General features: G+C 39.1%; 5 protein-coding genes across 15 annotated transcripts; 3 read left to right on the forward strand and 2 right to left on the reverse strand.

Moving 5' to 3' along the window:
* Positions 1 to 12,329: 12,329 nt before the first annotated feature.
* Positions 12,330 to 88,095, forward strand: rxfp1 (relaxin family peptide receptor 1). 2 transcript variants are annotated; one of them, XM_067599898.1, is made up of 18 exons: positions 12,330 to 13,685; positions 21,324 to 21,461; positions 57,949 to 58,032; positions 64,417 to 64,522; positions 67,920 to 67,991; positions 68,827 to 68,898; positions 70,220 to 70,291; positions 70,642 to 70,713; positions 70,914 to 70,982; positions 71,108 to 71,179; positions 71,445 to 71,516; positions 73,602 to 73,673; positions 74,288 to 74,359; positions 75,016 to 75,087; positions 75,908 to 76,137; positions 81,005 to 81,415; positions 81,579 to 81,797; positions 83,020 to 88,095. In XM_067599898.1, the coding sequence occupies exons 1-18, from the start codon at positions 13,643 to 13,645 to the stop codon at positions 83,442 to 83,444; spliced, it is 2,373 nt and encodes a 790-aa protein (XP_067455999.1). In that variant the 5' UTR covers positions 12,330 to 13,642; the 3' UTR covers positions 83,445 to 88,095. The 2 variants fall into 2 exon arrangements, with proteins under 2 accessions (XP_067455999.1, XP_067456000.1); XM_067599899.1 differs by having other exon boundaries at positions 81,579 to 81,784; positions 83,020 to 83,183.
* Positions 88,096 to 91,483: 3,388 nt separating this feature from the next.
* On the forward strand, positions 91,484 to 109,383 carry etfdh (electron transfer flavoprotein dehydrogenase). The gene is made up of 13 exons (XM_067599900.1): positions 91,484 to 91,717; positions 92,462 to 92,620; positions 95,501 to 95,730; positions 97,025 to 97,106; positions 97,999 to 98,117; positions 98,665 to 98,742; positions 99,177 to 99,323; positions 101,229 to 101,369; positions 101,846 to 101,989; positions 102,914 to 103,082; positions 104,141 to 104,323; positions 104,841 to 105,062; positions 108,667 to 109,383. The coding sequence occupies exons 1-13, from the start codon at positions 91,687 to 91,689 to the stop codon at positions 108,828 to 108,830; spliced, it is 1,869 nt and encodes a 622-aa protein (XP_067456001.1). The 5' UTR covers positions 91,484 to 91,686; the 3' UTR covers positions 108,831 to 109,383.
* ppid (peptidylprolyl isomerase D) lies at positions 109,273 to 117,917 on the reverse strand. The gene is made up of 10 exons (XM_067599901.1): positions 117,741 to 117,917; positions 116,413 to 116,553; positions 115,675 to 115,781; positions 115,084 to 115,272; positions 114,598 to 114,720; positions 113,988 to 114,094; positions 112,636 to 112,777; positions 112,266 to 112,352; positions 111,997 to 112,039; positions 109,273 to 109,927 (listed from the first exon to the last, which is right to left on the reverse strand). Exons 1-10 carry the CDS (start codon positions 117,823 to 117,825, stop codon positions 109,839 to 109,841), a joined length of 1,113 nt encoding a protein of 370 aa, XP_067456002.1. The 5' UTR covers positions 117,826 to 117,917; the 3' UTR covers positions 109,273 to 109,838.
* Positions 117,918 to 120,455: 2,538 nt separating this feature from the next.
* On the reverse strand, positions 120,456 to 128,446 carry LOC137188797 (protein SPMIP2). The gene is made up of 4 exons (XM_067598389.1): positions 126,934 to 128,446; positions 125,469 to 125,698; positions 124,984 to 125,042; positions 120,456 to 122,422 (listed from the first exon to the last, which is right to left on the reverse strand). Exons 1-4 carry the CDS (start codon positions 126,992 to 126,994, stop codon positions 122,362 to 122,364), a joined length of 411 nt encoding a protein of 136 aa, XP_067454490.1. The 5' UTR covers positions 126,995 to 128,446; the 3' UTR covers positions 120,456 to 122,361.
* A 443-nt stretch (positions 128,447 to 128,889) lies between these two features.
* rapgef2b (Rap guanine nucleotide exchange factor 2b) lies at positions 128,890 to 240,430 on the forward strand. 10 transcript variants are annotated; one of them, XM_067599905.1, is made up of 31 exons: positions 128,890 to 129,606; positions 156,295 to 156,365; positions 159,790 to 159,846; positions 169,181 to 169,264; positions 180,976 to 181,051; positions 185,216 to 185,383; positions 193,446 to 193,463; positions 210,021 to 210,152; positions 215,181 to 215,358; positions 217,345 to 217,481; positions 218,382 to 218,540; positions 219,250 to 219,402; positions 219,597 to 219,761; positions 220,227 to 220,334; positions 220,428 to 220,631; positions 223,471 to 223,579; positions 223,695 to 223,971; positions 224,231 to 224,388; positions 225,124 to 225,138; positions 225,666 to 225,906; positions 226,032 to 226,415; positions 226,720 to 226,931; positions 227,988 to 228,111; positions 228,555 to 228,578; positions 229,981 to 230,204; positions 230,727 to 230,894; positions 231,530 to 231,679; positions 233,401 to 233,602; positions 233,713 to 234,224; positions 234,993 to 235,414; positions 237,311 to 240,430. In XM_067599905.1, exons 1-30 carry the CDS (start codon positions 129,538 to 129,540, stop codon positions 235,364 to 235,366), a joined length of 4,953 nt encoding a protein of 1,650 aa, XP_067456006.1. In that variant the 5' UTR covers positions 128,890 to 129,537; the 3' UTR covers positions 235,367 to 235,414; positions 237,311 to 240,430. The 10 variants fall into 10 exon arrangements, with proteins under 10 accessions (XP_067456006.1, XP_067456003.1, XP_067456004.1 ...); XM_067599902.1 differs by having other exon boundaries at positions 128,892 to 129,606; positions 233,713 to 234,239; XM_067599903.1 differs by having other exon boundaries at positions 128,892 to 129,606; positions 233,713 to 234,239; positions 234,993 to 235,410.
* Positions 240,431 to 288,358: the final 47,928 nt, after the last annotated feature.

The following is a 288,358-nucleotide window of genomic DNA, read 5'->3' on the forward strand; positions in this document are numbered from 1 at the left end:
TGTACTGCATACTGCTTACTAAATGAACGATTAACTATGCCATTACCAGCAGGCTGTTCACATTCAAGTATACTCAAGAAAGAGTATCACATGACTGACGGCCAGTCTCACCCAGCCAGCGTCTCTTCACATCTCCGAAAACGTTGCAGCAAATATCATAACAGGCGTTGATCATATATCGGTAATCTAAATGGTTACTTTCTCACCTGAAAACATATTAAAACTTAAGTGACATATTAACAGCTTTTTAGCCTGGCTGAAAATCTCTGCCTTTGCAAGGTCTGGAGAGACACAATGCATTTTGGGGCAGTTGACTATGTCCACGCTGCATGCTCAGAAATTCTTGCTAATCTAGTATATATCTGGCCATTTTTTGCATACACAAAATCCACATACTATGCTGCTGGAATGCATTACATATTCAATTTGACACCATACCTAGTATGAATAATAGTACTTTAGTATGCAATTCCAAACACAGCCAAACAAATCACAGTGAAAAAGCAGTCTCAATAAGTGAAGTCAGAACAGCTGCGTAGACACTCAGTATCTCAGCAGAGTAAGAAGAGCAGTAAAGGAGGCAAAAATGGACTACGGGAAGAAAGGGGAATTACAATTCCAGGAGGGCAAATCCCAAAGGATGTGGCAAGGTCCAAGAACTATGACAGATTACAAGCACAGTTCAGCGTTTAACACCATAGTTCCCTCCTGGCTCATCACATAGCTCAAGGACCTGGGATTAAACACCTCACTGTGCATGTGGATCCTTGACTTCCTGACAGGCAGACCCCAGGTGGTGAGGGTAGGCGGACACACCTCTTCTACCCTCATCCTTAACACCCAAGCACCCCAGGGCTGCGTGTTGAGCCCCCTGCTGTAGTCCATGTACACACATGACTGTGTAGATGATTGACACCATCATCAAGTTTGCTGATGACACAGCTGTGGTGGGACAGATTACAGAAAACAATGAAATGCCTACCTGAAGGAAGTAGAGGACACTCAACAGATGATTTACTGTATAAACAGATGCTCTTAGTTTAATTTTCCTCCTCTGAATTTTTCCTTTTCATTCATTCATTACATCCAACTAATGCAGCAGTTAATGAAAGAACAACAGGACAAATCTGTGTTGGTTCTGTGGTGTTAGTATTTCAAATCTGATTCCTGCAGTGCGCTATAGGAGATTCAATTTACCCACGTCAAATGAGGCGCATCAATAATTGCTTTCAGTGCGTTTGGGCCTTAAGGCTAGGAGTATCATTGAGGATCCCAACCTCCCGGATAACAGCCTTCTCTACCTGCTGTGGTCAGGAAGAAGGTACTAGATACACCAGGCCAACACTGAGAAGCTCAGGAGGAGCTTCTATCCTCAGGCCACTAGGATCCTAAATGAGGTCCCTGCCTAAGACACTAATACTGTCATTTTTCTTGAGAGAACAGTCTCAGCAGAAAGCCATGGATACTGCAATGCAATCCAATACAACCGTGCCATAATAACTACTACCTTTATTAAACATAATGTAGTTCAACATGACTGGCAACAAAAAACAGTATTTAAATTCAGACACTGTAAACACAGCAGGTAAATTGATCAGGCTACATTCAGCAACAGGAGGCAGGCAGGCAGAATCAGTTCAATGGATCAGCAGGACATCAGCAACAGGTAATCAAACAGGAAATGGCTTTTAGGTTGATAAGAGGCTAGCATGACTGGAAAGCTGCAGGAGCATGGCAACAATGTGACAAATAAACATTATCATCTATTGAAATTATTTTTAAAGTAGTTTAGTGACACACACTGATCATGCCCACTCGTGCAAGATGATTATGAATAAGATTAAAGGCATCATGGACTGTGATTATATGAAAATTAAAACAAAGATAATAAACAATATTTATTACTAAAAGAACAGATTCAAGGCAGCAACAAAATCAGCTAAAAATCAAATATGTTCTTTTCAAGTTAGATATATGACTACTAATTATACACTGAAATGAATCCTTAACTTTACCTGAATGAGCCAAGATGAAGAAAAAGAAGGAGGAGGAGTAGAAGAAGAAAGAAAGAAGATGAGTAGCCTAAGCCTGTGGCCTAATGAGGAAACAGTAAACAAAGCTGCAAAACTATTTTCATGAACTGCACTGAAAAACCACTAAATAAATGGTAAATAGAATAAATGACTTCAGCATAATTGCACCTGTGTTTCCTTTCTCAAAGCTTTGGAGACCCTCTCTGTCCTCACTCCTCCTAAGGGGTTGGAACTTCCTTTATTATGGTGGACTTTGATCAGTTGGCAGGTCACTGGCTGAAGGGAATAGCTGAAAGCTAATTGAGGCTGAAGAGGGGAAGGATGCAGACATCGTAATGAGAGAGAAGGTGATTCAGCTCCTATTTTAGAATTTGAGGCTATATACTTTATGGTGTAGGTGTGTATATTGTAAGGTTGTATTGTAAGTGCCTCAAAACGTAACATGGTATTGAATCAACACATCTCTGACAAACGGTCAACAAAATCTGAACATTAAACGCTTCAAAAGTGTTGTGTTTGTTGTAGGGCTGTTTTGTTGCATTACATTACATCATACAGGCTTTTCTTTTGTGTGTGTGTGTGTGTGTGTGCAGTGGTTATAATAGCTACATGTTATCACTCAAAATCACTTTCAGCACATAATTGAACCATAAACTATGTATAAATACAGACATTGTGAGATTTGACCTCACCCATTGGTTTGCATTGGAGCCTGTTTGAAGCCCGGAGTTGCAACTTGTAGTCAGCACTATCTTTTCGATTTGGAGCCAGGATCTTTCAAATAAAGAGTGTGTGGTGTTGCCTTTCATGCTCTGGAAACATGCCCCACTACCTCAGACCAAAGCGAACAACATTAGTCAGACCGTGCAAGTCCCAGAGCCAGGGAGAGCAGCAGGTGAGCACACTGTCGATCACACCCACACGGCAGGCATCAAAGCCTCCTATTAGTCTTCAAATATTATTAACAGAATAATAATTTCCAAAATGACATCCAGCGCACTTATTAGGGGGTCTGAATTTAGCAATTGAGACCATATCATATAAGCTTCAGATAAACTTTTAATTGCATTTTGCACAAAATGACTGTGTAGACACACTGTGGATTTTGGCCTCCATCACTCCATCAGGGGAGAACGGGTAACGTGAGTCTAGTGACTATATATGCACATCAGGTTGTTGTGTACCCATGGAAGTTATCTAATTATTATATAATTGTTACACAAAACCATCTGAGAAGTCGTCCATGAAAACTGTTTGGAAAAGGGCAGTTGCTTTCGAAAAATACTTTGGCAGGTGATTGGATGAACCATCTGTCCATCACCGTCAATCACTGTCTTACCTTGTGAGGCAGCTGGATTCGCAACGCTGATTGGTCTGAACAGACACAAACACATAATTTGAATCCTGGCAAGATGGATTCTCACATGATCTTGTAATGTCGTGATCTCGCAAATCCAGCTGCCTCGTAAGGTAGTAACTTGCCCCAAGGTAGGGGTAGAATGAGCATGGGGACGGGATAAACTGAGCCTTCTAGTGCTAAACTGAAAAAAATGATACAAAATCAAACAATTTTGAGACAATTTTGAACTTTATTAATGCCATCAATTTAACAGAGGCAAAAACTAATACTTTTAAGTAAAACCATCCTGTCCTGTTGTTCAACATGTTACCTAAACCTGCCTAAACATTAACAAGATTAAACTGTGATCTTTGTGTGTTAACTACAGAAAGGATGTATGTGTAAATGTGCACATTTAACTTATCATTTGTCAAAAATTAGGTCTTTAATACATCAACATCGTAACGCTTGTAACAGTGATCAAACATTAACATGAACTTGTAACAGTGACACACAGAAAGTGTGTGTGTGTGTGTGTGTGTGTGTGTGTGTGTGTGTATGTGTGCAGTGAACGATGACTGACCACTCTCAGTGTGGCTCAGCACAGCACCTCTGTGCCTCCACATTCCCCCTTATCAAGGGTGCATGGAAAGGCGCCTCTTTTTCCCGTCTAGCTGTTCCAAGAACTGTGATTAGTCTTGGCAACATTTTCACAACATCCTCTCTTGGACTGGTTCGTTCTTCCATTGATTTGAATTTGAAAGTCGGCTTGTCGAGCATGGGGCACACTCTGCCTCTCTTCAAGAATCTTGCCTCGAGCTCATCTTAAACTTCCTCAAGTAACCCACTGTAGTGGTATATTTAGGATTTAGTCCTATCAGCAAATTTGACCAAATCAAAATCCCTTACAGCAAGAGTTTGTCAAATCATCATCACTGGATTCTTCTGGATTTTCATCATCTGTACAGTCATTTAGGACATCAGTCATGTCATTAGCATTTGAGCTGCTTTCCTCTTCAATCATTTGCTTTCTGCCTGTTTTCTTCCTCCCTTTAACAAATTGCTTCTTTGTTTTTGGAGCCTTCTTTTGTGCTCTCTCTTGGTATGCTTTCTCTATGGCAAGTTTTTCAGGAGTGTCAGTCAAGATTCTTGTTTTGACCCTCTTACGCTTTTTCTTTCCCGATGTAGATGATGCTTTTGGGTGTGGAATTATGTGGAATTATTATGGTGAATGAAATAGTTTGCAGGGATTTTTCTTGGTGTTGTCGTTTATTTTGTGTGAAGATTTTCCCTTCCAGGCTCAAATTCTTCCTTCCCCTTTTAATGGAAGAGATATGTGAACATTTTTACATAATACCTCTATAGATAGGCTACTGCACACATGGTGATCCAGGCCTATGCTATTTTGATCATGGCTGAGTAGTTCCTTATCATCCACCTTTATACTTGAATAGTGTGCATGGTCAGATTTTCATTCAGCTTGTAAGCTTTGATTTCTTTGTTTACATTCATAAAAGCAGGAAATCTTTTCACACACTGCAGTAACCTGGTCACTGTAAAAACCTGTATTTTCATGCAGCTGGTTATTTTTCCAGATTTATCTGAATCTTGGATATTCTCTACAACATGGGTGAATGTTTGCTTATTTTAATTTATTATTAATGTGCAGTTAAACAGTGCTTTTTGAAGGCATTTGTTCAGGACTGATACAGAGAGAACAGGCTCTGTAGAGAGAGTGAACACTTTTTTTTTTTTTTTTTTTTTTTACAAAAAGTCTATTGTTTAGATGTAGAACGCAAGTTATTTGTACTTATAGTATATTTTTGTGTTATGTTTATGTATGTCAGTTTCAGTTTTAATTTAACTTAGTTAGTTTTTTAGATTAGTTTAACTAAAATGGACCTTTTATAATAATCTTACCTTTCATCCCACTTTACTTTTTTACAGTTTAAAGTCTCAGTCATGCACATACATTATTGTAAAAACTCTGGTAGAAACCATCTAACTTGTACTGTATTCATGGCCAAGGAATATGGTTTCTCCAGCAGAAATCTAGTTGTGTAAACCAGACTTCTTTAATCTTGTACCCCTAATCTGGTTATTTTAGTGCCTTTGGTTTTCCGAACAGATGTCTCTTTTTTATATACTGTATGTTAATCCCTGAATGAGAACCTTGCCAACTTCTACTTAGCCCCACAACTGTGAGGTCATGTGTCAGCTTCAGAGCACTGTCACTGTTTTTATTAGTTTCTTATTCAAGGACACTTCTGCTGGGAATGACATTACCACACGGGCTTCAGTCTTCCAGTTGATAGACGACCTCTGACTCTTCATGGTACCCCGCTGTTTGTTGCCGCTCTTCATCTTGTTCTGTATTTTTCACTCTAACTGTTCTGTTTCATATTTCCATGCATTTTGGCCAAAGCTTATCAGCCAAAACTGTTCTTTGCTTCACTGCATCAGAGTTTCTCATGTGAGGACATTTTAAATTAACCTTGCAGATGCTATGAATACACTGCATGTGACTCTGCATCTAAAATCCTCTTTCAGCAATCAAAGTTTCAAAGTTGTTTTTTTTTTTTTCTCTCTAATGTAATTTATATGTTATGAAGGAAAACCTAAAGACCTGAGTTTGAGATTTTACTTGATGAGATTATTTCTACAGACAGAGCTGTCTTCCCTATGAGGAATGTTTATGTAATAAAAACTAAAACCTGAAGCGAAGGGTTATTGATGCGTAAGTCTAGCACATACATTAGCAAAATGTAATTATTCACCAGTTTTTAAGTGGGTGAAATAAGTATGTCTTCAAATGAAAAATAAGGAAACGATAGACAATCTTGTCTTCTGAGTTTGTTGTGTGTGTGTGAGAGAGAGAGAGGCGTGATTCCCAAGACACTGACATCTTTGCTTTGAAATTGTTGAGTGGTTGAGAGTTTTAGCCGAGACACTGATGGAAACAGTTTTTTTTTTTGCTTCGGGTGAGTGGGGACAAGTTATACCTTCATGACCTACATGTATTATCAACTGCAACAGCCTCATTGGAAAAATTCACCCTGAAATATTTAACAGCTGTTTGGTCCGTGTCTGGGGCCATTATGTTGTCTGGTTTATGTTTTCTTTTCTTGATGTATTGTCACACCGATAATATGACAATATATAAAGGTATTTTCACACAGCCCATACAATCTGAGCCATCTAAAATGTCACGAATAAACATCAGGTTTAATGTCCAGAATGTATTTCCACCACCAGACATTTTCCACTTTGAGCGAAGGCTGAATCATGTCTTCTCAGACTTATAACCCGCAGATGAATGCAACAAGATCACCTCTGGGCCTGGGGCTGCTCAAAATGGTTAACTTACTCACGTAAAATGTATTGAGGCAATTTAAAGGAGAGTGAAAATGCAGTCTCCATCACCTGATCCTAAATTCTTTCATCAAATAGGAAAAAAGGTTTTGGTTTTTGATGATGAGTGAACAGAGATGTTGGTCACATCGGAACAAATGTCTGCAGTTTTCCAAAAGTTCCAACATGACTAAGACTAATATTGAGGTTGACCACAGGAGACTTCATTGCTTTCAGCTTGTTCTTCATCACTGTCTTGTCCATCATGTGTATTTACCTTTTTTTCTGCAGCTTTTTGAAGTGTCTTACATAACCAAAAAATCACTCATTTTGATTATTCTATTTGATTGTCACCATGCGAGGTCTGATGATGAAGCAGGTGTCAGAGATTACAATAAAAAAAAGCACAACGAGGTTAACAGAAAAAGAAAAGAAAAGAGAGGGGAATGTGATGGAAAAAGTGAAAAATAGAGGTTTTCACATCAAAGACCCCCTCTTGGATATTAGATATTACAGTACTTGTCATTTTGACACTGACGCTCAAGGTTTTTGTGGAATACCTATGACTTATCTCACAATCCTCCAAGCATTTTAGCATGCCGCTTGTAAGTAGAGATATTCCAAACTATATCACATCAAGATAATTTCAATATCTTCAGAACGTGATAAACATCTTTCATATCATAACAACAAGGTTGAGACATGTCAGTGTATTTAAGTCACGACCGCATAAAGCTGCAACAAGCGAGGCTGAAAAAGGCAACGTTACTGCCAGCTGTACTGCGGAGGAGTTAGATCCAGAAACAGGGAGCGACTTGGAAAGTGTGGAAGTGGTTTGGATATAAAAACTGCAGAAAACATGTAAGCCAATGGGAGGAAAATAGTGGCATGTGGGCCAAATGTGGCTCTCCAACAAAAATATTTGGCACCCTAATAGAAGTTTTCCCTTTTAAAGATTACATAAACCTTTTACATGACTCCTCATAAATCTACAGTAGATAAGAATGCAAACAAGGCTCATGTAAATACCAGTAAATGGGAACTTAAGACATAAATATTTACAAGGTGAATAACAACAGTACATAACATAATCTGACCTGAACAGATTTGTGTAAATAACACTTAATTAGTTTCAACCATGAATGAAGTAGGCTACTGATTGTGTGTGAGCAAGCTATTAATTACCCGTCTAACCTTGTAGTGTAACACAGAAGATATATTCATGTTTATGAGTCATTTTCTTGTCAGATGAGTATTAACATAAGCTGATGTAAATCTGTTTGCCCTCACATACAGATGGGAATTATGACATCTGCCCTCAGACTGTTTTATAAGGAAGGAAGCCAAACAAAACATATTAACATATTAAAAACATACTGAGCTGTGTTTTCACCATGTCTGTAAAATAAACTCCCCAATAAACAATGCAGAAAAAACTGGCTCATAGCTGAAAATAATTGCTGACCCCTGATGTAAGCATTGTAAGAAGAAGATGAAAAGTTTATGTTAAGACTTTGTCCATTTCTGCAATTAACATTAACTGTATCCTGCAATTAATATTAAAAGTATTTTCAGTATTTTTATCATCTCATCACAAAACTACCTACAATATTGTGGTATTATTTTTATGCAATTTCACCCTCCTGTACTCGTAAGATGATTAAATAAATCACTTCTGCAGCATCCTGTTGACACATCAACATGAATCAGACAGGTGAAATTGAAAAGAGAAAGAAAGAAAGAGAGAACATCCCCAAATGAGCATTTTTCTGTTGTGGGTTGGCTGGTTTCCACTAGATTATGTATGGATAATCAGTACTCCAGTACTGATGAAGATCTTCAGTTGTATAAAAGACATGATTGTAAGCTGTTTTCACATCATGCCGTCATCTAAAAAGATTAATCAGACATCTGATTTAAAAGCTATATTGGCAATTTTGTGTGCATGTAAATATCACATGCACAGGGCAGTGATGACTTGCAATTGTGCAATTTGGAGTATTTTGTGTTCAGTTAATTTGCATAAGTAGTAGCCATTTTGTCTCCACAGAAGGAAGATGTGAATCCTCAATGAATCTTTCCTTTTCTCTTATTTGTTATGAATATCCCTGAGGGGGTAATCCCTTCTCACAGCTTGCTGAATAAGAACAAGAGTAAGCTCATATAAATATAAATGCACAAATGTATGTCTTGTCTTGTTTCTTTCAATTGTACACTGCTGTGATTGAAGTTAGGATCCTCTATGGCATGATTTGGTTAAGTAATTCATGAGATTCATCCAGCTCAATAATCTGCCTCTCCATTTTTGCATTCTAATGTTTCCGTTTCTCAATTTATATTAGTTAGGCAAAGGATGCTAAATGTATCCTGCCAAGAATCATTTCCATATACAGTACAAAGCACTTGTGCAAAGGTTGTACAGATTAGCAGCTCAAAATCTGCAGCTTTATACATTAATGCCACCCAAAATGCTTAGAGAATACATTCCTGAGTTGCCCTACGTAATACAGTCATTTGTGTGACCTTCAAGAATCTGTATCTCCACATGGATGGTAAATCCTAACTGTGGTATTGCTACTGTCAGTGCTGATCCATGGACAGCCATCTAGAAAACATGAGTGTGACTGAACTGCAACAGGTCCTGATCAATACCTATGATGATTTTGTTTTTCAGCAGGTTATTCAGATTAGATGTGGCAGCCAGCTGGAGCCCTGTCAAGCTTCATTCACAATGTTGTTTTTTGAGACTGACAGTTAGAATTTCTGTCGTTGTTCTGTTATATAATATGGGAATCAACACGTTATCTCATATAAAGGGTTCTACCGCCCACCATCTGCCAACTTTTTGCCAGGGTTTGATTTTAGATTTTTAAAGAAAATAAAATATTTTCTTCAAAGGGTTCTTTTAACGGCCAGCTACTTGAGAGGAGACCAACAGCACTGTGGCAGTCTGCAGTAACCCAGTTTGAGCCAACCCAGGTTGATGGCTCTCATTTTTAATTAGACATTTCTCTTGAACTTTAGCCGTCTCAGTTTCTTTAACATTAGCATTTCAACATCAGATATGTGCATGAATCAAATTATGCTCTAACCTGTCAATTAGATGTGAATTAAAGGACAGCTAAGGCCTGTGTTGGACAAGTTACTTGAAAATTGTAATTACTGATTACACGTTACTCATTGTAAAAGTAATGACATTACTTTACTCATTACTTAGTAGCAAAACTAATGCATTACATTACTTGTTACTTTACTTTCGTTACTCAGTCGTCAGCTCTGTCAAATTTGCCTTTAAACAACTCAAATTCATCCATACCCACATGTTGCATCTTTTGTATTTAACACATGTAGAAACAGAAAATGAGATGTTTGTGGATTAGCAAGCAGGCAGGATACAGTTTGGAAGGATTTACTGACCATCCGACAGCTAGCGTTAGCGTAGCTTCAGTGACTGCACACTGCACTCCAGAAGTCCTGACCTCAGCTGCACGAGTCACACAACCTCCAATTCTCAATAAAACTAGCTAACAATAGCTATACCAGTAAGCCAAATTTCAAATTCATAGGTTTTCAGGAAGCAATAACACAAAGTGTATAATTTATTAGCAATACTGACAACAAACAACTTGATCCAATTATGCTGTTGGGTTTTGAATATTATTCCCTCCCCAATCAGTAATTCAATTTTAGGTCTGACAAGCACCTCTTTCTCCTGCAGTTTATATGCAGCAAACTGGTAAAACGACTTTAATAACTAAATTTTTGGTGAGAATGACAACTTCAACTTCAGCCAGCTTGAACAGCTTTCTAATTTATTATTTCTAACTTTTGTTTTTTTTAATCATCTGACAGCTCTTGAATATTCTCCGTATCATTAAAAGCTTTGAAAGCCAAGCAGTAACTTTTTCAGCTGATGGGAGAATGTGTGTCCCTCTAATTCAGTGTCAAACTCTGCCAGGATGCCTTTGTTAACATGTGTACATAAAATCATTACATGAATCACACTAAAAGATTTCATTTACTTTCAAACAACCTCGTTAGCCATAAGGTTGTGTTATCAAGGAGGAGAAGACAACAACTTCAATGCCAAACAAGAAAGATGTACAATACCTTACAATCCCCAAAGTATAGATATTGTATCAGCACTGGTATTAATACCTTGTTAATACTAGCTATTAATTAAGTAATACCCTAGTCCATTAATTGATTATTCACTGTTGGCAAAGATAAATTTAAGTATATTGAGCCCAAATATACTGGAATCATTCTTGAAAATACCACCATGTATATTTTTTAAATGTAAACTCTCCCACAAAGTCATTTTAGCCAGTAAGGCTGATTGGAAATTATTTAATCTCAGCTCTTATCAAAGCTCCGAGAAACTACATGACGTCACCCTACACACTGCCTGGTCATGGTTGTATTTTCTCCTTATTTTTCCACCTGATTTGAATACCAGATAAAATTGCATCTGCCAAAAAGAGCCGTAGGAATATTTGCATACTAGAGCAACAAAGAGATAAACAATATTTGCATATTTATATGCAAAACAAAGAAAATATTTGAAGATGTGTTAGACTTTAACACATCTTCATCCTCTAACAGTTAGAGGATGCCTTCTGTGGTGTAATTCAAGTAAATAATTGACTGTCAAAACATTACAAGCTACTGTAGCTTGCCAAGCACCCACAGGGCTTGTTTGTATCTAATGATGTGACAATCTGATTCTTGTCATCTAGACTGCGAGAAACAAACATATTTAACATTTTAAAAATCAAGTGTTGTAGCATTTTCTTCAACAACCTGAACAAGTTGTTATACTCTTGAAATATTTCAAGGATATTTTACCGTCTGACTCCCTGAAGGACATGCAGTGTCTCTGTGCATAAGCCTCTCATTGTAAATGTCACATGGGAGAGATTTTGAGTTGATATTTGTGTATTGATTTTGGATTGATCCTTTGTTGTTTTGCATGTATTTTGAATTATCTTGTGTTTATGTAGTTTTATTTTGCATATTAGTTTGCTTTTTGTTTTCTTTGCATGTGTTTTTGTTCATACCTGATCACCCACACCTGTACAGGGATTTCCAGTTAAGTATTTTATACCAAACTGAATGATATTTTTGCTTGTAGAGGTGTAAACAAAGCCTGTATTTACCCTTTAAACCAAGCTAATTCTCAAATGATTTGATTTCTATATCTACATTGTATTTTACACATACATTACATTAGGTAGGTGATGTGCAATGGGTTAATCAGAGCTTTTTTCGTTCTCTGATAATGGGGTTGATGAGAGCCATGAGACTGAACCTGCGGCTGTAAAACCAAAACAGTAAGGTAAAAGATGCTACTGTAGAGCTGAGGGAAACTGCCATGTCAGGTGATATGTGTCTGTTAGTTCTTCACCATGAATGACCCCTTTCACAAGTAGTCATTTGATCTGTTGTTAATATAACAATATTGATTGGTGCAGCTTTAAATCTTCAAGCATTCTCACATATAATTTCCCCACACTTGCTTTAAATAGGACATTACATACACATTTTCAGGTCTGACGTAAACAAACAACAGAAGTCGTATTTCACTTCTTTTTCCCATTCTTTATTTGAAATTTAAAATTCTCAAATACATCTGTAGATGAAATCTGATTCAATAGTGGATGACGCGAACAGCACTCGAAACGACCTTGGCAACAAAAACCACAGAACTTGTACGGCTGTCTGTGGGCTGTGGGCAATCTGACGTCAGCTCGATGGAGAAATAGAGTTAACTTTACAAACAGAGCATTCAGGCTTAAGCCCTGGCTTTTGACTTGAAGGGGGCATTTTTGTATATGTCCCCCTCATGTTTCCGAACTTTTACTAAGTTCAACATAATGTATACATCCAACATTATAACATTAGTCTATATAAATGACAGAAAATCACAAAAAAACATGTTATGTCCCCTTTAACAGACTGAATAAGAGCCTCCGTAAAAATGAACTTTAGGTAGATATCAGAAGCTAGAACGCAGGCAAGAAAACTGCGGAGAGAGATATTGTGTGAGGGTGGGAAAAGATAAGATAAGCCAATAAACACTGGGAATCATATTTCAGGCATGGATCACCCTGCCTGTCAAACCAAAAGCTACTGCCTGTGAGGGAGCACTTTATCAGGACACATACATAAACATTAGCAAAGGATCAAACCAATCTGACAGCATCCCCTGGAATTACTCTGCTGCTGATTACTTTGAAGATTTAAAATGTATAGAAAAAGGGGAGACTTCTCTCAGGTAATTGTGCCTGGATTGTTCTGATTGCTTCCCATGGAGGAAAAGCTGCCCCAGGCTAACCAGCAATTGGAGAGACTCTTTGCAATGCTCTTAAATGCCTCAGTGATTTGGTCCCATCAAAAACAAACACACACACACACACACACACACACACGGAGAGAGGTGTTTTTTCTAGCATCTGCAGCGTTGACACATTGCATCTGCCTGCAGTAAGCACCTAATGAATGGGAAAATCACAGCATTTGATCCATCTTTTTGCGTTGGAGTTAGTATTTTCTTCTCCTTCAGCGCCTCATGTGGATAACCCCACCTCCTCTCATCTCCTCTCCTCCCCTTTCTGCGCGCTGCACCTGTGTTGCTCCTGCTGCTCGTGCGTCAGATGATGGCAAATGATCCTTTAGACAGCTCTCGCTTCCCGAACTGGCAGCAGAGCGAGTCGACCACACGAAGCGGCAACCGGTCCTCCTCCTGCAGCCGTTCTGCACAGTCCCCGCTGTCTTTTCACACAACAGCAGCACGGGAACAAACTTTTGTCATCATTTTTACGCACACGTTCCCATTTTTTGGACAAGCAGTCGAGAACATCGCTGCGCCTTATTCACACACCACCCGCGCGATTTTCACAGAAACTTCAAAAGTACCATGCAAGTTTATGTGGCTGTCATCTTCGCTTATGGAGTGTCGGGTAAGTTCAGCAACTTCTGTTTTTTTGGCATATTGGTGGACTTGTTGCCTTTAAAACGCTCATTCTTGCGCACGCTGGTTTTATCAATCAAATCTACACTGATTGTACAAAATCTTTTAAACAGTCGCTTCATTTTATTTATTTATTTTTTTAATATCCCTGAGGTGATTCCAGGAGCTTATCTTTGAAATCTGCACCGATGACTAAGAAGAAGAAAAAGAGGTTAATTCAGAGGATAAATTTTAGGATGTGGGACATTTTAGATGGTTTGTGCCGAAGAGGATGGTATAAGGGGAATATCTCTAATATCAGGCTAAATATAGTTTTAAAAATATATTCGGTGTAGCCTACGGGTTTGCAAACACCAGGGAGCTGTATTAATGTTTTGAAGGTAATTCTCATGCCACCCACTGTGTAATAACTGCCGAATATTGTAAAATTGTCTGCTAGTAAAACAGATTGTCAGTGGGAGGTACCTCACAGGATGTGTTAATCCGTTCTGAGATATCTTCAGTTATAGATTCTAACTGTGAAAATCTGTTTAAAAATGGGCATCATTCCTTTTCATTCTAAACTCATGTGCATAAAGGACTGAATGTCTTTTTTTTTTGCCCCTTGTATTTCACTTGTTCTCTGAATTATGAATTATATCTTCTTCCCTTGAAGCTCTCTGCATTACATGAGCATAAATTCTGCCCCCTTTACTACTATAACAGTAAATGTGTGAGCTGTTAACAGTCACTGTCCAGTAGGTCTGTGCACATCCTGTGGCAAAGGCAACATTTTATTGACTAAAAAGACAGTAATTTGCTTTGTATGTAGCTCATATATCATGAAAGGGAGCTTTTATTTTGAGTGTGTACATCTTTTGTAGCAGTAAAGCAACATATGGTCATGCATAATGTTTAACTTTGCGAGCATATGATGTTAAAGACATTAGTTCAGATGCTAAGCAGAGCCACTGCAAATTCACAATTGACCAGAAAATGTTTGAATCATTGGAATCTGTTTACCCAAGACATCTTGAATAATAATTGTAAGATCAGTTTAATTTAGCTGTTGTCAAAGTTCAGCAGATTCATATGCAGCCATGATACTGAATGGCAATAGTCAAGACAGGGATATGTTACATCGTTGTTTACTTTGCTTGCATTCCAGCCACAGTAGAGTCATGCATCCAAGATGTGTTAAGAATAAAAAAAATCAAGGACTGTACTTCGTGCGTCCTTGTGAAAAATTTAATTCCTGCAGGAGGAAGCAACCCATAAAAATTCTATTTTTTCATGTTGCCACAGTCTTACAGATGACAAGCTACAATTCAGCACCTCTATCACAGAGCAATGCCCTAAAGATCTCTTGTGGGACACACGGCAACAACATTCTGCTGTCGGGCAGCGTTGAGCCATTGTTGAGTGTCCAAACATTGACCTTGGTTTTTGTGATGTGTGTGGAACCGTTGGCACTAGTCAGCTGATGGGCTAACAATACCAGTGAAAACAAACTTTACAGTGCCAGTTTGAGCTGTTTGTCAGATGTATTCTTATATCATATTCCAAGCAAGACACATAACCAGTGGTGTAAAAATGTTTAATATTCATGGCTAACTTTCAGGCCAATAAAATTTTCCGATGAGGACAATGATGCATATCGGAACAGTTTGTTTTGTTTGTCTTTCCATGATGTTTTGGATGAGGAATACAGATACACACGCACACAACATACATTAATATCAGCAATCAGCTGGCCACCAGCTGTAGTCTTTGCAGTGTAATCAAGCGCAACTTTTAACAAAACATGCAAAGCATTTGATTTGTCTGTCTGACACTAATCGACCCAGTCGGCCCTCAAACACAAAGCTGGTGCCCAACGGTGCCCGACAGCTGTCAGCTTGGTCTGTTAGGGCCCATAAATAGAGCAAAATGACACTTCCGAGTTTAGTCGTTTATTAGAAATATCAATTACACATTTTTTTCTGAGTCTTTCTCTATTACTACTGATTGCAATTTTATTGACTGCCTTCCTGCAAATTGCATATTGAGGTCTATTGAGGTCATTACATGAACTGTGTGGAAATGCTTTGCACTCAAACATAGAATCAATCAATTGAAAATGCAGTGTAACAAATAATCAAAGATAGAAATACAAGAAATATTAACACACCATACCATATCATGTGGATATGCTGCACAGGTATGGGTACAGGTAGCACATGTTTTTAAAACTAATTTTGTAATGCATTTACAGTGAAACGTCCACTGCTGAACAGTGATACAGTGATCCATGACATTTTGTTTAAATTTTTTATTTATAGTCTTTATAACCATATGGTCACTTCATAGTCCCCCTTACATCGGACAATTCGCAATTGCTGTACAAAAGTGGATTCCTTTTGTGGTCTTGTTAGGCTACTTTCCTGCTGAAAAGGGTATACTTTGAAAATCTTTATCAGCCAGGAGACTTTATGATCCACAGGCATCAGAATAATTCATAACACGCATGCAGTGTTACCTAAAGAAAAAATGAATTCATCTGGATGCACCATACAGTAGAACTGCTGGTGGGCTACATATTTGTGAAGATTTATAATGAAGTTATAGTTGTTGGATCTCAATACTCATACCCTTAAAAAATATGAGACCCTGTCTGGTGTTTGTTTACTATGTAATCACAGAACTATTATCTGCTGCGATGCGATGCACAGTAGGTATTAGAGGATGTCTCTTTTTTTAAATAATAAATATTTGCCAGGAATTTACTAGTTATACTCCAGGGGATGGTAATTGTTTTAGAATACAGACATCTTAAAACATCCTCCCATCAGGCTTGGAGACGGAATTGCCTTGGTTTTATTCATTAGTAGGACTCCTGTCAGGTGGGAATTTCACAGTTAAGTGCCAGCACTCAAAAACCTCCCCATTGTAAATGTGACACAAAACTCAAGCAAAGCCTATAATGGATGAAGATCCCCTGTGTTTAAAATTAACACCATTATTGTTTTAGAAGAATGGACCGCATATCAGAGCATCAAGTAGTCTGCACTTATAGTAAAATAACAACTTGCTGTAAAAAATATACTTAATTTATTATTTTACAGGTAATTTTTAACCTTTGTGACACATGTTAAAAGGTGTCATCATACCTCTACTCTAGTTGCTTTTTGTTTCCTGTCTTTCTTCAAAGTGCTTTTCTGCATTTCACATAATGTCAAGAGTGGGAGTGAACTTTTGCCATTTAGCTTTGGTTCATATCTGGCCAGAACAGTTGAAGATTGTTAGACATTTCTGTATTTTTCTGTAGTGCTCCAACTAATGATTATTTTCACTTCTGAATCTGCCAGTTATTTTCACCGCCAATGCATTAAGTGGTTTGTCTTTAAAACTGCAAAATTTGTAAAATGGTGATTGCAATTTTCCAGAACCCAAGGTGACAAATTGCTTGTTTTGTGTAAGCTCAATAGTCCAAAACCCAAAGTTATTATTCAGCATAGTATCAAAAAAAGATCTTCAATATAATATCAAAAAAGACAAAGGAAAGCAGCAAATCATCACAGTTGAAAAGCAGACAGACAACCATCCGTGCTCAGATTCACAACAATGGACAAATTTAGAGTTGCCAATCAACTTAAACTGCAGGTTTTTGGTCTGTGGAAGATGAGAACTGGAAATTCAATTTATTGTTAAACAAGAAAAATGTTTTCTCAGGCACTGACACAAGTGGCTGTAAATTGTAAAATTCTCCTCCAGTATTCAATCACACATACATTAATGAAGTGTCCACAGTTCACAGTTTTTAATAAGTGGAGAAAGCAAAAGTGTTCACTTTTGCTGTCAGTCAAAGGTCAAGGAAGACATGCAGTCATGTTCCTTGTATGAAATGCAACATAAAAAACTACAGACTGTGGCTGTAGGGGCTGATGCTGTGTTTTTTTTATTTGTAAATGTGACTTAGTGACTCATTCTTGCTGCTTGCAGTTTTTTTTTAATCACACCACCTATAAATACTGTACCACCTACTGTAGGTTGGCAGTAAATTGAAGTTCAGTATTTCCCCAACTAATGATAAATTAAGTAAAAGAATAGTTCTAAATCTTAAGCGAATGCGTCACTGCATCCATGGACACCTGGGAGGATACAAAAGCAGTGTCATGATAAAGTTGACATAGTTTTTCCTTTCTTCAGTTTGTGATCAATGGTGCCTCAAGGCATGGCTGGTCATGTCGAGTGTTAATTAGGTGATACCTCAACAGCATTTAGATTTTCATTAGCTTCCTCCTGAGACATGAGTCGAAATTACCTGAAGTGATTACCCTGTGCTGTTCACCACATGGTAACGTGAATCATCTTAAATGACTGTGGTAAAAATGCCACGTGGCTCCACCACATTATGTATTATTATGGCTGCTGGAGGTGTTTCGCCCTCCTCTGTGATTGATTTCTACTTCAATCACTGTTTCTGTAAAATGGCGAGTCATGTGAGGAGCCCTAGTCTCTGACTCTAAGGGACCAAGGACTCCTCGCTTGACCCATGACCCAGGGACTGTTTTTGATGTCCTACCCAATAAAAACTGTAGTCTTAGTAAATTTTATTGGTATCACTGAAATTATATCACGACATGGTATTACATCACCAGTTATTCTCAGGAATAACAAAATGCACCCAGGAATCACTAAAAGCTTTAAAAACAAACAAACAACAAAAAAAAAAAACAGTGAGGCTTAACTTCTTTGACAATATTTGATGTGTTTTTGCAGTAAACAGGATATTAGGACTGGAGGTCCTGGTAGATGCCACTGAATCTGTGATTTTTATTGCACAGAATTTGTGTGAATGCACCCGAGTGCAAGATTCACTGGTGAGGAAATTTTATAATTTTGCGGACGTTATGGGTTGGATTTTGGTATAAAAATACAGGTTTTTGACATATGCAGAATGTATGTACTTATACACAGCAGAACACTTTGCCCAGGGACAGTAAACTGTAAAGGAGAGATATCTTTGATTAAATTGGACCCTAAACTTATTCCATTTTCAAGAAGATTTACCGGGGTCTTCCCTGGAAAGAAGTGTCACACACAGAAATCAAATCCAGCTATCAGGTGTCGTTGAGTCTTTCAGGTCAAGAACAGGTCATGCAATCTTTCACGGCTGGATGATGAATAGTTTATGAACTCTGAATAAATGTATAAAGAGAATATTTATTTTGCAAAACACGAAGAGTCAAGTTAAAAATGAATAAACCAGCAAGCACTTTCACTTTACCATTTCATCTTGTGTTTTACTACAGACAGAAGGTTTACACCTTCTAATTACAGACTGATACTCATAAAATAATATGAGATATATTCAAATTACTGTTTTAATGTTATCAACTTCAGTAACTTGCTCTGCATGTACTGAAGCAATATCATGCATACCAAGCTCTTTATGCCCAACTCTTGAGACCACCTCTTGTAGTTTGAAAGCCAGATGCATCTGTGTAACAGGCTATTTAGTTTATTTCCCACAAAATAATTGTAATATATATTCATATATATATATTACACCTCTATACAAGATTGTACCATACCATTTCGTCGCACTGCATTTGGGCAGTCAGCTTTCTGCCCCACCTGATTATATGAAGAACTATAGTTCTATCAATACATTCAAGGCCAAATTAAAAAATCAACTAAAGACGAATCAGCTGTGTGACCACTGAGCCTAGTTTACATTATTAATTTTTAATTGACATTGTGGGTGTATGTGATGTGCTGTTGTGTGTAGCTTTGTATTTTGTATGGTGTTTCTTTGTGGGGGTTGTTATGTTTATTTTTTTTATTTTTTTGCTTTGTACTGTTTGTTGTGCTGTTGTATGTTTTGATTGTAATGGACTACAGATGCAAATTAGCTTCAAGCTAACTCTGGTGCAGTGCATCATTTATGCTTAATACTGCACACTGTCCTGTTCAATAAATCAAATCACATATTGCTTATCAAAACTGTGGTTACAAAGAACCTCACAGGTAAAGATGCAGAATGCAGTACAAAAACTACATGAGAGGTTAAGACACAGTTACCTTTAGTTCTCAATTAGCAGGGAAAGGAGGGAAGGAAATCTGAGAGGCCTCATTGGGACATAATTGCATGATAAATCAATGATTTGCGTGGAGCTAGACTATTATGTGTCTTGTAGATGATGAGGAGAATCATAAATTCTGTCCTTTTCTTAATTGGATGCCAGTATATGTCTAATGTGTAATCTGCAGCTGTCTTGTCACCGGCCTGTCTATTGTATTTAGAACCAGAGCCATGATAAGGCAGACTCCCTGTGGCACAAGAATTAGGAATTTCACTAATCATGGCAGGTGGAGATAAGGGAATGAGTCATTTTCTCTTTCAGCCTGCCTGGCATATGAAGTCTGTTTTACATTTGTCCGCCTGTAGTGTTTGTTCTATGTCTCTGCATAATTTAGACTCTTGAGGTAAAATACCACAGTAGTCCTATTAGACTGTTGATTAAGGAAATACAGCAACTCAACCTGTATCGCACAAAGAAGTAAGCAGGCAGCAGGGCCTTTTACTATCGGGTTGGTTTCTGTCTAAATGAATTTACCAAGTGCTGTCCTGCTGACACGATTATTGATTATTGCAACTGTTCTGATAACCATTGCATTTCTCTAACCTTCTGGTTGTTTGTTCCACAAGCTCATGAGCATCCAAGCTGTGTGCCCCTCTCTCTTCTCTCCCCCTCTCTCCCTATTTTCTCCTCCTGTCCTCTCTTGTCTCTCAGACATCTCTTGCTGGACCAGTATCCGTCCTGGAAGTGCTGTGCTTCTCTGGCTTTTGGTGCCATTTCCTGAGGTTTTGGATCTGGTTCCACATCCTGCAGGAGTTCAGCCTCACCTCATGTCACTCTCTCTGAATAATGTCTTTATCTCTCTCCCCTGTGAATAATATCTTTTCTTGTCTCTTCTCCTGTGTATGTGACTGGTGTGATGTGAGTCTCCACTGTGTGCATGTGTATAGTCTGTCCTCCCGCCAGGTCTCCATGGCAATGGAGATCACATGGCTCAGGTCCTATTTTGTTCTGGTGGCACCTGGAAGCTGCTTGGTGTTCTCTTCATCACATTCTTCATATATATATATATATATAACAAATCCATTACAGTTTTATATTTTTGTAATTTGTGTTCTATTCTGTACACAAAACATCTATTGCACATTTATCTGTCTGTGGGAGAGGGATCCTTCCTCTGTTGCTCTTTCTGGGTTTTTTTTTCAATTTTTTCCCCCCGTTTAAGGTTTTCTTTTTGTTTTTTTTAGGGAGTTTTTTCTTATTCAAATCGAGGGTCTAAGGACAGATGTTGTATTGCTGTACGGACTGTAAAGCCCCTTAGGCAAATTCATGATTTGCGATATTGGGTTATACAAATAAAATTTGCTTGACTTGATTTGACACATCAGCAGTTCCCCGAAGCACTGATGGAGCCCATTGATGATGTGGGTTCGGACAAATGCAGACAAAGGCTTTCTTAATGAGATGCATAGACTGCACTTGTTTAGTGAGACCTTTGTCAAGACAATATGTCTCAGATAAGGACGAGTGGCCGAAATTGTACACTCATAATTATATCCTTGAATTTTCTTCTTTATTTACAGCACTCAATATCACAGAGGAAAAGGGAATATGTCCCCTTGGATATTTCCCTTGTGGCAACCTAACCCTGTGCCTCCCTCAGCTCCTGCACTGCAATGGCATTGATGACTGTGGAAATCAAGCAGATGAGGAGAACTGTGGTGAGTCATTGTTTCTACTTGAACAGATGTTATAATGGCTATGCATTAATTTACATATAATACTTATCATTTACTTATAGTTGACACTTGCTACACTTTCCACATGCCAAACACCAAAATTCCAAACACCAAAATTCCCATATATTCAGATATTCCCATATCTAATAACACAAAATGTATTCACCCTCAACAAGACAACATATAACACCAAATAAAAGAACATATTTGAAAAAATTGGTGCTTCTGATGCAGTTTTATACTGCATGCTTCCTGCTCAGTTCTACAATATGCACTTAGAAATCTCATTGTGGTCCGCTACTTCGGACCAAAGTGAACGCTAGCTTACTGGGAACACGGAGCGGTGCACACTTGGACTAACATTAGCTACTTTAGCTAAATTGTACTAACAGGGTAGGTACCATAATCAAGTAACATTAAAGGGGACATATCATGCTTTTTGTGATTTTCTGTTATTTATATACTGTTATGATGTCAGATGTCTATGTTAAACCTGGTCAATGTTCAAAAACTTGAGGTTAATGTATTTAGAAAAATGCTCCCTGCAAGTCAAAAGCCCAGGATTCAACCTGCCCTCAAGGCTTGGTTTGCAACATTTTGCCGTCTGTTTCAATCAGATCTAGGCTTGAACATGTACGGATGTGTTTGAGAAGCTGAAATTTAGAGTAAAGAACATGAAAAAGTAGTGAAATTCTACTGCTGTAGTTTGTTGCATGGTTTGTTGAAGTAGCCTCCAGAGCCGGCAGAAGTCTCCCAAGGGGCAGCTTCCGAAAGTTGGCCAATCAGAACAGAGTGGGCTCCTTGGGAGGAGGGGCTTTAAAGAGACAGGAGCTAAAACAGTCTGTTTCAGACAGAGGCTGAATTGAGGGGCTGTGTGAAGGGTCAATATGAGTTAAAAACTGAGTTGTTTTTTTTTTTAACTGTTAATCATGCAAACACATTCCAGGAGAGCCCCAGATTAAAATATAGACCTGTAAAGGTGCATCACAGCTGTTGAATGGGTTAAACACTTGATCAGGTTGAACCGATCAACATGTCACTGTTATTTCCCAAGTCTTTAAATCTTATTATTAAATCTATTAATTTCCAAAATGACCACCAGCACACTCATTAGAGGGCCTGACTTGGTAGTTGCCGCTTGGACCTGACCCACACCCATAATGAAATAGGCTCAGAGTTGATGGCTGCTAGTGTAGGCAGACTTAAAAATCCCGCTTATGTTATGCATAGCTGGCACAGCGTTGACACCTTCATTAATTATTTAACTCTTTTGACACAGCACCATAATTTAATAGGACCTTCTTTACACACGGATGAGCTGCTCTAAAAGCTGTTAAAAAAATCCAGTTTTCCACCAAGAGATCATTTGGGGTAATCTATACTATAGTGGCACATTTTTAAATTAAGATAACCTCCAAACGCCATTTTGGAGATGTAGTGACCAGAAAACATTTGTGTCATTGACCGTAAGAATTGATTTAAAAAAAAAAAAAAAATTGTGATGGTTGATGAATGTAAAAGAGGGCTTTTTTTTCCTGTCAAGATACATATTTTCACCCGTTACAAACACACAAACACTTTTTTTTGGGTCACAGTACCTGAATACCCAATCCTGTTCAGGACTTTATTGTCTCTCTCAATACCGAATTGTTGAAATAAATTATTCAGTATAGATACTGGATCATTTATGAGGGGTATCCAAAAAGGTATCACCATTACATAATTAGATGTACAGGTGTGCAAAACTCACAGAGATTCAAAGGGTCTAATAATAGCGTTATTAACAACAAAGTAGAAAACAATTTCACACAAGAAACCAGGTACTGATATGATGACACTTAAGGTAACTTGAGGACACCTCACCTCTTCTGATCCACAGTTCTAGTTTGTGAAAACAGCTTATGCATAACTGATTTCCTGAATTTATCTTACTTTTACTTTGAGTACATTTTGCTGGAGATGTAGTGACCAGAAAATTGTAATACTTATTTTTTAATATTTATGTTCTCTTACTCGAGTAGAATTTTGAATGCAGAAGTTTTACTTGCGACTGAATATTTTTACATTGTGGTATAGCCACATTTACTTGGATCTGCATCCTCCTTCCACCAGTGGACTTGCATTCATTAGTTGGACACAAATACAACCACATATGAATGCTGATGTTGCTCTGGATCAGCTGGATGTGTCAATAAGCTGTTCACCATATCAGTTTTATAAGTTGATAATATGACAGTGTTGTGTTCACAGCTTGTTGTGCTGCCATGTGTCTGGTGCTAAAATATCAATTATGCAGGATTACAGACATAACCATTTAAGTCACATTTTTGTAAAATATGCCTAGCCTAACTTTGAACTTTCAATATCCAGGAAAGAGGTAATGTCTCACAATAAAAAATGCTTTAATCATAATATCAATAATACTGTTTTGGTAGTTCCTTTTTGAATGAGGCTGTACTGGTTTCCACCTCAGAGCATGTCCTTCACTCAGCACATGAAAACTTGAGATATACTTTCTCCCCTTTCACTCTAATCATCTGTCAAACATTTATGAACAGTTACAGACTGCTTTTTTAAAAAGTGAAATGCTTACAATGTTTAACAGCTTATTCATCTGAGAAATATGACAGAGTATATCAAATACAGATGGGTGACAAATTAAAGAAAAAACGGTACAGGCCTGAATGCCTGATCCCATCACCGGATAATTCATAATTCATTTGTAATTCAAAAACCCAAAAGCGGTTAATCTGTTATTTGTTTCAAAACAAAAAAACGTTTTTGGTGTCAGAATAAAATAACAAAAAACCAATCAAACCTGGCCCGTTTTTGGTTTTTGCCAATTCGTTTTATCGTTATTCCTTTTTGGAATGAATATCGAACAGGTCTGCGGACATTCACCATAGCAACGATCGCTGAGGATCATGGGTAGGCTAATGTTGTCGCTTCCGCTATTGTACAAAACTGACAAAAATACTTGATTTCTAAACCACAATTGCACGGTCTTTCGAATTTGGTTTTCTGGATTCTCGTTGGGAAACAAAAAAGGAATAGATCACGTGATTTCGTTTTTTGTTTTTGGTTTAAAATGAAAAAAGGAAAAAACCATGTGACTTCCGTTCTTGGTTTCAAAAGCAAAAACGAATCAGCTGAATGTCCGCAGACCTGTTCGATATTCAATCCAAAAAGGAATAACGATAAAACGAATTGGCAACAACCAAAAATGGGCCGGGTTTCATAAAAGAATGATTGAATGGTGATGTATTTACAGTAGGTATTAAGCAACAAAGTTACATTTTAAACATTTTCCACGCTAGCAAAGAGGAAATTCTCAATGAATTGTAACTCCAGACCTTTTGGATATTATGTTTGAGGAACACATTAGTCACATTGGAGCTTGTCACTGATCTGTATCCTCTCAGGCAAATCCATCAAACTACATTTTAGTGTCTGATTGAACCAGCAGATTTGAACAGGAAGGACATTATTCTGTGATTATGGGCTTTCCACAGAAGAGTTTAATGGTCTCTTGATTCCACTATTTTCAGGGTGTTTCAAATATTTAAATAGTGCAAACTTCTAAGCCATAAACTCCTGCTGAAAATAGCTGCCTGCCTCAAGGGTGTGAAAAGCAAAAAAACGCTTGTCCCACTTGAGGACTGTGATCAGCAGCATGCATTTGGTGAAGACTTTAGGCAAGGCAAGTTTATTTACAGAGCACATTTCAGCAACAAGGCAATTCAAAGTGCTCTACATAAAACATTAAAAGCTACAAGACAAAGTGCAAAAGAAACACACCATAAAAGGACACTTAAATACAATTAAACACAGTCATTAAAGAGCTGAGACACAAAAATTAGCTAAAATAGAATTAGACAAGTATAAAATACAAGAATAAAAGTTACAGTGCAGTATAAGAAATCAATAATTATTTGATTTAATCAAAGGCAGTGGCGAACAGAAAAGTCTTCAGCCTTGATTTAAAAGAACTAAGAGTTGTAGCAGACCTGCAGTTTTCTGGGAGTTTGTTCCAGATATGTGGAGCATAAAAACTGAAAACTGCGTCTTTATGTTTAGTTTTGACTGTGGGGACAGAAGCAGACCTGTCCCAGATGACCTGAGAGGTCTAGATGGTTCATAACGTAGCTGAAGATCAGAAATGTATTTTGGCCCTAAACCATTCAGTGCTTTACAAACCAACGGTAGTATTTTGAAATCAATTTTTGACAGACAGGAAGCCAGTGTAAAGATATGAGAGCTGGAGTGATATGATCTTATGTCTTGGTCTTAGCGAGGACTTGAATAGCAGCGTTTTGAATCAGCTGCAGCTTTCTGATATTTTTTTATTAGGCAAACTAGTTGAGTCTACTTAAGATAAAGGCATGGTCAAGTTTTTTAAAATCCTGTTGAGTCATAAGTCCTTCAATCCTTGATATATTCTTCAAGTGATAGTAGGCTGACTTTGTAATTGTCTTAATGTGACTGTTGAAATTCAGGTCTGAGTCCATGACTACACCAAGATTTCTGGCTTGGTTTGTGGTTTTTAACATGACTGATTACAGCTGAGTGCTGACTTTTAATCGTCCTTCCTTGGCTCCAAAGACATTTACTTTAGTTTTGTCTTTATTTAATTGAAGAAAATTCTGGCACATCCAATCATTGACTTGTTCAATGCACTTAGTCAGTGATTGGACCATATTGGACCATAGTCCCCTGGTGATATGGTTATGTAAATTTGTGTGTTGTTTGTATAGTTATGGTAACATATTTTGTTGTCCTCCATATTCTGAACCAGTGGGAGCATGTAGATGTTGAACAGAAGAGGCCCCAGAATGGAGCCTTGGGGAACTCTGCATGTCATTTTTGTCCGCTCAGATGTGTAATTACCTATAGACACAAAGTAGTGCCTGTTCTTTAAGTAGGATTCAAACCAGTTTAGTACTGTGCCAGAAAGTCCTACCCAGTTTTCCAGTCGGTCTAGTAAAATGTTGTGGTGACTGTGTCAAATGCAGCACTGAGATCCAATAATACTAAGACTGAAATTCTGCCACTGTCTATTTAAGTGGATGTCAATGAAGACCTTAACAAGATCAGTCTCACTGCTGTGGTGTAGTCAAAATCCTGACTGGAAGACATCAAAACAGTTGTGTAGTGCCAAGAATGTGCTCAGCTGTTGAAAAACAGCTTTTTCAATGACTTTACTTAAAAATAGGATGTTCTTATGGGCCTATAATTGTTCATTAGTGCTTGTCCTTGGGGTTGTCAACATGGGTGTTAATATCACCAACAATGACTACACAGTCAGTCAATACAGATTATAGACTGCAGTTCAGCAAAGTCATCAAAAAAGCACTCTGGCTTCGCTCATAAAACTGAAGTTGAGAGGGGTTGACTTGAAAAGAACAGCTGCACTGTTATGTTTGTCTAAACAAATCCGAGTTAAAAACATAAAATCAAGATTGTGCTTGATGAATCATTAATTAAAATGTTTTCCTGCCAAAGACCTGACGTTTAATAAAGCTAGATTTAGTGTGTTAAAAGCATTATCTGCCCATTTTTTTGGGACAGGCTGTGGCTGACGAGGAATGGATACTAAATTTGACAAGTTTGCAGAATCGGTGGGGTGCTTCCTGTTTCTTAGCAGATTCATCATTCTTTCTTACCTATCAAGACAGGAATTGAGGAAGCTACTGGCACACTGGGCCTCGGCTTGTCCTGGGAAGAGTTATTAGTGCCATCAGCCTTGCAGCCAGGACCCAGCAGATATCAGTCAGAGCTTGCTGTATTTTGTACACAGACAACTGGATGTGCTGTGCTTTTATCAGGCTGGGGAGACGGAGGATGACTCCGATGCCAGGGGCCTTGTAGCTATGACAATTGTGTCAAAACAGAACAAGCACAAGCACCATGAGTACAATGGGATAGCTTGATGTTCAGACTGAACTGGCATTTTGTTTCTCCGTCAGTGTTCAGTCCAACATCGCCTTAGCTGGGGGGAGGATTTGATATTCAGGTGGTCTGATGGCACTTCCAGTCCACACTGTAGTAAGTATACAGAGAGCAGCAGTTGAACAGCAGTCGACAGCAATGTCCTGATGCTACTTCCAGGCTAGCTGTGGCTCTACTAACTTTTGTAACTCAATACTGTCTCTTCAGCGTATCTTCCTGAAATATCCTGAGGTAAAATCCTGCAGTTTACTATCCTTATTTTAAGATAAATGAGTATAGTACAGCACTTCCTATTTGAACTTAAACCTTTTGGGATTTTAATTAAGCTAAAAAATAATTAATTTTTTAGCAGTTAAAAAAAAGCTACAACTCCCTTAAGGTTTTACGGGCATGGCAGCATACATAATACGTTGTTGTAATTGTTGGTTTCCCGTTTTTTGTGATATTGTTCTGAAAATAATTAAAAACTCTCTTTTTTTTAGGATATACAATTTTAAGAAACAAGAATCAAAGTTGCACAAAATGTTGCTCCAGAAGTTACTGATTTCGTCATATGCACATTGAAATAGCAGAGATCCAGTTCTTATTCACCACCAAACAATCTCAGCAGATAGCCAGCTGAGCCTCTTAACCTAAGACAAATCCACCCATGCACACTACTGTCATTTTTCCAACTTTTTAGTTGTAACTCACCATGATTTGTGTTTCCACACAGGCAAATGGAGTGAACTGCATGGTATAGTATTAAGCAAGGATATGTTGTCATGCTGGATTTTTAATAAACTGAGTTATTACAAATATCATTGTGATTTTGTATGAAATTTTTTATTTCTCAACCAATTTCTGGAAGTTCAGGTTTCACTTTTTTATCTATTTTAAGATGTGGATGGATGCTAACAGGTTAACAATTAGAAGAAGTACTCAGAAAAATATGTTTTATGTGTTGAGCACCAGGGCATATTCATATTGACAGAAATGACAGAACAGACAAATGTTGGCAAATTCAAGGCTTGGTAAATCCTCCCACTGGTGTATTCATTCACATTAATTTGTACTCTGACTTTGAGAGTAGCTGTAGTAGTGTTTTGTGACTAAAATGACTGTACGCAACATTAAGAATAAGCTTAAAGTGAAACCATGACTCTTCCTGGTAACCTTAATATATAAAAGAGGTAGTCACAGTAACAGCATTCCCTTACAATAGAATACAAATCAATACTGTGGCCCTGAAATGCTTGCTGCCTTTGTGGAGCTTGCACATGGTACATTTCTATTTAGAAGGTTTTCATTCAACTATTTTTTTATATATTGTAAGGTTTTCCTGTCATTACTGTTATACCCATAAAATGCTCATGTGAAATGCTTGAGGCTGTTTTGTGTTTCAAGGTAGAAGATGTGAAAATATATTTCTTGTCTATCAGCAATGCAAGTTTCACTTTTTTAATCATCAAGATTAACATAGCATCTTAAGATATCTCCCCTGATAATTGAAAAAAATACAAATTGAAAAGACAGAAGTCATGTCTAACATCTAACAGGGTTGAAAATAATCAAGATCAAATCAAAGGAAACAATTAATTTGTTAAGTAGTAATCGTGGATCGGTGTTGATGCAATTCCTGCCCATTGAGCAGTGAAGCAGAGCTCTTTGCTTACAACGTGGAGAGTTGGGGAAATCCTAACTCCCAGTTATCGTGACCAAAATGCAAAGCTTGGTTTATGTAGCTTGGCTCTCATGATTGGTAAAATGGACCAGCAATGGCAAAAGCCAAATATTTATGTGATCATGAGTCAAGTCAAGTCAATTTATTGATAGAGCACATTTAAAAACAACAGAAGTTGATCAAAGTGCAGAGAGATTAAAATTATGAAGTAATTTGATTGATGGTTACAATCAAATAAAAACACAGGATAAAAAAAAACACAGTCATAAATAAGATAGAAAATCAGATAAAATTACAACACAAACAGCATTGCACAAACAACAAACAAAATACAAACAAGTAAAAGCCAGAATGTGGTCAGGCATGACTTCATGAAGATAATTATGGGGCTAAAGAGAAAAGATAGGTATTTAGATGGGTTTTAAAGATATCAATGGAGGGGGAAGATCTAATCATTAGTGGCAAACTATTCCACAATTTAGGGCCAACAACTGAGAATGCTCGATCACCTTTAGTGTTTAACTGGATGCGTGGAATGGAGAGCAGTGATTGGTCAGCAGATCTGAGGGGTCTAGAGGTGAAATAGGGGATGAGCAGTTCAGAGATGTAGCCTGGTGCCAGTCCATGCTGTGCTTTAATAAGAAATTAAACAATCTTTGTTTATCAAATTCTAAACCAGAATCAAAAATAACACCAAGATTTCTTGCGTTGGACCTCACATTCAATAACAGGTCTGAGGGTACTTAATGTGGTTGCGGAGTTCTCCACAGAGCCTAAGATTAGGACCTCAGTTTTACTCTGGTTTGAGCAGCAAGGCCCCTCAATAATGATACATTTTTAAGGGAATGAGTTGGAAAAAAATATAATTATATAATATGATAATTAAACTTTTAATTAAATTACTGTGGAAAAAATAAGCCAGCGGATGCAGCAGCCACAAGGGGGCTCTAGTCCATAAATGTTCATCATTCATCCTGCATTGGAACAAATAACTTGCAATATCTGTTAATCTGACAATTCATGGAGTTGTGTACTACACATTTTCAGACTTATGACAAAAAAACTGAAAGCATTTGAAAGCAGCACTCCAGTTATGAAATTAAATATAACCATCTCACGTCTTTCTCTACCTTATTTTCTTCCTCCTACCTGTGGATAAGCAAGAAGACAAGCTGGTATAATTTTAACACAGCAGTGGCTAAAGGAGGAATTGTCTCTATGTATGTTTATGCTTTATTATCTCTCGAAGCACCTTGTGATGTCTCTACTCTTGAAAGGTGCTATAAAAATAAAGCTACTTACTTACTAGTGTTACAAAATGTCATCTAATACAGTATCTTGGCAGCAGTTCTTCATATTGGAGTATGAAGAGTATTACTTGATACCAGGGATGTCAGCATAAATGTAGTATATATAACATTAGGTTGCCAAGCTCTTCAAACTAAAACCTGATACATTGCCTCCTATTACAGTGGCTTTATAAACCAAAAAGTTAATGTATTCGCATTGCCAATTAGGCTGACAAGCAACTGAGTCAGATGTTATCACAGCTGAGGAGTGAGCAGCAATCCTGGCTTACCACTGTATCTACAACTTCACCAAGCAAAAGGAAAAAGAAACAAAGTAATGACTCATCTACTTTAATACACATCAAAAACACTCCCACCTTTCTGCATCAAATCTAAATTGCTTTCATTGAAATGACTCCTATACTGTACTTCTGTGGAACAGATTTAAAAGCATATCAATGTTTTTTTTTCATCAACAACTGTCCTTGGATTACCTTGACTCCTGCTGTATGTACTGTAATATTTGGCAGGCTTTTAACTGCTAATTAACTGAAAGGTAAGTGACCTGGAAGTTTGTGGACAAGCAGGAAGAGTCAGAAAGAGCTGAGGTTGTAAATAAAATGAGGGAAAAGTTATATTGTTTGTCGGTTTAAGCACCATAAACATGTACTGCAGCAAGTATTGAACAGTTAAGTTGTTTTTTTTTCTAAGTAACCTCAGTGGAAAAATAAATGAAGTAGATTCTCACCAGCAACATCTCATGCTGATCTGGCCTTTTGCCTTCCAGAATTACACCAGCACTTAAGTGATTCTGGAGTAAGATTGATCAATACACTTTTTGTCAAATTCAGCGAATATCTCCTCACTGTCCGCTGACTGTCTGTTTTGTGTGTATGCGCTGCACTCTGTTTCTGTCGCATTAAGTGAAGCTTAATCTGAGCAGGCAGCTGTTTAAATCACAAAAATATCCCGCTGTATATGTGTTTTGAACATATTAACTGTATCAATGAATCAATAAATACAAACTCTATCGATTTCTTCCTGTGGAGCCAACGTGCAAACTATTTTGGTTCAGTAAATTTCTGCTGTCAGTCAGCCTGGTGAAGGCAGTTTGGCCGCTGTACTCTCAGCTCCCAGGAGCCGCAGCTTACAGATGGCTGCTTCTGTGGACAGCGACGCTGAAAGCAGGTCGAGTGAGAAGTGGGGAGGCTGCAGAGAGGCGTGTTGATGGACTGTTGTGCTCACATAAGTAGCTGCTTTTATAATAATGTAGAAGGAGTTCAGGCACACAACGAACGAGCAGAACATACTGAAAATAAAAACAGAACATTTTATATTATAGTTAAGTCCAGCTGAAGATTGTTAAGGGCATCAGTGTGACTTGTGTTACCCATTTTGGTTTGTATTGCTCCTCAAAGCTGTTAATCAATAGGAACCCTCCAGTCTGGTGGTCATGATGCTGTTAAAGTGGAGTTTGGCAAAGGAAAAAACATTTTTGTGTAGGCAACATCCTTCCTCTGCAACTTTCTGTGAGCTTTGAGCAACTAAAATCTTTTCACAAAGCGTATTAGAATTTCAAATATCTTGCTCAAGGATAAACTATTAGTACAAATGACTGCAGCTCCAACTGTGGAGAATAATTAATAAATAATAATTATTCCAACAAGACAATATCTACTGTCCAGAGCTCTACATTTAAAAAAGGAAATAACTGCAGCATAAAACATATTTTAGTCTTGTCAGACGTATGCAATAGATTGTAATATGTAAAGCTTGAATTGAAGCTAATCTTGAAATCCCAGCAGGGTCCTACAAAAACAATGATCAGTGCACAGATTGCCAAACCAACCCCCAGTCCCCATTGTGAAACTCTAATATGTGACTGTCTCTGGCTTAATCTTCCTCCTCCCTGCCCTCTGACCTCCACAGATTGACACTCTGACAACCGATTGTTAAGCCTTCTTCCACCGCAGAGCCACGCTGACAGAAAGCATCTTGGTGCTGAACATGAATTTCCATCGTATTTTTCTTCTATTTCACAGCTTCCACTAGATAGTATTTCTCCCAAGATGCTTTTTTTGCTTCTTTCCATCTAAGGCTTCGTCAAGCATAGCAGCTCTCCCTTATGTGTTGTTGGCAGTAGATTGGTGTCATGTTTCACAAGATTGGCCTTGGTCTCTTCCACTGCTGCCAGTCAGAACCTTATTCCAAATTATCAGGTTTTCCTGATGCATTTGGTGACCATAATTTAAAAGGTAGCAGATGTTCAGTCACCGTGATGTTGTCATCAGGTTTGTTGAATGAAATTACTTGCAGGAGTTTCTGGCAATATTCTCTCCTATTCCATGAATATCAGTGCAGTGTTGTTGTTTGGTTGATGTGCAAGCCCAGAGTTGTTGTTTTTTTTTTTTTCATTTAAGCAGAGAGAATTAATAATTTGTCTGAATCGCTTTCTTTCCATCACCATGGTGAAAAAACTTCCCATTCCTCATCTCCAAAAGTCAACAAATCAGAGATTATTCCTGGCATTCTCATGCTTGAAAATAGATCAAAATACTTGTGGGTGATTAAAGCTTTCAGCCGTATGCTCCTGCTGTTGCCTCCCATTATGTTGCTGAGCTTCAGCAGCCAGGCAGTTTCAGATGAGCTGTAGCACAATCATACTCAGTGGACTATTTACTATATTTTGTGAACAATATTTCACATTTGTTATCTTCTGAATTTCGCTCCCTGACTGGTGAACTCCCTGTCCTTCCACTTGCATTGGCACAGTCAGTTCTAACCCTGGAGGCTAGTGGCAATCGAACATAGCTGATGAACTGTCAAAAGAGATACCAGCTGAAATGAATCAACTAAATACAGAAACTAGGTGACTGCAGGGTTAGACATGAACCTTTACAGACAATCACACTCTATTCTCCAGATATGGACACAGTTTTACCGCCTGGATGTAACTTTTTCTTCCTGTTAAATACTTTAAAAATTGTACAATGTACCCTGTTTCTGGGTAAGCACAATCTCCAAAGGAGTCTTCAATAAAAACCTCATGAGTGTGACCACACAGGTCAAATAATATGCCACTATCTGACCCGATCTCTCAGATGGCTTGAAATACAGCCAATACCTGTTGGCATCTTCTCCATCTCTCCACATCCATCATTATCTGTTCAATACGCTGGAGATCTTTTTCTAATTCTTGGCTCTGATACGTCCTTAGCAATACCACAGCAAACAAAAACTGCATGGAAATTATATGCTGTATTTCAGCAAAATACTATAAAGTGATCTTGAAAATTAGGCAGCAAGAACACCCTTAATAGACAACATTCTTAGGGAAAATGCCGTAATTGATCAAAGTTCAGTTTCCTCTATATGCACTATACAATGTCCAACAAAATCACAATGAGCTTGTGAAGCTCAGCATTGGCTATTGTTATTGGTTTAATTCCCTTTCCAGCTAGCCATATGCACCGAACGCTAGTTTGTGTGAAAGCATTTCCCAAATAGCATAAATCAAGACAAGGATTAAGAAAATGTGGCTTGTAAAATGCAAAGCTTTTAAGATGATAGACTAATTGCACGCCTGTCAGCAGTATTTTAATTAGAGCAATTCCTACAGAAGGGGCTGCAACACTGTTTTATCTAATTACATGAGAATAAGCATCACTATTTTAATGAAGGGAGAAGAACCGAGATCCTGCTTTGCATATATTGAGCAACCCGGATTAAGCCATCTGAGAAAAGTAGTCCCTCCCCTTTTGTGATTTTTTTTTCCTTTTTTTTAAACTGGTAAAATAATGTGCACAGTCACTTTATTATAATAAGTACATTGCTAAAGCAGGGTTATAAAGGTATCCTGTGGAGTTTTTGACAGTTTGCAGCTATGGAGCAATGTTTTCACACACCTGCAGGAGGATGCATTCATGCGAGCATATGGGTGATATGACACAGTCCTGCCGCTGGTTTCACGCTATTCTTGCAGATCAAGTGTTGGCGACAGTGATGCACAATGACACAAAGCAATGATGGCAAGGAAAAGAAAACAAGATCGCAAACATGGGTTTAAACAATCCAGGATTTAGTTATAATAATATTCAGTGCAATTAATATTCAACAAATCACCTTTGCAGATGTTTTATGAGAAAAGAAATCATTCAACACATTTGTCAGTCCTCAAGGATAAACACAATTGTTCCAAGTGGGATTCAGCAAATGCTCTTAACTGCACAACCTTGTAGTAAATTGCTTCTTTCAGCCTGATGAATACCACCTGCTCATGAGTAGTAGTTAAGCATCCTTATTATACTCAACACCCCTAAAATTGCCATACAGTATACTGTAAGGCTGCCTTTTCTTCTCCATCTGTGGGCATGTTTCATTCACTAAAATGTTACCAGAGTTTGAAAACACAACTTTTACACGACTCAGCTTCATGTCCCCCTTTTGGAAATCAGCATACAGAAAAAAAAGCAATTTATCAGTATTGTTAGGGATATTTTAGCACAGAAAACAAATATAATGTGTTTTTTGCTGTCATTAGAGAAGAGCTGTACTGTGACATAAATAAAGAGAAAATGGTTTGACAGAAGTTGTTGTCGTCCTTCTAAACCAAAGCGGTCCATGTCTAATATGAGTGGTGGTCAAGGTGATGTAACAGTCACAGAGATATTACAGGAGAGACTATTGTAACCTGAGGAAAATGATGTTACATTGTCAGGTGCTACAGAGAATGATACTGGACACAGACCTTCAGAAACACCCTGAGGCAGCTGAGAATTGCTCCAGCAACTACTGAAATATATAAGTTGCTGTGCCAAAATAAACCAGTAGAAATGATAAAATCTTAAAAAGTGCTCAGTTATTTGGCAGCCAGGATGATGATGATATGGTGTCATATTCATTTTGTATTAAATTTGTCTCAATTTTATATTTTATTTGTGAAGGCATATGTAGTGCAGTGTTTTAAATAGATTTTGGACAAGGTCTCTTGCACAAAACAGAAGCTCTATCAGGTTGTGTCTGCACAGTCGATACTTATAATTCATTGCTTGTTTTGGTCTCTTCATGAGAATTGTTAATAAAATCAGTGATGTCCTTTAACCTTTTGTAAGACATTTAAAAAGAAGAATAGATACCTGTTGTGAATTCTGAAGGTTATTCTCATCAATTTGGCAAATCTGTATCTGTGCGTTAGTACCTTGTCATACACCCACAGGCGAGGCTATTTTCAGTATTTAATTCCTCTCTTCAGCAGACTGTCAGACTTTCCCAAAGTAAGTTTAGCATTTTCCTGCAACAAACTGATGCAAGCGACATGAACTGTCTGAACTTGAGCAATGGTGACGTTACTATGAATGTCTGCAGAGTTATTTGTTGCTTGTGTGATGAAGTTCTGCAGCAACACGCTGAAGTTGTTCCTGATCCATCTGTTCAGTGTGGCATTCAAGTGTTAAAATGTTATAAATGTATGTATTTTAGTGTGGTTACTCTGTGTTTTTCCTCATCTCTCATAACACCACTTCAACTGTTACTTTGGTTACATCTAGTACAATACAACTACTCTATTACCTTTTTGTATAAATTCATATACTGGCCTTATGAGGTCAATCATATTACAATCCCAATTTTGATTAATGTGTTATATTTCCACAGACCTTTTGTGCTTTTTTGGCTCGAGGTTATGGTGCCTTTCCTAAAATAACCTATTGTTCATGATTTATGTGTGGTCTGTAATGAGATATCTATTTCTGCTCAAGCCTCGAACCAAAGTAATGAAAACATAGGAAATAACCATGTATGCCCTGAAACAAATTGCTTTAGAAGAAGTTATTAAGTTTTGAGAAAACATGAATTAATCATACAAGCACCGTCAAACACTGAATGACAGCATTATACAGTATGAGGCAGCCATGTCCAGCCCTGTGGGTTTACATGACATTTGGGTTTGATGTCTGTTCCAATGTGTGCAGAATATTAACCGCATGATCTCAAAACAAGTTTCAAAATGTTTCTTTTGATATCAGGAAAGATATTTCAGTCCAGTTTTCACAAATCCGCAGTTAGCAGCTACGGTTGACACAACATATATACTCTCAATTTCCATTTTGGCCCTGGATGTGAAGGATTTCTCAACATTTTATCAGCCGTGGCTGTTTGTCAGAGTTTTGCTGGACATCAAAGCCAAAAGATTCATCCGAAAGCTGAGCTTCTGTTTTCACCCAGGGAAGCGATGAGCAAAGGGTACTTCATATCAGATCAAAGTAAGAAGAATAAAACACGGTTCCATTGTGTTTTTTTTATATATTGCCACTGAGAGGAAAACGTTGTTGAGTAAAGTGCTGGGAGGATGATGTTGGAGAGAATGTCTTGTCAACAAAGCCTCCAGATTTGATAGCAGCAAGCACAATGTGTCTAGTTCAAGTGTCCTTAAGACAGACACTGAATCCCATCCACTTGCTACCACTATCAGGAAAACACACTATATATACAACATAACACATAACAGTGTGTCTCAAGAGACCACTCTTTAAAATCACAGGTTTCATCCTGAATGCATTCTCTCCATCAATGAAAAAATTCACACAAAAGCATATGAGGGGAAACAAATTTTCATATCAGATGCACATACGCTAAATTTATTAAACAAATTAATTTCTACTTGAAGGTTGAATTACCAGCTGTTGTGAAGGTGCTGATCAGTTGAAGGGCCCCGCTTGAAACGGGGTTCTCCACGCATCTTCCAGCAAGGGACAGCAGACTTCCAGCGAACAAAGGAGACTGGAGAACACCGATTAATGTACAGCCTTTAATTGTGCAAACAGACTAACGTTTTGACACTTCATTGATTATTTAAATATCCAGACATGATGAGAGCACTGGTTAGGATCTAATGTTAATTAATGTGAATTGACAGTGTTTCCTGGTTGAGCTACAGTGGAAGGATTATTGAATACCTGCAGCGATCACCCACCACCCTGCAGCAGAAATGATAAGTCCGTTTCCCCATTAAGAGAGACGCTGTGCACATTTATGCATGAGGCACAACATCTATCTATCTATCTATCTATCTATCTATCTATCTATCTATCTAATAGCAAGCATAGTCAATGACTGGTTTTGTAGAGATGCAGTAGGAGCAGATAATATAGATAAAATAATAAAAGCGAAAAACAGGTTGTTTTCTAGTTTTGGTTTAATGTCTATTCCAATTGTCGATTTGAAGACGAAAACAGGAAAAGCGTGTGAATTTCTGTTCATTACTTCACACAAAAAATGTGTATTGCATTGTATATTTGTTTAACCTGTTATCATACAAGTTTAACACAGCTTTGGACGGAGGGTACACAGACGCTGTGGATATGTAATGTGGGTTTAATTGTTTGAGTTTGTGAATGGTGCATCCCTCGGTTGCCTTAGATATTGCTGCCGCAAGGAATTTTGGGCCGGAATTATCTCCTTTCCTTTTGACCAGCTCTCATCATGGCTGCCACTTAGATACTTTCAGATCATTACACTTAGTTAGGAGCCTTCCTAAGCAAAAAAGACTATTCGACTGTAGCCTTTGTCTTCAGAATCAGAGTGGACAAAAACATGAGGCAAACATCATATGTAATCAACCTAGACCAGGTGTGCAGTTGTCATTAGGTAATTGGTTTCAAATCTATTGGATAATGAATCTGAAAAAGGGTGGGAGTTGCCATAGTCAGTGCCCAAGTCACCCTAACATCATGTCAGAAACAAAAGAACAAAAACTTCTCTTAATGTTACAAAGATAAGAGTCGAAAAAAATCCAAGTACAAATATCCGTCAAATGTGACAAATTATAGGAAACATGACATATTTAGTTCTTCATCAATGCCACGGGGCTAACACTATGTCAGAAACAAATACCTTTCTAAAAGTTACAAAGATAAAAATACATAAGGTACAGATACAAACATCCATCAAGTATGACAACTCAGAGGAAACATGACAAATTCATTTCCTCATATATGCCAAAGGGCTCCATCGTGTTCAGAGTGTGAACCCAACCTGCCTCTCTGCTGAGCAGCGAGTTGATGGTGTCGCCACTACTAGAAGAGAGTGAATTTTTTCTCTATTCCCCAGAACTTAAATGATGCTGCAGAGCCGTGGTTAGCCCATGCATAATGTTAAGCAATAGTATAGTCCATGTTTTGTGTACGTATTGCAGTCTTATGTTCAGATATGCAAGTCTTTAAAGTTCTTTTTGTTTGTCCAACATACACCAGAGCACAGGGCCATTTCAGCATATAAACAACATGCGTGCTGCTGTTTGCCTCATGTTTTTGTCCACTGACTCTGATGAAGACACAGTAGTGTCGAAGCGTTACTCTGTTTGCACAATTAAAGGCTGTGAATTAATCAGTGTGCTCCAGTCCCTTTTGGGCCCTGCTTAGTTTCAGTTGCATGTGTCGGCTTAACGCTAGAGCCACAGAGAGGCATTCCCCCTGGAGTGTCACATCACAAAGGCTAAAATAATATTCTAACTGAAGTCACTTCTCTTGTTGTTTAATTAAGTGTGCTTTTGTTCTAATATTGCAAAACAATGAAAAGTCAATGATGCAAACAAAAACAGCCTCTGAATTTGGTCCTTGGTTTTCATAAAACCCCATGTAAATAGGAATGTGAAGTCTGTAATTGCACTTCATGGGAACCTTTTACAGTCAGTCTCTAAATAACGACTTTGGCCCAGTGTGATCTAATGTTCAGTTGCTATGAGATGTTAATGTAAATGTAATGGTTAATGTAAACCCACTGACTGATAAATGATAAAATGTTTTACTCCAACATGAAACACCCTGAAAAATATCCCCCTCAGTCATTACTGCCCTGAAACACAGTGTCACTTGTAGCAGAAGTGATTGTTGTAAAGATCATGTTAGGTTTAGTTGTTAAGCTTGTTAAGCTAGGACAGGGTCATTTACTCTATTAGCAGTACAGTACTGTATATACATTACGTTATAATACTGATTAAGACCTGACCATGATTTTTTAATGTTTATTACAGTGTCTTGGCAGTTTTGGACTTTTAATGTAATCATCAAACAACCATATTTACAGGATTTGTGTTTAAATATCTTGTAAAACATGAGAATTATTAGCAGGTAAGCCTGTTTTGTTTTCGTTTTTTTTTCTTTAAACTATATTTACTGTGTCAGGTAAGGTTTTCTAAGCACAAATGTTTGTGCTGGCCTGACATCTAAATTCATTTTTTGGTCCAAATGCTACCTTAAGTATGAAGCCAAAATCAAACTCCATATCACTTCTCTTTCTCTGTCCCACACACGCATACTCAACTCAAATCATGCTGGTTGTATTTGTGTATTCCAAAAGCACAATTCATCTCTTTATAATCTGTAAAACAGCAGCTATACTTAGAAATTCAATTTGGATAAGGAAACACTGCAACAGTGCAGGACAGCCACTGTTCTTATTCTATCCAGTGTTATTAAAAAACTACTGAGCCAACTGTAAATATTACGAAAAATAAGGTTTATATGATGCTCTCACTAAGCATTAGTTAGCCAACCATGACATGCACACAGGCAAAGTCTATCCCCATTGATAGAGCAGACCCTAAAACTACCATAAACAAAACAGCAATCTTAATTATTAATCAGAGCTGAGAAAAACATGATGACATTACAAACATTCTCCAAAATCACACCTTGGAGTATCTGTTGTTTCTCTCTGGTGCTGGAGACCAGAGGACTCTCTGTGTTCAGCTCTCAGTACTTTTATAGCCTCTAAGTGAATTTTAGTTTTTTTTTTTTATCTCCTGTGTTTCTGTTTGTACTTTCAGATATCTGGTTTATTTGAACGCTTCCAGGTGTATCAGAGCTGTTTTAAGTTACTACTGATGAAAACCCAACGTTTCCTGCTCCCACTGCTTCATATTAAAAGCATTCCACTGACAAACTAAAGGTAGCATGTTATTGTCAAGAAGATATAGGAAATGAAACATGTCTATTACTGACTTAGCAGAGCTTCTAAAAATAGGTCTACATAACAAGATATGGAAACGTTTGGAGCTATTTGGTCAGTGAATCAGTTATAAATACTGCAAGGAGGAATAGTACAAGCAGAAACAGCCACAGTGAGAGCTACAGGGTATCAGTGTATTTTCTGTAAACAGCATACCTCCAGCAGGTAAACAACAACTTTTATCTTTCCATGGTGTGCAAAAAAAACACTTGCAGTATGCTAGCACATTTTGCAACTACCCCAAAAACCATGGAAAAACCTGATAGATAGCACTCACTCCTTTGGTGTTTAAGCAGAGAGCCCCAATGAAGCCAGTGTGTGTTGCCAGTGTGTGTTTTCAGTTTCTGTTGCCACTTAAGTTCCTCCTTCTTGGGTTTTCTGTTGATGATGTTGATACATTTTGAGTTTCTGTATGTCTGTCAGCCATTGTGGCTTTTATTGGTCAACTGAGCAGACATATGTGTTTCTATTCATATTAATCTTAATCATTTTATTCGGCCTTGCTGCACAGCCAGAACCTGCACATTTTATGCTCATACTGTACGGATCAGTTAACCAGTTACGACGTGGGCACTCACTCTGAAGGTAAACATGGAACCCGTAGTCGGTTTTGTCCAGTGACCAATTTTGTCTAATAAAATCTATTCAGACAAGACGACTGTGTCTTCAACAATGTCAACAAAAGAGAGAAAGACAGCATTACTTTGTGCAATTCTACAATGAGCAGAAAGTAGGAAGGAAAAAAAGAAAAATAAGGAGCCATAGATGGTTGGAAGATGCAGAACATGATCTTTCTGTTCTGCTGTGAAGTTCAGTTTTCCATTGCAGAAGTCACAACAGTTTTAGCCACAACATGTAAAATATTACTCCATTGATATTAAAACAATCTCGCTACAGTTTATAACAGATATTTTGACAGCAGCCATGTGGATATATCAGTTAGAAACTACTCAAACTGCAAGACAGCTGACCAAAATTTATAAGAATCCAGAAATCCAACTGATTGTCCAAGAGCCAGATTGTTGATTGTTCAGGAAATCAATCAGGTGTTGTGACTCCCCTCAAACAACACGTCAAAAGACAACTGGGGCCGACTCTAAAATTAGTCAGGGGGGGCGACCAATTTGGGGTTCAAAATCTGGCTTAATCCACACAACTGCCCAACTTTCTCTACCAAGTTCTTCTGCTTGTTTCAAACTATGCTGTTTCAAAAGACTCAAATCATCAGAATGAATAAAACAAAGAATGAATTCCTTCCTGTATTACAGAGGATTTGTTTTCTAGGAAAAACATACCAAACATTGGATATTCACTTAAATTAATGTGAAGTTGAATTACTGTAATTAGTATCTAGTCTATTGTTGTCTGTTTATTCTATTATGTATAGACCAGGGCAGATTTGTGGAGGTCAATGCTCTCTTTTAAAGGAATGTCCTGCTTCACACTCACACTCTAACACACATTTACACACCTGAATGCTGCCTAATACAATCACAGTTAGTGAAGAATGTGCTCACACACGACATGACAGTCTTAAACAAGTGAGCTGAGGCCAGATTTTGTGTTTAATGTGCCGACTAATTATTTCATTGTCTGCTTGAATGGTCATCAGTTAACTCCTTCCTTGAGTCTTTCCACTTTCTAGACATTTTGGAAAACGTACTGCACCAAACAAAATCTGTGCAAAATGAAATTTGCCACTCAACTTTAGAGTGCCAGGAGTTTCAAATATTTTTCTCACAAATGCATCACGATTATAGGGAGGGGGAGTTTTAAGAGAGCATTTTGTGGCACATCAGCTCTATAGAGTAAACATAACTCACACTGACACATATTTCAGGAACATTTGTGGATCAAGCTGCATCTGTGAAAAGGGCTTAAGTGCAAAAACCTAGGCTTTTTAAGTCAATCTTAGTAGATACACACTGCTCATTGTTCCAGGCTGAAAATGAATTTGATTCTTTTTTTAACTAAACCTTAATGCCAGTGGCTCAGTTCACCAGTGTGACACCGGTCTTAGAAGGCTAATCCTCCTAGAGAAGATCAGGTTCGGTGAAGTGTGAGGAAAGCCATTCTGAGGTCTATTGTGCATTAGTTTCCATGGTTCCACACAGTTGCCCATTGTGCAGTTCTTGTAATTTTGAAATGAAAATCAAAGGACCACATTTGCATTAAAGTGGATGACATATTTTATGAGAATTGATGCACCCAACTGTTTCAGGTCACTTTGTGCCAGTGTAACAATCACAAATGCTTTCTCCTGCAGGCAGTAACATCAGTTTGCATTTAACATTATAGAGCACGGAGAGGCAAAGGCTCTTCCTAGATAAAGTTTGAAGTGTCTTGGGTTATCAAAGATGTAAAGGCTCCCACTCGCCCCTGGCAGAAAGTTGTTTAAATCCCCTGCACTGTGAGTTACGTTCTCTATGGCTCATTTCTTCTACAGAGCATTGTGCATATAGAGTAGCTCTGTGCCTGTTTAAACCTGACTACACTATAAAGCTGGACGTATCATCTGTTTGTGTTGTGGTGGCGTCCCTTGAGACAACTGTTCTTAGTATGCTAGAAATGTTAAGATGGTGCAATTATGATAAGAAGTGGTTGTCAGTCGTAGCCCGTGGGATACATAGTACCGCTGCTGTTCTGTCCAACCAGCTACTTAATTATATTTACTTGGCATCTCATGTAGTACCTGATTAAATAACTAGAATGAAAACCAGCAGGGGCGCCAGGTCATGAGAACCTGGATTGAGGATTGAGGATTGCTGTGTAATTGTAATTCAGGTCTGTTTGTGATGTTGCCAAAAGCAATGGAGGTCACACCTATTGTTTGAAATCATATTTTTGTATTATTTTGATAGATCTGGAGTGTGTTCATTTTACCATATTCACAACAAAGTGCTCCAGTCCACAGAGGAGCATGTAGCCTAATTCTACCTCATTTAAGGCACCAACAGATGGTTGAAAGGAGGATTGTTATCAGTAAGAAGTGAAATTAGTTTTTTCCTCTAAGTCCTGACTGTGTATCTGTAGGCGTGTGATGTTAACTCTTTGAGTTTGACTTCAAATAGTGTGCAGGTTACATCACAGTGGTCCCACAGTGTTTGCCCCTTCTTCCTCCTTTTGTATCACTGTGGTTGTTGATCTCTGAACTGCAATGATTCATTCAGTTTTTTCGGTTATTCGTTTGATTGAGCATCAGTCTGTTTGTGCTATTTAACTTATGTCTATCATCACAATAATATAATGAGTCGCACATTAATCTGCCTTTGAAGGCAGAGTTCAAAGTGACTCAGTGAAATTGTGATAATTTCACTTCCACGGTTTATCAAACCGTGGAATCACATCCAAGGTTTTCTGCCCATCTCATTAATGCTGTCTGAAAATAATCACTAGATGGAGTGTCAACAATGACTAATTGTGAAAAGCTAAATCCTCCCTTGGATGTGGCTAGTTTTGAGAAGTGTGAGGTCTTAATCATGTGTGACTGGCAGAAATGGAAAGTTTAAGATTCAGAAACAGATTGAAAAATGACACCAAAAAAACAAAATTAAAACTTTGGCCATAGTTTGTCTTTTGCCTTCTCCAATGAAATTATCGACTTGATGGTGAAAGTTACGCTTCATGCATTACATAATAAAGCGACAACCATAGCAACATTGTATAGGAATATGTGTATTTTTTCTGCCAGTTGAAGTAATGTAGCTGTTGTGTTACTGATTAAAGGAACTGAGATACAAGAAGTATGACAGGTACAGTTCAGGGCCATTCACTTGCACTTCAGGTTCAGGTTCAGGTCACTTCAGGTTGCTTTATCTCCATAAAGATTAGTTCTGTGCACTCCTGTTACATTAGTGTGTATTTTTAGGGGGTTGGATGTCTTTAGAGTGGATGCGTTTAGGGCTGGGGTTAAGGGTTAGGGTTATCTTCTCTGTTTTTCTCCTCAGTCTGCCTTGTTTGGACTCCCTCCAGCTTTAGGGAAGATAGTAAAAGGGTTCCAGTAACCCTCAGCTTGTTGTTTAGTGGGTGGTGAGAGTCAAAAAAGGAAATACTGATTGGTGTGAGTCATATTCCTGTACATTTCAGTAGCCAGGCTTCCATCCTCTCTGGTGTGCACTCCAAAAAACAAGCCTATTGTCTTTTGTGTCGTCTTGATAATTTAATTTGATTTTAGCGTGTGTTGAGTTAATGTGTTCCATGATAGTTTGCACTTTGATGGTGCTATGTATATCTGGAAAGTATCAAGCCCTGTGACCAAAACACTGCAAAACTGGTGACCTCATGCTGCTCCAGTGGATCTAAATAAGTCCATCCATCAAAGTCATCCCCCCTCTCTATCTGTCCTATCAAATCAAACTTCCTTTCTCTCTTCAAGGTGTAAACACTGGTTTTACACTTAAGATTGATTATTCTCTGTCCTGTTTTAACAGGAAATATATCACATTAAGGTAAAAAAAATGTTCCCATCTCATGAGATCATCAGTAACTCACAGGTGAGCTTATGCGTGACACAAAGGTATAAACAACCCACAGAGGATTTAATGGAACCCCCCTAACAGTCTACTCTTTACGGATTTATCTCTTCTAAAGATGACCTGGATGACTGAAAATCCTCATGGACACTGAATCCTAACTTTATTTTCCAAACTTCTGACAGAACCAGGATAACACAGACAAAATACAAGTCAATGACTGATGTCTTTTTTTAAAAGTTCAACAACTCACTGACTAGTCATGTATCATGGATCCCTGGACTCATGCCCAATGCTGCTTTCAGTCGGTTAGACCAACACCTAACAAATGTGTAATTAAATATTCAACTTTTTTGGTAAAAGAGAATAAAAAACATCACTCCTAAAGTTGAGGTGCATTACTATTTACTACCATTTGTTTTGGAAAATTCAAAAAATTTGAGCATTGTAACATGAAACACCCAAAAATGTGCTTTTTTTCATTATAACTTGCATATATGCATTTTAAATATTGTCTAATTTTTGGTCACACACACAGAATAATATTATGTAACACTACATGAATATTTAAAATATTTCAATCCCAAAATGAAATTTTAAAACTGTTGTGAAATATGTCTAAAAATATTCTTTGCCCTACCTCTTCAACATTTATTTTTTACTCTTGGGGATACTGTTTAATCTCTGTATACAATAGTACACTACTTTGTTGTGGTGCTGAATTGGATTGCATCTAAGGTGTTTTTGGAACAAAATAAAAATGCATCATCCCACAAACATGTAATTTGTTACAAAATGTGGCTCTGTGAAACCTACCACCAGCTTCAATAATGCACCCAGCTCTCAATATACTCATTGCCCTAAATTTAAATATGACGATCTATTTATCATTTTGGTATGCATAGTAGTTTCCATAAAGTGTTCTTTAAAACAACTTTATAACCAAGACACAGAGATAGATGAAGAGTCATTAATGACAAAACCAACCAATATGAAAATCAATACTCAGTCCAGGAAGCTGACATATCATGATCAAACGAGCGATAATCATTAAAGGGAGAGGTGCTTCAAAGGCATCGTCAATCACCAGGAAATACTTGAATCCAATTAGCCGTGACAGTGTTCTAAAATCATGCGTGATCAAAAACCATCAGGGGAGGACAAGGGAATCGAAAAGAGGTAAATGACATCCCCAATCTGTAGCACGCTCAAGCCTGAGTCCCAGGCTTTTCCTCATGTCAGACTTTCAGTTTCATAGAGCCGAAATAGTGTAGGTCACAGCTTATCACAAATTACATGCTCACTCCTTTAAAGAATGAACAATCTCTACTTGTAGCAAATCTACATAATATCGGCATCATTGCACTGTGCTCATGAATGTGCAGGCCTAGCTTCCAAGTGCTGCATGCTGTCTGTCTACGCTCTTTGTAATTAGAGGGTCTTTCAGTTTGCCAGACAAGCTAGTGATATGCTGGAGCATCAATTTTCTGCAAGAGCTTCATAATGTCAAGTGCCAAACTCCAGTACAAGTGGGAAATGCACTCATAAACCTAATCTCAAGCCAGATACTCATAACTTCGGGGCCGCTGTGCTCATTCAGAACATGTTTAATTATACAGGGAATTATTAATCATTGTAGTAAAATTGCTCTGAGGTTTAAACAGACAGATGGAGCATTGACTGCTTTTGAAGAAGTAATCCTTACATGCAAGTTAGTGTGTTTTTAAAAGTTGGTGTTCGTATTGTTCCTCTGAAGATCCAAAAGTGGAGAAAAACGTAGTACGAGTTGTAGGTTGAAACATCATTTAGGTGCACCCAAAATTTTTCACCATGCCTTTTGGCGCTGCAATAATACATTTTAAGGGTTACCTTTTTTTGTCAGTTCCCATAAACATTGGTAACTTCTTAACACATTATGTAAATGATTGTAAACAGGAATAAATGTGCAGATAAAGTGCCTGACAAACTTAAAGAAATAAATCAAACTCAAATAACTCAAACAAAAGTGTGCTCTGCTCCCGGTTCCTTACAGAATATCCCCCTCTGCTGGCCCATGCCCCTCAGACAAAATTGTTGCACCCTGTGGCCCTGTGTATAATGTCACCGGACTGTAAACTCCTCCAGGGACTCTGAACAACAGATGGCTGTGCAGTCTAAACATCCTGAAGACACACATTTCTAATATGACGTCTATTTGCTGACAAATTGCAGTAGTTCACAATGGAATAATCTTTAAGTCAACTGCAGAGGAAATGCGTCTTTATACATAAGATAACATCCACTGTAGTCCGAGATAATCTGTTTCTATTCGGTGACAAACTTTTTTCCCTGTGCCATATGTATCAAAGTCTAAACTTGTAGGGTTTTTCTGTGATTTTAGGGGTAGTCGCACTGAGCCATGGTTAGTTGAGCTGAGTTGGCACGCTGCAAGTGTTTTTCCACAGCATGGCAAGGTGAAATAAGCTGTTACCTGAGATGCACTGTTTGCTGAAGATGCAATAAGAGCCTGTTGTCTGCAGCTCTTCATCGAGCAGGTCACTGTAGCTGAACACTGTAGAGAAATTTCAGGCGCACCGGTGCGACCAATGAAAACATTTAGTTGCACTAGACAGATTTTTGGTCACACTCTGGAGCCCCTATGTTCACTGTTTTCTGCCCAATGTGATGTCCTCAAATGTTGTCTTTTGTCCTGACCAACAGTCCATAATCGAAAGATATTTTGTTTATTATCATAGAAAATGAGAAGTTGGAATCGGAGAATTTTGACATTTTTTCTTAAAAATTACTTCAAATGATTAATCCATTGTCAGAATAGTTGCTGATTAATTTTCTGCCCATCAACTAATCTAACTAAACTAAAACTAATTGTTGCAGCTCTAAATGAGACCAAATGACCAAATTCAGCCTGTTATAATCACCCAACTGAGGGTGATCTACTGTAGGGGCTGGTTTATGCTCAAAAAGTAGGACATGTCCAACCAAAATAAAATGTGTTATATATAGATGTTCTGAAGAGCCACACTGGAGTCGGAGTGAAAGCCTGCTGTCATAGAGAAGGGGAAGACTTGATATTGTTTAAATATGAGGATAACGATGTACGTTTTCAGATCGTCTCTCCTGGAAGGCATTCGTAATGTTACACCCGGTTGTTCACATGAAGTGTGACTCCTTTCTCACCTCTGCACGTCTAGCCAATGACCATATGAAGTGTGTGTGAATGTTGGATTTTTGGACTCAGAAAGTTACAGAAATTGTCGGACACAGCCCCATTCCTGTGTCCGACATCAGAAGTAGGGGTTTTCTTAAACTTTTCAACCAACTGGCAAGCTGATGGAGTATATATCATTCTCAATATTCTAATTTAATAATAGATTGGATGCAGAATAGAGGATAGACTTGATAAAAGTTTGGTAGCGTTAGAGCTGCAACTAATTATTTTAATTAATGTTTTAACTATATTTGTTATCTATGAATTGTTTAGTCTCTGAAATGTCAGAACACAATAAAAAATGCCCCTCACAATTTCCCATAGCCCAACATGAAAATTGCATGTTTTGTCCAACCAACAGTCCAAAATCTGAAAGATATTTATAATCATATACACAGAGAAAAGCAGCAAATCTTCACAAAGGTTTTGACACTCAATAAATTACTTAAATTATTATTCAATTATCTAAATTGATGGCAATTAATTTGTTTGATTGATGAATAGATGTATCATCATTTCGTTTCAGCAGTATATCTCATATTTGACCCATTCCCCGTGTGAGAAAATGTCAAAAGATCCAATGATAACTGTAGATCTAAAGTAGGTAAGAAATATGTAACCAGAAGGTCACAGGTTTGATTCCTGAATCAGTCAGTGTGTGACAATTCAATACTCTACAGTAGGCATAGATAAGTTTGGATTCAAGCACTGGGAAAGATCCTAAGTGGTTAGCTTTAGAAAGTGTTTTGAAAGTGATTTTTTATCCAAATTTTAACTGCCACTTTCTTCTTATTTCTTCCTTCCAGCTATTTTGCATTTGTAGGAGAATCTATTTGCACACACTGACAAAGGGTTCAACATATGTGTGAAAACACAATTAATTTGCCTAATTCTAATTCAGCTTACTTAATGTGATGCAGACTAAACAGAAGAATGTCTTACTGTAGGTAGCCGCAACAGTCTACTCATCTAGTTTCCTCCTCTGTGCAAGTGTGTTAAAGCAGATTATCATCAAGTAAACAAAACACTGTCTTAGCATGACAATTAAAAAAGACCAATTTCACAGTGCAGTCCCAGCAAGGTATTATCTCCAAATGTTGTTCATACAATATTGTGCTTTTGGAAGTAGCACTTTGAACAGATAATACACTGGCTGAAACCTGTATCTGAAAATGAGGCTTTTGCATTTTTAATTTTCGGCCTCTGTGATAAAGTGTTCCCTGGGTATCTCTCAATTTGCTCGGCGTTTGAAACTTGTGTGTCCTGTATGTCTCGGAACACACTCACATTGATGGGAAGCTTATCAATTAGTGCCAGGAGCACTAGGTTTTTTATCATAGCTGCTTTTATCACAGCTGATGGAATCCCAGCAACTGCACTTTTTTTTTTTGAGATTTACATTTCACACCCAAACTGCGGCAAATGTGTGAGAGACTTCCCACCGCCTTTGAAGTACTGCTACCAACTGAAGAGTAAAATGCTAAACATAAATCTAAATGACAGAGGGAGGGCAAGGTTTCACTGCCCCAGCACTTTTACTGCAATGGCTTTGATCAAAAACTTCAGCAAATTGTTAGCGCTGCTACACATTATTAGTATGTTTCTACAGTTAATACTGTACAGTGAACAGATTCACAGATTGGTCTTCTTCTGTGCATACAAAGGCTGGATAGAGTTATAGAAACACCCCATGAAAAGACTTCTTTGACATCTTTGAAGTAACTAAATCTCTAAGATGTATCTAAAAGCCTGGACTTGTAGATTCTTCTTCTTTCAAGCCTCTACCACAAGTCCAGCTACACTTGACCATAGATGACTGAGAATCGCAAACAAGTCACTAAGATGGTTTTTAAAAAGCAAACTGGAGTTTAACCAATGTTCAGCAGTTTTTTATCAATAATATAAGAGACATGGACTGCCAATAATAACACAATAAACTAGGATGCATAACATAAACAGTCGATAAACATAGCAGATCGCTTGTTTTTTCACGGGGATCCAAATTCCCAACCTGACATTTTATGCATGCACAGTTTCATACAGCAGATGCTTTTATCCATAGTGACGTACATCTGAGAGCTTTAAAGGTACACTATGGAGTTTTCATTATAAACAGACTACTGTACTACTAATAATAGCAAAATGAACTAGGATGCATAACATAAACATAGAAGATCTCTTGTTTTTTGACAGGGATCCATATTGCCAACCCAACATTTTATGCATGTGCATGCTTTAAAGGTACTCTGTGAAGTTTTTATTATAAACAAACAGCTTTATTAACATTCAGTGTGTCTCTCCAAAACACATCTGTGCATCCTTAAGGCCAAACAAACACATCTAATGTGATTTGTACCTTTTTACAAAACATTAGAAAAGCCTTTTTGTTTGTTTTGATCAGCGCTTGTCTTGTCTTTCTCCTCTTTTATTGGTTAATTGCTATCTTTTTACCGCCACCAACTGTTACCACCCTCTTTGCCTCGAGCTTGTGACGCGCATCCTTGTATGTGTTTCTTGAACGCCTGATAGAAACAATACAGTGACCCACTCATCACAGTTGCAGTACTGTGTAATTCAGCCTACTTTTAGCTCTGGTCGGATGGTGTTAATGTGACCTTGAGACCTGCTGTGATTTTTAATAATCACAGAATTCATCTGTGTTGTTAATCCTCGGGCCAATTTGTCCACTCTCCAATGAATAGAAATTCCCCTGGAAAAAATCCAAACACAAAGATGGCTTCAGATAAAATTACCCCGGTGTTAATCAGCATCTCACTAATTTGGGGTCTGTTTTTGTATTTTTAACGGGGCTGCAGTGCAAATAATTAAAAGCTTCAATAGCATTATGGCTGCAAATTCAAGAGGCTCATCCAGCCACTCAACATAGAGACCCATTTAAGGAAAGACCAAGCTCCAATCAGTAAGTCGTTAAATTTCACTGAAACAGACTTTGTTTATTTTGTACAAATGTAGGGCATTGCACAGATTTGGGGACTGAATCCTTAATTCACCTGAGGTTCCATGGTAATTCTACAGCAGCTTAATGAATATACTATACACACAGTTATGGGTGGCAAATCATGTTTTAAGAGTATACAGTTAGAATCTTTGCAGAAAAAAAGTTTTAAAGATGTACTATGAAACACTATGAACACTATGAATTCAGGTTAAAAAGGCATTATGCTGCAGGCAGTGCTACATACGCTACAGTAACCCCCACTAAACACACTGAGCTGTGCTGCAAGGTGGAAGCTTAAATGGAGCATAAATCCCCACACAATAATATGCGGGGTTTGGGATTACTAAATTCCCATGTTGCTGATGATAAATATTCACTGAGAGGAGAAGGATGTTCCTGTTTTGTGTTTACAGTGAACCTGTAAAGTGCGAGTGATATTGTTGATATCCGGTCTATGGTGATGTATCCAACAAAGCAGACACAAAGCTTCAACATAACTTACTAATAAATTTGTATGTCACATGTACTAAAAAGCCTGGCCCTATTTAGTTCAAAAACAACACAGTCTTACTTACTTGGGTGCAGAGCCAGACATAGAATTCAGGTCAATGACATCTCGTCAACTCATGTCCTAATTTTGTTGCCATGACTCTATTTTTTCCTGAGTTTCTGCATGTAGAATCTGCCCAGAATCTTCAAAAACAAGAATCAAATGAGGCTTAAATATCTCAACATCTCAACTATTGGATGGATTGTCATAAAATTTGGCTCACCATAGGGATGGAGTTTGATACCATTTCATCATATTTAAATCCAGTATTAAATCCCTTATTGCATCTTTTAGATTTACCTTTCAGAATTTGCAAGTAACCAAAGTATAAAATAACTAATCATCTTTTATTGACAGAAACACAACAGTTTTAGTGGCAGCCTAATTAATGGTTACAACCTGTATCTACAACCTGAAAATTAGATGAGCGGCTTAATATACATTATTAAATGTTAATTATATGTATCTGTCACATTTTATCAGCAGCTATAGCCCTCTGTGCTTCACCTAGCCACTTACTCTGAATACTGAGTCTTGATTCAGAACTATTAAACTGATCAGATTAAAATGCTGATATGATAGAAATGAAAGTTTCACTGGGAGGTTCTTAAATTGACATGAGGTGATCAGCTAGAACATCAGTCGCCACTCTGTGAGGCTGCAATCCACTGTGGTAGAGATTTATGTGACTTCTCATTCACAATCTTTGTGTGAGATAACTTAACTAGAGAACAGACAAACCTTTTTCATTTTAGCTGTTACAGAATTAATTAGCCGTCGCTGATCTAATCTGCAACCAGTGATATCTGTCTTTTAAACCAGCGGTCGGCAAAAATGAGAAGCCTGCTATCTCTGTTTTCTATTAACGCCCCCATTGATTGATTCTAATTACTTTGGTGATCCCTTTACTTTCCATCTAAAACCATCATCGCGTCACAATTTTAATTTGTCCAATACTGCTTCATGACCAAATACTTGCAAAACTAATGCCATTCCCATCAGCCTCAGCTTTGCTCGGTGTTTTGTGCTAATTAGCAAATGTTAGCATGCTAAACTAAGAGGGTGAACATGGTAAACATTACAGCTGCCAATCATCAGCATTTTAGCATTGCCATAGTGAGCAAGTTAGCATTCAGACCTCAGCCCTTAATACACAGAGCCGGTAGTGTGACCTCAAGTCTGGTTTGTATATTCAAGAGCTATTAAATTCATGCTGAAGTCAAACCAAAGCACTTGGAAAGTTTCAGGGGACGTCGGGGCTCCTACTGTTCCTTATTAGGTATTTCATATTCAAATATTCTTATACACTTTGTGCTCCACTTCACTTAAACCACAAAACCCTCATGCAAAATAAGAAGATTAAAAGAAAAAAAAATCACCACATTTCATGTGTTATTGAGGTTCACCTACCACATACTGGATATAATAGTACAAATTTCAAATGGCAACATGTCGAATGTTCATTCAGCCAAAAGACACTCACTATTGATTTTAAAGGCCCTATCTGTAGATGGTGTAGACAGAACTTTCTACTCTAAGGTCACATAATTGAAGAGTCCACATGAGCCACATTCCAATTACACTCCATTGTAAACAGAAAGCATTTCGACATGTGAACTTCACTATGTGGGCACAATGGCACAATTGGCATGCGGATCATGTGGACTCTATATACCTATAGAGGAATGGAGTTTTGTCCAAGGGCTGTGCCTTAAATCAATACTGCCTGATTGTGCTTTGTTGCAGGGGGGTGTTTTCAGGGGGTGATTTCTTTGTATGTCACCCACCATGAGCACGAATCTAGTGAATGTTTTATGTTTGTGGGGGGGGGGGGGTGCATGGTTTGCAGGAGTGACCATAGCTGAATGGTCAAATACAGACACCGTAGCTGCTTCAACTTGTGTAGTGTAAGAGACAGAGACACTAAGCTGAGAGCACAAGTGACATAGAGAGAGAGAGGGTCGAGGGTGCTAGAGAGTAAATGAAGAGAGGGAGTGGCAGTAGCAAGATCAAAAGCGAGAGAATTGAATGAGAGAAATTAAACGTTATTTTCTGATTGTTTCATGGCAGTTATGTTCTAAAGCAGAAATAAATAACTATCAAACACTCAGCAGATGATTTACTGCGGAGACAGACACTCTTAGTCTCAGATTCAGTTTCCTCTTCTGCATTTCTCCCATCAGTAAATACAAAGAACAACAGGATGGATCTGTGTTGTTTTTTTCCTTATGTATGAATGCTATGTTTCATGCACAGCTGCTCCCTCATGGGTCTAATTTGCATGATTTACCTGGTTCCTCAGATGTGGTGGTGTAGGGAGGACAATTTTGTTTATTTTTGAATTCCAAAGGGAAAAATCCTTTCTTTAATTCCACAAAGAGACAAGTTGAGTATTTTTCTAGACTTTCAGATCGGCCCATTCATCTCTCACAGTCTCATAGAATAGAAAGCGTTGACGCTGGCCAGACCAAACACTGGGCTCCAAAAACCCTTTAGGAGACAGATGGCCTGATAAAGATAAAGAATTAATAACAGGATGCTAAGACACTAAAATGACTTGAGCTGGAGATGAGCTGAATACACACACCCCCCCCCCCCCCCCCCCCTGTCTCTGTCTACACACACACACACACACACACACACACACATGCACAAACAAACAAACACACACACCAATGCAGCACACAGCTGGACCCCTGCCATTAGAATCAGATCAAAAAGCTCAAAGAGACTGTAAAAGCCCAGGGACTCTAATGTATAATGTCTGAGGGCAATTGATACTGCATGTTAGAATGTCGTGTGTATAAGACTGCATTTGTTTTTCTTTTATTTGTATTATGTAACCAACTTAGCGTTGTCTAAGTCTTTGCATCTATTAGCAGTATTTGAAATCATCTTAACAGGTAATTAGTCATGAATCGCAAGCTGGAATAAGAGCTGCTGCCAAACCATGTGTTTTCTGAATATTTTATGTAACACACTATTACCTACAATTTATGTTAGAATCACGACTGATTGAGTGTGTAAAACTCAAAAATGTATTCCCTAAGAGTCACGAGATTGTTCTGTTTCCTCACCTAAAGTGTACGCACATTTTAACCTTTTTCTGAAACAAGCCTCTGTGCACTTCAGTATCAACTGAAGAAACTGCTTCTTTTTGTCTTTTTATAAATTTGTACTGTAATACATCTTGCATTTTAATAGTGTTTTTGAAGTTTTGTCATCCGGCCAACAGAATTAGTCCAGAAAGTTAGTGTAACTTCAGCCACAAATCACCAGAAATCACAGAGACCGTACAGGCAGCCCACATCTGACTGCCGACCCACATCTAACTGCCTCAGGGACCGTGAGGGGGGCCAGCTGTTGGGCCCTTGTTGCTCAGCGAACCACCACATCTGCTTAGTTGCCTGGGAGCGTAGCCGGCCCCAGAGGCACCTTCATGGTGTAGCCCTGCAGGCTAGCAGGCCTGCACCTCGCTGGTAGGCTGCACCAGCAGACTCAACCCTGCATACCAACTTCAGAACAAGATAAATCCGACTAATTGCTGCACGACACTTAATTACAAGTAGGCATAATCCACATCTTTCTGTGATTCAGAGTTGATGTCAAATAAGAAATAATTCCCGTAGAGAACTGACTATTTCTTCTAATGTCCCGCTGTTTTCTGATAACTCTGAGTCACATACAGTACTTCACTTCACTATTGCCCATTGAGTGAAGGTTTATCTCACTATTTAAAGATCTTTTATTCATTTCTTTCAGTCTTTTCTTCATTATGTGCTCCTTATTAATGCTTCATTTATTCAGTTATTGATAGACATTTAGCTATGAATAAATGTCATCAGGAAGAAGTTGTCTGTGTGTGTTCTTTGAAGCAGTAGCAGAGGTCCCTACATTGAAAAGAAAGCACTAATAGTTCCTGGGATTAGTTCCTCTGGTTCCAATATACCTGGAACTTTTGGTTGAAATGGAGCTTTATCGATTGATTTTTAAACACAAAAGGCTGGTAGAAAAGACGAAATAACCACTACCTGAGAAACAGTAACAGGAAAACAGTTGGATCTGTGGCGAGTGAGCCTGCCGGAACAGGATAAAGGGTTTTTGGTCTGACCTCCTCAAACACTGCATCAAAGCCTCATACTGTAAGAACTGAAGTGGATGCTGAGTTCCTTCCTAACAGTCCCAGGAGTAGCACACCTCAAATCTGAAATTGTTATTCTCTGCAGGATGTTGGAACATCTGCATAGTTATTATACAATTTGGATCTAACAATGATCTGACAGTTAGGAAAGTGGTTGTTAATTAATTTAAGTAATTGTCTGACATTGTTCAATGTAATAACTATAATTTGAGTTCCTCTAATGTGAAGATTTGACTGAATATCTTTGGGATTTGGACTGTTGATCAGACAAAACAAGAAAAGTGAAATTTCATTAGTGACCTTGGAGCTACCTACTTAAAAGCTTTCAAAGATGGAAGACAATGAAATACATTTGAAAGCTCTGGAAAAAAGCCAGTTTTAGGGCTGCAATTTTTGTTTATTTTCATTATAATTATTCGTTAATCTGTCAATTATTTTCTTGGTTAATCGATTAGTTGTTTGGTGAAAAATTGTCAATCACTGTTTCCCAGAGCCCAAGGTTATGTCTTTTAAATGTCTTGTTTTGTCCACAACCCAAAAATATTCAGTTTACTGTCATAGAAGACTAAAGAAACCAGAAAATATTCACATTTGAGAAGCTGGAATCAGATAATTTGGATATTTTTTAATTAAAAAATGGCTGAAAATTACAAATCAATTATCGAAATAGCTGGCAATTAATTTAATAGTCGGCAATTAATCGACTAATCGTTGCAGCTCCAGCTAGCATATAAACCTGAACTAAAGTGAAATTGGCGGACCAAAAAACAGACCATTACTATCCCTACAGCCATACCATAAAAATAGAGCTTAAACATAAGCCTACACGCCTCCTCTACATTTACACAACAGGCAACAAACTGCCAAATGTAAAATAGTTAAAATACTGCAATTTAATGAATGTCGCCCATTAAGGAGTTTAGAGTATTGTTTATAGACAGTATGTCTAATTCTTTTCTCTTGTTAGTGTGCATTAGCAGGAGGGCTTTCTGTGGCTATAACTGCTCAGTTCGTATGTGGGTGGATGGTATTTCATTTAAACTTTGTAAGTTGCTCTATCAGTGCAGTGTAATAATTGTTTTGTCGGAAGTCAGGTCACTGTTTGTCCTTGTTTACTTGTTGCAAGACTCATCATTTTTCTGCATTTTTAGAATCTGGCACTAACTTGGCAGCTGTATACATCACTTGTGCATGTGATCAACACTATTATTATTTCTATTTGTGTTTGCGCCAGTTGACCTGGCAGCCAGTGATGAGCTGATGTTTCCCATGTCACAGCAGGCTGAGCAGCGTGGACGTCAGATGATACACCAACAATTATTGTAATGCAGGGACGGAAATTAACACCGGCCAAATGCCAGTGAATTTGTGAACCTACCAGCCACAGTTGCCGACGTGCTGTAATGTTACCAGTCTCTGCAACAGTTCATATCATTTAGTTTTAGCATGTGTGTGACTGAGATGTTACTGTCTGTGCCCCTGTGTGTGCGACATGAGCCAACGTTCAGCTATTTGCTACAGGTATGTAAATTTCACAGACAAATTCAGATATATGAGACTGATGGGAGCCAGTCACCGGTCATGGCCGATCAGCTGAAAACCGTCCGTTTTCGATCGGTGGCTATCAAGGACAACAAAGCCTCCAAATGCCACAAGGAGATGATCTGCATCATACAAGGAAAGTCCCCTCGGAGAAAACGGCTGCAGTGTTTGTGTGTGTGTGTGAGGGACAGAGAATTAAAAATGGATAACCATAAGTGAGTAAATATTAAATTAATACTTTTTATGGGAAAAATGTGTATTAGTTGTTTTGTTTTTCGACAAAAGTTAAACAAAAGTTAGTTACACAAAAAAGTGTGATTACAAAATGGTGGCCGGTAAAATTTAGAATCCACCAGCCACTTTGGCGCACAAGTGAAAAACACAAGCGCAAAGAGCAACTTCATGGCTTTGGCTGTCTGAGCTGCACCCACAAACTTGTCCAAAATCACAAAAAAATCCTTTCCTGTACAGCACGTTAATCTTTGGCCCTTTAATGCAACAATGAGTGTGTACTATTTTGGATGTCATCCACAACTTCTAGTATTCCTGCATGTGCAAGAGCGAGAGGACCTGTCTGTCCTGTTGTCTGACAAAATGGAACATTTGAACTACCTCCTTATAAAAGATGTTTGGTTTGAAGGATAAATTGGTTGTAATCTGTGTTTCCGTCTGTCTTGTTTTCTTTTTCCAGGGGATAATAATGGATGGCCCCATCTTTTTGACAAGTATTTTGGAATGCCCAACTATAACACTGGGACCAAGTCCAATGTTTGCCGTAAGTACTGTTCTGCAAATAAACTTTGAACTGCAAATTTAAGGATAATTTTTGCTGAATTGTTGCTCATAAATACAACGTTTTATAACCACTCTTGAAGATAACATATGGGTGTCATTGGATAGGCAGTGATATGGATTTCCCCCTTTCCTTTGTTTGTATTTTAAGTCATGGTGGCAATCACTGCTTCATGCAATAGTCCCTATATGATGTAAATAGTACAAAACACTTAACATAGCTTCCTGTGCACCAAGGGATTTTCCCTGTACAGATTCTCCCAGCATTTAGTATTTAGGGCAGCAAACAGAGTTTATAGCATAAATAGTAGCATAGTCAACAGTTGACATTTGTAAAAAATCATTATTTCATATTTATTAAAAGAAACTGGGGCAGGTAGTGTAAAAACACTCCACACAGCAACAGATTATGCATAATCAAATACAGTTGTCAGTGTTTGCTGGCGGGAAACAAGTGAGGGGTCATGACTGACTGACTCCTACTAGTTGATTGGGATGTGTTTGTGGAGGAGGTGAGGTCAGGGGAGGATGCACTACTGAATGCATAATAGTGAAGCTTCTCCCTGACAAACAAAAGAAGCAACAAAAAGTTTATAAAATACAACCAACTATATTCACCAATTCTTCAGCACTAATAATTCTGGATGTGGGTGTTCAAGACTGGCATCCTGCAGGGTACACATTTAGTTTTGTAACCAACATGACAAAACAAATGCTATCGAATGGGCAATTATAGTGTGATTGGGAAATTCACTATTTAAGTAAACCTCTCAGGCATATTCCCTCTTAACAATCACATTTTTCATCAGAGGTGTACCACAATAATATCATGTTATAAACTTTAGAAAATTATATGCTTTTGCTTGTAAGAAAACAAAGCTAAAGCTGAAATTTTAGCTTCACTAATTATCTAATTAATTTTTTTTCCCTGCATATTAAAACATTAAAGTCATACACTGACACAGACACTGACAGCAGCTACTATATCATCACGACAAAAGAAAAATAGCGAAAGCCTTGTTGAGTATCTGGAGTGATGTTGAAATATAAGAGAACATGAGGAAAGAAAATGAGAAAATGAGCAAAACCTTCAGTCATGCCTCCTGCTGACTTGCTAAAGTTTACCTGCTGTGCTGCGCCGCCACAGTCCTTCACACAAAAGAACAGAAGAGATAATGAAGCTGTATTTGTTTCTGAAGGTAAAAGGATTCATCTGCCAATTCTTGAACTTAAAAAGGATAGAAAATATAATAAATAGTGCACTGAATATAATATAATAAAAACTCAGTTTAAAAAGAGTAAAAAGTGATGAAAAATGCATTACATTAATAATTAAATGCCATCACTGTTTCCAAAAGAGAAAATATTTAGACAGACTATTTAGTCCTGCTCCACTGGTGTAGAGCCCAGGGAGAGAAAATAATAATAACTGGTGCTCTAAATTTAGTTGTTCATGCACACTTATTATTAATTCATGCCACTCCTTAATGAAAAATAAACAGTAATTGTATGGGTTAAGTAGTCTGCCTCTGCACACAGGACAATCTGACTCTAAGTTTGGTCCATAAACATTACAGAGAGTGTATAAAAGCCACAATTTGTGTGGTTTTAGCAGGCAGGGGTGGAAACACAGACCTCTCCAAAATTACATTGTATGTTGAGTTTAGCTGTTTTCAATTTGATTTACAATTTTGCAGAGGCTGTAATGTGTAGATTATGATTATGTTCACATGACACTGAATAATCCAGGGTTTGGGAGAAATGTAAGTACTGAAGACACTGGAGAAATGCCATCACATCAACATTGTCAAATTCATGTTAAACCCAACACAATGTGTATATACAGCACAAATAAAAGGTGAGTATACTTGCATGAATTATGAGTTTTGATTAAATCTCTTATGTTTATTTGATGTTTTTGCAAGATACTGTAGCTTACATACATACATACTTCATAAATACCAGTAGCATGTGTGCCATGAGTAACTGTTGTAGTGCTGTGCAGTTTTTTCTTTTTCTTTTTTCATCTGAAGTATTTTCTATGCAGTTTATCCCACGAACTCCATCAGGTGTACAAATTAAATTAAAGTTGTATTAGGAATCAGATCACTTTACATTATATTAAATGCATTTTGTCAGGGACTTTGAATCAAAAGTATTTTATTTGTACAGCTATGAATTTAGCTGGCCGTCGGTTTGTCAGACTTGATTTATATAAAGATAAAAAGGACATGCATGGCCTAATTGTTGACATAATTATAGCTTAAATTTGCCATCTATACTAAATTGCAAAGTCCTAAATGTTAAAACCAAAACCAGTCAGAGGAAATCAAACTGTCAGGTTTTGTTTTTTGGCCATACCCATCAAGTTTTGTGAATTTTCTCCTCACAGTTAAGTTTAAAAATTTTCTGTCGGCTCATGCTCCTTGACTCTCCCACTTGTGACAGCAGTTTGAGATCCAACATCCATGCTGAGAATCCATGCCATCCACTGAAAAGTGCACAATAAAAAATATACCCAACTTTGTATCTCTAAAAATAAAGCCCAGCAGGTTTTGCATAATTTACTACATGGGAAAGATGATGAAAGGTCTGTGTCCGTCCAGATGATTGGAACATGACAACCAAAGACAGCTTTGGGGCACTTGTTTTTTTTTTTAATGTTATATGTCATGTCATTACAGTAATTAAACACACTCCAACCACAATTACCTGCACTTAATAACTTAATACTATTAATCGGACTCTCCAGGAAAGCAATTGTCAACTCCAAGAAGCGATGGGATTGAAATTATGTTTGATGTGGACTCATAAATGGTCCACATTTTAGGAACAGAGCTCTTTGCTTTTACAAATGCTTTCCTTCAGAACTATTTGAGGCAGTATGTTACGGTCTTGTTTAGCAATCATGTCAGTGAAAAACTCAATCCATGAACCATCAGTCATCTTCCTGTGGTGTCATGTCATAGGTGTGGACAGAATTTCTTTCTTTGAGCTCCTATATGTGGAGCCTTTACCTCTGAATAGATCTTAAAGGGGATGTATCATGTGCATTTTCAGGTTTATGTTTATATTCTGGGGGTCTACTGTTATAGACTGTCTTTGCATGATTTACAATTCAAATGTGCTCATTTATCTTACGCAGCCCTAATTTCAGCCTCGGTCTGAAACAGGCCATTTTAGCTCCTGTCTCTTTGAGGCCCCCCTCCCAATGAGCCCACTCTGTTCTGATTGGCCAGCTTCAGGAGGCTTCCCCTAAGGAGGCTTCTGGCAGCTCTGGAGGCTACGTAAACAAACATTAGCAGGAGGATTTCACTTCTTTTTCTCGTTCTTTACTTGAAATGGAAACTTCTCAAGTACATCCGTACATGTTCGAGCCCAAATCTGACCCAAAATATGCAAGTGGACATTGAGAACAACTCATGGATCAACCTTAGCAGCAAAGACTTTGAACTGGACAGAAGTTTGTTGGCATGTGCAAATAATCTGATGCCATCACAAGAAGAAAGTAGAGGTTCAGAGCAGGCTGAAGTCCTTGCTTTTGACTTGCAGGGAGCATTTTTCATACATTCTCCTCAAGTTTTGGAGCTTTGACCATGTTTAACATAGACATTGGACGCTGTAACAGTATAAAAATAACAAAAAAAAATCACAAACAGCATGATATATCCCCTTTAAATTAGTTTTACTTGCTTTTCACCTGTGTATCAATGTTAAATGTGTTTTGCTTGCTACTATAGAAAAAAACATTGCAGTATAAACTTGTTTTATTCTATTATCTGTGTTGCTCTTGGCAGCCCAATCTGTATCTCTGGGTAGAACTTGACAAAAAATGTGCAGGACCTTTAAAGATACCAAAACAGGAAGACTTCCTAGGAATTGTTCTTTTCATATTGTAACAAACACTGAAAAACACAGATAGTTGGAATGCAGATCATGTTGTATCTTGAGAGCTCTGTCTTCAAGCTCAACCCACTGCTTACCTCGTCTTATCTAACTGAACACCAGGGGAGGAGCCCCCTACCAGGAGCTTTTATTCCTCTAATACAGCTCCCAGGGTCACAGATACATGTGAAGTCCCCCACCACCATAATGTCACTATTTCATGGTGGTGATTTCTGAATAATGTTTTCCTCAGTGTCTTTTCTCCTTACACTAAAAATGGCAATAGGTCAAACAACAAAAGTCGGCCTTAGCAGAGACCTCTGTACTCTCCTCTATGTCAACCTGGAGTTCTTTTTCTGTTTAACTGAAATAAAAAATCTTCTTTATCCTGATGTTCAAGCCTCAGAGAAATCTTCAAAAAGTCAAATGTCCTTTTGCAGTCCATTGCCTTTATTCGACTTAAGGTTTGAAAATAAAGAGATGTCCCCATTGGGCTGCCATTTCCAAACAGACCTTCTATTATGTTGCACTGTGCAGGTGTAATCAGCTTTGTTGATGTAACTGTTATTGAGTAAACATCATTCCACTATGGTAGCCAGTGTTTTGTTAATTTAAAATCCAATCAAGGCTCCATGTGGACCTTAATTGAAATAGCATCATATTCAGAACACATTCACAGTGGTCACCATTTACTAAAAATGGGATGAAAAAAATCTATGAAAAACACCAGCGTTATAGTCTTTATAGTCTTTATTGATTGCCAAACTGGTCGATGTGGAAATTATATCTGTGACCCTATTCTTTTGGTGAGGCTCTCTAATCATTATACTGTGTCCTGTTGTTTTTCTGTTTATCAGCCTTTATCAAGCTTGAGGCTCCATGAATATGTGCATACTATAGAGCTGTATTTTCATGGCAATACAAACATTTGTACAAAGACATGTGTCTATTTAAATAACCTTGACATGCTTTCCACACCTTTTTGGTAATTTTGAGCCATGCAAAGGAAGCTATGTTTGAGTAGAGGCGCAACAAGATGGCAGTTTCATGCTTGACAACTGTATGAAAGCCTGAAAATAAGCAAGAAAATAATAATGGCAGTGTCAGTGACATTCATTAATGATTTAGTTCCATGAAGATTCCTCTGCAGCTTTTCAAATGACTTCAAACTGACAACTGTAACATCATGTGATCACAAAGACATCTAATCTTCTATTAGCATCGGCACACGGATGCTTTTGTGTGGTTCTTTATTACAGTAAAACTGCGAGTTGCCCATGAAATAGAAGTTGTGTAGAAATAAGTGTTGACTAAATAGCATATTTTATTTCCATGCACTCATTCAGATTTAGAATAGCAAAGCAGTTCTCACATGAGCAGATACACAACACACAGATGCAGTTTGTCTCATATTCTCTGACCTGTGACCTCCCAAAAGCAAATGACCTTTCAGTTAAAAGCATCCTGTCCTAAAGCATAACAATATGGAAGTGTTTTATATGTTTTATTGGAAGTGCCGTTTTGATATATTAAGAACTCAAATGAACATATTTGGGTATTGGTATACAGTTTTAGTATATTTTAAGCAAAAAGTCTTTTCATTGACACAATATTGAAGTTAATATCCGCCTTTCAACCAACAGCATAACATTAGAGGTTTTCCCCAATCATCTTACATTGGTGAGTGCCACACAGACATACTTTATGAGTGACTTAATCTGCTGGATTGAGTTTATTTTGTGCACTCTGCAGTTCACTTATTGTCAATCCACTTAAAACTCTGTAAGTTAGGAGACTGCAGTGTTTTAACAAAGTGCAAATGGGATGTATTCAACAGCCGGCATACATGGAGCAAATAAAAACAGCATTAGTAATGAACTGGGCTTTATGTGGCCAATCAAAAACACCTGAATCTCTGCTATCATAAACCCACGGACTGGCTCAGGACATTCCAACTAATCAGATATATATTGTACTTTTTAAATTACTGACCTCAATCAATAGTATCTCTGAAAACGTTAATTCAGTTTAAACAGGACTTGTCTCAAATGTTTAATTATCTTTGTAAATGAAAATGTGTTTACCTGTCAAAGCCATTCATTAACTGCCCCTTGTGGCTACTCCTCAAATATAATTTGCTTTCATTGGAGCCAGGGAGGCCTGGTTAAACTATCTGCTCAGTTTCATCACATATTTGCATGTCCAAACTGGCATTTAATCAAAAATAATCAAAGCTGCTTGAGAGACCGTGGTCTGTTATTAACTATTGCCGACCTGTGTTTATCCAGAAGTCACTCTTAATAAATTCTGCTTTTATTTTTTTCTTTTCTGCTGTAACCTCAGGGCTTATGTTCTCTTTCAGCAGGACTAGGTCGCCATTCTTCCAAACAGCTCCGGTCTTGACACTTTGGCATTTTGGCAGAATGGCCAGATAATTGACGTATCCTCTGATGTCTCTTCTTTCTCCACTCCATCTCTCCAGTGCTGGGTGTCGTTCCTGAGCTCTGCCAGTGCCTAGACCTTGAGCTGGGCTGTGACGGCGCACAGCTTCAAGACATCCCAGTGGTGGCTATGAATGTCACCATTATGTGAGTAGAAAATAAACCCCTATTTTCTCTAGAAACCCACAGGAAGCTTCCATCCCCAGCTGTGACTGTCAGCAGCATGTGAGACGTGTGGTTTCAGATCCCCTTGCAAAACTGTCATTGCCACGAGATGAGTGAGTAACTTACTTGAAACCAGAATTAAAGACAAATCTCTGGTGGAAATGGTGACTAATACAACCCCTTCATATTCAGCCGATGAGTGGTGTATGTCCTTGAAAGTCTTGCAAAAGCCAGCATAACACACTTGGCTTGTTACGTCTGAGGAGTCTTTTGTTAAAAGTGTATAGTTCAATATTTAACTCTTTTGAGACATTAGTACAAAACACTATGTCTTCTTCACAGTATATGACAAAGATATATCATCTTGTGGTTATTACAAAATGTTTCAATATTTGATCAAAGCACATTACCCTTTTTCGGTCTTTATAAATCATTTTCGGCAGTTTTTATGGAGCATTATCTCCATATTAGTCGCAATTACCAGACAGATTGGCCTGTCCTCATTATCTCCTCCTAAGCTTTGTCATTGGTATCATTTTCTTCACGACATATTTTGATTGTATAATATTGTGTAGTCGGCTCACTGTTTTCTTCCTTCTGGATCAAATACTTTTCAAAGACCTTGCCTTTCTGTGAGGTTAAAATACAGCTGAGAGGCTTTTGTAATGCATCTAAAATTCAATTTACAACAAGAAAGTACTCAGTAGGCCGCAGACCTCTACCAAAGCCTTAACATCTCCCTAGTTAGATGTTTCTTTCACGGTCAATGCAGTGGGTGAATAACAGAATGGCTGTATAAAGGCGGCTAAAATTTGGTCTGGTGGTCCGAGAGGAACGGTGATATTTAAAATCAATAGTTTTCCTCCTATTTGGAGCATGACCAACCACAGCAAGTGTTATGACTTCATGAGTAACTGGTCAGGAGACATTTTAAATTTGGAAGTTTGGCCTGCTGGTGGCCACCACTAAACTCATTGGAAGCATGAATGTCCATGCCAACCTCCAGTATACATTTCTGTGAAATTAATTACTGAAAAACAAACTGACAGATGGAAGGAGATCACCTTCAGTAACATCTGCAGATAACAGGAAAGCAAAGCTAACACAAGGGGGAATTCTAAATTACTTGTTGAGACCTGAGCCTTGTGTGGAAAAAAAAATGACTACTGAGTGGTATGTGGTTAATGCTGGGGTAATTCTTCTCCGCACTTCCCCGAGATTGCTTCTAAATTAGCATTCCCAGGACTGTGAAATCTCTTCTACTGTTTACACTAAATAATGCTGTATGCCGGACATGTAAAACACATTACTGCACATTACTGTGTTAGGGGATTTAGATAGAGTGAGTGTCTGGAACAACACGAAATGAAATTGATTAGTTAGATTATTGTGTTATATGAATATGATAATACAAACTACAGTAATAATAAACATTTAGTGGGTGTTTGTTTATGCCAGTTAGTTCCCAGGAAGCTATTCATCTGCTCCACAATGCACTCTTTTTGTTTACACACAGCAGCATTGTCCCGCAGGCATGGTTTGCTATCAGAGTATAGTTTTCAGCATGCAAACGTGTCTATTCCATGTGGTGTCAGTATTCATCTCCCCATTGTTGTCATCCATTTAATATGCAGGCTTTTGATAAAGTGGAGGTTATCTGTGTGACCTTATAGCTAAATGGAGTCTGCATCCTGACTGAGGTGGAATGAACTCAGTTGGTGGGAAATGTCTTAATTATAATAACTGTTGGCCAAAACAGGAGAAAAAATATGAAATATATTATGTTTGGAAATTGGAAATTATGTTTTAAAAATGGATGTCATAAAATAAGGACATATTCATAGCATATTCACAACAGTATATGTTTTGTTTGAATGAAGCAGGTGTCAGCTACAAGTGTAGAGTTTTGTATTGGGGGTTGTTTACAGCCATAATGTCGATATCTAATTAGTTGCTATCTCTCCATCGTTTGTCCTCTAGGGAATATTTCTTTATGTGTTTATTAAACAGAACAGGTGTTTAGGCCCTCTTAAAACTCATACCATGTCTACTGTACAAATGAAACATCTGCTGTATGACGTCCCTCAGTTTCATTCAGTTCCCCATTTCAACATGTGGTTGTAATGCTCCATAAAGGGCAGTGATGTACCATTAAAAGAGTAGAAGAAGACTAGCTTGTTCACAATGCAAGTTCCAAAGTACTGAAAAAGTTTGGTCTGCTTATGTTATATGAGGTAGGAAATGCATTCAACACAAGTTTGGCTGTAAGCATACACACACAATGTGGTTTGATGAGAAACATGAAATTAAATGTGAACAAAACTACAAATTCTGCTCTTGTTTACAACGTCACAGTGTGCCTTTAATGTTACCACAGAAATGGACCGCACAGAGTCAAAACTGTCAAGTGGCCACAAAGTACAGCACCTTGAGATGTACTGTTAAAGAATGATGAGCCCAAAAAGAGTTTCAACAGACTGAGAATCTTGAAGATTCAAGAAACTTCATTGTCTGTCTCATAGTAACAGAAATTCCTGTTTAACACGGCTTGATCAAAGACAAAGGTAGACAAACGTAACAATAGAAAAGTAGACACAGTAAAACTGCTTTTGTTAAGTTTTAAACATAGGAAACAATAGAAATGAGGACAAAAGTCATAATACATTTTAGGAATAAGATTCACTGCTTGTTTTTAGCTTTTTTTCAGTGTTCCCACAAACATAGTTAAAAATTAAGTTAGTATTCATTATTCTACTGCTGTATTGATGATGCTAAAACTAATGCAGTGTAATACAACAGCCCTGCTATAAATCCTACCCTTCATCAATCTTACAATTATAAAGGTTTTGTTGAACCTGTTTTACAGAGGTGGGATTCAACTTAACAGTTAATTTGGAGGCTGCAGTTTGTGATGCTGTTGGACTGTTCTGTTATATACTGACAGGTGTTTTCAACTTATTGATGTAAGAAGCATCTGTCAGTAATAAAGGAATACAATATGACAGCACCACGAACTTCAGCCTCCAAAATGACTGTAAAGTTGAATTAACACCTTAAGAAATCAACAAAGCTGGACATTATACATTCTGTAAGGGTATGATGTTACTGCAGGGCTGGTCTACTAGTCTTCATTAGTTTTAACTATCAACTGATTGCATATTGAAAGTTGACATGGTAATTTAAATTTTGAATAGGTAGAAAAAATCCCCATTAATTAAAAAAAAAACAAACACATTATATTTTATATTTTAAACCCTCATGTTAAAATAACAAACTTGAACATCTGAGAGGGTCAGCTGTTGAAATGCTGCAGTACTGAGTCACAATGAGGATTGTGCATGGTGTAAACCTCATCTTATATTCCCCTCCTAAACCTCAGGTCCCTACAGAGGAACCGGCTTCAGAAACTGAGAGCAAACACATTCGTTAAGTACCAGAACCTACAGAAACTGTGAGTATGGATTGCGTATGATTTAGATATGTATTATTTATTTTTATTTTATTTTAAATTATGACATTTTATCATGTTTTTATTACTCTTCTGTAGTTTTTATTGATCTTGTGCTTTTTCTTTGTCTGAAAAGCACCGAGTATTATGAGCACGCATGAGAGCCTACAATTCATTAAGCTAATGCTTTCATGATGCCAAAGAGCCACAATAAAAGCAGCCTTTGAGTGACAGATACAAAAAACCAGTTTCACAACTACAAAGCTGATATGCGTAAGGCTAAGAGGGCTTCTGGGAAAGCTGACAGAAGCGATTGTTCTCTTCTGCGTACTGATCCATTCATCACCGACTTATGTTATTTATCAACCTCACACAGTGCCACTGACTATAGCGGCAGGAAAATAGATCAGATCCTCCTCCAGGAATCATTTGGCTTTGTTAGACTGTCAGCCTCGTGCCGCTGCTCTGAAGGTTTTGACTGGAATAAAAACTTCCCTGAGATTAAACTAATTCATCATAATGACCTACCAGGTGTGTAAAATACATAAAGAGTCAAGACGCAGCTGTCTGTGGAGGTTTGTTGAGCTGACAATGTGTGGAGTCAAATATAAAGCCCAAGTATTAAACAGACAATGACTGTTTGATATCAATCACTAATTTCTCTCAGGTGAGCTAATATCCTTAATTTAAGAATCATTCTTCTGGTGAACAAAGTTTAATTTCTTAGTTGTGTTTTTTTTTTTTTCATTAAATCAGCAGGCTCAATGGTTATTTAATTTTTCTCTCATTGTTCTTTTATATAGTCATTCACAATCTCTCTTTGTGTTTGTTCATGTAGATATCTCCAGCACAACAGAATTCATGATGTGAGTCCTGATGCATTCAGAGGGCTGTACAATCTAACAAGGCTGTAAGTTTGCTCATTTATGTTCGGTATTCAGCATTTTGTAACACAAATAACACACACATACTGTAAAGAAGTACAGAGATTTACAAGTAAAAGTAAAAATATATGTGGACACCCCTGTCACCACAGATCTTTTGTGGACTTTTGTTTCAGGGTTGTTTCCTGTTTCAACACAATAATGCCCCCATGCACAAAGTTAGGTCCATAAAGAAATTGGTTTTTAAGTTTGAGGGGGAATAACTTGACTGGCCTTCAATCAGCCCTGGAATGTCTTTATAGAAGAGCAGCAGAGGATGTTATAGTTTGATATTAATGCCCACTGACAGGTTCATCAATCGCATACATATTTTTACATCCAGGCTCGACTACTGCAGCAGTATCCTCTTCGGCACACCCTCAAAGCTTCTCAGTAATCTCCAATCTGTCCAAAACTCCGCCGCCCGCCCATCTCCTCACTCTCCCGTCTCTCACGTCTCGTTCTCGAGACCACATCGCCCCCACTCTGCGTGACCTCCACTGCCTCCCCATCCTCCAGCATATCCAAATCAAAATCCTCCTCATTACTTATAAAACATCCACAACATGGCTCCCTCCTACCTCATCAAACCTCCTCCATCATCACACCTCTGTACCAAACCTCCGCTCAGCCGATTCTTACCTCCTTCCTTTCCCCCCAGGGGACCAAACACCGAACCTGGGGTGACAGAGCCTTCTCCATCACCGTCCCCACTATCTGGAACTCTCTCCTAATTGACATTAAAAGCTCCCTAGTTTTAAAAAAGCTGCCAAAACGCACCTTTTTAAAGCCAATCTTAACTAATGCTCATCTTTTAGTCCAATACTTTTAAATTAGACTGTCTTTTTTTGTCTTTTATTCAGTTTACTGCATTTGTTTTCTACTTTTAACAATGTCTTTCCTGCTGCTCTGTTGTTGTTGTTGTGTGTAACTTCTTTTCACCAATTTGTTTATCTATCTGTCTGTGTAAAGCGTCTCTGAGTGCCTTTAAAAGTGCTGTATGAAAAATATGTATTACATTCAGGATGGGTGTAACAATGTAATATTTTGGTGTCCACGTACTTTTGCCGATGTGATGTATCCTGTTTTCTGACATTATCCAAGCTTGATTATATGCACAAACATAAGAAGATGGAGAGCAAATGCAGCGATAACCTAATGAGAAATAAGCATGAATTACTAAATGCTATCAGAGTGCTTGTTTAAAACTCTATTGTCATTAGCTACGTTTTAAGAACAACAGGTGCCATGTTTTCTCATCTCTTATTAGTTTGTTTGACATGTTTGAACTCTTTTTTGTCCTCTCAGATATCTGAGCTACAACAAGATATCTGTCCTGATGCCGGGAGTGTTCAAGGACCTGCACAAGCTGGAGTGGTTGTATGTTCATTTTCCACTGAAATAAAGTTCTACATCAAAAGAATATAAAATGTGGCATGCATAGTATATTAGGATATTTTACTTTCTATCAATAATGGTTTGCCATAGGCAGAGAAGTTCATTTACGTGATGAATAATTCACACTGACATTCACAAATACGCCATTTTGGTTTTGTTTTTGTTTTGTTTTTTCTTTTTACTGCATACAGGCAATACATCACACACTAATCTACTGATACTGTTTCTTCTGAGTGAATATTCTGCAAATGAAAACTATATTGTGTTTGTTTGTTTGTTTGTTTGTTTGTTTGTTTGTTTGTTTGTTTGTTTGTTTGTTTGTTTGTTTGTAGGATCCTAGAAAATAACAATATCCATCAAATATCCTCCATGACCTTTTCAGGGCTGAACTCCCTTGTTTTACTGTGAGTTTATATTTCTACTCTATTCTACAGCAGTCAGACTTTTTTCTCTTTTTTTACTTTGATGTGATGTCCTCTCAAATCATTGAAAATCCTGTTATTAAGAGCCTTTGTTGATCAGTTTAGATTGAATGAGTGTTCTTCCTTTGAACTCTGAAGGGAAGGCACTACACCTTGTTACATTGTGTCTCACTGATTGACAGGGTTTTGTTGAACAACTCTTTGACAAAGCTGGATGACGTCTGTCGGGAAATGCCAAGACTGAACTGGCTGTAAGTTGGGTGCCAAGAAATCAAAAGCTGTTTTGTCACAAGAGTGACATGTCTTTTGATGAGTTTATTCTTTGTTTGTGTGTGTCTGTGTGTGTGTGTGTGTGTTTCGTAACATGTCATTGCAGGGATTTGGAGGGAAATCTCATTGAAACCATTGGAAATGCCTCGTTCTGCTCATGCAGCATGCTGACAGTTCTGTAAGTGTAGATTTACATAAATTAATCCATGATAAAGGCACACATTTTGCTTTTAAAATTTCATTTTTGCCTGATTTTTGTGAGAGGCTTGCAAATCAGCCTCAGTTTCTCAAAATTTGATTTGCAGGGACTCGCTAATTCATGCAATCCATGCTGACAACTCATTAAATGGGATTAAGAAGGTCAAACAGTAGTAGCATGATGTAGTACTATAGTAGTATGATTTGGTTTTTCTTATATTTATGTATTTATTGCCTTTCTACAGGGTTCTACAGCGGAACAGGATCAGCCATATACATGAACAAGCTTTCTCAGTCCTTCAAAAGCTTGGAGAACTGTGAGTTCATTTTGTTTGATTGTGCAAACAACCTGTGTGGAAAAATATCACAACTTTCAGGATTGTGCCAAAGTGCAGCTAAAGTGATGAGGATCATTGTGGTGATGTTGAGCCAGCAGAAAGAACAGGGACAAACTACTTTGAAAATACAGTCAATGCACCATTGTGAGAAAGGTTTGTGGACCGTTTGATAAAACGTGATATTTGTCGTAATCTCTCCAAAAAACATGAACTTGAAGGCATCGTGTTAACATTCACAGTCTAAGCTTGAAAAATTATGCAAGCCTTAAAGTCCCCCTCCAGACAGAAATGTGTTTTATTGTTACTTTGCTCATATGTTTGAGCTGAACTGGGCAGAATGATGTGTATGCAGAGTTTGAACCTAGACTGTTTCCACATTCAGCTGCTGAAGTTTCTCTGTGCTCACTGAATATCCGGATTAAACATGTTTGTGTACAATATGATTTTGTGATATGGCAACCATTTTTGAGGCCAGTAGTGGTCCACTATGCCTCTTGCACGAGTGTGATATAGAGGTTGAAGCCTCCGGTGTACTTGCACTGAGAATTGACTTTTTAGTGAAATAGGAAACATTTTGTGTCCAGCAGTTAAACCTCTGAAATGATCGATATTTGCATATTGATAGATTCTGGATTTCTCAAGATTATTTTTAACTATGGAAAAAACACAACAGACACAAATTATTATTCAAAGTGGAGTATTTTTATGTGTTAAACAATGGCTGGAGGGGATCTTTAAGATTCACTAACTTCCTGTCTTAGCAGTTAAAACTTTAAATATAGTTGCAAGCAATGATTAACAAGACTCAAGGAAGTGAGTCAAAGAGTTTAGGCTCCATTGAGCAAATACATTTTGTTAATGAAGACCATGTTGTTGTTCAAAGCCTGAGGACGGTCATTGGGGTGGTTTGGGTTGTTGGTATGCCAGTGGGTTTGTCAGTTCCAAAGCAACATGCTGTATATCTGAGCATCTGGCTGGATTGTGGGGATATTCATGCTCCCCAGAGGATGATTCATAATGATTTTGGCAACGCCCTTGTGTTATTTCTAGAGTCGGGTCATAATTTCCCTTTGTTTTCCTTCTTGTTATTTGGATATTTTGCATGCCACAGAATTGCTACAGTCAGCGTGAAACACACAATTGTCATATAAACCTGAGCTATTATCAGTGTTGGGGATTTGTGCCTTCCTTTGTGGTGTACTTCAATGAACACCAACCCTCTTCAGTAATTTTCCTATTACTGACTTGTAGAGGTTAAGAATTGTAAGAGAGGCCTGCAGACCTTACAGTAATGTCCTACCTTTGATGTCATTGTCGCACTCCGGAGTATTTCACACTGTGCTCTTGATATGATCTTTGCAGAATGTCTGCTCTGCTTTTCCCATTTGAACACTGAGTGGTTTACTGTTGGCTAATAGAATTCCTTAGAGTCTTTACAAACACTTACAAAAGCCCCATGAGCCTCAACAACTTGTCTCTAAAGGGACATTATTGATTGTCACCTTTTGCCTTAGTGGATTTCTGAAGGACAAACATTAGGGGATTTAGGGTAGTCAATAAAAATCACATTAACTGTACATTTAACTTCTATCTACCATTTCAATATCAGTCAATATCTTAGAGTCTCACACACAGTTTAGTTTACCCGGCAAGACTGTCAATGCTTTAACTGTGTCCCTAACAAACACTGTACTGTTGTCAAATCACACTTTCTAGCACCTAGAGTATGATCATTATCACCACATTGTCCCCATTCACACATCTATTTCACAGTTGAACGCAAGCAAGTTCATGCACAGGCTATTGGGACTGATGAAACATATGGGTGCATCATAAATGTGAATTACATTATAAACCTTACAGAGGCAGTATTTATTGCATGGTTGTAGTTTTCAGTGTGCCTGTTATGCAATCTGCCCCCTGTACACTGAAAAGAGTTACATAAGGTTTTTTTTTTCTTTAACAATCTGTACGCACGTCATCACATACCCACTGTTGTATATCAATATTTGTTTGTTGTCTTGTCTTTTTGGGGAACTGGTGTGGATTTGTCTCACCACGCAGGGATCTATCCAACAACAGACTGGTGGCAATCCCTCCCAATCTCTTTGTCTTACTGGGGGATTTGCTCCAACTGTGAGTTATATTTACACAAATACACTCAGATCTACAGTACCACATGCAAGCATACCTATCCCACGAACATTTAATAGTGCTTATCTTTTTATGCTGTCAGGGAATGACAAACAGCATTGATCATTTTGCAGATAACCAGCTATTTAAGGTTTTTCAAGAGATAATTTTGATGAAATTAGTAAATACAAAACCCAATCCACTTGGGTGCACTGGATATGAACCCTTTGTGAGTTATCTGTGAATTAGTGTCATAATAGATATTCAGTGCACTGTGCTCTCTAACAGCAAAGAAAAGTGGGTAGATAACAGGATGTCATGCAAAGAGGAATAATGCAAGGACACATCTTCAAGAAACCGACATAAAGGTGAACTTGTGGGAGTTGAAAGAAACTGTAAAACCTGCAGAAAAAAATATGAGTTTATATGTAGACACGCAGAAATGTCACCCATGTTACATCTGTTTTCAAGGAACTGGAGCATTGAAAATTGCTCCTTGTTCTTGCCCTAGTAAGCATAATATGTACTGTGGTGTTATATAAATGATAAATGGAAATATTTACCATGTTAGCCTATTGATTTTCACCACTGACCTTCTCTATGGCCCCTTTTTCTAGGAATATATCATACAATCCCATCGTGGAGCTCCAAGTTGACCACTTTGACAAGTTGCATAAACTGAAATCACTGTAAGTATACGTACCTTATTTGTCTCATTGCACTCAGTAGCATAATAAATGACTCATGTAAGTAATTAACAACCTGCCTGTTGCATAGAGAAAAAACTCAAACTCAAAGAAACCATACTTTTTTCTCTGAATAACTTGCTGCTGCATGGTGCTGTTGTTGCACTGTGCTGCTCTGTCTTATCTGTCCGTGCGCTATCAGTGTCCCCTTTTCATGTCATGACATTATCAGATATGAATTTGTTTTTTTACTGCATGAGAATATGGACGTATAGTGTGTGAGCGTGTGAAGAATGTGAATTGTGTGAGTCTCACGGTCAATATATGAGAGTTGGCAGCCTTGATACAGCGTTTGCTGCATGATGGTTTTTATGTGTTGTGTGGACATTATGTAGTTAATGTGTTCTTTCTTTTGAGGCATGAGGCATGAGCTCACACAAAAGTCAAAATCTGTATCAACAAATGAGAGAAAATGAATATGGGCAAGTAAAAATGCTTCTCATTTAGTCCTTGAAAGGCAAGGTGAGGTGAACATTTTCTGAAAACCTTTTGAAGACCCTTGTAATGGTTTACAGCTAATAAATCAATATACTGAAGTGTGTCTATGTGTTCGTGTGGCATCTCACCAAGACAAAATAATATGTCTTTATATTCTCCAGGAGCATAGAGGGGATAGAAATTGGAAACATACAATGCCGGATGTTTGAACCTCTTAAATACTTGACTCATATGTAAGTACTCCATTGTCATGCTCTATTTTTATACTGTTAATCCTCATCATTTGGTCTGGATTATCACGTAGACTATAGCCTTTCACACTTTATATTTCTAGTGAAGAGTCCTGCACTAGCCTTACCAAGACATGTCATACTTCTTTTCCAACTGGGAGATGATTAAGTCAGTCTTAGTGTAATCTTCTCTGTGGGTAAAACAGCTCAAGATACACCCATGCAGGTCCTCGAAAGGATGCAACAGAGAAAAAATAAATGCCCTTTCAGCTTTGGATACAATCGTGAAAAGCTCTTCAAGGCTCTTCTTATTGTAGACCTTTAGTCAAGTTCCAGTAAGATACTTTGTTTTGCTCTGATATCTTGAGACCTGGACAAATAAAACTGTTTCTATGGCTAGATAGCCCAATGGATAATCTGGGTGCACTAAGCCTTTCATTTTGATTTTGGATAGTGGATCACTGGAAAACCTTTGTTACACTCTTTCTTTGGACAGCTCAAAAAGATTTAGAGGACTTTTGAGAGAGCAGAGGCATCAATCTTTGTTCAAACAGGTTTGTAATCTCTAAGAGTTACACCACACGATTCTGCATTTGTTGGAATCCTAATCAAATCCTGAGCAAAAATCAGCAGATTTTCTTCTTCTGTTTTCTTTATTCCATCATCATTTCAACTTTTCAGCTGTGTCAATTCATAAAAACTAAAAGATATATAAAAGTGTGTAAACTGCAAAGGAAAATTCAAAACTTTGTAGCTGTAGATATTATAATACAGTAATTATCTTTTGCATAACTTCATACTTTGCTGTAATCTGTTATCACAGCTACTTCAAGAAGTTCCAGTACTGTGGCTATGCTCCTCATGTGCGCAGCTGCAAGCCCAACACTGACGGCATCTCATCCTTCGAGGACCTGCTGGCCAACATTGTGCTGAGGGTCTTCGTCTGGGTGGTCTCTGCCACCACCTGCTTTGGCAACATCTTCGTCATCTGCATGCGCTCATACATCCGCTCCGAGAACAAACTCCATGCAATGTGCATCATCTCCCTCTGTTGTAAGTCATACTGCATTTAAAGAAATGTACAGAACGACACCCAAACTTCAATATTTTTTTTTTAAGACTTGAATCTGTCTGATTTTTTATGTACCATATGGAGATAGATTAAATGATTTTTACTCTGCATGTCTGAGAGTATAAGAGAGTATAGAGAGTATATTGACTTTCGTACTGCAGAAGTGGAGATGACAAAGTCTGAAAACCTCTCCTGCTTGAGAGGTAAACAGGCCTAAAAACTCAATAGGAAATTTGAAATTAGTTCCCACGGTGCTTGTCACTGTGTGTCATTAACGCTGATTTCATTCTGCACACACTGTTAGACATCACTCATGATTACAGCTAAATGTAAAACTAATGAGATCTCATTCTGAAATGCTGGATCTGCCACCTGAGTAAAAATATTCACATAATCTATAAAATGATTCACTGCATAAAATTGAAGCAAATTATGGTAATTGCTCAAGGATATCCGCCAAGTTAAAGGGATAGTTCAGATTTTTTTATGTGCGGTTGTATGAGGTACTTATTCATAGTCTGTGTATTACCTGCAGTAGATCTGGGTCAGCACCCTCCCAGTTTGGAGAAGCAGACAGGAGTACCGGCACAGAAGCTAAGCAATATACTCCTCTGGACAGGGCCAGCAGCATAATGTATTTTAGTCACCTAAAAAAGGCCCACCTAACAAAATCAATATCAGTTTAAGTGTAGGAATACAGAAGTACGTTTAGCTGCTGGCCCTGTCCACAGCAGTACATTGCTTAGCTTTCATGTCGATACTCCTGTCTCCTTCTGCAATTTGGAGGCGTGCCGACCCAAATCTACTGCAGGTAATACACTGACTATGGATAAGTACCTCATATAACCCCACTTCAAAAAATCCGAACTGTCCCTTTAAGGCCATTGTTGATTTAATATTAGCACTTTCACTGACTAGACCAACTAGTCAGATGGTAAATTATATACGTCAGCTAATTCGTACATGTACAGTATTTTTATGTCTTTTGTGTCTTTTTACACTATACATTTACAATGTATACTAATTTAACTAAAGTAAGTTATTTTTGTACAATCCATGCAAAACCTAGTTGCAAAGATGCATTCACATGAATAAATTGGCTTATAGTGGGAATGTTTCAGCTTGGTATTTGAATATCCATCCTTATCTATGTCTTAGATACTGTATGTGATGGTATTCAGATATAAGGGCTGTGAGAGTTTGTTGCAGGGCTTCTTCTTCTACAGCAAAGAGAATTTATTTGCAGGGAGAAACTTTGTTAGGAAATGTAAGAGAATTAAATTTTATGTTGGTAAAGATAGGGGTGTGGTAGTGTTTGTGATCAACAAGATGTGTGTATTCTCATGGAAAGACAGGAAATTATCTAAAGATGAGAGATAGCTCTGGCACCACACAGATTAATGTTTGATATGAGCTGGAGCCACTTGTGCCTAAAAATCTTGTAGTGCATTTTTCTTCACATTTTGGCCTGTGGTATGGTTCTGAATGACATGTGGATCCCACTATGCAATTATAAAGGGATATATCATGCTTTTTTGTGATTATCTGTTATTTTTATACTGTTATAATGTTGGATATCTATGTTAAACATGGTCAAAGGTTCAAAATTTGAGGTGAAGATATTGAAAAATGCTCCCTGCAAGTCAAAAGTCCAGGCTTCAACTTGCTCTGAACACTTTGTTTGCAAAGTTACCTCTACTTCCTCCTTGTGATCATGTCAGATTGTTCAAAAACAGCCGTCCTTTTCACAATGTGAACAGCCTTAGCTGTCCGTGTTATCCACTTTGTCCAGTCACATATTTCGGATCGTATTTGGGCTTGAAAATGTACGGATGTATTTGAAAAGTTTCCATTTCCAGTAAAGAACAACAAAAATAAGCGAAATCCTACTACTATTGTTTGTTGACGTAGCCTCTCAAACTGCCAGAAGTCAGTCTAGGTGCAGCTTCTGGAAACTAACCAATCAGAATAGAGTGGGCTCATTGGAAGGGGGGACTTCAAGAAACAAGAGCTAAAGCAGCCTGTTTCAGACAGAGGCAGAACTGAAGGGCTGCATAAAGGCCCTGTGGAGTTTTTGAACTGTAAATCATGCAAAGATATTCCAGTAGAGCCCCAGAATAAAAAAATATAGACCTGAACATGTGCATGATATACCCCCTTTTGCCTCAGAGGAGGAAAATGATTTCAAGACATAATGTTGTTGAATAGAATATAAAACAAACTCCATTTTAAAGGAACTTCCAGATGTAGGAAGTCAATAAAATGTCCTTTTACTTCATATTCATTAAGATACTGCAAGCAGGTATAAAACAGGGTAGTGAACACTAGGTTCAGGTCTATCATTCCCAAGAGAGTGGTGACTGCACAGAGAGAACACTTAAAAGCACAAAATATATGTAGGATATAAATATTTGTAACAACATAAAACTATATGCTTGTGCTGGCATTTCACATCTATAAGTCAACTATAAAGGACCCTATATGGACCTACTATAAGTGTCAGAGCTGCTGAGATCAAAGAGCTCACAATATGCAATGCAGAAATTCTATTTTATGGCGGATATCTACTCTCTTTCCCTCTTTCCCACTGTATCCACAATGAAAGCAATGAGGAGGATGGCAGCTCATTTAATCTGTCGACCTTTAAAAGTTTATCACTAGAATGTCAGTTTTCAGTAGCAGACTAATTTCTGGTGACTGATACTGAACAAAAACAGAGCTTAAGGTAATTAAGACAAGTTAAATTGTGTAGATATTAATTCATTCCTTGCTTCTTTTTAGCAACAATGGATGTCTCTCATGTTAGCAGGATGTGCCTGCATGTTGGAACAGTTCTGAGTCTGGAAAGAAAGAAAATTAAAGTCAAACAAAGTAGAGACTGACACGGTCAGTCACTGGTATTGTGGTTTATTATTTTTAAAGTTATTAAATGAACTTTTATGTGGACATTCAGTGAATTCAATCTGTGATCAATTTGCCAAGGGCAGAGAAAGTAGCTATTAAAGAAAATATGTTGGGTTGGGATTTGTTTATCATTTTAATTTGTTATTCAGGGTTTTTTTGTTTGTTTGTTTTCAAGGCAAGAGTTTTAAGAATGAAAAGGTTTACTCAGAGTAAACTGGCTGGGGGCCAGATGCATAAACATCTGTGTAGATTAAAGACTGACAGTTTGTATATGCATGAAAGCAGAAACAAGCATATACAGTCATTCAACCAGATTTAAGAACCCCGATATAGAGTATTGTTTTATGTCTTCCATGACAGTAATTGTGAAATTATTTGTTTTTATTTAAACTTGAACATCATTGAGGGCAAAGCCCTCATTTACAATTACATCATTATGTGCACATGATTAATGCCTAGTCCACAATTATCCATAAATAACCATAAATAGATACTGACAACTCCCTTTTAACCTGGTTTAGAGATTGGCCAGACCTAATCTTCTCTCCTTCTGGCATGACAACATCTTGAAACAGTGCCAAAGCTGCTTTTGACTGATGATAGGAGAACAGGAGGCCGAAGTTATTATCTAGTGTGTGTCTTTGCTACATTAATGTTTGATGTTGATGATATTAATTCACACCAGAATAGAATTATCATTTTAAAGGACTAAGTCAAGATTTTGGGAAATGCAGTTATTAGCTTTCTTGTCGAGACTTGAGAGTCAGATGACTTGCCAGGAAGTCAATGCTCCAGGCCAAGAAATAGTAAAAAAAAAAAAAAAAAAGCGAATAGTAATTTTTATACTTTGGTTTTTGTATGGATTGAACAAACAAGATATCATCTGTAAATATTTGATTTTAAGAGGTGTTGGTAGGTAGATTTTGTTACCTTTGGACAGAGCCAGGCAACTGTCTCTTCATCTCCAGCTTCATATTAAATGGACATAAATGAGAGTGATATTGATCTTCTTTTGGCAAGAACGCTGAATCTCAAACTATTACTTTAACACGCATTAAATGTTATCACATAAAACTTAATTGAGACACTATTTGGACTTTTTGTGTTTGAAAAAAAAGGAAGGATCCAGATAAAATGTTCCCCAAACTCCCCTTTTCTTCTGCCTATCTTTGCCACATTGCTATGACTTTCAGCTCAGCTCACTCATAACGATCTACATATTACAGTTATATTACATATATTACAGTTCTACATGTATGAGTTGCAGGATTGAGGTTCTGCAGGAATCAGATCAAATGTCATGTGTGCTCTTTGCAAACACTGTGTTGAATAACAAAGAGGGTATTGATGTTGACATACAATTTATATACATCTATGTTCTATACACAGGCAACGCTATATGGAATTATTTTTAGACCTTATGCAATGAGTGTGTTTCTTTTCTTCTTTTTTTTCTTGACAACAGAGGTGTAATTGTCCTACTCTGTTGACCATAACAGTTCAGAAGACATGAAGCTATAGCTTGATGTTTGCATCTAGTGCTTAGTTTGTCCTTGGTTGCTTTTCTTATGCATCAGTTTCAAAGGGTTGAGTGGCTGCTGTCTGTGGCTTGTCATCATCCATTTTCCATATCATAGATGTAAAGCCTTTCATGTAGGGCCATTTCTGTATTTGCTTTTATTCTATTTGCACTTCTATGAAATCACACTGCAGTTCTCTTGGAAGAGAAATGCTTTAAAAAGGCCTTCTTTATCAATGAGGCTTATTAGTGTTCAAAGAAATTCAGCTGACATTGTGTTCATGTATCAATGAACAAAAGTCAAGTAGTAAATACTCCATAGAATATTGTGTTTGAATGCAGGTGTTTAATTGTATACTCCAGGTATCACTAAAGTGTACGGATCCTCCAAATAAGTTGTAAAATAGAGCTCTCCTGTCTTGCAGGTGCAGACGGACTGATGGGCATCTACCTCTTCATGATTGGTGCGTATGATCTGAAGTTCCGAGGCGAGTACAACCGGCACGCTCAGGCCTGGATGGACAGCAGTCAGTGTCAGGTCATCGGCTCCCTGGCCATGCTGTCCACTGAGGTATCTGTCCTGCTCCTGACTTACCTCACTCTGGAGAAATACATCTGCATCGTCTATCCCTTCCAGTACTTGACACCTGGCTGGCGACGAACTGTAACCATCCTTCTCGGGATATGGGTGTTTGGTTTTATTGTTGCTTTCCTGCCTCTTGCCTGCAAGGGGCTGTTTCGAAACTTCTACGGGACCAATGGTGTTTGCTTTCCGCTGCACTCTGAGCAACCAGAGACGCTGTGGGCTCATGTTTACTCCATTGTCATTTTCCTGGGTAGGGATTTGACCTTACAATTTTTTTTCTTTATTCACTTATTCTCTAAAGATAACTGTAAAAGAGTCTCGTTATTCAGTGAGTGTATTTATATCTCCTTGCATGTGGATACATACTATTGCAAATATGGCAATCCAGAAACTAACCTCATATCTCTCTGCAGGTCTGAACTTGGTGGCATTTCTCATCATTGTCCTATCCTATGCGAGCATGTTCTATAACATTCAGAGAACTGGCACTCAGACCACTAAATACAGCAACCACATCAAGAAGGAGGTGACCATCGCCAAAAGGTTCTTCTCTATCGTCATAACAGACTCCCTTTGCTGGATCCCAATTTTCATCCTCAAGATCCTGTCACTGCTGCAGGTGGAGATTCCCGGTATAGTAGAAGTGCTCTAACCATTTAAAGGAACACTCCACTGAAAATCTGACTTTTGAGTATAAATGCTTACCCCTTGTAGGCTTGCAATGTGGCTCTGTAAGGTTTGTAGCCTGCTGATTTGTGCAGCTGTTGTCAGCTTGGATTTACAGCATTGATTCCGGTGTTGGCCCAGAGTCATGGCAAAAATTATGCCCATAGAGCTTTAGCTTCAGAGCTATTAGAAGGTGATTTCAGGACACAGAAGTAGAGTATTTATCTCTTCTGGACATACAAAACATATTAATCAATAACAGGGAATTTGATTACTGTACAGATGGGGTTTGAGAAGTTTCTGTGGACGTTTTGTCATGTTTCAGTGTGCTTTTTGCTTTGACTCTGCTGCCATTGGAAGGCTTTGTACTGTAACTGTTGTGAATTGAAGCTGACTACAGCTGCTGCAACTTTAGAGCCACCTGTCAAGCACACAAGGAGGTGTGTACCCAAAAGATAGATATTCAGTTGAAGTATTACCTTAAGTATTTAATTTATTGTGTTTTTAAATTTTAAAGTAGTCTAAGTTCCGCTAAATATTAAAACATATAAGATTTCTATTACTGTATAAAGAGCATACAATTTTAACCACCCTAGTGCATTTTGCACTATATCCTCAGATGGCCCTTTAGTGTTGTGCAAAATCCATTACATGGTGACTTGGTGAGCTGTGGCTCCATGATTAGGCTCCCTATAGGGATGAAAGGGAATCATTTATTGTATAAGTTGCTTTGGCTTTACTGTTGAATTATTCTCATAACACCTGTTGAAACATCAAACAATCTTTAAAGGGCCAATGTGTAAGATTTAGTGGCATCTAGTGGAACAGACATGGCAGAAATTGAATAAAATATTTAAAGATATGTTTCAACCAGTGCATAATCCCATGAAAATAAGAATCATGTTTTTGTTACCTTAGAATGAGCTCTTTATATCTATCTATAGGGCGTACAGTAGCCCAGAACAGACAAACCAAACACTGGTTCTAGAGAGCCTTTTGCGTTTTTCAGAGCCACCGTAGGTTCTCTTGCACGCTTGTAGGGGAGGGGGTGAGGGGAGGGATATTTAGTCGGTTGCAATCAGCAACCTCACCACTAGATGCCACTAAACACATCAGTCATTTAAGCAAAGTCTATATACATACCAGCTTTTTGTTTTATTTATTTCTCACTTTTTTCTTTTTTGGCAGGTACCATCAGCTCCTGGGTGGTTATTTTTATTCTCCCTATCAACAGCGCCCTTAACCCCATCCTTTACACGCTGACCACACGGCCTTTCAAAGAGACCATCCTACAGGTGTGGGCTAACTACAGGCAGAGGAGGCCTCTGCTCAGCGGTCATCCAGCTCATCATCCATCACTCTCCTGGCAGGAAACATGGCCTCTGCAGGAGAGCAGCCACAGCTTCAACCAGGGCCACCCACTAGAAATGACAGGCATGCTAGCGAAGCTCACCCCTGTGGAAAATACCAACGAGGGATACAATGACATTACCATGCAAACACAGCAACAACAGAAACAACATACAGTCCTATCTGTATGCTCACAGAAACAAACAATGCCACATTCACTCTCTCACACACACACATACAAACAAATGAATGAACTCATCTAGGTGTCTAACAGACACAGCAGAGCAGAGCTCCATGGATCTGTTTGTAATGTCATCAACCAAAATATGATTCAGGTTCATTCATCTCAGCAATTAAGAGCGTTTAACCTATTAAGAACGCACATTTTAAATGAATAATCCTTGATTTGTGATCAGATTTCTCCTTTGTGGTTAAAAACATTTATTAAATAATGTAATTATGATTTTGGAAACCTCACATCTGTCCACTGATCTTGCCCACACAGCAGCTGTTATGGGAAATGGTGAAGAAAGACTGCATGCTGGTTCCAAAAAATATTTAAAAAATATATTCCAAATAAATATCTACAGTAACTAGTATATTAAAGTACTAACTAGTACACTACATTAAAGGACTAGTTACAGTGGAATGTCCAGTTAACACCTTTAGCAGTAGCATTTGATCCACTAGCTTTCATTGCTCATGAATCAGAAGTAGAAGAATATTTATCTACTACTGCAATCGAAACTGGACACCTAATCATTTAAACAAAGGTTTATTATTTTATCAGAATTGATTAACTACAGCAACCATTAGTCTTTTGACCATGCTTGTGTGGCTAAGACTATGTAACTGAATTATCACAGAGGACTTTTTTTGTTTGTTTGTTTTATAGGAGATTCAATTTTACTAGCTTAATGTGGACAAAAACTGAGTGTCAGGTCTCAACTTTTTAGAAAGACCAATCTATGGAGTAATACATTGTCCGGTTGAGACTAATGGAGTTGGCATAAAAAGAGATCTGTACGAGAGAAAGAGATCTCTAACAGTCCAAATATAAATTTCTCTAATGTGTATCTTTGTTGGCGTTGTTTGGAGCATTGCACTTTTAGGGAGGTGTTATGGGTTAAATGAAAGTATATTTTGGAACATATTTTCTTGACTTACATGTGTCTCAGCTTATCTCACTCAGTTGTCAATAAAACCCCACAAGAAGTCTAAAACCAACAGTGAATTGATCCCTCTAACAAGTACTGTCTGTGTAGCCAAAGCCTGATATAGCTTTGTGCCATGGAGCTCCATTGTTGACCAATGAGCTGCACCAATGGACAAGATAACATGTTCCTTCATTTCTGTGAACACTAGTTTATTTTGAATCAATCCCACATAAACCCTCCTGCTGCGGTAAATACTCACAATTGAGCACCAAATCTGCTCTTGAAAATAGTAGTGCAACAAATGCACTGTTTACCCCTGTTGCAGTAAATAATATATGATATAAAATTGATATTGATGTATCTTTTCAGTTGGAATAAACGGACTCTGAAAGCATCAGACGGGTTGGGAAGTTGGAAAGTATTGACTAACACATTATTAGTTTTGGTCTTTTCATGGGATTTGTTGAAAATAACAGAAGTATAGAATCTCACCAGCCTTATCATTTACCTCCACCCAAAACTTTCTCTCCTTAAACCAAATTTGGGTTTTCTGGCTCAAAGATAGATGAAGAAAACATAGCTTCAAAATGTCCTTTAAGAAATGAATGGTTGGTGTCACACACTCCATGTCCCATGTTGTTCTACAGTCTTTGTGACTGTTCCCCTGGGTGTTGTGGTTCATCTAGCTTATTGCATCTCCTCACTATCTTGCCTTCTTTTGAGATTTACTTCAGCTGAGCCCTCGACCCAGGACGATGACAGTGTAACACTCTTTTCTAAACTGAAATCAGATCCCCATTATTCTGTGTTTATGAACCATTTTCCCTCAGGGATTGCTGTACCTTCAACCCCAAGAGGCCCAGCACAGGAACATGTATACCAATTAAGAAACAACAGGGACTGGACTACATTGACTACAGCTAGGACAAGTGTTACATCAGCCAGAGGTAACTCATCCCATTTGAATTGGCTCCCAGTTTCTAATGTGCGAGTTTCATAGGCTCACATTTTCCTCTTTGGGGTTCTGACACACAATGGAGAAGTGTATGTTTACACTTTACAAAATCGTTTATATGTGTTCACTGTTTTGTGTGTGTGTGTGTGTTATAATAGACCAGTGGCCCAGAAGTAGAATCTCATCCCTGCTGTAGCCTCTGGTTGGAGCAGCTTTCATTGATCGCAGTGGCAGCACTGATACTGTGTGTGTAGATGCGTCATGCTACTAGAGAAGAAATACAATTACCCTCTTTTGATTCTTCTCCTTTTTTTATGATTTAAGATCTGATTCTAGGATGCAACCAGTCTGTACTGAAAAAGAGTAATGATAACAAGACAAAACCTTTGTTTTGGTTCCAAGGGTTCTCCCATTTGTTTTACAATTCAGGTGTGGTATTTGCTTTTTAGTTTAGACTATGGTGAAGCGTCTCTTGGAACACCAATTAAAATAGCTATTTGGCTCTTTTTTAATTTGTGTCTTCTGGTCCTCCATGCAAATGCTGGCAGAGCCAAGCTTTAGTGGGCACATAAAATCTGAAAGTTGTCTCAGGTGAATGATGTAACATTTATTTATTGCCCCTGTAATGCTGACAATTCAATTTAGGAAAGTTACAGTAGGTTGCATGCTTTGAGATCCAGTGTTGTAATGCATATCCAATAACAACTGGAAAATGCGAATGGAATGGCACTAATTTAAAAATAAATAAATAAAAATTGTGCCACATGAGTGAAATAAAATCTAAATTGGGGGACTTTAAACTGCAGTGTAAAAGTAATGTACATGTTTTATTGTTCACTTACTTTGGTTTAAATTGAGATGTTTTCCTATTTGCATCTATGCCTTGGTGTGATTGCACTGCTAATTTTCAAGTGGGCAAAATTAGTTAACCAGTTAAGGCAGAAAAAGTAATTTCAGTGGACAAACATTTTGTTCGGAACTACGTTCCCCAAGTGTAAAATAACAAAGTGCATCAGCAAAAGATTCATTTGTAGATGAACAAACTCTGTGGGAGTTCTGCCTGTTTCATCCTTTATGATAATCCACTGTTTCTAAAATTATCTATAATTATCAAATTATTGACAACATTGCCACTAATTATCAATTTTTTACAAGTCTCTTGAAACAAATAAATCTGTTTGTACATTTGCAATCCAAAAAAAAACCAAAAAAAATTGCCAGTTTTACTATTAAACATGTTTACTGAATATGATATGAAGCTCTCATGTGTGCAAAACCCATAAGACACACTGAAAGTAAATGCAAATGGTGAACACTGTGTTTCATGTTCCTAAATAAATCAATCAAATAGAGGAATGCCAGGCTTTCAAATGAGTTAAGTGAAAACTGTCTGAGAGAATTTGTATCTACTGTAGTAGCATGGGGGAGCAGTTACAGACACATGGAGCATTATAAGGTCACACACTTACATCTTGGGCTCCAGGTAGTGGGATGTATAGGAATTAAACTTGATTGATGTGAGTATTTGATGATTGTTGTATGTCAGGCCCACAGTTGCTGTAGAGACCTTTCTTGTTAGCAGCGTTGACATCTGTTGGACTGCATGGGGATGTGACAAGCATGTAAACACGACTTTGTTTTTGCTTTGGGGCAACAAAGATGATTATTGCAAGTACGTACTCTTTGTGCCAAAGCTTCTATTCATATGTAGTTTATTAATGCAGCAATGATAATGATGTTGGTCAAGGTCCACAAGTGGGTCTGTGATGCACAGTTGGATGTGAAGTGATAATACATACATTTTTTATTTATGCACATTTTGTTGCTATCGCTTCACCATAGTGACTCAGCCTAGACTCAAATCCTTGCAGATCTCACATTTGTTATTGCAATTACTGATGAGGAGTTGCCTCATTCATGTGAAAAAAAGTGTGAAAAATCCTCTTGGAACAGTGTTTTTCATGCTTCTAGCAGCAGCTAACTCAGCCTGTTGGTAATAAACAGAGTAAAAATTATGCACAGAGTAGAAACTTGGCTTAGCGGACACAGAGAAGAAACAGTAAAATCAGGCACAGCCAAAACCATCTTATTACACCACCACAATGACAGCAGCCCCAGTTCCTCGCCACCTATCAGCAAGAAAAGTATAATAACAGCAATAACTGCTGTGATTTTGAAATTTGCACTGTCTGCAGACAATACATATGGTTTCTTTTTTTGTTATTTGTTTGTTTGGTTTTTTTTAACTGTGTGTTTTCAGGTATACATTTTACATTTCAGCCCTGCAAAATGTACGTGCTTTTTTACCAAAGCAAATTTTCTGCTTAATACTGGGAAGAGTACAAATTAGGGGTGATCCTAAATAAACTTTATTTATCCAAAGAATTAAAAAGGGAGGGTGTATATATATATAATATCCACTGGAAGTTAGTGTGACTTATTTCTGTTGATCATTGTGTTTAGCTAAGTACAAACAAAAAATGTGAAATGTAAAATATCACACACAAAAAAAGTAGTTACGAAAAAGAACGTGACTGAGGCTGTACCTTTCATTGGCTGCAGGTGGTGCAAGTGTTATAATTCCAACAACTACTGATTTTTTTCCTGTAGGAGGTGATGTAAATATGTCTACATCTGTAGGTGTTGGGGGTCGGCGTGCTTAGAACTGGTCTGCTAATATAACAGCTTCCCCATATGGAGAATCTGCAGCCTGTACCCTGAGAGGCTTTGCATCTACAAATAAACAACTTGATTGCTCACAGAAAGACATGAATCCTAAAATGAATTCTTCTTTCAAATTGACCGGTTTCACTATTGTTTATTTACTGCAGTCTACACTGAGAAATGTCATTCTGTTGGGACAATGTCTATGTTTAGTTGTAGCTGTTACCTGTTTACTGTAAGCACTTCTTTTCTTGAGTCAAAATTATCGGTTGCATATTTTGTCGTGGCTAATGACTGTAATACATATGCTGTAAAAGTGTTGTTACATATTTTCATAAAACATGTTTGATACACTTCAGTGTTTATATTACCATGTCTAGACGATAATTTACCAGTTAAAATTCTGGTAATGAGATAATGGGAGGTGCAGTAACCCCATAACAACCACCAAAGATGTTGTTTATTGTTTTAGTTTAGTTCAAAAACTAAACAAAAATAGGGATGTTTTTACTTTAAAATCAAAACCAGAAACCACCTTTAAATCATCTGCATCATACATATTTTGGACTTGAAGATTAGATTCAAGTTTCTTTTTTGTACACTTTGTGACTGGGCAGTTCTACTGAAGACGTTTCTAAGGTGAATCAACCCAATTTTGTTCTTTTATGTTTTCAAGAGTGAATAGACTCATCAGAATTTATTTCATTCTGAATTTTGCCAGTTTAATGTCTTATAAATTACATGCAATCATATTTTGTGTAAAGAACACATTTTTTAAATCAAGATCACCTTCTAGATTCAACATTCATCCCGTCTGCTAAGGAGGCATACTTTTTTATTTTTTATTGGTCTCAAGTCACCAAAAGGCATTTTTGTGCATCTGCTACCAAAAAAAACATGCTGTAGAGATATGTTTATGTTATATATGATGAAGGTTCAACAATGAATGTATTTAATTAGGGCACATAGACTGAACATTTGGTGAGGGTTGCAGCTATACAGGCAGCAATTTCTAGGGGAGGGGGGTGTTACAGTCTTTCATACACCCTGTCTTAAATTTCCCAGCTGGTCTGGGGGTTTGAAGTTAGACACAACCTCGCCTCACCAACACAACACATCACACTATATATTTTTACACCATGATCTGTACAGTCAAGACATTTGTGCAATGATCATAATCTCTTCTGTGCATACTTTGTTAAATGAAGTACTGATTCCTGTGGAAATTGACTTTTTCAATTGACATTGTAAATGTATGAATGTATAGCAAATGTGCTATAACACAGGAGAATAAGTTATTATGATTATGATCTGTGAACATATTGTATGTGCCAGTTTGTGTTTACAGTATATTCCTATACATGCTGAAAAGATAATCTAGCAGTTGCTTGACATATACTCATAATATCTGCAGGCTTGCATTTAATGTTGATGGGATTTTCTTTTAAAACATGTGTTCTCATTTAAGTTATTGTATTAACTGTCATACAATAAAATTACTTACTGAAGTAGTTTGTGAGATTTTGCTTTTCTTGAGTGAAATGTACAATAAATAAATGTGCATATGCCTCATGCCTGCTTATCTTCTTATTTACTATTTGGTTTACATTAGTTGTTTATGTTATTATTTTTGGGCATTACTGAAACAAACACTGTATTAGTTAACAAAGCACTGTAAACTGTGTTGTATAGGTTTATAAAACATATAATACATATTAAGAATAATACAGTGGTGGAATACAGATCCTCTTTATGTAATAGCAATACTACTATGTAAAAATACTCTTAACTTAAAAGTAAATCAGGCATTTATAGTCAGCAGAGTGTATCTTCTGCTGTCACTATGTGTGAGATTCACAGCTAAGAAAACTTCCAATTAAGTTGAAGACAGAAGCTGGTCTTTGATGTAAAAGCAGCTGTGAAACTGTGGAAACAGTATTGGCCAACACATGACAAAATATTTAAAATAATTTCAAAAAATCATAAATTCCATAAAAACGAGTTAGGCCAAAGGTTTTTTGAAAAAATAGTTAGTACAGTAACAATATAATTGGATTACCAAGGGTTCTGACAGTCAATTTAGTTACATTACACATTGATTAATCTATTAACATATAGAGTCCACAAGAGTAAAAGTAGCCTGACATAAACAGTTGGTCCAACAGTAAATTTACAGTTAATGCTATGTAATATGTTGTATTTGCAACTCAGACAGGTAGGATAATGGCTTGCTTGATTAGCAGTAATACACAGATAGCAGAAAAGCTAAATTAGCATCCCACATTATAAACAACAATTATAAAACAATAAAAAGAGTTCCTGTCCAAAAAGGACATATGATGAACTGATAAAGATGCTTGTCAGTGTCTGCTGGGTCCCTGAACTTACATGATGTTGGCTAGGTCACACAACTGCAATGGAGCTGTGCCTGTAGGCGTTGCTACTAGCAACATGTTCAGCGTAAACCCAGTCTGCTGAATAATGTGGGTTTAAAGTTTCAAAAGCACAGTGGCCTCTGCTAGTGTTTTATTATCTATTATTGTAATATTATTTCGAATTAACATAAGAAAAAATATTTTAATTTTGTTCTAGTTGAGAGGGACCTAATTATTAACTTGATATAGGCTAGGTCTGTGCTATTGCTGGTAGTTTAATCACCTTTTATAAACTGTCAATAGGTTTTGTATTTATAATCCTAAGCAAAGCAACAAGTTACTATTGATCAGATAAATATATATAAGCCTATATACTGTATGCCTTATATTAGCAGGAAATTGAAATATGTAAGCTCAAAACTGTACTTAACTAAGCCTGAACTTCTTGTACATGACTTAAATGTACTGAGTTACACTCCACCATTGGTAAACAATGAGGTAGAGACTTTGATCTGCTCTAAGTTCATCAAGCAATGAATCACCATCACTCAGTTTCATTTTTTAGAAAACATATTGCAACGCACTTTACTCTGGTATCAGCCATATGGGCCCCACCACCGTCTCAAACTGGTACAAAACGCTGCTACTCGACTGATTACTGGGACAAAGAGGCATAATCACATTACCCCTGTGCTTGCATCCCTACACTGGCTCCCTGTTAGATTCCGCATTGATTTTAAAATCTTATTGCTTATGTTTAAGACCTTAATCGGCCTTGCGCCTAAATACATATCTGATTTATTGACTTTATATATGATCTCTCAGCCATTTAAATCCGCGGATGGAGCCCTGGTGGTTTATGAATAAGGGTGATCGGGCTTTTGCTATGCTCCCACGCTATACAATTCTCTGCTTACTGAACTCAGACACACTGTCTCTGGCATCTTCTCCTCTTAAAACTTTTCTCTTCGTGAAAGCCTTTAGAAATGTCTGATAGTCTTTATTTATATGATTCATTTTATTATCTGCCTTGCCTGATTTTATTTCCTTTCAGTAAAGCACTTGTAACATTGTTAAGAAAAGTGCTATATAAATAAAGTTTATTGTTGTTATTATCATTATTACACTTGCGCAGTTACGCCGCCGCAGCAGCTGCGCAGCTTTTGACGCTCGCCAATGTCGATGTTATGAGACGTATTTTGTAAGGTACCTCGGCTCTACATTTGTTTGCCGAGCGGGTGGGTTACACAAGCTGTGCTCGGGCAAAGAACTGAGGGCGTCACAGCTTCACTTCGGCTGGTTTTAAAGAATATAATACACTGTCTGCTAGTCAGCTTGCATTAGCTGACACATAATGTTTCCAGCTAGCAGATACTCAAGTAAAGGTACGTCGGCTAAATGCTAGTTAGCTAATCTATCGAGAGTTTGTTGTGCTCACTCTACCAACAGTGTTGTCAGTTGTCGCTACACGACGTGAATGATTTTTTTCAGCCTGTTAGAAAGAGCCAAATGCGGAATATTTTTTCTTGTGCCTAACTTTGTTTGTAGGGTTTCTATGAATGCTAACGGTCCGGCAGGTTCATTTATGGTAGCATAAAGCTAAAATGTAGGTTAAAGTTGAACCAATATATAGGTCACTTGAACTGTGTCCTTGTACTGGGTTATATTCAATTTACGCCTTTTCAGAAATGTACTGATGTTGTAAGTAACGTGTCATTATGAAAGTTACCTACGGGGTTTTGATCAATTGAAAGGATGTTATTCGCAGCCTTGAACTTTGAATTTAGCTCTGCTGTACACATACAACTCTGCTAGTTAGCATGTTGCTACTGCTGCAACTTTCAGTGTCACAGCTGCTTGGTATTTCCTCCACAGTAGTCATTAGAAGAGCTTCTGACTATCTCTGTTATGAGACGTGTGTGACGTTTTCAGAAGTCCTTTTGTCGTATTTGCCACCTGTCGAAATCTGCAAGGTTTTATTGGTCATAATTTCAGCTCATTTAGTCCGCGTTTTGCTATTTGGAAATGAGATCAGGCTCAAATAAACTAGGGCACATTGTCCAAATGGGAAACAGCCAAATGCCCACACGTTTGAACTGGTCTTGACTGGGAGCTGTTCTCTTTTGCAGCCCATAGGTGTATCAGGGCACTGAAGACGGTACAGACAGAGCATGCTGCCCCTCAGCTGTACACAACACTACACAGACGAACATGCTCTTCTGGGTCAGCACCTCGTATCACAACACACTATACCATCCACCCTCGGGATAAAGATCCAAGATGGGAAGGTAAGGCTAAGATTTATCCAGAGTTCCTGTAAATATTGTATCAACCTTGATCCAGACGCAATTTTGATTTTCTAAACCAGGAGATTGAACTGTTGATAGTCAAATAACTTAATGGTGTTTTAAATTTAATCACCTTTTTCCAACTTCACTCAGCATCTGCTCAGTGTCAGTGAGTATGTGTATATGTGGCTATTATGAGTGTTACCATGTTTCTGTCCATATGTGGGATTTGATTACATGGACTCAATACACCAGTGTGATTTAACATTGTCCAAGTTGTCCTGACTGTCTGTGCAGGAGTGTATTTCACACTTTCATTGTTTAACTTCTGTACTGATTTACAGGTGATATCTGTATCAGACTTGGGAATGTGCTTATGACGTTTCTTGATCCAGTATTTATTTAAATTCAGATTTTTTTTCCTAATGTACTACCTCATGCCAACAAAAGTGAGTACACCTGTGACCGCTGAAACAAAAATGATTACACCTGTGACTTCCAAAGATGGGATCATCATGATCAGGCTACTGAACATAAGCCAAAACACAGTTGCAGCAATGGTTAGGAGTTACTGGAAGACCCATACTACCAATATCAGAAGACACACTGGCCGGCCTTGATGGTACACACAAATTGCTATTTACACAGCCTTGCATTGAAAAGAAAAGTAGCAAAGAAGCCTGATGAATACTGGCACCACCACCATCAATTTGTTTGGATTAGATGGAGTCCAGCGTGTTTGGCGTGGACCTGGTCAGGACTATCCCAGTGACTGCACAGTGCTGATGGTGAAACTTGGAAGTGGGCGTGTGCTGATATAGGGCTGCATGAGTGCCAAAGGTGTAAGAGAGATGACATTAATAGATGGCACTATGAATGCAAGTTTGTATACCCAAATACTGAATGAAAAGATTAAATTCAATTCAGTTTATTTTATTTATATAGCGCCAAATCAAAACAGAAGTTATCTCAGGGCTCTTTTCACATAGAACAGGTCTGGACTGTACTCTTTATTTTACAGAGACCCAATATTCCCTGTGAGCAAGCATTCGACACCAGTGGCAAGGAAAAACTCCCTTTTAATGGGAAGAAACCTCAAGCAGAACCGGGCTCTGGGTGGGCGGCCATCTGCCTTGACTGGTTTGGATGAGAGAGAAAGAAGGGAGAGAAGACACAGAGAAGCACAACAACAATAATAATAATAATAGAAATATAATTTAATAATAACAATGACAGGCATGGGCGTCAAGCAGGACCACGTCAGCACAGCATCCCCGCAGCCACGGTCCACAGAAGCCCGCTGTCCGTAACTAGGGGGTCCATGACCCTGATCCAAAGGAACCTATGAGACAAGAAAGTAGTAACATGCATTAGTGGTAAATGAATGTGCACAGATCATAGACTGTATAAAAATACAGATGGAGAGGGGGAGGAGGAGAGAGGAGCTCAGCGCGTCATGGGAAGTCCCCGGCATAACTAGGGGCATAACTAGGGGCTGGTCCAAGGCAAGCTTTAACCTGAGCCCTAACTATAAGCGTTATCAAAAAGAAAAGTTTTAAGCCTACTCTTAAACGTAGAGAGGGTGTCTGCCCCCCAGACCAAATCTGAAAGATGGTTCCACAGGAGAGGAGCCTGATAGCTTAAGGCTCTGCCTCCCATTCTACTTTTGGAGACTCTAGGAACCACAGATAAGCCTGCATTCTGGGACTAGGAGGTCTTCCAGATATGAAAATAATACAGTCTCAAGAAGGTTGGCTTAAGAGGAATTTTCCAATATGACAATCCCAAATACACTGCAAAATCACACAAGAGTTTTTAAAGAAGGAAAAAGTGAAAACTATGACCTGGCCTAGTATGTCCCCTGACTTGAATCCAATAGAACACCTTTCGAGTATTTGAAAGCAGAAAATAGAGCAACAAAATCCCTCCAGCAAAGAGCAGCTGAAAAGAATCATGTGTGAAGAATGGCAGAACATTTCTCCACAAGACTGGTATCATCCATGACCAGGAGGATCCAATCTATCATCAAAAATAAAGGCGTTAGGCTTTACCAAATATTGAAAAATAAAAGAATGGAGTCTCAGTAATTAAGGCTGTACTTACTTTTGTTGCAGTTTGTTCTTAAATATGGACCTTTCATAACAGTTTAATTAGTCAAACATTCTGTTTTTTATGTTAATTGGCTTAATTCTTCTTCGGTTTTGTCTAAAAACAAATACAATTGTAATAAATGCACAAGATTCGTAATTACTTAAAATTTTAGTGATACTGACCAGAATTGTACTCACTTTTGTTGTATACTTTAGTACAGCTTACACTGCAGTAGGTCTGCATTAAAAATAGTAAAGCAATTTAGATATGGTTGACAGCTGAATAGCTCTTCATTATGAACTTATATCCTGCATCACTGATTTCCTTTGCTGATGTCCTATATTTTGTAGTTTTCTATAGTATTTTGCACAATCTTAGTAGAAAGATGATTGTTAATGCAGATCTGTTACGGCAGGAAAATTGGACAGAGTTGATACAATCTTTTAAACCCCAGAATGAGAAAAATGCCAAAGTCACAGGGCTGCTTCTGTGGCTATAATCTTTTTTTTCTATCGTTTCAAACCCTATTGAGTTTTTTCTCTGCTATCAAATAGATGCTATTGTTGCTTACTTTATGGTAGACTTTTGGGTAACATTTCAGTTAATCAGAGTGTTATCTCTGTCTGCTGAATTCAGCTGTGAAATTCAGGTTGTGAGGAGAAAAACAGATCACATAGTTATCGTTTGCGTGGCTCTACGGTGATCTGATCTGAGTGTGGTGCTCCTTTCTTTCATGCATCATGTATGTCTCCCTAAATATTTCTTCCTTATCTTTTGATCCTTTCCCAGGGATCGAAATGGAGAGGTTTGCAGATGAGGCAGATGTGGTAATAGTTGGTGGGGGCCCTGCCGGCCTCTCAGCAGCCATTCGTCTGAAGCAGCTAGCCAATGAACAGGAGAAAGAGCTGCGAGTGTGCCTGGTGGAGAAGGCTTCCCAGATTGGAGCGCACACCCTGTCAGGAGCCTGTCTGGAGCCCAGCGCCCTCAATGAACTTTTTCCTGATTGGAAGGAACGAGGGGTGAGAGACTTAATTCTAAAATCAATTGAAGCGAGCACTCGATATCACAAGCAGGTTCACCATTTTCCCAATGTTTTTTCTTTCTCTCCACCCCCGCCATCTTGAGCACATTCGAAGAAAGAAAAAAGAAAAAAAAAACATTTCAAAGAAGACACAGCGTAGCTAGTTGGCGAACTCACCAGTAGCCTGCATTACTTTTAGAGACACATTGGTCACTGCCGGAGTCGGAGATGATGGAGAAACAGAAATGAAAAATCCTCCTCCCTCCCTCAAGTCACTGGTGTGGCAACATTTTGCCTTCCCCGTGAGCTATATAAAAAACGAACGTGTTGTTGACAAAAATGTAAATGGCAATTGTCCGTGCATAATAAAAAGTCAAAATAGTTAATAGCGTCGTACATTTATTATTCAGTCATTAGACATTAGTTAAAGCTCTTAACTGTTCAAAGAATTTGAAAAATATGGCGATTCTTAAGTCTCTTAAACACATTATTCTATCAAAGTCCATTTATATATTACAGTGCTTTGTTAAGCATGCCAGTATCCTCTACAAGGTTTTCTTGCTATCGAGAGCTTTGACTGGCAGCTGCTGTTGTTTGATATGAAGAGTGCACATTGCAGTTAAAAGAAGAGCCACTAGATGGCAGAAAGGTATTTTACAACAACAGTTTCCTCACCTGAAAAAAGTCACCAGAATTAGAATTGTCTCCCTTTTTTCGATAGTGTGATTTCACTACTCAATGGGGAACAAACTTCACATGTTATTGTTATTATTATATTTTAAATAAATGTATTTATATTTGACCATATGGCCTTAATGTGCTACTTTCCAAAAAAAACAATACGGCTGTTATATCACAGGTAGCTTAGCTTTTTAAAGAAGAATTTAAAAATGTAAATGAGAGTTGTCAGGGCATAAAACCAACGATCTGTTGATCTTTACAAATCAAGACTCAGTAGTCTAACAATGGCATAGCCGTCAGTGCTGAGAAAAAGTTTAAATCGAATTGCGACCTTAAAATCGAAAGTCAAATCGAATCGTGGATTTAGAGAATCGTGACACCCCTATTTATAACAGATACACATACTGTACATAGTGTTTTATTATACAGTTTATTCATCAACATTTGCATACACCTACACTGGACTGGGTATGTGTATGAATATGCATGTATTTATGTTAATATTAGAAAATGTGGATTTGAATGTTAATTTATTCATTCACAAACACAAATCCCCATGAAGTCAAACTCTCCACAGCAAAATAACAACACTCTTTGTGCTCTTACCTCAGGCTCCTCTGAACACCCCGGTGACTGAAGATATATTCAGCATTTTAACAAAGAAACACAGAATTCCTGTCCCCATGTTGCCAGGTAAAAGCCTCTTTTTTATTCTATTTGAGTAAAAATGATATCATGCTCCTTCACTTTATAAGCAACACTATCAGCCTGATAGGGTGATAACAGATGCTGCCCCAAAGCAATATAATACTGGGTGTCATAGTGCTGTTAATATATCCATGGTTTCAGTCAGAGATTTGAAGTGTATCTCCAACCATTACTATGTGATGTTTACGATTGGGAGGGAAGTGGCTCAAAGCAGGTTAGAGTGTGGGGGGAATTAAAACTGACACAAAGGATTTACCCTCCTTTCTGTGGATGTTAAGCTGTGTACACTTTATAATGAACAGTGTGTATCTGATCTTTTACTAGAGAACGTGTTTTGAATTAAAAACAAGCTTGGAAGTTTAAGGAAATGTCACAATGCCACCAAAACTCCAAATGTAGGAAATCTGCCATTGGTCCACTTGACCACAACTAAATGTATGTGGTTATTTTTCTGATACTGTTTTGAGTTTGCTGTCATTATCAATGGCTAGAAACAGAACAGAAACTTCCCATTAGTAAGAGATAGAAATAACAATAACAATAATAAATGTTTTTCTAAAGCAGAACTGCTATACACAGATATCTATCTACATACAGAAAAAAAATGTTTTACACAGTATGATATAATCACTGACAATGAGGTTAAAATGTTTATTGTTGTAGGCACATACTATCTTGACAAAAAGTTGGAATGCCTTCTTCTTGGTATAAAACTAGTTTGTGGGTTTTGTCATCCAGTTGAAGGATTGTTTCTTAAATGTCAAACTTGTCACAACTTCTTAAAGTATGAGAAAATAGGTGCTGATTAGATTGTAGCCTTCTGAAAAAAAATTGGGATTTTGGTTCATTTAAAGTTGACTTGACTTCACCTGATCAGGTCTGCCCATGAATAACCACGGTAACTACATTGTGAGGCTGGGGAACTTTGTGCGCTGGCTGGGGGAGCAGGCGGAGGAGCTTGGAGTAGAGCTGTACCCTGGTTACGCTGCATCTGAGGTAAGACCACCTGCTGTTGTTTCTAAAAATTGCACTGTATGTCCCAATGCTGAACATTACTGCACTGCTTACACCACTGGTCTGAGTTAGAGGAACCTGGGAAGAATAATGGGAAGACATGTTATTTGTTATTAACCCAATATTTCTGTCTTACAGTGTCTGAAAAACAATGTGATGAACAAGACAATTTCCCAAAACAGAAAAATTGTTTTCTTAACCTATAGGTTTTCCATATGATGATTATTTTTCAGACTTTCAAACACCATACATTATTTTTAATAGACATGTAACTGCCTAATTTTCAGTTCACATATCACTTTTACAGCCGATCAATGTATTTGATCCATTATTATTGGCTGATGTTGGCTGATCATAGTCGTACCTGTATCATTGGACATGTGGGTTGTTATGCCAAAAATGATATAACCCAGTAATCATAATTACAGTGCCACATTTTGTACTTGTTCAGTCAATTTAATTTAACGTGTACAGTTCCCACTCAGCTTCAAGTATTCACCTTTACTCATATTACTTTTGTTTCATGAAGGTCTTGTTCCATGAAGATGGAAGCGTCAAAGGAATTGCCACCAATGATGTAGGCATCGCTAAGGATGGCTCGCCGAAGGTACAGTAAAACATTCATACAATAATAATGTCCAACTGTAGTACTTTTGCACCTATTTAATGGAAATTTGAAATACAATATGTTTTATACAGTATGTAAGATAGACATGAATGGACTGAATACATTTTTGATAGAATATACATGAGAAAGAAACCAATAGGTACATTAGCCCTTTGTCAAGGCATCACAATTACCATCTAATTTCTATGAACTGACCTCTTTTATACATAATACACAGATATATGTATTGTATCAGATTTGAAAGGATTTCATTATCCGTTCAAGGCTCAGCTTTTAAGAAAATGTGTATATTATCGTACAATGATGGATCATATTACAGTGCATGTTGTAGGTCTGTGCATTATAGTCAGTTGCTTATTATTCATGAAGTATTACAGTATATTCATGTGTCCTCTTTTCCTCTCTTGCTTCAGGATGTTTTCGAGAGGGGAATGGAGCTCCATGCTAAAGTCACATTGTTTGGAGAGGGCTGTCATGGCCATTTGGCCAAGCAGCTTTACAAGCAGTTCAACCTGCGTGAGAACTGTGAACCCCAGACCTACGCCATTGGCCTGAAGGAGGTAGATAACATGTACCGCCCACATGTAGCTAATGCTGGAGAGAGACTCTGTATGTGGCCTAAATTTTGTTCCTCCCTTAATCTGGTTTGACTGATCATTCCTAATGAGTAAAGTCCATTCTGTGGAGACTGATAAAAGTGGTTGCTTTAATGATGTGTCTGCACTGGGGGTTCAATATTGTGGACGCAGTTGGACAACGTAATTTTAATCACAATAGGAAACACAAATGCAATTACTCGCGCTCTACAATCATGTTTATCTTCGTGATTAAGACAAACAGGGTTTATGGCAAAAGGTCTGAAAGCTGCCAGCAAAATCTACTAAAACATGGTGTATAGGGTTACCATAGTAACCCTGTAGTAACCTTAAAGCAACTCTCAGTTAAATCTGTGTTTACCCAGCTGCCTGAGGTTAGTCGCTGGCCCACACTGTTCAGAGACTTGAGTCTATAGCGGTAGTTCAGTACACGTCATCAACCATATACTTTGGGGTCCAAAAGTCTGAGACCACCTATATTTTCATGTAAACCTGGAAATAAACAGAAAGTTTAAGGATTCAGAAACATTTAAAAACACAAGAAATATTAAACAAGATTCTGCACTATTTCTAGGTCAGCAATCAAATTTAAGCAAATTTGTGGCATTGACCAACTTAACTCCTTTGAACAAAAGGTAAGATTTCCTTGAGTGGAACTCCTCCATTGAAGCACATGTTCAGATGACACTCAGGTGGATTTGATCTATGGGATTTGATCGATATGAAACATGGCATCAGGACTAAGTGAAAGTGTCAGAAGTCAAATTGTGCCTCTAAGCAAAGAGGGGCTTTCTCAGTATCAAATCATGGTTAGACCAAAGGTTTCTAAGAGGGGAATGCATGGAACTCAAAAACACTTTGCAGAAACTGGATCAGTTGTATCCGAAGCACGATCAAGCAGACCAAACATGACCATACCATCAGAAGATCAATACATCAAGCTTAGTTCCCTGAGAGGTAGAAAAGCAATTCAATCACAGATACAGAATTTGCTAAATAAAGAACGCAAGACTTCAATCAGCAAAAGCACTGTCAAAAGAAGGCAGTCTTGTAGTGGTCTCAGAGGACAAATAGTAGTTTCTAAAACACTTCTCAGAAGGGGAAATGAGGCTAAATGCTTGTGGTGGGCTCAGAAATACTAGCAATTCACAGTGGATGACTGGAAAAAATTACTGATGAACTCAAGTTCGAGATTTATGGCAGTAACAGAAGGATGTATGTAAGGAGACGAATAGGAGAGAGAATGATAACGCAGTGTAGCAAACTAACAGTGAAACATGGTGGTTGTAGAGAAGGATTCATACTGCAGCAGGATAATGTCCAAAACACACCTCAAAGCTTTGCAACAACTGCTTAAAGACCAAAGAAGACCATGGAGTCCTGACTGTCTTGGATTTTCCTCTATAGTCACCTGACCTCCACCCCATTGAACATTATGGGGGCAGTTGATGACTAAGAAAGCCAAGTGTGCTGTTGCATCCTAAGAATCTCTTTGGAACATTGTCAGATTATGCTGGGATAACATGAGTCATCAGGTTGAGTCATCATGCACTCGAGCTGGCATGGCTTGAGTCATTAAAGCCAAAGGGGGACATACCAAATACTAAGATATTCTGAAATTCATGTACATTTTTCAAAGACTTTTCACTCAAATTGTTAAGCTGATATTACCATTTGTAATTGAAAAAATTGCATTACATTCAAAACAAATGCAAAATAGAAGTATCTTGATTAAATACATGTTAAGTTTCTGCAAAACAAACTTCTCATCCGTGATAGAAACACATACTTGCATTTTCCTACCACAAATGACTGGAATTAAAGAAATCCGCTGCTCGTTAATAACTTTTGTCCCCCTTTTTTTTTTAGCTGTGGACGATTGATGAGAAGAAGTGGAGGCCAGGCAGAGTGGAGCATTCTGTGGGCTGGCCCCTGAACAGGAACACATACGGTGGCTCCTTCCTGTATCACCTGAATGAAGGAGAGCCGCTGGTGGCCTTGGGCTTTGTGGTGAGTGGCTTCATATACATTGTGACACTGATACAAACAGATGTTACCGCTGCTGGATGTGACGCATGCAGTAAATAGCCTTAGGATAATTTCTGAGCTTCTGAATAAATAGTCAAGCCTTGGGCAGTTTATTATCTCTTCCAGGCGTAAGCGTAATCTTTCCGCAGCTAATCTTGCATACTACTGGACCCATCAGTCCAGTAGTATTTTTTTAATGGACATTTATGACTATACGCTCAAGGACTTCTCATTGTTGCGGTGATTTACAATTTTTGAAAAACCTATTTTATGCCGACATTGACCGCTTTCTCTTCACTCCTCTTAACCAGCTGGTAGGGGCCACATGTTATCAACAACTGCTTCGGTTTGAAACCTTTTTTCTGCTGGGGACAGTCAATCATGCCTTGTTGCCAAGTTAGAATGATTGTTGTCTGGAATGATTCAGATTTAACCAGCAAAAACTTATTCCACCTCAGGTTGGTCTAGACTACACCAACCCTTACCTGAGCCCCTTCAGAGAGTTCCAGCGCTGGAAGCATCATCCCTTTGTCGCACCTACTTTGGAGGGAGGCAACAGGATTGCTTATGGAGCCAGGGCCCTGAACGAGGGAGGAATGCAGGTATGTGTTTACAGTACACATTTTCATCATCAGTGAAGACAATTGTATAATTGTAAAGCAAAGTTATCAAACACAATTTACAAGATAAAACTGCAAGCAGTGAAAAGCTTTTGATGTATTTATGTAAATGTCAAAAGATTGAGTGTGAGTGCCGCTGTGTCACAGGGGATATCACAAGATCTACTTCAGTCTATGCCTGACTCTATTAAACTACCCCATGTCCCTACAGAGATTGTTTAAATTTATTCTAACTCTCATGTTTAATTAAAGCCATTAGCAGAATTTAAATTTTAGAATCTAATTAATTCAGCAACAAATCAAAGTTGTTACAGCAGAATGACAACAGAAATGAGCAACTAATCAACTTTATTTAAATGTTTTCAGTACTACTGATACATTAATGTGTATTTGGTTTATTTATTGGATACATCAAATATGTTTGTGAGCCTGTGAAGTGGTGGGTTAGATTTTTCTAAACTGTTTTGTATTCTGGTGTTTTCTAAGTCTGCCTTTTTTTTAAGAGTGCGTTTTATACAGAAAATTCTATCACAAGAATAGATAACATCCTTTAATCTGTCAGATACGCCATATTATTTCTTTAGCAAAGTACTCTCTTCAAATGACATTACAATACAATACATTTTAACACACTAATGAAATGCTATTACTGTTAAATCTCCTTTTTCATGAGTCATGCATATAACAGTTTTGGTTGATACACACTCACCACATGTTTTTTTATTTATTTATTTAAATGAATATATAATGCGCCTTATGATATAATGTGGTAATTGTTATAATATCCAGGAATAGTGGATTTATGGACATACTGGACATACATCACACTGATATCCAGTCAGAAGTTGAAGGTCTGAGAAGTTAGAACATGCATGAACTCTCTCCATGAACTCTCTTTCTCTCCAGTCTATCCCAAAGTTGACTTTCCCTGGAGGGCTGCTGATTGGCTGCAGTCCTGGTTTCATGAACGTCCCAAAGATCAAAGGCACCCACACAGCTATGAAGAGTGGCATGCTGGCTGCCGAGGCCATTTTTCCCAAAGTCACAGCAGAGAGCCTGGATTCAGAGACGGCAGGTACAGAATTACAGACCCATAATAATGATGACAGTAGCTGGTTTGTATTTCAGTTACTCCAGGACGGTTCACATCTCATTAAAGTTCACTCCTTCAAATTCAACGATGAATAGAGTGTAGACAGAATAATATTAACTTTTCATGGGAAAATGATTTTAACTCTGAAGGCACATAATCACAAACAGTGCGACAAATTTGGGTCCTATCAGGTTGAATGTCATGTGGCAACATTTATCGGCCATAAAAGGTCAGACAATACGAGTTAAGAGTTTTGAAAGGTGCAAAGGAGACACACGCTTTGTGCTCTGACTGCAGATGCATAAACCAAAAGGAGTCAATAAAAATGTCAGTGGGAATAGTCTTGAGAATCATGCCAAGGCTTTTGGGAGAGAGAGGCTGTTTTGAGAAGTAGCAGGCACAAGTTGAACCTAATTAAAAGGGATTTGATATTGAGCTGAAGCACACAATACAGCGCCAAGGATTGACAAATACATCCAGTTGTCATCAGAATATGATCCACCTTTTGTAGCACAAGTACTTTTTCATTTAGGTGTTTACAGCACTTTTAATAAGAATGTAATATTTAAATGCAAATTGTCTCTACGACTGACATGAAATACATACTAATAGTAAATTCTGAAAGGGTCAGTGCATTTAAATTACTCACTCATGGTTTTGTGCAGTGCAGATAGTTTCAGCTCAACTCCAGGGTTTGAAATTATCCAAAACTTGTGCCAGCATCCCAATTTGATTGAGGTCAGTGCAATTTAATCTGTGTTGAACAAAAAATATAAAAATTACATTTGAAAAACTCAACATTGTGTCTCACTAGAAACAATGTCCTAGTTATAAAAGGGATAGTCCACTGACCTAACTGAACTGTTTTTATAAGGATCACTACTCTGGTAGAAAGATTTTGTTGACGTCAGCCTTTTGTTTTATTCTTTATTTAGCAAGGTCAGATTTAATCAGGCTGTTTGCTTAAAATGAGCACAAAAGTAAACATGACAACAGCAGAGCTGAAGAGAAATTACAATATCAAACATTAATCCTCCCAGGACTCCACATACCTGAGTATGCTGACATGTTGAAGGAGTCGTGGGTGTGGAAAGAGCTGCACTCGGTGAGAAACATCAGGCCATCCTTCCACAATTACTTTGGCCTGTACGGTGGCATGGTCTATACTGGGATCTTCTACTGGGTCTTCAGAGGAAAGGAGCCATGGACGCTCAAACACTGTGGTGAGTATCAGGGAGCAGAATTATCTTACAGCTTGCTGTGCAATAATCAAAGCAAAGAGAAAAAAATGTAAAAATGATTATACAAAGAGTAATCATGCATTACTACTAAGCTCCCTGTTTGATAGGCTCATTGTTAATGAGAGTAAAGAGGCAGTGAAATGAAGGATAGAAGGTTTTTTGTATGCTGAAATGTGTCCTTTTCTGTATTTTTTTCAACTTCATTGCAAAGACCCTGATTTCACATATTGATAGTGTTCACACTAACAAAAGACAGGCATGCAGTATAAAAAGAATAAGAATATTGCATTAGGAGAAATCAGTGTGGTGCCCATGATCTCAGCTGAATGTAGAAAAAATATGACATGTACAGTGTACACTGTCATTGTGGTTAGCTGTGCCGCTGCAGATAGAGTAACAGCACAACGCCAGTGGTTTCCCTTTAGGTGAAGTATGAGGTCATCTTATCTCAGCAGAGAAAATCAACATTTCGTAACCAGCTGTGCTCAATCTGTCCCAGGCCTTGATTCAGACCAGCTCAAACCAGCTAAAGATTGCACACCGATTGAGTATCCAAAGCCTGACGGCAAGATAAGCTTCGACCTGCTCTCCTCTGTGGCTCTGAGCGGTACCAACCACGAGGGGGACCAGCCTGCCCATCTAACCCTAAAGAATGACAGCATCCCGGTCGATAGGAACCTGGCCATATACGATGGTCCTGAGCAACGCTTCTGCCCTGCAGGTAATGCCATCAGCTCTTCTGAAGAACACCCCCCCCAAACAATCTCTCAGGGTGTAGATAACAGTTAAGAAGCAACAGAAATTCTTCTTTGACAAGGCTCATAAACAAACAAATAATGCAAATTTAAAAGCACATTTAAAAAAACACACACACATGTAAAATAGGACCAAAACCTTTTAAAACTACAATTTACAAGAACAAAAACAGGTACAGTGTACAGTGAGTGATAATCGCAGAGAGAATAAAAGATTTTTGTAGTTTGTATGTTTTTCCAGGCCAGAGGGACTTTGTAGCATCAACCTGAAGGCAACAACTGGAAGGATTTGTGGAGGGGGTGAAAGGGATCCTGCTTGATCAGAGTGGCTTTCCTGATCACTGACCGGGTGGACAGTTCAGATAGGGGAGTTTGGGGTGAACCAATTATTTTGCCAGCCTGATTAGATATGAGAGATATGAGAGTTTTCTTTGTATTTGGTGGTAAGGGCGTTGTACCAGGATGAAATGTTGAAGGTGATTATACATTAAATTAGTGTCCAGTAAACCAGGGTTAAGTCCTGAGCTTCCTCAGCAGGTGGAGGCGCTGCTGGGCTTTCTTGTACACAGAGTCATTTTTCTGGGAAAAGGACAAGGAGGTGTCTATCTCTGTCCCCAAGGTATTTAAATGATTGTACTTGTTCTACCAGCTGGCCTTCAATACTAAGGGGTTGGAAAAGAGGTGGTTGTTGTAAGTCTGGTTTCTCCTTGGTCTAAGTGATGTTGAGCTTGAGGGAGCTTTCCCAAAATGTCTGGACCAGGTTGTTTACTGCCCAATGGTATTCAGACAAAGCATTGGTGCCTGTCAGTCAGCCATTCCTTCACTGCTGCAAGAGATGTTGTTGGTGTAAACAGAGAAGAGAATGAGGGATAAAACGCAGCCTTGGGGGAGCCCTGTGTTTAAAATAAACGTACTGGATTTAAAACCATTTAAAGCATCTGGCTCCGACACAAGCACTGTGTCGGGTTGACCCGAAGCTCCACTAGGCAGTGCAGTAGGGTGTTTGTGTGTACGGTATTAAAAGCAGAAGAGAAGTCCATGAATAAAATCCTAGTGTGGGGTTGTGTTGAGTACAGGTGTCTGGCCACAGTGTCTGAAAGGGTTAGACTTGCATCCTCCACCCTGCGTTTTGCCTTGTAGGCAAACTGGAGTGGATCCAGTCTCTCTGCCACCATGCTGGAGAGGTGTTCACACACTACTCTATCCGTGCATTTACACAGCATTGGTGTCAAGGCAACTGGCCTGTAGTCGTTCAGGTCCTTAGTATATGTCTTTTTAGGGATGATATTATCAGTGGCCAAACTCACAGAATGACATCAGGGTCAGAACGACCAAGAGGAGGACTGGGTTTTGAGTTAAATGCATTAGGAATGTTGCCATAACACAAGTCCAGTATATTCTGCATTCGAGTTGATGTATATCGCTCCAGATTAGGCAAATGTGTGGTGATGTCGCATCTGTTAAAATCCCCCAGTAGCAATAATCATTTTCTCTCCTTACAGTTGAATTGTGTTCATAGTTTCACACCATAAATGTAGTTACTAGTCAGTTAGGGCTTATAATCAGTGGTCTCATGCACTCAGGAGTTGTGTAAAATCAGTTTAACTCAGTATCCTGCAATATTTAAGAGTTCTGCAGCATGAAATCAAATCTAATCTAAGTAGAGTTGATATGATTGGTCAGTTACTCAATGAACGGAAAATTAATCTGCAACAACTTTGATAATCGATTCACCTTTAAAGTTATTTTTCAAACAAAAATGTCAAACAGTATCTGTGTGAAGATTTCCAGCATTTTTTGTTTTTCATGATAGTAAACTGACTATATTTTGTTTTTTGGACTGTTCATTGGACAAAACAAGCAATCTGAATACATCTACTTGTACTGCAAAGCATTTTACACTGTTTTCTGATGTCTTATAGACCACAAGTAATGGAAACATGCAGTATAGTTGCAGCCCTAAATCTAATCTAATCACTGTCATTACACTTGATGATGTTGTCTGTGCTTGTTGCTGAAATTCATATTCTGGTGTTCATACCTACTGGTATTCATATTCATATTAATTCATATTCATACCAGAATATGAATTAGGTTCCAGTAAATAGGGCCTCAATTAACAACGACACCTTTTCTCTGTCAATTATTTTTCCAATTAATCGTTTGGTTCCTAAAAATGAAAAGAAATCTGCATTTTGCTTCTTTTGTCCAACAGTCAGACAAAAGACTGATTGAAGTCTTTTGAAGACAGTGATTGAGAGAAAATGAAATAGTAATTTAGTCTGATTATCAGGCAGCAATGATTGTTTCTCAGAATCATTTCTGACAGGTTTTGTTTTGTTCTCAACCTCAGTGAAACACAACTTGAGGAGTAAACACTCCAGTTTTTTTAATAAACCACTCCAAATCAACAACAAAAACTGAATCAACAGTTTTTCCAGGAATTTGTAAATGTGATTGCAGCCAAAAGCAGCAGACTGAAACCTGTTATAGTCTCTAAACTTCAGAGGATATAATACTGAATAGTTCAGTTTTTCAACCCTGACCTTTTTAACCTGTCATTTATAACTGCAAATAGTGCGTCATAGCTTTTGCTGTGAAATACGTCCACTAGATCCTATAAAACCAGCTACAGTTTGAACTATTGTCATCGAAATGCTGTTTTAAAGAACGGTTACATAATCTAAAACCTTACAAATCACCAAAAGCTCCCTCTGATTACCGAACATGATTAGTCCAAACATGTCTTTTCAGGAGGGAGGCATATTGGATTTTCTAAAAACATCCACAACAACTCCACCATCTCTGGTTGCTGTGAGCAATAACAATCAAGTCTACATCTCAGTTTTAAAACAAAATGCAATGCGGCTTTTAAAAACCAGAAAGCTCACAGTGTAGTCAGAAGATGCTGCAAAAGAAGTTTAGTCAATCAGATCAATTGTAACAGAAAACCAGCAAAACCTGACACAAAGCTTTTTTTCAGCTGAACAGACAGAAGTGTCTGACTATACTGTGATTCTAATTTTATTTACTTTTACTGTACAGAGAAAAAGAAATGGCCATTGAAGTTTCAGGGTATCTCACAGTATCATCATAAAATGTTGCAATACAGGTAGTTCTGCAAAAGCCAAAACATTGCACATTATCTGACACATCATACTATCTTTAGAGAAAATATAGCTCTAAAATGACAGAATTGCTTTGCAGTAAGTAAAGAACTGATTACACAATATGTATTTTTTGAATTATGAGGTGATTTGTTTCACATAAATTCTGTAAACTTGTGTATCTGAGTAAAGTTGAAGCCTTTTTAACAGCAACATAGTTGAAATGTAAAGCCAGACTAGCTTTGTCCCCTCGATGCCAGACAGATAAATAAGGTATCATACAAGAGCCTATGATGAAATATTTCTGCATTGATTATTTGTCCCATCCTCCAGTGGTAAACTCTCTTACATGTTCTTCTTTTCATATCTTATCACAACACAAAATCTGGCACAAAGTTTATAGAAATATCTCATATCTCCTGGTTTTCTGTTTTTTTTCTCTTCTCAACATCGTCCCTCCCAGGTGTGTACGAGTATGTTCCCGTGGAAACAGGAGATGGGATGCGGTTGCAGATTAACGCTCAGAACTGTGTCCACTGTAAGACCTGCGACATCAAAGACCCGAGCCAGAACATCAACTGGGTCGTGCCTGAGGGTGGCGGCGGACCAGCTTACAACGGGATGTGAATGTGTCTGCCTTTTTCTACCTTTTGTCTTGAAAGATCACCGTAAAGACATATTCAGGGTTACTTGGCCAGTGACCGGCAAATGTGCCTACCCATAGAGCTGTTTTTGGGGTATTAAAAAAAAAAAGATCTGCAAAAGTAGGTTTTCAAAACTGAAAACAAATCTGGCTTTTCCCATAGAAGTGATTTCTTACAATCAGGTTAAAATGCTATACAGGAATTATGAACCCCATGTAAAATACTGGACCAGAAAAAAACTGACATAAAGTAGAAGTCAAATTTCACAGATTTGTAGCCTTTGCTTCACTGCTATAATGTATTTAATATGGGCATTGAACATAGTTTGAGTAAAGCGGCTCTATCTGTTTTAAAAATAACTACTTGACCAACTGTAATACTTAATATATTTCCTTCAAAAATTGTAATTGAACAAGCAAGTCAGCTGTTCTTAAATTAAGGTTTATTTCAGCATTATTGCAGGTATATGACAGCCTTTGATCCACACAGTATTGTACATAATATCACAACAATGAATAAAGAACACATGACTGTTATCCTTTTCAATTTATTGACCCCTGTAAAAAAAAAAAAAAAACAAAACATAAAAACAAATGGATGTACTAAATGTGTTCGAGGGCAATGTATCAACATGAAGTGGTACAACATACACAACTTTGTTTTTTTCTGAACGGCGTCAAAATCCCAGAACAAAGACCAGTGTTAACCCAGTATTTCAACACTTAAAACTATTCATTTTGGGTGAAGACTCTTGTCAGAATGAAGACAGGCCGAAAGCTTACAACCGTTATTCCCTTGTAAAGAATACATAAAAGTGAGAAATGTTCCAGGTGGGAAACATGAAAGAACCTGCAAAAACACCAAAAACACAGTACAATTTTCACCTGGGTACAGACTCCAAATCTGATTTTAAGTGCAGCTTCCCATGTAGAGATGACTTCATATATTGATAAATGACACTAACGATTCAATGCATCCTCAGGTGAAATGTTCACGCGAACATTTTGGCATAGATTTTCTTCTCTTTCTCCTTCTCCTCCTGGACTTTAAGCTGGACTCTCTTCATCTCGTTGCTGATAGCTGTGAAAAGAAAACAGTTTCAATAAAAAGCTCAATAAGTAGATCAATTGAACACATTTGGTTATGTACAGTTTGCACTAAATAAATCTTCACATACATCATTTCAGGTGCTAATGTGTCCACTCATACATTACATTTTGTCTGTCCTTCTGCACACTGTTAAACTCACTTTAAAAACAGCCTCCTGCTGGAGAAGAGCATGAGGCATTCTGACAGCTCTTATCTCTTAGCCAGCAGCCAATAAACTGCAGCTTAAAAATCAAAAGAGCAGTGCAACACTGTCAAAAAAAGCAGAGAGGTGCTCCAGATTTGCCAAGAGCCCGATTCCCACCCAGTACACTCCAGCTTTCATGTATCGGAGGGATGCACTGACTTCAAATGGTTCTTCTTAACATCCAGTGGAGGCGTAATCTCAACAACTGGCAAGCAGACTTACCAATAGTTAAAGGACCAGTGTGTAGAATTTGGTGGCATCTAGCATTGAGGTTGCAGATTGCGACCGACTGAATACCCCTCCCCTCAACCCTTCCCTTCCAAGCATGTAAGAGAACCTACGGTGGCCGCAAAAGGCCCTCTCTAGAGTCAGTGTTTGGTTTGTCCGTTCTGGGCTACTGTAGAAACATGGCAGGCTCCGTGGAAGAGGAAAAAAATTGGCACAGAATAATTTACTACAATATCTTTTTCAGTCAACTATATGGGATTTCAGCCACTGGTCGCTGAAAGTGTTAACAGAGCAAACAGAGTAGTGCCGTTACAGTGTGTTTGTTGTTTCCATAATCATCAGTGTTTAGAAAGTCAGTCTGGTTGTTTTAGTCTGATATTCTTAAATATTAGATTCAGAGTTGATTAATTCGCATTTTAAGAGATCTTGGAAAGTGATATTTTGGCTCTATGATATTCATATATGAGTGCAGTTTTGAGTCTGTAAAGTAATGTTTGTTCATTGCAGAATGTTGTAATAAAGGATTTGGCTGGTGATTTTCTGTATTTTTATTATTTTGAACAAAGCTCATATGCAGAGCCAAAACCAATGAACTGATTTACCTACAAGAAGTGTGTGTGTGTGTGTATCCGTACCAGCCTGATATGTCTTACTCCTCTGTGCTGTAGACCTCTCTTCAAAACATGTCAATGACCCACACTGCTGCACTGGTTACAGTGGTTGGTTTAGAAACGGATCCAAAGACTAATAACAGCGATCACGTTTTCAGTCTGAGGAGAGAAGTTCCTCGTACGGCAGACGTCGCTGTGCATGCACAGGAACACGGTTCTGTTTGCTTGTTGTGCTACTTAACACGACCTCTTGACTTTGTGCGACCTTATACATTTCTCTAGTGAAGGCTCACTGACATTTTTTTTTTTAATTGTGTTTGGACAACAACAGCAGGGGAATAAGATACATCAGGCATCGGATACCAACACCATACTTAGGTAGATCAATTAACTGTTGGTTTGACTCTGAACATGATAAGAATAGAAAATCACCAGGCTTTAACCTTTAAGAGTATTTTCACCCACTCTGACAATGAGTAGAACGCCAGCAGTCTGTCATTCATAACCCCTCCTTCCAATAACCTGTTGAGACCTGCCGGTGCTATTTATGAACAGGTAATCATATTTTAAGTATTGATTTAACATCATTGCATGGTTAATGTAACAGAGTGGTTAACAAAATGAGTGTCATCACACTCTTGATGTTAAGGTCACACTGTCTCCCAAGGCAGATTATGTGACTACACCCTGACTGAGTCATTATTGTCCTGTGTTTGACCTTTCATGAATAACTAAACTGATTGTTACTCAATTTCCTCCATAAAGTTCAATTAGGAGGAACAACAAATATTATAGAGAAGAATGCCGACGACTTTTTCCTGCATTTTTCTTCACAAGCTTGCGTGACAAGTCTAAATAATACATGTGAATATGCATATGTTAATATGCATATGTAAATATGCAATGACGTGCTAAATATGCAAATGCAGGAGAAGACGGAAAACATTTTGTTCTCGGCATGGTAACAATTAATAGCAAGACTCAGTAAAAACAGAGAAGAGGGGGAAAAGGCTCACCTTTGTCTTCTGGAGCTACTCCCTGAGCTTTCTTCAGATCAGTCTGTAAAAATAAAAACAATATGATGAGTCGAACGTACCTCAGACTGTTAAAAATACTAAGTGAATGCACCTGGATTTTGTCCTCTTAATGTTCAATGAAATCTAAAGATAATACATGGTGCATTTTGAACTGTTGTGGTGTTGTACAGTATCTGACACAGAAGGTCTTTGATATTTTCACATCTAAACAGTCACTTAAAAGACGGTGATGCTTTTGTGGACGTTACCATGGCTTTGCTGTATTCCTTTAACCCCTGCCAGGCCTGGGCCCTCCGGAACAGGGCCTTGGTGTTGGCTTGGTCCAGCTCCAGAGCCTGTCAAACAAAACAGAAATACAAATATGTTTTTTTAAGCTGTAGTAAATTCTCAGCGATAAAGCAAATAAACATATTTCCCAAAAATACCAAACTGTTCCTTTAATTCAAATGATGAAAACAAAAGATTACAGGGTGTGTCTTGGGCTTTGGGAAACAGCGATCGACATTTTTTCGACATTTTCTGAGATTTTATAGACCAAACAATTAATCAATTAATCTAGAAAACAATCGACGGACGAATCAATAATGAAAATGACCGTTAGCTGTGGTCAAACTTTACCTCGTTGCAGCTGTCCACAGCTTCCTGCCACAGCTGCATCTTCAGATTGCACGCTGCTGTGTTGAGGAAGCAGCTGATGGCAGTGGGCTCCAGCTTCTTCTGCACATCCTCCTCCAGCTGATCTCCGCTCTCCGCCAAATACCTACAAACGTATGAATCAGACTCATTGGGCCTCACGCAAGAAGCGCTGGTGCAAACAGATTCCTTCTTAAAATGCACAAATTTTCTCTTAGGTAAGAATGAAATTTACGAGCGGTCCGGACCTGTCGTACGTGTCAAGAATAGATCATCTCTGCCTTTCTACATTTCAGTAGGAAACTTCTCTCACTGCAACAGCTGCCTCCGTCTCTCTGCAGGTCTGTGTCCAGTATCATCTGAAGCTAATATCTCTGTGACTGTCACATCACGGAGCGCTTTGCTTTAGAACGACATTTTTTTAGCATCTAACTTCATGTCAAATCATTCCCTCTTCATTTCTCTCACAGTGCAGAGCTGCTCTGATATGTTAGCTGGATTCATATTTTCATTTTCATGAATCCAATGTAGGATTTGTGTAAGAAGAAATAGAAGAGACAAATAAGTAAACATTCATCCACCGGGCCCGTAGTTAGTGATGGAATTGGATTCTGATGAGCAGTGATTGATGCCACTGAAAAAAATGTGGCCATGTGCTATTAAATCTGAACTGAATAACTTGAGTCCTGTGAGGATTATTGTGCCTGAAGTCTCGTGATAATGTCACTCCATCGATCTGCTGCTGAAGACTTACAGACGTGTCTCTAAGTGCCAAATAAAGGTCATCTGTAACACTCACTGTTACTGGTTGTCACTGCCTTATTTACAGACATTGTACACTGGCTGTTAAAAAAGTATTTTTTTTTAACTTTTTCTCCAGTTTCTTTCTTTATGAACTTAATCTATAATACAAGTGTTCTGACACAGCCAAGCATCTGCTGATGAAATCCATGTTATATGGTTGAAAAGCTTCAGAAAAAGTAATTAAGTGAACTTTGCGTCAAGATGGTTTTTCCAATAAGTGTGTTTTGAATTCCCTACTGAGAGACACGCTTCATTCAACAGAGAATCTGGCACAAAAGCTAGTGTACTTACCTATTTATTACTGTTAAAATCATTTCTGCGATGTATTTCTGAACAGGGCTTAAAGTGCTTTTCCCAAACATTTGGACAAGTGTGTTATATTTATTACACAAAAGTTACAATTAAATCAAAATAAAATCATTTCGACCTTTAAATGGCCGAAGACGAGGCTGATCCACCACAGACAATGTAATATTTATAAAATGATTGATTGTAGAAGTAAACCACACAGACACGGTGCTGTTATACCTTACCTGAGGGCTTTGCTATATTTTTTGACTGCAGTTTTCCAGTCTTGACTCTTAAAAAGGTTGTTCCCGATATTCTTCACATCCTCAGCCACAGACAGAACTTTGTCAACCTGAAAGCGAGTACAGATGAAAATGTCAAGTCCATTTCCTTTATATTGAAAACATGACTGCTGACATGAAAAATAAAAACATTCATAAGTTTCTTTTTCTAATTTTCGTAGTCACAGTAGAGACCCTGCTAAAACAAAGTCTACTGGGCAAGAAAGTTAATCATTCAGACAGGTTGTAAACAAACAAGAAGTCTAGTCAGATTATCTAAACAACTTCATTACAAAGTGAAATGGAGTGCGACTACACCCGAAATGTTTGTTATACATTTAGGGGACAGCTGTTTCCTCCTTCCTCCAGTGTTTGCCAGGCTGAACACGTCCCAGATCTTGATATTGAAATTGTTATTAATATTCTCGTCTGACTTTGGTTGAGACGACAAACAAGCCCATTTCCCAAAACGGAAGAGTATTCCTTTAGCCGAGGCCCGCAGAGCATGGTAACTGATGTTATCTGCCGGAGTTCAGCCGCGTCCTTGAAGATCAAAGACTTCACTGATACTTACATCTTTAAAGTCGATGTCGGAGTCCTCGGGGAAGTCTGGGTGGGTGTCTCCTGACCCGTCGCTTGGTGCAACACCCCAGCTGTCCCCGTCCTTATGCTCACCGCAGTCTGCTATGACACATGGCTGAAAAGGTAGACATGAGCAGAAATAAAATGCATTGGTCCAAGAACTTTTGTACATCAGATGCCGCAATTTTTCATGAATATATCACGGCGAGTGTGTAATTATGATGTGTTGTCTGGGTTATGATTTCTACCACAGTAGTTTTTCATGTTTTTTTTTCATTTATGAATCCTATTGTTTATTTGTTTTACAATAAAAGATCATTTTCTCACAGAACGTCTATAAGTTTCTAGCTAAAACATGAACAATTGAAGACTAATTTCAAAGGCTATTTAACATATTTTTGGTAAGACTGTGAGACAGCTTTCTTAAATTGTAAATGTCTTATTTGGGAATAAAACTCCTGTTTTTGAAGACTTTTACCTTTTCAGGAGTGTCATCCGTAGTATCAATGGACTCCAGCATTTTTACTACACCCATCCCCTTCAATACTTGTCCAAAGACCACATGTTTGCCGTCTAAGTGCGGCGTGGGAACAGTAGTGATGAAGAACTGTGAGCCGTTGGTGTCCGGCCCGGCGTTGGCCATACTTAGCAGACCCACTTTGTCATGCTACGAGGGAAAGAAAAGGAATCATTACAACAGAGAAAGAATGGCAGAGGTGGTGCAAATGAATAAGAAAGAAAATACAAAAGAAGTGAGAAGGTTAATTTAACATTTCAATATAATAAAAAATTCTTCTCCCTTCTGCCTTTATTAGATTAGAGGGAGTCTGGAAGTACTGGGAAAGAGAGATGGATAATGCCACAAGGGTTCCAGTATACTCTTAAGCAAAATGAGCCACTACAGGACATTCTGGAGGAACTATATGTCTTTGATGACATATCTGGTCCCCCTTAGTTTAGACTACAAGCAATGGCTTACATGATGGATGAAGAAAGCAGGCAATGTTCTAGTTGTAACGTTTTCTAGCTGCGGGACAAGATAAGCAGATTGTAGTTGTAAATGGTTCACCTTGTAGTGGAAGTTTTCATCCTCAAACTTCTCCCCGTAGATGCTCTCGCCCCCGGTGCCATTATGGTTGGAGAAGTCACCTCCTTGGATCATGAACTTTTTGATAACTGCCGAAAACAAATGAATAGCCAAATTACTTTTCCAGATCAACCAGAATGAATATTAGTATCGCTTTAGGCTCCCTGAACTCAAAAGGCTTGATTAACCTGTTAAAATCAAGTTACTTACTTTGCATTTTAAATTAAATTCTGTCTGAGTGTTGAAAATCATATTTTGCAGTCTGGTCTGTTCAGTCCTATGTTCATGTGCTGTAACAGTCTTTAAGTTGTTGTTACTGTGTATTATGTTGACATGAATAAACACCCAATTTCCATTACAGTGCAATAATCTATCAAACTGACGTTTTCAATATCAGCTAATATTCTTCCATGTGTATGTTCAGGTGCAGCTCAGTCCTTCTGTTTGCAGCCTGCAGACCTCCAACTTACAAAATAGTTGGTGAAGACATTTGTGTAAAATTTAGCCATACAAGCATTTTCAGTTTTATTTGCCAATGACTTGGGACTAACTGTTCAAATACATTTTATATTCAAAGCCTTCCAAATCTACTGTTGGTGGACTCGCTCACTGTATTTGTTGTCCTGTCAGTAATTTCAACACAGGTGTGTACGTGTGTGTACTAAAACTGTCCTTCCAAACTGAAATATCACGTTATATGCAGACGTCAGCACTATTTACTTCTGTGGAACGGGCATCCTTTGAAGTGCAGCGGTTTCCCAGTCGATTGGCCAATGCCTTTCTCTCCAGTGCAGAGGGCCCGGAAGTTTTCAGCAGTCTTAGGAGTGATATCAGCAAACAGCTCCAGAACTATTCGGCCAGCTGTGGACAGACAACGGTTTGGTTTACTGCATGTTCAGTCACAGATTTAAAACACCTTGTAGTCTTCCTGAGAACAGATGTGTTTACTTTCAACATAAACAATATTAATTATGTTAAAGGACAATTTTTCAAGTCTGTCTTAAAACAATAGTCTGGTGCCCAAATTAACACAAAAAAAGGTTTTTCTTGCTATCATCATTAGAAGATCCCTTCATAACGCACTTACAATGCCTTACAATGACTATACTTCCACCGCAGCGCAACAGAGAAACACTGTCCAAGGAAACAGAAAGAGGGAATTTGATACTAAAAAGACTGTAAATGTGGCAGATATCCACTTGATATGACTAACTCAGACTGCTGAAGCCTCATATAAACTTCAGATAAACTTTTAAATGTATTTTTGCACATACAGACTGTGTGGACACACAGGACTCACACAAGATTTTAGTCCCCATCATTTATATTGAAAGCACATTTTAAGGGGATCTTTTAATAGATATGAACAGGAGGAATGATCAGTGTTCATATGGACACCTGACTGCTATTTTAAGACAGACTTGAAAATTGTGTGGGGAATTATGAGGAACAGGATATTTAGGTATTCTGAAAACAGTGTGAATAACCTGATAGAGTTTAATATCATCCATTTCAAAGAGGTCTTGTCAAACCACAATAAATTACCGTGATGCCTTGACTGTGAGGATTTAATTTTGTTAGCTGCGAACAATTAAAGGGATTTAACGAACAAGATTAACGTTACATGAACCGATATTAAGAGCCCCACACATCTGATTAACAACCAACCACTGTCACTGACTATAAAAGCTAGATAACAGTGGTATAACCACAAAGTTACGGACGGCAAATGTTAAGTTAATACATCTTACAAGACAAAACAACCACACGTGGTTCCTGTACTGTCAAGATTAGAGACAAGCTCTGGGTAAATTAGCATTTACCCAGCTCAAATCGGGCTCACAATAAACATTAGCAAGCTACTACAAACACAAACACCGATATTTTACCAAACTGGCTTATTTCTAAATGATAAAATCTCTGGAAGCTGGTGAATGAACCAGTTTCTAGTGAACCAGGGTGGTGCTAAGCTAACCAGGCTAACGGTTAAACTGGCCCTTAGGTTAAATAGATGTTAGCTGGCATTTAAATAAAAAAAATGTCCTGACCTCTTCCTCCATCAATGTCTACATCAAGGAAGACACGAGGGTTTTTAGGATTTGAAGGCTTGTCAGACGGTGTTGGGTGAGACATTTTAAGGACAAGGCGATTTAAGACACTTGTTTTAGCTAAGCTAGCTAAACCCGGCCGCCGGCAACTAGAGCAGGTTCAACGGCTAAAAATGGGAATGACAGAAGTTCCGGTCAGAAACTTCAAAGTAAAACTATCGATAAGAACGTTATATTACAAGTTAACGATATAAATATAACGGTTAAATATACATATATATACATATATTTATTGAAATTTCAACAGACTAGAAATAAATAATACATTAGTGTTGGGTTTTTTTCGCTAAACGTTCATTTGAAGCTTCCGGTCATGATTTGCAAAATAAAATTCACATTAAAGGACCAGTATGTAGAATTTAGTGGCATCTAGTGATGAGTTTGCAGATTACAACCAAATGAATACCCCTGCCTTCAGCCCCCCAGGAAGAGAGGGGTCTAGCTGCAGTCTTGCAGACTCACCTTAACCCTATTGTCACCATAGATGTATTATAAGAGCTGGATACTGCACTGAAAAATGGCAGCCATTCAGTCCAATAACAATTGCTCAGCTGGTGCATGCAAAAAAAGTTTCTAGATTCTGAGTATGTGGACCAAATGCAGTATGAGTTCCCGCTCAGCCCATAGACTTTACATCGTGATGACATCACAGATTTTTAAATCACTTTTCTCAGCTAGAGGCAATTCTTACAAATATAAACCTCCATGGATCAAACTTCATAATAGAAAGACAGACCTTGTCTGCAGTTTGAGGTGTCCTGTCAACAGTTTTACAGATTCTTTTACAATGGTAGTCTATGAAGAAAATGCTTTTTGGGCCGCAGGGGGATTTTTCGCTGCAATACTGCAAGTGACCACCGGCATGTTACATAACACACACCATCTGACCCCTAACCCTAACCGTCCCTCTCCTCATGCCTAAAGCTAAATCAAGTGGGTGTAGTAAAGTGTAGTGAAGTGGGTGTGTAATGTCGATACTGCACGTACGTGTTGCAGCTGCGGCTGCAGCTGGATATACTTGCCCAGGAACAGCACCAGGCTTTGAAGCCAATTTGACATCGTGGCCAAACCTTGGAATTACAACTTCCGGGTCTGAGAGGGTCCCAAAAAGCATTTTTTTCTCATTTTTTTCATGGGGAAAAAGAGAGACTTTTTTGGAGCATCACAACCCCCACAAAATGGCTCATTTCACTATCAGAATTTGATCCATTCGGTCTATTAATGTTTTGAAAGTGTAGAAGAGCCACACAACTGTCATTAATTTCTTTCATTGTCTATTTTATTCTATTAACTAATATTGTTTTGTTTTTCACATAATTTTTTGTTAATTTCATTCCTTAACAAGGTCTTTCATAATCATAATTGTGCTTTGGCAACACATGTCAAATGTAAAGCCTATTGACTTGAATTGAATTGAATTAAGAGTTTGAATTGAATTGAGAGTGTTTTTTTTCACAGCACACATTTACTAGTCACTACTGTAAGCAGGAATGTGCAAAGTGGATAAAAATCCTTTATCACAGTTCTTTAACTTTTATATGACAATATCAATGTACAGTGGTGGACTGCACCTCAAGAGGCCCGTCTGTTCACCTCCTGAAATTTGCAGACAACACAACAGTAATCGGCCACATCAGAGACGGAGAGGAGTCTGCATACAGACGTGAGATTGAACAGTGGTGCGGTCACAACAACCTGGAGCTGAACCCAATCAAAACTGTGGAGATGACAGTGGACTTCAGGAGGAGCCCATCACTGTCCCCCTTCACCATAATCAACAGCACTATGTCGGCTGTGGAATCCTTGAGGTTTAAGGGATCTACAATCTCCAAGGACCTGATGTGGGAGTCGAGCATCAAAAGGACCAGCAGAGGATTTATTTCCTGCATCAGCTCAGGAAGTTCAACCTGCCTCAGGAGCTGCTGATCCAGTCACCGCAGTCATCAAGTCTGTTCTCTACACATCACTGTCTGGTTTGGATCAGCCACCAAACAGGACAGGAACAGATTACAACGGACAGTCAGGTCTGTAGAAAAGATCATTGGTACCAACCTGCCCACCATCCAGGATCTGTATACCTCCAGAATCAGGAAACGGGCAGGGAAAATCACTGCCCCTCACACCCTGAAGATAACCTGTTCCAACTTCTCCCCTCCGGTAGGCGCTACAGGACACTATACCCTAAAACTACCAGACAGGAACAGTTTCTTCCTTCTCTCTGTCACACTTATGAACAGTTAACCCAGGCACTGTGCAATAAGCCTGTAACACTATAATACCAACTGCACCTACAAATTAGGGTACATATATAAATATATTTATTTTAGTCTAAAACATAAAAAAGTGCAATAAATTGCAATCATCACTGTGTATTTGAGAAGGCTGTATGTACTGTACATAACCACCTATTATTTGAATATAAAGTACTGCTCTTTTTTCCTTTTTTTACCATTTAGTATTAATCTCAGTGCTCCTTGCACTCTTCATTTCTTTGCTCTATTTATATCCTGTTTACAGTTCACAGAAACAGTTTCACCTGTATACAATCATTCCTTGTATATCTTTCTGAAGACTGTTGTGTTGTGTGTGAACACATTGAGAGCCACTTAACCAGAGTCAAATTCCTTGTATGCATAAACATACTTGACGAATAAAGATGATTCTAATTCTGAAAGTAACAAGGCACATTCCTCAAGAAGCTGACTGTACTAATAATGTGATGATCCCTTATAACATATCAGTCAGAGGGATGAAACAGGTCATTTTACTTTAATACTTTAAGTACATTTTGCAGCTAATACTTATGTATTTTTACTTCAGTAGGATTTTTCATGCAGGACTTTTACTTGTAATGGAGTATTTTTACATTACTAAATTGGTATTTTTACTTGGGTAAGGGATCTGAATACTTCTTCCACATTTGTCAATACATATCAATACATTGAATTTTCTGTAGAATTACTGAGGTTACTTGAGAAACAGTTTGTGGATTAAATAACCGGACAGAAAAAGTTTGTGTTCGGCCCTCCATAAAATTTAATACATGGCTAATAAAGATCATTTATCACACTGATGCCATAATCATATAAGGATACTGTCATAAAAGCAGAACTGCTTATTGATTTGCAATGTTGTCACCAACAATGACCTTAGATACCCAATGACATTAGGCATATAGCTATCGCAGTATAAACAGTACAGCAAAGTCTCTCATTTGTCAAATCTATATCATCTCATAATAGTTTATACTGTATAACGTCATATCATCCAACCCTGAGTATAAGTATGATAAAGACTGAGAGTCTGAATTCTTACGTCATACATCTCTGTTAATGCCAATTATGCAATAATTACTAGTAGTTTCCATTACTTTTTTTGCTCTATACTAGGCTACTCCAGAAATTTCTCAGTCATGGCCTTTAAATTGAGAGCCCATTTTACCATGGGGCCTCATTTGAAAACATTTTGTCCCAAGCGACCCGATGTGAGATGGTTTTAATGTTGCATTGTCTGAAGGTATAGTCTAAAGCTGGACCAAAAGACCAGATTTATTTTGTGATTGATAAATCTGAGGGGTTGTAAAATGATTAAAATGATAAAAAAATATCTTCTCTACACAATATTATATTTATTTCTTTAGATATTCCTCTAACCAATGCTTTTCTGCTGTTGAAATACTGGATAATTTTACCTCTGCAGGTGAAAAAAATCACTCCTTGGCCACGTAGGTATATTGAAAAGATGACTCTCAAGTAGAAAATGACTTTGTTTTAAGGGTCATAAGCCAAAAAGGTAAGCAACCATTGAGCACATAGATTGCACTCAGATTGCCTTGTAAATGCACACAATGTTCTGTCTCAACAAAATTCAACCACAACATGCCTTAAGGTGCATATCAGACAGACGGGCAGACAATTGCAGTGATGGTTTTACCAGCAAATTGCAACTGACCCCAAGAAATAGATGCCTGTGTGGCTTGTTATAGGAAAATTGGTGATTCTACTTGTGGTGAACAATCTGTACAGTTATCTACACCGGACGTAAGTGGATGTGATTGCTTTACCCCTAGGGATGGATTACTAGGTACCTTACGGGAATCACAGTCCACATCTTTGACACTGTGAGAGGGGGGAGGGACCTCTGATAAAAGTCAATATTGGCTGTTTTCTTTGAAAAGACAATCTTCAGTTTGAGAAATCAATACCATATATGACAGATTGTGAAAACTTTGACAATGAACACTGTTTTTCTCTGTTTATATTGTCAAAGACTGCATCAGAATTCCATAGTGAAGCACAATGATTACAACTGAAAAAGTGGAGTTATAAACTTGGCTTGAACTTTTTCACAGGTAGATAGAAATGTCAGTCTGCTTGACACCAAAAAAAAAAAAAAAAAGCGTGTGAATTATGCTTGAATTATTCAGGCTGGAGGGTGTGAAAAATGAAACTGTAGAAAAGTCAACATGTTACGGAGATTAAAAGATGCTTAATCAAACTCGACACATCTCATTAACAACCAGGTCCTCCGGCCGCCGTAGGTGGCAGAATGCCATCTGCTGTTAGCTCTGTCTGTTTCTGTGAAACTTGGTGTTGACTTGTGAGTCATCCATCATGTTCGCTCTAAGAGGAAACAAATAAAAAGCCATTAAAGGACGCCAGAAGACAGTGAGAGAACTAAATGAGGCAGGGTTCAATTGACATCACTGACCTACATGCATTTCTAAAGGGTATGTTCTCCCACATATTAAAGAGTCACTTTTCAGAAAGTCATTTATTTATTACCTTCATAATATCTCATAAATCCCAAAGTTATAACAAACCTATTTATTTGATTTGAGAATTACTGGGAGATAATGAGATTGAATATGTCTAGGCAGCAGGGGGACTTCACTCTTTCTAGTTTTAAAAGGTCATATATTCAGTTTTCATGATTAAAATCAGGAAACAAATAAAAGCAAAAACAAACACATAAGATTATTGTGGAGGAAAGAAGTTTTTAGATGTGGTGTTTGTGAAGACTGTACTGCTACTTCTTAACTGCATTGCAGTATAAAGACACAGTTATTAAACAACAGTAACTGCTGTACATTTTAATGGCTGGGAAGCTTGAGAGCCTGGGAATTCAGCGAAGGTCACTCACAGTATTTCCTGTATTATTTGTGACCCAGCTGATGGATCTGTGTCAAAATAGAAATGGACTACTGCTCCTTCCCAGAATGCCAGTTTTAAGAAAAACATTATTCTAACAATCTTTTCAAGTGCTGACTGATGTTTGAAGCAGCCCATATCCCTGTTCTCTAGATAGTAAGTGCGTCCTGAAACAAATATCTATGAAACTTTGATGCATGTCCCTGTTTTTGCAGAAGGGACTCTAAGCTGGGGCAGACTGTACTGAATTCCTCTCTCCTCACTATATCTGTGTGCTTACTGCTTGCTGAGTTTGCACAGCAATAGCATTGAATTCTTCTGGTAAATGGGCTTTCTCCTTGTTTTCTTCCCTAATCCATCAGATCATATCTCTCTGAGCATTATAACACGTTACCTTTGCATTATCTCTTGTTATCATTTGTCAGATTTTTTCCATTTAAATAATGTGCGGTTATTGAGTTTATTAAATCTACCTGATTCTACATGAAATACAACCACTTATTTTACTCTGTAAGTCTGATCTGTACCTTTAAGAAGTTGTACTTTCTAGTGTTTGTCAGAAGTTCACACTGCGTCCTCATCCCTTAGACAAACATTCAGTATTGATTCACCTATTTATGTTATTGTATTGTATGTACTGATTGAGGAAACCTGTCGTTCAACACTTCTGAGGGATTGTGGGCCTGATAACAAACCAATGTAATGACAGACTCACAATCACATGTCATATTCTTTGTGAAAACCTGCCAAACTTGGAACGACTTTCCATTACATACAAACAGTTCCTTATTCGATCGTAAAACCTGTCTCAAATGTATCCAGATGTGTCCTTGTACATAGCCTCATCTGGCCTGGCCATAGCCTGTCATTATATTTTTATACGTCCCCAGCACTGTTTCATTGCTTGCATTACTGTCTTGTCAGCTAAAGCTTTTGTCTTGTGAAATACAGCATGTTTGTTTGTGTGCCTCATCATTACTTTCTATACTGTGTTATTTTGTCATTTGATGTTTGTTTGTCGTGCAGGTTATTTCAGGAGGACGTTGAAAATGGGCTAACACTGGCACTAACAGATTAATGTGCATTGTCCATGCAACCACTAAAAGTCTACTGGCACAGTGGTGGTCCCATGAGGCTGAAAACAGGGTTATTTCCTTTTAGGGAGTTTTTCGAATCAAGGTTCTCAGGACAGAGGATGCTGTATTGCTTTACAGATTGTAAAGTCTTATGAGGCAAATTTGTGATATTGGGATACACAAAATTGAAAACAAGAGACCAGAAAACAAAATCACAAGGATACACAGACATGGGTGATAAATTAAATGAAACACAAACAAAGTGTCATTGTGAAGTGTCGGTATAGATTTTACACATCTGTGGAGATCTGCTTGAGATATGAAAAACTTTCAAAGATAATCTGATGTTTTGATGATGATGCTAGATCCAAACTTTCCCCTATAAGGCTATGTTGTAACCTACATCAGAAGGGTTTCAGCTTTTAAGAATCTAAAGGTAAACACACAGTGAACAGTCAAAGCTAAACAGAGTCTCCCATTCATTTTCTATCGCAGAAATATTCTTAAAGTGTTCGGCAAATATAGGAAGAAATGTAGAAAAATAGGAAGGAAATATAGACTTTAACACTCTGTTTAGGAAGTGGATGTAATGTAGTTGATTTTATAAAAACCTTAATATGTCAGATGATGAACTTTTCAGAGTATTTGCTCACAGTATGTCTGTATTATTTGTCCATAATGCGACTGAGTCCATGTCTGTCTGCTTTGTCTCTTATCTACAGGTTTAGGCGGTGTGTGTTCCTGCAAAAGTGGAAGCGTTGCATTATGAATGAGGATGCAGATAACCTACAATGCGGTCACTCAACACTGTGCAAACCTGAGATGTTTCTGACTTATCCATTTGAAACAGCACACACACACACACACACACACACACACACATGTAATACGATTCTGAGCGATAGAAACAAATGACATCCGACGTGTCCAAAACAGGGGTTGCAAAAGTTGTCTTACTGTTTGTCCTGGAACCTGTGAGTCACTCTGTCCTCCAGCGCTGTTCGTAACTCAGTTTTCTGTCAGAAAAGAAGGACTCGGATCAGGTCGATTTATCCCTGAAACGCTGTTTTCTTTCATTTATACAACATGTTATATTGTTACAACTGGTTCACCCGAGAAGTGAGTGAAAATCTACATTCCTGATCAAGAATGTCATGAGTCAACACTTATTATCTAACAAATCCAATACATAAGTTATCCATCATAACAAAATGAATGAATGTGGGTTTACTGGACAAAATACTAAAAATTTAAGATCAATAAAAAAAAAATCAATAAATCAAACCTTAATCTCTGCTGTACTACTTTATCCAAACATTTTGCATCACATCCAACTATCTCTCAAAGTCAAATCAGTGTAACTTTGTGGCAAATTTACCTAAGTATGACTGCTTGTACACACACATTTTGCATACACTGCACATGGTGGATTTTAGCCGTACCTTAATTTGCATATTGCTGAGCAGTGTCCCGCTGTTCAACAGCTGGTTGTACTGCCAGCCCCAGCCAACCTCCCCCACAAAGCTCTGCCTGGGTATAGGTGGAGGGGCATTTGGTGCAGCCCGGCACAAGAAACTGAGGTCACCTGTGGCCTCAGGTGATGAGGCACCCACACCGATGTACTGGGGGAAATAATTGGATCTTGGCCTGTAGTCACCAATTCCATCTGGGCCTTGTTAGAGTCAGTGTTCAGAAAAGAAGGTAAAGACCAAATAATACAGGAGAAATAAATGAAACTAAAACATTTACTTACAACTAAGATTCTATAGACACAGAGGCATGTAGAAATTAATAAGAAAAACACAAATATTATCAGCATATATATGAAATATTGTTGATTTAATCTCCATATGATGTTGTCAGCAGCCATTGAGCTGAATTCAGTTGAGCTAACTGAGAGCCACAGTATGAATTAAAGATAGTTTACATAAAGTTAAAAATAAAGAAAAAAGAAAAAGTGCATCCATTCAGCATTTAGCTTTGGGTGATTTGTTGCAACTAATTATCTTTTTTCGAGACGTTTAAGAACAAAGGATCACTGTTTTTCAGAATATGCACTCTTTGATGTTTCTTTTTTTTTATTTCATTGTTTATTCTTATTAGTAAAAGCTGCACAAAGGACACATATATAATTAATCTTTGGGAAATATTCAAGTGTTCCTTGTGATATAATAGACCACAGAGATAGACAATAACACAGCACACTGTAAGCTATATAGTGCATAAAGTACAGATCTAGTATAGCTGCATCTCAATTCCATACTACATAATACAGTATATACTATATACTTATAATATACTATTTTGTGCTGTTAGTATACAAGAAATCAACATACTACATTGTTTTACACTAGCAGGTAATGTTGCAATATGTGTGCTGTGCAAAGGCAATCAAACTTCAACTTCAGAGTGCTACTGCTGAGGTGTTCCTGGAGTTGTTTCATCACATGCATACTCAAAACCTGCTTAGAATTAGTGTGTATGTGGGACACATGCCAATGCATACAAAATGACACACTCTACAGTGACATGCACACTCAGGCACACATGCAATATGTCAACTTACTTTTGGCCCTGGTTACAGTGCCATCATGTGTCAAATTATTATAGTTATATTTGCTTTGACACAGGCCATATTATGCTTAGACATCATATAATTGTTGTGCAATGCTTTGTAGCATAATCACAGGAAACTGGGTTAATGCAGTTTGACGATACAAACTTTCCCACCAGTTTTCAGCTCTCTCTGTAGTGATAACAACACCAGCATACTGTAGATAAAACTACAGAGACGCTGCTTCAACTGGAATTTGAAATTCAGCTTTTTTGAAGGAAAAAAAAAACTTCAGAGAATTGGATTCAGTTGAAGAACACAATAAAAGCACATTTTCTCCATGCTTCTCCTACCTGTAAAAATCATCCTTTGTCCATGATGTGGCCCTTCTGCAGCTGCTTCACTGTTTTGCATCTCTTTTTTTTAATGACTGTTATGTTTGGATCAGCTGAAGGCTATCTACAACTATATAATGGGCACCCTTGGGTGATAACATGAGCCAAGCGGTCTGCTCCGTCCATGGGGTCATGGTTGGTTGTCATGCAGCCACTGGTTGTCATGGCGTCAGTGCTTGTGGCCTAGTTACATTTTGAAAAACAAGGGATGCTTCTGCTATTCAACCATGTCCACTTCATATTGCATTTTATCTGAGTTAATCCCAGATCATTTAATGAAATAAATGCAAATGAATTCAGAGATGCCCCAAATGTTATTTTATCATTGTTGTATCTTTATTGGGAACTTTGTGTGTCTGTAGGATACAATAATGAATTTACAATAACTTAACTATGTTATTTCCCTTAATCTACAGGAATATATATTACATATTTCATATGTCTCCATCCTAATAACTAATAACTAGATTGTTGTTATACCACATCTTGAATTTTTGGTATCCATCTAAATGTGTAATCCTCTATATCGTCGCTAGGTGGTACCAAAGCATCACTTTTCCATATTGCACTCCCTCCCTTCCCAATCCCTTTTTTTTTGTTAAATGGACTCGCCCATGAGCCGCCCCTTGTGACTAAATCTCTGTCAAGTCACACGCAGACAGCAACAATCAAACCGGAAACGCAACAAAATTTCCCTTCAAAGTAAGACTATACATTTGTTCAGACACAAAAAAGCATAATTGTATGCAAATCTAACAAGATTAAAGCATTGCAGGGCGCTGAATCAAATACACTAATTGGATTAAATGGCCTGTCAGACTAAAAATAATGCAGCTACTGAAAATACAATGTTGCATGATGTACTATGGTACGGTACATTGCTTAACATGAAATGGACAATTCAAATTCCTCTTTTGGGTTAATTAGACTATTTTGAGGCAATCAGTCTTGTGCATACTTTAAAAAATATGGGTTTTTTGTGAATTTAAAAGACCAGTGTCTGAGAGCTGACCCTAACGCTAGTTGCTAGCATGGATGGCACGGTGCATTTACAGTCTATGGTTAACTGTGATAATGCTAATGCAAATTTTCACTAGAGTAAAACAGGCTTAATACCATTAAATGCTGAACAAGACTTTTGTCTTGGTAACCTGAAAACGCACTGAAATAGTGACAGCTATGGCTACAACTATGCCTATACTCTGCGAATCTGGGGTTACGCCATGTTTACCTAACCAGTTGTCGCTGTGGTAGTCAATCACAACATAGCCACACCCTAAAGCATACCTTGCTTTATTGTCTATTTTATTCTAAATGGGACCTTAATTTATAAAATGAACATCATGCTGCATCGAAGAAGACTTTATAATAGCGATTGAGACCATAAACTCATTAAGAAACCGTTTACTGAGGTGATAAATCAAGTGAGAAGTAGGGTCAGTTTTCTCATAGACTTCCATACAATTGGACTTCTTTTTTGAGCCAATGGAGTCGCCCCCTGCTGGCAATTAGAGAGAATGCAGGTTTGTAGATGTAAAAGTCTTATTCTACGATATTGAAAACACAACAATTCTTATTTTCAGGTAATTGTACACTAATGAAAACACACTTATGAATATTATATTCAATTTCTGCCAATAGACACCCCCTAAATCTTATGCACTGGTCCTTTAACATAGCCCTATTCGCTGTGTCATTTTGAATATGGTTCTTAATTGATAGTCTAAGTGCAGTGAAAACGAGGTTTCAGGGAATAAACACCTCAACGGTGCATTAATTTACTGCAGACAGACTCCTCCCTAAAACACGCCGTTATCATTCATTCATTGCCTCTTTGTATTAACCACTTTGCACGACCGTTAACAAAGGCAGGTATTTTGAAAGCCTCTGAAGGAAGTACCGCTTGTGTGTGCGGCCGTCTTGACTGGCGTGTCAGTCACCATGGTGGCATACAACAGAGCGCAGCGGCGGCGGACCCATCTCCACTTTTAGACCCGTTAAAAATGACAATATAATGTGTTTTGTCAGTGAGTGAACCCGGGTCTACCTCTCAGTATGGACGCCAGGTTGTTGTTGACGGGATAAGCGTTAGCTCTTAGCTCACTTTTTTTTTTGTTTAGCGGATCATCCTACATGGGATTTCTTTCCGTCGCTAGCAGAAATGCTGAAGACACAAGGAATGGCTTTGATGAACGCTGGCTTGAATAAGAAAGGGACATTTTTCACGTTAAGAAAATAACTGGAAGAGACTGTTTGAGCCGCGCTTTTATAAGAAGTTTTCCCTCTCGGTGGTGGTGGTGGTGGCGGCGGCGGCGGTGGTGGGCAGCGGGCAACAGAAAGACAGACACCCCGAGGAGACTGCTCGCCTGTCTGGCTCCAGTCGTGGCCTGGCTCCGGGCACTCCCAGCTTATCCGCTAGCATCGGGAGCACAGGCGACAAGCACAAAGCAAGGCAGCAGGGGGGACTTCTTTTGTTTATATCCGTGCCCCTGGAGATTTATAAACTATTTTCTTTTTAGGAGATAGGAATTCAATATCCTCCAGACGGCTTCTTCCAAAACAATGGCGTCTTATGTGGATAACAGCTTTCGGCAGGCTGTGATGATGAATCCGGCTGATAGGACGCAACAGGTCAGATGAAATGATTTATCATGTTTAGCTACTATTATCATCCACATTCATAAGTGGTTGTTTCTGCTGTTTAGTTACAATACTCACTACACTGTTATGTCCCAAACTGCACCAGTGTATTGGTGTTTCTGTGTGCAACTGTTGCCATTCAGCTTGCTCCAGTGTGGCTACATCCCGCTAAGCCCTCTATCAGCAGAGATAATCAAGGCTACTTAACATAACAGGAGCTGCAACCACGGTGGGATCCTAACTAACTTAGTCTGTGCTTCTTGTTTCCACATTTTTTAGGCTTTTGCATTTTTTTAAAAGTCGTCTTAGGCAAATTGACGTGTGCATTTTGCAGGAAAAACAACAACAACAACAGCAAACCAAACATCTAAAAGGTTGCAAAGGTTGTTACATGAGAGGCACAGACCGGGGCTAATCCTATGCTAGCCAGTACACTAGCCTATCAAAACAGACGTAAACCCCAGCCAGTTTTAGTAGACCGGGACCCAATTTAAAGATTAATACTTCCTTTAGGCCTGTACTATTGATACTCATGTCTAGCTTTTCTCTTTTTGTTGGGATTTACAGCTTCACTGGACATAACCCTGTGGCCTAATAGTGTTTTGTTGTGTCATTTCTCAAATCCAATGCACAATACTACCTCAGTATCATCCGATCCATGCCAGTATCCTGTGGGAAGTTTGGAGTGCCAATTGAATGGCCTCTAAACATGCAAATCGTGTGGGTTGTGGTTATTACCCTTGAGCCACATAGACATACACAAGTTTGCATGGCTGCAGACATTAGCAGCTATGCTCTGCAGATAAATCATAAACATAATAAATTCGGTCTGGCTGTGAAGATGGTATCGTTTCATTTGCGCACTGCTTCCACTGCAAATGGATGCTGCTGTAGCAAAGGCTTTACACACAATGGACAATCAATAGGCCACCACTTAAACCGGTGGGCTACAGTTGGTGGCACGGCCGTCTCATAGTCTATCTGACATTGAGGAAACAATTATGGTGTCATTGATGGCTTGTTAACTGAACTAGGAGCTATGCTCATTCAAAATGGGACTAAGCATTAGTATTTTGAATTAGGGCTACAGCAAATTCATATTCTCATTATTGATTATTCAGTTGTTTTCCTGATTTTTGTATAAGAATTGAAAAAAAAATCTTAGAAATGCCTGTCAGAAGTTCTCAGAGCCCATAGTGACATCTTCAGATTGCTTGTTTTGTTCGATTATGTTTGGTATGCTTGTATATGAATTATTAATCTTTTATTAAAACAGTTCCCACTTCATTTTCTGCGATTTACTACCCTACTAGTCAAGCAGTTTCTTCAGCTGCTGTTTTATTGGATTGATTTTAAATTGTCAATCATTAAGCCAAATTGCCTGTGTTGTATTTTTAGCTTTGCTCCTCCAATTTGTGCTCGCTTCTCCATTAAACAGGGGATTTTCTCAGTAGAAAATAGCCGATTTGAGGATTTGATAACCGGAAATTGCTCCGCAGGGTCGATGTGGGGGAAGTGAGAGTGTGACACAAAACTGGCAGCCTGTAACACCTGATGATAAAACCTGTCTCGTCCCGCGAACCCATCTGAATCTTTAAATCAGCGTGGCTTTCAGTGTCATATTAAAATCTTAACGCTGTTATCTGAGGTTTTCCCAAGCTGATAATATGTGAGGGGAAATGAAGTACTTTGAGTTTGAGCAGGAAAAACAGTCAGATTAAAAGATACCGACTGAGGCTCGGACAAAATGTCCTACGAGGAGATTCAGTAAAACATTGTGAACTTTATTAAGTTTCTTAGCTAACACTCCAGAGCCATGGTGTGAACCCATTCTGTGAACGTTGCATTCAGGTGCTATTTGAAAAGAAGAAAAAGGAACGTGGAGGTGAACTTTACAAACACTGCATCCATAGCACTTAGTAGTTGCATCATAGACAAATCCACCACCTTCTCACAGGATTAAAAGCCATTAGAAAGCTCACAGTCATTCTGCAGGAAGCAAGTAGACACGTCGGTAATAAATAAGAAGCTCTTTTCAACATGTATCTTCACGGTACAGAATATCATCTGACTATAAGATTCCTTTGCTTTACTCCTCTTTTTGTTTTGGAATAGCAGCACCTTTCCTAGCGTTCCTTTCAACTGTCTAGCGACCGCGGTGGCTGACAGAGTTTATCCTAATGGTGTTGGCAAGGCCTCTCTGTCAGGATTAGCTAACGGTTAGAGGGATCTGTCTTTATCGCTCAAGACTGACCACAGTGGGATTTGACCCTCTGCCTTCACCCTGTTGTCACATGGCAGGTTTAAATAAGTGACCACTTGACAGCTAGTCTTCACACCGGCTTTGTCGGTTTGTCCTTCGCATGATTTGGGACTGTGGCGGCGAGTGCGTCGAGATTTTAGGGCGGACAAAGACGCAGAGGGAGGGGGAGACGGTTTTCCTGCATATTATTGCAGTAGTGATAAGAATTAAGATTACACGACATGGCTATTTGATCTCTAATTTCTCTTTTTTTTTAATGTTCAAATTCAATAAAGTACAGTATTAGGGAGCAATTAAATCCCTTTGAATGAAACTGAAGTATTTCTCAAACATGCAACGTGTTTCTAAATAGCACCTGAGTACATTTGTTTTGGAAAAGCAGTGGATATGTGGTGTTTTATCAGTCGGTTGAGCTGGATCTTTTGCAGGGTTTGAATTTACATCCCTCTATTTTTATAATGGTTTTGACAACTATCAATCCTGTGTCCTGTGGATGATAGATTTCATCACACAGACGTAATCAAATAAGGGCTTTTCCTCCGCTGTCTCTCCTTAGGGACGTCTTTTTTTTTTTTTTTCTTCTTCTTCTCCTGTACAAATGACTGCAGGGGCCCATAACAGAACAGACAGACACCTTATCAGATTTGCAGACGTCACGATGACAGCAAGCCTGCCTCGGGAGCAGGATTCTTGTACGGGCCCATATTTGACTACTCATGCAGTCATACCTAAATCAAATATGATTTTGCAGAACACTACGCTATAAAAAATATTGACTTGTCAAGGCATGATTTAATAGAAATACTGCTGATGTTACAACTCATCAAATTTGAGCAGTTACTTCCTGTTTTTCTTCTTCATTCAAAAAGTCATCGGAATACCTTTTGAGTTTGGACAAAGTCAGACAGAATAAGCTTTTTTATCCTCTATCTTGAGCCATTTTCATGCAAAAAGTCTTCAGTGTTCAAACGGCTTTGAACATTGAATTATAACTGATATGTGTATACTGATTGCTTGTTTAGGCTGTTGTGTATTTTTACTCCTTGCTGCAATATTCATTTCTTTCCTGTAGACCATGAAGGCAATTAATTCTGACTGATTAACTGGTTGATTTTGATTCAGCATTCATCTCCTTATCTCATCATTCAACTATGTGTCATGAAAGGGAAAAGAGTACAAAACCCAGGACTGCACCATTGAACCTGGAACTAATGAGCCAAATCACTTTCTGTAGTCTCAGGAAGAAAAAAAAACCTGCATACGCTCGGCTTTCTGTCGTGCACGGTGAACTGCTTCTGCTTTTACCTTGCTGTCTTTCTGCAGGACGTAGCCGTACTCAGGACAGACCTCTAGCTGCTCTTGTTTAGCCAGGTGGCAAAGTTAAAGGCCACCGACAACAACAGTCCTCGGCTGTAATGACCCCGCTTCACAGCCACGGAGCTGGAAGGACAAGCTGCCTACTTTACATTGTTTCCACATATTCTGGACTTAGAGAGGAGGGCCCGCGCTGGCTTGCAGCGACTATACTCGGAGAGACCAGGGAGAAATTAAATGCATTTAGTACATTTAGCTCTTGACCTCCTTGTGTCTCGCAGTGAGTAAAATAAATCTCAGTTCTGAGGCGATTAGTGGCTCATTACTCAAAATAACCAGCAGTTAGAAGTTTAATAGTCCGGCCAGAATGACAAATATTCCAAATAGCAAACACTCCTTCATTCTTGTAGTGATAATAACATGATAGAGAAGTGCTAAGTTAAGAAATAAAAGGGCCAAGGAAATAGCTGGCAGGCCAACGTGGTTATTGCGTAACAGGACTTGCTTTGTTTTTTAAAATAATAATAATAAAGAAGAACAGTATTTAATTTAAACTGGATATTAGTTTAGACCTAAATGGTACAGAGCTGTGTGCTTAATGCATTCATCCCTATGATTTTCAGGAAATTAAAGTTAAATTTATACATTAATATTTATACATATAATGCAAACCTTTGTGTAATAGTATATTACATTTGAAATATCAGCATACTGACAATATTTCTGCACCACACCTTCATTATGATTATAGCTGTTTCTATTGTGAATACTGTCAGTTTTAGCCAACAGCCGGAACAAATAAAGTTATAGATACAAGTAAATCTGTACAGGAAGCAGTTGCCACAGTTTGTGAAATAACTGATGAGCACAAAGCCGGCCCCATCTCTCAGCATCCTGCTCAGTATAAGCAGGAAGAGGAAAAGCGTCAGGATGCTTTTTGAACTTAAGCAGGAAGACCGGCTTGACAACAGAACCCCCCCCTTTTGCCTCAGAAGCTGTGTTTTTATTTTCTGAAGCTGGGTGTTGTTCTGCGACTGCCTTTCCTATTTTTGTCATGGCGTCAGGAGCATGTGAACGACTATTTAAAAACCCTCCAGATCAGCAGCAGCTCAAAAAGTAGGACGGACTTTCGTAGCAAGTTTTTTTTTTTTTTCTACTGGAGTCATAATGGAGTAATCTTCCCAGGCAACACGGGGTTTTCGAGTTCTCCACAGCTCCCATCCATCCTATGAATTTAGGCGCCTCTTGCCTTGGCGTTTTCCTTGAGCTCTGCAGTGCAAAACCCTGTAGAAGTAAAGTGATGTCACATGTTATTCTTGTGTTGAAAGCGGAGGCTGAGTGTAGGCTGAAGCGGTTACACACACACACCGCGGCCACAGTGACGTATTCCTCCCAGTTTAAATACAGGGGATGATTTCAGGAAGAGGAAAAAAGAAACAAATGCACCAACGTCCGATGCCTACACAGAAGAACAGCACAGCTTTCTGATTGGCTCATTTAAATCATGCTTTTAAATCTACATTAGCCCTTTTTTCATGATTGTGTGATGGTAATAAAACACAGTACTGACTAGCGGCTAGTGGACTCATAAAAGGTATTGATTATCGCATTAAAAGTATCGATTTTTCAGTGTTATGACCGTACAGGGGGGGCAACTGATTAAAAGGTTCAATCTTAAATCACACATGTAACCTCCTCGCCGCATGACGACGACGTTTATGGTTGCTTTACAGTCTTAATTGAACAGATAAATATCTGATATCATGGTTGACTACAAGCCAGAGAACATTTGCATTCCAGACGTTGTTCCTTTCTGGAATACACCAGGATGTTTGTGTAGCCCTTTGTGCGCCTGTTGCTCCCTCAAATCTAATAATGAAAAGACCAATCCAGAGTGGCTCGTGTTTTAAATGCACCACTGAGATTGAAGGAACTCAAACACACAGTGGCTTACACTAGTGGAGCACAAAACCAAGCTACAGCTCGTAAATGTCAGCTAATATTTGTGTATTTCTACTTTTTTGGTTGCAGTGATATATATACTTTACCTGTGGGTGAGGTAGGTGGTTTCAGTTTAAGTCTTGAAGTACATATGTAAATTTAAAACTCTTTAAGAGGGTCTGCTGTAGGTCTAGAGTGATCATTGCATTCTAGGAGTTACGTCGTGTTCAGTCATTTACTTTGTGTGCCCTTAACCAGTTTTGTCTACATTGGTTTGAGATATAGTGCACAATTTGAGGGTTTCTCCAGTCAAAGAAACTTGAGAGGTAAAGTCAATGATTATGTATAATTTTAAGCTAATAACAGATCTGTGTTGCATGTGGGTCTATTGAGGCTACTGAGAAATTTGTGCTTCCTCTACTACAGATTTCTGTGTATGTATGTATGTGCAGGCCAGGGCACGCTTGAAACAAACTAAATCTTTCAACCAAGAGTGTTTAGAGATAGGCGACCCGTTCTGAAACGGAAACACTGGAAGTCGGGATGAAAAGCCTGTCGTCATAGAGACAAAATGATCATTCGGACGGGGGGATAATGACACACACTTTCAGACAGTCTTTTCTCAAACACATTCATTGTGTTGCACTTAATTTGTACATACCAAAAAAATGGCAGAAGTTGTTATGTTAAGAATGAAAACTGAGCTTCAGGGAGAGGTCAAACTTTTGCCACCTCATACAAATCCTTACATCTGGTCAGTAACAAAAAGTTACAAAAGGTATCAGCCCCCCCCCATCCCCCCATCCCCTATCTACAATTTAATTGTCAATAAGGTGTCAGATGCTGGTCGACCATCTGACAAGCAGTTTGAATGAAGATAGCTATCTTAAGATAGCCGCGCAATTTTATTCCATTAAACATCTCTGAACCTGTGGTAGAAATCACTCAATTATTTGAAAAAAAAACACCACTTAAGTCTTTTTTCAGTGTGTATGGTAGATTGTATGGTGGGTGCTTGAAAAGTTTTTCCATTTTGCTGTCAGGGCTCTTAATTAACTTTTCTCACCATCCTCCTGGAACCGTCCGGAAATACAATCTAAGCCGTCCCGAAATGAATGTGGACTGTCCTGAATTTAAAATCTTTGGGTTTTTTTTTTTTTACGTTATGATAAGTTAAAATCGTCCAAAATGACCGTATATATATAATATAAATAAAACATCATACACTTGATTAGATGATATAAATATATAAAATAGATCCTGATAAAACATTTTAATGGTCTGTCTAAAGACTATAAATGTCTCTCTCTTTAGTCATTTAAATCTCACGTACTGTTTCATCATACTGATGTAGCTTTAACTTTCTTAGCTTACTTAAACAATACTAACACACACAGGCCTACTCTGCCTCTGATTTGTTAGTAATTGTTGCCTTCGTTGGTTGGGTTGGTTAGGTTCAGGCATGAGGAGTGAGATCGGTTAGGTTAAGAGTATCAGGATAAGCCAATCAGAGGCAAAGTAGCCCGTGTCTTACCAAGAAAAGCAGTGGGAAACGTGAGTGAGACTTGTAGCTACGTCTCGGTTCTAGCTAACGTTACTTAGTAATGTTTGTGTGTGTGTGTGTATGTTGTTAAGGAGGTTTAATAAGAACTGTGTGTGCTACACATAACATGCAGTCAGTTTCATTGTCGTTCTTTGTAACGTTAGCAGGGTTTTTTTTTTTCTTCAACTCTCGTCCCAAAATTAATTTACATCCTCCCCCGATCCTATTTTTATCGACCCCGGGACGACGGGAGGTCCATAAGCCTGAACCCTGGATGTCCTTCAGCATAATCATATCAGTGTTCCTTTTATAACAATAGAGAGGAGAGGAAGTAACACAGTTTGTAAAATGTTTATCAGGAGACCTCATGCTGACTTCTGAGTACTTTCTTTGCAGTCTTCTCTCTCTGCTGTACTTTCATATTCTGTTCTTGAACGCAGTTATATCGAGGGCTTACCCCCCAGGTTATATCATTCATACGGTGGTTGCTTTGATCTGTTTGGTTGCACCTTTCTTTTTTGTATTACTTTGCAAAACTTACAAAAGAAAAACTCCGCCTTCTGTTTCCACAGATTTCATGCATCGGTCTGAAGCCGTAGCGCACAGTGAACCCCTCAGCCCCTCTATTCTGACTCTCTGATTGGAAATTTCAACGCTCGGCGCACTGCGACCCTTTTATCTCGTCAGATGAACTGGGATGTTGCCTTCAGGGTCATGCTGTACGTTTGCTATGACTGAATCACACATTATAATGTCAAAGGCATGTTTCAGTTCCTTATGTTCACATTCCTGGAGATATTTTTAAAGCAAAGAAAAACAACTCTGGAGTCAAGGCTCCAGAAATTCCATCGGCCTTCACAGCAGAAGGCAATAGACCTCATGCCACTGAGCAACCACAATCTTTACATAACTTAGCCCGAGACCCACTTGGCTGCATGGAGAGCTTAGAGAATAAACCATTCCTGACGTGCAATATTTACATGACTGCTATTGAATTACAACTACTAGCTGTGGGTGTCATTAAGAGCTTCATTCCTAAATGAGATTTTGGAAATTTCAACATTCGGAAAAAGTGACATCTACGTTACAGAGAAAATTGACAGCACAAATGAAACAAATTTTGGTACTTTTTAAAAGTACAGTAGACCAATCTCTCAATCCGACAGACAAGATCCCTGCGTTGTAGCGACACTTAAAGACACTGAAGCTAAAGATGATCTCATAAATTATTCTGTCAGTTCTCTAGCGGTAGCAGTTCTAATGTCATTAAATGTAAACAACTACCAGAAAAGTTACAGTGAATCTGCTTTTTTTTAGCCTCAGTCCCACACACCAGCGGCTCACTTGGGTGTATAATCTGCTGTATAATCCCTCCTCTCGGTGAACCGCTCAGACATGACGTGGATCAGATGGAGAGCTGATTAATTTGCGTGATTAGAGATCTAAATCTCAGAATACGGGTTCACCATGCAGCTCACGCTTGTTTACAGTATTTGTAACAATGGTATTTAAAGATGGTGGCTGTTGCATTGTTCAAATCAAGACTCATGTTTTTTGGCAGCGCTGCATATAAACACAGATATAATGCTATTGTTTTTGGAGATTTTAATTAGAACATTTAGTGTAGGTTCAAGTTCCAAGATTTTCTCTCACATACTCCCTACTTATAGGGCCTGGTAGTTGGCTGAACACGAGATTAAAATCAGCGTGGTAAGTAAAGTCGCTGGCACTTCGTGTCTCTATCCTGCTACTCTGGTGTGAAACCACGACCAAGTCGATTTAGCATTACGGCTCTATGTGTCTGTCCGTTTGCAGCAGCTGGAGCCAGTGTCATTAACACCAGGCCTCTAGTGAATTGCTCACCTGCTTAAGTTAAAGCTTTCAAATATTCAACAGTGAGACACCTGCAGCTTCTCTCACCGCACTGAAAGTTTTCTGAAATGTTTTGGTAGTCTTTATGAGTCTCCTTGCTAATGAGCATTTTAGGAGCTTGATACATTCACAGATCTATTTAAATCAGTCCACACACTGTAGTAGAGTCAGTTTTTACTTTTTACTTGTTGTTTTATCTGCATTGTAGCCTTGGCAACCTGCTATGTCTTTTTGCCACTCTTGGATCCTTTCTTATGATGCTGGGCGGTGATGACGATAATTATCTCTTTCTAGATGATGAAATATAATAATCTTGATAATTTCTGGGTAAAGTATACAGCACGATTTCACTGCTTTTTTTCTGACCTAGTTGAATGGGAGTAATGAAGGTAATCTCCTTCCACCAGCCAATTGTGTGTTCGTGTGCAAAGGAAGTCCAGCCCTTTCCAGTGTAAACAAACACGCACTGCAGAGTACAAGAGGGTTAGAGGACTTAAGTGAAAGCATGAGATGACGGACGATTGGAAAAGTGAAGAGAAAAACGTTTCTGTGACACTATTATTCAGCTGAGACGTCATTGACCTAATGGTTAATTTTACATATTTTTTTGTGAAGTCCTTCTAGTCAGTGTCAAGCTGTTCTGTTGAGTCATAACACTGTTTGCTGGATCTTCCTTTGATCCTAATGTGGCCTGTCATGCCTCATGCAAGCTGTGGTTTATTAACAGCTGTGCTTGTAGGCAGGTGATTACTTGCCATGTGAGCTAAAAAGGGGGTGATTCATTACAATGCTAGTATAAGCAAAAACAGCTGTTTCTGGTAATGGATGCTGTTGTCAAAAAAGTGAAAACTGTAGCGCAGCCTAACAGCCTAAAAATAAAGCAAAACAAGAACAAGGGGAAAAAATCAACCCCACACAGCATTGTTTTCCCCATTTATAAATCCGTGATTAGGAATACTGTTGTTCCACTTCCTGCGTGCAGTGGAGCGGATTGGTGTACGATATCTGTCTTGTTGAAACCTTATCTTTGTAATTGGTCCCTGAGGGTTTGTCTAACCTGTGGCTGGTCACGTTTCCTACTCCGCAGTCCTCTGTCCCTCCGTTGCCCATCAAGGAAAATGTCCGTTCATTACCAAGGCCTCGACGTAATCTGATTCTTAGTGGAATGTTTGACAGCTTCTCCCTGCTTCCTGCTTTTGGGAAGAAGGGGGATAATTATCTTAGCTTGCTCGAACTGAACCACAGATTACAGTCTCTTTCTAACGTCTCCCGAGTCCAGGTTGCTCGGGTGCCAGTCTTGAGATTATCAGGACTCTCTCCTACTCAAACTGGAGAGCTTGTGTGAGCCCAGAATTTTTAGGATTTTACCTCTGGGACAAGTTTGTGGAAACACATTTATTGCTGTGATGCAACATTCCCCTTTGCAGCCCAGTCGACATTGATTTCATTCTGGTGACACTGTGGTATGCAATTCTCGCACCATTCTGGTAATATTTTTTTCACTAAATGCTTTAACGTCAGTTACAGCTGAGCATTATTTATTAAACGGCATTAGCTCACCGGCGCCTCCGACCTCGACCGGGCTAATTGACACTTGCCTCGGTTGACCTCAAACAGCCATCCTCTGCCAGACGTTTTCCCATATGGCCCTATATTTCCTTCGCACTTAAAGCATTCCTGCTGAGCCCAAACTCTTTTCATTAATCATTCTTGCCTCGATTAGTACGCTGATCTCCTTATGTGTTATGTAGCCTCGACGGAGCAAAGACCAAGTATCAAAAACAGGATTGCATAATGCTTTATTAGCAGTTCTTTTGAGAGGTTAATGCTTGTACAGTCGTCTTAAAGCAGCAGCGTTTGCTTATATGTGATTGAGTAATATGGTTAACCTCACTGTTCTGTTTGTAAGCAAACACTCACAGGAAAAGGCTGTACATTAGACTCTGAGGGGAAACATTGTTGAGAAAAGGAACTCCATTCAGAACTACACAACCCCACACAATGGGCAGGAATTAATCACAGTAACAAAAGAGTTGTGCAACATCATTCAAAATGACAGAACCCTGATTGTCCTGCTAGTCTATTTACTGTAAAACCTCAACTGCATCATACATACTTTTGATGTGATGCTGTGTCAATAGTTGAGTTAATAGTTGTACACCGTTGCTGCATTTGTGTGAAGTGAAAACTCAAGATGACAATGCTGGGTAGATATTTCTACCGCTTGAAAGAAAAATGGACATATGTGATGTAACACAAATGAAAACGATTCCTTTGTACATGACAAATGCTAAATTCATCAGTAACGGGTCCTCATATCATTTGCAATGGTATTTACTGGTATTTAAACAAAAATAAATGCCTTGCACAACCACACAGGTGTGTTCAAACATCCTTGCTGATTAGACCGCTGCTCAGGTTGAAGAGGAATGTAGCTATGCTGGCAAAGCTGTACATTTTCCCACACTTACACATAAAGTGTGTGAATGGACAATGGGCGTGTAGTGGCCTAAAATAAAGACTGTTCTGAAAGTTTTTCCTAATGTGGAATAATAAAGAATCATTTGAGATGTCAACTTTTTAAAAAAATCTCTCACAGACGCTCACAGAACTATGTAATTTACTTAAAATCCTCCTCGTACAGGAAAAATAATTAGTTTGCAGACAGTGTTTAAAGCCCATCACAATGACCCGACAAGTCTTGAATAGGTTGTTATTCCTGGTACATATTTGTTTTATAAGCTAATTGTGTTTTCTCTCAAGCATTTATGGAATCTCACAAGTAAGTTTGACTGAGATATACAAGCCTTTGTTGAGAAAAGTTTGACTAATTTCCAACATAAATATCACTTGAAAAGATTAATTTGTGATTACAATACGACTGTGTCCATAGTGCCATGCCCTAGAGTATATTTATACATGCACCGCAAGTACTTGTAGTAATGGTTTCTGAGTGTCATGAAATATGCGACTCACATCGGGGCAGTGTTCTCATGTGACAGCTTTGTCGTACTGCCCGCCTGTGTAGGTCGGACTGCCCGCGGCTGTGTTATTATTGGGCTAAATGAAGACTGTATTTGATTATAATTGGAGGGAAAGATGCAGGCCATTCATGCATGCTTCCATATAGGCTTGGGTGCTTTGAATCCACCAGCAAGTGTGGTGTGGACCCAACACAATGACTCCCTGTTACAACCAGCTTCTGCTTGTCAAAAACACTTAAATCACACCAATTATATCGTCGCTGCACTGGGACAGCAGTTTTAGCTAAATCGTACCAACTGCAGTTGTAGACATGCCAAGCTGACTTAAACAAAGACTTGCATTATTGCCAAATACCACATGGGTTACAATATGGCTTAATTTTATGGAATAGTACATGAAAAGGTGGTCGGTCATTGCAATAAGAGAACCAATAATCATTTCATGGAGCCTTTTTCAATTCACAGAGACAAATACCATATCTTAGAGCAGTTTTAGGCTAATATCAAAGCTTGTTCTTTCTTTTTATTAAAAAAAACATACAGCGCAATAAAAAATACATATGTAAAAAATAGAAAATGCAGTAAATGTACCATTGAACTCCATAAGATCCCAAGGAAATAGAATTATAAACTGGATAGAAATTAGCAGTAATCATTAGTTTGCTTTGACTAGCCTAAGTAATGCAAAGGAAAGGGAAAACTTTAACTCGCGACTGAAGTCCAATAACATCACAATGGCCCAACATGGTTCACCATGTTTCTTTTGTAAAACATCCTCAGGATATAGCCTGAAATCCCCGTCCGTCTGGTGCTGGGGCCTATTTTAGTCTGAGTGGAGTGAAAGGCCTTGGGTGGGATCATAATGCAACTCTGTAAACAGGAAACTTCCATTGAAGACTAAGCAAGCTGCATGGGCGCTCCAATACGGTGCAAAAGAAGAAACTCAAGGAAATTAAAAAGGATGTTTTCACTTAAGTCGTGTACTAAGTAATGACACTCCCATTAGCACGAATCTCTCACAGTGGAGTTCATATTGTATAGTTTAAGATTAGAGTGATTACATATGATTCTCAGCCATACAACCTGTATGCTTAAGTAGCTCTCACAGCACCGCTATCTATTTGTAGCTGTTGTTACCTTAACTGGCTCACCACACCAGATACGTCATCATCTCACATTAACCAGTGATAATGTGAGTGGTTTTTTTTTCTCTGGCTTCTGGAAACAACAGCAGCATTGTCTGCTTTTGTATGGAAGGTTTTACAGTGTGACAATCACACCCTTTGAGATAAAAAAAAGGTGAGGAGTCACACCTAACACTGACAGGCGTGAGACCTCGCTCCATTGTGATGGCATAGCATGAAAGAGCATAGATGACAATGTTGTCTAGTTACTAACAAAGGCAATGCTGCTGGCTTGCTCCCAGCTCAGAGGGAACATGCTGTTCATGTGCTGATAGTCCTGCATCCCCGAGACCCTCTGGAAACACTCCAAACATGAGACCACTCTCGGTGCCAAGGTTGCATTAAAATTAATTTAGGAATTTTAGTGCGCCAAATTGCCAGATTAAAATCTGTAAGTCATATTTATTAAAGTAATATTTCAGCTGCAGTCTTGTCTGTTTTTTAAACTGATAGTATTTCTTTTTTCTGCCATTTGACACTTCCTGTAAATGTTAATTGCAGGTATTGGATCCGTAATGAAATATGATTGAGCTTTCATATTTGGCAAGGTTAGGTAATTCCTTTTTTGTAATTTGAGGTAATTCGCTTAAAGATATCTGTGGCTTTTTTTCTTGTATCTCATGTTTGGGTTCAAAAACTCTGAATGAAAACAGAGCAACCAATTCAAAAAATATTACACGAATAGTCACCATCAGCAGTTCTGTTAACATGCACCAACAACACCCAACAAGACTCATGCTCTTTAGACATCAGAGCATGAGATTTTTACATGAGATTTCTTAACCAACAAACAACACCGTCCCTCTGGTGAGCGAGGGAGTGTTTGTGGCCTTGGGGCCCAAAAAGAGAAAATCTGGCTTGTGTGAAAGCAGTAGTGAAAGAGTTTCTCTGGTTGTTCCCTAGCAACCAGCAGCCAGAGTAGCATTGTAATGCTGGAATTACTTTATGCGGACGGCCATAGGAGACGCAGCAGAGATTTAAAAGATTGATTATTGAATTCCATAAATATTTCAAATACACCAGGGGGGACGTTTGGGATTAATGGCTCTTCAGTTTAGGAAACGGACCAAATGGATGCAGTCACAGCAAAGTATTGAACCCAGGCGGAGCTGGGAATCAGTGTTATTTTTCTCCCATTGTGGAACTCTGGGGTTTTCATTAGTAACTCCCCTCCAGTCTTTGGCTTCTATCTGTGTCAAGTTAATTGGACAGAAGAAAGGGGAGGGAGGGGGCGAAAGCTGGAACCAAACATTTTTGGATCATTTAGGCCACCAGGAAAGCCATTTGCCCCAGGAAGATTAAAGCACATCCCCGGTTCCATTTTATCCACCCCTACCCTTTTCCTCCTTGTTTTCGCTTTGAGCTCATGAATTGATCTTTATATGATGTTGCGTAACTTTGTGATGATTGCGCTGCACCTCTTTGAGGTCTTTGTTTGAGCGAGATGGAGCGAGTTTCATTTGGCCGGACAGTTGGCTTTGTTCCCGGGTACGGACCTGCTACGATGAGGTTCAATGACAGAGCTGAGAGATCCCTTTGTGTCCAGTATTGGTCAGAGTCCACCGGTGAATCCACATTGAGCCATTGTTGTGGTTCGCTCCACATGTTTATGGCTAAATAAGTCTAGTTTTCATCCAAGATATCATGATTATTAGTATTCTGTAGAAATAAACATCTTCTGTTTCTTATCTAACTGAAAGGGACGACTATTCCGATGCTGTTACGCCACAATTCAACGATTTGAAAATTGAAATTGATTATGCAAAACATGACTTACATAATAGTAGAGCTGCAGCTAACAATTATGTTTCATTACCATCTAATCTGCAGATTATTATCTTGATTAATCAGTTAATTGCTTTATAATGTCAGAAAATAATGAAACATCATATTTTTAGTATTGCTATTTCTAAAGCCCAATCTTTAAGTCACAGTCTAAAACCCAAAGATATATTTAGACGTATATTTTTTTGATTGATCGACTAATTGTTTCAGTTCTACAGAACACAGGAAAGCACATACGCAGCTGTTATGTGTGGTCCTTCAACATGGTGAAAAAAAACTCTGCATCAAGTTATTGTTTCACTTTTTTAAACTCGGACTCCAACACACGATTACACGTTATTAATTGTGCAGACCTACAGCAGATGCAGCAGTGTGTGTGCGCTGAGGCTGTTTTTATAGGATACAGCGGTTGACTCTGAACGAGTCTGTGGTCAGAGCGGTGGTTATTATGGTGCAACACTTTGGTCACAAATTGTACGAAGAGGCTGCAGACTGAAGGTTGTTTGCTTTTACAAAGAGTCTGCATCAGTGATAAAGACGGTCCCCGGTATTAAAATCTCTTGCACTCAGCTCAGAAGGATTAAATATATCATTTTCATCAAGTCTGAGAAGAGGCCGTGTGAAAGCAGAGAGAGAGAGAGAGAGAGAGGAAATCTTGACAACACATTAGTTACCTTAAAAGCAGCTGGAGAAAACGGTTGAACATGATGTCTTTCTGTTTAGGGATATGAAAACGGATATGTCGAGAGAGGAAACGTAATAGCAGAACTTTTTTAATCTTTTCATTTCCTCAAGGTGGATCTCAGGATTCTGGTGTTGATTTTTAATACGGACCGTTGTTCTCAAAAGAAAGTGTCTCAAATCTGCATAGTTTTGGAAGAATATTTAGCATTACTGCTAATATTTGACCAGCTGAAAACACTTCAAGCTGCAAGTCTGTGCAGTTCAAGACCATTTGTAACCGAGCAGATGTTTGACTCAGCTTTCCTCGTTATACAGTTTTATTTGTATAGTCCAGGATCTTTATTTTAACTTGCGATGTTACTGATAACTTTGACATATGCGTGACGATATTCTGGTATGAAGGGGTGTGACTGAGTCAGCAGATAACATTCAGCACTAATTAGATATCTGTGAGTGTCTGTATGAGTGTGGCCTGACTAATGCTGTATGGATAAAACTGAAAGAGCACAAGATTGATACAGGAAAGATAATATTTACTTATCACAGACAACGTGGCTTGTTTTTATGCCCTAAGGCGCAACAGTATCCTTGACGTTACTCACTGCAGGATCTGTAATTCTCCTTTCTCATCTTAACTCAGTTTCTTTTTTACAAATGAAACCTGTGCTGATATTTCTCCATGTGTACGGTGAACTATGCAGTTATTCCCCAAATGCTGACCACAAGCTCCTTCCTCATTTTGCTCATAAATTATTTCCTTTCTTACCTTGTAACTTGGAGCAGTTCTTCACTCTCCAAGGTTTCAGCCTGGCTGAAAAAAATGAAGAGTGAAGAGTGTTTTTCTGTCTAAGTATAGATCCTTTCCATGAATTTTGCAGGTTTCTTCACATTATCATTTATAGAAAATTACGTGGAAGTCGTGGTTGTTTTCTGTGGTTTCTGAACAGTCATATCAGTGGAATGAATGGCCACGGACGGTTGATATTTGTTGTGAAACTAAATATTAGAATGAAGAATATTTCAGCCTTTTTTTCATTTGGTTTTGCTGAAAGCAATTAAAGAAAAAAAGATAATGCATCACATCATTTTTCACCTGAAAAAGTTGTTTTTTTTTTTTACTATCTTGTGCCGGTTTGCTATCATGCTGCTATCAGAGGAAGATAGTAAGCTGCAGCAATAAGGGAGATATATTTTGACATACCGCAATGACACCCAAGCTGACTCTTTTTTATCTTTAGAAGAGGTTGCTGGAGGTTTGGCTGCACAATATCTATTTTTGGAAGTGCTCGGCTGAAGACACACATACGCGCATACACTTCCAAACCAACATCTGTGTTAGCTGGCTGCAGCACTGATCAAAGCAGATGAGTTGGAGAGGTCAGTTAGCCATTAGCCTTTATTTTTCTTACTGCTGTGACATTGTTGTTTGGAACATCTTCTTGCATTATTGCATAATAGTAATAATAATAATAAAAAACATGTAACAACTGCTACTTTTGCAGGTCAGCGTGCATCCAATTTGCATGCCTCAAGAGACTTGAGTGCATTTTAGTTCTTGAGGGTTTTATACTGGCAGCTCAAGTAGGTGCTGTTAAGCTCATTCACATGCCTCCCTGATTCCTGTTCCAGCCAGTCACCATGTCCACCAGCTGCCTGACCATGGTGGGAAATAAACAGCAGCTCCCCAAGTGCTTTTTAAACTGCGTCCGTGACTGCTTACTTGTTCCGCTCCACCAGCCACTCCAGTAACCCAACTATCACTCCCAGGTTTCATTTCTATTCAATAAACGCCAGCGAGCCGGCGTAAAAGCGAAAGCGGCTGATGACTGGATGTATTAGACGCCTTCTCGTAGACAAAAGAAGAGGCCCGTCTTCTTCTTAAGCTTGGCTGAACAGGTGGAAGGTGTAATTGTTTGTCCAGCGCTTAATTCAGCATCAGAAGCGAAGGAGGAGGAAGAAGAGGGAGAGAGGGCCATGTGCTCTGCTAGCTTAACCTGTTGAGTTAACACCAAGTGCTTAATGTTAATAAGACCGCTAATTAGCTTTGTGTAGTATGTGCCAACTTCATTCAGGGGGCACATGGTTTTAATGTAGTCTGGGTGGCAGAACATGAAGGATATTTGAAGAGTTTCTTTTGATCCACAGTGTTGTGTTTATTGATGCCCTCCTTCAGTATAAAATTGCAGTGAGCAACTTAATTCTAGGTTTATTTACACTCATACTTTGCCAGGATCCGTTTGTCATGATGAACTTCAGCATACATTTTTTTCCCCAAGGAATGAATGTCCTGTTTAAAAACAACAAAAACTCCTACGTTCTCCCTGTGACGCCCGTTGCAATCATCGTACGCCGCGTCTTTGTAAAACAGCCACTCAGACCTCGAAGTTCGGCCAGAAAAGCCACAGATAGCGACGTAACGCCGCTTGTCACCGTGTGACCTTGTTGTAGCCCACAAAGCCTCCACCTGCTCTCTCACACGGGCTAATGGATAAAAATACCCAGCAGATCCCACACTCTCTGTCAATAGAGATTCAAGGACAGCTGCCGGCCACCCTGTTAACACAGGGAATGTACAAACAAAGGCAAGGGGAATGCACACACGCACATATTAACACAAACAGAGACAGACATACACACAGTGGCACCCACTGGAGCATCATACCGCTGCCCCCGAGGTGTATGATGAACGTTGTGCACATTTTGGAATAAACTGCCGTCGCTGCTGTTTTGTCTGCTGCTTCGGGGGGGTGGGCGGGTGGGGGGGGATGGTGGTCCTCCTCAGTCCCACTTGGCACACTGACACAGACATGCTGTGGCGTATGTGCTGAGCAGACAATATAGTGCAATATATTGCCATTAGCAGATACTGCACCGTAGGCAACATGACCTTCCAACCTTCAACACTGGCTGTCTGACTCCCAGCGGTCTGTTTACCTCGTTACACAGCTACAGGCTGTTATTTCCTCGTACAGCCGCTCCGTCCACCTCATTATGCTCCAACACTCACTTGAAATCGTTATTCAAGTCTCTGAAGCGGCCTCAGGCTGCAACTAACAATTATTATCATAGTCTTTTAATCTTCTGATTAACTGTTTGGTCTATAAGATGTCACAAAATACTGAAACATGCATATTATAATTTGCGACTAATCGTTTGGGCTCTCACGTGAACTGTAATAGTGATGACTGCAAATACCGGATGACAATTAATACCCATCTGCAGTTATACATGATGGAGGACACTACTCAACTGCTGAAAAATCAGTGTCTATAAAGAAATATTAAGCAAAAGGGAGTCAGTTTAAATGCCCCAGATGCGAGGTCCTAACAGTCGACCCAGATGGCTCCTCTCGGTATGCCATACAGCACCTTCCATAGGTCAGCGAGCAGTAGGGGGTGGGGGGTGAGAGGCACGGCTGAGGTGACCTCTTTAGTCTTCATGTGTGTGTCCGTGTGTGTGTCTGTTAGCGGTTGTGGACACTGAGACATTATCTAGCCAGTGTCATCTGAGGAATGCAAGCCTCACCCACACAAGATGACACACAAGACGGCCCCTTCTCTGTCACGGTAACAAGATCCAGGAATACCGACTCATCACTAAATGAGGGTCGGTTGGCATAGAAAGGCAAATCTGGAAAAGGTCAAAACTTCAAAGGAATTCTCTGGATACTGACGTGGTGTGGAGCTGCACGAAAATGAATGAATAAATAAATACATTTGATGTATTTTTTTGGTGCTGCAGTTCTTAAAATGGAAAAATTCAGCTGCATTAGTATCTCATTTTTGCTAATCATTGAAAAAGAAAATAACATAGAAAATGCAAATTTTGCTCTTCAAACATACATATCTTTTGTCATGCATCTGTAGCTCTAATGAGATGTGTTTTTTTTTTTTGCATACCACGTCCTCGTCACTTGATTCCAGCCTTTAAACGGCCTGAAAGTAAAGTTCAGAGGGTGAAGGTACGGAGTGAAAGGCTCAACCCGCTGCGACAAGTGAGCAATTGTTATAAAACTAGGTCGTCCTCGCTCCCAAGTTGCGGGGGATTAATTTGTGCTTTTCGCAGCTATTTTCCGAAACAGAACAACAACAAATCCTCCCCTGCACAAAGCGCCGCGATTAGAACGGCGATTCCTTCTTTGACTGCCGGGGATCAAGGTCGTAAGCATCTTAGACGGGGGACGGTGTCACAAGAGCAGACGGGTAGAAAGACGCAGCCTCCTGCAAACTGGATGCTGCAGCAGTGGATGCTGCGGTCTGAATGTCATATTTAATTTCATTATTACACACTCATGCAGTTACACAATCAGGAAAGCTTTTGTTTTTGTAGCTGATGAGGAAGAGTGTGCAGAGCTTTTATAGTTTGTCAGATTTTAAATCAACAACCCCCAGAAGGCCGATTCATGCTTTCCGTGTTCTGCGGACATCTGTGGTCTTGTGGACGCAGCACGTAGTTCCATTCATACTTCAGTGTTCCACATGTGCCCGCTAGTAAACAGGGCTGCAGCGTGATAACTTTCCACAGAGTTGGTAAATCCAAGTCTGTGAGGATTACAAACCGTTTTTCCTGATCAGCCTTTAAATGCAATAATCTGTCACTCTGGGTGGGATTTCATCATCTCACCGGCGCTTTAAACAACACTCCCACACCAACGCAGCCCCGTGTATTGTTTTACACAGGGCTGTTTTCACTCTGAACGCAGCCGAGGACTTCCTGTGTGTTGCTGAACAATAAGAAAAAGTTGGAAAAAAAAGAAAAGCTTAACGAGGAATACAGTACATACAGTAGAGGAGACCGACATTCCTGTTTGCTTCTGCTGCACATGTGCAGTCGACGTGTTCGCCGTGTGTACAGTCTGCACGGTCACAAGATTTTCGGGCTGCACGCCGACGCAGAACCGCTCCTCCGACTGCCACCGTGGACAGAAGGAGCCATCGCAAGTGTGCCAAGTTCCACGATTTGCCCGTGAGATGTTACTCAGTGTGAAAACTCATTCAGACAAGTTCTTTACAAGTCGCCTGGCAGTGCTATCAGAAGTACATATGCCTCACAGCAGGTGGCCACCCTGGTTTCTCTCTCTCTCTCTCTCTCTCTCATTCTGCCTTCCTCTGTTCTACTCCCTTTTCTGTGAGCTCATTAAGAATAGCTTTTTGTTCATTTAGAGCCGGCAGACAAAGAAAAATGTATCAGAGAGGGGCGTTTTTTGAAAACGTCAAAGTAAAAAGAAGATTAAAAGCAGATTAATTGTATTAAAACCAGGATTTCAAACACCGTCGCGAATGCAGCGATTCAGCCGTCTTTACGTTAGCAGGGACTTCTGTATCATCAAGCCATGTGCTCCTAATTTCTCCCTAAGTTGCATCTACAAACAACGAGACTGCGTTACATCATCTGACAAATGGCACACAGGCAGACTGGGCCAAAACAGCAGCAAGTGTAACGTATGAGAGAGACGGAGGAGTAACATAACACAGTGAAAAGTTTTGGACGAACGACAAAAACACGAACAAAAGTCTAAAGTTCAAATCAAGGCACCTCTGATGTTGATGGCGAGGAAGGATAAATATATTCTTCTATTAAAATGTGTTGTTGTTGTTGTTGTTGCAAAATAAAGATCATATCCTGTGTCACTTTTTTTGGATTCAATGATGAGCGATGTTTCCTTCCACCGGGTGACACCGTAAACACTATATACTCCAACACCTGAAACATCACCACAACATGCAATATAATCAAGCTATCAAAGCCACAAAATGTACCAGAACATTCTTGCACCTTGACCACAAAAACATCACTAAATGCAAAAAGCATAATGTCCCCTTTTGAACCATTACAACGCTCACTTCCGCTCCGGACGGAAATAAAGAAACGCCTCCATCGATGTTAAATACCTCAGGTGAAAGTCACAACATGTTTCACGGCTCGGCCAGAAAGTAACAAACCTGTAATGGAGATTACTTGATAGGAGGATTTCCTCGACAGCGGTTAGATAAGAGCGGACGGTTTGTTGTCAACAAAGGAGACAAGATCATTGATTTACTCTGCGGGGTGACTCGGTGAGGGCAGTGTATCACCGGAGCAGCCGTCATGTGTCTGGTATTATGAGTCATTCCTACACCGTATAAAACATATAAACATCACGTCCTTCGCTTTGCTACTTTGTGTAACATTTTAAATCATTTGTGTGAGATTTTTGGTTCAAACTAGAATGATGCTTTCAACAAATAAGCATCTGAATATGAATCAGATGCAGGGTCTGCTTAGGTCATCAGAGATGTCCTTCACCTACCTACCTGAGACTCTTTGTTTAGCTCTCCCACACTGCCCCATTGTTGTGTTTTTTTTTTTTGAAAAGGTTAGAGCCCTTTCTTTGATGTTTGTCTACAGTGTGTGATAGATGCATGCAGAGCTCGGCTATCTGTACTCAGCCAGAGCCAGATGAATAAATGGATTGACCATTTGTGCCACAGTGAAAGGGCCCCGACCAGAGGAAAGCTTTCCCTATCTGGCAAACAGACACTGTGGTGTTAAGGAGATAAGAAAAGCAGGGTCATTCTCTGAGCCACAGTTTAGGATTACTCTGAAACAAATACTGAAAATACAGTATTGACTGCAGCAGTGTTGCGGTTCAACATTTGCATCTTTTTTTTTTTTTTTGGTCTTGTAGGAGTGGTTGGTTTAGGCAACAACCAAAACCGGGTGTTCTGGTGTTTGAATCCCTTGATTCGTAATCATGTTACATGTCAGACAAGGTTTATTCAGTCAGTGTTTGTTTTATTTACATTCATGCCAAGCTAATCCCAAGCATTAGCATCCTCTGCTCCAATGCGCAGTTTGGATTTTTCAACCCCAAAAGAATCTCTGTCCGCTTGTGTTACTGTGTTACTTTTCATGCGAAACTGTATTTGTTTTCATTGCAGCCATTGCTTCTTTTATATTCTCCTAAGTCTCAATGAACACAATGAAGGACAAGAAAAAAAGAATCTAAACTTCCTTGACCTCCCTTTGCCCACTGAATGCTTTGCCACTCAACAGGCTGGCACCGGGCCCGACACTGCACCCTTTCCCTCTGGGTCCTTACATAATGGGTGGGAAATGGAGGACGCCTTGGTCTGTGTGTGTGTGTGTGTGTGTTGTTGTTGGGCCCCAAAGAGGGAAGACAAGGCCTGCTATTGTTTAATATGTATCCTCAAGAGGAAATGCCTTCACTCGTTTGGCTGCATTGCTCTGCTACCATCTGTCTTACAAATGAAGGTGTAAAGCAATGACACATTGTGTTGCATCAAGGAAACGACCGAGGGAAGTTTACAAAGAGGTGAGATCGACAGTATGTAACCGGTATGTGAAGAATGCCACGGGTAGTTTTTTGCGCAAACAACTTTGAAGTATCCCCTATGTGTTTTATCAAGAACAGCATCTCGGTATGTTTTTCCTCCGGTGGGGACCACCTGTATTCCTGGAAGGATTAGTTTGGAATAGGAAGGGGGAGGGATTAGATGGTGTGGGAGTTTGAGCTACCCCAAAACCCACAAAAGCCAGTCGTTTATAAAAAAAAAAAAAGAACAAGCTTTGTCTTTATGCAGCGCAGACAATGAGCAGAATTTTGGCTGGATGCAGCCTTCATCAGCATGTCCTAGTTTCAGCTACCCACTACCGCTGATCTGATCTCCTTCCTTCCTATGTCTTCTCTGTGAGCTCGAGCTCTTAGAAGAGAGACTGTTGGTGCTGCTTTAAAGATGTGAATGAACACAAAGCAGGCCAAGTGATGTTAAAAGCATAGATCAAACACTGTCTTCTTTTGATCTCCGTACTGGGGAAGCTAAAGCATAAAAAAATCAGCTGTTAGAATAATTAAGGTCCATGCAAGGTCTTTTGTTTGTTTGCACATGGGAAATGCGCCACAGCCCTCTTTTTGAAACCGTAAAGCTCGCTTCGGGTTCGATGCTCACGTCTGTATCCCTAAAACATTCATGTATCCTTACAAGACAAAACTTAGCAAATCTTCTGTCTGTGCACTTTGTGGTGATTGTGTTTGGCTCGGTCTAAAAGGAGACCAGAAAGAGAAAAAGAAAGAAAATCAGACCGGAAAATGTAGGGCCTAGGGAGTGGAAAAGATGGTGTCCTTTACATTCTTTCCATACAGTCAATCTGAAATATTTGAGACTGAAGCCACAATTGATGGTTTTGCATATTTCTCCCTGTGAGGCTGCGTTTGAGTGGCGCTGTTTTATTCACTGTGATGTCACTGTGGAATGGGAGAAAAAAAAAAAAAGAAACCTGCAAGACTGCCACCTAGTGGTGCCTTGTTTGTCTGGATTTATTGGATACTAGATGTTACAGAAGTTCATTTCTTTCCACAGTCAACAAAATCTCAAGTGACCTGCGTGTTGTAGGTCAGTGAACGCTGCTTTTAATGACACTCCTCCTATTCTGGCCCTTTGTTTTTATTCTCTGCACAAATCCCAAATCAAATCTATGATTTATGAGATTTTAGATGAAAACTTGAGGTTCTTTTAAAAATGTGTTTTTTTTTCTTTTTTCCTGTATTGCAGAGCACAGAAGTGGATGATAGGAAACATGTGAAGAAAGACAGGGATAACATGCAACAAAGGTCCAGATAGAGGACCTTTGGACCAACCATAGATTGTCTTTTCTCATAAATGTAAACATATAATATCTCCTACTCACAAGAATCACATTTCAGTTAAAAATGCAGCAGTAGAATTGAGGTCTTTCACTGAGATTAATGAAAACCATCAGTGGGTTTGAAAGCATTTAGTGTTCAAATTTAGCACTGAGAATTGTATTAATTAAAATACTAAAATGGGAAGAACTTATGTCACTGTTATGTAAAAGTTGGCACCTAGAAAGATTTGTAAATGAAGTGGACCTCTAAACTAGATGAAAACACTTCTGCTGTAAGTTTTGTACACTGCACTTACACTATTCATACCATACTATCTTTAAATCTGAATCCCCACCTTTATATTCAAATAATAGTGCACTGACCACACATTTGAATTTTCTATCCTGCATAAAATGAAGAGTACATTTTTCATTTTTCATTTGCAGTTGAGCAAAAAACACATCTGTTGTCATTGTGCATCTGTGCCCTAAAAGTACAAAAAGTCAATGAAGGCTGTAGTTCCTCAGTCCCGCCTGTAGGTGTCAGGAGACGTCTGAACATCGCCTCTGCTCTCCATCACAGCGTTTCACTGACCTCAGACACTTTGAACATAAGGATCTGGTTAGTGAGGATATCATTGTGTGATGTAACAGGGCCTGGCAACCCTCAGGACAATATGAGTCTCCTTTCTGTGTCCACTTCATCAAGGCCAAATGGCCGAACGGAGGAAGAAAAAAAAAAGCTTTAAGAGTTTTAAGAGACCAACACCCAGTCGTCTAGTTTTATAAGACAATTTTGATATAAAATCATAGTCTGTAGTAATATCTGTGTATATATATCTATGTATTACATGTTTATTTATTCATATATGTAAAGAGTACAGACTTTACTACACGTTCTCTAAATATTCAGTATGCTACTTTTTCACTTTGTTGATTGTATTAGGAACATCCGAGTTGAACCTTAGGCTGGGCATGTTTTCATTGTGGTTCTCTAATTTTCTGGCTGGTTGTTAGAATGTTCTTTATTTTGTTAATCCAGGGCCCATGTGCAGCTGTGTTTCATCCTTTTTGTAAGGTTTGATTTGCATAAAAAAAAAAAACTACTAATAATAATCACTTTTGTCAGACTTGGACTCTGACTGGCCCCCGGCTTTAGGTCTTTTATTGGAAACATGCATACATTTGAAATCACATCAGAAATAAGTTGTGTTTGTTTTTGCACAACATTAAAAAAAAAAAAAAAAAAATCAATTTTCTCGTGATATACTTGTGTTATTTTTATGGATGATTTCTCAAATCAGCTTGAACTAATCATAGACAGGCTTTCAACACCGGAGAGATTCTGGCTCTCTCTCTCCTCTTCTTCTGAGACAGACGCTCAGAAGGATGCCAAATCAGCACAAAGTGTTATTTAGCTTTTGTGGTCAAAATTTCATAAAAATTTTCAATAAGCTTATGATTACTGCAAGTCAGAAACATAACCCGAGAACAGGGTGGCCATTCTGTGAGGTTTCACGTCCGCGTTCGTGTGTCTGGTGGGGGTCCGAACACAGAGTCTCTGTTGTCCGTCCGCTACGCTGTCGCCACATCTACCTCCAGTCGCCGCCGACAAAGACATCCCAGTAGCTGCGACCGGCACTGCACCCCACACACACACAAACACACATTCAGTGCCCCAGTGTGTACCGATAGACAGTGGAGTAGCTGTGTCGGCTGCCAGTGCTCAGAGAGGGCCACTTTGTTTCACCTCTGACTTGGATTCACGCCAAACAATCCGAGAGTCGCTCACTGGGTCACTTGATGAAGTAATTGAATGGGGAGTTTATAGTTGTGCAGTGTAGTTGCTTTATTTTATTTTTTTTTCTCCGCGAGGTGCTTTATTGCTTTCTATTCCAATGCTCAGTCGCACAAATCAGTGTCACTGTCCTTGTAAAATGTTTTTTTTTTGTTATATGAGTAGTCGGTTTGTCCGCCGCAGAATGAAAGATCAGTATTGCGAGCGTCGGTGCGAATACATAATGATTGAATGTGCTTTTGTTGATGCTTCTCGTGGACACAGTCGGCTGTTGAAGTGATAAATTGATTGACTGAAAGCTATTCAACGACTCTGATGATCATTTATTAAGGAAAAACACCAAATGTTCACAGGTTTCAGCTGTTCAAATGAGAGCATTTGCTGCTTTTGTCATTTCAAATTGAATATTTTTGGTTTTTGGACTGGTGGTCAGACCAAATAAATTCTCTAAAGACATCATGTTGAGCTCTGGGAACATTTTTCACTATTATCAGATATTATAGAGATGAAATAATAAAAAAAAAATCCAAGGGAATGATAGAAAATGAGTTCATTCTTAGTTGTAGCCCTGTTGAGGATTGATAACAGTTTTCTACCATTACATCATAATGACATACATTCATTTCAATGTTACTTTGAAACAAAAAGGTCCCGTGTCTGACAACAGCTTTCCTCTTCTTCCTCAGGACCTGGAGATCGTCTACTCTTACCTCCACGGCATGGAGGCCTTGTCCAACCTACGAGAGCACCAGCTGAGGTGAGTGTCTCTCCTCACATTCCTGCTACTTAATTAACATAACTTAGAGCTTGATATTCCAATCACATGAATTTCAAATGCAAATTTAAACACTGTGACAACTCCTCAGCGTCTGCTCCATAACAGTTTTAGTCAGGGGTGGAAAATTAACACCGAGCCGCCAGCCAGATGCTGGTGAACGTCGTCTGGCTTTCTAATCATGCAGTCGCTCTGCCCTCCAACTACTCGTTGGCTGGAATTATTTTACTCTCTAAAAAGCAAATCTGGCTGCTGAGAGTGACAGAAATCCATCTCTGAATGTGACTGGCACTTAAAAAAGTACATTTTCTTGATCGGGTTGTTATGTAGACACAACACACAGCAGAATAAATATTAAAGTTATAGATTAGTGTAAAACGTATCACTGTTCTAGATAAGAAAGTGATACGATCTGTTGGTTCTTGTTGGTGTGTACACATTAACCTGATATTAGATGTCAACAACTTTAAACCTCTGAAACAAGATTTTGGCTTTAAGTGTTTAACTATATCTGATATCTGAGTCACAATCTGAACTCACATTTTTCTGACTGCTGAAAGCAGGTTTCAGTTGTATTTGATGGATTAACTTTGACAAAGTAGTTTTAATTTTTGTAAAGAGTTTTCAGAGAGCTCTACTGTTCAGGGAACTACATGTAGCCTATAAGCTACTTTCAGACCAAGAGCCTCAGTAAAAAAGATGTCAGATCTTTCAGAGAGCTGCAACTTTCCCAAACTGACAATCTGATAATGAATATTTTGAGACTCGTATAGTGAAAATAAATCAGCTACTGTGGCAAGTTTATGGAAAACAGTGCAAAACAGTTTGAACTTCAATACCCAGAAACCATATAGTGACACATTAAACCCCATATAGTGTTGTTTACAGACACAGCTGATCTCTATAGTCAAAGACTTGACTATATTGAGTCTAAGTTTTCGCAGAATTAGCGCTTGAATATTATAGTCTAGCAATTTGTTTTAGTTCAGCTACAACTGAAAAGATTTACTGATCGAAAAAATGAATCAACAGCAATTTTGATACTGGATTGATCAAGTAATTTTTTTAAAGCAAAAATTTCCCAGAAGCTCCTCAAATGTGATTATTTGCTGGATTCTTAGTTTTCTATGATTTTACAATGATTGTACAATTAATATTAAGCTGGTACTGCAAAACAAGAAGTTTGAAGATGCCACTTTGTGCTTCTGGAGATTGTGATTGCTAGTTTTTTTTTATTATCAGACATTTTATAGACTTAACCAACTGATAATGACAATAATCATTACCGGTATAATTTCCGCTCTGGCATTTTGTCTCTTTCTGTTGGAATCAGAGTCCATATCTAATTACAGACAATAAAAAGAGACATTTCTCTCCGTCGAAGCAAACTTTCATGATTCAGGCAGAAAAGGCAAGTGCATTATTACATAACAATCTTCAAACTCGACCTAATGTCCTAACCTAAACTGATGCGAACACTTAGTTCATCCCATAACTTTGCCTTTTGCACTTCCTGTCACCGCATTAGCCCCTGCCCATCCTTCTGTCTGCCATAGACTCTCCAAACAGTGCATGTCAGAAGTCCGTTCCCAGCATGCCTTGTGTGCATACATGTGGATTATACTGGCGAGGGAACAATGTAGCAGTACATGACCCGCGAGCTGGAACATTCCACTGTGTGACCCCTCGGAGGCCTCCCACCCCACAGTAACCTCTCTCTCTCTCTCTCTCTCTCCCTCCCCTCTGTTTGGATGCTGAGGAATGTCCCCATGGTCCCAGAGTCCAACCTACCACCATCCAGCCAACTTTGGTTTCCCTAACTTTAAAAAAAAAAAAAAAGCCAGCCAGACATCCCACTAACTATGGGATTATGTTATAGTTCTTTTTTTTTTTTTTCATCTGGGAGGAATGTGTTGTTTTTCTTCTGCGGTTCATTTTCACAGCGACTTGTTTTTTAGAGCCGGGATTGTTTTTCAGTGCTTGTGTAACGGGGGGGGGGGGGGGGCTACAACACGACAGCCGCCCCCAGCTATTTTTGAAGCCTTTTGTGTTTTGATTAGCTACTGTTTACTATAGTTGCCTGTCTGTATGGTGAAGCGCACTTGTCTTCTCTAGAGGCGTCATGGGAAAGCCTGATGTACACGAGTGTTTTTTTTTTACACATATATGAGGGGAAAAAGGGCCTTTGATTGGAAACACATGACCCTTATGAAACGACTGAATACAAAACAATCTAAGAAATTATGTTATGCCAAATGTTGTGTTAAATTGGTTGAATAATGGCAGTAGTTTGGAATTAATCACATGAAAACAAATCAAGTTGAAGTTCACTCTGGCTCCTTCATGGACGCAACGGGAGTATAACACCAATCTATGCCTAATATAGGAAGAGAGAGAATAATTAATACCTAATTTACTTGACACTTGTTTTTTGGGGCAAAGGCACATGCTGTTTTGCTGTTTTACTGCCCTTAGACTAAGCATTAAACCATCATTGACCACATATACAAGACTTGGATTGTGCTCAGTAGCTATGAGAGTGTTGCACTAGGTTTAATGTAGCTATATTACACTAATAAGCTGAATACTGCCCTCTCTGGTTGAAAATTTCAAGCCTTTGTGGTTGGATGTGGTCTGAAGTATGCTCTGTTGCGCCTGTGACCACGCCCGATAGTGATGTCACGGTGTCCTAGTGTACACCTGCACCTGCACATTAGCCTACTGCATTAAGGTAAGAAGTTATACCCCTGGAGGTCAGCAAAAACAAGATTTTCAGAGCTTTTCAATCACATCTGATCATTCGACTGTAAGGTTTTTATTTGTAGAAGTTGCATTCCGTGTTTTCATGACCTTAGAATGAGCGCTTCATATCTACGTAGGGAGCGGGTCCTGTTCCGAGGAGCCCGCCATGTTTCACCACCATGTTTCTACAGTCTAGGGCCAAACACTGGCTCTAGAGAGGGCCTTTCCTGTTTTTCTTGAGTTTCGCGGCCACCGTAGGTTCTCCTACACGCCTGGAAGGGGAGGGGTGAGGGATATTCAGTTGGTTGTAATCTGCCACTAAATCCTAAATCATATAAATTATCAGCTACAAGTATCTGTCGCTGATAGCAGCTGAAGGTAATTCTGAGCAATGCAGGAACCAACAGAGTAAATGACAATATATTTCATCTGAAAATAAAGTCCTGGGATCACAGATTGATGGTATCTAACTGTGCCAGACAATAAAATACGGCATTTACTGGATTCTGCATTTTAAGTAATGCCCCTATAAAAGCTCAGTCCATTAATTTTTGTCTGTTTTGTAATATTATTTACAAGTCTTCTATTGAAATAAATGTATTATTTCATCCTTTTTATTGTCTGACTGGCTCTTTTCCCTTCCCTCTCCTCTCTGTCCCTGCAGGATAATGTGTGAGACGGTGCGTTATGAGAGACACGAGGCCAACGAAGTGCTATACTAGTAAGTACCACTCTGTCTGGAACTCTTTTAGGGTGGATGCCAGTGTGTTGTGAATAGATATTGATGGTATTTGGACAAATACACGCATCTCTACTAGTGTATAAGCACATAAAAAACAAAAAAAACGGCAGCCAATGTAACAATATTTCATTTCTAAGTGCTCAGAAACACATTTCGGGCCCGGCTGTAACTCAGAGTTATCGATGAGCCGGAGCGTACCGGGTGTACACGGCGGAGCGACCCGGGTGACTTAAATGAAAACAAATGTCCATAAAGCACCGATGCAGTAAGACCATGCCTTTATGAAAGTGTGTGTGTGTGTGTTTCAATGCCACAACAAACCACTTTAAAACATGGGATAGAAGGGATTTCCAGTCTAATTTCAGCTTGATTTAATAAATAAGTCACTGTGTGTTGAATCGACAAAGGAAAACTAGCAACGACAGCTTCTAAAAGCATTTCCTTCAACGGGGAGAAAGCTAGCTTGTAGCTAGCGGCAACGCTCCTCTCAGGTAGGTGCTGTAGAGTGTTAGTAATGGTTTGAAATGTGTATTGACAGCTTCTCAGTGTCTTCTGGACTCATTTTGAAAGGCTGCCGCAACTTCAGTAAACAGTGAGCGCACACAACGTTCGACTGCTGTCACACGTTAGCGTCTTCCCAACACCCATAGTGAGAATTAAGACAGTTAATTAACTCTATCAGCATCTCGAGGGGCTAGAGAGTGTGTGTTGTCCCTTCTTTGCCTCTTGATCCTGTGTGTGTGTGTGTGTGTGTGTGTGTGTGTGTGTGTGTGTGTATATGTGTGTATATGTATGCATGTGTGAGTGTGGTGGGGGATGATGGGAAAGAGTCAACACCTCATTAGAAGCCCACTTGGCGGTGTGGGAGCTGATTAAACAATAGGAATGCAGATTAAGCGGTGGTCGAATAATAGACTCCAGTTTCAGCAAGATTCCCTGAGGTCCACCACACCAGTCACAACACACACACACACACACACACACACACACACACACGTCCTAGCCTGCTTTGCAAGTTTAGTAGTATTGTTATTCCTGGATATTCCAGTCAAAAATGTAGACTATGCAGATCCATACTAATATGCGAAAAGTACATCCACGCTAAGCTGGCTAAATCTGAAAATGCAAATTCTCTCCGTCTACACTGAGCTCGCATTTTCTACAGAGCTTGTTTAAAAAAAAAAAAAATGAAATCTAAATCTTTGGCTTTAGTCTGGACGGGTAAGTCAGTGTAAGCCCGCTCTGATACCGTAAGCAGTAACGTAAAGAACACTTCCTCTCACCTCAGTCCCGTTCTATAATTACTCATCTCTAATGTCAATATAGCTGATCACACAACACAGCTGTTACCATTAGCGTGTATTTGTGTTAATTTTGTCCCACAACTTTGTGACCATAAAAAGTCGAGTCGATCGTCATCTCCTCGCAGCAGCACAGGAAAAAAAAACTGTTGGCCTGGTTAACAGGTAGTATTTATAAGTCGGGATCAAATCTCTATTTTCTGCTCCTTCAGCTGTCAACAGAAAAAAAAAAAAAAGAAACAGAAAGACAAGAAACAGAGCAGAGGTTTAACTAGCTGAACCTCAGCAGAAAAAACCAGACTGTGTATCTCTTAGTTCTTAGATGTTCCCTGTGATACACAGTTTTTTTTTTTAGTTCACCAACTTCAAGGAAAAAGAAAAAAAACAACAGATTTTATTTATTTCTGAAAATGACCTGAAAGTGCTAGCATGTCATTTTCACATGTAAACGGTATTTTCAGATTTAGCTGGCTGAGTTTGGACACAGTCAAAGAGAGAAACTGTCTGTACTTTTGCTTAGTTTACGTCTGGGCTAAAGCACCGAAACACAGCAGGTTATTTTCTCTTTGGTTTATTGCTTCATTTAATTAGCATTTGTGTGTACATTCTCGTCATAGTTCCTAGTTGTGTCTTTTTATGCAGCTGCTTGTTTGCATGTAATTGTGTACATGTTGAATTCATGTGTGAACTCGTAAAATGTGGCCACGGCTCTCCCTGATAAGAGCTGGATGTTAAACAGCAGCAGATCCGATCGAGTTTGTTCCTCCGCAGGATGTTAATCAGCCTTCTCCTCTGAAAACACACGCTCTCAACAGCCCGTCTTCATGTCTTCGTCTGTTTATAACAAAGCAATAATCTGCTGGGAAATGAGGGCTCTAAAAGTCAATTGGCGAATTTAATTGAGATAGTATCTCTATTAAGTTGTAAAAAAAATTGTATGGCTTATACATTGAGATGTAGCTCAGACAGCTGTGATGTAAAAATAGTACATTTCCTTAAAGGAACATGCCACCGCAAAATCAAAGATATTTATAGTGAGCTAATATGTCGATGCATCAGTGTTAAATGTCATTTTTCTGGTTTGAGTCCCTTGAAACCAAGAAGTAAGTGCTTCTTTCCAGAGATGTCATTTTGCATCAACAATCATTAAAAAAAAAACATTTACAAACATTAACTTTATGTTTTAAATTGAAATGACATTTACATTTGACCAAACTTTGAATTGTGGGACTCTCTTTATCCACTTTATCCAATGATGGATGGGAAATATGGATAAGAATTTCTTTTACTTTATGTCACTACAGTATTACAAGGGTGATATTGTGATACAGCACATGGAAATTCATTTGAAAAACCAGATGATAATTAACACTGAGTGATATTAACAAACTCAATTACTGTGATTATTTTAAAACAAATACCTTGATATCAGTTTTATAACAAAATAGTGTGGGGATCACGTTAGGGAACACTTGAATACAATGATTAACTGTTCATTGTATTGAGCTTTACACTCAAATAAGATTAAAAAAAATCATGTAAAGCAGCACATTTGACAAACATTTGATGCATATTTGGTTTTTTATGAAAAAAAACAAATCACAGATGATGTTGAAAATGATGTTAAGACATTGATGTATCAATGTTTTGCATAGCTGTAGAGATAACTGCCCTTGCTTCATATAAATTGGAACCAAATTCCAATTTGTCTGGCAGCCATCTTTCTTATTGGCATTCCCTCCTCATCCAGAGAAACACTTTACATGGAACCAAATGGACTCACAGACAGCATTTTTTTTTCTTTTTCCTTTTTTATACAAACACCCCTGTTGAATAAAAACACTCCTAGATTCCAACTAATGACCTCGTTAATGACCCGTTCACCCACAATCTCGCTGCTATCAGTATCCACGGCGGTTGGCGGTTCTGGAGTGATGATAGCACGATAAGGGTAATAGTTTGTAAAAGTACTCGTTTTTCCTGCCTGGGGCTCTGCATAGATTGCCAGAGTGCTAACGCTACATGCATGCATACACATGCACAGTCACACACAGTATCTCATGAAAACATCCCCATACTGCAAAAAAAAAAAAAGCTTGAACCTCTCAGGATTTACCATCCAGAGATTATAGTGCTAAAGCCCTTCTGAGATGGAGGCTGACCTGGCACATTTTACAGCGGCTGGTGAAGAGGGTTAGTATCTTCTGGTAACCTCCTCCATGTCAGCTCTTTCAATGCAACCCTTGACCTTTGACCTTCACTGGTTTGTGTGGTCCAAATGCTTATGCAGTTATACAATTAGTTTGTTTGGGAGTCTAATTTGTCGTGTAGACTTTGATAAACCATGGGTGTTGCTCTAAACATTAAATCTGTAACCATTTTGATGAATCATTTAAGTCATTATTTAAACAGAAATGCCAAAAGCTGCAACAGTTATTTTCATTATTGATTAATCTCCTGATTATTTTCTCAACCAATCGATCGTTAGTTTTGTCTACAATAAATTTACAATGATATAAAACAGAGGAAAAACAGTAAATCTTCATATTTTAGGAGCTGGAACACGATACACGATATAATATTCAGTCTACTCATTATCTCGTATCATGGAAACAACTGAAGGTGAAGACAGTTGCCCTTTCCTCTGTTTATTTATCGGTAGCTTTCTTGTCACGATAACTCACATTTTAATTCTATACACGGCTGATTTTTTTTTGCCACCCGGCGTGACCTTCATGCTGAAATCCCATTTCACCGTCACAGTCAGAGAGCTATACGTGTTGATAGAAAATAATTAAAAAGAGGAAGGAGGATTCGTCTCTTGGCAGTGGACTGCATCGGTCAGTGTCAAACAGCTGATATCCATATTTGAACCAGAGTTCACCAAAACTGGTCTACCGAGCCGTTGCCAGGAGAGATAAACAGAACATTAAATATAAATAAAATAGCATTAGTAAGGTATTAATACAACATAACAATACTTAAGAAGAGCAGTTTGCTCACTGCGATATTTTAACCCCTGGCTGAGGTTCAGGGGGAGCAACACCCCCCGGTGCAGCTGTCGGAAATTCGTCCCCCTCTGCCAGCTCTCCTGTTCCCCGTGATGCTGTGAAGCTCAAGACAATATCACAGCAGGGTAGACGAGGAAACTCAGTGGAAGATGGAACTGAAAAACCCATCACATCCCACCAGTTAGCATCTATAATTATACATTCTAGTAAATACAGTATGTACAGCACTGACATGGAGATACTAGTCATTTCACAAGTATCTCTAGTGTATGTGAAAACAGCTTCCCAAACATTTTTTTTCTTTTGCTGTTCAAAATCCCCAATCTGCCGGTGAGAAATATTTAATCTTATTCTTCACAATTCCCGAACATTAAACATTAAACCCATAATTGTCTCCCATCGCTTCTCCTTAGCTATTTTAAGTTTTTGTTTGTTGGGCAATTGTGGTACGAATGCTCAGTTTCACAATGTCACCGCACCATTGTGGCATTTAGAGGCTCTTGAGAGTTTCATGGCGAAAGCATCATAACAATAACAACTTAAAATCGTCATATTTTTAGCTCCTTGTTCATATCGTACGTAGATGTGGCTCTTGTGTTTATAACAAACTCCTGACATGTTTTAAAACTCCTGACATCTCACCATCCTGTGTCCAAACTGAACCATTTTAACCCTTGTGCTTTGTTGATATTGGGTCTACTTCCTGATTGTTCGGGGACCCACAGACCCTGTTCTCATACATACATACAAATAAATATAATAACCTAAAAAATCAACCATTTTCCCTTCAGATATAGCCTCTATTTTTTTCTTTTCTTTTGGCCTCATTAAAAGCCAATATCTAAAAACGTATCCAAGTGGTACCATTGGCACAACTTGAGCTTTCACATTTGATGAAGGTGACAAAATACACAAATGACCATAAATCATTGTTTTTACACTAAATAAGGTGTAATATGTTGTGTTTTATTGGTTATATTGCATTAAACAAATATATAAATACTTTGTTTGCCAAATTAATTCACAGACAAAGATGTTGTCTTTACTTGGGCGTCAGTTAGACCACAAACTGCTTGTAAATGGACAAAAATGTTATAAAACTAGAGATAAATAAAAAGACTTATTTGGGATTTGGGAGGGGTATCTATCTATTGGAGCTGCAATGATTCATTAATTTCCCAATTGAAAGAAAATTAACCAGCAGCTACTCTGATAATTGAATCATCGTTTAAGTAATTATTCAAGCAAAAATTGGATGGTTCCACGTTCTCAAATGTGAGAATTTGCTGTTTTCCTTGGTCTTATATTGTCATAAACTGAATATACTTGGGTTTTGTACTGTTAGTTAAATAAAAAAAAAGACGTAGGATATTATGACGGACGATTTTTGTAGACCGAATGATTAATTGATTAATCGATAATGACAACAATAATTAGTTGCAGCCCTAAAATTCATGTTTTATGACTGTGATCCCAAACAGATGTGACGGGTCATTGTCATCAGTTCAGAATCATGTTTATTAGCCTACCTTATCATTTTTTCCTCAGTTTCATCATTTCAAAAGGTGACATTTCACTCTTGAATGAAATTCTTCATTTCATAAGCGTCAAACCTTCTATAATACAAATAATAATCATATAATCACCCTTCCCTCGCCCCTGCATCCCCCTCCACCGCCACCATGGCACTCCTATAGCCCGATTCCCCACTGCTAAAGGCTTCCCGTGGCGGGGGGGGCTGGGTGATGTTTAGTATTTGACAATTGCTTCCAGTACGCATGACCCAGTTCAGTCAAGCTGTCGTGGCACATAAGAGTCTCCTATCTCCTACTTTTTTGGTGTCTTTTCTTCCTCCTCCTCCTCCTCCTTTCTCTGCCATGCGAGGTGCTCCCTTCGCTCGGTACATCTCTGTGCCAGCAATTAATAATTGAGCGTTTCATTTGTGTCGTCTCGAATGCGTGGAAGAACCATAAAAGGACGGAACGAGTCTGGAGGGAGCCGGGATGGAGATCAGTAGAGGGAACAGAAAAAAAAAAAGAGAGAGAATGGATGGCAGCGAGGGAGATTTTGCCCTGTGTCAGTAGGGTGTGCTGTCTACAGCCTCATTAGTTCTGCAAGGAAAGAGTGGAGAGGAGGAGGAAGGTGGGGCGAGACTTTGTTCTCAGTGATTTAAAAAAAAAAAAAAAAAACCTCAGTCAGCACAGTGATGCTGGGTGTGAATATATATGTGTGTGTGGGGGCGGGTGTATAAAATGCATCCGTCCTTTACCTTTCCGTAAGCAAAAACCAGTCCCACCTCGCTCGTGTCTGACTGGCCATTGATTTTTTTTTTTTTTCTTTTCCCTTTAGTTCAATTAAAAACTCTCACTCAGACCAGGTGAACTGCTCAGCGATAATCACACAAACTGCTGCCTTATTAACACCAGAGCACCTTTTAAGTACAAGAGATGCGTTCAGCTTGATGAGTAGACGTTCGTTTACCGTGATGAGGTGGCGTTTCAAGGCACCGACTGGTAAACAGACAATTAGAGGCTTCACACGAAGAAACATCCGTTTGAATTTCCAATTTGGCTGATGTGCATTATCTGTAGAAATGTATTATATCAGGAGAAGCCCCTTAAGATGTATCAAGTTAATTATAGGTTTTGCACCTTTAGGTGAAGCCTAACTGCAGAAGCTGTACTGATGCAGGCTGATAATAATCAAGTAAATGTCACAATTGTTTCAGAAGTGATATCATGACTCTTCCCCCACTGTTTTAAGGAGTAATGTCCTTTTAAAAGCTTTCGTAAGACATGAAATAAGTAAAGCCTCCTTGATTTGGGAGGCACAGTTCTATTTCACAATTTTAGTGTGAAAGAAATGTGTCTGTTGTGTTTAATGTTTACTTGAATGAGAATTAAAGGCACCGATTTAAGAAAGAAAATAGCAATATCTAGAAAAATATGATTATTTCAGTAAATTTCCAGTCATAATGCAGCTTTAGTAAAAGCAGCATTAAACGGTATGGGTATTCGGTATTTGTCCCGAACGAACCATCACGATAAGGATGTTATGGTTCGGTGCATCCGGTCATATAAAGAATACCCTCCCTGACCCAAACGATTACTGCCAAAATAGTTTAATAATCCACTTACTGACATGCGGAACAATAATTCCCACCCGGAACGTTTTGGCAGTGCTCCACTTAGCTGTAGGATGAATGTATAGCTAGCCGGCTTAGCCAATGTAGCCTGGTTACCCTGGTTACCCTGGTTACCCTGGTTACCCTGTAGTGTAACTGCCGTCAGAATGACAAATGAGAGACCCCTGACACTGACCAAGTGCAACATTATTATTTTGGCAAATGAGCCATTGTTGGATATATACATTTTTCAAAATAAAGGCCCAAAATGTTATTTTCTACCTTTCTTTTTTTCCCCCTCCTGTACCGTGAACCATGACCCCAAAACTGAGATACACCAGAACCGTGAATTTTGTGCACCCTTACACCACTATTGCTGACATGCCTATTTTCGTGCACCATTACCAAAACTTCCTGTCAGATTCCCAGCACTGGAGAAAGATGGTATCAGCGTTACGTGTCATGAGAATACTTCCTTGTAAGGTTTCTGCTTCCTCTTTACTGTCAGAGGGCTGGAAGGTGACGTGTTTTGATCTCGAGCTGTCAAACAAGGAATTTCTTAAAATCACAATAGATCTCGACTGAAAGTAAAAACACACACCGCTGCCTTGTTTCAGCTCCGGCAAAACTAACTTTGAAGCACAAGCAACCCTATGCCGTATACACCCGAAAAAATAGAGGTGAAAATTAGATTCAACAGTAAACAAACCAAGATGGTGCAACAGCAGTCTTCTCCGTGATATTTGAACCGACCTGCACGGCGGCTGCATATGTTATATTTGCCCTGTGGGCTTTCGTATATAAAATGAAAGCACGCATTAACTTTCTTATCCATCTCCGTAGCATTTGTTTACATTCTCTGTAGGTTCTCTGATAATCCAGCATGTAATGGTCCTAGAAGATTCAGCGTACCTCGGTCTTGTGAGATTATCTCTTTGCAATCCCTGTGAAAGCCCCGAGATGAGTGAGATGAACAAGGAAACAAAATCTGTTATCCTTTAGCGTGCTTTATTAATACGGATAGAAATCTGTACTTAGCAAGTTGTTTATCTAAAGACAAATTCTCTTTGATGTCCCCTTAATAAGGGCTGCGGTTCACTAGAGCCGCCACGTAATACTTTAAACCTGAAAAAAACTCCTCTGTAATTAAAATCTACAAAAAAAAATGTGTCTCATAAGTCCGGCGCTGGTGTGTAGATTTGTATACTTGTTGTGTATTTTTTGTTTACCAGTCATGTCGTAACAATGTGCCAGCCAGCTGCATCATCCAGGGGTCAGTTTGAGTTTACTTCGTCTGTGATGTCCAATTTCCTTCTCCGTGTGTTGCAGCGGGGCCATGGGTGTGGGTGGATGAGAAATGATTCCTCAGTTCATTCATAGTTCTCTCTCTCTCTCTGTCTCTGTCTCTCTAACACTCTCTCATGTTGTCTCCCTCTCTTGTTTCTTTTTTAAAAAATCGGGCGATCTGTATTTGGCACAACAGTCTTACATCGCTGAAGCGTTAAATTGCAGCGACATTGCGCCGCCATGTAGATAAGACAAACGACAAAGCAAATATGTAAACATAAAAGAAAGGACTTTGTCATCTTTTTTACTGACTGGTGTTCATTGTCTATCTACAGAATGTCATTATACAGTATAAGTTGACCATTTAATAACCTATTACTGTAAAAAGTACTAGATTTCTTTATAGGTTTGATTAAAAATATCATCACTTTAAATTGCCAAACATACAGTATATGACATTAAAAAATCAACTTATCATTAACTTAATTCAATATTTATGATAATTCTGTTTTGGTCATCTACTAACAGAATGTATTCATGTATTCGGTGCTAATTTGTGGCTATTGTCTCTCTCTCTTTTTGTCTTGCAGCCCTGATGACATCGGAAGCTGCTGGTACATCCTGTTATCTGGCTCCGTCTTCATCAAGGAGTCCATGTTCCTGCCCAGAAGCAGGTAAAGATCATCAGCCATTTTGATTCAGGGCGCCATTTGAAGGCTCGATCTTGGCACTAACATGCGAGCGGCGTCCTCTCTTCAAAGCCTGTTTAGAACAGTCACAAAGGAAGATAAAAGGCTAATCCTGGACTGGCAAAAGAGAGAGAGAGAGCCAAGTTTGATTTATTCTATCTCTCAAAAAAAAAAAAAAGTTTGATTTCTCTCCTCTTTTCAGCCTTGTCTTATCCAGAAGACTAACACTAGTGATTCCTTTTACCAAAACTGTTGATTGATTGATTTCTCAGAAGCTTTTACCTGATAATCAACTTCTCTATCAGAAAAATAGATGTTCTCCATCACTGAAGAAACCGTCGCTGCAAACTAACTCTTGTTTCCGAGGAGCAACAAACGCATCCTATTGTTCCAAACCGTTAGACAATGTGTCCACATATGAAATATTCAGCAGCGAACCGCAGCAGCTAATGCTGCTTCGTGTCACTCGCTAGTCTAATCTAAAAAGTCCTGATACCCCGGTATGTCACATACACACTGTAGTCGCTTCTATCTGCTAAAAAAAAAAAGGGTGCTGTTCTGTATTTAATCGGATCTAACTCCACAAGAACCGCACTTTCTGTGGCTTATTGCAGGGCACCAGACATGACATCAGCATGCAATTGTAGAGAAAACATTCACATCATTTATATTACATAAATGCTCCGTGTGCCTTCCGGAGGGAAAGTCCAGAACGAAAAAAGAGAGACGCTGAAATGCACACACACATAATGTTTTAATGAAATGAATATAATTCTGTCCCCTTTTCTCATAAGTCAGGTCGCACCAGAAACAAATATTTGAGTATTGGAAGACCGGAGAGCGGTAGAGAGAGGGAGTTTGTCATCAGGTCCCTCCTCCGTGATGGATAATAATTATCTACGACGGCTTCAGAGCTCTTAAGATTCATGTTCCTCTCTCTCCAGCTCTCAGCCATCAGCTCACAGCAGCAGCGATCACCACCTCTGAAGCCAAGACCCAAATGTTAAAAAGCTGTGATTTCACAAGTGGATCTGTTACATGAACCGTCTCCGTGGGCGTCTCGGAAAACAATGATCTTTTTCATCCATTAGGCTTGCGTAACATACCTACGGCCACTCGTAGCTCCGGGCCGCCGCTTTAGCCTGCGGAGCGGAACCGCCCCAGCGGTGCGAGAGCGGGTCGACAGCGGTCATCCTCCAGATTCACATCGAACGTGGGAGGCATTTAGAACACGCAAGACTATCGGAAATGTGCCAAAAAAAAAACCTGCTTCCCTCTTAAATATAACCTTTTCAGTTTTGCCAAGGTGAAAGTATGTGTGGGATGCCGGAGGGGGATTTGCAGATATTGGCAGATTAAAGTTAATGCCCGACCGCAGTCACAGGGGAGGAGAGGGCTCTGAAAATGTTTACTAAGCATATGTTGCAAAGGAAGCCTGGGGAGGGATCCGGTCCTCTGTGTGGGTTATAGGGTTGATAATTAGTTCAGTTTTAGTGTGATGTCAACAACACAGTACAAGCCTGTCTTGTTTCTTGGAAATTTCACCACTGCGGATATGAGGGTTTCTTAAAAGCTTTGTAGTAGAAATGTGCATTTATTTTTGCCGCTCTTAAAGGGGGAATCCTACAACAACCAGAATGCATTGCGTGCGTCCTGTTCAATCAAACTGACTCTACTGATTCACAGCCAGCAGAGCACCAGAGACAAAGTTAGTGAGCATTATATTTCTTTACTGAGGCTTATTTTCATTTACAAAATGTTTTTCCTCATCGAGTCTGGATCACATCGGTGGAGAAACTCAGCAGCTGGAGTTTGTGTGTCAGGCTGCAGTTGTAACGTCGCTTCCTCTGCCAGACTCTGTTGTGTCTGATTCAACAGCACAGTACTTGGCCTTGTATCATGAAACTAGTTTCCATCCAAATATTCTGATGTTTTAAAGTATATAGTTGTATGATATTTTAGTGTCTGCTTTTCCCTATCGCTAGCATAACATGTTAGGTAGTTTTTTGGGTTTTTTTTACTGTCCTTGAAGGCACCACTACAGAAAATGCAGAAACATAGTTTGTAACATGGCGACATGGAGGGAAATGAAACATTATTAATTTGCACTTTGTAACATTTCTACTCACATTGTAATGATACAATGCTGGTTGAAAATCAGCAGTTTCCCTTTTTAATATCATTGACAGGTTAACCACAGTCCAGTCACAAAACGTATTTATTGAAAATCGTAATCGAATTTGGATAAATCTGGTTTATCGTTCAGCTTTACGTCATATTATTCAACTCACCGCAGCGAGCTTTGACTGTTTGAAAAGAAAAAAAAAAAGAAAATTGCGGGCAATGAAGCAAAACCAATTCCCTTAATGACAAGAAGACATTTTTTGAAACGGTACATTCAAAGTGACACATTATGACTCAAGGTTTCAAGGAGTTCTGGGTCATGAAACTCACTCAGCACTTGAATGTTTAACCGGAGGATGAAAAAAGAGAGCAGCAAAACTGTTTCTCAATGTATTCTAAGTAACACATCCAGATAAATTCATACTTACGGTAATAAATATGAAATCAGCTGTGAGGCGCTTAACAGATAATGTTGTCGGTTTAACTAGAAGTCTGATGTCAAGATACAGAAGTGTCGGGCTTTTTAAAATTATCATGAAAGGAGACGTTGATGTTCTGATTTCTGTGTATTTATTTCTTTACTCAGATTTTAAGATTTAATGTTTGGTATTGAGGCCTGAACCATTATTGTATCTTTTCAAAATTATTATTTTATTATGTCAATTTCAATTTACAGTATTTATTCAACATTTGCTTCCTTCAAACTAGGAATATTCTTTTCTTTCATTACATTTTTTTTAATGGGTATTGTGACAAAGAAAAAAAAAACAACACATCCACACTGCATCACCTAGTCTATAAAGAGGAGAAATAGTGAGCGCAAAATGGCTCGGAGGGGAAATTGGTTGTGACATGAGGAACTGAACGGAGTCCAGCGGGACTTCCTGAAGCTTTTAAAGATGTGGTGGAATTGGGTTTCAGACAAGCCCTACCCAGAAATGGCTGTTCATATCTACACTGGCAGCAAGGTTGAAAACCTGATACGCCTCCATCATTCTCTCTCTCTCTCTCAGTGCTGCTCTCTCTCTTCCTCTCTCTCTCTGCTCCCCCTCCCCTCCTCTCCTCTCCGGTAGCTGTAGTGAGATGTGATCCAGAGGAAGATGAATGACTCAGTCATTAAGAAGCTTGAGCCCTGCGCCTTGTTTAACCCAGAGGCCGGCGTGAAATCGAATACAAGCCAGATAAATACATCTTAATAAGCGGGTGACACAGATTTAAAACACGTAACGACGCGCCGCGCGAAAACGTTTAATTAAAGTCGACGCGTCCGTTCCTATTTGATCTGTGACAGAAGTTCGTTTGTCTGGTTTTAAGATCCTCTGACATTTGACACAGACTTGGCAGAGGGAGGGAAGTTATTTCTAAAACAAATCATGAGTCAATGCTGCAACTCAACTTTTCTGCTAGTCTGCAACTTTTTTTTTTTAAAGAAATGGGCAGAACACTCACATTTGACGAGGAATGACAATATATTTTTTATATATATATGAAGCGTTTTGGAAGCATCCTCATTTTAAAATGTTATGTAATGAGAATATTTTAGTTACAGTTTCAGTATTGTATGAAACTCTTAACTTACAACATGATATATAATTTATTAACCTTCTACTGGTTTCACTTCCTGTCCTCGACGGCGCTGCTTGTTTTCATTATCTGGATAGTCCGCTGGCTACAGGACTTCACCTCCGGTCATTCACAGACCGGCTTCCTATCAGTCCTCATATTGAGTAACCAAAACCACAACACATAACCGAATCAGCTCATATCAGCAACCGGGGGGGGTTTAAGTAAGCAGAGGAATGTCGGCATCATTGCTTTCGTACGTGGGAACTGCAGGAAAAAAAAAACAGTCATAAGAGTTCAAATCCTTACTGCATAGCCAGCAGCCGCCCAGGCAGACTCATCTGTGACTGTAAATGACATAACTATAGATGATTTACTCTCTAATTGTGGGAATATAAATCTTACTCATCTTCTGTTGAAGTTGACGGACACTAATATCCTTTAAAAGCTGATTTTTTTTTTTTCAGTCCCGTCGTGGATAAAAAAACAACACTTTCTATGACTGCAAATTTCAAGAATTTTGCTCCTCGGATTGAAAGTCGATGTGATTATTCATGCGGTGTGAGTTTTATGAGCCTCGAGACGTTGAAACACTCGAGTGTGATGGAAGCAAAGAGAATTGTTTTCCTCTTTTGTAGAGGAACACCATTTAAAAATAGCTCCTGGGCTTCGGCCAACAGCGGTTCACATGAGCGTCGGTACCACAGTAATAAAACCATTCACAGATCACACAACCGCCTCTGAAGCACTGATCAAAACCTTCAATTGTTCTCTTCATGATATTAGACTGCCTTTAAATGTGGAGTTTGACTGAGTTGGAACTAGTTTCTTCATGAGTTGTTGGTCAGTTGGACATTTAGTCTACTCATGATTGAAGTTACTAGAAAATTAAAGTTGAATCGCCTTGAAACTGACCAATCGATCAATCATTTGTGCCGTCTTCCATCCGAAGGTTGACTTTCATTGTTCTCCAACTGTTTCTCTTGAGTTGTTCACGTCTTCTTTCTCCGCTCCAAAATCTCTTCATGTCATCAAGCCACATCACGCGTCGTCTTCCAACTCCTCGATTCCCTACGATCATCCCTTCCAAAACCCATCATCACCAGCCTCCCGCCGGTCCCCGCAGTCTTCGTCATAAAACACCTGTCTCCTCCTACCAGTTTCCAAAACCTTAATCATTTGACATAAATCTTCTCCAGCTGAGCGTTCTCCTGTAGCACCAAGTGCATTTATCCTTTCTTTCCGCTTCCTACGTCATCGTCCATATCTCTAAATCATTCGGAAGAACAGAAAAGATTTAGGTCTCAATGATCTGTTTTTCTTGAATTTGATGTACCGTGATTGAAACTGACAGATGTATCTAATCACGCTGGTAAAAGACGAGATGATTCAATTACATTTATTGTGAAGTTTTTACAGCGTTGTCACCGAGTTCATGAGTAACTTCTACAAAAAAAACGGTCCGCACCTACACAAACCTACACGCCTACACACGCACATGCACACACACACACACACACGAACACACCCTCCGCCCTCTCACTCACTTGTAACCCTGTAGCAGGAAGTGAGTCGTACGCTGGAATGCTGGCTGTAGTCAACGCACCACATTACACAGTGAGAGAGAGAGAGAGAGAGAGGGAGAGAGAGAGAGAGGGAGAGAAAGGGGCAGAGCCATTGGGCAGAGGCTGATCCACACACACACACACACACACACACACACACACACACTTTTCAGAGCCACACACACTCCCATTCCCACACACAAAGCTCACACAGCAGCGCCGGAGTGCGTGCAGGACGATATGCCGCAGTCACACCGAAGTCTCGGGACTCGCTTTTTGGAATTACTCCGGAATAACGTGGGGCAGATATTTTAGAAGGAGGATCCTCTTTATTTTATCAGGCGGCGGTGGTGGTGGTGGTGTGTCGCTCCGGGTGGAGTTCGGAGCGCCGGGGGTAAGTTTCCAGACTACCGCAGCACTTATCTCCTGTAATATGACTCACTAAAGCTCTGCCTAGAAAACTTCAGTGTTTTTTGGTTGTAATTTTTAAAATCTGACTCGTCTCCAAGCCGGGAGCTGGTTGCAGTAAAACCTTCAAGTCTGGAATTTGAAACTCGACTTTGATGTTATTTTGGATTTGTCAGTGCGCAGTGTGTGCTGCCAGTAAAAAGGGGTGTGTGTTCTCCATATTTGGGGGGGGGGGTGAGGGTGGGTGGTGGGTGGGTAGGGGGGGTTAGACACGAGTTTGGCAACTTTGAAACCAAAACAAAGATGGAGTCCCTGCTGTGGGGAGAATGTGTTTAGAAATGGATGATAGATGCGGAGATGATTGATTGACACTTCTTGGAAAAGTTTGGAACAGTTAGCCCAGTCTTTTTTTTTTTTCTTCTTCCTAAGCTCTCTACTTCAGTGCCCTTTTCTCTTTGCCATTACAATGTCAGTGAAGTTGTATTTTGGGAAGCAAAAGTCACGAGTCAATCGCACATTCTTGGCTGCGGTGTCAGCTTCTATTTCAGAAGTGGCGGGGCAAAGGTTCGGCTTATGTGTGTGTGCGCGCCGTTACTCTGAGGAATTCTGTTTATGTTTGCAAGGTGAGAGGTTGTTAGATGGTCAGCTGCGGCTCTGAGAGGATGTTGGTAAACCCCCTTCAAGCCTGGATGCTGTTTTCATTGACTTAACAGTCACGGCCAATCACTCCTGAGACTCTCCTCCTCCTCCTCTGACCTCCTCCTTCTCTCTGCTGGGTCTGAAGTCTTGCATAACCAGGGAGTTTAATCTTTGTCCTTCTTAAAGGTCTGCTGGGTTAAAAAAGCCAGTGTGCCCTCTCACCATTTTCTCAGTTAAACGGCTTAACAGAGAGAGAGAGAGGAGACCCCCCCCCCCCCCCCCCGCCCCTGCTCTCCACCCCCAACCCTCCACCCCCCCGCCGCCTCACCTCCACCTTCTTCCAGCTCAGACCAGGGGTGCAGATTAGGGAGTGCACTGGTTCAGTCAGACGGCAGAATGGATCTGAGGCTTTGGTGGTTGGTGGGCTGCCGGGCTCACAGAGTGAAAGGCTGGTGATGCATGTGGAATGACATTCCAGACACCCAAGCTTGTTGTATAACGGGGGGGTGGCGAGGGGGTTCGGGGGGGATGTGAGGCTGCCGAGGCAGAGGAGAGATGTCAGGCAGTCAAGTGAGAGAGAATTTTTAGGGTTTCGTTTTAAAAAGAGATACCGGCTGCCTGTCTGACACCAGCTCAACAACTGTGGTAACACACAACATTTAGATTCCAACACTAAGTCGAGCTCTATAAAGAGGCCAACGGAGACTTCATCCTCCACCACCGTTTACTCTAAATCATCCATTATGAATTGGTGTTATTAGTTTTCTCTTGCTTTGAAGCTTTGAACATTTCCACGGCCTCCTCGAGCATCAAGTGCTTCGCCAAGTCAGGTGCAGAACGGACAGTCAAGATCAACCTTTGACCGAAGAAGTCATATGAGACGGACGTTGGAGATGGGAAAGATGTTTATGTTTACGACTTTCAAGTGCTTAAGTCAGCTGACAACTCAACCCGTTTGTATGATTTTGTAGCACGATATTCATCCAATTTTGGTTTCACTACCTCAAACGACAGACTTGAGCTGAGCGTGTGACATCCTGTTTGTTTGGTTTTCAGCCACTTTTGTATCATGAAGCGTCGAGTTGAATAGATGGAGCCCTCAGAAAAATAATTACAAGTTAATAACTTTATCATAGCAGTAAGCCGCCAAAGATAAAACAGCAACAGTTACAAAAATTCCCATTGTATTCTCTAATTTGAAATGTTCCCAATTTGAAATTTCACATCTGTTTGTGTGTTGTTTTTGTGTGTTTCGGGGGATTATTTCAGCCGAGATGCTTCTCCTTTTATACATTTGAGTATTCTGTTGTATTTTAAAGGGTTTCTGCAAAGGCGAATTCCCCTCGAAGGGACAATAAAGAGAAGTGAAGATAATGATTTTCCAATTTATTTTTTTTTTATTGGTGAAATAGCAAGTGACATTGATGACAAATAAGACATAATGGAAAAACAAAGCAGCTATGTAGATGTATGTGATGATACGATAAGAGTCTGGGAATAGAGATTAGATTAGATTAAGTCAAGTATGTGTGGGTAATGTGTGTATGTTTGGATGAGAATCAGTGATATGCATCTGTGTTTAGTGATCCTGAACAGGTTGCTGTGTGGAGTAAACAGTATGGCATGTGTGACAGAGGGAAAGAAAAAGACATAGTGTTAATGTTATAGTGATAATAAATAGATGATGTAACAGCTATATCACTATGATAATAATAATAATAATTACATAATATGATAATATTTTAATTATCCGGGTCCCCCAGCAACACAACTGGAAGTCCCAGCAGGAGACAGGCGGGGCGTGTCAAGGACGCCCCCCCGTCTTTGTTAGTTTAATTAAAGTGTTTAGTTTTAGGGAGATCTTGCTTTGAGGAGCCCCCCAGGCCTGGAGGAGGGTGCTGCAGGTCTTGTGCCTTGTCCTGGTCCTTTTTTTCAACAATGGTTTATAAAATTGTGCAGCTGAACACAGCTAACGTAGCAGTATGTTAGTGTACAAAGTACGACAAGCGGTGATCTTTGCTCAGTGCTTCGCTCTGTTATAAAAGAGTTATGTGCCTGCTCAGGCATCTGGCGCATTTTTTTATCTCTTTTATCCTCTTATATGGTTTTGTAAGTCTTCCAACCAACACACACACACTGTAGTTCTCAGGAAAGAAAGCACAGCTGTGATGCTGCGGCTCAGGAGGTAGAGCTGGTCATCCACTAATCAGAAGGTCGTGGGTTTGACTCCCAGCTGCTCCGGTCCGCATGTGGAAGCGTCCTTGGGCAAGACACTGAACCTTAAATTGCTCCCGATGGCTGTGAGTTTATGTGTGAATGGATGAGCATAGATGGACAGGAAGCTCTGTATCAGTCCTGATGAGCAGGTTGGCACCTTGCACGACAGCCATTAGTGTACGAACATGTGTGTGTGAATTGATGAACGCTGGCGTGTACTGTAAAGCGCTTTGAGTACTCGATAAGACCAGAAATATAAATGCAGCTCTATAAACGAAGTCCATTTACATCAAATTGTAGACCTGAATTATTCCATCGCTGCATTATTCATAGCGAGTAGATTGTGCACACATCATGACATCATTAGTAGAGCTAATAAAAATTAAATATTTGCACGGGTCAAACTTTGCAGTGTATGCTATATGACAGACCTCAACCCAGCCAAGCATCCGCAGGGAGAATAAGATGTTTGTTTTAAACTTGTTGACTTGTTGTCTGATATACATTCACCCACACATCAGCTCTGCTACTTTTTTTTTATATTTGCTCAGGAATAGTCACAGAGCAGTGGAGGCTTTAATCTCCAAACAAGACACTTTTTGTGTTAGAAAAACCTCCGCCGCCCCCTCACTCACCACTTCCATAATCCCTTCTTTAATATCTCACATTGCCAGTGGCGTTTGCCTCCCTGCAAAATGGAGGATTGGATTACTAATGTCAGGAATGTAATGGAGGAACATGATTGAACATGTCACTTCGGTGTGTTTGCATTCGGTGGCCTAACGTGTTTTGTTATGCGTAATGGGTGGAATCACTACTCCCTTTTTTTTTTTGCACAGTACGGCACGCCAAGAGAAGCTCAACAGGATCAGGAGTCGGTACCGACTCCAAATGTCTGTAAAACCAGATCAAAAGAGCTCATTCATTTCTCTGAAGCCGCTGCCCAGCTGACAAATCATCTTGTGCCTGGAAATAAGTTGCAAAAAAAAAGAACTAGCACTTGTCTTCTTGTGAGAAACGTGAGTGAAAACACTGAGTAAGCTCTCTATACAGTAGCTGTGTTTAGGCCCTGTGGTGGAATCCAGGCCTTGTGTACATCGGGGATACAAGCAGAGCCTAAAACGCATTAAACCGAAGCTCAAGCAAAGCAAAGAGCAACCATCAGCATTAACCCCTTCACCGCCTTTATTCTCTCAGCTCCGCCGCTGTCCGGCCAGTCACTCATGTTGTCTTTGATTCCGTTTTTTTTTTTTTTTGCTTCTCAGCGTTTAACCGGGAATCAGGCGGAGTTATTAGCAAAACAAGAGGTATCAGAAACAAATTAGTCACGTAAAAAAAAATCAGCAGCACCGACACAGAAACAACAGAACAGCTGACAAAAGAGTAAAAAACACAAAACCCCAACAAAAGCTCGTGTGTGAAAGGAAGGCAGAAAGAGAAAAGCAAAGCCAGCTGAATCGACTTTTAGAAAATAAAAGGCACCATGGAAATCATTATTTGCTCTTTTGCCAAAGTGGCAGGTAGAGTATCTCACAAGCTTCAGCCAAAAAATTTTACCAGCTCTTTGCAGGTGGCTGGTAATTATTTTCCACCCTGACCGAGCTGTACACACAACATGTAGCCGCAGGCCCGGAGCTCTGAAGCATTTAGACCACGCTGCGCCAGACGTCAGCACCTGTTGGAGTGATTGATGAAAGCTGCCACATCCACAGCCTCAGCGCAGGTAGACTACCACCACCACCACCACCGCTACTACTACTCACCACCGCTCACTACATCTGTGGGCGCTGAGAGGAGAACTTTCTAGATCCGGAGTTAATCGCTTCGTCTCAGTCACACGTGTGTGGATGGAGAAGAATCGGCTTAATGCCCACAGCAGGCCCGGTTTATGAAATATGAGAGAAAAAAGAATTATGAGCTGATGCTAAAAATAGGTTGCGACTAACAATCGCCTGCCTTGTCCGTTAATCTTAACGATTTTCTTGATTAATCGATTCATTATTTAGTTTATGAAATGTCAAAAAGTAGCGAAAAACACCAATCACAACATCCCAGAGCCTAAAGTGATGTTTTTAAATGGTTTGTTTTGTCCGACTAATAGTGCAAAATCCAAAAAAGATATTTTGTTTACCAACATATTACAAAGACCAGCTGAAAATCCTCGAACCAGCAAATGTTTGGTAAATATATTGATCGTTGCAGCTCTAAAAGAAATCAAATTATATTAAAAAAATATGAAATAGTAAAGAAAAAAACAACACAAAATAAATTAAGAAAAAATCAAGATAGAGAAAAATAAGAAGAAATAAAAAGATACTAAAATTAGCAAATTAAAATCAAATCTGAAAACATAAAATGATAAATAATTAACAAAAATTCTCGATCAACTCCTCTATTAACAGACTAATCTTTCAGTTGTGGCTTTAATGAAAATTTAAAGACAGGTTTCTCACTTCCTGGTATAAAATTCCTGCCTGTCACTTTAAATAATGCAGAACAACAACGCACAAACACCAGAGACGCACACACCGACTCGACAGCAAAGTCTGCACTTCTGGAGTCACTTGAATTTATCTTCCAAAACAATCAGCAAACCAACAAGATGCGGGTCACATTCTGAATCGCAAGACGGTAAAAATAACAAACAAGGAAGTCCTTGTGTCTACATTGAGGTCGGACGCCGGACAAAGGAGGCATTCTTTAACTAAAACCCACAAGTTGGATCTCCTCATGCTCAGAATTTCCATGGCTGCTGCCTTTTTCTTTGAGACATTTCGGTCTCTGCTGCTTTTAATATTCCCTGGTCCCCCCCCCCCCCTCCTTCATTAGGAACCAAGCATACTGTACAAATTGTGACGTCATGAAAGTGGACTTTTCCAGAGGCGGGTGTTTCCCTGCAGGTGGGAGTGGACACAGCTGAAAGGAGGAACTGTCCATTCAATGCTGCTCTTGTTTCACGTTTTATACAGATATTCCATACTGAATATTTCAAATGTGGGGCAGAGAGGCTCCTATAGATCCACGTGCTTCTCGGCTGTCAGTGAGAGTCAAATATACCACGATGCTAAGACTCACAGATCATACAGACACTGATTGAGGCAAACAACATAAACTACGTTGAATCCTTAATTCTTTATTTTCTCATCAGTTTATTTGTCTTTTTTCTTCCTTTTCTTGTAGTTTTGGGAAGCGGTCGGCAGGCAGCCTGCGACGTGGATGTGAGTGCATCGTCCTGGAACCCTCAGAGATGATTGTGGTGAGTCCTGTTTTTTTAACACTTATCAAGTGTCAAAGGCATTATTACCTCACAGGCACAATCCCAAATAGAGCACCAAACATGCAAAGAGTACAATTTTAATTCTTTAATTTCGAAAACATTTTCCTTTTGTACCCAAATGGAGAAGTGGAAGAAAACAACGTACTCAAGTTTTCCCGACCAAATCAAAATTTTCTGTCACTTACGAACCAAATCTTATATTTTTGTTAGCCTGCCATAATTTCTATCATATTCTCCTCCATTCAGTGTTGTGCTTTCAAACTGGTTCTTTTCTAACATACCAAGTACTACGTTTCATCCACCTGTCACTGCAGCATCTATAAGAAGCAAATCCCCCATTAAGGCTTCAAGGAAAGCCATCAGTCCTTCAGGTCCCAAAGACTTAATCAGTTGTTTCTATGAGCATACTGGAAAATGATCACCAATATTGATTTTTATTTAAAAACATCATGTATTATTTGGGAGCTACACTTATGTAGATCACCAAATGTACATAACCTACATCAGAGTATGGATATAATTTGCAATAATGTCCCAGAAAGTTGGCTTGTGATGTTTTCTATTAATCTGTTTAAGTGCTTCCAAATGTTATTTCATCACAGCTTTAAAGCACAGAATCCTTCCAGTGTTTGTTTAGTTGTTTGTGTCCAAGGCTGGTAGAAACTCTGACCCAGTTTTATAGCAAATCAAATGTTGGGTTGCAGAAGAAGTCGTTGAAAACAAATCATTCCCATCTCAGTGGGGCACAGGAGCAGAAGGCCCGCCGATCAGAACGGACGCAGTTTTGCTCTAACGGGCGACAATTTTCTACTGTGCAACAGAATCGACCTCGTGCAAATTCAAACAGCTGTTAATAATAATAATAATAATAATCCTGCAAGAAAATTAGTGTAGAGTATACTCACTGCAACTCCAATGCAACTTAACAGCATATTTTATTTGAGCCTTCCCTGCTTGGTAGATGCTCCATATCTTTAAAACAACACACGTCCGGTTTTGTAACACTTTTCACCATCATGATGAGTAGACAGATTTTGATATGTAAAAAAAATAAATATAAAAATACCCTTTAAGTAAACAGTATCTATTGCAGATTTCTCTTGAAAGAGGAACATGGGTATGAAAAGTAGGAACTGGGGAAACACAGAACGCAGGGCACGGCACGCACGCAAAAACATAATTGACATTTTGTTGTTGACCAGTTGCAGAAATCAAGTCAAGTCAATTGTGTTTGTATAGCCTGACATAACAAATCATAAATTTGCCTCAGGGGGTTTTACAGTCTGCACAGCAACACAACATCCTCTGTCTTTAGATCCTTGATTTGAAAAATGGAAATTAAAATGGAAGAAACCTCAGTAAGAGCAACAAAGGAGGGATCCCTCTCCCTGCATGGACAGATGTGCAATAGATGTGTACAGAGTAGAGCACAAATTACAGAATACAGCATTGGACAGGATAACAAAATGTTAATGGATTTATAATAAATATATATATATATATATATATATATATATTTATATGAAGAATGTGATGAAAAGGACGCCAAGCAGCTTCCAGATGCCACCAGAACAGAATAGGACCTGAGCCACGGGACGTCCATCACCATGGAGACCTGGCAGGAGGACAGACTACACACGCACACAGGGGAGACTCACATCACACCGTTCACATACGCTGCGTTGTGTGTTGAGGGGGGCAGAGAACAAAGCTGTGCAAATATTTTGACTACCACAACTCCAGCCAACAAAACTGCACACTCTGTGGCAAATGAAGCCAATATGTCCATTTAGCTAGCGCTAAGATGCCAGTTTTGAATTGGTTTTAAAATCACACACATGCATGCACCTGCACACACTCTGGCATGCACAAATCCATCCTTTTGTAGGGGTGTGCATCTCTCCATCATAAGACGACCCGATACATATCTAGATACATGGGTTACAATATGACACATTTTAATACGGAACAATCCAGTGCGATTCAATGCAATATGATACAGTTCTTAACATTTGTTTAATGTAGACATTCATTTTCCATTATAAATCAAAATAAGCCAATTCTAATCCTAAGTAGGTGGAGGAAATATGAAAAAATATGATAAAAAACACAGAAGTCTTAGCTCTCTAGCACATTGCAATTCATGAACTTTGCAAAGCCCCTCTAACACCGAAAACAAAATGAATATTACATTTTCACTAATGACACAAATCAGAGCCTTGACTAGAAAAAGAGATGAAAAATAAATACTGTTGGACAGAGCGATGAACATACTGTCGAGGTAAAATCGTAGTAATCAAATAAAACAGCATCCATTCTCTCATTTCATAACGTCATGAGCGGTTTGCCCGAGTGGTGTTGCCCGTACCCCAGCGGAACCGTCGACGCTCGCACACGTGCAGCGAAAAAGCAACACTAACTCTGGTAAAAGGTCAACACGAGACGCTGTGTGGATTTATTAGCGAATGAGAGGCGGTCATTATTATTTTGAAAGTAACATGACTCGTAATGTCGGATCAGTGAGTCTAAAGTAGAATTAGCAGCAAAGCTTCAGTCAACCGAATTGTAACTTTAGAATCGGACTGTCGACCGGTTCGCGCTACATTTAGACGGATCCAGGGTCCGAACTAGTTTCCGATTCATAACGGTGAATCATTACACCCCCCTGCCCCCCCCAACCCTTTGCCATCTTTTAAAGGAAGACATCAAACATATCCCACATCTTGTCAGTAAGAAATAGCAACCGGCTGGCACCGCTGCAGTCACAGCATATCTCAGTAATCTCCTTTCCACATGCTGTAGTTGCTGCGTCTCCATGAATGTGCGTCCTCGATGGGGTGGGGGGGGCTTCTGTTAACCAAGCCTCTATCAGCTACATGCAAACCCCCCCCCCCAGTAATAACACCCTCTCTGCTGCAGACACTCTCTGGTCTTACCCCCTTTTAGTATTATAGGTGCCAACCTGCCCTATAATTACTGAGGAGGATTCTGTGCTGCAGGAATATAGATGCATGATACAACTCTCTCTTGCTGTAAGTTTGGGGAACACACAGAAACATACAGACCTGCAGTTATATGTACAAGAACAGAAAACTTAACATGTCAAAAAAAAAAAAAAACAGGAAAAATAAGCTGCTCACATGTCTGTACTGTACAAACACACACACACATGCACACATCGCTCAGAGATTTGCAATTAGACACACAATCACACTTATGCTCTCACTCACACACACCGCTCCGCCACCGTTGTCATGGCAGCAGTTGGTACGGCAGAGAGAGAGAGAGAGAGAGAGAGAGAGATTTTAGTGGTGTAATCCCAAAGGCTGAGCGCTGTGAAATGTGAAGCCACAGCGAAAGTAGTGAGCGAGAGAGAAGAGAAGGAAGAAAATGAAAAGAAAAAAAAAAAAACTTAAATATGTCATTCCATCATGACCCAAAGCCACTAGGCAACAGAGTGGTACCATTTAAGTAGTATTTAGCCAGAAATACTTCAGAAAAACTGTATAATATGACTTCACTCACTGCTCTGCTGAAGTGGCATTACAGTATGTGCCAGTTTCCACGTGGAAAATGTTTTTTTTTTTCTTCTCTTTCCTCCCAGTTCATTAAAATGGAAACATGGATTTTTATCTTGTTTTAACTTGTAATTTCATTGCAGTTAATACGTTTAACAGAGAGAGAGTTGAGTTCCCGTCTCCATCTGCTTGTCTTTTACTACATCAGGCTCCGTCTCTGTTTATCTTTATCTGTCAGTCAATCTATTCCCCATGGCTCTTCTTTCTATCTCTCCCTCCTTCCCTCCGAATTCCTCGCTCAGCCCCTTCTGTTTCTATCTCTCCGCGTCTCTCTCTCTCTTTTTGTATTGTGAGCACCCTTTTGACGTAGGTGTGCAGCCCACACGCGCTTCTATTTTTACGCAATGAGAGGGGCGGTAGGCAGGGAGGAGGCGGAGGAATCGGGAGATTGAGTATAGAAAAGGTGGGGTTGATGGGATTGAGTGTGTGAGTGTTTTTGGGGGGTGGTGGGTGGGGAGGGGGCGGGGGGTAGCGGGGAAGGGCACGAATGAAGACGAAGACAGTCACTCCCCCCCCCTCTCTCTCTGTCTCCCTCCCTCCCTCCCTCCCTCCCTATCGTTTCCAGGTGGACTATATGGATGAAAATGAGGAGTACTTTCAGCGACAAGCCTCGCACAGACAGTCCCGCCGGCGCTTCCGGAAGATCAACCAGAAAGGGGAGAGGCAGACAATCATCGACACCGTGGATCCGTATCCTACCGGAAAGCCGCCCATAGCCCGGGGATACCACACGGTGAGTTGCATCCTGCGCTACGGTTTTGTGTTTTACCCTCGCTGCGGTGGAATCGCTGTGTGCTCCAGAGGCGGCTCGGTGTTGCTCTGTTGCCGTGTCGCGCTCTGTTTGTGTGTCACGCTTTCTTCTTCAAAAACCTGTTGTGCAGTCTCGCTTCCGGCAGTAGCTGAAAATGTGTGTTCCCTGTTACATCAACTTTTCTCTCTCTCTGTGTTCGGTGCCCTCATCTGGCCCCTCGGTCGTAGTTTGTTGTGTTGTTATGTTTGGTGTCCAGGGGAAGCGCACCCTCGTCCCCCGCAGGGTGCGCTTCGAGCCCGTTTTCCCTAATCTGTCTACTTCTAGCTGTAGTGTTTAATTGTTGTTTTACCCTTCCTCGCTAGATTACCGTTGCTATGCATTTGTGTAATGTTTATAGCTTCCCTGGCTTTAGTGTGTCGCCCCACTGATGCTCTACCCTCTCTCTAATAAGTGTTTTGTAGTTTGTCGAGTATCCCGAATAGTTTGCCTGCCTCCTTGAAAGCTTGTGTGTCTGTGCCGCTTGTGGTTGTCAGAAAAGTCCATCAGTGTGAGGTTTTATTCATGTTTCATGCACTTTACAGCACATGATGACACTTGAACACATCACTTTAGCAACTGTTTGATATCAAATAAGCTTTATTAAAATGTCACCATGATCCCAAACACACTGAAAGTTTTCTTGGCTTTACAGGTTAAGTGTGCCGTGCAAATCCAACCTTTCTGAAATACTATACTGCATGTTTCTGTTTGATGATCATTGAAACTACAGAAGTAATGATGTAATAGCACCGACATGGTTGTTTATGGAGCGCTGTGATCTGCTGGTCAACTCTTGCACTCTACAGAAGTATATTTAACAAGTTAGAATCAACAAAAGTACTCATGAATATGCATAAAGGAATGAATCTCCAGTGTATCTTCAGTTGTTTCAGAGGTTTACTTGAGGGGGAAAAAAGTGACACTATCTTTAAACAAGTTTTGTCGTTCCAGTGTAATAAAGGTTTAACTTACTTAAAGGAAATCTGTGCATTTAAAAAGGTCAACATTATCTCACTAGATAGACGAATATTTTACATTTCATTCATTATGTATGTATGTAACATTGGGAAATTCAGTACCATCTTTATTTCTGGCTTTTGACTGGCACACCCATTTACAACTTACTTCAACAGTAACATTTTTCTCAAAGTATTCTTTTAAAAACTTAATCAAACGTCGGACCAATCAGCAAACTTTGGAGAGAAGTTTAGATGATGCTGACAACAAGCAGTGTATAATGAGAACCAACATGTGATCTGTGGCTCTGACTATTGACTTTAACCATGTGAGGGGATTCGACTCCAGCAGAGGAAGAGTTAGTTTCCCGTCGAGCTGCACCAGGCCTTCACCCCTCTGTACTTTCTTTTCCTGGGAATAGGAAGCGAAGCGTTTTCACACTAATGATGCAAATACCCAGCATGCAGTTGCTGCAAACAGTTTTTCCTGTTCTGCACAATTTCACCGCATTCCCTTCATTCCTGACGATCCCTCGGGGGGGGGGGGGGGGGGGTTGTCAGTGTACCCAGTTCTTCTTGGAACACAGTGAAATAATCACGCTTAAAAAGGGAAAATGCGGCAAACGTCAACTTCCTCCCGCCTCCGTCCAGCCCCACCCTTTTTTCCTAAATTTAGACTCGGCTGTGTTTTTGATTCAAAAGAACTGCACTGAACTTTCTCATGGCCTGACATCTCCCGTCACACACTCAACTCTCCTCGCTCTAGTACCATTCCTGTGGGAAGGATGGAACGGGCGCCATGGCAACCAGCAGTCCCAAATGGGCTCTGCTCGAGTGCACTTAGAAGTACAGTAGGGAAAGGGAGCTAACTTAACAAGAGTGCAGTACGCCGCCGCTGCTGCTGCTGCTGCTGCTGCTTCTGCTGCTGCTGCTGAGGAGACAGAGGGGTGGAGGGGGAGCAGAGCGACACAGAAGCTGAATCTGGGCGGATGCTAAGCTGACATAGCAAGCTAATCTCCAGCATTTAGAATGCCAGGCACCGCTCAGATTTTCTTCCCTCCTACCCCGAGGCATATTTAGGAGGTGAGAAATGCGCCGAGGAGAAACTTGGGATTGAAGAAAGGAAATCTCTCCTGCAGGCAAGGTTTTTATTCAGCTTAGTCACTCCTGTGAAGGCAACTGTGAGGCCAGGTACGAAAAACATCAGAGAACTCACTTATTTGAAGACTGAAAAGCTCTTCTTACTTACTGTAGATGAGGAATACTGTAGACAAATCTGTTTTATTTAGACCCGCAGCAATTATTCATTAATTTTTTTTTTTTTGGATTGATTAATCCCTTAGTCTAAAATGTCAGAAAACTGTGGAAAAATATCCCATAACCTAAGATGATGTCTTCAAATGACTTGGTTTGTCTGACCAGCAGTTTAAAAGCTGAAGATATTCAGCTTACAGGAGTATAAAGTGGAGAAAAGTTGCAAATTCTTACATTTTAGCAGCTGGTGCTTGATGGGCGGCTTAGCGATAAATCAGTCATTCAAATTATTGCTGATTTCTTTCTATAGAACAATTAATCTACTTATCATTTTATGTTGTTAGTTTTATTTATTGTAGGCAATATCTCAAACAGGATTTTACAGGACAATACTGGCAGAATACTTTACCTTTACTAGTCTAAAGAACAAAGAGTGGTAGAGGAAGCATTTAGATCCTTTACCTAAGTAAAACTATAAATAACCAGGGTGCACTTTGCCAGGGGGGATGTTGGGATTTCCCCCCCTCTGGTCTACGTATTCCTGCCTCTGCTGAGTTATTTTTATCCCCAGCAGGGACAAAAGTGTATCCCCCTCCTAGTGATTTATGCTGCTTCACCCATAGACCATATAAAACATCTAAAATAAAAATAGACTTTTTTTTTTTTTTAACAGCCTAAGTAAAGCGCTGCAACCTGAGGACAGTCTATAGTTCAAACAATAAAACCAGAAATAGACTTTAACTGTCAGCGCTCGCGTGATAATAGAGATGACACGTTGTCGAGGCTACGTGATGAGGCAGTAAAGAGATGTGGGTAAAAGAGGGGCGACTCGCCACAGATGACCCCTCTAAAGGAAAGCATAAAAACAAGACAGAAGTCCATCATCAAAGCAGACTGTTGTCTTAGTCAGACAAGTAGGCGTATGATGACAGCACGTTGTGTGTTGTGGTTATTTTCCATTCAAATTTAAAGTTTACTGCGAGCTGCACATAGAGCTGAATTACACAGTGACTTGGAAGAATGACATTAAGTGTATTGGCGCGTCTGGCCGAGCGGCGCTATCCATAGTACTGAGAGGAGCGTTGGGGGATTTAATGCTGGCATGTTAAATTAGCATTTAACATAGAACAGCTGCAAGAAACAGTCTAATAGGCTCCATAGTCTATGTTTGCCCGCTGACGTTTCAAAAATATCTCCCACTCTGATTTTTTTACATATATAAAAATCCATGACAAGTAAAAGTCCTACATTCAAAACTGTAAAATGGAAATTCTCAAGTTAAGTGCTTGTACCTCAAAATTACACTTAAGTGCAGTAGTTGATTAAATGTACTTATTTACTTTTATCACTGAGAATAACGCTGCTTTTGAAGAGTTTGACACATTTATTACTTTGGAAAAGTCCTGCTCTCATCTTTTTGTTGCCACAAGAATTAAGTAAACAACTTTACGTGGTTGGCTATTTAAGATATTATTTTAGATTAGATTATTTTTATTGTTGACTCTTCACTTTGAACTTTATATCTAAACTTGGTCTCTGAACAAGCTCGGTAAGTCATGACGTACCAGCGCCAGTCAGCTCTGTATTAAATCATTATCCAGAAATAGGTAATGCTTTGACAATAGCAGAGCGTCCCTCAGTTAACGAGACTGTACCATGACTGCAAAGGTCACAGGTTCAATCCCCGCAGTGGGCAGTTTCTGTGAACAGCTGTGTGTGTGTGTGCTGCTGTTGTCCCCGAGCAACACACATGCTCAGTCATTGTAAGTTACTCATGAGAGTGCCAGCTTAATACCTAAAATATAAATGTAATGCTAACCTAGTAGTGGAACTCCCACTGGGAGTGCTGACACACATAGACACACACACACACACACATATATACACAGCTACCCCCAACCCCCACCCTCTACCACCATCTGAAGCAGGGCTATTATCTCTGTGAAATGAGGATTATTTGGCTCTCAGGGTTCAAACATATTGCGAATTATTGCATGAACAAGTTAATACAGAGTCTCGCTTTAGAACAATATACATGTAAATTAATGGCTTCATTTAAAACTGTGGACAAATACTATGGTTGGAAATCACTTGAAGGATTAATGTGAGGGAGAAATAATGTGGCGGAGTCGTCGGACACATAGATTTTTCCATTAGCTGATGACGTTTTTTAATCAGTCAGCCTGTCAACCGATCAATACTGATTCTACGGCTCCATTCATAGAAGGAAATGTAATGTGCTTCACAATTAAATGGAAATAATTAAAAATCCCAAATTATGTAACATCAGAGATAAAGTACAGTGAGACATTGAAATCTAATGTTTTTTTTGGATATTGATCCTTTGTGATTCTCTTTCAGAGCTGATTAGAAGCTTAAAACTTGCTCCAGCATGAAGTTTTCTCTTTGAGTCTTTGGGAAGCATAAAGCTCAGGTCATCAGAGGACATGAGTGACCTGTCTGGAATGTATAATGAAGTATTTTCTGAACACGGTCTGGTACAAATAAAAAAAAAGATGCGCCTTGAAAAAAACTAGCCATTGAGGTTTGATTAAACGCACTTAACAGCAGCACTGTGAACAAGCCGTACCTGAGCTTTTTTGTAGTTCAGATAATAGTGAGTTTCAATAGTGCAGGCTTCTTGTGATCAGACCGTGCATTAGTCTTTCAGGAGTCTCCTCCAGAGACAGAAATGGACTGACCTTTGCAATATTTCTCAGCTGAAAGATGGCAGTTTTGGCTTCACTTCTAACACGCTGTTCAGATTTATTGTTCGAGTCATATACCACACCTAGTTTTTTTTACCTTGCTGGGTAACATTTATGACTTTTAAGTTCAGGTATGATGTAAGACATTCCTCCTCTTCTTTTTTTCCACCCCCTCCATCTCTGATAACCATGAGCTTAGTTTTATCCCCATGTATCTAAAGGAAGTTATGCTTCTTGTCCGGCTTAAATTAGCTTGATACGGGAAACGCTATGTCACGTTTGACATTTACATTTTCATGTAAAGCGCCTGAAATGAAACACAGCTCCGGTTTAAGTTAAAATTTATAGTTTGCTGCCATTAGCGGCATAGATCCAGGAATGTAAAACGACCATGGATTATGATAGATACGTGAAAATGCATTTCTGTTTTCATAGATGCGTCCCGGATAAATCAGGGCAGTGAAAGAGGGCAGTGTTCAGGATGCGACCCGTGTCGTCTGTGCGCTCAGATTAGTGGGTTAACACTTGGGTGCCTTGTTCAGAATGGAGACCGGTTATTTGTAGCATCTCTCTTTCTGCCTCCCTTCACTCTCTCTCTCTCTGTGTCTCTCTCACACACACACACACACACACACACACAGACACACACTCAACCGCTCTACGTTCTCCCTTGAAAAGGCTCGTAATCTCCATTTCTCAGTCTCTCTCCATTTAGCACTTTATCTCACACACGCTATCTCTTTGTCTAATATCAACAGCCATTTGTGCTGGTGACCTGACACACACACACGCACACACACACGCACACACACACACACACACACACACACACAGATTTTCTCTCTGATCTCTCACTCAACCACTCACTTAAGGTCTTTGTGCAGATTCTGTCTGTCACTCTTTTTTGAAATGAAATGTTGATGTGGCTGCCGTCAAGACCCTGTGTTTGCTGAATGCCAAATTCCTGATTTTATCAATAACAAATTATAACCTTCACCCACTGTCCTCCTTTTCTCCTCTCCTTTCTCTGAAACTCTCCTCTCTTGCACGCCTCCAGACCTCCTGACACCCTAAACTCTCTAAGCAGATGAGTAATATTCCTCCTCTGGGTTTACTCAGTGGCCAGTAGGGCGTCCAAATGCCCAAACAGCTGTTCTATAATTATACAAGCAGCATGAGGCAGACAATCAATACTCCTTTTACTCTTTCCTCCGCCCGGGTGGCCTGGTGGTTAGTGAGGCTGCCCTGTAATCAGAAGGTCACAGGTTTAATCCCCACAACAGTCAACGTGTCCATCAGCAATCATGTGCTCTGTTGGAGTTGTCCTTGACAACGACATTGCTCACTCATCTACTGACTACTTTAAATTACGTTAAGATATACTCTGTATGATTGCACGTATCTATTTCTTTAATGACAGATATTTTTGTTTTAGGGGTCCTGTATGTAAGAGTGTGAGGGCCTATAAACAAATGTGAAGATGTGAAGAAGGGCTGAAAGATTGGTTTTTGCATAAAACTGTAATTTTAAATCCACAAGTGCAGGAATTTTATTGACAGCTGACATTTTTTCAAAGAGGAATGGTTTCACATTTTGTGAAATATGGATACTTGCTTTCTTACTAATAATTAGGTGAGAGGATTATTATCTACCACTCTCATATCAGACTGTTCAATATGAAACTATAGCTACCATCGGTTAGCTTAGCTTAGCACAAAGACCAGAAACAAAAGGAGACAGCTAGCATGGCTCCGTCCAAATGCAAAAAAAAAAAGCACCTCTAAAGCTCACCATAACTATATGTCTTGTTTGTTTCCTCTATGCAAAAAAAAAACAAAGTGAAAAAGCAACTACTTGTGGTTTTGTCAGGCCTAGCAAGCTGTTTCTCTTTGTTTGTAGCCTTTCATGCTAGGCTACGCTAACCAGCTTCAGGCTGACATGCTGCTGGTATCAATCCTCTGTGGCAAGAGGACAAATAAGTGTATTTCCCAAAATGTTGAACTATTCCTTTAACAATACATTTTTTTTTATTATTAAGGCAAGTTTATCTCAAGTAGCTAAAGTGTGCTAATGTGCTATAGTAAGCTAATGTAGGCCTACTGTCTTTACATGGCATTGACTTTTCATTTGGTACTACATTTCAGGACCACCAATACAGACCTGAACTGTACAAGTAGTGCCATTTAAATTGCTGGTTCAACACTGGTGACACAGATTGCAATTATTTTCCCTAAATCTGAGACAGGGGATAAATGGTATCTTCTGCAACAGAAATCAACTGAGTTTGTAGGCTCAACAGAACAGTTTTAATGAGGCTTTAAGCTTTCTCCACCATGCTCTCATGTGTAAGAGGTAATTATAGCAAGTTAATTTGGCAAAGATGTAGTGATTTTTAAAAACGCTACACATAGAACAGTTTAATTGGACCGTTATTGTCTGTTTCGAGGTTGAAAATGTCCTACAGTGATAATGAGGAGGTTCAGAAGTTGAAGTGATCTGTTCAGTAATCTGCAGGCATGCTACAACGGAAGGATGTGTAGTGCAAGCCAGAATAATAATGCATGTATCTGTGTGTTCCCTACCTGTCCTTGGCTAACATCACTGTGAAAGTTGAATTTTCACCTTGAAAATGAATCATCTGCTGGGTCCTAAAACAATGAAAGAAGATTTTTTGCCAGCAATCTTTGCTTTCTTCTTGTTATTAAGATGTTTCTTGAACATTGGAATGAGTGGAACTGTCTGCCTCGACGTAGGAAGGATAGTGTCACTTGTTTTTAAAGACATACGTGCTACAGGAGAAAGAGGAAGCATCAAAAACAAAACTAATAAAAAAAAAAAAACTCAACTCTCACTGGGTGAACAGTTAAACTTTTTTCAGATTTTAGGATGCAGTCACACACAACTACATTCAGTGTCTTCCTAACATGGACTTTTTTTTTTTCTCAGTTTGGTGAAGAACGCTGCATTTTAACATGTCAGCGAAGCTTCACACGCAGTTTCTCACATCCTCGACTGGCAAGTGGCATGTTTGATAACTTTCATTTCCTCTGCTTCTTTTCATGGCTCTCCCCTTAACTTGGCTCCCAGGAATGCAATAAACCTCAGGTACCGTATCTATTAACAATATTGTTTGTTATGTGTGTGTCTGTGTGTCCATGTGTGTGTGTGTCCGTGCGTGTTCTGCTTTCCGCGTCCTCTAGCTGTCTGTTTTCGTGCTTTTGCTGGTGGTTTTATCTGTGTCTGTTCCCCATTTGTCGTATCTTTAGCTACTGGTAGACTTCCTTAATAAATACCTTCCATTTGCCGGCGAAGAGGCTGATAAAGACGAAGAGGGAAAAGCCTGCGCCGCACTACAATTCTATTACCGCAACATCAACAGAAACATGAATTAGATTTTCTTTTTAAAACAGCGCTGACAAAATGCTTCATCTAGCGCTTCCATATATATTATCCTGGTTTTTCATCTGTGGTTAGCTTGGAAAAATAAGCATGTTTGTTTGAGAACGGACTTTATCAAGTTACTGGGTGATGACAGAGAAATGATAAAGATCACTCAGGTACAGCTTATAGGCCTGTAAACCAAGATAATGGCAATAGTATAGCTGATTGAGGTGCATAGTATCTCTCTGATGTGCTTGATAATGGTATTGACTGTCTTTAGGCTCTTTGGATTATTATTATCCCTGCTGTGTGGGTGTGGTTCTGTTGGGTCTTGTCTCGGCGTTGAGCGCCGGATTATCTACCGACGGTGCTGTAAACGCGCTCATTGTGACGGCTTTGAAACATACTGTACGTATCCAAGCATAACATAGCTGTCTAAAGACCATTTGTTCATGTGGATTGGAGTTATAAAGCACATAAACACAGTATCACCATTACCCCTTAGCCGCGGAGCCATCATATATATCATATCTCAGTATTTGATCACGGAGCGCTGCGGTGTCTGAGCAGGAACGGACCGAGAGGAAGAGGTTGAAAGGATCAGAGCTCAAGGTGTTGAACAGTCAGACCTGCTGAGAAACGCGAGAGCGGAGAGAACAAACCTGCCACTCTCGTCGGCGGAAAAGCTGAGCTCCTATTTTTAGAGCTGTCCTTTGTGACAACCTGCTCTGCTTCAGCTGTGCACAGATACAAAAGCCTCAGTTTTTGAATAGACATTGTGTTGGAACTGCAGCGGAGAAAGAAAAACGATTTATTGTACACTTTTTTTCTCACTTTCACACCTCTTGCATTCCTTCATCTTGAGGTATTTGGGCTTGAAATTATGCAAAGAAGCCTTAATATTATTTTTAAACCAGTAAAGACGATGAAGATGAGTCAAACATGGTGATGGTGAACGCTGAAAGGGGACACAGTTTATATATTTCCTATAGTATATAACACAGCAAATATGCATTTTCATATTCAGTCTTTTGTTTCGTTCAATCGCGCACCTAAGCATCTCTTTCCGAGCACAGACACCAGAAACAAAACCGAGTTTGTAGTTATTTATAGCTAAATATCAAACATTATGCAGTGATGGAAATAGAACAGATATTTTTAGGAGAGTGCATACTCCATAATGCAAGTGCAATTGTGCCTCGTGCAACTGAAGAAGAACCAGCTACTCGTTTACCGGCTCTGCTTCATTTCTCAACCAGTATTATAGAACATGCTTACTGACATTTGATGTGCTTTTTCATGTCAGTTTTGACATTCAAAGACCTTTTTGAAAGTTGAGTGTTTTCAAAAGGCTTGACAGATGACATTTATTGGGATGGTAATGAGCCTTCATAGCGAAGATAATAGAGTATGCTGTTTTTGTTGTTGTTTTTTTTTGTTACTTAAAATTTGATCAAAATCTCTCCGAACAATTGATAACACAATAGTTTGATCTGTTCAATGTCGGGCCGGTGTTAGACAATGTTAGATGCAGCAGGAGATACTCGAGGTGTTAATCACAATGTGTTCTCTACTTGTCTGGCTAAATAAGGGTTAAGATATGTTGTGCGTGAGTCTAAAAATAAAATTTGTACGACTGTCTCGCTTCATGTTGGGTGCACAGCGCCTTGATTGCGTATTAATGTTGAGAATAGACAGTAACATAACACCAGATAGGAAGATGATGACAGAGTGATTTCAGCGGTCTGGTGTTTGCGGCGTTCAATTCAAAACAACAGTTGTGAACATTAGATGTGAAAAAAAGAGATAATAGAGAATAAAAATGACTAGAGTTAATATCTTCTTACATTAAGTTGCACAATTTGATGAACTGTTAAAAATAATGATATCAATTAACACGCAGATCCATTTGTATCTGACTTGACACATTTTCCAACAAATTACACAGTAAAAGCAGTTTTAAATCGGCCGTAATGACTCTGTCTCATCAAGGAAATAGTCACCCCTGACTCTTCCCTCTTACTCAACAGTTTGTCATTATCTCTGACAAGTTGTTTTGTGCCCTCATAGCTGTATATAAAAATAACTAGTAGAAGGAGTTTCAAAAAAAAAACTGTGAATTGAAGGTACTGTCTGTTGGGAAAATTGGTTTCTCTGCCTCTTCTGTGATGGATTTTATCCCGTATGGCTTTTGAAAGGCAGAGTTGTGCTAGAAATGTCAAATGATAACGTCGGTTTGGTCAGTTTATCTCCAAAAAGAAAAAACATATAAATAGGAGCAATTTTTCAGCAAAGGCTTGTAGTTTCTTGGGAAGGTACAACTAACATGAACACTTGAGTTCAGATGTACTTTATGGTGATGTTGCCTAAATTCAAATGCACTGAGTTAACACTTTTTATCAATTCTTAGGGTCTAGGGTCCTGACTGACTGAATAGCTCATCAACATTTGGATGGATTACCATGACATGTTTAACAGACATTCATGGTGTCCAGAGGATAAATCCCTCTGATGTTGGCGATCTACTACTGACTATAGTGATGCTGTTTTTGTTTTCTTGTGCCATTGTCAGGTCAAAATAAAAAAATGTTCCCAACACTTTGGTTTCTGACCAAACACAAAGAAAACATCAACATGTTAAGGTTGTCATTGGTAGGTGTGCGGCTGTAGACTCTCGTTATGCACTGTACCTTTAGCTTACCTGACATACCAAGACCACTCATCTCCAGCCCCTTCCCCCTCCATCATTGTTAAGTAAAAGACTTCCAGTTCGTAACCTTCCACAGTTAGTCTATAACTCGATCCGGAAACTTCTAGTTACTGATCAACCTCAGACACAACTCCCAAGAACATCGCCAGTCACTCTCTAAAAACATCTCTCTTCTATTCATTTGGTTCTTTATGATTTATGCACCTTGTAACAGCTGCAGGGGCATGACAGATGTTTGCCCCCGTGAACCTACAAGTGTAATCTTTTAAACGTGCCTGGCTGCCTGTGTTTCTGCCAAATTATTTTCAGAGCAGCGTGCAGGTGACAACGGCTTGATAAATGAAATAAGCCTTTGGGCTGTAGCGGCTATGAAAACACAGTCTCTTTATTAGATCATCTTTCTGGTTCTAACAATGCTATTTAGAGCTGTTGTAATGGGACTGACGTCAAGGATTAATGCACCGAGCTGGCAGTCAGGAGCGCTGTGTTTTCTCTACGTGCGGCCTTCTGTTGGCTCGCAAACAGATTCACTGAACAAGGTTAGACGCAGATCAATACATCTGAGTATGTCGACTTTGATCCCATAATAGCCCGTGTGTGTGTGTGTCCATGAGAAGCCATTTGTCCTGAAGTTTAAACTAGCCTGCTCACTCATTGAAAGTCAAGTAAGATGTGGGAACTTCAACTTTCAGCATCTGGTGATGAATGATGATGGAGTTTTGTTTCTTTAGATTCTCACTGACTGATCCTGTGTTTGCCGTCAGATGTTTTTTTTGTCTCCTCCTCCTTGCTTTCTTGATATCCTCGTCTTGTTTCGCTGTTAACACACTGACCGGTGCAGGGGTATTAATCCACATCTGAAAAAAAGTCCCTAACAAATGCACATTTATCCCTGTTTGAGTAACATTTTTTTAGGAAATGGCTTTGATTTTTTTTAAAATGTGTTTGTGTATTTGTGACCACAAACAGGGTAAAGAAGTGTGAAAGTACAGAGTGACAGACAAATGCATCGGTTGGTTTGGTCTTCACATTGGATTTGTTGACTGTAAGAAAAAGATGCCTTATCCTTTAACTCTGACAGTGTAAAAAAAATCACCATTATTCAAACACCCATCACCCAATCACATTCTTTACAGCGATATCAGCTCTGAGTGGACAGAGCTCTGGTTAGCGTGAGCTGTGCTATCATCTTAACCCTTGTGTCCACTTTCTTGCTATCAAATCGGCATTGGTTAAAAGAAATGGTGAAGTTCCCCAGAACAAAGAATTTCAGGTGAGGAAGTGAAATACTGCGGATGAGGAACTGAGCCACTGCAGATATGACAAAGTTCGCCATAGTTGGTTATTTGACATGAAACAGCTCGTCCTCATGGAAATTCTGCTGTGTGCTTGTGTGTTCGCATCTGACTGTAAATGCAGCGAGGTGATTTATCTTGTACTTTATTGTGCTGAAGGACTGTTTTTTTTTTTTTTTATCTCAACTGGTGTATGATTGCAATGCAGAAAGATCTGATCTCGCTCTGTTGTTTTATTTTGCATAAAATCGCCGAAAAAATGCTTGAACTTTGTTTTTCTGAGCTCAAAGTTGAATTACGGAGTTAAAGAAGATGGATGACTTTCAAAGACGTCACGTAATAATCCGTTTTTTTCCTTCTCAGTATTTCTGTTTGAATTTTCTACATTGAACCCTGTGAAACAGTGTGTGTGTGTGTGTGTGTGCGTGCGCGTGTGTGTGTGTGTGTCATCCAGCACAGTAATGGGGTTTTTACAGCTCTAATGCTACGCATCAGCAAGCAAAACACAATCACATGGCCTCTGCTGTAATGCAGGGAACAGTTACAGCCACACCGGGTTCACAGACTGTTTACGAATGGCAGATGAGGCACCACCCCCTCTCTCTCTCCACACACACACACACACACACACACACACACACCCCTCATGCATTTAGCACACACCGCAATTGAGCGTGAGTGCATTAATGTTATTCTCAAGTGGCGTTTTTCACGTCACTGTCACAATCCTCCAAGATCAATGCTCCCCCCGCCTCTCTCACTTTACATTTAGCTTGTGATTAGTCAGTAAAAAAAAAAAAGATTAATAGGCTTGTTTGTTCCTAGAAAGCTTTAAACATGAGGGGGGTTGGGCTGGGATGTAGGTCTGATATTTCCCAGACGCGACCCCGTTGCCGCGGTGATGTAATGATGCCCTGGTCGTCGTCGTCCTCCCCCCCCCGGCGATTGTCGGAGACATTAATAACCCGGGCTGCACAGCAAAACACCTGAGCTTTTTTGTTGTTTTGATACATTACATCATTGCTCAAGGCAGGAGGAGGTGATGTCATACCGGGTCTCCACCTCCCTCCCCCCCCCATCACTGCCTCCCACTCACCTCCCCCGTTGCTTTGACTGGAGCAGCTCCAAAACCAGCTCGTACAACGCCGCTTTCAAGGCATTGTCTGAGGCAGATCGACCAGGCTCTTTATTCACCGTGACAAAAAAGCTCCAGCCTCAGCTGTCTGGATCCACAACAAAAAAAAAATGCATCAAGTGTTTTTTTTATTGGTTTTGATTATTTGTTAATTTTCAAATGTTCATTAATCATCATCAGTAACTATTATTGTATTTGAGAGTCTTTGTATGTGGGTGTTTGTACATCGAAGCTCATTTTTAGTATCATGAATATAAATAATGCAGAGCTGCTATTAATTATTTTTTCATTATTGATGGACTTTTATTATTGTTTAATCTATAAAATGGTTTTATAAAAGGCCATCACAAGAGCTGGGGATGTGCCGATCTGATTTTTTTCAGTCCCGATACTGATTCCTGGGCTTTTGTTATCGGACCATACCGAGTAGTGATCCGATACCCGTGTTAAATTAATAAACTGTACGCCTCACTGTGTGGAAGATGCTGGGATCATTATTTCATGTGTAAGACAACATCAGGCTTGACTTAAACATTGCTTTCCTAACTTTGTAAAATAAAATGTAACAAATAAATAGATAGATATAAATGTACTGAGTTGCCATTTTTAAAAGTAATGATATCCAATACCAGATCAGCCCATTGCCACCGATACCCGATCCAGCTATTTGAGTCAATATCGTGCTGATATGATACTATCAGTATCTTTATCAGTGCATCTCTACCCAGAGCCCAAAGGGACATCTTCAACCAACAGTCCAAAACCCCAAAACATACAGTTTACAAAATAAAAAGCTTTAATCTTAAAGCTTTAAAAAAAAGGCCAAATTATCTTAATATCTCTTGATATATGGCTTTAATAATAATTGGTTATTAAAATAATTGCATATTAATTTTCTGTCAGTAGACTACATGATACTAACTAATCATTTTAACACTTAAAAGGTGTTTTAGGTGTTAATATTTTGTAATATGAAAACAGTTCTGTCTCTCATTTTTCTTAACATCACAATGACAAGCAAATAGCTGCAAAGGAACAAGATTGCAGAAAATGATTGACACTGTCCAAATTGCAGAAAAAAAAAATGGTATGACAACAAAATGACAAGTAACGGAAATAAAAAATAAATGTCATATCTACTCTTTGAACTGTGACACTTCTTGGTGATGTGCTGCTTCATCTGCTATAGAATCAACGTGTAAATAATGACAGCCCCCGGTCTGTATTATTTTGTGTTTTGAGCTGCTGAAATGAACCGCTGCAGGTCTGCTGTTTATTGTCTCGGTTGGCCTTTAACCCCCCCCATTGTTCCCTGTGACGTCCCGTCCTCCTCATATCTTTGTCAGGAGACCTCCTTCAAATATGGGACCATCTATGTCTCCAATATCCAGAGTCTCTGGAGGATTATTGCCCTCTCACACACACACACACACACGCACACACTCCTAGTCTTGCTCTTCCTCTCACAAAGCAGAGAGGTGTAAGCGTGTTGTTTATTTTTTTTCATTCGAAGCTGTGTCGGTGACGCTGCTGCTCATTGTAGTACAGCTGAGTGAGGGTGAAGTGCCATCGCCACTTTTTCTCCTGTCTCTTTCTCGTTTACACACACATACACACAAACACACACACACACACACACTCCTCTCCCCTCCCTCCTCTATTTCACCATGTCTCGCTGCTTCCGTCGCCACAGCAACTGAAGGCCCTGGAGGGTGTGTGTGGTGGTGGGGGGGGGTGGGGGGAAGGCTGGATGGCTGGGTGCAGGTGCTCACCCAGTTGCCATGGCTATTCCAGCTGAGTGACAGTGACAGTGACATCATTGCTGCCAGTCTCAATGTTTTGCTGCTGTTGGCCCATTTTGAACTGTTTTTTTTTTTTTTGCTCCTCTGCCTGCATCTTCAAGCCCTGTCTCCTTCTTCTTCTTGTCCTTCTCAGCCTCTCATGAAGTGATGCTACTCTTTCTCCCCCTAGTCTGTCTCTTTTACTCACCCTCTCAAGAGGAAGTGCTGCTGTCTCTCTGTTTCTGTCTCTCCGCCCAGGAAATGGCTTTCCTTCATTCCGTTACTATGCCAACCGGCTCCAGCCGCGCGGTCTTGTGCCGAAGTGAGCGTGATAATGGCATTACTCGCACTGTTCTCCTCTCCATCTCTCTATCACCCCTATCATCCATCCATCTATCTTGCTACCGTTTGATTCTGCTTTTTTTTTCTTCTTCTTCTTCTTCCTCTTCTTCTTCCTGCCACCACTCGACTGTGTATCAGCTCTCGCCTGGCGCTTTGCTTTGTATGTCATCTCATTTCATCTCTCCGTCTCATCTCTCCTCCTCACTTTCATTTACTCATCCGCCCTTCTCCTCTTTCCATCTCTCTGTCTGCTGCTGCTGGGGGTGTTGTAAGCCCTCCAGAGCAGCACAGCCATAGTGGCTGCTCTTACAGCATCGCTGTCAGGCAGGGAGGAGGTCCTTACCCCCCCCACACACACCCCACCCCACTTCACCACCACCATCTCCCCCCCATCCCCTCCTCCACCCCTGACACACATACACACATCCCCCTGCTCCCGTTACAAACAAACCGCTGGGTTTAACGTACAGTACCTCGGTGGAGGCTGCAGGCGTCTCGGTCTTCAAATAATCTAATGGTGCATAAAGGCGTCTGCGTGTGTGTGTTTGCGTGTGTGTAGCTTTACTTTCGGAAGAGGGAGGGGAGGAAGAGAGATAGAGAGAGGGAAGGCGGAGGGAGCAAACGTGAGTGAAAGTGTTGTCAGCCATTTTTCTCATCTTTTTTTTTTTTCCTCCTGTTTTCTGCTTTATTATCGGCGCGCCGGTGTTCTCCTGCTGGAGATGTGATTGTCAAACGCGGGGAGAGAAGAAGCTGGCTCGTCCTCGGCTTGGATAAAAGGATTTTTTTTTTCCTCTCCCTCTCCTCCTCCTCCTCCTTCTCCTCCTCCTCTGTGGTTTTAAGATATTTCTCCGGGAAGCAGCGGGGAGGCTGGAATAAACGCAGAAGCTGGTGTTGGTTTGGAGAGTCTAATCAGGCCAAGGAACAGCGGATACTCCCAAAACTGTCAAGCCGCCGCCTCCTTCCAGAGAGACGGTGCAGCCGAGGGAGGGGAGAGGGCAGGCGGCTTGGATGAAAATGGGGGTCTATGCTGTGGCATAGAGCAGGTCCGGGATGTTAGATTTTAGCCCGGCGAACATTTTTTCATTATGAAACCATTAGCAGCATCAGACAGCAATGGAGTCCCGAGCCAGCAAGATAAAACCCCGGTAAGTAGCCTATCGACGTGCAACGTTTTCTCTTCATCCCCCCCTCTCCTCAGCCCCCCCACCTCATTTATGACCGACCAGATATGATTACCGGCCTTATAATGGATGTGCATCGGATTTCTATCGAGCCTGTACAAGATGAATGAACGCAGGGCAGGCCAAGGACGCGACAGAAACCCGAACGGGTTGATCAGAGGCTGATTATTGCCCTGTCGAGCCTCCGATGTGTGTCAGTGTGTTGTACTAGAAACGGCCGCCATGTGCTTGCTGTCACTCACGCGCGCAGACACACGCACACTTGCGTGAATTTTAAGGAGACTATTGATCTTATAGGCCTAGTATGTTCTAGTAAAATAAATGTTTTAAAAACATATCGGAGTACATTTTAGAAGAAATGAGACCATATAAACAATATGTGGCCAATAAAAATTCAAAGATGCATTATCGAGGCCTGTAGAGATATTATAGTGATTTTTTTTCCTTTTTATTAAGCACACACACATCCAGCGGTGCAGATGCGCGTGTGTTTAACGACCGACGTCTCTGCCCTCATTATGTTTTACGACGTACTGAGGTGATCGTAGCTCTATAAGATATGCCCATGAAATTAACCACGCCAGCTGTCATTTACGTTGGAGAGGAAAAGAAATTCAGTACAAGCAATAGATGAGGGTGGTTTGATGGGAGGTGGTGTCATGTGTGCAAAGATGAAGCTGCCCTAAATTCAGTTATCCCACCTTTTAGCCTGGAGGAGCCATTACAGCCCTAATAGCGTTATGGCAACTGAAATTGGTTGTTTTAAAGTGACTAGATCGACACCTTGACAAGAATATAGATGGTTTTTCGGTAGTAATTGGGGGGGATTTTGACTCATTGTGATCACCAGCTGTTGGACTAGTTGACCCACCGGTTTATTTACCGCTGCTGGTGGCGCTGTCCGTGGTGCTGGAAGCAGCCAGCAGCTCCAGCAGACACTTGGAGGCCTGAACTGATCTGCACTTGAACGGTAAACGGATTGATCGGCTGTCAGCGCCGCTGGCATCACTCACACACCAGGACCACACGTATACGTACACACAGACACACACGCACGCACACAGGCAGCGCTGTAAATCACACTGATGGACGGTTCCTGGATTGAAGAGCATGGATGCCAAACGAAAAATCACCTTAATATTCCTATAATAGTCATAGATGTGTCACTGTTGATGACATATCTCATCCACCCTCCCCACAGTTTGTGCGGCTTCCCTCAGGGAGGCCTATATATCCTATATATACCAATTATCTTTCTTGTGGGTCTCTGTATCAAATGCAGTAAACATTCTGATTTTTAAAATGATATATTTGCACGTTTTTGGACAGTGATTGGTTAATTACTCATGTTTTCTGATTTTATCATCTTGAGTGGATTTCATTATCTCTTTTATGTCTTTTATATACCATATAGAGCCAAAAGCAATTCTCCACAAGTGTGTATAGTAATGCACTCTATATATGCACTCTGTGATTTTACTAGGCTATAGGGACTTAAATGCATACTACAGTGTAGCATCTAATGGTTTGTTAATTGTACCTTGATACCATACTTCATGGCATTTTCATGCTAATGTGGTGTGTCTGTAATAATCCATAGACTCTATGTGCTGTTTCATTTGAGTAATACCCTCACTGAAATAGATCTTTCGGCATTGATTTGACTGGATTTCCAGGAATCGAGCAAAAGTGGGCCAAGTGAGCGGTAGCCACACACTTAAAATATCACCATAACATTTATTATAAGGTTACTATTTTTCTCAAGGAAAGGGAAAACAGCACATGTGTCTTCAAATAGCACATCTTTCTAGTTCAAGAAGAGTTGGCAGGATATAATTGTTTCCACAGCCAGAACTTGATTAACAACACACATGCACCTCAATTTAGACTAAACAAGCAGACAAGCCAGCAAGTTAACACAAATGGCAATTATGTAAAACATAGACAAACAGGAGTGCAATAATCCTAGTTTGGCTTGTTTTTCAATTGGCTGTCTTTCAGCATGTGGAAGTTAGCTTCATATCCTGCTGTCAGTGAAGATAGGAGAAAAATTTGTCAATTTAGTTTATGTTGTCACTATGTTTATCGTTTGCTCTCTGACTCTCTTGTATTTCTTTATTTTCTCTCCCTCTTACTTCATTTCATTGTTGTGTTAAGTTTTTAGCATGTTAATGGTGACTTGTGTAAATATTCAATTAGCCCAGCAGGAAACACAACATGGGTAGAGTAAATACCAGCCACCAGATCTTATTACAGTAATGACATCACCATCATAGGCTCATGACAATTGGCTGTTATAAGATTGCTTATCTTCCCTCTGTAGACCTTTTTTTTATTTTATATTTACTCCAACAAGACATACATCGACTTCAGTATAATCCGTGTTGATTTATTAGGTTTTCATGGACCTTTTATGGAGCCATCTTTTGGTGATAGCTTAGCCATGAATGCTGTCTCCTTATCTTTGAACATTTTATGGAATTGATGGCCACACACTGAAGATCAGTGCCCAAATGTAGCTGTGCTTGGCTTGGATAATAAATCAGATAGAAACTGTGAGTTGGGACTTACATTGATATACTTTTCTGTACCACAATTTTTTTTTTTTTTTAATATACCTGAACTTATGGCATGCATAGATGCATTTCATCAACTATGTCCCGTATAATCTTGTTAAAAACTGTCAGTAATATGAAAATTGTAAACAAACTGCTGACTTGTGAGGTACTGACTGGTGGAGCTGTAACTAGGGAGGGGAAAGCCCAGTGAGCATATCAGGCCCATTTAATCGGACTCCCCGCCGAAAGGGTTTTAATCTCTTGATCCGCCGGGCTCAGGAAAGCGAGAAGCTGCCACCATGGTCAGGGGAAACTCTGGGATGTGCCTGCTGTCTCTTAGCCTTCCAACATTGGCAGTTCTCCATTCTTTAATAAGCAGACAAAGTTAAAACCACATGTGAAATGTTTGAAAGGAACAGTGCAGCTTCAGGCAGTTTTAGCTGCTTGAATTCAGGAGGAAAATTCATTTTGTTGTTGTGTTTTGCTTCATAATTTAAACCTATTAAACCTGCTATTTGAATTTGAATGTCTTAAGTGAATCTATGAGGCTTGTTTTTGACACTCTTGCATCCTTTTGTACACCATGGAGGGTTGCATTTCAGAGCTTGGCCACCCTCAGTAATGGACATCTAGTCTAGTAGCACAGATTCACCCCCAGCATATAAAGGCGGTAAAGAGACTGAGAGCCAGCCAGCACTTCCACCCAGGGCTTCCACCCAGCAATCTAGGTCATTAGGTCTACAGTGTAATTTAAGCAGCACCACATCTGCTCACATGTAGTCAGAACTGAGTGTTGTGGCTTGAGCATTAGAGCAGTGCCTAATCCTCCTGTGACAGCTGATTGTACGTATTTTTGGCTCCGAGTTCTGCAGAGCTCACTTCATTTGTTTTCGAGAGAGCGTTGAATGTGGAGCACAGGCGTACAGAGAGGCCTACATACTTTTAAGGTAGGAGACGAATCACAATTTTCATGCTGCGGTTGATGTCGAGCACATCGGCAACAAATTTAAACAATAGCATGCTAATATAGACTCTGCAGTTCGATTGAGGTTAACAGCACTGTATATGTATTGCCGTGTCATCGTGCTACTGATTGGAAAAGCTTAATGAGTGCGTGTCATTATTGTTGTGCTGGCATCCATCTTGGCCCAGTCTCGTGCATGCCATTGGGCCGAAGAGGTCAATGGACCACATGCTTATGGACTGAATGGACCCTGGCTTATTGACCGACAGACGGATGACCTAAATGACTGTAGAGAAAGGATTTAGTGTTTATTATCCTCTCCCTTTATCCCTCTTTCCTCCCCTCCCGTTATCTCTCCCTCTTTCCAGGGGGAGGGGCTTGTGTATGTAAGGGGGAGGGGGGATTGTTGGGAGGAGGTGGGACCTTTCTAATTGGTTGTGGAAACCAGTGGGGATATTAATATTGACATGTTGACCACTCCGTTGCCTGGTTGGAAGACCATATTGACAAAATCTATATGACCAGTCTTGCACTCTCAATAATGAGAATATTCAATTAATTTATACCTGGTGCATTTCAACTCATAAATCAAAAATATTTTAACATTTACATGAAGTCAGATTGTGCTTTGATTTTTAAATGGCAGTAGTATCTTTATGTATAGTATTTCTTTTTTAAAGTATATATTTCTGTATTCTCAAAGGACAAAGCTAGTGATATTCTGTGTTATGAAAAGATCAAAACAACAACATCTTAGTGCATTGCTAAATACTTTGACTTTTTTTCCCCTATCTGCAGCTAAAAGATGTTTATCTTTAAAAACAAGTCACACATATATATTCACATTCACAAAGGCTAAATAAATCTCTTGAAATGCTGGGCACTGTAGTTTTTAGCAAATATTATTCAAACAGGAGTTGAAAGTGCATTTGATGGGGACTATTTTTTTGCAGATTTGGTGCACTAGTTGTAGTGTTTTTGGCACCAGGAGAGTGTATGTGGGATTGACTCAAGTTAAGCTACAGTGTTTGTCTTCATTGCAATGAAGAAATGTGTCACCCAGTGCTTATTTATATGTTTTTAATTTTTGGGCGACAATGACACTTTATGGCACAAGGAAGAAAATGTGTTTATCAGGCTTCGGCTGCACAGACAGACTGAGGAAAAGACTTATCCTGTAATATTTGTATGTTTTATGTTTAATATTGTACGTTTTTGACTAGAGATAGTTGGTGTTTGTTACAATTGGTGCTTTCTTCTGATCTATGTGTTTAATCCCTGGGTATAAACTAAATTTCCTTTGGGATTACAATAAAGTTGAATTTGGAGAGGGGCGTTAAAACCATAACACACTCTGACAACAGATATCCAACAATAAATATAAATGGTTCACCGTAATGTCAATTTTGAGGTTCGTGTGATATATTGAAACAATCTCATTTTGTCCCAAAAGTCATCAAAAGTGATGAGGATTTTATCGCTGCAGTTACATACAGACAAAGAGATTCATCACACTAACACAATAGTGTCCAGCCAGTAATAATAACGTGGAAGTCAGCTGGAGGCGTTCAGAATGAAGTCTACCAGACAAGGGGATGGGAAATAGCAGCCTGAGGGGGGTTAGTGACTGACTGGCCCCTCCAGTCGACCATTTTGGTTAGTGCAGCCATCCAGATAATTAAACGTGATGGCAATCTTTGACACAGTGTAATCACATCACACCTCAGTGCCACAGGAGCTGTAACTGTCTGGCTCTCACTCTCTTGTCACTGACACATAAAGGCGCTCTGTGAATAGATGTATCTCATATTCTAATTTTCCCCTTTATAAATACTGGAAATCTTCATCAGATCAGAAAGGAGGTGTCCCAATAACCCTCCACACCTTCTACCAAATCAATTCAGTGCCACAACACTTTCAAGCTCTGCAATTTTACGGCAGCTCTATCCAATAATACAGAATATTGAGAAATCTTTTAGTCAAAACTAGTTTCCAGTATTCAACAGTGTTCAATCTGGCAGCAAAACACATTTCCTCCCATTTCCAAAACTCTTTAATTAAGCTGTAAAGCAGATGATAGCTTCTGGAGCTGTGACGACAGACGTTTTCTTAGAGTACGTTGGAGAACAGATGACAGCCCAAACCCATTTAGTTGCAAATGAACCTCCCAAGTTGTAATTCTATCTAATCTTTTCCATTTGTCATCCAAGTGAGACTTCATAGTGTTGTCACTGTTGAGCCAGATTTCCAAAAAAAATGTTTTTAGGGCAGTGTTGTTGTTTAAAGTGCATTTTGAGGCGAGTGACACTGACACTCAGCATACTGTACATCAGAGACCGTTTTTGACCTTTTACAGCTCAGATAAGAAGAGCTAAAAGCCTGAAAAGTGTCTTCACAATATGTCCAATGTCACACCTACATCAGGATTTATCGGAGCAAAGTTTCTTCTCTGAAATTCACAGTCTGACCTTCCTTTACTGGCACTTACAGTCGGAGACCATTACTCACTCAGATTGGTTTTAACTGCGCAGAGCAAACATTTGAAATCATCATACATTAAAAGAAGTTCCAAATGTTGTTTACTATCGAGATTTAACATCATACAGCTTATAAGTAGCTGTAAGTGAACCCACTCTAAAGATGTTTAGATGTAGCTCTTAGTATCACATGACGAATGCAGCAACCTAGTTAAATCAGCTACATTTGACTTTTAGGTGTAAAAATTTAATATTGATGATCTGCCACAGCCAGAAGTGGAGTCGCAAGCGGCTCAAAGCAGTTTCCCTGCTGAGTATCAAATATATATTGGTAAATAAAACATTTAGCCATGAAATATTCACATCTATAGACCCCGTGAACCAGTTTATGCAGTTTGATTAAATTCATAATTCTCCCTCCGGCATTCTGGTCAGATATGATGAGTTTTATCAATATGATACAATATATTCTGTACATTTAATTTAAAAAAACACAGTTAAAATCAAATATTTGTTCAGCATCTATAAAATGCACATTGAAAATTAAGAGAATGTTAATAATTTGTGTGTAAAGGGGTCGAGATATCGAATAACTGGGGTTTACTCACACCAGGAATCATCTTGTCAAAGTAGTACTATATATACCGCCGTTTGAAACCAAAGCCTTAATATAGAAAATATTCCACACATACACACAGCACGTTCTTCAAATAAACTGCTGCACTACTGCTGCTATACTTGTTTTTTTGTTTTATTCATCTCCCTTCTAAAAATTTCAGCGGGGGGTTTCTTATGTATTTTGCATTTCGGGGTCATCTCCATAGAAAAACTGGGTTGGTTCATTTACAGTATGGCTAATTACAGCGGGGTTTTCTGGTATATTATACTGTATGAATTACTCAGAGGGGCTTCCCCCATTACAGTCTGCTTTTCATTTAGCTTATGTGTGTTGTGTGCTTTTAATTAGGGTATTTCCTTGATGTATGCAGCGCTTCTTGTATGTTTGCTCAGTTCATGAAAGGACTTCCAGCGCAGTTAACGACTAACACGGCTGATATATCTGCAGAAAATATGCGACTTAAGTTTTAGCATTTTTCTTTTATCACTTTAACACTAAGCTCCTGTGATTCATGAGACCTTTTAGACTTCCTTTTTCTGATTTTTTTTTTTTTTGTTCCTGGATTAACAGGACAGCAGATTTAGTGCACATTGAGGGAGGGAACTTCTTTATTCAGTCCCATAAACCTATCATGAAGTGTTTCTGACTGATTCCATGAAGTCAGATGAATTAATCAACATCTTCCCTTTTCTGCTTTTTCCTCGCTTTGATAATAAATTATCTGTTAGTTTGAGCTCTTGCAGTGGGACTAATTCATATATTTTGTTCCGTTAATATTGTTTAATCACAGCAGTGGAATAAAGACAAAGATAAATCCCTTTTATTCATGATTACAAAAAGAATTTGAGTATTTATAAGCTGTTGTCCAATTACGACTAAAGGGGCCATATTTTTTATAGTTGGCATATAAATCACATGAAAGACTCTTGTCTCGCACAGCCAACTGTTGAGTTCACCAGAAATCTCTCTTATCCAGTAGTGATAAAGGCAACAACTATAAAATGATGAAAAATGAAACGAATAAATGGAAAGAAAGAAGAAAAAAAAGACATCTAAGATAGAAGACTTTTTCCTCTACGTTATGTGTTTAGACCAACATGCCTCTAAGAGTGTTACCAAACGCCTGGCAGTCAGCATGCGTGTTAGTGCGAGTGACCAGTGGCGGCTGAGCCGGCTGATACTGACCATCTGTGTGTATGTTGTGTGTGTGTATGTGCAGCTCCCCGCAGACTTCAGCAGACTTCACCTGGCCGACGGCTTGCACCCACAGGTGACCCACGTCTCCTCCAGCCACTCAGGATGTAGTATCACCAGCGACTCTGGAAGCAGCAGCCTGTCAGACATTTACCAGGTAAGGCCTCCCCACCTGGCGCTGGACCCCCAGCTTGGATTGCACTCGATGATTAAGTAGGTGTGATAGTTTGTTGACTAGTAAGTTGGTCACGTGAGATTTAAAACTCTCCAAAGTAGATAAATCAGTCTAGCTAGGGACCACGTTCTGGTGCTAATTTCATCTATTTCTTTGTCGGCTCTAGTGCAAACAATAAAAGAGTAGTTTGACTTTTTCCCTTTAAGCTACTATAAACATCAGAGATGGGTGTATAACCAAACGAGTACAGTTTAAATAGTGGAAACAAATGTCAGAACTTGAAGGTACCCTGTGGAGTTTGTTTGTTTGTGCAACCAACAAGGGCAGCCATGCACAAGGGTGATGTGATACACACAAAGTACCTGCCAATCATATCACGCAATATCACTGATCGACATGACGGTTGGTGGTGGTAACGGACGAAGACGTATTGCAATGGCAAGGACGAACATGCAACATGGATGTAAACAATTTTTTCAAAAAACTGTGAATCTACAACAAACTGAAAAATCTCTACAGGATACCTTTAATTATTTGGGGTTAACATGCTTTGACAATAGTGTTTTTTTTACAGCATACTAATTAGTGTTAACTAACATGTTAATTAAATGAATCATGAGCTAATGTTATTGATCAGACCTTATGATAAGCCTGTGTAAGTAACTGGAAGTATGGTTTCTTTTAGCGAGACAGCTAAGTCGAAGGCACAATTGTACCTCTGGGAATGCAGGTTATTCTCATTAAGTAGGGCAAAACATTTTTGGAAAGAATGTAAAAGGCTTGGCGGTTAAATAGACTACAAGACACAAATAGGACAGTGACACCGCTCAGCAGGAGACGAGCAGACAGGCTGGTGACAGCGAGCAGGTGGTCCAGCCTACATCCTGACTCCAGCTCTGCCTCTCATCACCTCAAAGCAGAAGTACAGAACTCCCAGGGAGCTGTGACGTAAAATCTCATGTGACGGGGAGCTTAAACACAAAAAAATATGCCTTTTTTTTAATGCTAAAATATTACAGACATTAACAGTAGACTTAACAGAATATGTTTTCCGGTGTGACTAAGGTAACGAGTAAATAACACTGATTAAAGAAAGAAAGAATAAAGAAAAAGTGAAATTAGAACCCAGCCCAGCAACCTTAACCTCCCAAAGGTAAATAAAACACCATTCAGCTCAAAAGAACACACACAAAATCTCGTGACTGTGCCCCCAAACCCTGCAACTAATCCTCTTAACATAGCGCACCCACCCCATTGGCTCCTAATACTGTCACCTGCTGTGTGCTTATTCGTGAGTGTGTGTTTGTAAGTGTGCTTGCGACGGTGCTCGGGAGCATCAGTCAGAATCACTTTGTTTTCTACAGACTCGCGTTTGTGTGTCGGCTCCAATTGTTTAAATACAGCTTTATAATTGCGTGCGAAGCCTGTATAGTATGAGTGTGTGTGTGTTATTGCAGAGTTGTGTCTGTGTGTGTGTGTGTGTGTGTTTGGCCATGCTGTGGCTGGCTGGGGTTGGTTGAACAGGCTCTACTGTCCCCAGTCTGTGATCCTGGTCTTACAGCCATCTGCTAGCAGCTCTCTTGATTTCTGTCTCTCTGTAACACACACACACGCACACACACAAACACTGTACTGGTTTCTTGCTTCAATCTCTATCCTCTTTTGCTTAATCTTACTTCTTTACTCAAACAGCTTTTAACCTACCTGTAGCAACAGCTCTTCTGTCTCTGCACACTGTTTAAACACCTTACCTCACCTCCTGTTTCGTGCGATCTCTTTTATCTTTCCCGATTGTAACCGATCACTCACATGTGCTCAGACGTCACCGCTCAGCTCACTGGTGATCTACTTATTTGTGTGCTTGTGCTTACCTCTGTCTGTGGAAAGGTTTTTGTCAAGTACACAAGCTGTTTTTGGTTTCACAGTCTCACCTGAATACATGTACAGTAAATCGATTTAGTCAGTCGGCAGAAAATGAAACCGTTTTGATTATCGATTAATTGTTTGGATCTTTTTTTTCCAAGAAAAAATGCCTACATTTGCTGGTTTCAGCTTCTCAAATGTGAGGATTTACTGCTTTTTGTTGTCTCATATGATAATAAACTGAATCTTTTTGGGGGGTTTTGAACTATTGGTCGGACAAAACAAGCAAATTGAATATGCCGCTTTGGGCTCTTGGGCGTTTTAAACTTAACATTTTAAACTAAACATTTTACAGACAAAACGATTAATTGGTTAATTGAGGAAAATAATTGGCAGATAAATCAATAATGAAAATAATCATTAGTTGCAGCCCTAGTTCACCGTTAATCTGCCAGGAGCAGTCATGCCCAACCTTTTTGGCTTGTGACCAATTAAATCAACAGAACGTCTACTTGTGAGACTGATATTTTTCCTTTTATAGAGGCTTGAAGAGGTGAAATTATCTAGTAATTCAAAGAAAGAGAAGGGTCTAAAAAACATTATGTTTCAGAAATGTGATTTTTTTTCTTCTTTCCTCTCGTCTTAATCATCCTCTGACCCTTCAGATGTATCTCATGAGTCCTGGAGGGGGGTTACCGCCGCATTAACACTCTGAAGGGGATTAAGTGGCAGTTGTTGTTAGATAAAGAATAGAAGCTGTCATTTACTTTTATCAGCCAGTCCACAGGTCTTAACCACTTCTCATCCCAAGCCCCCCCACTTCTCTCACTATTTTACCGCTTCCATTCAGCGCAAAAAATTAAAATGTACAACATTAAAAATGGAGAAAAAGACTAAAACGAACGTCTTACTATCCTAGGGTACTCGGCATGACTCTTCAAACTGTTTGTTTTATGCAACATTACTTTTTATCGTTAACTAAAGTTGCACCCTGCAGCGTTTTCAGAATTAATAACGCGCCGTAGTAGATCACTGGAGGTGTTTGCGGCCCTCACTGGGGGTGTTTTTGAATAATCAGATCAGAGGAGGCCCGGTTCTTTACACTCGAGATCACAGGAAGTTGATGGTACCAAGAAACACGGCGGTCTTAAATTTTAATTTGAGTCTACATTACATTTTCAACATTTAGCTGATGCTGTTATGAAGAACTGCTGAGCAGATAGAGGTACAGATTTTTGATGAATAGTTTAAGTGCCGGTCCACTCCTCCTCCTCCTCCGCTGCCGCCGCTCTCCGCCTCCTCTCACCTCTACAACTGAAGCACCCTTTGAAGAGTCCCACATCATTCTCACGTCACCGGCAACATGGCGTACTGTTTTGTGTCTGAATAAATCATGAAATTGGTCCTTCAGAAGGACTTTGAAAGCATTGATCCAAGAATAGCCCTGATGAAATATTAACAACACCTGACTTGCCCACTGACTCTTAATGCTTACTGCACATTTATGGATTTTTGATGCACACATGACATGAAAACGAACCTATGCACAAACTCAAAAGCACAAAGGCAACCTTTTGTTTAAATATGTCGGCTCTCAGATTTTGTGTTGCGTGTCGAATGTTTGCACCTTGTCGAAATCAAATAAAGTGACTGTTGCATTTACTAAGGAATGTGCATTGTTTACATCTTTAGTTCTCTTTTGCTGTTTTATGTTTGTTTCCTTATATATTCTACGCACAGAACTACCTCGCTGTTGTGTCTCTTTGTACAAAACAGACAATATGCAACTGTCTGCGGTTTCAGGACAAAGAGTACTCAGTATTATTCCTCCATTTCCAGATGCTCTGGAAGACATGTAACCTCTAACGTTGTATTGTATACCGCTCCTTTCTAAACCTGCCAAGCTCCACTATCAAAACCTCACACATATTATACCCGCATCTTATGAACAGACCCCGCCTCGGCCCCGCCCGCCAGGGTGTGCGCCGGTGACGCCCAAATGGCCTCTCAGACACTGGCCTGAATCATTAATGAGCCTTTTGCACATGGCATTTGAGGAGAAATGACATTGGGTTTCGATGAGGGATCGGGTACTGGGACTCTTGAGCCTTGAAAAATTAAAAGCAGACTGACGGTCTGGGAGGTGAAGATGCGTCTGGCTCTGGAATTTTGTGGACAGTTTGCAAAGACGACCTTTTCTTCTCTTTCTATTAAGAAGCTCGAGGTGGGGTACCATATCGAGGTAAGAGGTTTGTTGCTACACCGGGGCGAGGTAGCAGGGCTGGTTGCTTTGTAGTCCTTCTCTGAATGCTTTGGTTTGTTCTGTGAGAGGGTTTCATGTCGGGTGAGCGTGAACCAGGCAATATGGCCTCTCTGTCATTTACAGAAATATTTTCTTTGATGATAGCATTTGGTCTAGCTCATGCACAAGTAATTGCATTACTTTCGCTCCTCATCTTAGTTCATTTTCCCAGTTCCACACATATTTCATCTTTGTGCTTTCAAAGAACAGGATCTGGCTGCGAGGCAGGCGGTGGAGTTTGCTGAGGGGGAGAGGAGAGGAGAGGAGAGGAAAGTTGGGAGTTAATTAGCTTGTTACTATGCATAGCAGACAGTTTGGTATGCAGTGTTGACGCCTGTCTTTCTCATACTGTACTGAATACTTCTAATCCATTTCACGAAATGAATCAAATCTGCTCAGCAAGTTTACAGAGGCTTTTTTTATTTTTCTGTCGGTTGGGGAATGTACTGTGTCGTAGCTGATGTTGGTACTGTAAAATGATTTCAGCAGTGCGTGCGTGCTGTTGCAATCTGCACCACTGTATCTTTATTATGCTGATTTTTTTTACACTGGCTGTTTAAAAAAAAAAGAGTTTACTTTGACTGAAGTTAAACAGTCAAACGTGAGCTTTATTTATCTGCTTTATTTGGCTGTTATTGAGTTTGAGTATTGTTTGTACTGGGCGCAGACGTGGCTATAGATGTGACACACTGGTCATGGCGGAGATCAGAAACTGTGACCTTATGGTTACAGCCAGCTGTAGGTCGCCAGTTGCTGACGTCGGGATGGACACGCTGAATCCTTCACATTTTTTTATCAGTAATCACAGATGGCTGACACATTTCTCTTCTGTTCACTGTTTGTAGGCCACTGAGAACGAACCGGGTGACATGGACCTGAGTGGCCTGCCAGAGACTGCAGTCGACTCCGAGGAGGACGACGATGAGGAGGACATCGAGCGAGCTTCAGACCCCCTCATGAGCCGGGACATCGTCCGGGACTGCCTGGAGAAGGACCCAATGGACAGAACTGACGATGACATAGGTGAGCAACTGGTCGAGGGTATCATTGTCTTTTTTGTTAGTGCTATAAAAAAACCTATCAAGCCACAGTGTTAAACAGTCTCAATGCAGTGTAGGAATACCATTATTGTAAATAAACTCATTTGGTGTTTATTTTAAACACATCTAATCTAGTTTTTGTGAATGCTGAGCACCATCTTTGCAAGATGTCTTTTAAAGAACACAAGCAGTGTTGTTCCCTGCTGGGACAGGGCTTCTTGTCCCAATTTTAGATTAAATTATTGCTCTGTAAAAGCCACACCCAAATTTAAATCGGTCACATTAAAATTTACATTTGTCTGAAGCCTTTTATGCTTTACTGCTCTCATTTACAACGTAGGCTTTCGAGTAATTCTCAAAGCCACATCAGGCTCGCAGTATCATATCCCTTAAAGCTATGACTCAACTGCCATGATAATGATAGCCATGTTTAAAAAAAATAAGTACACACTCTCAGAGCTTAGCTACAGATGTGGACTGAGGGAGGATGATGTATTGGATGTAGAGAGAGTAAGAGCGAGTGCCAACCCCCTCCTCCTCTTCCTCCATCGTTGATCTCCCTGCCGCACACCCCTCCCTCTGCCGGCAGGCTTTTCTAGGTCACTCCAGCACATCCTCTCGCCTCACCTCTCACAGCACATTAAACTTTCAGTGCTTCCGCAGCTTCACACACGACGCTTTTGCCATGCCAAGCACAGGTCAGCCAGAACGCCAGACTGCTGCTGGGTAGCCAGAGGAGGAACGGTAGTTAGTAGCTGAAGAAAAAGGGGTATTTTCCTACTTTGGACCCCAGTGTAGGGTACTGCAAAATGTCCTGGGTCCTGGATTATATATAGCATCTCCCATTTATATATACCCATTATTAAAACACCCAATTTGTTCACCCAAATTGCAAAACAGTACATTTTCTCACTTACTTCAACTAGCCATGCAGATATTTGGCTTAATGTGTCCAGTTTTTGAGATATCCTCCTCTGAGATGCCAGCACCTCAGTACAGCAGAGATGAATAGAATTCTGTATGTGCTGTTGATAATAATGAAAAAGTACATTTGAATAGAAAGAAAAAACAATGTTCTGGTTTCTATTCATGATCCACACATCTCACTGCAGATAGTTTTATTTTACCTGCTATGTAACTATGTGCTACTGAAAAAATAGTCCCCATAAAAATGTTTCCAGTGCAGTAAATTGTTTCTTAAAAGGCAAATTGCTTTGGAGTTTTTTTTAACTACCATTTTCTAAATTAGTTTAGCAGCACAAAGGAAACCCATTGCACTAGATACCACTATAGATAAGTGAGAAAATATGTTTTTTGGTAATTTAGGTGATGGTTGACAGGATGCTAAAAGGATAGGTTCAAGATATTTTAAATCTGTCCTAAAACGAGGTGCCCAAACGAACACTGACATGTTTTTCTTGCTGTTATAATTCCTCCCGTTTATCCAGACCATTAAAAGATGTGATGGGGTACAAAATCCACAGTCCTCCGTTTGTGCAAAAATGAATGGAATGATTATAGCAAGAACAACCTGCGTCAATGTTCATATTAGAGCCTGACTTGAAAAATTAAAAAAAAAAAAAAAAAAGAACCTTTTAATATGATTTTAGAGGTGGTTTAGTGTCTGCAATGAATTTCTATTTAATGCACACAGAGGTCATTGAGTGAAGTGTCAGCAGTTATTCCTGGCTGGCCATGAAAGTTAGCGTCAAAGGAATTGATATTTGGCTTTAGGTTCTCCAGATAATGATTCCTCTGTTGGCTTTTCATTGTGGTGATGATCCATTTTGATGCTCATCCTCCAGCTCGTGCCTTCTTGGCTGGAAGTGAGGGCAGGCTTGCCAGGAGCGTTGCTTGTCCTCTTTCTCTCTCTCTCTCTCTCTCTCTCCTTTGGGTGTCAAGACTCTGTTTGCCCTTTTTCTCAACCTCCTCTACTTCCTCTGCTGTCTCTCCTCTGTACTTCTCACAGAGCAATTACTGGAGTTCATGCATCAACTGCCAGCATTTGCCAACATGACCATGTCAGTGAGGAGGGAACTCTGCGCCGTCATGGTTTTTGCTGTAGTCGAACGTGCCGGCACCATCGTTCTCAATGATGGAGAGGAGGTGCGTGTTTGTGCATATTCATGCACGCAGAAGCCCAGTCTTGTGACATTGTCTTTCCTATAATTGTATTTTATATGTGTGTGTGTGTGTCTCTCGGGGGAACCTTAGTCTCACCCCTCGCACCAATGAAACTTTCTTCTTCCATTTGATGTTTTTTTCTGCTCTATTAAACCCGAATGGCGAACATCCCTTATCACTGGTCCTCTCTAGGATCCCTCAGGCAACTAAAGCAGGCATCACTTATTCTCTCTCTCTCTCTCCAGTAAAAACACGACATGAGTTTCAATGAATAAAATTTGGTTGGTTTTTTTGCTATGATGCACCAAAACTATAGAGAGCAGAACTTGCCTCTAAGGCCTGTTCACTTTAGTAAGTGTCTGCTTGTAGAGAATTCAAGGTTCATTGAGCATATTGCTGCTGTCGGGCTGAAGGGTGTCTCCAAGATGTTTGCTTTTCAGGAATTCTAGAAAACATCCTATATTTATTCTAATTTCCTCAAAACACGATACATTGATTTTTCTTAACTTCAATCAAGCAAGCACGTATTCCTCCAACAAAGCTTTTAATGTTTTCCAGCTTCTCATTTTTAGTTGTTTTGCTAAGCAGCTCTAATAATCTTGTGCTATTGTTCTATCCTTCTGAGGAAAGAAAGAAACCATCTGTTATTGCAGCGGCGCCTTTATAGTTACTGCATATGGTTCTTTTTGACAAATAACTTTGACTCATTAGGGGACAACAGCTGTTGGGAACTACTGGTAGATTGAACTTAATCTGATCTACAAAATCTTTGTAGAATTTCTTCTATTTCTCCTTCTTGCACTTTTTTGTTCATATTCCTTGATTGTATTCTTTTTTCTTCTTCAAACGTCTTACTACTGTGATCATGTGTTACCGCTCCAGCTTGACTCATGGTCGGTGATTCTGAACGGTTCGGTGGAGGTGACATATCCCGACAGCCGGACAGAAACCCTTTGTATGGGAAACAGCTTTGGGGTATCACCAACCATGGAGAAGGAATACATGAAGGGTGTCATGAAGACCAAGGTGGACGACTGCCAGGTAAGATCTTCGTAAATGTTCCTCTGCTACAGTAGGATTAACAAGTCTGTTTCCTCTTCATGACAGTGTGAAAAGCATGTCACAGAGCCTGTCACCTGATCGTATTTAATCCCACTGTGATCCACTCGTGCTGGAAGTGTTTGAACTCAGGACGCTGAAAGATGCTTGGCAATAGCACCCACTTATTTGTATATAAATATGTGAACTAACCATTTTAAAGGACAATCAGATGATCAGATTTGATCGTATGTTCTATGGGAATGAAGTGCAAAAAACTGAGAGTAAAGAAACTGAAATGTTTTGCAGCCTTTAAGTCATCACTCAGTGTCTCAGTAGGCTGGGAATGTTGCATACTAGACACTAAACTACTCTACTTTATGATTCCCTTGTAAGAAAAGTATGTGAAAATCTCTGTTCCTAATCAGTTGAAGCCCTCTTTCATAACCTACCAGTGCAAATATTGTTTAGTTGTTATACTGATTTTTTTTTTATCAGCTGTTGTATTCATCTCTCAGTCTGCCATTTGTTTTAATTCCAGAAATTTCTTCTCAAGTGATGGCATTAACATATTCAGGCATAAGGGGATCCAGTAACAGAAAAATCACTTCTTTTTAAAATGTATTATATTGCAGTATTGTAAAATATAGGTATATTTGTGTCAAAATGTATCAAATCTGTCCTTAACTCTGGTTTACCCTGTTTTGTCCAGTTTGTGTGTATAGCCCAGCAGGACTACTGCTGCATCCTCAACCAGGTCGAGAAGAACATGCAGAAGGTCGAAGAGGAAGGGGAGATCGTCATGGTGAAGGAGCACCGTGAACTGGACCGCACCGGGACCAGGAAAGGACACATCGTCATTAAGGTGACAAATCTACATTCAGTCATTTACATTTCCCTTAAATGCAGAAAGAAATATCAGGAGTGCTCAAAAGAAACTAGTGTCAATCAACAGCCAACAAATAATTACATGTAGATACTTGAAAAACTCTTTGCAAGCCAATTATCTTGCATAAAAGGTTATTTCAATCCAATAACACCACAACGTTGAACCCTCAGGGCACACCGGAACGTCTCACCATGCACCTAGTGGAGGAACACTCAGTGGTGGACCCCACCTACATTGAGGACTTCCTGTTGACCTACAGGACCTTCCTCTCCAGCCCCATGGTCGTGGGCAAGAAGCTCCTGGAGTGGTTCCACGACCCCAGTCTCAGGGACAAGGTAAAAGCTCCATGTTCTCCACCAGAAAACCTCTCTTTACCTGCTTAGTACTCCTGAAAAAGGAAGACTTCATGAAATCAAACACAGATAGGAAACTTTTGAAGGTTTTGTGGGTCACAAGATTAGACATGTTGGATTTTGCAGCATGGTAACCAGAGACAGAATTTAACTTTGCTCCACTTGTGTTGATTAATACTTGCATATAATACAATGTTATACATTATAAGTTGAACTTAAGAAACTGCATGACATGTCACCTGTAAAACACAAATACCTTTTACCTTGAAGATTTAGTATGTATACACTAAAAGAAAATGTGGACACTCAGACAGACTTCTACTAGATTTTCCACAAACACTTGGACATTTTTGCACGAGGATGTGAAGTATATTACAAATGCATATAACCTAACTAGTCAACCAGTAAACTGTGTGTTGACCTATACTGTTCATGTTACCTCTGCAGGTTACACGGGTAGTCTTGCTGTGGGTAAACAATCACTTCAATGACTTTGAGGGTGACCCTGCCATGACTCACTTTCTGGAGGAGTTTGAAAACAATCTGGAGAAAGAAGTAAGTTTAATACATTCACAGAGCCCTCAAACATGCAAAAAAAAAAAAAAAGATTCACCTTCCTTATATCTGTGTGTTGTTTTTTTTCCCCAGAAAATGTGTGGGCACCTCAGACTGTTAAATATAGCATGTGCTGCTAAAGCCAAGCCGCGGCTGGTGACACTGACCAAGCCGTCCAGGGAGGCTCCACTGGCCTTCAGCCTTCTCGGAGGTCAAGAGAAAGGTTTCCGCATCTTTATTGATACCGTGGAGGCCGGGAGCAAGGCAGCAGAAGCTGGCCTTAAGCGTGGAGATCAGGTCAGTCTTTGCATTTTTTTTTCCTATTAGTAAGAGATAGTTAATAGTACATGTAGATATTGGTGGTTTGGTGTCTTATCCAAGGAAACTTCCACCAAGCTCCATAACACTCTCTTTTTCCCCACCCTTATCTGTCACTTTGTACAGTATTGCATAGTACAGTATGATTAGTACTGGTAAATATTAGGGATGAATCCTGTAAATGCAGCTGCACATACTGTTAGCAGTCTCAGAAATGCTCTTTTGTCTGTAGGCTACAATTGTGGAAAGAAATCACTCCAGTCACACAGACCAGTACTTGAAATGATCTTTTTCGCCTGTTGAAGTTCATTTTTGTTGTGAAATTGGTTTTATATTTTCCTCTAACTAGCATTAAAAGGGTTTTTTAAAAAAGTCTTAAATTGAACTTGCCAGTAGCTGTTGGCACCATGTGTTGGCTTTCTCCGCGCAACTTGACTTCTCAACCATTTTCACACTCTGCAGTCCTCTGGGCTTTGAGCAAAGTCCCTTAATCCTTGAAACCATCTTGAGTGTGTCTGGATGCGAGTTAAGCCCTCTTGACTCCAAACATCCCCTGCAGCTGTTTCCCCCAAAAGGAAGTATAGAAGCTGACATCCTTGGAAGCATTCACTCTCTCCTACCCATTCACACCGTCCATTTTTTAACAACTTCACTTACTACCATGATTCCCTCAAGACCCATCATTTCAGAGCTTTAGTGTTAGTCTTGTCATCAGTGAACTCCAACCATTGTCTCACCAATCACCACTGATCACAAAACAGACATTCGGTCGTGTTAGTCAGCCCTAACTGGCAGCTGAGGATGGCCTGTACTTACATTACAGTCAAAGGTGACTTCCTCATCCACCAAGGAGGAAATGATGAAGGCTGCTTAACAGATTGTGTTAGAATGCAAATATCCGGCCCCTGTGGGAACGTCAAACTGTTAAGACAAAAGAGAAGACAATCTGAAGGTGACCCGGGTTCATATTAATGTCAAGACCTACTAAATATCATGATGTGCAACATGCCATCGAGTGGGATTTTGTTGCCTCTTCTGGGCCGTAAAGTATACCCAAGCTATAGTTTAGACAGCTACTGACAGTGTTGGCAAGATCAACAGTTAATTGTGTTTATTTCTATAGTTATTGTGTTATTTCTCCAATATACCATTTTATATAAGTTAGCCATATGAAGTTAGTTAGCCTGTATATGCTGAGGTTTTCTTCAGAATCATAAATGTTTTTTTACTTTATTGGGTTTTCACATAACCTACAGGACATTTTTCTTTGTAATATGGTACAAAATAGGCGACTTAAAATATTACACAGAGAAAAATAGGCTACCACAGAAGAGGCATCGATATAGAATATTTCAAGAATAAAAAAGCTGGATGCAATAAAAATATAGATTTTTAACCGGCATGTTAATATAACCTTTTCTGAAATGTTATAGCCACACAGAGCCGGTGAGGAAGATTTAAAAGGAAACTGTGTGGCCGATGAGGATGAGAGAGGGGTATCTGATTGTAAAGACATTGATCGACAGGAAGAATACATGACAGATAAGGGAGACATCACAGTGGGCCACATAGTGTTTGCATCAGATGAGAGAGAGGCCACTGTGTGCCCCGACAGCCTCAGCTTCAGGTGAGGCAGAGCCTGGTGCGTACGATCCGAGCACCAATCTGATTTGAGTGGGCAGGTGGGCTTTTTTGCAATAACTTTGATGATGAAATCCTGCACTCTGCGACAACGAGTGATCGGTGAGGAGTCAAATACAGAGTACCCTGGACAGCTCCCGCGTTCACGGGTGTCGCAGGATCATCACCTTGACAACGATTGTGACACTTTATAGTCTATGTTAAAAAGCTCCAGCAGTTTAAAATTGACTTAATACAATCAACTCCATAATCTGTGTCCAGTGTTTTAAAGTGGCCTATTAAATTTCGTTGTGCGTTGATAAGTATCCTCACTATGAAGGATGTTAAATGTCGCCTGCTCAGTGCTGCAGGAGAAGGGCCCACTCAGAGTTGGTTGGGGGGGCGGGGGAGGTGGTGGGGGCTCACATGTTTGTGTTACGGTGCTATGCTTCTTTGTTCACTGTAATACATGTTATAAAACATGTAGTTAAATTTATTACCTGGCTGATTTTCTTTATTTCAAATTTAATCCGTTTTCCGCACAGATCCGATATGGCCTGTAATTTGACATGACACGGTGAGCAGTGAGGCAGCGGAGTCATTAAGTAGTTAACTGGCAGGTTTTCCTTGCGCATCAGTGCAGAAAGCTGTAGATTAAGATTGGATTTATTTTTTATTATAGAGGCCACTCGTGTTAGTATTTCACAATAATGAGACAAAGAGATGCAAGTGTGTGTGAACAGAAGGCACAGACTTGGTAAGATTTGTTAACTTAACCCCGAGTCTCCCCCCAAAGGGTTGCAAAAGAAATCTCAGGTGTTCCCAGATGATCAACAGGATAAGAAATCAGAAAATATATATATATATTTGTGCAACACAAAATTATGTCTTTGACTTTTCCCCCTTTCTTTGCATTTTCTCTTGCAAATTAATGGGTAATTTTACTTTTTCAGACTTCTAAAAATGATTCAAATAAATCAATTTGAGAAGGAAAAATTGCTCTTTGATTAACTGGTCACACCTGCTAGCTTTGTTTTCATGGGTCAGAAGCCAAAAGGGTTGGAAACCACAGTTACACGCACCTCTGATTAATTCTAATCAGAGGTGATTGATTCTAATGTTCATAAAATATGAGATTTATATTATGCACAGTTTGGTAAAATGCACCTGATGGATTTCTCCCTTCTTCTTTCTGCAGATCTTGGAGGTCAATGGGCAGAACTTTGAGAATGTCCAGCTCAGCAAAGCCAATGAGATTCTGAAGAACAACACCCACTTGTCCATAACTGTGAAAACAAATCTTTTAGGTAAAGTCAAATTTATTAGCTTAACTTTGAAACCAAAGAAGTAGAAGTGCTCAAAAACAATTTTCATTTTTTTACAAACAATATGGCTCATCCATCCACGTTTTTCCCTACCCAGTGTTTAAAGAGCTGCTAACCAGGCCAGAACACGACCATGACTTGGATGGTGAGGAAGAGCACGACAGAAAGAACGGGGCACCCCACCTTCCAAAGATTGGGGACATCAAGAAGGCCAGTCGCTACTCTATCCCTGACCTGGCAGTGGATGTGGAGCAGGTGATGGGCCTGGAGAAGGTCAGCAAGAAAGCAAAGACCAACACAGTGGGAGGACGCAACAAGCTGAAGAAGATCTTCGACAAGACACTCACCAGCATCCTGCCTCCTAAACCATACAAGTAACAAGACCTTTTAGCATTTTACTATAGTCTCAAAAAGATTTTAAGATTTGTGATTTAAGTTGCTGAGGAAGAAAGATATTTTAACATTTTTTTGGAGATGATGTTAGGTATATTTCTTGCAGAATATATTCTCTAGATTGCACTGCCAGGCGTGTCCACAGCCTCCCAACTCTTGCCAACACAAATATCGCCCTCTGCCTTTTGTAGACAGAACTGCCCCGTCACCCCTCCCATATTCTCTTTCTTGTTTCCATAGTGACGTTTGCGTTGGCCAATCGCAGGACGACAGCATTGTGGGGATGAAGCAGTCCAAACAGATCCCACCAGCTCTGCCTGTCAGCGGCAACCTCTCGTCGTCAAACCCAGACCTTCTGCAGTCTCACCACCGCATCCTGGACTTCAGCAACCAGCCTGGTGGGTATTTAACTACTGTGACATAATGTGAGAAGTTTGTGGCAACAATACACTTTCATTTACATTTTCTTGAAACATTTGGAATCATTGGTATCAAAGATTATTCCTTTTCTATTATAATAACATAACTGATCTAAACGAAATGTATTTTTATGGCTAATTTTCATTAGAGCCAGTTGAAACCATCTCAGGCTTTTCACTTTGTCTTTTTAAGCTTGAACAACACTGGGCTGGGCAATATAGATGGAAATTATATATTGCAGTTTATGTAGTTTTATATTGCGATACTGATATATGGACGGATGACAAATTAATGGAAAAACTAATCATATACGTAAGTGGAGAAACATAAAGATGCAGATGCTTTCATATGTACCACAACATCAGGTCACTAAATTGTTAAAAGTAAAGAAAAATACATGAATCATATGCTGTTTTTAGACAAAATAACCAGATGATAGTATCTGTTTTTGGTTAATCCAGCAAAGTAAATATCTTACCAAGCAAGGTAAATCATTACCTGGATGCAAAATTATCAGGAATTTTAAAATGCTAGCTACCTAAAAACAGCTGAAGACAAATTTCACAGCATGTATCATCACATTGCCCAACCCTCCTATCTATTTTGTTTCTCTACCAGCCACGTAGAGCCAGGAATAGAAATATGTAAATCTAGTCTCTTTATTTCTATCCTCATTAACTCCTATCCATCACATGTTGTTTATGTTCTTCCAGTCCCAGTGATACTGAGTGAGTACCTTTCTCTCCCCGTGATCCTGCTTCTCCTAGCACAGTCACATCTTTGTCAATGCTGTCAGCCTCCATGTCAGACATACGAACATTGATCAGCTGCTATGCTGCAGTTTACAGACGTAACATAAACTCAATATATCTGCATACATGCTTGGGAACGCTAATTGAGTAAGGCTTAACAGCATTGCACTGACCGCTGACCTTTCAATTTTCTGTGGGCACATGGGGGTTGAGTTTGCTATGAAGATTTTTGGGGTCATATGACCTGTAAAGGGAGCTACACTGTGTGTTTCTGATCACACTAATCAATGCTGGGAAATGAGGTTTGTGGATGAAATCACAAAGATGCTGGTGTGTTTTGCTCCGATGCTGGCTGATGGAATGGCTCTTTGTAAAAAAAAAAACAAAGAACTAAAAATGATTGCTGTTACTCACATAATGAGATTCAAAACAGCTCACATCTCAGTAAAATGCAGTTAAGTAAGTATTTATTCTAATTATATGTTCTGGTTTTGCATCCCCAGATATGTCAGACCAGGTATTACGAGTCTTCAAGGCCGATCAGCAGTCTCGGTACATCATGATCGGAAAGGACACCACGGCTAAGGAAGTGGTGGCCCAAGCTATCAGGGAGTTTGCCCTGACTGCAGCACCGGAGGCTTATTCGCTGTGCGAGGTCTCTGTCACACCCGAGGGCGTCATCAAACAGAGGCGGTTACCTGACCAGCTCTCTAAACTAGCAGACAGGATTCAACTAAGCGGCAGGTAATGACTTCTTTAGTTTAATGTGTTAACCACCATCTTGTGTTGTTAGGATTATCTATCATTTCTTGTGAGAGGGGGAATACATGTATTGTATTAATATATGCAAAAAAAATCTCTATCATCAGATACTACCTTAAGAGCAACATGGAGACAGAGACGTTATGTTCAGATGAGGACGCCCAGGACCTCCTCCGAGAAGGCCAGATCTCCCTGTTACAGCTCAGTACGGTAGAGGTGGCCACACAGCTCTCCATGCGGGCCTTTGAACTGTTCTGCGCCATCGAGCCCACAGAATACATCGACGACCTGTTCAAGCTGCGCTCCAAGACGGGCTCGGCCAGCCTGAAACGCTTTGAGGAGGCCATCAACCACGAGACCTTCTGGGTGGCCACGGAGGTGACGCGGGAGCCCAACCAGCTCAAACGCATGAAGACCATCAAGCACTTCATCAAGATCGCCTTGCACTGCCGCGAGTGCAAGAACTTCAACTCAATGTTTGCAATTATCAGGTGAGACAGGGAATAATAAATGTGTAGTGAACTGTGCAGTTGTGTCACATTGTGGATACAAATTGGACATCTTGATTTTATTCAATCGTGATTTTTCGTCTTTACTTTGTAATCATGTATTTGTTTGGAGATGAGAACAAGTCCCTCAGGTGTTGTCACATCTGCATAAATGATTGATTTATACCTTATTTTAGCTGTTATATAAGTAAACTAATGAAATAAACTTTTAACCAAGCCAGATTTATCATAGATTGAAGCTATTCTCCCTTTTATGATGGTAAATGTGTTTTTTTTTCCCCCACAGTGGTCTAAACCTGGCTCCAGTCTCCAGACTGAGGGGAACATGGGAGAAGCTACCTAGCAAGTATGAGAAGCTGTTTGGAGACCTGCAAGACCTCTTTGACCCCTCCAGAAATATGGCCAAGTACAGGAATGTCCTCAACAATCAGAACCTCCAGCCACCAATCATCCCCCTGTTCCCCGTCATCAAGAAGGACCTCACCTTCCTACATGAAGGTATATAGCATTAAATTCATGTCTCTATGTAAAATATATACAGCTGATTCCACCTCCAATATGTTAATATTTTATAGAGCTTACAGAAGGTCATCTAGCAACTGAAATGCTATTTAATAGTTAACTGTCATTTGTAGACAATCAATATCCTGCATGTGTTTAGTGTGAATCAGTTTTGAGAATAAAACTCTTTATGTATTGTTGGTAATGGTACACATGCCAATTTGTTCACTGTGTATATGACCACACTTCCCCCTGAGGTTTTGAGGCTTGAGAAAGATGGTTCCGAAAAATCCTTTGCATAAAAAAAATGCTACATAATAGCCCAACTTCTGTTGCTTTTAGACAATATTAAGTGAAAATACAGAGAAAATACAGCATCTAAACAGTCTTTAACCTTTCTTGCCCATTTCTACCAATGAACATGTATAAGAAATGTATTTATAATTTAATATATTTGAATATATGATTTAAAGGTAGCGAATCCACACCACATTATGTGAATTCCACTGTTTAGCTAGAAGCTAAGATGGCATCGCTCCTTTGCTTAGCTAGGCTTGTTACTATTATAGTAAGACTAGTTTAGCTGGTGTGTTTTTCCATCTTCTTATCATGATTGAATTTAGCTACTGCTTTGTTTATGTTGCATAACAAAGAAATTACTGACATTTCAAATCCTCAAAATGATTTTTTCTTTTATAGGTAACGGTAGAAAAAAGTAGGAAAATTTAGCTAAGGGTAGATATGGCTCTTATCACCAGCTAGCTTTAGTGTTAACATTTTCTTGCATTAGGTGTCTAGTTAACTGTCTTTTATAATTATTGCAAACTATACATGCTGTTTTTTATTATCCTATGCAGTCATTTTTATACAGTAAAATGTAAAAAAAAAAAAAAAAATCTATCAAAAAGTCAAATTATCGTCCTCGACATAATTTTGGGGCAGTGTATGTATTTAGCCCGGTGGCCTTTGTGCCACTAGTTAAAATATGATATTAATATGAGCTGTCTTAATTATGGGTTATTGATATTCACTTTTTTCTTTTGAATTTCTTAGGCAATGACTCTAAAGTGGATGGTCTGGTGAACTTTGAGAAGCTGAGGATGATTGCCAAAGAAATTCGCCATGTCGGTCGCATGGCCTCCGTCAACATGGACCCAGCCCTCATGTTTCGGACCAGGTAAGGAACCTTCCAGAAACAAAGCCATATTTCAGATTAATTATTCTTCACCCTCCCTGTAGGACCAGTCAGCACTCCAGCACTACCAAACTCTTTGGGGTTAGTGGGTTCACATAGATTCAGTCAAATTTCTGCATCACGCTTTTCTGTCAAGCAGCTGTTCCCCCTGGCAACTGTTTCTTCTGGCAACTGTTTCCCTATACACATTGTTGGCATAAGATGTGCACAGTGCTGCTGTGAAAGTGTGTCTCCGTCTAATGATGTCTCCTCTTAGTGGTGTTACCATTTGATTTTCTCTCCTCTGACTTTCACGTGGGTCTTTGGTGAAATTGCTTCTCTTTGGTGATCGTGGTGGTCTTTCCTGTCCTAAGCTTTGTCTCTTTCTCTCTCTACTCATCCACCCTTTGCCCCATGCTTCTCTGTTCATGGCACCCACCCTCTAGGAAGAAGAAATGGAGAAGTTTAGGGTAAGTTTGGTGACCCTACAACTTTTTGCCCTCCCTGCACTGCAACCCCCTTTTTTTCTGCCAATTTGCGTGCTTCTTTCCTTCTTCTCAGAAACCCTGTTTCCATTAACCAGTTTGAGTTGAATCCTGCTACTAACGCTGCCTGATCCGTATCAGAGTACATTGAATGAAACAAAGGTCACTTTGCTTACATTAGGTAATGCTGGACTGTTTTACATTTTGAAAACAAATGTTCTTCAACACAAAAACACAGATATTTACAACATAAATTTGACACACATAGGATTAGAATATTACTTCTTTCTCATTTCAAAACTAGTACATACTGTATATGCTAAACATGCAATAAATTATTATTGAATCCAGCCTTGCATTAGCAATATGACCTTTTCTGATACGTTGTTTTATCTAACAATATGCATGCAGTTTTAGTGTCAGAATTTCACCCGTCTCTGAGGTTTTATCTGTATATCAAAGCTCAAAACAACCAGACATTCATGAAGCAACACTTTTTTTTATCATGCTTTACATTCTTGTGGGTCAAATGGGACAGCATACACAGAACATTTAATAGGAAACATACGGAAAGCACATTACATTCACCCGAAGAGGAAAGGGAACATTGTCACTTCTGTATCTCGTAATTATGAGTGCATCTTATAATTAGGAGACTTAACGACAGTATCTTGTAATTACGAGATCTGTATCTCGTAATTATGAGATCTTAATCTTGGAAATATGAGATGCTAAGTTATATTTATAAGATACTGAAGTCAGAATTACGTCTGTGATGACACTTCCATAAAAACATAACAGAAATTGTACATTTCACTCCGATGAGCACAAGCACAAAAAGGAAATGATTCCTGATAAATATCTTTCCACTGACTAGCACAAACGTGACTTCCCAGTGACTAACACCGTACACACTGTAAGCCCATTGTCTGTGTCCTGCAGAATCTGGCTAAGACCATGTGCAAGTAAAGCTTTCACAACTACTACCAGTTCTGACTCAAGCCACAGAAATGTAAACTATGAGTGTGTTACACTACTAGAACTCCCCCTTTCTACTCCCCTGTTGTTCAACTACAGCCATCATTCCCTCACTCCCCCCCTCTGCTGTCTGGAATGTCTGGAATGTTCTGGAGTTACCAGGAATACCTAAAGCTGCTCTTTGCATGTTTGAATAAATATAATACGCCCCGTGTAGCCCAGTAGTACCACCTGTAAAGTCATAGTTGAGTATAGGCTTATTTACGTACTAAACAAATATATTAATATGTTTTTTTGTCTACCCTCTCTATTTCTTTGTGTGTCTTCGTCTCTGTTTGTGCCTGCAAATGTGCATTCCTCTGTGTGTTTATGTGCATGTTTCTATGTGGGTGCCTGTGTGCACAACAAGGTCTCTAAGCCAGGGTAGCGCCAATGCGGCAGTGCTCGACGTCACCCAGACAGGCGGGCACAAGAAGCGGGTGCGACGCAGCTCCTTCCTGAACGCCAAAAAGCTTTATGAGGACGCCCAGATGGCCAGGAAGGTCAAACAGTATCTGTCCAATCTCAGCCTGGAAACAAACGAGGAGAGTCTGCAGACGCTCTCGCTACAGTGTGAACCCTCCATAAGTACACGTGAGTCGGTGACATAGCTTTGCACACACTCGAAGACATAAGTAAGATTTAGGCTTTCTTAGAAATCCAATAAGCTTCAATGAAATATTTAGAGGAAAGCATAGAGTTACTAATTTAGTTTATTTCCTTATTTCTCGTGAGACACATACATGTTCGCAGGATTCAGATCCCGCAGGCAGACAGGGTGGGACCACTGGAGTAACTAGACACTCAGACTTGCTTTAAGACTCAGTGGCAGGAATTGAACATGACTGAACCACTAGGCCAGTTTCCCATTGTTAATGCCAACTTAATCCATTCACTACTCGCTGCTGATGTGTTGACGGACAGCAGGGGAGTACAAGTGGTCACAGAGATCGCCTCAGGCTGGCAAACTGACAGCTTGGATCCCTGCAACAGCTCTGACTGTCCATCAGCAGTAGTTTTCTTAATCTCCCTCTACATACATTTGTCAGTTGAAAGCCGAAATTCTAAATCTAACTTGAAAAATGCAACTTGCTCACTCTTTCTCTTCCTACTCAGTACCCAAGAACGCCAGTGGGAAACGACCAGACACCTCACCAGTCGTGTCCAGAGCCGCCAGCCAACAGAGGGGCCAGCTGGCTAAAGGAAACCAGGCCCTGCAGGTCCCTGCTGTGGCCCTTTACCCATCCCGAAAGAAAGTGCCAGTCAAAGATCTGCCACCTTTTGGTAAGATAAAGATAGAGGCTTATAAATAAAAGCAATGTATACCAACCACCACCACTTTTGAGTAACCTAATTCACTTTTATGGTATTGAAAAAGATATTTCAGAATGACAACTAAAGGTTTCTTTTCATTGAAAGGTATCGGCATGTGCAAATTCTTTAGTATTAATATTTGAAAGATCAGAATGATTGGCTCCAATACTGCAATATGTCCTACCAACCTTAAATGCAACTGAACTGTACAGTCCACTAATGTTAAAGCTGTACTAATGTTTTTTTTCTACAAGGACGTCATATTACTGTGATCCAACTGTCACCTTAATTGATCTGTAGCTACATTAGTAAGTCATATAATCCTTTTTTGTGTATGGAGTGAGAAGAAGCCTTCATAAACCTCCTGTTCACTCGTCCTTCTAGGCGCCACCATTGCCTTGTTTTCTCTTCCTCATCCTGTTATTTGCAGACAATAGAAGAACCAGCCCTTTGCCAGCTTCTCTATGACAGAGCTGCCACCTAGAGGCCGTCTGGCAACAAGAAACTACAAAATCCCAGACAATGCAGTTTAGCATCCCAACACCCTCAGGGAATGGCAGTGTCCCTCATGCTAATTCTACTCATTTTCTTGCAAATGTCCACAGGCACCAGTTCCCCCCAGTCTCTGAAGAAGATCCTGTCTCTGTCAGAGGAGGGGAACGAAAGGCACCGAAGGCAGCCAGAGGACACTGTGTCCAACGCCTCCTCCCAGCTCTCCTCCCCTCCCACCTCCCCCCAGAGCTCGCCCAAGAAGGGTAAGCCAATAATCCTCCCTCCCACACCACTCTCCAGACTGCTTCACTCTGTCATGATGTGACACAAATGCCACCTGGTGGTTGCCATTATGCATTGCATTATGTTTCAATTATGTTGAATATAGTTTTATAGTTTTTGTTTAAATACTAGTAATTTATCACTAGTATTCTCATTCCCAACGTTCATGGATTTTGGCAGCATATTTGGTGCCCAACAACAGTGTCTGTGGTACATTTTCTGTTGTTTAGGTTTATGATGATGGCTATTGGTGGTTATACACGAACAGTTCCTTTATTTTGTTATTCCTAACACAGGTGTGTTGCTACTTAGAAACATAAAATTGCATCACCTAAATGTCAGAGACAGTGTTCCCTGGAAAGACATATAGTATTGTATCAAACTATCTCATGTACAGAAAGCTAATTGATACATTTGATATTATAATCTCAAGCAAAAATGCCAAACATTCTCCGGTTCTAACTTCTTAGATGTGAGGATTTGCTGTCATTTTTAATCAAATATTATTTTTTAAAAATTGCTGGTTTCAGCTTCTTGAATGTGTCATACATGACAGTAGTTGACTATCTTTAGATTTTGGACTGTTGGTCAGACATAACAAGCAAACTGAATGCATCACAGAGATGCTTTAAGAAATCGTGAATGGCATTTTTTCACATGTTTGTAACATTTCATAGACTAAATGATTAAGGAAATAATCAACAGATTAATTGATAATGAAAATAAGAGGTAGTTGCAGCTCTACTGTCTACAGTACCAAGATGTCTTCTGTCTTTGCACTTCAGATATTTGAGCTAAAATTTGGTGAAATTGTTTTTGTCATTACTGGAACCTCAAGGGTCCTGTGAGTCGATGTGTCTCCCCCTTTGGCTGGAGCTTTATTGTCATATCATCTAGTAGTGGCTTGTCCTTATCACTTCCTCCTGCTCCTGCTTGCTCCACTCAAACATTATGTATCAAAGCTTCCTAGAAATGTTCATTTCATCAGCTTCTTCTTTGTCCAGAATTTAAAGTATTTAAAAGTGGAGAGGTTATCGGGGTGATTTATGCTGATAATGGCTGAGAAATATCACCACCAGTCTATTAAACACTATCGCTGAGCTTCAGCAAATGCTGCAGTGTCAGTCTCCTATAACTATAAAATATGTGTTTACATGTGTCAGCAGTCAGCACCAGTGATTTCTCTAGACTTTCTCAGACTTTGTTGTGCATTTCACAATCCCCCCTCCGCACTTATTATCGAAACTTTTCCACACACTTCAGCGCCGCTTTGAAACCCAGAGTGTCGTAGTAAATTGCTGTTTCAGTAAGAATCTAATGCACTCATCAGAGCTGAGCTGGTTGGTGAACTTGGAAATGGCACTCTACAATTATCCCTGCAAGCTGTGTGTGATGCCTTGTTTAAAAAGATCGACTGAGATAAGATACACGAATTAGAGATGATTCATGATTCAAGTTTTAAATAAATGTTCACCACCGTAAATTATTTTGATGTTTCTCTCTCAGATCAACACACAACTGAGACCCACTAAGCATATATGGGGCCATTTTAAGGGCTTTTTCCTCCTTTTCTTTTGAGGACAGGCATTAATGTAGTACTGTATATCCTCTCACAAGATTTGAATGATTTGAATTTAGTCTATCAGGTTTATTTTTTGTATGCTAATGTACCCGTCTGCCTCCTCTTCCTCTAACCTTCCAGGTTACAACAGGATGGGAGACGCCTACTCAGACTCCGGTCACAGTGAGATCTCCTCTCGCTCAAGTCTTGTCAGTAACTCGTCTTTCGACATGGCCCAGGAAGAGAGGAGACTCCGTCACTCCGGAGGAGTCGGGGAATCCCACATTGGGGGACCGCGGCTGGAACGAAGAGCCACCACTGATCCTGACCAGTACAGTCTGGGGTAGGAACACTTTTGATGTTTCTTTTGTGGTGGAATTGGTTGCTTTCAATCTGTTTAATTCATCCGATCATCAACTGTAATATGTTTTCTTTCTTTTTGTCATATTATAGGTCATATTCATCAATGCAGGACTGTCGGGGTATTTACGCCGGCTGCCCTACGGTGCTCTCCTCACCCAGTTCAGAGGAGCTGACTCAGGATCAGGGCGATCGTGTTTCTCTTGATGCTGCGGACAGCGGCCGCGGCTCCTGGACTTCCTGCTCCTCCGGCTCCCATGACAACATCCAGACCATGCAGCAGGGACGTAGCTGGGAGACTCTGGCCTTTGGCGGAGGTGGAGGCGGAGGCATTGGAGGGCTCCCTCCTGGTGGACCAGAGGCCTTATTAGGGGGACCTGCTGCACTGTGGGCAGCCCAGGCCAGGGGGAGCTGGGCATCCGCCAGCTCCTCCTCCTCCTCAGCTGCGTACTGGGGAGAGGACTCTGAAGGTGACACCGGCACCATTAAGAGGAGAGGAGGGAAGGACGTCAACGCTGACCCAGAAACAAGTAGCATCACATCCACCGGGTCAGAAGAGGCCAAGCAGCTCGGACGGCCCTCCCCGTCACCGATCACCGCTGGGGGTAAAGGCCTCATCAGTGAGTGACTGTAACGCACACTCCTGGTTCTTTAACGTGGCTATAATCAGTATTTTTACATAAACAATGGATCACATGAGTACTTGTATGAAAACAGTGGCTCATAGTGACAAGACTTCAGAGAATTATCATCCGACTCTGCAGTTCCTCTCAGCTCTTAAGATCGTTTCAGCATCTTTCAGCTCATTGTTTTGGTTTTCTGGCCCTTAACTGAAGTGTTAATTGACTCTCATAAACTTTGTCAGTGTCGTTTTCAGAGAAAAAGTTCTAAAAACTCACTGTATGCCACTAGCCCAGCACCAAAAAGCAGACAAACAACGTCAGCTGGTGAACATAGTGGGGCATTTATCAGCTAAAGAGACAGATATTTTTCTCAGGAGTTGGTGGATATTAAATTTACATTCATTGAGTGGAGAGAAACATAACTCCAAATGAATGCAAGTTGCTCTGTACCTCCTGGAAATAAGTAACTGTTTACAATGCTGTTGCCATATCAACTTCACAGCTTGTTTCTGATGCCTCTAAGCGATAAAAATAATTAGCTTGCAAGTTTAATTGCTGATTCGTCAAGTTTTTATAGCACACGTCTTTAGTCATACTTTTGGCAGAAGATTTTAATCATAACACAGACAGACTGAGGCTGAGATTTTAAAAATCCAGGTTGTTTTGTGCAGTAGAGCAATAGAAAATACACACCTATGATAGATAGTATTCCCAGGTACCTTCATCTTCATCTCTGTTGTGTCCCCGAAGCACGGAAAGAGAGCCGTTACCGTGAGCCTCCCCCAACACCACCCGGCTACACTGCCCTGACCATCTCTGACCTCGCCGAAGGACAGCACCCAGCCCCGTCTGTTCCCACGTCCACGGCGACCCACTCAGGCCGCCGGCCACCAGACTACACCACGGCTCTGCAGCGCTCGCGCATGGTCACCCAATCGCCTGACTCCCACCAGGCCCACCAGGGGGCCAAACAGCGGGCAGGCGGCCTCCACCGCACTCGCTCACCGGCTGAGGAACAAGAGCCCGAGGAGGAAGAGGAGGGTGAGTCCTTGTCTTCCAAACTAGTCGCTCTGAGGAAGCCAAAGCCAGTGGCACAGCATACACCTGAGACTCCCAGACCATGAGAGTGTGTGTACGGGGGTTAAAAGGCAGGGCCCCTCTCCCCAAGGCAGGTAAAAACTAATTTATCAGGTTGCCCCCCCCCACCCCCCTCCTCCACTCCAATGAACCTGCATGTGAAAAGGAACACACACTTGGACTGAGACATTACTTCACACAACTTCCTACAGCACCAGTAGGATCGGTCCCATTCCAAATGACAATTCTATATCGATGCTTGAAAACAAACATTAAAGTTTAGACCTTTTTAATATGTAGAATCTGTGAATTCTTCATTTGGAGTGGGACCCTCACCTTTAACCCACAATACGTCATCATGCATGAGTCATACTGGTCGGACCAGAAACTCACCACTTCTCTGCCACCACACATTTCTACTCTCCTCTCTCTCTCTCTCACTGTCTCACACGCTGTTGCCCCTTTAGCATCCATCAGCGGGCACAGCGCTCTCACCCATGCAATCAAACTCTCAATGCCTGAAAACATGCACCTCCATCCTCCTGCACCAGCACGCACCCGACTCGCCCACAGTCACTCTGGATGAATTCTGTATTATTGTAGCAGCGCTTTTATACGTGTAGTTGTCCAGTATTGAACAGAAAGACAGAAATCAAGGCTGATGTTTATGCTTTAAAATTCATTTTTAGAAGGCAGCCTTTGGTTTCCACATGAATAAACTTTACTGTAAATGTGAGTTTTCATCTGAAGGCCATTGATAGATTGAAATAGTACATAAAATATGAATTGAAATATGATGCAAGCAGGCAGAACGATTAAAAATATTAATAACCATTGTCTAAAGAGTTTTTACAATGCTTTTCTGCCTTTGCAGCCATTGATTTCTCTTCATTTCAGTACGCTATGAAGATCAAATTACTGACTTGAAACTTGCTTGAGATGGAAAAATCATCACAGAGAACATTTTTCCACCTTTATGTTTTGTAAAAAAAGTTACAAACACTAAGCAGACATAGACAAAAAATAAAAGTGTTGCTATTTCTTGCCTTAAAAACATTGTACAGCCAACTCAGACCCTTAATGTCCACTGGATGTGGCTTTCCGGCTCCATCACTTTCGCTACAGACGATTCGCTGCCGTTCTATCTGCATTTCAAACAACAACAGCTTGAAACTATATTACAGATTTGGCCGCTAAAGAGTAGACGCGTCTCTGCTGAAATGCTTCCGGTGACGCTGTTGCATCCGGTGGACATCCAGAGTAACACATCTGATGATGGTCTTTTTGTCAACCAACAGGGAGTTTTAAAAAAAAAATGGCTGCCACTCACAATTACATCACCATGTGTCAGTAACATACCTTAAGAAAAAAATTAACTTGTCTACTGTCAAGTTTGTCAAGTCTCTGCAAGTTGATGTTCATATCCTACTGAAATGAATAGAAGGCGGTTTGAAACATGACGCTTTTAGAGCTGCAACGTTTAGTCCTTCAGTCAATCAATCAGCAACTATTTTGATTGACCATTAATTGCTTGTTCAAGCAAAAATGCCAAACATTTGATGGTTTCAGGTTCTTTCATGTGAAAATGCCTTTCTTTATATTTTCCTTACTTTATAGTAAATTGATTCCCTTTGGATTTTGGACTGTTGGTCAGACAAAACAAGATTTACATTATATAGATATTTAATAATATTACTTTGGGCTTTAGGAAATAGTAAAGGGCACTTTCACCATTTTCTGAATGTTTGTAGACCAACAAATAATCAGATAATAGTTTCAGCCCTACACACTTTGGGAAAATGTTTGGCAGTAAAGTACACGTGATTCATGTGTGTTTGACTTAAAAGAAAGCAGGTTTCTCATTGTAACTGAACACTGCTGCAGCTGGTCTCATTAGTAAATTCTTCACTACGTTTTGAATTTTATAAACTAGGCCATATGTCTACATTCATTGTAACCTCTGACTGTTTTTGTCCCTTTTCTTTTCACAGAGGATGAACAGGTGTCAGCAGTCTGAGGGACAACAGCGGACGTCCTTTTGCAGTAACTTGAAGTCCCCCTCGTTCGGGGTGGGCAGGATTAAAGAGACTGACAGATAGACAGACCAATAGATTCATCATCAGTTACGTACGTGCCTGCCTCCTCCACTTGGCTCTCCCTCCTGATTGGTGGATTCCTCTGCTCGTCTCCCTCCCCTGCCTTAAAGCATCATGGGGGGTTGAATGACCCTGCATGCAAAAAATACTGTGAAGAAGAAGAGACGGAGAGAAGGTCAAAGACGATGACAAAATGCCTGGCACTTTGGAAAAAAAAAAAAAAAAAAAAAAAGACTTCAAAAAAAACCTAACTGGCGCCGGGGGGGTCGACCTGGCCACATATTCACAAAACCACATTGATGTTGCTGTTAGAAACGGGCCCGGCTCCTTAAGACCGGCCCCGGCCTCCACCCAGTGACAAAAACCCCCAAACCCACCTGTTGACACAACAGCATCATGATGTGTTGAGCTTCATCTGCACTTTCTCATTTTCTACCTTCTAAAAAAAACAGAACAAAATAAAAACAACAACAAAACAGACTATCGTTTGAAGACAGAAACAACAATTGACTTGACTCTTTATTTTCAACTCACCACTAGATTTCTTTTTTTTTTTTTTTTGTTTTATTTTTCTCTGACTGATTGCACTCTGGGGGCCGAAAGGAGAAACCAAGTCAGCCCATTTCTCTGCCTGGACTGAAACAACCCATCTGTTCTTGAGTGTTTTGAACTATAAATCCAGTATTATCTCATGTTTCACATGTGAAAGCTTATCAAGTGTTGGTTCAAATCAAAGCTAAAGGGGGGGAGCTCAGTAGGGAGAACCAACATGCACAGTGTACTGACGCACACGCACACACACACACATACACACAATCCATTTTGTGCACCACATACACAAAAAAAAAAACAATTTCTAAAAAATAGCACTTTCAGCACAATCCTAGATGTTACCAGACATTTTGGCCTGGATACCAGGGTATGAGTGAACCATATCTTACTGTCATCCCACCTCTGTGCTTGTCTGGTTATATCAGTCTTTTCATTATTCCGTTGCTTGCTGTTACATCGAGAGCATTTTTTTTTTTTTTTTTTTACTGGACTTTAGGTGATATCAAGAAGCACAGAGGTGACTGACCACCCACTGAAAACTGAGCAAACATGTCGGAGGCCGTCATGTTGGCCTCTACAGTACATCAGAGGTACACAAGATAGCTAAAAATCACACATTGCAGTCGCAGCAGAGAGGATCGAAACCTGTAGATTTCACTGTTTTTTGCCCAAAATTAAAAATCTAACGGATGTTGGCGGGAAATCTCACATTCACGTCGGAGTTTGGGAATCAAGACACACAAACTGTTTTTCTAATCAGCGACGAGTGAGCGCTCCGTCCGGAGAAATCTGGACTCACTGACGTTAGAAATGCTGCTCGTCTCTTCTTCTGATACGATGGGACACGCAAACACACACTGACCAGATTTATACACATCAGCAGATTTATGATCATGTTTTTGAGTTTCCTGCCGCTTCCGTTCGCTCTGCTAATGTGTAACTTGTGAGTGTACCTCTTAACTATCTACCTTTTACAGATGATCTTGTACAGAGTCTTAAAACACACACGTTAACCTTCAAAATAAAAGTACCCATAAATTTAGATTTGGCTTTTTTTTTTTTTTCCCCCCCAACTTGAACATATGCCACATTTTGTGAATGTCCAAAGCGCCTTACGATGCCATGATTGCATACTTTTTTTTTTTTTTTTTTTTGCATGGTTGGTCCAGTCACGAATCACCTTGCTTCAAGAACCATCTTGAATCAAGCAATAGTGGAGTGAAATGCCTTATTCAAGATACTTCCCCACATATTTTAATACATTAAGACTCAGTACAAGATGAAATCAAGCATTTTCTTTGTTTTCAGACTGCACCATCAGACTTTTGGCTGCGGCCATCAAATATTACAGTGTAGTAGATTCATCTCTTCGTCTACACACAGGCCGAGCGTGCACCTCTTCCTCTGCTGTCGTGCTACTAGATTCATCCTCAGAAACTCTTCTCACCTGTTACAGACATCAGCTCAGTGGATGCTGTGTGAATATAACGCTTGCATCCAGTTTTTCACCATATCTTGCCATCAATGGAAGTGACTGAAGAACATGTTTTGATTTTTTTTTTTTTTTTTTTTTTTTTGGTGGAGAAGTTGGCATATGAAGAAAAGGCTGCCAATCGGAACAATTAGAAACCCCTTTGTGAAAAGTAACTTTTTTTTTTTTTTCTTCTTCTATCACTGAGTCGCACTGATCACATTGATCAGTCTTGAAAACTACAGACTGAGAAAAAGATGAATGAGTGCAGTGTTTTCCACTGTGTTCTGTGACTACACGCTAATAATTTCCTGGGTTTTTTTTTTTTTTTTTTCTTTTTTGTTATTGTAATTTTTTGTAATGGCTGCAGATAGATTGTTGATAATTTGTTTGTAATACAGTGGTGACATGCATCATTCACTTTCATTCAACTCTGAAGATAATGTGCATATTAGCGGGCCGTGTCCTATTTCGAAAAACAAAAAGTTGCACAAAAATGTACAAGCGTAAAGATAAGTGTAGTAGGTAGAACTGCTACTCCGTTTGATGTGTGATGTCAGTGAGAAATGTACATTTAGCTGGTGATGACCTTCTTTTCTCCATTCTTTCTTGTACTACTTTGACCTGTATGTCTTTTAAAAAGACAATTGGTGGAGTATGTATCAGTTGTTTTTGTATTTTTAATACAATAATTGTAAATATTGGTTATATTTTTGTTCAAATGTACTATGTTTATGCCTCAACATCCAGTTTATATGAAGCTGGGAATCAATAAATACTGCATAAAGAATCAACACCTAGGTTTAAATGCACTTATTCATTTCTTCTGCATTTTGATGTCTTTCTTTTCATATTCCTTTTTTCCTTCAGAGGTTTTTCCCCAGATACCGTCTAGTGTTTGCACAAGTCATGGAAGCAACTTGAAAAGTGTAACTCTCATACTTTTCTATCTGACCACAGCGTGTCAGACTTAATAAAAAAGAGATATTGAAGTCTCCCTTTGCTTTTATTTACTTGTATTGTCTTGTTATCCAGAGCTGTGAGGATAGTGCAAGTCCCAACTCTAATTTACTGTTCAAATTCATTTCATTTCTCATTTGTTGCTTACATAAGCTTAGATTTTATAATAAAAACTGCATATCTCCCACTTGCAGCGCACCAAACAGGCGTAATGAGAAATGAAATGATATCAGACGTATTCCTTGTGGCCAGTGTTTGGGGGATACATGACATTTTAGTTATTTCTCCCGCAAGTAAAACATTTAAGTTGTGTCTCATTTTTCAACATAATTGCTGAGATTTACTTGTATTTAAATTAATATACTATGAATAAATCATAAGAGGAAACTTTCCATTATTTAAAAAAAAAATCATAAGAACAGCTGTTAAACTGAAATAAAATGATTTAGTAGCTTTATTGTTTGTTAAAAAATGACTGTATATCTTAATTCTTCTATTCTACATAGATAAGTAGTTTTACTTGAGGGACCTGCATGTTAAAAACATCTTGCATGCCACAAGAGGGCACTCTTCCTCTAATAATCAACATCTGAACTACTGCCATGACACATACAAGTGAAACCCTACAAATAAACATTAGTGCAATACATAAGGAAGATACAAAAGAACAGCTCTTCGTTAGGTGACTGAGAATGTCAGTGCAGGACGTGATCAGACTGTGACAGCGAGAACAGTCCGTCGGTGATTACATAGAGAGGGATGTTATCGTATGGTCGCAGTGCATAAACCCTCAATACAAAGATGAATGCACATTTGAGAGTTGAGTGGTGCAATAGGTCTAGACAAAAAGTGATATAGTCAGATGAGTCATCATCACCATATGTGTGGCATACACCAAGAGACCGCTATAGACCTGAATGCTTGACCCCTACAGTGAGGAGATCCAGCGGCTCTGTTATGCTTTGGGGGCATTTTGCTGGTATGGTTTGGGTCCACTTGTCTCCTTGGGTCACTGCAAATCAATACAAAGTTGTTCTGAGTGATCACCTTTATCCTATGATGAAACATTCTTATCCTGATGGGAGTGGTCTCTTCCAGGATGCCCCCATCCAGTCACCAGATCTCAACCTAATTAAACACCAATGGGAGATTTTGGACCGACGTGTCAGATGGCACTCCCCACCATCATCATCAAAACACCAAATGAGGGAATATCTTTAGGAAGAATGATGTTCATCCCTCCAGTAGAGCTCAGAGACCTGGAGAATCAATGCCAAGGAGCATTGAAGCTGTTCTGGTGGCCCAACACCTTACTAAGACACTTCATGTTGCTTTTTCCTTTAATTTGTCACTCGTCTGTATATTAAAATATACACCAGTTGTGTGTGTTATAATTATAATTGGGCTACCAGTACACTATTATTATCACTGCCTGTGTTCATTCATGATAAAATAAATTTAAAAAAAACCCAATAAGTTCCTTAAACTGATAATATCCAAGAAAACATTCCTCTTATGATGCTGTTAACTTAATTATTAGTCAATGATCCGACTTTCTGTTTATGGAGGAGTGTGGGTTCAGATGTGGAGATGCAAGTGCTCGTACAGTTTGAGATTCTGACTGTAGTTTTGTTATGGTAGTATACATCATATCTCAGCTCGACATTCCCAGTCCTCATGAATAATACAGGCGAGATGGTCCTGGTTCCCTCTATCACGGAGCCGAGGGCCCCAATTTGTCACACTCTCTAAAAAAATGATACACTCTCCTACCGCGAGAAATGAGAAGCTGCCCTGACACACACAGACACACACACACACACACACACACACAAACTTTCAGCCTAGTAAATAAAGGCAAAATATCAGTTTCACTGTCTCTGGCTCCATTTTTGTTTCTATTTTCAGTTTCTCACATTCACACAGAGAGAAAAACACACATGAGGAGTGTGCAGATAACAGTATTTTGGGATTGAAGCTGCAGGAAAATTGTGTCAATATTCATTATTTTTTTGAATTTTGTATCAATCTTTGAATGATAGAATAAACTCAGCAGCAGCTTTTAGATCATGGGACTGTACAAATATCAAATCAAGTAATATTTGATTAGCAGTTTTACAAAAGTCTGGTGTTGTTATCTGTTGTTGCGTCATTGAACCAACAGAAAATCAGCAGATGTTATTCAGGTGTGTGTAAAAGGATGACTAAGTGTTACCAGGTCCAGGTCTGACATTATCTGTTTGTGTTGCCTGCGGGCGGTTACAGGCTTACAGGCTTTGAGGGCTAAAATCAATATCAGTACAGCTGCAGTTTTTGTCCAACAAACCAGTTCCTGAGCTCACTCAGTGCAGCCAGAGAGTCATTATTCACGAGGTGTGGCATCACCTCCCCAACCCCCCCAACCCCTAAAAAAACAAACCACTGCAAGCAAAAAAGTGACAAAAAGTGATGTTAAAATAGCTGCCTTTTTCTAATTTCCCCTCAAAATCAATACAGGTACAGCCCTAACACTGACAAATCATGTTTTCATTGTGATAAAGTATCTGAGGAAAAAATATTCTCACTGCAGTCGCCTGCATTAGAAAGATAACTGTGACTGACGTGAGGATCAATGTGGAACCAAAACAACAAAAAATTCCCCAAGCACGGATGCTGCATGAAATTACAGAAGAAACACTGCTGTAATCTGTGTCCGACAGTGAAACCACCCCCATGCTACAGTTAGACGCGACTTGTTTTTCTACTGACTTGGCACTATAACTGTGCTGCACCCTCTGAGACACCAGGGGGCACTCTTCACTATGAAATGCCTCCAGGTGGACCTGTCCACTCTGTCCCTGGGCAATGGACCTTATCAAGGGGTAGCAGGCAGTCAATGGTCCTCTGTAGATAGCCGGGTGGTTATTTGTGTAAAGCCCAGGCCCAGAGTTGTCGACCGTGTTCAATCGAGGCAGCCGTGGGTCATATTATGGGACTGTCTGGATTCCTTTCATGGTAAATTGGATGAAGGCAGCAGCACTAGAGCTGAGGGGAGTGGAGATGTCACAGCGTTCACCGGCCTGTGTCTGGACTCCACAGGCCTACACAGGCTCGAGCAGACAATTCAGTTAAAAGCTGTCAGAGTCAAAGAATTGAGAAAAAGAAAGATTAATAAAAGCTGTACGCTCCTCTGTCCAGGTGCTTTCCTGCACAATTTGCTGTGGTAAAATACAATGAAGGTTTGGGGGGGTTAGAGAGAGGGGGTGAAGAGCAGTTTAGAGAACATTTCGATCTTTTATCTGTTTTGATTGAGAAAAATGTTCCACATTCCACATGATTCATAAAGGGACTGGTGCTGTTTCCATCACTCCCAAACACTCTTGCAGAGAGCCAGTAATGTAATATCCGCATGAGGTTCTTTAACTACCTTAGGTGCTTTTACTGCATTATAACGTTTTACAATTTTCTCTGATATTTTATATCTAATTGGTAACAACTATCCTTGAGGTATTTTTGATGTCAATACAAGACCATGAAATATTTTCCTCTATTGGATAAAAGCCCATTCTTCACACAATAAGAGAATAAATCGTTTTCTCTGTGCTATTGCCTATCCTTTCAGCTTTTCAAACATTACTCTCATCCTCCAATAACAAATTTACAAGAGGCAAGAGTCATTGTAAAAACCCCAACATTTTGAGCTACATCAGTGTATTTCGATATCTTATGACACCTTAATAAAATCGATACCACAAATTGGCTCGACACTTATTTTTAGATAAGCGACTCAAAATGATTCGGATGTGTTATTATCTCACATCGACTGTTTGGTTATTTGTGACAGAGGAACAATTTTCTTCTGTTCTTGCTCTTGGTGCTGTTCCCTCGACTCTGCTGCTCCAGCTCTCAAGTCCCCACTCTGGTAGATTAGCAGATAGTGAAGTCTGCCTCTGACGGAGCACCTGCAAATGTACAAAGATAAGAAGAGGGACCCACCCTATAAACAGGGAACAAAGCCATCCATGCACACTATAGCACCTATATCACTCTCAGGACTCTCTGTATTTCTGCATTGTTCTGCCACTGTAGTAAATAATATTGTCAGTCTTGTTACTTGTAAGTAATGCAGATGAGTTGTCTTATCTATCTATCTATCTATCTATCTATCTATCTATCTATCTATCTATCTATCTATCTATCTATCTATCTATCTAACTCCCACAGCTCCTACTAGTCCAATAAATAAATCTGTGCCTTCCTGCTCCCTGTTGCCTCTGAGAAGTGACTCTGTGAAACATGTCGCCTCATGCAGTAATGACTCTTTTGTCATTCATGGTGCCAGCAGAAGAAATCACAGAGCGGGAAAACATCCTCTCAGCATCTGCTGCGGAGTAGATTAAAAGCCTGGATTCACTACCATCAGAGCCGAGCACTAAAAGTTCACAGATTTAGTCCGACAGCATAGTAAAACAATTAAAAATGAATTTAAATAGTAAATAATACGCTTATTTGCTTGCTTGCCGAGAGTTAGACGAGAAGATTGATACCACTCTCACGTCTGTATGAGAAATATGATTAGCTTAGCTTAGCTTAGTTTGGGGAAACAGCAAACGCAGCTCCATCAAGAGATAACAAAATTATACAAAAACCAAACTGTAAAAATGACAAGTTGTGGTTTGGTACTGCACTGGCAGAGTGTGACTGAACATATTCACACTGACAGTGGAAGCAGAGATGTTCGGGTTAGTCACAGTCGACAGATAAAGGTCGTCTGTGTGGATGTGGAAGTTATTCGGTTTCTTAACTTTGTGAAAAAATAACATGAATGTAGTGATTCTGTCTGACCTCCACAATCTGGATGTGAACGTGCTTATGATTTAATTAATCAAACTCCATGACTTATTCCATTTTAATCAGAATAAAAGCATAATTTAAGATAATAAAAAACTGGAAATATGATACTGTAAAAGTGGAATTTCAGCCAACAAACATACCGTGGTACCAAGCTAACAAGCAGGTGGGTTGGCAGCTCACTATTGGCCCCTTGCACGTCTTTATCGGTATCTGGTTGGTCAAAATGCGATATACGAAATTAAAATTGATGTCATGCAGCAGAGGCTTGTGATTTGTATGTTTTTCCAAAGTCTCAGTTTATTGTTAGAGCAGCTGATAACAGAACAGCTCAAAGCACAATAAAGAGCCATCTGTAAAAAAAAAAAAACTGGACTAGCGGTAAAATTACACTGAAAAATGAAGCCTAGTAGATAATAACGTGTAGGTAATGGCATATGATGACTATATTTTCAACATATAACTGCTTTTACTGGATTGCCAGGACATATTTCTCAGCAAAAATGCCCAAACAGTGAAATACTGAAAGGAAGGATGTGTGATGATATCGTTCAAAGGAAGAGCTGGCGAAGTTCTTGTTTTGTAGACGTTTATTAGACGATGGCCATCGGGTCCATTCCATATACAAAGATGGTCTGGGCAATGTACCACTGTCGATGCACAGCTTATATAGGGTTACACATCTGTATCTTATCATATGAATAACATGTTTTCCAGGGGCACTACCTCAGTTGGGAGCCGTCCATCAAGTGATTGACAGCTATCTCACAACATATTATGTGTCACAACATGCCCACATCTGGAACAGTTCCAAACTTGACCATGGATCCATTGTTTGTATCTAAAAGGCCCCCCCAGAAGGGCTATACCATATTACCCAAGGTGTCACGCAGACTAGGGAATGTTTCTGTCTCACGTCCAACATCCAAAATCAGTAAAATACATAGGGTCAGATAAAATCATACTAACAAATACTTTTACATAAATTAAATGTATATACAAGTCAGGCGCCACTGCAGCAATGCCGACTGGGCTACTTCCATCTGCAACCCGGATTCGTTTATGAGTTACATACCGGAATATTTCTTATGGTATAAATATGATACATATTTTGGAAAATGTAGAACTATTCCTTTGATGACTGTATGATTTTAGATCATAAGGAATAACAGAATGTTTCCTGCTGTTAACCACTCCCAGATTGGATTTGAGATCTTTTGAAGGTAAAGTTAGATTCATCTGGATTATAGAGCTACTGTTACATCACGTTACAATATGCAGTTCTAAAACATTATCCTCAACTACAGTCATATACTGTACAATAATTCCCAGCTTACTGTAATATATTCCATATCAACACAAAGGCCTTACATCTGGTCAAAAAATTAAATGCTGGAAATGTAAACAATTTTCTTGTGATGGAAAATGTGTAGGAAGCATGAAACTCAAAAAGTGACTCATTCCCTTGTGTCTTTTCACATGCTGTGTTCTGCTCCTTTTCATCGACCCTGGAGGATCCCATTTGATCGCTATCCAAGCTGTAAATATAGCTGAGAGCCATGCTTTGAGATGCTCCGAATTCAAATGGTTCTTTTAAGGGAACAACCACCCATGGATTCACTTACAAACTTGACTCACAATAAGCTAGTTGGCATGCAGAGAGGAGAGGCTGGCCCTCCATTTCAATGGCCTGCATTTGCTGAGTGTGTTAGCATGTGATTAAAAGGTCACAGCCTACTGAGGGGTGATATTTTAAATCACAAAAAATAGTTTAGGCAGTCCATTATGAGGTAATAAGCCTTGATTTATTACTGGGCACGTAGTCTCTACAGATCATTTTCTATATATTTTAGCACTGTTTCAAATATATGGGTATTTCATTACTGGTAAATCATATTCAGGAAAAAGGGATCATTGTTGAAAATGTCAAAAGTAAAACTGTTAATGTCATAATATCTAATTTCTTCACAGGGATCATTAAAGTTGTATTAATCTGCTCGTATAATGTTATTGCAGTGTAAGCAACGATCTTTAATTTATTAATATGGTCAATGATAATCCATGGTGACATTTACATCAGGGAGCCATTTTAAAAAGGTGAGGTTTATGGAAAACAAAATTTGGCAGATTTTATATTGGGTTATGCTGTCTGACATTTTACTGAAATGCTGTGTGTTGTGAATGTACAAAACTATTGTTTTTTTTTTATGTGCCAGCAATTCAATGTTTCACTTAATCACAAATAATGACATTCAGGTCTTTTTATTTGCTCTGAACTGGATTCGTATAAAATATGTTAATGAAATATATTCCTAGCTGCACCACCATTATCCACGGTTATGCTAATCTGAGTAGCAGTTCATAAATAATGTTCCTATTATTAAATTAATGACCCCTGAGCAGCCTGATTCATTACAGGTGATTGTTGAGCACTAGAAACTAAAACTAAACTACTTGGTGGACATCAAAGGGTCCATATTAATTTAAAACAAGAATTGGCTAACCGCAATCAATCTCAATCATTGCTTGCTTCCTTTAACGTTTCAATGGAAATTTCTCACAATATTTAATGGTAACCTGATATTTTCCATATTGGGATTCCTCTATACTGCTACATACTAATATTACTTCTTATTAACTATCTGTGTAGGTGTACATGCTACGCAGCAAACAGTTGAAGACAGCTGTTGGCCTTTGAAACAGTATTGGACAACAAATTTAACAATAGTGATTAAAGAAAATCTGAAAAAGTTGAGATATTATAATAGAGTATATAGAGATAGACCAAAAGGTATTTCAATGCTAGTGCCAAACAGACAATCACCAGTGAGAGATCAATATTAAAGTAATAGTTTGACATTTTGGGAAATGGCGATTTAGCCACATGAGAAGATGATACCACTCACATGTCTATACAGTTAGGTTAAACACAAACCTAGTGCCAGCAGCTGGTTAGCTTAGCACATAACCCTCGTACAACCCATAAGGAGTCTGCAACAGTTAGTCGATTAATCGATTAGTCGATCAACAGAAAATTAATAGGAAACTATTTTAATAATTGAATAATCGTTTTAGTAATTTTTTTAAACTACAATGCTGAAAAATTGCTGGTTGCAGCTTCTTAAATATGAGGATTGGAGGATGAGTAGTCATACATGATCAGAACTGAATATCTTTTGATCTGCAGATTTTGTTATCTTTGGACAGAACCAGGATAGACTTTTCCTCTTGGTTCCAGTCATTATGTTAAGCTAAGCTAACTGGCTGCTGGCTGTAGCGTTACGTTTAACAGCCAAACATATTCTCATCTAACTCTTGGCAAAAGAGTGCACAAGAGTATTTCCAAAATGTTGAACTATTCCTTTCATTCCCCATAGGAGGTACAACACGCTAATTTCTACTAAACATACACACAAGACTTAGAATGGTGTATTAGCAACACATTCGCTTTAGACAGCTGTGGCTTGGGTGATTTAATATTTTTTCTGTTAAAATTCATAATGTACAGCTGCAATTATTGGTTGATTAATTGATTAGTCAATCAAAAGAAAATTAATCTGCAACTTTAAGCCATTTTAAGCAAAAGTGCCAGACATTTGATGGTTCCAGGTTTATTTGTAATGTTACTTTGGGCTCTAAGGAATAATAACGGGCACTTTTCTCCATTTTACAAATGTTTATAGACAGACAAATAATGATTAGTCTAGAAAATAATCGGACAGTTAAGTTATAATGAAAATAATCATCAGTTACAGCAATGCTTTGGGAAAGTGTTTGGCAGTAAAGAAGATGTGATTTATGTGTATGACCTTAAAGTAAGCAGGTTTTTCATTTTAGCTTAACACTGCTGCAACTGCTCATCAATTTTCAGCTTTCACTGAAATAAACTCTTTTCACTGAATATTTCTGGGGTTTGGACAGCATGTCAGATAAAATAAGACGTTTGAACACATCACTTTGTGCTATGACACATTTTTGACTGTTTTCTGATGTTTTATATATTGATTAATAGAGAAAATAATCTGTAGATTCATCGATCATGAAATTAATTGTTAGTTGCAGCTCTATTCGAATGGCTATGGAGCAATTTACAAAGATTTCAAAGATAAAGATGAAACGACACACTCAAACATTTTTACATCTTGGTCAACAGCGCCATCTCAAGTCAGTGCAGGGCTTGATGCTATTTTATAGTCCTTTTTTTTTTTTTTTACAATGAAATTTTTAAGAAAGAGTGATCAATATCAGTCAGTTCACATTGGTGCCTGATGCGATACTGTATCTGAGAGGAAGAATTCAGTGCTCGTCCCCCAGGCGAGGATACTGTATTAGCCAGCTGGTGTGACAGTCATCAAAACCATGAGCTGACATTCACCTCCCTTCTGAACCACTAATTGGCTATTAGGCTTAACTGGGTTTGAAGGGCCACCGACATTTCCTTCTCACATCACGTCTGACCTCTGATAGGTCGGCTCACCTCCACGGTGTCATGCTGTTCGGGCAAGTGGCCACATAAGAGGGGTCACTCAGTGCTGGTCAATATTGGGAACACAAATCATTTGAGGATAAGTGGGAAAACCTGTCAAACCTCTGGTGTGTTTATGTTTTTCTGTTTCTCTGTGGCTGCACTGTATGTAAAGTTAAGTTTAAAATGACAAAGTGACCAGTGGATTTGTGAATCAATAGAAAATGAATCAACAAACATGTTGATCAATTAACCATTTCAGTTGTTTATCAAGCAAAAAATGCCAAACATTTCCTCGTTAAAGCATCGAAAATGTTTGCTACTTTTTTTTGTTTTATATCTTTGTAAACTAAATAAGTTTGGGTTTTGAACTGTTGATCAGATAAAACAAGCAATTAGAAAATGTCACCTTGGAAACTGTGATTTCCAATAGTGACTAAATGAATAATCAGTTCATCTAAAAAATAATGGACAGATTAATTAATAATTTAATTAGATTAATTAACCAGAACTTTACATTATTGCATTGACACTTTATTAGTGGTGATGTTATAATAGTTTTGACTATTAACACTACTACATCATAATATCTTGAAATGTGACTGGAAATAAATAAGAATAGTAGTTGCAGTTATCAAACAACTAATGACAATAATTAATTTACTGTAGTACTATTTTTGTTACTTTATTATTACCTCAAGTGTTTCAATATATGATGCTACAGGCATGTATGATAATATGGTGGCTGGTGTGCGGTTGCTGTCAAATCACATTTATTTCTTAAGCACTTTAAATAAACAGGTTTTCGCTCGGTGTCTCATAGAAAACAAAGGTTACAAATATAGATCAAAACAAGAGGAAATCAAACGATGGCTAGATGGTGATGGAGTAGTTTTTCATGGTCGGATTCACTGAAAGCCCAGATCTAAAATGCAGGATGCGCCGCACACAAGCACAAAGTTCAGGATGAACAAAAGGTAAACTCAGAGGTCAGAACATCAGACGGCTCTTTCATGTCCACCAGTGCTTAGAAAGAGAGATTGGTCCACAAAGAGGGACATTACTGAGGCTCGGCTGTCACTGCTTCTTACAACCAACCGTATTAATCTGGGGTTCTTTCTGCGCAACATAAAACTGGCATTAGTTCTGCTACTATTTCTGTTCCTCTCCGTGGACACTAAAAACCATTGCAGCCAGGTTTAATTACAGCCTTATTATCTGAGTAGTCCTTTGAGGTGAAAAATAGTAGGTTGGGGACAAATAAATGTACCAACTAATGAGTAAAATTATGAATCACTTCACATAAAATATGTTTAACCCATCGATGGTTTGATAATTAAACATGTATGACCTACTTTTAAAGATATTTCTGCCTAATACTTTGGTGATGCTGTTCTAGTAACATTATTCTAGTAAAGCCACTTGCACCAGAATTAAAGTTAAAGTGATTTCAAATGTGACATCTGTTTTTTTAATTCATGAAACTCATGAAAACATTTAAACTGCACAGTAAATATGGCAGAACAACTTTGTGTCAATGAGCGGAACAGACAAGTCTAGGTTAAGCTTTATTTTTTTTTCAAAAGCTGATTTAATCTGTTATGTCATTTAAAAGGCTTTGCATAATCAATATTCAACATGTAATCATGTAAGGGTGAGGTGGAGCTGAAACTGCCTCCCAACCAAATTCTCATCATACACCAATTTTATACTTCAAAAGCTCCTCATACAGATGGTCAATAATTCATCATTAGCAGTGTGAGCGGTGACAGAGCACATCTGAATTTCATATACTTATCAAATTTATATAATGCACATAAATTTTAAAAAGTGCCGACTCGTTGCACAATAAACAGGGTAAAAGTTTGCTTAAAAGGTCAGAGGGCTTCATCTGGTTTGGTATGCATAGCGAGGTGAATGTTAAAAGACTTTTTTTTGTGTTGCAGTACACCTGGAGAGCAGCATATATGGTTGACTGAACATCTTACACTGCCTGCTGGCAATTTAAGCAATTAGTATCAACCTGTGTATCAGGATGTGCATACATGTTCTACCCAAACCAGAAGTTGTTTCTACATCTCTGTCGTGACAAACTTCTACAAAATCCAAAAGACTATGATGCTTACGTGCATCATGTGGAGTGATAATTAGGTTAAGAACGTCATTCATACATCTCTTTCTTCAGTTTGACTGACGTTCTCAATCCTCTCTTTGCGGTATGCACCAGCCGCTGTCTGTTGTGTACAGTGTTGTGCTGGGGAGGCAGCGCCACAGCGGGGGAGGCAGGCAGGATAAACAAACCGGTGTAAAAAAGCTCTGGACAGCCTGGAGGCAGCAGCAGAGGGGAGGACTAAACTGAACTCCATCTTAAGCAACATCTCCCACCCCCTCTGTGGTGGGCTGAGAGCCACAGACCATCTCCAGCCTCTGCTTCAGCATTACAAAATCTAAGACAGAGTGCTATAACTGGTCTTGTGTAATAAAAACCAAACTGTTACTGGATTGTGGTTCCTGCTGAAAAGGCCACATGCAGCCTCGACATAAAAGAAGGGAGTTAAATAAAGGCAAGTGCTGAACTAAATCTTTGTTTTTTAAAGGGAATAGTTCAACATTTTGGGAAATTTTGCTTATTTGCAAAGATTGGAGTCTTGTCTTGCCTGGCGTAGACATATTCAACACATCATTTGGTTCTTGTGCATATTAAACAAACCAGATATAACTTATTGTTAATTTTTTAGAGGTGTTGTTACTTTTGCATAGAGCCAGACTACCTGTTTCACCTCTTTCCAGGCTTTAACTGGCTGTAGCTTCACATTTATCATACAACATGAGAGCGGTATCAGTCTTCTTGTCCAACTCTCTGCATGAAAGCGAATAAGCATATTCACAAATGTGTTATGTATAAGTATTCCTTCAAGTTATTTATTGAGCAAAAATGCCAAAAATTAGCTGGGTTCATCTTTTCTAGTTTTTCTGTTTCTTCTGTTTTTTTGTGAATAGAATATTTTTAGATTTTGAACTATTTGGATGGATTAATGAACTTGTAATGAGCATTTTTAATAAATTTTTGACATTGGATAGACTAAATGATAATAAAAGAAAATCTAGGATGTGTGTGCAGGAAATTAAACATTATTTTTTACCTGTTATCCAGTGGGTTTAATCTTGCAAGGTATTTTCATGATTTTCAAATGTAATGATAACATGTTGGCAAAACAAACAAATTTATTTTCACACATTGAGACGCTGCATTTTTCTCTTCTTGTTTTCATACAGTAGGCTACAACCTAGCCTACATCAAGTCCACTGGTTCGATAGTTTAGTTTGGTTGTGGAAGAAGTATTCAGATCCTTTACTTAAATAAAAGTACAATATAGCAATATAAAAATACTCCATTACAAGTAAAAGTCCTGCATGAAAAATCCTACTTCAATAAAAGTACACAAGTATTAGCAGCAAAATGTAGTTAAAGTATTGCAGTAAAAGTAGTGGTTTGATCCTTCTGACTGATATATTATTATATATATGACATCATTAGATTATTAATAGTGAAGCATCAGTATGTAAGCAGCATGTTACTGTTGTAGCTGCTGGAGGTGGAGCTGGTTTGAACTACTTTATGTATAGTTAACTAGTTTAGTCCAGTGGTTCCCAACCTAGGGGTCGGGCCTGGTGAAATATTAGATCATTTGAACATTTATTGAAATTAAACCATTTGAGAAGTCTAGCGGGAACAATCACTATTTGGTGGAGCTGTTAACAACTCATAGACATCTGAAATGTGACCCTGACTACACACAGCTTTTTGTAAGATGTCAAAAGCCAAAAAGATTGGAAGCCACATGCATTGTGTTTTAAAAGGTTGTTATATTATCCATTGTGTTAAATCTTCATCTGAAAAGAAACTAAAGCTGTCAACTAAATGTAGTGAAATAGAAAATATAATATTTCCCTGTGGAAGGTAGTGGAATGGAAGTATAAAGTAGCATAAAATGGACATCAAGTAAAATACCTCAAAAATGTGCATCCAGATCCACTACAGACATCTTTTAGGACAAATAAAAGTCCTCTGCTTGTAATAATAAATTGTATCTGACATTTTTTTTCACAAAAAATGTTCAGCTACCATGTTAAAAATCATTAAAATGGCATCTTCTTTTTCTACATCATTAAAAATCAAGAATCTATGAATATGCAAATAAGTTTAATTTCAAAAGTTAAACTGCTGGACACAAGATGTGTCCTACTTCACTGTAAAATCCATTCTCAGTGTATATGCTCTAGAAGCTTCAGGTTTCCACAACACACTTGTGTAAATTGTGTACTGGCCCTGGATTGGCTCCAAACTAGGTGTGATGTCACAAATCAAATGTGTAGGTACGCCCCGTAAACTCAGATTTAAGGTGAGAACAGAGAAACTTTCCAGTTTCAGCAGATGAAAGTAGAAGAAGAAAGAACAGCCTTCAAGTGTCAAACTCTGCATGTACATCATTCTGTGAAGCTCAAACATCCAACTAAAGGAACAAGAGTGAGTGGAGGAGGACATTAGTACTTGAGTAAATTGTAAATTTAGCTACTTAGTAACCTCTGTAAATGCAACCCACTGCCAATAACAGGTAAAATAATGAATAAATTTGTTTTTTCCCTGTTTGCATTGGGGAAGGGGGGGACTCATTTCCATTTTCTGAAAATGGAACCGTTTCAAGAACAGTAAATTGTCTTTTAATTTGAACTTTAGCTATGCCTGTGACTGTGTGCTAGCTCATGTAGCATTTGATAAACCAACTGCAGCCACCTGTCAACAGTCAAATCATGTGACCTCTGGATGTGTTTGAGCTGCATTCCCTCCTGATAAAAGAGGGCGTTTCACTGCCAAAGTTCCTCAAAGACTCACCTAAAGCTGGAAGCTGGAGTTTCATGTCCTGCCAACAGCAATTTTAGACCACAACTTTCCTGTTGAGACACCAGGAAACACTGCTTCACTTTATTGCAGTTTTTGCAAGCTATAGTCAGTTGATGTCTTGGCTCTGTTCAGTTGTGTCTGTGTGCTGTTTAAGTGCTTCCTGCAGATTTTCTTGTTGTCATAGTCTTGGTGTTAATTGCTCTTTGGCTGGTGTTGCTTTTGTTACTTATGCATGTTTGCATTGGTATTAATTATAAATTACCCACTTTGCTGTTGTGGCTAAGCTCGTTGTTCACTGGTGGCTGTTGGCAGGTTCATTATGATGCTTTCAAGCTGCTTGTTTATATAGTGGTAAAATATGAATGCTCATATTTGAGTGTTATGGGCACAGTTGACTTTGCCTATTGCCTTCGGGGTTTGAGAGGTTGGCTGTTCACTTACTGCAAACTGGGATTGGTATAATGGTGTGGTGTATATTGGCTTTTGGGATGTAAATGGTTTTCTTGCTAACCGCCCACTCACATAATTATTCCTTTGTGATATCAGCTTAATACATGTCTCCAAAACTGTCTCTGTCATACATAGCATATAGTCATATTCACATTTTCTCCAACTGCTTCATATTTAACTCAAAATTACTGAAAAAAATCAACTCAAAGCAACCTGCTTTACTATTCTGCATATCTTAATTACATCTAAAATACTGAGTTTCCAACTGCTGCTGCACTCATTATCAAGTTCTGATGGTCATCTGCTTATCGTGTTACACAACATTTTAAAGCCATGGGTATTTCTGATTATTTTATATGCAGAAATTAATATTATTTTCTGCATAACTGATGTGTCTTATCCTGCTGCATATCAGGTGGACTGCTGGGTTTAGATTAATCCATCTTGATTTATTAGCTAATATAATTCCCATCATTGCGTGGTGCTTTGTAGGGGAATGCTCACACATAGTGGACTCGACTGCCTAGTCACTGCTGTGCTGAGCTTTGTCTATGCAGGTGAGGGGAGTGATGAGGTCAGAGCCTAAAGATCAACACTGGAGATATGAATTCATACAGATAAATCTGTTTTATGTGAGGTGGCTGAATGAAATGAGTGGGACAGTGAATTTCATGTTTTTAAGTAGTAGATATCACACTTATATAATAATACTGTTGCTGTATACAATACTGTTGGTCAGCGTAATCAATGACAATAATTCATATTTTATTAACTTAAATCACCTGGTTTTTATGTATATTTTATAAAAAGGTGTTAAGATCTTGATACAAGAATTTAAGGTTCCTTTTTTATAGCATACTATAATATTTTTTTGAATATATGTGTTGTTGATTCAGATATGCATAATGATGAATCTGATGTAATATGTAAACTGTATGTTTTAACCTTTGTGATATTTCTGATGTATTGTTTTTGAAGTATGGCCTTTGTATTCCTGCTTCCTTCTATGTACTTTATTGAATTATTAATTGCTTTGAGATGTTTATCACCCTGAGCAGGTTGGATGGTTAACCACATCTGTCATCACAGAGCTTGTCAGCCTATTGGTGTACATGATGTATAAATAAGGGTGTGTTTTCCATTTTTACAAACATTCTGACCTGACAAGTAGGACCGAAACATTGTCCAGATTAAATATTTGTGGCTTGGAGGTAGTATGCAGGCGTTACCTTTTTTCATTGAAATGGCTTTCTCCTATACGCGTTCCTCTCCTTCAACTTCTGTGTAAAATGTTTTTAAGTCTTGTATGCACATGATTACATGCACATGTCTGTTATATGTCTGTCCGTCCTGGAAGAGGGATCACTCCTCCGTTTCTCTTCCTGAGGTTTCTTCCATTTTTTGTCCCTGTTAAGGTTTTTTTTGGGGGGGGTGGGGGGTTTCCTTATTTGAATCAAAGGTCTAAGGATAGAGGATGTAGTATGCTGTACTGATTGTAAAATCCCCTGAGCAAATGAGGTCATGCATACAGAATAATCTAAAGTCAGATATGTTCTGATGACAGAAGTGATAATGAAAACAGCATGACGTAGTATATTTAATCTACAGTAGCTTTACAAATGCTGGACAGCCAGTGATGCAAATATAAAAATCTAAACCTATGAAATACTGTTATAATATTTGCTGAGAGGATATATGTTGTATGCTTATATGCTATTTTTAAATCAGTTTTGTGTAGTCCCTACTTTACACACTACAATTTTTTTTAGTAGGTCTCTCTTCTACTGTTGCTTCTTAAGCGTGCCCTACAAAGTCATTTCTTTCCACTTGAATCCATAGTGTCCTCTGATGATATTGCACTACATCTGTTCTATACTTTTCTATGCTGTGTCCTTTCACTCTTTACAGCTTCAACAACATAGTAGGAATCATATTGTGTTGAACAAACCATTATCACATGTTGCTGTCTTATTGTACTGGCTGTAATAGTATGGTTACTGTTACTCATGCTTCCATATGTGTCTGAGCACACTTCACAGATTTCCCAAACAACTATGCCATCTATAGCTGCAGGCACTCTTGTCGGAATTACAGGGACTCCCACACAGATGTCATGTGACCTCTCATACAGCAGGGGGAAGTGGAAGGCTGATGACAGCGTCCAGAATACAACCCAACCATTTCCCCTCCGCTGTCTCTGGAGAACAGCCAATCAGCTCCATGATATTAGTATTCCTGTATCCTGCCTTGTGTTATTTTCACCAGCTGCTCACCAAATATCTGAGTCGACATGTGCATTTAAATGGTGTCCACTTGAGTTATCTTGAGCCATTAGAGTCTAGACTGCCGCTTTCACACAACATTAAGCCAAATTCAGAAAATATCACATTCACAGCATGATCATCTGAATTAGTTACGTTTGATTTTCTGATGTGAGATTCTGAGATGTTTAATGGGAGTTTAACTTGGACTGTAAGAATACTACCATTACTTTTACTTATTCCCAAACTCATTAGATAATGTATAAAGATAAGGAGAAAGGAAGACTGAAATAGAGGAGAAAGAGGAGATAAAATATATGTACTGAATGTCCCTTAGCAAAAATAAATTAAGTACCTACATACAGTTCTCACTTATCGCTACATCTAAATATAATTGAGGCACCTCTGAGTCTGACAAAGAGATCAGAACAAAAGTATTTTACATGAAAAGTTTTGTCACTCAAATTGGAAATTTGATGCTTAATAGGAAAGAGAAAAGAATCAGCAGGCTTGGTTTTGTGCACAACACACTGTTTTATGTTTTAGACTGTTCAGGGGGATAAATCGAAGAGTGAGGTGGTTATTGTTTCATTGTGAGAGCACCCTCACGGCAAAATACAGGTTTTTGGAGCACCCCACGATGTTATGCTGCAATCATAACCAATAACAGGTGAAACTTCAGTGACTCTCTTTCACTAGTCCTTCTACTGAGAGCTCTCAGAAATTAGGAAAAAAAAAAAAAAAAAACCCAACAAACAAAACATTTGGAAGGCAAAATGGCATTATATTAGTTGTTGATGCAGTGAGCGCCCTGCAGCTCTTAGCATAATGAGGAAAACATTATTTAACACAACGCAATTGTTTATGGAGCTGCAGTGTTTTTCAGTCTAACATTGTATATTAATACTTGCAAAATAGCACACAATGATTAAATATCCTCAGGACAAATTATGCTGGTGCTAATTTTTCCACTTTGCAAAGATGCAAAGTAGAAAAATTAGCGATTGTTCAATTATTCAACATTAAAAGATTAGTTAGACAACTGACAAAACTTCATACTAATACCAAGTTAGGATGTGGCAGTTCCTAATGTTTTGGGTAAGTTTGAAGTGTGAGGTCAGTTCATGTTAGTCATGCCACATTTCTCCATAATCACTGAAAAATGTCCCTCTTCTCTCATCATGCTCTCAGTAGTTTCCATTAGAATTGCATTCATATTCTAACCTGATGCGCCAGATGGTTTGTTACACTGAACCATCTGAGAAGTCGTCCATGGAAACTGTTTGGAAAAGGGCAGGCACTTTCAAAATAATACTTGGCAGGTGATTTAATGCACCATCTGTCTATCACCGTCTTACCTTGTGAGGCAGCTGGATTTGTGACGCTGATCCTCATGTCATCTCGTGATGCCGTGATGTCGTGAATCCAGCTGCCTCGAAAGGTAATTCATAATTCTGCTGTATGTGATTTTTGATTGTGTAGATTATGTAGCATCTTAACACCAGATATCAGGGTTTGCGTTCCTTCTCAGACCAACAGCAAACATTTTTTTAACATCTTGGTTGCAGTCTGTGTCAGACTGTATGATGAATGCTTGGTGGGCAAATTGCTACCATGTAAATATAAAAAAGTATATGAAAGCTGAGGCACATCATCGTTTTGGTTTGCGTGTGCCATGTATGCATGTATGGAGAACATGTTTTTCCCCGGGGCCAGTTTATTGTCATATCATGTTATATTCTGATTGGTTTGGTTTGTTTGTAGTTATGGGTGGTACCAGCAGTCACACTGTAAGATTTTTGCCACAGGCTGTATTCTGTGGACGTTTCTCACAATGCGAACTAGGAGAACAGCTTTAGATTGGCAACCAAAGATTTCCACAACCACATTTTTGACATGATTGTCAACTTTTGTCTCAGATTGCCCAAAATTGCACAGCGTAAAGGGGCCTTTAATCAAATGGTTTAAGTTTGTCTTTACAATACCATTACCTTACCTTACACTTATGGTATAATTTGTATTTTATAGGAATAATTCATTAAAAAACACTGTCATTGCATTTTCAGAAAAAATACTGATTGTAATTCTTGCAGATTTCGTCTTCATTTCTTCATTCTTGTCAATTATCAGTGTACTCTTTGGTGAGTGGATTGATTCTATAGATGGTGCTTATGTCAGCTTTTGTCAGTTTGTAGACAATGTAATAATCTGGTGTGATTGTTGCTACCATAAAAAGCCTTGTTACCCTTATTTTTAATCTGAATAAGCTAAAAAGGCACGACAGCTAGGATAAACACAAAGTTAACATTTTGGATGTTTAAGATTCACAGCGTCAGATGAAATGACACCCCAAACAGGCCCTTTACCTGTGGTAAAGACTTATACATCAAGTATTTACTGTATATATAACTGCAGGAAAAGCAAATAACTCTCCTTGAAATGTTCTCATATGCCTCTTTACTGTATCAATAAATCCACTGAAGCGAGGAGCATGTTTTTTCTCCAGCCTCACTCATTAATGGTCTAAAGGATGCAGCTGTTTAAATAGGCTGTATTGGCAGAAGTGATGTGACTCCTCAATTTCTTATCAAATAATGGAATGGATTAAAAAAAACAAAAACAATGGAGTGATGAAACATGTCTGAAGCCCAGTCCAGTCTGACGTGAAATCATTTTAGTGTTGTATGGATGATTGATGCTCTACTCTGAGGAAAACAGTGCTGTGAACATGACCAATCCAGACCACTGTTTCCAGGGGACCTTGACTTGCCAGTCGTTTTTTTTCTTCAAACTACAACTTTAATATGAATAATATTTGGCATCTGTTAGTTTCTGCAACTCAAGGTCAGTTTGTGAACATTAAATGAATTTTGATTTTGTAACTCCTATCGGTAGGGGGCCTTTGAAAGAGCATAGGTCCTTGACTGACCTAATATTAAGTTTCAATGCTCAGCATGCAGTTTTTTGTGTGCCCCTAATCAAAGTCTAAATTACCAGTACCACCGTCTGCTGCTTCTATAAACCCCAACTCAATGCCACTAGTCAGAGATCTAACGCACCACAGTTATGCAGCTCAAATTAAAATGTACGACCTTTGCTCCATCCATAGATTAAAAATGGTTTGAAGAGTAAAAAACTATTGCTGTGATCATAAAAAGAGGTGATAGCATAATTATTGTTTTAGGTTCAGGTATTATGACTGGTATTATAATTTCCAGTTTTTGATTCATGAAGTCGTGGCCCCCTAAGGCTACTGGCCCCTAAGTAGCTTAATATTTGCCTGAATTGCTTGCGGCTAACTGTCATGGGTTTATGGGCAAAGGAGACGCTGTGAGTCAGCTGTCTGGCAGGCATTTTGGAGGTCAGCTCCTCCACACTACAGTGCCTGTGAAAAGCTGATTGGGTTTCTAAATCTACAACTTGCCTCTCTGAAATGAAATAAATACTGTAGATTCGGTTGATTTGTGTTGTTTTTGACCTTTAACTGATCAAAGAGTGGACAATATCACTAAAACCATAAATGGCTAAATTGATTTGACATAGACACCACGGAGCAGAAAACTCTGCAACAATCTAACAAACACAAAGTCTTGACATATTATCGCTTCTTTAAATTATGGTTGCTATACTATTAAATATCTAACAGATGTGGAGCAACATTAGCATTCATTTGAGCTCAATTTTTGGTCTACTTGATGAATGTCCAATATTCACTCATGACATGTTATATCAGTAATTGCTAGTTAACGTCAATTAACTTGATGACAGTAAAAAGCTGATGTTGGGTTTGTGTGCTCTCTGCAAGCCAGTGTCTGTACTCGGGCAAAGATCATTTGTGAGGGAAGAAAAATCACACGTGGACTGTGTTTCTGTTGTTCCAACAACTGCAGAAGAGTGAGAAGTCTTCTCTAGTAAAACGATTTAACAAATCACATCACACCAAGCTCAGGAGTCACATTCTGTCAGTTAAACTTTCATAATATCAATAATTTAGGCTGATCAATTTAATAGTTTGGAACCAGGATGTTCAGTATTTGGATTAAGCAGCTGATGAAATTTAGGGTGTGACAGATTTTGTGGTCTACAGCTGTTATTTCAGTGTGTTAGATGCATATTTAATCAAAATTTATATTATCTGCTGCAATTTAATTATAAGTATTGGATCAGACTCTGTATCGGCAGTGGAGCTGCAACGTTTAATTGATGTGTTACATACTATTACATTAATTACCAAGTATTTTGATAATTGATTCATCATTTAGAGTCATTTTTTTAAGAAAAAAAGAAAAAAAAAAGCTTCTTAAATGTGAATATTTTCATTTTGGGCTCATGAGGAAATTAAGTGCAACTGGAATTTGCAAAGCCTAATTTATTATAGTGTTTCCAGGATTAGAACCCTTTGTGCTTGTACCATAATAGCAACAGAGTGTGGTCCTGTTTGTTTGAGACACTAGCATGTAGAAGCCAGCATGTAATCCAGCAACCACCCTTGGAAAGACAGGTAATCCTAAATATGGTTTGGTGCCTTTCCAGCATAATTCAGATTCTGTACCCCTGCTGAGCCTAACAATGTACAATAGAAGAACACACCATACTGCCAGTGTGGGTGCAGGCATGTGGAAAAGAGCATATCTAATCTTTACTGCTGCTGTCAGCTGTGACCATTATAGGGGGGGTAAATTACACAGTGAGGGAAAGTGTGTAAAAGAGCCCATTAGTTCTTATAAAGTGTTTTCTTTGCATTTACCTCAGTCTGACCATCTGACAGCTCCCCGTGGCTATAGCTTGCATGTTTTCCTCCAGTTTGTTTGTTTTTCTGGATACAGGAGAAGACTCATGCTTCATTAGTGGAATGCCAAGAGAACTCCCATGGCAGGTTCCTTTCTCACCATACTTCATAGTCCATTCAAAGTGCTGCCATTGTAGCTGAGAGCAGCCCAAAAAGCTGAAAACAATGCAAATCATCAGCTTTTTCCGTTTTAAGAGGTTGACTGTTATTGTACTGTGAACACACTGTGCACTGAGTGCTTATGACACTAACCTAGATACACAATGATAGCTTTCCATGTGCAGTATGGCTGCAACTAACAATTTTTTTTTTTTATTATTGATTAATCTGTTATCTGTTATTAATCTGTTGTTTTCCTGATTGATCAGTTAGCTGTTTGGTCTATAAAATGACAGAATATGGTGAAAAATGTCAATCACTGTTTCACAAAAGTTAAAATGCAACCTAAAATGTCTTGTTTTGTCCCAACCAACAGTCCACAAATCAAAGATATTCAGTTTACTATCATAGAAGACTAAAGAAACCAGAAATATTCATATTTAAGAAGCTGGAACCAGAGAGTTTGTTCTTAAAAATGACTCAAAATGATTAGTAGATTATCAAAATAGTTCAAAATGGATTAATTTTCTGTCAGTCGACTAATCAATTTATAGACTAATCATTGCAGCTCTAATATGCAGTTTATACAAATATATAAACTTCCTTGAGTTAAGACATGTTATTTAAGAAAACAGGAAATTTAAAGATGCAATTCTATGTGAGAATTGACAAAATTTCTCATTTTGAGTCATGTACTGTATCACTTCACTACTGTATATTTTGATTAAAACAAGCAACTCGCACACTGCACGCCTAATGAATTTTTACCATTTAGTGTCTCTACTGACTGTAACTGAAATATTGGCAGCATCATCGGCTGTGTAGCGTAGCTTCATGTAATTTGACGTGCATCAACTGATACGAGTATGACAGTAGTCAAGGTACAGTAGACTGGATCTGCCATTCTGGGGAGCACGTTTGTATTACATTGCTGCTTTTCTAGAGAGTTGCTGCTGGGAAATGAGACTGTATGTGGCGTATCATCAACTCACAATAATGTGCATCAAGACACTTGCAGTGTATGAGCTTGCATAGAAACCAACAAGTACAGGTTTTTTTGACACATGTAATAGGTTGGTGTGTGTTGCCCCTTTAGCCTATTTAAGGCTTACAGTGAAACCTAACTCCCAGATAAAACTTTTCAGAAGCATTCACAGAGTCTGCACATATCACATGATTGCACAACCATGTAGTTGCAAAAGGTGATGAAGAAGGTACCTTTGGAGAATACACTAATTATATCTGAAATCCCTTCCTCAGTCACTCATTCTCTATTATATATATATATACAATAGACATGGAATATTTCACTCTATAGTGAGCGATAAACTGAGATCATGGTCACTTATGAATCATCATCATTTTGTGTCAACGCTGACACAATGGTCATTTTTCAATGTGCAGTATCATGGCAGTCACTGTTAATTATATTTTATGGTGTGACAATGCGATGGTTAATGTCTGGTTAGGTTTAGGCAGAAAAAACACTTGGTTAGAGGTAGGGAAAGATCATGGTTTGGGTTAAAATAAGAAATAAAATAAAAACGCCGAGGTGGTCTCGAACCATGCTCTGTGCTGATTTCCAACTTTCTCTCCAACAATGTTGCGAGCTAACCATAACCCTAAACCATCCACCAACCCCTCCACCTCCTAATAATAAAGTCAGCTTATATAGATGTCATGTGAAGTACATCACTTCGGAAATGTTGATATGATACGTATTGTTTAAATGTTGATATGCTCCGTATTACAGGTGTTGAATATGTAGATATTCAACGTATCTGTGGTTTGCAGAAACGTACTATGCCAACATTTCATTCTGGTGACCAGGTTGAAATTTGTCACCTTATATAGACGTCATCGGTCTCATGGCATCTATTTCAGACGTTGTGGGAGTTCAACAGAAGTCTATTGGACTACCCTGCATGTTGAAAAATGACGCTAAAGGGGTACCCAGTGCGTTAAAAAGTGACGCCACGGGGTCCTGACCAAGCTTCGGTATGTGACGAGTTGGGAGCGAGAACGGGCTAGTGCACCATACTTACAGTAGTATTCCCACATAAATTAGGCTTGCATTCAAATATCAGACAAACAAGCATTTAACCTGAAAGTCTTTTTGAAAGTTTTTGATGCTATAGCTCAGTAGATGTTCTGTTTGACTTTACCTGTAGACCATTTTATAAAACACAGGTTTACGGTTATGGTTTGTGGCACAAAAAATCATTTGCTAATCAAGGTTAGAAATAACTCCACCATGTTGCTGCTTTAAACAATAACTATAGAATAAAACTTTACTGCCACATCAGTTCTAGAGCAAACCCATTTGTTGTCCCCATATAGATTAAATTGCAATTGATCCAGACTCTTTCTTCCATTTTACAAAGCAACTGCCCTAAAAGACCACAAAGACATCCATAGAAATCTGAGATGTGCCTTTGGATTGATGTTCATCAGTATCAGTTGTCAATTAATGGAGTTTCAAGCTGTGTGCAGATCTCAGTTGAGGACAGCTAACAGAAAGCTGTAGTTTTAGATACAAGTCAAGGTCGGTCTGAAGTGGCTGTTAAATGAGCAACAAAATCAATGTCAAGGGTTGTTTCTTCAAATTAAACATCTGTGGAATTTCAGTTTTATGCGGTTATTAAGTTTTATTAGCTTGTGTTAGTGTATGCTGTTTAATTTTCATTTGAAAAGGAACACTAAATATACTGCACTACATTTTCAAACAGGCTTTAGGTGATATATGATTGTAATCAACTTCTTTTACCAACCAGGAATCACAGAATTGACAAAATGTCTCCACTCATTGTCTTTTTATGCATTATTATGGCCTGTAACTGACAATAATTGCAAAGGATTAGTTTAATATTCCAGTGAACGGGGAGTTTTTGTTTTGAAAAAAGCCACCTGGGTCAGGAAGTGAAATCTCACCTGGTAAAGTGAGAATTATTAGTATTGATCAGCAGCCCCCCTGCGGGTATAGTTTGTGCAATAAATAACTTATTGCCCATTGGAAAAAATGGAATGAAAATCTGTTCATTTGAGACTTTAAATGCCCAAAATTGAATAAAATATGTATTGAATTCCAATGGTTTTTAGTCAGAACTACAATGGAAGTGTGCATTTCCTGTGTCTATTTGTTTATAATAATCTATTTAATGTTATGTTTAATGTTGTTATTAAAATAAAACAATACACTGCATAATCAAACCATCTCATATTCAATTCACTTGGTTCTTTTGGTGCGAACTTATAATTTTTTCTTTGACTTTTTTTTTGTCATTTTTTTATGCTTTCAGCTATACATTTCAACCGTATGTTCTAGTTAGTAAATTATTGTGTATGTTTTAGGGAAAGGGACAAGGTAACTCTTTAAATCTGCTGTTTGCTTGTCAAAAATATTTAAATTTAAGAAGATGGAAACCGAATTTTTGGCATTTTGCTGAAAAGAGTTAAAGGAATAATCAGTCACGACTATCAAAAATTGTTCAACTAATGAACGACTAGTTTGTTTACATACATTTCAAGTATATTGCAAATATTAGAACTAGAGCAACACATCGGCCATATCGGCACATATTAGTTGCCAATATATAAATAACAAGAAATTACAGGACAGAGATGCTAAAGAAATGTTTCACAATAGTTTGAAACAAAACAACAAAAGACTTCATACAACACATGGTTATTTTATTTGGAAGTAAGAAATGAAAGTGGGCTTTTTGTCCATGTGGTCTAAATGGGGGCATCTTCTGTGAACCACTGCTAGTGAGCTCCCTGGCATTAGTAATGTCCAACATTAAGAGTGTCACAAAAAAGCTAGTATAGGTGTTGACTCCAGCATGCAAAATGGCCGTCCATAGCCTGGTGGTTTGTTTTTGCAAAGTGGCGTGCAGGGGTCCACCCGATGAGGAGTGTGGGTAATTAGCCACTGGGGCAACAGCTGAAAGTCATGGTCTCCCTCAAAGCTGTCGTCTGTTGCATGCTGATAACATTGACATGTCCTCCTCTCGCGCCACATTCTGCTGCATGCCAGACAATGGGAGGGGAGCAGAGAGGAATAGAAACTGAGAGGAAAGAAAGGATGGAGAGGAAGACAGTGATGGATGAAGAGAGGGGCTGACCTTCGCTCATTAGTGAAGCGACCTTCTATAATCAATGAGTGGTGCAATTGAAGGCATGGACACCCAGCTGACCACACTCTGGCTTCTGATACAGACAGTTTGAAGAGGATACGTTGGAGGGCTTTTAGAAGAAACTTAAGATGCTCTCATCGTGATTGAGACACTTTGAATGTTTCAGTAGTTACGCAACTTGCAAATATTGTTTTGTTTGAATATTGCAATAAATTCAAATTGGAGATGAAATGTGACAACAAATTGGTTTTCTTTATTTACATATCAGGCTGTATGAAGTGCCACTACTATATTAAACCTTGCACTTATTTCATTGTGGACCTGCTACAGACATTTTTGCAAAACATAATGTGACTTTAAAGGAATTAAATAGCTGTAATACTTGGGAAATGTTTATGTTCCCAGGAAATTGCTGCCACCAGAACTCAAATGATCGAGGCATTTGTTGTGTCTGACATTTTTGTTAGCAAGTGGACTGTATCGTCTCTTGGTTTAATAGTGCATGAAAATTAGTATCAATATTCATCTCATCGTGATCATAATTGTATTCATTTATATTCTCTGCACTGGACTCTGTGGGGATAGACTAACCAGATGATAGTAGTGTCCGACCTTGACACAGTGCAGAAAATACTACAGTAGCAAAACAAAGTAAAGATAATTAACTTGGTTTGGTTGAATACTCTGGTATTGAGAGATGTTAATCAACTTCAGGGTCTCAGCTGATCTTGTTTACACTGCTAATAAAGTCTTTTCAGAACAGCCAGTGAACTAGAAGTAAGTTTTACAGACACACATTGAAATCAGCATTATAGACTCTGTAGTGAAAGAAACTAACACTGCCATAGAGGAAGTCACAGTGGCCCAAACAAGGTTAAATAAAATTCTTCCTCTCTTCTCTGCATCTGAAGTGTATAAAAACTGATTGATTTTTTATGTGTCTCAATTGCAGGAAGCGGGACTGCTCCATCATCTTAACTTGACTCTAAAACAACAAGGACGGTACACACTCATTTTCAGAGTGACAAAAATACTGGCTAACATCAGTTTATATGTAGCTTTAACTGGTGAAAAGAAGCTGATTTATTGAGGAGGGCTGAGGTGGCCCATGGCTCATGAAGCTATGTTGTTTTTGTCTGGTTTGAAGCAAAGCTTGAATACCAATTCAGCACCCAAACATGCCAGTCCAACACAAGGACTACGATCCATCTCATGATACTGATAGCCAAGGTTACAGAAAACAAGTCATGTTTTTATGGCTGGATCATATATGGTTATGGGCTGACATGTCTCAGTCTATTCACTAAAAACAATTGAGGTTATTAAAGCTTGAATTTTGTCGGATGTAAAACAACCAATCTGGTATTTTATTATTGTATAAATTGCTCTAATGTTTGTTGTGGAGGTCTACAGGGGTCCACTTGGTCCCAGGAATCCTGAGACCTGAGTTGGGTGGAATCCAAATTATAATCAGTCTGAGTGGGTCGAGTAAGGTCCTGTTGTACTGTCGTGAGTCTCAGGTGTGTGTGTGTCAATATGTCAAATATATCGGAGAAAATTACAAATCACTTTGCTGACTCGAACAGTTTCATTCAGTTCACTTCAGAGATTCATAGTCACTGAATCGCAGAGATCACACCATCATTCAGTATGTGCATCAGTAAGTGAACGCATCATTGGTCATATCGCTGTGATGTTCAGTGCTGATTCTGACTGTTTCCACTATGTTCAGTATGTTGCCTCTTCAAGCTGTCATGTTCAGTCTAGTTCAAGATTAGAGCAGCCACCTATTTGCAACCAAGTTATCAAATCATAATCATGTCTACGGCTTGTAATGTACTGCGTATCACAGCTGAACTGACAACAGTGCTCTCAGTCACAGACAGTGAGGAGAACTCCACGGCTATAAAAGCAACTGCTTTGGTTTGTGACAATGGTGATTCAGTCAAGTCAGTTCACTTTGAAGATTCTGTGTTAAATATTCATTTGTACAGATACTGAACTAGTCGAATACCCAAATGAATCTGAGAGGACTTGCTATCAGTTCTGATCACATGGTGCCTTTTAATTGTCTCAGGAGAAAAATTTGTTTTTTGAGTGTATGAACTGTAAACTGCAGGGTGTTTTCTGTCTATTTGGGCCAGCTCGGGTCAACTTCATTTTGGATCCAGTCTAATTATCCTCTGATCTAGTATGATGAGTTCTCTTTTTTTAATGAACGCACACTGGTTTTTGGGTATGTTTTCCGCTGGTCTGTTTCAGACTGGGTCCAAATTTCAAGTCTGCCGCAAAGATGCAGACGTTTTCTAAGCTTTCACTTGAGGATTTGTTTCATTCTTTCAAAGGTGTTTTGTAAAGTGCATGATGAAACTAGCAGTGGTGCAGTAACTTCCAGATGCTTCCACTTTGTGACACACATTGAAAACATTAAATGTTCTTGCCAAACTCTAGGTTACGGTTCCTTCTACTCAATTTGTTGGTCTTCAGTTTGCTTGGAATAATACAGTATTTTCAGACTTTGTAAAACAATAATACAAAATGATAAGATTTCCCTGCAAGTTAAAAGACAATAACAGTGATCACCCAGCCCTATTCACGATGTATTATGTCAATTTATCCAATTATTCTTGATCTTGGTGAGCTTTGTCTTTAAAGCCTTTTGATACATACCTGTGATGAAAGGCTGTATAAACAAATTATCTTGAATATGAGTGACAATTAAAACGTTTAAGCACTTTCAGCCTTCAGTTCAAAATAATTCCAGGGAGCAGACATGACTGCTCCCCAGCTCCTCTATGCTCTGCCACAACAGATGAGCAGATCATAGCATTAACTAGGTGCCCTGCTAGAAAGGTGAAAAAGGGGAATATTTTTACAGGCAGCCACAGTCGAGGAGGTCTGTCAGACAGGTGAGGTGAGATTATATACAGCTGGGTAGAGGACCTGGAGTCAGATCTTTAGTGATCCTGCGTGTGGCTGTAATAAACCGGGAATTAGATTCACTTTGAAATTGCCTTGGAGGATGCCTTCAAGGGATGTCTACATATGATGCTGCCTGGGGTGCAGAAAATGCCGGGACTGCCACTGACTAAAGCACTCTCCCAGCAAAAACATTACCTACAGCCGTGGACACAGCCCCCGTCTGTGTAATGAGCAACTGATCAATCCATTCAGGCTTTCGCACATTCTGTCCCAGCTTCATTTGGCTGCTCCGTGGTGTGTGGAATATCAACTAAGTATGTCAACAGGAAGTACTTTAATGATGTCAGAATAGCCAGACTGAATGGAGGCATTACAACAATCCCAGTGACCTATTAGATTTTTGAATTCTGCTTGTATTTTGTTTGCTTTTGGCGGAGGCTGTGTCTAGCTGGAGATGTGATTTGAGACCAGGGACTTGAATGTATTGATCTTACTCTGTCAGGGCTCTGATATTTTAACAATGGAGGGGCTGACATTGAAACTATACAATTTACAGCACTTAATAAACTCTAGAGTTGATGGTTATTGTACAGCCCACACACCCGCATTCTCCTTCTTTCTCTAATGTTATGTCAAAGGTGTTTTGTATGCACGTGTTATGGGAAAGAAATAGAGAGAGCGAATGGGACTGAGAGAAAAAAAATCAACAACAAGGCAAATGCAGAGTTAGTTTGTGTTGGGGAAACAGAGAGATAGAGAGATGCAGGGAGGAAAGACTGGTGGCTGGACAGACCGACAGGGCAGCTGGGAGTTTTTGGATCAGGACAGATCTGACCGGAGCAGAGCAGCCTGGGAACCCAGCTGTTGTTCACCACCTGCCACCTTCCACAAAGGAACCAAAGACTACAATGAATTGCATGTCTCCCTTTGCCTCTCTGTGCCCTAACAAATGTAAGCTAATAATCCAATTACAGAGCTAATTTGTGGATGCAATCTAGTTAAAGTGAGGAAACTCAACTTTGCATGATGAATTTGAAATGGCACGGTGTGAAATTTGCTTACACCAGCATGGGAGATAAGCAAGACCACCAGCTAAGGACTTGAATATAAATATGCTCATGGAACTGGTGTGTAACTCACTCACAGATTCACAAACTCACAAATTCACATGTAGAAGGCTGCAGATTCCCCACTTAAGGGAGCTGTGCATTCATTTTTAGACAAGTTGCACAAAGTACAAGTAAAAGCAGCAGTGGTCTACACCTGCAGATGCTGATACTGATATGTTGATATTAGCACCTACAGACAAAGAAGTAGCTGCGACAAAAAAATTACGCCACCTGCAGGAAATGAGACTTACAGCTACAGAGTTCCCTTTTATATAACTGTCTGTGTGTGTTTATTTTTATGATTAATCCATCTTTTTTTCTGATGTATCCGTTAATTGCTGAAGGAATATTGCACACTATAGAGAGCATAGCATACATAGATACATCCAAAATATTTTCCTGTGCTGAATTTTGACATTGAGAACTGAATAACTGGAACGATCTGATGTTTTTTGGATTCTGACTGTGGTTACGTGCACCCCAGCTCTCTTTTTTGTCTTTGGTTGAGCAGAATGACTTTTCTTCTACCTCCATTCATTGTTTAGTCTAGAAAGTGGCAGAAAATAGGTGAAATTGTCCTTGACAGTTTCCTACAGCACAAGGTCTTCAAATTGCTTGTTTTCTTCTGACAAGCAGTTCAAAAGATATTCAATTAAAAATCATATTACACTGAAAAGCAGGGAATCCTCTTTTTGCATCATCAAAGTGTCTTTTTATGAGCTGTGCTACTGACTTTGTCAATTCTCTCACTTTTCTTCAAGGGTCAGATTGGCATGTGGTTTTCAGTAAAACCACTTGACAACAATTAGGTGGATTGCCATGGTATATGGTACACTCATGTCCCCGTCATGATGAATTTTAATTACTTTGGTGATCGCCGGACTTTTCGTCTAGCGCCATCTTCAGGTCATTATTTTAATCTGCCTGCTAATGAGGTTTATGACAAAAAAGATGGAAAACTAATTCACATCAGACTTATCTGTGCTGTTAGCATTCTAACACACTGAACTAGACGGTAAAACTAGTAAAAAATATGCTTGCTAAAATTAGCATGTTAACACCATCATTTTTGGCATTTAGCTCAAAGCATCACTCCACTTAAGTTCACAGAGCTGCTAGTGTGGCTGTACACTCTTTGTCTTCTTATTTTCTTAATACTGAAGTGACTTAAAGAATTGATCAATTATTAAAATTGCTGCTGTCAGGCATATTTAATTATATATTATATATCATATATCAATTATATAAAAATAGAACCTTATTGTGTCATATTAACACACTAACAGTGGATATTTAATACTTGAAAAGAACTATTTACAAGTGGGATAATGTGCAAGAAGCATCTCCTTTATCCCCTTCAAGCTGTAGGAGACCTCTCTAAATTGTGCATTGAATAAGAGCCTAATGCCCACAATCAGTTATGATTCAGGAACCCATTATCCAAATTTTTTAGTCTTAACACCCTAAAAGAGTCTCCATCTATTGTTTTATGAGCACCCCTCAACCACTGCAACACCTTTAACTTTCAGACTAGTTCCTTCCTGGTCCCCCTCTCCCACAATGCATGAAGCTGATGCCCAGCAGATCTCTGTGGGTATTTTAAACCAGAGCAGGACTATAGTCATTAAACTGTAGAACCACCATCAGGTCCCTGGGCCACTGGGTTTACATCCCCATCTTCCAAACACCTACACCTCACCTTGCTTACTGCTATCAGCACAATTCATTCCTTGCACCTAGATTCCTGTTGAATCACTCCCTCTACATATTAATTTGGGCAGGATTGCTATTTTTACCCACTGGACATACTGTACTGACTGGTGGTCAGAAAGTCATTGACCACTTTCAAACATTTTTGAAATTCATCTGTTACACTGAATTCTCACTAATTCCTCCTCAGTATGCTCTCACAAATAACTTAATGTGAAACTGTCAGTGTGGTTACAATAAAAATTATGAAAGAGGTCAAATTCATAATTAATTTTACATGCTGTTCCATGAGTAACAACAAATTCTTGTAAAAGTTGGAAGATTGGAAATAAACACTTAGTTTTCAGCACAAGCTCAGACCTTTAAAGCTGTAAGGGCAGGAAATATTTACATACTTTGTACAGTGAGATTTATTTACATATCGGTTAACTCAGGCTAAAGCTGAACAAATTGTGATAGAAGACACTTCCTTGTTCCTTCATACTTTTTCAGACATTTTTAAAGCCTAGAAATGTTCTGGGTACCATATTAACTTATGCTAATGCCTTCAAGGTCAATTGTATGAGTGCATAAAGGAAAATTATAATAAATCAGAACAGTTTGCATAATGATAGTGGTATAAAAACTAAATGCTTTCAAAAGCATTAGTTTGCAATGCAGCAAAATTCACTCCTGCATTGCATTACTCCGTTGTTTTGTTATATTTTAATCTGTATTTTTTAAGGAAAAATGCCAAACATTTGCCTGTCCCAGCTTCTCCAATATGAAGATTTGCTGCTTTTACTGTCACTGTAAATTGGTTATTGTTGGGTTTTGGATTGTCCGTCAGACAAATAAGAAGAAGATATCACCTTGGGCTCTAAGAAACTGTGAAGGTTGACGGTTCTTCACTATTTTTTTTACATTACATTCATTAGACAAAAAGGTTGATTAGTTGAGAAAATAATAATTGGGGATGCACAACCTACACAACTGAGCTCAGAAAAGGTGCACTTACTATAAGACTACATGATTCCAGTTGTGGAGATGCATGATTGGTTTGAATGTTTGCAATAATCAACAAAAACACACAAGTAGTCATTGTATGCAATAGGGCTCCAATTAATGTTTCTTTTCCTTATTGATTAATTTGTAGATTATTTTCTTGATTAATTGATTAGTGTGGTCTGTAGAATGTCAGAAAATAGTGATAAATGTTGATCACTGTTTCCCAAAGCCCAACCTAAGCAACCTAAGATGACCAGTCCACAACCCAAAGACATTCAGTTTGCTATCATTGACTATGTTTACATGCATACTAATATTCCACTATTATTCTGACTATGACAATATTCATAGTTGATACGGGTCATGTAAACAGCATATTCCATTTGGATATTCCGAATTGGGCCTTATTCCGAATGTAGCATTTTCCAATTAATACATGTGGGATATGCCGGTATTATTTGGGTTTTAGGAGCATTGTTTGGACATGTATACAGCGCATTCGTAATATGCAGTTTGCAACACATGGCTTCTTGCCTGCATAGGCAAAATGACATATACTGGAGCAGGAAGGCAGACAGAGGAGAGGAATGAGAGAAGAGTGGAGACCTGTTCAGGGTGGAAAAGCAGAGTGCGCCTTCTCCACGATGGGAATGGAGGGGATTGGTTATTATCCTGACATGCAGCCATGGACTGATGGTGATGACTTGGTTTGATGCGCCAAAAACACTCAGCAGTGAAGTAAACATCACGGGACAACCGAGGTACCGGATGTGCCTGTGACTATAAATTTATAATCAGTCATATCAATATCACTTATAAATACCAGGCAGCAGCTCACTAATGTTTTTCACCTCACTGGTTTACTTCACTGCCAGAGGAAATCTTGTGGTTCTCATTCCCACTGGAGCAGAGGGGAACCCTGAAAATCCTCTGCATGTAAATGGGAATATTAGTGGAATATTCATATTCATTACCCATATAAACAGCTTAGTTGGAATATTGTCTTTTTTGGAATAAGGGCAAAAACAGGAATATTTTGTGCATATAAATGTAGTCACTGAGAGGTAAAGAAACCAGAAAATATTTCATATTTAAGAAGCTAGAACCAGAGATTTTTGGCATTGTTACTTAAAAAAATCACTTGAAACAATAAATTGATTACCAAAAGCTGACGATTACTTTTCTGATGATCGACTAATTGATTCCTTTTTTCTCCACCACTGAATACTGCCCATCTCCTGTCTCAGACTCATTTCTAAGACTCTCCAACTACAACTGCATCTTGTTTTCGGTTACTATGAAATCAACCATATTTGAAGAGTTGTAGCTCATGGGACTGCTCACAAGGCGATGATGACCCATTGTAATGGGCACCACCACGGATTCCATGTAGACTTAGAGAGTTTTTGTCTCAAATCTTAAAACATTTTCTGGGACAGGCATAAGTCATGTAGTCTGCACAAGGCTTGAGCATCGGTTGTCGTTAAGGACAGACTGCTCAACTGATGTCCTGCTGACCCATTCAACAATCCCTGATTCATAGCAATGCAGAACTTGATTTCTCTGTGCAGGCCTTAACTAGTTCATTATTTCTGCTATATTCTTTCACTCATGGCGGTCCACCACGCCTGAATTTTCAGTGCTGTGTATAATATTGCCTGATTTATTACTGTTTACCAGCAGTCCGTTCCATCACTCCAATGGCATTGTCACAGCAGGAGCTCCAGTTTCATTCTCCTCTCTGTTAATTTGGCTACAGTGAGGAGCAATATTGATGGGTTAAACTGCTATTGATAAGTGCTTGTGACTACCTGAATGTGCATCACGGTAATTTGTATTTTAATGTGATGGAAGTGGTAACACTGTACTGTTAAGACAGAAAGTGTTTAAAATGGCAGTGAGGTTTGCTAATGTTGCCAGAAACCTAATCTAGTAGAGAAAATATTAAATGATTTGATCACAACAAAAGAGAGAAGATAACAAAATAGTTTTGCTTTATGAACAAAAAGAAGAAAATGATGGAACCATGCACAGATTTAGTGGTGAGATTAAAAGGTTTTTAACAGCTGGAGAATAAATGTAATTACTTCCTTACAGTATTGTGGTCACTGGAGAAATAAGAAATAAGTACAAAAGGACATATTTAATTATCATGAAAATGATTTAGATTTAAGTTGTAGTATGTTAGAATTATTTCTCAAGATGTCTGTTAACCCAGTCAGAATAATTCAGTTACAAGTGTCACCTCAGTAACCACAAATAATTATCTTTACCTGCAACTTAAACACGCCATTTACGGTTACTTACTGTCTCAATCTTTTGCATTCAATCTTTCTGCCACACATCACCATACTTCAGAAAAGACTGCACTCATTGTGAGCTTGCATCAGATTGAAAAGTCTCATAGCATCTATGCAGATTAAGATATGCTTGCTTTTGCTTTTCCTATTCATACTTGGCCTATTCACTGTACGCACTGAGGATTTGGGATGGGCCTTGCAGATGAGTTTATTCAAAACCTTTTGCTTCTTTGTCCTTTTCAGCTGCTTCTATTGTCTTTTTTTCTACAGCATTTCCATCAAATACTGCATACTTTAATACAATTTTGTTTAGGGTGCTGCACACAGATTACATTTTCAGCTTGCCCTTGGGGGCTTTAACTGGATAAAGAATATACTGTATAAAATATATTGAGAGTGGACACAATAAAAACACCTGTACATTGAATTGCAATCCCATACAGTGTCCTTGAAATAAATAATACCTTTGTGAAATGCGATATTTTTGTTGAGACGACATCAGTGATGTAGATGTTGATGTTGATTTAACTCATATGATAATGTTTAAGTCCAGGTTTATAGTGTTACTGTATTGGATTGTGTTATAATGTGAGGTGTGTTCGGTACCACTAACAATTCATAGAACATTTCTTTGTTTATGTAATATGAACTGACTGTGTTTACCCTGCATTTAACCTGTAAGAAATCAATGAGAGAATACAAAATGGCATACAAATAACAATACTATATATAACAATAATACTGTAACAATAATACAGTAGGGCTGAAATGACAAGCTAGTTTCATTATCTATACCAGATCAATACTATTTTTGAAGTCTTACTTTGAGAATTATGAGCAGGAATTTCTCCACAAACTGCTTTTTCTAAAGATAACAAAGTTATAAAACATTAAATGTTGTAAAAAAGCAAGCGACAATGCAAGAACCTTGCAAAAAAAAAAAAAATCAAGAGTTGGTGCTATCTGATCAATGAAGTACAAAAGATTACCAGACATTCAATGTCAGCATCCAGTGCTCCTGTTTTTGATACTCAACCTCAACCTTAAAGAGCAAGGCTGTTTATTTTTTGTATTCCTCTTATCATCAACAAATCATGAAAAGACCAAAACCAGCAATGAACTGATATTACTTTCAAGCATTTTCTGTGTAGCCAAAAAATATCTTAATCCTTTGAATTCTGTCATTGTGCATCGACCATTGCACTGGGTGACATATTGCATCATTACAATGAACACGGGCACTGGAGTTAGTGTTGAGTCAATCCCACATATATTGTCCTGCTGCAGTAAAAACCTGCTAGCACACCAAATGTGTGTTAATCTGCAATGGAAAATAGTCCCTAATAGCTGCACTTTTTACTTTGATTAATTACTTTTGTTCAAATTGAAACAATGAATTACATTATGTAAGGAACAAATGGCCTTGTGACAGAAGTTAGGCAAATTTTAACCAAAATTTCAGAATATTGATAAAAGAAAATGCAAATTAATGTACGTTTCCATCCACTACTGTTTTGCAAATATTATTAGTTGAGCACATCAAAGTAGACAGTTGGTTTATTCTCCTATCGAGTGCAGTAACCACAAAAAGAAGAAGATGGCTCAACACCATGACATAATTAAAAGAGCGACAGTCAAAGCTGAAGTGATTTAAAACTTAATACAAATCCTGGTGATGGAGAACATAATGGACAGCGGAAATGGAGAGAACAGTTAACATCACAGTTTCTTGCTATTGAAAGCATTTTGATAATAGCACTGTATCAGTTGTATATACACATATTTGAACGCTGCCCAGAGACAAAGAAGAGAGTTTACAGTGAAAAATGTCTGCAGCCATTTTTCATCTCTCTGGCGGGGCAGAAGCTGCAGGGACATTTAAGTCACATGCATCCTGTACTTCATGATTTATTTGCTAAATCTGTTTCTATTGCACTTTGTTGCATTTTATTTTTATCGATACATCAACTTTTCCACCTCATCCAAGCCTAAAAATTTCAATATTCAACTTTGTTCAAATTTCCACCGTTTCCAATCACGTTTTTTATACATAAATTGAAAAAGCACATTAAAAAGGGTGGATAGAAACCCACCGACACACAGGTTAGTTTTCTTTTTGCTGACAAAAAGAAAATTATATCTGCAAAATAATGGCAGATTTCCATTTTGAATTAGGTTTATTAGAGGTTTTCTGGAAATTTCTGTCAAAAATGCTGTATTTGTAGTTTTTGGTATAAGTTTTTTTGGTATTTTTGAATTACTGTTTAAAATCTGACAGAACAATCTAAACTTGCACATTTCCATTTATTTTTATTATGTCTCTTTTTGTTTTCATACATTTTCCTTGTGCTACCTGGGAAGCAGTATCATTACTTTACAAGTTGGTTATCCTGGAGAAATAAAAATGAAATGAAATGAAAATGTAATGATCTCAGACCTTTTAGCACCTCTCATGCTTCCGGTCATTGATTTGATGGATTAAATATGTTGCTTTTCAAATTTAGATAATTTTGGTGATATGAGTAGTGCTTCTTGTTTTATGACTAAGCTTCCATTTGAGGAATTAAGTGCTTATTAGTACACACATTTCTTATTTTCCATTGGAAAACTGATGTGAGAAAGGCTGTGGTAATAGTTTTGGGGTCATGTGCATTGCTGAAGGGCACATTGTCTAGAGACGGTGGGCACAATAGGGACAAAACAAGCAATGCTGTGGAGAAGGAAGTTGAGTAATGTCAACATTATGAATGAGATAAGTCATCTTTATTATGATTCTCAAAATTATGAGATAAGCCATAGTTATGAGATACTAAGTCATTAATAATGAGGTTTCTCATAATTATGAGATGTCTCAAGTTTGAGACATTCAAACTTATAATTTTTTCATAATTAGGAGACGAAAATGGTGAGTTTCTCAAAATTATTATTATGATATATTAGACAATGTCAATGCTGACCTGAAATCTCAAAATTGCCACTTTGTTTTAGGGCTGATTGGAATATGGTAGGTAGAAATATCACACTATTAATACCAATATCACAATATTAAAATTGTATTTTTCCACAGGACCCTGGTAGCCTGGGGTTTTAAGGCGCTGACCCTGAATCGTAACGTCCCCAGTTATGTTCTTGGATGTCTTTCCCCATCTCTCTCTCCCTCATTTCCTGTCTCTCCCTGTTGTCGATTATCTAAGAGAGGTATAAAAGGGCCAAAAAAACACTTAAAAAAGAACACTTTTCCAATAACAGTATATATTACAGAAATCTATGCAACGTCACTTAAAATAATGGAATCAATGTATAATGCAATGAACTACGTCCCACTGTTATGTATTGGATGAGACACAACTATTCACCAACCTAAAACAATAATAATTTTCATGTCATTGCAATATGAGTCCCCTGAAAGTCAATAATCCCAGCTCAACTTTGTGGCCTTTATTGTAATTAGGGTTTATAGTTCTCAGACTTTTTTACATAAGAACACAGTAAGAAAAAAAAACACTTTTTAATTAAGAACAGGTGATAGTTTAGCGACAGAACTGGGCTTCCATACACAAGCACTTGGCACAGTGCTCTTTCTGGACTGAATGAATGTCAACACATGCTAGTGGATACAAAAAAAACCTGAAGGGCCATGACAAGGGCCAAGGACTGTTAATTAGGCCTTGTTGGTTAAATTTTTTGCATACCAATACTGTGCACACCAATAGCTCAAATCCACCCCATTAGTTACTCACACACACACACACAGTCTCTCTTTCACTGTTCACTAAGATGAACTAAAGCAAGTGTACAGCTTTCTTAAAAACACCATCCCTCATTTCATGAGGCATGTCATAATTTTCCCTTCACTTCACAGAATTAAAGCCTCGCTGTCTCATTTTCAAGCAACACAGTTAGTGATGACTGTGAGATTCATCACACTAGCCATTAGAGGTTTAAAGCTTTTTTTTTTCAGCTTCAACTACATGAGTGTTTTTTTCTAGCTTATTTCTGACTAAGTAGCAACTAGAGCACAGTCAGGATTGTAGACTAAACAATTGGAAGCACACTCAAACAATGTGCGGAAATTCAGGGTATTGAGGTCAAGCATCATTACAATCAGTATGACCCTTTTGCACCTTATCTTTGTTTAGACAGGCGGTTTTAATCAGAAGGTAAGGGTTTCAATCCAAAAATTCACACTTTCTGCCTCAATTTAATTACAGAAATAAAGGTTTGTGCAATTTTTGGTAAACGGTATATATCTCGTTTTGGAACAAAACTCTTACACGGGGTTCAGGCAGTAAGAGACTCGCGCCTGGACAAATGAAGAGGTCTGTGATCTTGTCAGTGACATGACAGATATGTCCTTTCTCTATGCTGTGTGACAAACATGTTTTTTCACTGTGAGTAGAAAATCTAATCTTAGAAAGAAGAAGAAGAAGCAACATCAAAACATTCTTGTCATTATCTTGGGCAGCAGCCAGCGATGCTGGGTAGAAAATGAACCATTAGTCAGCCAAAACACAAAGCTGATCGTAGCATTGTGTTCAGCCTTAAAGGACAATGTCATCCTCTGATATTCACACAAGACATATTATCAATGTGTGTTGTTAAGTGCATTCTTTTTTTTGATGATGATGATCAAATGATCATTTTACCACAACATATTTCATTTAGTGACTTCTTGTATGGCCTAAAAGGTTCTAAGGCAAACCAGAGTGCAAACCTGAAGCTGCTGCATTCAGCTTAATCGTGTAGCTGGAGAAAGTAAGTCACTTATCCACAGCATAGACAAGAACAAGAGAGACAGGTTTCCTGGTCAGAAAAAAAAGTGGTATTGACATTTCTCTCGTGAAATACATCATGACCTTATTACATTCTGGTTCACTGAAGCTACTGTTGGTGGAAAAATGTCCTATGATGAATTTGTCCCTGTATGATGCTTATTGGTGGCACAAAAATAAAAAAAGTTCCCTTTGCTCTATGATTTTTGTTTTTACTGTTGATATTTATATAAGTCAGAGTTTTTAAAGCAATTAAACTTCACTTAATCTGTGCTGGAAAGGTTGTGATGTATCATATTGTCTAAATTTTGCTAATTAACAGCAGAAACCAAAAAACTAAGAAATGTAAGACACATCATTATTCCCTATTTTACAAAACAAGCTTCAAAGTCTTTGAGGCATTTGTCACTTTAACAAATTATAGTTTGAGAAGTGTCTGTTGGTGAAATAGGTTCATGTTTTTCAAAAATTAAATTACATTGAGCTTTTAAATAGGTGTTGTCTCAAATTGGACTGCATTTCTATCTTAGTTTTTGAGAGATTTTCTCACTTTACTAATTAAAACAAAACAGAAATTTAAAAAAAAAACAACAAAAAACAGAATGAGGTTTGCACACCTCTCCATTACTTAACCACAAACAAAATGTGTCTATGTGTCTTTGATTAAAAAATGACTAGTAATGATTTGATTATGAAATAGTTGCTGATTCATTTTCTGTTGATCAACTAATCGATTAATTGACTAATTGGCTCTTCTTTGACCTCAATTTCATTACCACATTCAGTTGTTGTTCATTTGGATCCTTCTATTCGCTTTCATATTTAATTCACAAACACATTAATTGTGAATATGGCAACATGATCTTTACCTCCCGCAGTTATATTTATAGGATGAATTCACCAACCCCGACTAGTCTCTATTAACTAATCACCTGGGTAGAGTGTGTACACGACCAGTGCAGGGTGCTGTATGTATGTATGTAAACATGCATACATACATTTCTATATTTTCACCCTTAAAAGTGTAAGTAGCCTGCAGGTATGCTGATTGGTATGCAGTTGGGCAAAGTGTAATATCCTGAAATGAGGAGGGTGTGAGTAATTGTCTCACATCTCATAACTTGGAAAAAAGCTGGACTAATCACAATGGTTCATGATGAAAACGACTTGCCAGTTTATGTACTGTGGAAAAACATTTTGTCTGGGAGGTGTAGAGTGGTATGTGTTAAAATGTGAAACCACAAGGGTGCTGCCATAAGCCTCAGGTTAAGACTCACACCACTTAAGCACAACACTACACTTTCACTACACTTTCGACTGTCAAATAAAGGCAAAAAATGCCACAAAAAATGTGTTTCTTTGTGGAAAAACAATTATTTAGTTACATAAAATAATATATAATTAGCAACAGAAAAGAGTAAAAATATGTGTCATGTACTGCATAAATTGCAGCTGTATAATAACAAAGGAGTATTTATGTTTTTTATTGTCCAAGCTGTTATTATATATTCAACTGTGGCTAATATCCAAGCCATCGCTACCCTGTGTCACAGACAAAAAAACAACAGATATTGAGATTTTATGAATTCGAGACGCTGCCAGCTGCTCAGTTCTCCTCTCAGGTAATAAGATTCAGGAACCACCGGTCCGCTGTCTAAACAGCCAAGAGCTGGAAGGTAAATGGTGTGGTGTGTAGGTGTGTGCATGTGTGGGAGTGCGTGATGAAGGGTTTGGGGTGATTGTCATCAAAAAGAGTCACAGTCCAGCTGCAGTTGTGATGATTTTTGCTGTCGCCTCTGGTCAGTGGAAGCTGTAACTCATTCCACTGTCTAACTGAAGCAATCACTGCCTGGGGACTTTCCAAGGCTCCTGGGGACCCACTTAACATGGACCTAATCCCTACAGGATATGCCCGCTGTACATTCCTGCTAAGCCAGTAGTATGCACTAGCAAAAAAGGTTAGGAGGGATTTTCTTCCAAATTAGACGTTCCCTGTTGTCATCTGCTCAGTTTATGATTAAGATTTTGTTTTCCTCCTTCCCACAAGCCATTTATTTTTGATGTTTCTCTACTTTGGAAAGTGTCAACACTCCCGAAGATTCCTTTCAGGTAGAGTCGGCTTGTTGTATCTGAGACCCAACCTGGGACCCAAGCGGAACATAGACCAAAAAATACTCTGTCTAATTGAGTAGCCTAATCTAATGGTTGTAACTGCTGCCAGTCTCAGGTTCATGTGTCAGTGTGTGTTATACCCAATTTGATTGGACTCCCTGTCAGTTCTGATAACATGAACTCTGAGGTGCAAGAAAATGACATGTACTGCTAGTTGTTTCTGCCACTGCTGCTGGCTAATAGGTAGCACATTATACTGCTGTCAGTGTTTGAGTTCTCTCTCTGTTTTTGTCTGTTCAGGTTGACTGTCCTCTGTTCTCTTTCAGACCAAATTTACTTTATGCACATCAGGTTGGTGTTAGTTTTTCAACAGGTCTATTTTGGATCAGGCCCCAACTTTTGGACTTGTGAAAACATCTATTACTGAGTGCTCGCATAGCTATTATTCTCTCAACACCACTAAAACAGATTGGTGGTCAGTGGTCAGATTAGATGGTAAAATACACTAAACTAGTAAATACTCTGTTTTAGGGCTGTAATTGATGATAATTTTCGTCATCAATAAATCTGTAAAAAAAACATATCTATTAATTGAACCTGTCACATGTTCCCAGAGCCCAGGAGGATGTCTTGAATTTGCTTCTCTTGCCAACCAACAGTCAGAAACCCCTAAATATACAAATTACAATGATATAAAACAAGGAAAAGCAGTAGAAAATCCTCACCTTTAGGCTGGAATTGGTGATTTCCTTGATAAATGAGTTAAAAGATTAATCGCTTATTAAAATGAAGGATTCGTTTTTCAAATAAACCAATTAATCATTTTAGCTCTCCTTTTTTTAGGCAAAGTGTAACATTCTTTTATTTTAAACACCCAGCACCCCATCCCTCACCCCCCACCCTGTTTGTAATAGCAATTTATATATGCTGTCCTCTTTCAGACAACTGCACTTATCAACTCCTACACATTTCAGAAGATAAACAAAAATGAAAATGGACCCTAATATAATTAAGTAAAACTTATACCCCCTGGCATCAATGTTTATTTGTTCCTTCTAAAAAAGGATATCCTGACAAAATTCATGATTCCATTTACTTGTTTGGAAATTTGACATATTACACTTACCCTAACTCTAACCCTAACTCTAACCCCAACCCTAACATAATTAAGTAAAACTTTTACCCCGTGGCATCAATGTTTATGTGTTTTTCCTTCTAAAAAAGGATATCCTGACAAGATTCATGATCCCATTTACTTGTTTCAAAATATGAAAAATCATACTTACTGGGTGAGTGTCTGCATACACACATGTATGGTCTGTGTTTTTAATGCCCATTGATCCTTATTGATCCACAAAAAAAAACGATCTGCGTGTTGTATGCAGTTGTCTCATTCTGGCTCAGAGATCTGTTTACGATAATTTGTTGGCAGTGTCCTGGCGCTGCTAGTTCCCCAGATGCACCAGTAATATGACATGTAAAACTTATGCCAGCCAATCAGAGGGCAAAGACACAGGGACACAGTGTCTCCTTCATGAATGTATTCATACCTAAATACTAATTGGCAGCTTGTTCGATGCTCATCATCAGACATGCAAAAATCACACATTCAGTTTTATAAAAACTCCCCCGTTAGATCTTTCTTGTTAGTATTTTAGGCTGGCAGACAGTTCAGTAGTTTAGTAATATGAAGACTTCCTACTGCAGATACATGGACCAATAGTGGACATAAATACCAATATTCTCCCACACAAACAAGGTTACAGTAAACATCTCATCCCCTCTGTCTGACCAAGATACTCCTTGAACCAATTGATAACAATGAAACAATCATAGCACCCCTTGTAAAACCATCATGGTATTTAATTAAAATTGAATGATATTCCCCTAAAATTGTTTTTGTTTTATTCAAGGAACCTTAAAAATACTGGAAAGGATCCATTTTTACCACATAGTTTGGTCAAAATCTGATCAGTGGTGTTAGATAATGGGCTCTATCTTACGCCCAGCACAAAGTGGTGCCAAGCGCGATGCAAGTGTCTTTGTTAGTTTAAGACTGACGCAGTTGTCATTCTCCCGTCCAGATAGTAATATGCTGCTACATATATACTACGCGGGTACACTCTGCAGCAGCGCACAGACATTCAAAAGATTACAAATAAAAGGATTACAATGTGAAAGATTATTATTGTGTACATTAACATATTTTAAAAAATACATGTCATAATGCTTAGTCATAATATTTACCAGAATTCACTAATCGCAGTAATTATTTGACCAAATCATGGCAATACACGTAGACAGACGGACAACAACGGATCAAACACAGATCGATTTTCCTGCAGCACCAATACATGATGACATGAGGAACACATGAGGAAATAAATGAGGTGAAAACAATGATTAAACTAAAGAAGGAAATAACTCTGGACAGCCCCTGGCTGCTGCCAGCAGCAGGATCAGAACCTTGGAGAGCTCATCAGGTCCTGACAACTGTGTATGATGATTTTTTACATGATTAAAATTAATGATTTCATTTTTGAAAAATATTCTTTAACATTTTTGAGAGTACAGTGATCAGGTTTCCATACTTTCAGCAATTAAAACCCCATTGATTTAACCTGTTACTCCATGACTGAACAAAACGATTTTCAAGAAACCAAAGCTGTAATTAAAAAAATAAACCTTTTCAAAAACCAAATGAAAATATATTCACAACAAATTAATGAACAGGATCTTAAACTAGTGGTCTGGCGCCACAGGAGGGTTCAGGAGCATCAGGGGCTAGTGTGCTCGTTATGGATCGTGTGCTCTAACTTTGCAGATCTGTTTCCTCAGCAGAGAAGTGCTCCTTCTTACTTCTTGGCAAATGCGCCATCATAATAGCAATCCGCCAAGGTGAAAGCACACCTGGCTCTTGAAAGGAATGGGAGATGACACTCTCATTTGTTTATTGCATGTTATGCCGAAAACACACCCATGATTAATTAGGAGACTATTGACAACCCCTATGAACCATGCACCTGGTGCATCGACTATTTTTTCCGCCGTTAAAATAGCAAAAGTGGATTTGGACACAGCCTAAATGCACCTGTGCCATGCGTTTCAGACCGTGCGCTTTAGATCGTTAAAATAGGGCCCATAGTGTGCTTGATGGATGGATGAATGTACAGATCAATAGTTACTCCCTTGAAAAGAATCATGGAAACCTACAATCTATTTCAGCTAAAAAATAGCAGGTTGTTACATGCCTCAGTTGTATGTGTTCTTATAAATTATTGAGAAGATATTATTATTCACAAGTGTAACCACGGCCCAAGAGTCATTGGGTTTCATGAAGGTCCTCTCATCAAACTTATTACATGCATGTTTGCCTTAAATGTGTTTTGGCCCCGTGGGCAGTTTGAGCAGAAAATCCCTCAAAGACAGATGTCAAGGAACCTCACAAGCCTTAATTAAGACAGTCAGGAAATTTCAGCAAGTACAGCCTTGAATTTGGTGATACTGTTCAGTCCTGGAAACCCTGTTTCATTAAAAAGCCAAAACTGACATAAGGCAAAAGCTCCTGAGACTTAAGTTATTAGTTAGCCACTTATTAGTGAACAACTACATGTCAATTAGTATTAGCTATTGATGTCAGCAGCAGCACTACAGAGAGGAATCTTCTTCTTGGTTGGCTTTACCTTCAGCCTAAGGGTGTTTTCAGACCTGTGCTTTTTAGTCCAGTTGAATCTGACACTGGTTTGTTTTCCACCTTAAGGCTGTAAGCACCTATGTACCAAGATTTGAATGTGTCAGTTTTTGCGGTAAGACTGCTTTGTTTTATTATTATTTGTGCCTACTTTTACTCAGTCTGTTTATTGTCATTTTTAATTCCCACATTTCACTTGCTGGAGACTTTTTAGCTATCAGAGTGCATGTTGACTGGCCGCTCTGACTTTGGCGTCTGATCAGCCCTCTAATGCTGGTTGGGCTAGGCTGCTTTTATTCCTGGTGGTTACCTTTTAACTACATATAACACTCTGGACTGGTCTTACTCTCCACTGAAGTGACTGAGAGTAAGGGAACATTAACTGCTAACATGATGACTGTGAGTGAGTCTTGCCATCTTGCCTTCTTGAAGTTGAAGAACAATTTCACTCGTCTGGAGGCTGAACTCAGTCAGAAGGACAACCTCAATTCAACATCCTAGATTTACAAGATTTCACCCTATTGGCCTATCAGTTTCTTGCATCCAGGCAGCCCATGCCGGCTTCTCTCTGTTGCCTCAACACCCAATGCCGGGCTGCTCTCAGGCGGGGTGCCACCAAGGGCGGGGTGCAGATCTGCCTCCTGCTCTTTGCTGCCCTTAGCCACAAGATGGTGCACACTGCCTCTATCCCACCCCAATCATGGCCCATGGTCCAGCTTCGGGGGTGCATGTCCTTCACTTAAGATGCTGATAATCAGTGACTCCGTTATCAGAGATGTCACACTCAAGTTGGCAAAGACTCCTTCCTTCCCAGTTGCTATGGTCCCAGATTTAATGGTCAAAATCCCCCACCTACTCTCACAATATTCAGATATAAATAAGATAGTCATACACATTGGCACTAATGATACTCCCCGGCAGCAATCTGAAGTGCTCAAACAAGACTTCATCAGATTTTCTAAGCTCCTTGAACTCAATGGGAAAGACGTGTTCTTCCCCGGCCCTATCCCCTCTCTGGGCAGCAGAGTAGGTTGTTTCACCAGACTCCTTACGCTCCATTCTTGGCTCCAACTTCACTGCAGGGTGCAGAACACTGGTTAATTGACAATTTTAGTTTGTTCTGGAAGCGAGCTTCACTTTTTAAAAGGGATGGTTTACATCCAAACTGACTGGCTTCTTGCATGCTGTCTGCCAATATTCTTCACAACACTCTGATTAACCCAGCTGTGTGACTGTCATCATACTCTAGTACACCAGTCATAATCTCTTCTTTGCTCACAATACAATAAGAGCTTTATGAATCTCGAAGAAATTCTTGTGCAAGAGATTGCTCAAAATTTACAACAACATAAGATTAAAAACAACATAGTAAAAAATGTATAGTACATAAAGAGTAAATGCTAACACCAGTGCCTAATAGAATAACAATTAAAGGATAACAGATATAATAGAATAACAATAAAAGTATAGTATATAATAGGATAACAATAGAAGTAAGATAAACCACCCGATTTGGCTGTTATCAGCCTATTGAATTACCTTTCAATATCATGTGCAATATTACTTTTCTATTTTACTTTTCTGTTAGTTCACTTATTTTACTAAATTTACTAAATTTATGATAAATTTAGTAAAAATAAATGAACTAAAATTAAAAAGTAAAACATAAAAGTAATATTGCATATAATATTGAAAGGTAATATTGCACATGATATTGAAAAAGTAATACAATACATGACTTTGCAATCAGCACAGGCACTGTACCTTACTCCAACTCCCCCTACCGGTCCACTATCATAATAAATAAGAATCATACTCAGGCTAGAAACCAGACTTTTCCACCCACTGTATTGTATGATATTCCCCCTGTTGGTCTCCAGTTTCTCATATCCCTGTTATCTGTAACTCCAGATCCAGTTTGTCAGTTTCAACTCGCCAGTCTAGGGGTGGTCATAATAAGAGATCACTGCACTATGTTAAGTGTTGGCCTGCTTCCCAACTCCCTTTTCTGTCACCTGCCCCTCTAAAATGATGCCTGTTAAATGCCCGATCCCTTTCCAATTAGTCCTTTATTTACACATGATTATACATGATTTTATAACTGCTAATTGCCTGCCTAATTGCCAGTTCCTCTGCTTTGTATACTTTTATATAGACCTCCAAAGCTAATTGGATTTTCTGAGCTCCTCTGTCTTGTTATACTCAAAAATGATAGAGTACTCATCCTTGGTGACTTCAATATCCATATATGTTGGCTTACTAACCCTCTTTCTTGTGATTTCCTGGATCTTACTGAGTCTTTTAATTTAAACCAAATTGTTAAAGGTGCCCTACTTTAGATCTGGTTTTCTTCGCATAAATGTGAACCTTGTTGACTTTTATGTCTCAGATCATAAAGCCATTGTTTTTAATGTTCCCTTATCT

Source organism: Thunnus thynnus, chromosome 9, assembly GCF_963924715.1.
Source record: "Thunnus thynnus chromosome 9, fThuThy2.1, whole genome shotgun sequence".
Lineage (NCBI taxonomy): Eukaryota > Metazoa > Chordata > Actinopteri > Scombriformes > Scombridae > Thunnus > Thunnus thynnus.

What these genes read in the sequence shown, in the direction of transcription:
- ppid (XM_067599901.1), bottom strand. Translation starts at nt 117,825, where the DNA reads ATGTCTCACCCAACACCGTCTGACAAGCCTTCAAATCCTAAAAACCCT. An exon ending in AGGATGCCCGTTCCACAGAA is followed by an intron (nt 115,782 to 116,412) that starts GTAAATAGTGCT and finishes TGTTTTCGGCAG; the next exon opens with TTATCAAAAAGTTCATGATC. An exon ending in AGTAGCTCCAGAAGACAAAG is followed by an intron (nt 109,928 to 111,996) that starts GTGAGCCTTTTC and finishes TTCTTTTCACAG; the next exon opens with CTATCAGCAACGAGATGAAG.
- LOC137188797 (XM_067598389.1), bottom strand. Translation starts at nt 126,994, where the DNA reads ATGCAAAACAGTGAAGCAGCTGCAGAAGGGCCACATCATGGACAAAGG. An exon ending in TCAGCAATATGCAAATTAAG is followed by an intron (nt 125,043 to 125,468) that starts GTACGGCTAAAA and finishes CTTTTCTGACAG; the next exon opens with AAAACTGAGTTACGAACAGC. An exon ending in CACAGGTTCCAGGACAAACA is followed by an intron (nt 122,423 to 124,983) that starts GTAAGACAACTT and finishes GTTTCCTCTTAG; the next exon opens with AGCGAACATGATGGATGACT.
- rapgef2b (XM_067599902.1), top strand. Translation starts at nt 129,538, where the DNA reads ATGGCGTCTTATGTGGATAACAGCTTTCGGCAGGCTGTGATGATGAAT. An exon ending in GCCTTAAGCGTGGAGATCAG is followed by an intron (nt 220,632 to 223,470) that starts GTCAGTCTTTGC and finishes TTCTTTCTGCAG; the next exon opens with ATCTTGGAGGTCAATGGGCA. An exon ending in CCTCACCTTCCTACATGAAG is followed by an intron (nt 226,932 to 227,987) that starts GTATATAGCATT and finishes TGAATTTCTTAG; the next exon opens with GCAATGACTCTAAAGTGGAT.
- etfdh (XM_067599900.1), top strand. Translation starts at nt 91,687, where the DNA reads ATGTTTCCAGCTAGCAGATACTCAAGTAAAG. An exon ending in CTAAGGATGGCTCGCCGAAG is followed by an intron (nt 98,743 to 99,176) that starts GTACAGTAAAAC and finishes CTCTTGCTTCAG; the next exon opens with GATGTTTTCGAGAGGGGAAT. An exon ending in TGGTGGCCTTGGGCTTTGTG is followed by an intron (nt 101,370 to 101,845) that starts GTGAGTGGCTTC and finishes ATTCCACCTCAG; the next exon opens with GTTGGTCTAGACTACACCAA.
- rxfp1 (XM_067599898.1), top strand. Translation starts at nt 13,643, where the DNA reads ATGCAAGTTTATGTGGCTGTCATCTTCGCTTATGGAGTGTCGG. An exon ending in TACCAGAACCTACAGAAACT is followed by an intron (nt 67,992 to 68,826) that starts GTGAGTATGGAT and finishes TTGTTCATGTAG; the next exon opens with ATATCTCCAGCACAACAGAA. An exon ending in TTGCATAAACTGAAATCACT is followed by an intron (nt 74,360 to 75,015) that starts GTAAGTATACGT and finishes TATATTCTCCAG; the next exon opens with GAGCATAGAGGGGATAGAAA.